Source organism: Eulemur rufifrons, chromosome 15, assembly GCF_041146395.1.
Source record: "Eulemur rufifrons isolate Redbay chromosome 15, OSU_ERuf_1, whole genome shotgun sequence".
In the NCBI taxonomy this organism is placed as follows: domain Eukaryota; kingdom Metazoa; phylum Chordata; class Mammalia; order Primates; family Lemuridae; genus Eulemur; species Eulemur rufifrons.
In genome coordinates, this window is record NC_090997.1 from 61,347,271 (window position 1) to 61,635,628 (window position 288,358).

Sequence of the window (288,358 nt, forward strand, 5' to 3'; positions counted from 1 at the left end):
ACAGAGAGGGCCAGAGAGGGGACGTGTGAGCGCAGAGGGAGCGAGAACCGCTCCGTGGAGGGCAGATGCGAGCTGGGAAGTCGTGGGGAGAAAGTGCAACGGGGCAGGGAGGGGAGGATCCCGCCCGGGCGTGGCGAGGGTGTCCGGGCTCCCGGAGAGCGGAACCCTACGCAGGACCTTGCGCTCCCAGCAGCACCCACTCAGCTCAACCTTTTGGGCTATACGCAGGACACCCGGATAAGGGTGCTTGAGGGGTCAGGGGTAAAGCTGTTACTTTGTAGCAGCACGTGTGTGTGTGTGTGTGTGTGTGAGAGAGAGAGAGAGAGAGAGAGGAAGAAGGAGGAGGAGAGAGGTGGGGAGAGAGAGAATACAAGAGGGAAAAGAAAGATCGGGGGCTGAAGGCCGAGATGTCCTACTTCTAAGTGGTTCTTTGAGAGGCAAAAGCTTTCTTGCAAGCGCAGTCTGAGGCCGCGCCACGTTGGGGAGGGGCTGGGCAGGGTGCGGGGACCTCTCCAAGGGGCCTCCAGCCTCTGTGCACTCTGCGGTGGCCCTCGGAGGGGGACACTCTATCCTGGCCGCTGGGGGAGGGGAGAGGACTCTGGTTTCCTTCCCCCGAGACCCCAGCACTGCAACCCAGAGGCGGCGAGCTCAGTCTGCCTTCCCCGGGGGAAGCGGCCCACGACCTCAGGTCCCCGCGCCCTCCCATCCCACAACCTCCTTCCTTCACCCCCATTCATTTTTCCTCAGCAGCTTCTAGGACGGGCTCAAAAACCAACTCCAACCCCCTCGCCGAGCCCACGTCACGGAACTAAGGATAAGGGCTGGGGTTGGAGCGGGCGCCAACGGCCGGGCGCTGTTGCTGAGAGGGGGCGGCCGCGGGGGGCGCCGCGTCCGGACCGTGCCCGCCGCGGATGAACAGGCGGCCGCGGGCAGCCCCCGGAGCCGCGCAGCATCCGCGTACACAGTGACGGTGGAAGCCACGCCCGCTCGGGAGCCGGGGGGCTGTCCTAGCCCCCCCACCTTTCCTCCTCCCGCCGGCCCCCTCCCTGCCCCAGCGCCCTCCTTCCCCCTCCTCCCCGCGCCGGCCCCCGGCCCGCCCCCGGCTCGGCTCGCGGGAGGCGCTGGGCGCCCGGGCTGGCGCGCTCTCCCGGGCTCACACACACATCCACGCACGCACGCCCCGAGCAGCTCTCTCCGCGCCCGGCCCTCGTCCCCCTCGCCCATGCAGACGGACAGAGCGACGGAAGATGGCTGACGACTCCGTGGGGCACCAAGGATGCAGCCTGGCGGCGGCGGCGGCGGGAGCGGCAGCGGCAGCGGCGGCGGCAGGGGCAGCGGCAGCAGCGGCGGCGTTGGCGGCGGCGGCGGCGGCAGCGGCAGCAGGAGCAGGAGCAGGAGCGGCGGCCGCGGCATCCCCGAGACTCCCCGAGCTCCCTTTCCCTCTGACAGCCACTGACGTCCTCCGCCGCTAGAAGAGACCCCGCTTCTCCGGCGCCTGCCTTCCCTCCCCCTCCCAGCCCCGGCCCCGCCAGCACCGCTACCTCCGCCAGCTTTGCCACCATCAGCACCACCGCCACCACCACCACCACCACCACCGCCGGCGGCGGCAGCAGCCATTTCATCTCCACAGAAACCAGACACAAAAACATGGCAGAAATGGAGAAAGAAGGGAGACCTCCGGAAAATAAAAGGAGCAGGAAACCGGCTCACCCTGTGAAAAGGGAGATCAATGAGGAAATGAAGGTATTTTTGGACCTCAGGGGCTGGGGAGACGGAGCTCTTTCTAACGCCCGCTCCCTTTGCGCCGTTGTGTGGATTCGGGGGGTACAGGGGCGCGCTTGTCAGTTTCTGTAGGATGCCCAGAACGTCTCAGCTGCTCCTCCAGGTGTAAGGCAGAGGCCAACTCGCGGTCTGCATCCCCGAAATTTGCCAACCTCAGATGTGATTGTGGGGGGAAGACCACATACTATTTAACCTTACAAACCCCAGGCTGGCACAGGCGCGTTTCAGGGGGAGGGCACCGGGGGCCAGGCGGCGGGTGGGCATGATGAAGAGGGTCTCCGCGCGGGCGGTGTAGTTTTTTTCCCCTTCTTTGGGAATCATCCTTCGGGTCCCTCCAAAGTTAGGAGCCACCCGGCCGAGGCACCCCGGGGAGAGCTCGATTCCACCCTCCTTCCCATTTCATCCCCCTGCTCCTGGATCCCGCTTCTTCCCAAGCGGTCAGCTGCGAAGGTGTAAAGAGGCTGTCAGTGCCCAGCGAGTTGCGGCCCGAGAGGCGCAGGTCTGGGTACCGTCCTGACCGCCCGCTCGCCTCGCCCGCCCCCTCCCGCTCCTCTCAATCGGTTGCCTCAGCCTCCCGCTCGCCTCTGCGTGCCTCACTTCCCAGTTGAGCAGACCCCAGCAAGCCCCGCTGAAAGAGAGCTGTCTGAGGGGCGGCCTTCGCGGGGCGCCTGCCCATTGTTCAGAAAGGCAAGCCCGGAGTCCTCCCGTCGAAGCCGGGCTCCCCGCCAGGCCAGCGGTGCTCCAGAGGTGGCGAGCGCAGCAGCCTTGCGCTCCAGCTGTTCGTGTTAGCGAGATTGCACAAGAACACCGCTCAGCTCCAGACCCCTTCGTCGCCCCCCACTCTCTTATTTTCCATGAAGTTGCGGCTTTTGCCTAGACAAGAGTTTTATTCTGTGTTGATTTCACGAGTCTCTCTTGATTTTTTGAAAAATTTATTTTATTTATCTAGTTTTCTTTTTCTGAGTTACGAAAAAGTAGCAGGTTTGCATTCTGCAGTCTTCTTGGTATTCCCCATCTTCTGCATAGAATCCTTAATACTGCCAGGTGACTTGATCAGTTTTGGTTAAGTTTGTATTTAAAAGACAACTTGGATGAAATGGTGTGCAACTAAGTCAAATTTATTGCACTTTGACGTTTTCTTCATTAGAACAAGCATATTCTATGAGAGTGCCTCGTACGAAGCCCAGGCTTAGAGGAGTACAGATCTGTGTGTATGTGTACCTAGGTGCATATGTTTAGCTTTGTCTTCCTCCTAGAAATGCCAGTGGCAATTTAAGTTTTGGAATTAGTGCTTTCATTTCTGGGTGAGGAACTTAGTGCTTGGAACCATGAGGTGCAGCATCAGAACAACAGAGAGTTAAGGAAATCAATGCCATTTCTGTGATGGAAACCACCACTGATTCCAATGATAGGTGTTTTTTGTTTTTTGTTTTTTAAGATGAGAAGAAGTTGTCTTTCGATGGGGGTGGAATTCAAACAGTCTACAATAACCATTATTCCTCACTTACCCTTCCCTCCCGTCCTGCACTTCCAGATTACTTTTCCATTTCATTTTAGATTGAGAGTGGGGGAAGGGGGAAGAGGTGAAGGCCACTAGGAAATCATAGCGTGCTCTGGCCCTTTAAAATGCTGCCTAATGTGATCTATATGGATGGCAGCTTTTAAGTTTCATAGGTTCTAGAATTACAAATTAGCTAATTTTAATCAAAACATGTGAAATGTTATCCCGGCTGGATATAAAGGCTGACTGTGCTCCATGCTTGGGGCTCGCGTTGTTGACTTTGGCTGCAGGCGCACTCCGTGGTTTGGGAGATAGTTGTCCTTCTACAGTATAACAGATGTTTGTCTGAACTGGTGAGGAAGAAACAAAAACAACATTGTGTGAAGGGGAAAAATTACACAATTTTAGCCGATGCTGCAGGCCTAAGTATGGAATTAACCTTGGTGCACAGAATTTCCTCTTTTGAAAATGTTATTTTTCTTCCAAATCACCACCTACAATTGGAATTTTTAATCCTCATCGTTTCAATATAGAGTAGCATTAAATAAGAAGTTTTACACAGCAGATCATTCAATTGCTTATAGGATTGGTATTTTCTCTCCAATTTGGAACAATGTAAAAGACCCCTGAACAAAATTTTCAGTCATGTTCACGCACACCATGCTAGTAGCCCTAGTGGAATTGTTTAGTAGGCATTCCTCTAATATAATAGCACCAAAAGCCCTCATTTAAAAGGTAGATTCTCAAAGTCAAAACATGGAAGGGTTATTTTTAACTCATTAATATTTTTCTGCTTTTAATATTAATAACCACATCAACAAGACCCCTCCCAAACCTCATGATATTATTACCCCTTCAGCTCCCTGAACCTGAAGTATAGAGTAACATAACAAGTTGGTTGCCCTGTATAAAAATGTGTGCAACAAAATGTCACCGAGAACACAATGTGGCCTTGTGCAGCTTCATATCGGTGCCGCTGGAGCTGCCTGGTTGTGTTTGCCTTCATCTGAACGGCTTTCATCTGGACCAGTGTAAACTAAGCCCTGGTAAGTAATCACTGCCCGGCAGAAAGAAAGGAATGTATACAGCTAGCGTGGCCTAAGCTGTAAAAACGGAAACCTGAGCCCCCACCTCGGATCACATATCAAGGCTTGAAGGTAGGGGAAATGAAAGGGGGAAAGAGGAGAGAGCAAATGGAAAAGTCAGTCTGGGAAGTGGAGGGTCAGGAGGAGGCCCCCCTTAGGGAGATTTGGCTCAGGGATTAGGGAATTTTATCGTGGTGTACAGTGACCTACTCAGGTTTCAACACTGGTTGGATTGAGTTGCTTCTCTGTGAGCTGAAAGAAAAAGGACTGGTGTGTATGTGATTTTTTTTCCCCTTCGGGTAATAGAAAGGACATTGGTACAAGTGTCTATTTTAAGTACAGCAAATGCAGGCCACTGAAAATGAGCAACAAAATTGCCTCATCACAGAGACTTCCTTCAAGATTTCCTAGCTGAGATAGTCACATTTTATTTAAAAATGGAGAAGACAAACTGGCTGAGGTTTAGCTGACACCAGTAATGGCTTTGGAGATTGTCTTCATGTGGCTGAGAGCTAATGTTGGTTGCTGTTTCAGTAGATCAGATATTGAGTTACATTTTCGTTATCACTGGTTTAATGTACATGGCAGTTGTAACAAATTTAAATTTGATACAATATAATTTTGTGTGTGAAAAGTACATGACTTGGCATAGCTTGCTTATAGTGTACTTCAGTGAAAATATCTTCAAGTAGAAATGTTTGACTCACTATGACCTTTACAATTTTTTTTAATCTTTCCTTTTCTTCTTCTTTTATTCTGTTTTTTTCCTGATAAAAAGACTGGTTATCTTACTGTACTTAGAATTACTATGCCATATTTAATTAGTGACTAATGAGATTTTAAAAAATCTGACGGTGGTACAATTTATATTTGGACTGTTTGGTTTCTAAAGTAAATATTGTGATTGCATCTAATGTAATATTTCTCTTATATACTGTTAGCTCACATATATCATAATAAATGAATGTCAAGAGGGAATTCTGACCTGTGGAAGGGTTAAGTAGCTTGAGTAGTTCATCCTGAACATGGTAGATACAATATAAAAACCAGTTTGTACTAGTAGATGTGTTAAGTGTAAATATTTGTGTAAGGGAAATATTGTTGCATTTGAGGATATATATTTTGTGCAGATAGATCTTTTGTGATCAGTAGCTAAAAACAATAATACAACTAAAAAAATCTAAACTATGAGTAGAGATAATGAATCAGATTTTTATCTTTTAAAACGCTTTGACAAAACCAATATGATTAGATCAAGAACTCCATCCTGGAAACTTTCCTAAACAAACCATAATTAATGCACTTACAATGTTTGACTTCTTTATCAATTGCTAAACTACGGGATAATCTGTATTAAATGTCATAGGGTCTCTCCTTTGCTGAAGAAGTTTTCTGTCCATAAATATTCTCAGTAAGTAATTTGTACCTAAAAATATGCTTCAGTCCTGATGCCTACAGTTTGAGTCAAGCACATCTGTTAGAGTTTAATAGGAAACATACCACAAGATTTTCTAGTTTGGTTTCTGATGATTTTGATTTGGTATTAAAAATGACCTGTGTCAATAGCATAGACAATAAAGCAAGTTGCGGAGCTGAGCTGGTGAGATAAATAGCTTGACATTAAAAAAAAAAAAAAAGGAGAGAGAGGAATCACAGTGTGGATTGGAAAAGTCAGCATGTTTAAGGCTGAAATCAGTTCATTACTAAAACAGATATATTTTAAGTTTTGCTGCTGAAACTCTATCCTGGTGTCAGAAGCAGTATATCTAAGGAACTTAGAAAGTGGGCTTGGGACCAGATCCTGCTGTGGCATTCGCAAATTATATCAGACCTCCTCTGCTGAGCAGTGGCCTCAGGTGTGCCACGTGGCAGGGCTGGGGCCTAATGTCAGTGGAGACATAGCCCTTGCCCTTTGGGAGCAGGTATAGGATGTTCCTGAGACCTCGGCTTTGCTCTCAGTTGTTCTCCTCAAGGCTCCAGGCTAAACCCATGGATCCTGAGAGGGCGTGCAGAGCTATGCATTATGCTTGTTCAAATGAGGAGGGTGAGGGAGGGTGTTTCTGGGAAGAGTCTCTTTCTCCATCTGTGAACTGGTATGATGTGTGGTAGGCATCGTTCTCTAAGCCTTATACAACTCACAGGTTCCAGGGACGAGGAAATGGAAAGGAACCACTCCACTTCCTCCCGAATCTGAAATAAACATTTGAACTAGAAGAAAATGAGTCTGACAGACTCATTCCCTTCTGCGTTTCCTGCCTCTGTGCTTGCCAAGCACTGCTCTGAGAAGCCAAGCCTTACTCTCCTTGTGTGAAAGATAGACTTATAGAAACCAAGAGGTAACAGAATTTTTAAAGCAAAGTCAAAAACAGGACCTCAGAAAAGGGCAACTATTAGTGAGCACAAGTGGCTATTTAAAAAGGAGATTTCCAGGAAAAGATAGTCTCTTGTTAGGGTGACTAGAGTTTTTATGTCTTTGTATCTTCTAAGGAAAGTTCCTTTTATTTACTGAGTTTTTACACTTAAAAAAAATTATTGGAAGTAGTAGAAGGTGAATCATAAAAATCCCTGAAGTCTAAAACTTCCTCTTGTGGAATGGGAAGTCAGCCACACTTGCAGTCTCAAGCTAATAAGATTATCGAATATTTTCCTAAAAGAGAGGAGATATTACAGAGTAGAAGAAGGAAAAAAAAAAAAAACTGAGAGTACTTTGTTTTTCATAGTGCCAATTGAAACATGTAAACAGACATGAAAGCATGTGGTAAGTGAGATTTGCTGAATGTATATTTTAGGATCTGTAGACTGATAGGTGTTAATATCTCTTATATAACCAAAGGCCTGTGGAACTCTGTATGCTTTAAGGCCAATGGCTTTGGCGCAGACAGGAAAACAATGTAACAAGTCTGGAGGATTTTTAAGGCAGTTCTGCAGCTGTGAAATGACACAGCTGCACACAGCTGTACACCTGCCATGCCTGCCACAATGTTAGCCTGAGGGCCAGTATTCACAATTCCACAGCATTTGTTTGACCCTTTTGGGACATTTGATGTCCTGGCAGCAGACACCAACGTGGGACATGATTGTCTGCTCTATGTCACAACAAGACAATAAAACACCATAGATTTTATATGCGGAGCCACACGATTTTGGTTTCATATGCCAATTATATAGCCATCCAATTTAGAATATATCAATAAGTTAACAAGACTTTTTTCTCCGGCCTGTTCTAAGCCAGAGTTATGTATTAATGTTAAGATGTGTACTTTGCATTAAAAATCATTGTGTTGTGGCTGAGAACAATGCTGCAAAATGAATCAAAATGGAGTACATAGACCATCTTCAAAGGATTTCAAGCTAGAAAGCTGTAGTTCAGATAAAAGCAGCAGGGCTCAATGTATAAACTCTGCACCAAGAATGGGAATCGGGCCACTTTTATTATTTCATGCATATTGATGACCCTCTAGTGGGTCATCCGTGGGGAGTGGTTCATCCTTACTACACCATCTGATCCAGTGGGAATGTGGAAGTACTTTGTAATCTGTAAAGGGCTCTTCAAATATTTCCTTTACGTTATTTGAATTTTACCTCATGACCTTTTGCTTGGCAAAACCATAAAATAAAACTGATCCGCTGGGTCTGTGTTAAGAGAGACAACGACTCAGCCCTGGGCCAGACCTGGGAATAGAGCTAGAAACTGACATCCAACCAAGTTCAATTCCTGGTTCACTCTCTGGAACTTGAACAAGGCTCTGCCTCTGTTTTGCAGATTCCCTTTCTTTATCTCTACCAGCAAGTTGAACGATGCTTAATAGAAGTCTACCGCAGGAGTCAGTCAGAACACATGGAGATGGAAAGGAAGATAAACTATTTTCCAAAAATAACCATCATTCTATTATTCATAACCTTAACCATCAGAGATACTAGCATTTTTTTTTTCCTGCATTATAAATTGGTCAGGATTGGGATTTTTCTTTTCCTTTGAAAGTATTTCTCATGTGCTCCACTATCTTGAATAATGTGTGTCAGAATGTTTTGAAATTAAGTAACGTAACTGACAGAACCTTTTTATTGTCATTAGCACTGTGAGTATACCTTACGTGTTGTCTGTGAGACTATGTTAATTAATTTCTAATTTAAAATAGTTTTATTTTTATAAAAATAATACATGGACATGCTAAAAATAGTAGAATAAGCAATAGAAATAAGCAAAAATAAAAACAAAGCCTATAATTTTCCCACCCAGACACACTGTCAATACTTTGATGTATGTTTTTTCATGCCCTTTTCTGTGTGTGATATATATGTTTTTATAAAAACAAAAATGATCTCATACTATACTAACCTTCCTTTTAAAACTTAATATACTGTTAATAGCTTTTCATGGCAATGAAAATTTATCTGTAGCATATATTTTAGTGACAAAATAGTATTCTATTATGTGACTAAACTATCATTTATTTAACCAAATTCCTATTTGGCATTTAGTTTATTTCTAAGAAAACAGCACTGTGATAAACTTTCCTGAACATGCGTATTTCTGTATCTATTTTCCTAGGACAGTTCCTATAATACCTAGAAATAAAATTGCTGAGTCTAAGGGTATATAAAAACTTTAAGGCTTTTAATGCATACAGTCAAATTACTCTTTCTAAAAGTTGTATCAATTTAAATTTCCACTAGTATGAGAGTGCTCACTAGCACTACATATTATATTTTTTAAACTTTTACATATTTATTTTTAGAATCAGGTTTTCCTGCATTTTGTTTGATCATTTCTCTGTATTTATGCATTTAGAAAAATATTTGTGAATGTATCCAAATGCATTAGTACATTTATTGAGCACATTCTAAGTGCCAGGTATTGTGCTAGGTGAGGCATAAAATGAAATAAAAGGTTTCTGCTCTCACATAACTTATAGTGTGTTTGGAATAGATGACGTATTTTACCAGAACTGGGTCTTGGAGTGAAAATGAGAATTATGTTTGTAGGGTTTGGGGAAGGCATGACTTTCCCCTCATTTGGGTGAATGGGAGTTTTTTTTTTTAATACTTCCTGCTCTCTTGGGTAGGATATAACTTTGAAAACACATTGACATCCAGTTATGCAAGGCCTCGTATGAAACAAATCAGTGGTGCCTACTTATGTCTTAAAATCTGTTTGGTGTTTTCAAAATAAATAAAATTATCTGTCCTTTTTAAAGATCTTGAAGTACTTGTGTTTCAGAGATACTTTAAGAATTTGTAATTGCTGCCATTTTCAAAGCCCCTTGAAGTCAACTTTTTTTTATTTAACTGGTAAAATGTTCAATTAAAAATCATTTAGATTGAACTTTGACATTTGTATAGTACTTCTAGTTGTATAGGGAGGGTATCAAATAACTGTCCTGGGAATTAAGCTCCAACAAAAATGATTTTGCTGGTATAGAAAAAACTCAGGAGTAGCAAGGAAATAGTAAAATTTCCTTTCTACCTATCTTTCTGTGATCTTATTTTTTTTAAATTTTAGGGAGAGATCATGCTTTCAGACTAAATATTGGGATTGTTTTTTTTTCCTTAGGAGCCCTGGAGGTGAGAGAGGGGAATTGGGGAGGGAAGGGAAGAAGCAGGAAAATTAAGTATTAGAAGTACAAAGCAATTAGAGTCAGATGTGATGTCAAAAAATTGTAAAATGAGAAGATTCAATTTTAATTGTGAATTTTGAGCACCACTGTTCCAACAATACAAGTAATTAAGGATAATAGAGGTCAATGATCAAATCTGAAAGTAAATAAAGTCTCAACATAGGTAGATATGCCCTGGTTAGAAACCTCATGATATTGACATCCCATGGTATGATTGCTTTGCAACTGTTTGATTGGTCCAGGGAGGTAGCTTCTTTGGAATTGCTGACACATTGGGCTATACAGAATTTATAAGAGAAAGAGACCTGGTATGAGAATCAGAAGATCTGTATTTTAGTTTTGCCTTTACTGGGTGACCTCTTATGCCTGTCTTTTACCTTCTTGATGCTCTGATTATCTGTTGTAAAATGGGGATGTTACATAGGTTCACCAAAAGTTTATTGTGGAAATCAAATACCTAAAACATAGGGTTATTGAAAGGAGCAAGAGAATTAAAGGATGTGGAAACACTGTAAAGTGCTGTGAGAGTGTTAGACATTATCATTGTAATTATAGTGACCTATTTTCCAAACCTAAGTTGGACTGCATGGTATGAGAGAGGATTTTTGTGGTACTTCCAAGGGCAAGAGGCAGTCTGCAAAATGTAGTTCAGATGCCAAAATATTGAAATTTCTGGCACATTTTGATGGTTTATGGGAGCAATGATAAAATATTTGAAATAGTGACTCAGTAAAATTCATGATGTGTGATCACTATAATTATGAAATATCTTTTCAAAAGGTGTTTTATTTCTCATACAAGTTCTTTGATTTCACAGAATCCTAAAACTGAGAGGGAGTTTTAACAGACTCAACTTCAGTTTCCTGTCCTAAGTCTCCAGGAGAAATGCTGGGTGAAGATTTTGGGGAAAACAAGTTTTATAACCTGTCTTGTTACAGTAGCTTGCTTTATTATTGAACATCCTTACCTAAAAATCTCTCTGCATTTTAAGTCTTATTACTTTTTTTCACCTTTTAAAACAATATATATATGTAACAAATAAGAAACTTACATACGAAAAGAATAACTCTTTTAATCGAAAATTCTTTTGTAAAGGATAATCATACAAAAAATGCTGAAACAATGACAGAATTTTCTATCAGTAAGACTTGACAACCCTTATAGGCCATAAACATTAAATTCATTTCTTTTAGAATATGTTATGTTTATTGAATGATAAATGCAAAAATCTATTTCATTTGCTTTGATTTACCGCCACAATGAAGGCACATGATATGTAGCATCAAACTTTACATGGGAATTTAAAAATTTAAGTTATTTGTTCCTTGAGGTTCTTTGGCTTAATACAGTAGTGTATACAATAGAGGTAATAGTCTATTTCTTGTAGCTATACTACAAAAACTTTGGTGTTTGTGTTCTCTCTTTCTTTCATCTTGCTCCTCCTTTCATGAAAGGTTTAAGATTTGTGGCTTGGGGCTTTATACACCTTTTGTTTTCTGCTTTTGCAGTCATATATCAAAACATTAAGGTGTTTATTTTTATTTTCCATGACAAGAAAGGGAATATTTTAGAGTTTATTTTCCCTGACATTTATAGTAACTCACAAATTATGGAATAGATCAAGTTCATATTGGTTGTTCCACGAAGCCTCTGAATTTTCAGCAGAAGCCATAAACTAAACTGATGCAGTTAAGATACTCAAATAGTATGAATTTGGTGTTAATAATCCAGTTGAGGTTTCAGTTTTTACCCAAATGTCTGAAACTTCTGGATCCCATCTCTGGGATTGGTTCTGAAAGGCTGAATGGATTTGCAGCTGGACTAAAACAAACAAATCTATATCCTTGGCTGGAGGTTGCTTCATGAATTATGCATCTGTAGCCTTTGTGTGACTTCAGAGGTTAACTTGGAGAAAGTGGCACCCAGGTATAAATGGTCTGTAATACTGGATGTGGTAGCCAGGAGTTACTACGCAAAAGATATTCTGTCTTGTTGGCACAGTTCCCTTAGAGATTGGGGCAAACAGCACACAAACCGATAGGATGGCTTGAAGTTGGCTGTTAATGCTGTTGGGAATTGGTTTTTTGATGCAAGGTGTAAGCCTCATCCTTGGAGATTTCTGCTGCCAGACCACTGACGTAGGACCTTGATTTGTGTGCCTAGGGACTGTCATTCTTGAGTCAGACACTAGGCTCAGTAAAAGAAATTAGGTGTTAGGGGAGACTGATGCCTCATTAAAGGGGTCTCTTTTGATTGAGTAGAGCAGCATTTAGCCCAGTCCTCCTCAGTGGTATTCCTGAAGTTGCCGAGCTTATTATTCATATCGATCATATCATCTTTGTGCATTCATGAAAAGAATGTCTATTTAATGTGGACATGACCAGCCATCAGAGAGAATAAGTGCCTCACTAAAGCTTAATATGGCTGACTGTTGGCCTTGTGGATGGTAACACTGAATCAATCTGGCTAGATTTTTTTTTCATTGCTGGTATACTATGCCATCACAGATTGACCCAGCTGGAGTTCAGAGCTTAAGTGGGTACTAAAGCAAAAAATCTAGCATCCTATGGGTAGTTTGAAATACCAGGTTTGCTTTTGCAGAGTCAGAAGTGTAACATCTTTTATTTTTTATGCAACTCCTGCTGAAATCTAAAGTCGTGAAATTCAAGAAAACATGGAACTCACACGTTGAGGCTGTGCACACTCTGGCTTAGCCTTGGTGCTTTGTTTCAAAAATATAAATTATACATCCCAGTGTAACTCAGAAATGACAGCTTCTAAGGAGAATAATAAAAGATTCTTTGAGCCACAAAGAAGGTTAGAATATATAGTTTTTCTAGCTCAGTCTAGGAGGCTCATGGTGCGCTGCCAGATAGAGATGTTTAAACCACACAGGACCATTAAGATAGCTAACACACATAGTCTCACATCTTATATTGAGATCTTGTAATTGATAAGTTAATAAAAAATAGTCACCTGATAGACGATATTAAATTTGTCCAATTATACTAATTATTTTCAAAGTTTGATATCCATAATAACAATGGTAATGCCTTATATCTATATATTGATTTATACTTCATAAAGTGGTTTCATACGTTTTCCAAAATCTGGGCTGACTATAACCTTAAAGTTATTTGGTACTTTTATGTTACTTGCCAGAAGATAATCATAGTGACCTTTGATTTCATGGAGAAAGAATCTGTCACTAATGAAATTTATAAAACATTATGCATTAATTTTTAAACATACTCTTACAAAAGGGAAAATTAAAAATGGGGACCCTTATAACCTATTCAGCTTTCTGTATGGTAGTGGTTGACAATTGAGAAATTATTTCTTTGTTGAGATTTTGCTTTATCTGAGATAAGAGTCGTGTTAAGAAATAACATCTGAATCAGAAAGCAATTCTAATTTAAATTAATCTGAACCACAAAAGGTTGATTGTTTTCATTTTCAAAATCTTTTCTTAGCTGTTTTTGTGATTTACCTTTCAATATTTTTGTGCTAGTGTGGGATATAGACCCTGCAGAAGAGTATGCTAAAATATGACTTCTTACTTCCTATTCATAAGCACAACTAACAAATATCTTTTTTCTTATTATCTTTAAATTACAAATGTCTGAAGGCCTGTCATAATTGGATGCGTCATCCTGAGATTTAAAAGCATTACAATTTTTGAACGTGATTTGAAAATGAACACTACTCTAGGGGAAGTGGAACAGTGCTGGCATAAATGGGGTGGGGCAAACAGAATTCAATTTATGCCTTCTTTTCTAATAGTTATTGATTGTAGAAATAAGTAGGAGCCTGTGCTTCTCTTTCAGAACTTTGCAGAAAACACCATGAATGAACTCCTTGGCTGGTATGGCTATGATAAGGTTGAATTAAAAGATGGTGAAGATATTGAATTCAGGAGCTACCCTACAGATGGGGAGAGCCGGCAGCACATTTCTGTTCTCAAAGGTAATGACATTTAATGTCCCTTTGTTCATGCAAAGAAGGATTAACTATCTCAACCTGCCAGAATTGAGTTGCTTTGGGACTCTTTGTTGATTATGCCAATGGTTGATTTAAACATACATCCCTGCAATGCTTTCCCATAAGCAGAATTCCACAGAATATAAGAGCACAATGTAAAAGAAAGACAAACACAACTTAATCTCCTTCCACCAATGGGAGAACTAGACAAGAGCTAGGGACCTTAAGTGCTGTGGTCCTGCCCACAAATTTATAGAAAGAGACAATGTTTGCTAACTTCTAGTTTCCTGATCCCTTTGATATATCATCATTTGTTGGGGACTGGGGCTTTCTGTTAAGTGAAATGTTAGATTTAGGTTTTTAGACTGTAAGAAAGATTCACTGCTAGTTTGGTAATCCCCTTCCTTTTTTTTTTTTTTTTAATAGGAATTTGAAATAGAAGCTCTATTTTTGTTTGTATTTAAAATTTTCACTCCCCTCCTGCCCCCACAGCCTTGAATAGGGTAAGAATTGGAGTAAGAGAGTAGTAGATGATTAGATCCTTATTATTCTATAGGAATTTTCATCAAAGCTCAGCTAAAGAGTGAAAATTGCAGAGGCTTGGCAGAGCTGAATTAATACTGATTCTACTAGTAGGTTGCAGTGCCAGATATCTCATGGGGGAAGCCTATATGAATACTGAATTTATGAACCTAAATTTGGAATGAGAGTTTGCTTATCAAAGAAAAGAGGAGGAGCATGTGAAGAAACCAATTTGGGGAACTTTAATAAAATGTGGGTAAAACAAATTGTGCATCATCACTGGCAATTTGATCAGTATTTGCATTGCATTCAAAATCTACTGGCATAAACTACCTGTTCAAACATTTTATTTCCAGTCTTTAAGATAGTGCTTTCCCTTCTTATATGCCAAGCAAGGAAATGTAAATGAGCTGTCCTGCAGGCATGTGGAATTGAATGTACATGACAAATTTTCTGTTAGGCTTGCTATGAAATTGTACACATCATGTTATGGAGATAGTATCATCAATTTCACTGTAAGTGAAAAATGGAAATCAGGAATTTATGTTCTATAAACTAATAGCTCATGTAATACTTAGCCTAGGTAATAATCTTTGCCTCTAGGGAATATGGAAAGAGAGAATGCCAGGATATGCTATAAGAGGAAAAAAGTTGTTTTCCATGGTTGAGGTTTTTTGTTTTGTTTTGTTTTTTAATGATTCATGTGCAAGGGTAAAATGTGCAAAGTTCATATCATTGTAATTTTTTTCATTTTGTTAATTTTTAATGGATATTATCAATACTTTGTGAAACATCAATTTACTTCCCAATGATCTGTTTTCTTCTCATTGGTGCATTTGATTATATTATGGTCCAAGTTTATAAGACAGTGAGACCTAGTTACAATGCTGGGTGGCACGTTTTAGGCTTTCCCCTGGTAGCCAGAGAGCGATGTTTGCTGTATATCACTTTGTAGATGGAAAAGGTTAATTGCCTCTCAATTTTCTATGGGATTTTACAGTGCTAAAATTCATCACCATGATTCAGCTGGGATATTAGCTATCATAGTGGAGCAAATTATAGAGGAGCCCATTGGAAATTTATGGTAACAAGACTAAAAAGGTCCAGGATGGACTGTGGATTTTCAGTAAATTGTTTAAAGATTTGCAAGGAAAAATTTGTTTTGTTACAGGCCATTTTTCTTGGAAAAAAAAAAAGGAAAATTTAAAGTCTATTGAATAAGTCCTTTTGTCATATTGAATATGATTTTTTTTTTTACAGAAAATTCTTTGCCAAAACCAAAATTACCTGAGGACAGTGTTATTTCACCATACAATATAAGCACAGGCTATTCAGGGCTTGCCACTGGAAATGGACTCAATGACTCACCTGCAGGGTCAAAGGACCATGGCAATGTGCCCATTATTGTACCTTTAATTCCACCTCCTTTCATAAAGCCACCAGCAGGTAAGTCATGACTGGAGTTTTCAATAAATTCAATGTTAATGATTCATGGAAAGTTGTTTTAACTGTCTTATGTATAATTATTAAAGCTCAAGTTAACTTTAGTAGAGACTGTTTTAGGAACTTTGTAGGTAAGAAATGTTAAAGCATACATTATTTAAAATGTTATTGCTGTATTAGGAAAATTCCCCTACCTGTTACTGCTTAGGCTGTCAACTTCCAACTGATAATAAACCTTTCCTACCACCAGCTACAAAAAAAAGGTATTTTCCTTCTCTGAAGTCACCTGTTTAAAATTTTGAAAAGGTTAAAAAATAATTTAAAAAAATAAGATATACACAATGACAGGTTAGTAAGATAAAAAAGTAATCATGGTTGAACTGGGTGATACATAAGGAAGGCCAGGTCTCCTCTGGGTTTACTTATAAAAGGGCATGGCAGGCTTGTTCCTCAACATGCCTTCCTCTAAATCCATTCAAGAAACAACCTAGGCCGGGCGCGGTGGCTCACGCCTGTAATCCTAGCACTCTGGGAGGCCGAGGTGGGCGGATCGTTTGAGCTCAGAAGTTCGAGACCAGCCTGAGCAAGAGCGAGACCCCATCTCTACTAAAAATAGAAAGAAATTATATGGACAGCTAAAAATATATATAGAAAAAAAATTAGCCGGGCATGGTGGTGCATGCCTGTAGTCCCAGCTACTCGGGAGGCTGAGACAGGAGGATCGCTTGAGCTCAGGAGTTTGAGGTTGCTGTGAGCTAGGCTAACGCCACGGCACTCACTCTAGCCTGGGCAACAGAGTGAGACTCTGTCTCAAAAAAAAAAAAAAAAGAAACAACCTAGATTACACATCTTCTCCATAGAGCTCTTCCTTATTCCTGGAAAGCTCTCTTTGAGAACTTTAAAAAGAAAAAATAATGGAGACCTGAATTTCACTTGTGCAAAAATGTAATCGGTTCTTTTATATTTCCAGAAAATTAGATGGCATAGTAGAGCTAGATGGCAAGCTAGGCTACAGATGCATTTCACACAGAGAAAGAAGTTAAATAATATTGTGTCTGGCTTGCTGTAAAATGTTGGAATCATGCTAGAATGCTTAATTGCAACACTGTTTATTTTTCTGTGTATCGAATTGAACAATGATAAATACTGAGTTTCACCAGCAGTACCCATGAGAGCTAATGCCTGTATTTTTATTAGGGAAAATAAGCATTTGGTTATGTTTCCATAAACAGCGAAGACATTTGTAGATATAAGTTCCTAGGCTTATGTTATAGATATATTTACACTGTATTCTAAGTGTTACTCACATTTTCCTTCATGGTTATGGCCATATTCTCTTGCTTGGCCTATTGCATTTTATCAGTAAGAGTGTCATTTCATACTGAGGTCCTTAGATATGTTATTAAAATCCATTTACCTGTCAAAATCACTTGTGATTGTGTTTATCTACTAATTACTAAAGTAATTGGTGTATCATGTAAAGTTTGCCGTATTAATGACCCTATTCTCCATTGGTTGATTGTTTTGTGATACAGAGGGGCCCAAATTTATCTCCCAAGGATCAAAGACATATTTTACAAAGTCCACCTGGGGAAAACGAGGGTGGGTAACTGATTTTGTAAATATAGAGTTCATGTTTGAATGTATGTCCAGTGGCTTAGGTAAGGGGAGATGATGATGAGTGTATCAATAAGGCAGTATGACTAAGTGACAAGTACATGGGGTTCAGACTCAGACAGATTGGGTTCAAATCTAGACTTTGGCACTTACCAGTTCTGTGAACATGGACGAGTACATAAGCTTTCTTCTCTTTAGTTTTCCCATCTGTAAAATGGGGATCTCAGTCCTGCCTCATGGGATTGTTGTAGAGATGAGATGAGAAAAATGTACGTAAAGCCCTTAGCATAGTGCCTGCCACACAAAGGTCATTTAGTAAACACCATACCTCTTTTTCTTTTTTTCCGGTCCTTATTCCGCCCTAGAGTTATCATGCACATAATTTGTGCATAAAAGGTGTGCATCCAAATGCAAATTCGTCTCTAAGATTTATTTGAGCAAAGCAAACAGCTTTAGAAATTAGCATAGCTGAGGCTAACATGAGTTTGGCATGCCAAAAAACCTGCCCTGGAGTTTCCTGCTGAGCCAGCCACGTGGAATTCAAGCACACATCTCCTATTTAACTCTAATTCCACATCAGATCAGGAAATAAATATGCAAAGGGATGGAGGCCAAAAATTGAGCCTTGAAAGTCTTAGATGTAGGAACTCTGAGGAATTAGAAGCCAGAGTAACTGAACACCAGTGGTTTTATTGGTTTTATACTGTCTTCCATGGAATTCCAAAGCGCTCATCTGTTGAAAATAAAAGGTAGTAAAGGACATGTTTAATTTTCTGTATCTGCTGTAAACCTTGACTCTGTCCTACTCCAGGGTTCTATGTGATGAGTCAGGGATACAGAAAGGTTTTCTGCTTTTAAGGAATTTACTCTATTAAGTCCCTAAGCAGAAACCTTCAGGAGAGATGAATTTTGATTTAATCATGCTGTCTAGGGCAGGGGTCAGCAAACCTTTTCTGTAAAAGGCCAGATAGTACTTTAGACTTTGCGGACCATACTGCCTCTATCACAACTACAGAACTCTGCAGTTGTAGCAGGAAGGCAGCCATAGATAATACATAAACAAATGGGTATGGCTATGTTCCAATAAAGCTTTATTTATAAAAAAAGGCAGTGGGCAGGGTTCGGCCCAGGGACCATAGTTTCCTGCTTGTGCTAGGGTAAGATTAGCCAAGGTCTCATGATAACAGGAAGGTGAATAGAGTTTCGAAAGGTCAGGCTGTGGACTTTGCCAGTGTGCTCTATGTAATATTATATGGAGGGGACACCAACAAAGGCAGGAAAATAGTGGGTTTTCAGGGTACGTGGTGAGCTCTGGCACACCAGTACTTGTTGAATGCATGAATGATGTTCAAATCTTACTGCACATATGTAAGACAAGTACAGGCTATTTTTGTTGTTCACTGAGAAAATGCTAGTATTTTGTCTGGATTAGTCCCAACCTGCCTGACCTTGACCACAGCTTCCTTGATAGTAAAGTGAGGATTTCATCACTCTTAATTATCCATGGATAAAGTCCACAAATTATCCAAAAGCTTCTCTATCTAGCTAATTGTTTCAACTCTTCCTTTGCTAAAACTTTTGCCAGAATTGTTACTCAAGGTACTCGAGTCGAGGTACGCTCACTGTCAATTTTTCTGTTTGTAGGTTAACATGGCATTCCTGAAGGGAACTAATAAAGGAGTACAATGGCTAGAAGGAAAATGCCTCTCAGTAATCAGCCCCTGAATAATTTAGAGTTGCCTGTATCACATAAATGTCCATCTCTCAAAATAGGGAAGCTGGGAATCATGTGTATGCTTTGTATTCCTATGTTAGTGTTCACATTCTTCCATTCTGCTGTAAACTGGCTATGTGAAAATGCTAATAATAATACCTTTTATTTATATTAAATCCTTTACATTACGAAATTCATTCACATTCATTATTTTATTTAATTTTGTCTTTACAATAACTCTGGGAAATAATGTGTTAGATATTAAATAAAGAACTGAAGCTCAAATAGGTTAAATGGCTTTCTCAGATCACATGGCTTCTAAGTACTTGAGCAAAGACTAGTACTAAGGTTTCTGTCTTCTAATCCAATATTATTTTTAATATAAAGTTACCTTTTCAGCATATTCTTACAAAACTTCCCTAGTTTACAATCAGAATAATAATGCTTATTAATATACTACTTCCAGATACCTCAGTGATAAGAAGTACAACTTCTTCCTGCTAAAGTTTGTTCTGTAAAGTCAACGTCTTTTGGGAGACTCGATACATTCTTCTCCAACCCTGAGAATCCGTGGTTCTATGAACCTGGATGGCCTGGTAGGGATAAAATCGTAGCTTGGTTTTGAAGTGCTTGCCATTATGAGACAAGTTGCTTCTCTTAGGGGCTACCAGAGGGCTCCATCTGGTCAGGCACTAGTTCCCGAGCATGTGTTTCATGTGCCTGGGTAAGTTCTCTACTGGATCCCATCCATGCCTGGGCAGCCAGTGGGCCCAATGGAATTCGTGATTGGGAACATGGTAATACCACTTTTGCTTGGATTTCCACTCTCTTTTTGCAGAGCTACATAAAGAAATGTGGGTTTAGCTAGCTTCTTGGCCTGGAGAACTCTTCTGGCCCTGCTCCCACTTTTCTCTGGAGAAGGGGAGCTCCTCGTGTTTTCGTGATTACCATAGCATTCACCCTGCTTTGGCCCCACATGTTTGCATCCATCTTCCAAGGCTAAGCTGCCCTTTCTCACTCCGGGATAGCCTGTGGCCCTTCGTGTACAGTTTGTGATATCACAGGTGTTACTATGGTAACAGACCTGTTATAAATGCAGGATAATACCCCTACTTTTGCTTTTTTCTTTTCCTTATGCAGTGAAGGGAATCACCATGATCCATAAATAATACAGACTTTTCTGTAGACTCTAGGAAATGAACAGAATAAGGCTTTGCCACACAGGGCAGCCATTTAAAAAACTGTTTTAAGAATATTAGAAAATAATAAAAAGTATTGACCAACTCTTTCTTTTTATGCAAACATACATGATTGTACTCTTTTCGTTTGAACAAATATGAAAACTTCCTTCTTTGCTAATTTTAAAAATCACATCATGAACATAGTATGAAATGGCAAAAAATGTATCAGCAGGAATTTTGAAAGATAACAGATTAATTATATTGTAACCTTGCTGTAATTCTTCTCATGTTAGAGATTTTACAATCGTTTGGGACTTCATTTAAAGAAGGTTGTGCTTGTAAAGGGCTTTTGACACAGATTGTAAGAACTGTGCTGTAGTGACTCACCATTAAAATACTTGTCCCTGTACTTGGTTCCATTAACTGGATGTCAGTCTTCCGCAGTGGTTGGGCAGGTATGGGTCTCCCCACCTTGTCAACTTCTGGTCAAAGTAACCAAAGTAGACTGTGGCCCAGTTGGAACCCAAACCAGGATTTTCTCCCTCCTAGTCTTAGGCTTGCTCCATGATAATATTTTGCTCCCAAGAATTAAAAAAAAAAAAAAATCAATCAATAAAACTATTAATGTAATTGTTTTGTTCACAAGGAAAGATGAAAGATGTTCACAAGCAACTTTTTCTAGAAAGCTTCTGTGCTGCAGAAAATACTGTATATCTAGGAAAACACATTTTAGATCTGGATCTTTTGACAGGTTTTCCTAGAGGCTTATAACATGCCTATTCCAGGTCCAGAATCTCTGTAAATCTCTGAATATGTTAAAGTGAAATGAAATGTGAAAAAAGGAGGGAATATACTTCTCTTGATGCACTTATGGGACAGTCTTGAATAAAACGTCTTTTACCTTAGATGATAAGGGCCCTTATTCTTATTCCTCACCATGGTCCCACGTGTGAGGTTAAAGAATGGGTCCATCCACACGGCATACATGAGGTTGTGTGGAATGAGATGAGCTCAATCTCCTAAGACCAGCTTGATTTCCTGTGTGCAGAAACATCTTGCCTTTCTTTGAAAACAATGACCATTTCCTGTCTTCCAGGATGGTTTGCTTTCAGTGAGCTTTCCAAATTCGAGTTCAGTTATAGTCATGGAAATATGATATATTTTTCCAGGCAAATCTTGAAATTCCTAAGGGGTTACAAGAACTGGGCTCTAAGGAACCATTAGTTTAACTGAGAATATGGAAACATTCACGTGATCTGCTAAGCTCTATGTATATAGCTGAGTAACCCACAGTTAATAAGCATGTTACTTTTTTGGCTCTTGCAATTCTTAACATGGAGTTGTGCTTGCAGGGAAGTGGGAATCAGAATGTGGTTTGCATTATGGTCATTATTTATTTTATCTGTTATTCAATATTCTTGGGGCTTGCATATGATGATGTATTCCAAATAGCCATTGAGAAAACAGGATTTAATCAAAATTGCTTTGGACTTTATTTATTTGTCCAACTTTTAAAATGTGATTATTAAATAAAATTACCTAGAGTTAATGGGATTTGGATGACTTTCTATTTATATACTAGATACATTTCTCAAAAAAAAAAAAAAAAAGAAAAAGAGGTTCATTGAACCCTCAGTTTTCCAAATCACTTAGGGCAAGGACAAGAGGAATTATGATGAGTAGCAGAAATAGGAGTAGTTAATAATGTAATGATATATTCTCATCATATCCAATATTTTTTGAGTGTGTATTATAGAACAGGCATTGTGCTAATAGATTTCATTTAATTTCCACAACAACTCTATATGGATGCGGTTATTAACCTTGTTTTACAGATGAGGAAACTGAGACCTAGAGAAGTTAAGCAACTTGCCTGAGGTTACACAGGTAATAAGTGGCAGAGCTGATATTTGAACCAGTGTATTATGTCTCCTTAACCCATATTCTTAACCACTGGATTATCCAAAACACCCTGTTAGTCACTCAGTCAATTAAGTACTTACTGAATGTTCCTTACATTGTACGACACAATACAATTATATGTCATCATACTTGACTACCAAGAATTTACAGTGTAGCCAGCATATAATCAAAACATCATTCTAGTGTGACTTTGGAATGTATGATATAATTTTAGCAGCATTTGGAGGGTGCATGGTGGGAATACAAGGATAGTTAAAGTGGAGTAGCAGAAAGATAATTAGGAATTGTTATATTTGTGCAGTTGAGGAGAAATGACACCTGAAACTTAATGTTGGCCAGAAGGTAGTCATTTGAAATTCAAAGTGATAAAAAAAGATCTGAAATGAAACCAAAAAATATTAGCTACTATGATATGGTCCTGTTTTATTGTTCTTTATATAAGTAAGGGTTCTTTAAAAAGTAAGAGGAAAATTTTGGTGCGTTCAATCGTTCTTAATGTCAGATGGAATGTATAATTTGAATGGTAGCATGATGTGGTGAAAAGACTGCCAGGGTGAGAACCAGGAGATCTTTGTCATTAATACCAGCTCTGCCATTTATTGGCTATGTAGTCTTGGATAAGTCAGCCTCTTTGAGCCTTAGTTTCCCTGTCTGCAAAATGATGTAGTTAGCTTGGGTGATTTGTAATTTCCCTAAATTTATAAAATCCTGATTTTGTGACTTCTGTGGTTAACTGCTCACCAAATTTTATGATTTGAAAGAGTATATTTTATTATACTTTAATATGTAATTGTTAATTGGTTGAGCAGACATAGAGCAAACTCACATATGTGTGTAGTTACAGCAGCCAAAAGCCTGATGGAAGATTTATGCTACTTGGGACAACTTGTAATGATTGTTAATTTTTACTTTGAACAAGTGATTGACTTGAAATAATAGATTTAACTTTTTTAAAGATAAAAAGTACTAGAAAAAATGAAATGTCAGTAAATAAAAGGACCGTATCACCTACATGTTATTAGAACTAATCATTTTTTGTCATTCAGTGTTCTATTTAACTCCATTATAAAAATCTCCCCTAAAATGTTTCTTAATCTAACTAGGAGTTTATTTCACATAACAAGTCCAGAAATGCTATCTATGGCAGCCATGGACACCCAAAAACATGCCACCGGGGAGCGAGAAATCTTGTATTTTGAGGGTTGTGTTATTGGGACCATCATTCCAATGATCTTCAAGTTGCTTAACCCCACCCAGGGCATTTCATCCGATTGCCAGAGAGCAAAAAGGAGACAGGACAACGGGAACTTGGTTAAGAGGAAAACAGCAACAATAACTCCCCCCTTTCCAAACAGATTTCCAGAAATCCGAATGAGTGAATTATGTACTCCTCATTGGCCAGGTCTATAAGCTCTGCCCACCATCAGTTATAAGGAAAAACTGGGAAATTTATTTAAAGACATTAAACAGTACTTAATATGGAAACATGAACATATCGAATCCATGTACCTTTGTAAAGAAATGAGAAGAATGGATATAGCAGGGAAATTGAAAGAATTAGGCACATTAGACTGAAATGAAAGTCATAACAAGTGCCTCAGATAAGTATCATAAAGACCACACACTCTGACCATAATGCAGTCAAATTGTGACCAATAAGAACAAACTGACAAAAATGGTATCATGGAGCATACCAATCCCAAGTGTAAATTAAAGCATCTCAAAGAGGACATCACATTGGAAATGAAACCAAATATACCTAAGTGAATTGCAACAAAGCTACGGCATATCCAAATTTAAGTGGCAGAGCTGAAAGGGTGCAAAGAGGGATATTCATCATCTTATAATATTTGTTCCAATTTAAGAACGAGACAACAATAACGGCAACAATCATTAATATTTTTGGTGTTTCAGTCCTACTATGTACTCAATTGTGCCCAGTAAGTGGAGAGCTGTAGCTGAAAGCTTTTTCATATCTATTCCAATCATAGTCTCTCTCCAGGGTGTGGTCTCATATGTAATATAAGGGATACATTTTTAAAGGGGTCTTTCCTACATTCCTTGCTCCCATGAGTCTCTGCAGTGTGAGTTCTTATATGGACTATGAGTTTGAGACAACATTGAAACCTTTTCCATATTCCTTAGATTCGTAGTTTCTCTCTAGTGTGAGGACAAACGTCTACTCAGAATGAATGAAGATGAAATGCCTTCCATAGACCTAACATTCAAAGGGTTTCTTTTCAGTGTAAATTCTCAGAACTAACAATTTTTATGTTACACATAAATAGTGATCACTGGAAGTAATTCCTAAAATTTCTACAAAATAGAAGTCACGGCCGGGCGCGGTGGCTCACGCCTGTAATCCTAGCACTCTGGGAGGCCGAAGCGGGTGGATCGCTCAAGGTCAGGAGTTCGAGACCAGCCTGAGCAAGAGTGAGACCCCATCTCTACTAAAAATAGAAAGAAATTATATGGACAACTAAAATATATATAGAAAAAATTAGCCGGGCATGGTGGCGCATGCCTGTAGTCCCAGCTACTCGGGAGGCTGAGGCAGTAGGATCGCTTAAGCCCAGGAGTTTGAGGTTGCTGTGAGCTAGGCTGACGCCACAGCACTCACTCTAGCCAGGGCAACAAAGTGACACTCTGTCTCAAAAAAAAATATATAAAAAAAAAAAAACAAAAAAAAACCAAAATAGAAGTCACATTACATTTAATGTAACTTACCAAAACAGGCACAAAAAGAAATAGAAAACCTGAGTAGTACTACACCTATTAAATAAATCAAATAATTAAATCCTTTCTACAAAGAATATTCTAGGCCTAGATGGCTTCAATGGTAAATTCTGTGAAACATTTAAGGAAAAAATAAAACCAAATTTGAAGAAAGTCTTCTAGAGAACAGAAAAAGAAGAAACACATTCACTCATTTTATACTGTCAGCATAACCTTGATCACATTACATGCCAAGGGCATTATAGGTAAGGAAAATGATAATTTAATATAACTGTGTTACATTAAAACTGAAAACTTCTTTTCATCGTGAACACTAGATATTAGCCCTTTATCAGATGTATAGTTTGCAAATATTTTCTCCCATTCTGTAGGTTGTTTATTTGCTCTGTTGATTATTTCCTTTGTTGTGCAGCTTTTTTTAATTTAATCAAGCCCCATTTATTTTTGTTTTTGTTGTATTTGCCTTTGAGGTCTTAGTCATAAATTCTTTGCCTAGGCTAATGTCTAGAAGAGTTTCTCCTTCATTTTCTTCTGGAATTTTTACAGTGTCGTGTCTTACATTTAAGTCTTTTAGCCATCTTGAATTAATTTTTGTATATGGTGAGAAATAGGGGTCTTGTTTCATTCTTCTGCATGTGGATATCCAGTTTTCCCATCACCATTTATTGAATAGGGCTTCCCTTCCCCAGCATATGTTGTTGTCTGATTTGTTGAAGATCAGTTGGTTGTAGGTAGATGATTTTATATCTGAGTTCTCTATTTTGTTCTATTGGTCTATGTCTCTACTTTTATACCAGTACCATGCTGTTTTGGTTACCATAGCCTTGTAGAATAATTTGAATCAGGTAATGTGATGCCTCCAGTTTTGTTCCTTTTACTTAAGATTGCTTTGGCTATTTGGGTTCTTTTTCGATTCCAAATGAAGTATAGAATTATTTTTTCTACATCATGAGCACTGATGCAAATATCCTGAACAAAATTATAGTAAACCAAAACCGATGATATATACAAAAGGATATACATCATGACTAATTTTGATGTTTTCTAAGAATATAAGGTTGGTTTAAATTTAAAAAATTAGTCAACATGATTAATCACATTAACAGAATAAAGTAAAACCTCATAAAATCTTCTTAATAGATGCAGGAAAACGTGATAAAATTTAACACAATAAATGATAAAAACTCTTGGCAAAGTAGGAACAGAATAGAACTTCTTTAATCTGATAAAAGATGTCCACAAAAATACTTACAGCAAGCATTATACTTAATGGTGAAATATTGAAAGTTTTCCTTTTGATATCAAGAATGAGATAAAGATGACCACTATCACCACTTCTATACAATTTTGTACTGGAATTCACAGATAATTTAATAAGGCAGTAAAAACAAATTAAAAGCTTAAAATTCAAAAGGTATAAATGCCATTTTGTATAGATTCTCCCCAACCTATCTACATGTAAACTATTATAATTAATGAGTCACTTTATCAAGGTATCTAAGCATAGTTAATATCTGAAAATCAATTCTATCTCTATATACCAGCCACAAAAAAATTGGGAAACAAATCTTTAAAATATTTAACATAGCATCAGACCCATAAAATAAACAGGAAAAAAAAAATCTAACAAAATATGTGTAAGATTGTTACACCGAGAACCATAAAGATTGCTGAGAGAAATTAAAGAAGGCCTAAATCAAGGGGGAGATGTATGATGTTTATGGATTGGAAACTAAATATCATAAAGAAGTTTTTCTAATTTGATCTACATATTTAATTTAATTCCAATTAAAATCCCAGGATAAATTTTGTGAAAATTAAAAAGCTGTTTTAAAAATTTTGTAGAGATGCAAAGGGGCAAGAATAGTCAAGACAGTCTTGATGAAAAAAATAAAATTGGAAGACTTATACTATCAGATCTCAAGATTTATTATAAGACTAGAACAATTAAAACAATAGATAATGGTGCAAGGGTATATGTATAAACAATTGCAATAGAATCCAGAAACAAATCTAAATAGATACTCAATTTATGACAAATGTATTACTCAGCTTGGGCTGACATAACAAAATACCATAGATTTAGTGGCTTAAGCAACCAAAATTTACTTTCTCACAGTTCTGGAGACTGGAAGTCCAAGATCAAGGTGTCAGCAGGGTCAGTGTCTGGTTAGGGCTCTGTCCTTGGATTGCAATTGGTTGCCTTTTCATTGTGTCCTCATGTGGCAAAGAGAGAGAGAGCAAGCTCTCTAGTGTCTCTTTTCATCAGGGCACTAATCCTATTGGACCATGGCCCCATCCTCATGATCTCATACAACCCTAATTATCTCCCAAAGACCGCATGTTCACATATAAGCACATTGTGAGTTAGGGCTTCAACATATGAATTTTGAGGGGACAAAAACATTCAGTTCATAACAACAGAGGTGACACTGTAGAGCAGAGGGGAAAAGATAGTCTTTTCAATAATAACATTTATGGAAACAATATATCTTGATTCTCTACTTCACACCATTCACAAGAAAGTCCAGATGCATTGAAATGTGACAGGTAAGACAATAGACCTTCTGGAAGAAAGTCTAGGAGAATATATTCATGTTCTTGGGTAGACTGATATTTCTTAAACTATGCACCAAAAGCAGTAACCATAAAGGAAAAGGTTAATTAAATAAACTGTATAAAAATTAAGAATGTTGATTAAAATAAATCTTTCAAAGAATGAAAAAGCAAATCACTGAGTAGGAAATGATGTTTGTAATGCATTTCCCAACAAAAGACTCATATTAACAATATATAAAGAACCCCTATAAATAAAAAAGAAAACAGCTCAATAGGGATATGGGCAAAAATTGTAAACAGGCACTTCGCCAAAGAAAACATCCAAGTTGCTAATATACATTAAAAGTTGTTCGATATCATTGCTCTTTAGGGACATAAAATTTAAAATCATGAGAGATCAGTACACACATATGAGAATGGTCAAAATGAAAAAGACTAACAATGCCAAGTTTGAGGAGGATGTGGAACAACTGGAACTCTCATGCATAGCTGGTGAAAGTGTCAATCAGAATAACCACACTTGAAAGCTGATTGGCAATATCTGTTAATGCTAAACATACACATATACTATTAGTCAATAATTTTATCTTATGTGTGTTTGTAGTCAACACAAATGTGTATATGTGAGTCAACAATACAGAATAATCTTCATAGTAGCATTTATTCATAATAGGTAAGAACTGGAAACAGCCCAAATGTTCAATAGTTGTTGACATAGACCCCTAGGGGTTCCTTGGATGGGCTTAGGGAGGTGAGTGTGGGCCTTGAAGTTGAATGTGAGATTGTGTGTATATCATATATGTATAATTTAGGAGAAGCTGGTCCTTTTTTGTCAAAAGATCCTTGCCTCAAAAAATGTTAAGAATTCCTGCTTATGAGACCAAGATTTTCACTGTTAAAATTTTTTTAACTCCTCCTAATTTAAACAACTAAGCCCTAGAATTTAATTTTTTTTAATCCTATATCCTATCTCTAGTCTGTTCATAGCTTTCTCAAATCAAGCAGAAGATTTAAAATCTCGCCATTCCTTATTAATAATGAATTATCATCTAGTGAAGTCCAAATGTATCATAGGGAAGCCAAAAAATTAAGTTAAAGGCATAAGGCATAAACATCCCCCACTGTGGTCTACTTGAGAGCTGCTTTTGATACGGTGTAAAGTGGAGAGAAATTACTGGACAAGTGACAAAATAGAATATACAATATTTCTACACCAATGGTTCTTATCAGGGGGTTACTTTACCCCCCAGAGGACATTTTTGGTTGTTATAACTGGAAGAAGGGGTGCTATTGGCATCTAAAGGGTAGAGGCCAGGGATGCTGCCTAATATCCTACAATGCACAGGACAGCCCAAGACAAATTGTCCAGCTGAGAATGTCAGTAGTGCCATGCTGAAACCAGGCTCTACAGCAATGACAGCTCTATGTATGGGACACTACTTGTGCACCATTCCAAGTCCTCTCTGCCCCACCTCTCACTCCCGTGATTGCTGTAAGGGTGTGTGTGCTGAAAGTGCCTTGGCTCACCTGTGGCATATGTCTCTAGCGTCCTGTTCTGGGGCTTCTCTGACACGGCAGTATGGGCATCCTGTGTGGATCCTTGTAGCACTCACGCATATGTGTGCAAACCAGAAGTGCAGGGCATTAATACACTAGATCAATGGGGGGATGAAAGTTGATGAATAAATTCTTCTGTGCCCTGGGTGGATAGTTATGAAATGTTTTCATAAACACCAAAGAATTACCTGTACGATTAAACACCAGTGTCCCTTAGCAGTGACCAAGTCAAGAACACATCCTTATATTGGCCCTTTCTTCTACCACAGTCATTCCCCTTGTCCCTGACTCCTGCTTCCTGGAATCACATGCCCAGTAAGCAGCCTGCATGCAAGTCTTGTCTTGGATTCTGTTTTGGGGAAACTCAGGATGAAATATTATGTATGTGGAAGTCCACAGTGGAAGACCAGAAGTTAATGGGAGAGAACTAAAAAGTTAGAATTTTGTGAACATTTATCTTTTCCCCTCTAAAGTCCAGCATGAATATATAACAAAAAAGTAAAGATGAGTAAAAAAAGAGTAAAAAGAGGGTAAAATATTTGGTGGTGCAAATATTGGAACACTCAGAAAAGGCCATTTCTAAAATTGTATGTCAGCCAAAGAATTTTCTGAGCCTCTTAGGATAAGGGTAAGGGACAACAGTGGTGGCTGTACAAAAGGAGAAAAATGAAAGAAATTAAGTCAGGGATCCAAGAAAAAGAGGAAAGGAAAAAATATATATATATCCTCTACCTGCACTCTTTTCAGCGGATCTTATTGTTAAAGACTTGGAATCCTAGAATGTTATTTAGAAGGGACCTAGGAGACCATCTAGTTAAATGCCCTCTTTACAGATGAAGAGATGACGTCTGGAGAGGCTAAATGAACTTTTCAATGCCACTCAGTTGCATTAATAGCAGAACCAGGACCAGAACTCACTTCTGAAATGGGGACACCATCTACTCATGGATTCTAAATTACACACCCTGTGATTTCTGAGGCAGCCTGGAACTTCTCTTGGCATTATTTAAACTCTTTTTGGGGTTATGACCTAACTAGGATAATACTTTCAGGATACCCTGCCCCAGGTCACCAAGCAGCTAAGGTGCTAACAGGAAATATGTGGAAATGTCAGCTGTGCCTTCCTTAGCTTGTTAGAGAGGGACTGTGTTTCTGGAATTTCTTGTTATTTTAGGGACATTCCCAATGCTGACTTCTCAAAGTTCCTATAAACTGAGAAGTCTTAGTCTGTGGATTTGGCCAAGGAGAGTGGAAATAATGATCCCCTTCTGTTCTGGGGCTTTTTACTGGTGTTTCCCTCTAAGGCAACTTTGTTCTGAGTGGTCACCAAAGATGGTGCCCTTGGCTTCCTCCCCCGTTCCCCTCGGGTATCCAACCAAGGTGTACCTAGTAAGGATTCTGCTTTTTCTCCTTCTTATGCTGAGACCTGAGGTAAGGCATTTCATACTAGTGAACAAGACAGACATGGCTCTTATCTTACCTGGCTCACAGTCTGCTGGAGAAGACAGACATTTAAAAAAAAAATCTCAATCGAGTCTGAGAATTGTTAAGTCCAGAGTGCTGTGAGATCTGACCAGGTTTGGGGTCAGGGAAGACCTCCCTAGGATGAAGTTTAAGATAAGATACAAAGGACTGAATTGGTCAGTAGGACCAAATTGGTCAAGGATTTGGGAGTTGTAAGGAAGCAGCACATGGAAAAAGCTCAGAGTGGAACAGGAGTCTTAAGGAAGTGAAAGAAGCCAGAACCCAGAAAGTAGGCAGACTGAGAGGCTGGCCTGTTCATGGGAGCTGTGGAGACTATTTCAAGAAGTTCCACCTTCTTCTTGAGGGCAGTGGGTGCCACTGAAGGGTTTTGAGCATGTGAGAGCAGTGATCAGATTTGTGTTTCGGAAGAATTCCCCAGATACAGAGTGGAGAGAATGAACTGGATGGGAGTGAGATAGGAGGCTGCTTGTAGTATGGGTAAGAGGTATTGGTGGCTTCACTGGAATGGAGAGCAATAAACTCCATGAGGACAGGGCACCTAGCAGAGTGTTTGGAACATAAGTAGACTTGATGAATATTTATTAAATGAATGAATGAATGAGTGCCTATACTATAAAAATATCTAGGAGAACCTAGTGATTAATCAGAATGTGAGAGGTGAGAGGGAGGGAGGAGGCAGGAAAGATGCCAGATTTCTGCCATCAGGTAACTAGGTGGATGCTAGGGCCAGGTACTGAGATGGGAAACACAGCGAAGGGGGCTGGTCATGGGAAGGGGCACGTATGCAGCTTTGGAAGTAGTAGGTCATGAGAAATAAGTCTATTGATTTGGGAATTATCATCTTATATATGGTAACTGGAGTAACAAGAATGCATAGATGGTATGGCTCAAGAGGCATGTGTAGAGGGAAGAGAAAACTCTGGAGGATTTCTGGTTGGTGTTCCCTCCACCTTTCCCATAGCTGGGCTATTTTGCATGTCATGTCTCATCACATTCCAGAGTAGGGATTGGCATGGGACCCCTTCAGAGAGTCCCTGAGCCATTCACTATTCTAGGAAATCTAAATAAATACTTTAAGGTGGGAAGGATGAAGAGGGAAGTAAATTATTTTGTTGACAGTGTTTTAGCAGGTTCCTATTGATTCTTTTAACAAATTTAGTTGAGTGAAATTCTTCATACCCTTCGATCTACAGAACTTGCCTTTCTGGATGTGACTGCAGTTCAGGGCTTTGAGGGAAGAAGTGGGGCTGAGGAGAGAAAAAGAAGTGCTTTCTGTGAATGCTCTGCCCCTCCCAGGTGTTCCTTTGACCCCAGTCTCTAGCCTGTCAATTTGTCTTCCCTAGGAGGTGGCCCCAGCCTGCCATGCTGCTTGGCAGGACTGTCTGGAATGCTAAGAGGTGGGGCTTTGCTTGCTGACCAGGCGTGATGAGGTTGCTTATGCTTATACCTTCTCTGTGGTCATTGAGACCGCCTGGCTCCTGTGACCCCCTGGTGGTGATGGAGCCCTGGGAGCAGGCCAGTCTTTTCCGCAGTCATTTGCTATTGCATATTAGCATCTTACACTGGGGGCAGCCACGGAAAGCTCCTTGAGAACTTGGATCATGTCTGTCTTGTCTGGCAATGTCTATCCAGCCCGTAGTACAGTGCCTGGCACAAATTTGAGTGAATCAGTGAATCCTTTGTCTACCTTTGGGGAGATTTATCAACCACTCTGGAGCCTATTAAGTATAATTAATGGGACAGCCAGATTTGAGAAGGGGAAATGAGCCCTTCAGGTAAAGAGCAGGCAATGGGAATGCTTTTCTTGCTCTGAGGTCCCATGTGAAGAAGCTTGACCCTTTAGTCCTCATAGGCTGCCACTTGTATTTCTTTGGAGATAGCACCCCTCTAGGCAGGGCAGGGGCTCAGAGTCGGTTTTCTAGCAGCGGTGGATTTTCTAGGAGCGCATTTTGTGACCCGACTCCCCTGTCCCTAATCACATTCATTTGTGAGCTAGATGCTGAGTGGACTTCAGCCATGTAGGAGAGAGAAGTCCAGACAGCAGCCCATGACTGCAGCATCATTGTTCCTGGGCATCTTAGATGGGTCAGTGGGTCACATCCAGGGCTCAGGGATGGGAGACAAGATTTTACTTAAGCTTCTTGTCTATGGCAGCCACCTAGTGAACATGAATTATTCAGTCTATATTATTCTCCCTTTGCCTTATTGAAGATTTTTGTCATTTTCTCTGTAGAACTTTATAGGAAAAGGGTTGTGTTCTCTGTATTTAATGCATGTAGCAGACACTATGGGACTTTGTGGACCATGGGTGTCTTTGGTCAGCCTGGCAGTGTTTATTGAGGACTAGTAGGTGTTGGTCAGCATGTCCAGCACTGGCTACATGGCTGCAGGCCTTGTCTTTCTGCCCAGTGCAGACAAAGGAAGCTTCTGACAACCAAGGATCTGGTTCTGGGCAAAAAAGGAGAAACCTTCCTGATAATTAATGACCCACATGGAAATGCTTATGCCTCAGTGCTAATATAGGGCAGTGGAGCAGCACGATCCAGGGAGACTTCCTCAGAAGTCTAGTCTTGGGAATTTTCTGTGAAAAGGCATGTCCACCGTCAAGCTTGTGAAATAAATTTGGCACATTCTATCTATCTCCTTCTTGAAGATCTTAATTATGCATTGGTGGAACCAAAATGTCTTGCAGTAAAAAGCCTGTTGTTTAACTTTGTTTTGTTTGGTGTTATCCACACGTATAACCATGGAAGTCTTTTTAAAGATAAAATCCATGCTCTTTTTAAAAATTGAGGCATGATGGCACATACCCGTAATCTCAGCTACTCGGGAGGCTGAGGTGGGAGGATTGCTTGAGCCCAGGAGTTTGAGACTAGCCTGGGCAACAAAGCAAGACCTTGTCTCAAACAACAACAACAAAAACAACAAAAACACCCCCAAACACCCATTTAAGTAGGATTAGTGTTCTTTGGGATGTGGTTTGGGACATGCTGCATACAGGACTCTAGGTTTTCTTAACTCTGAAGTTCTACCTTTTTCCTTTCCTCTTCCAGTTTCTTAGGGTGAGTACATAGGCAAGATAGACTCTCTACAGAGAATACTGAGAAACAGAGGCAAGGTTGTCAAAGAGACTTACAAGAAGCAGCCCCTTAACCAGCAAATCATTGAAATTATGGGGAGATACTCAAATTAATCTCAGGGAACCAGAGACACGTGCACTTAGTAGTGTCATGTTAGAGAATCCCAGTTCAGCATGGTATTCAAGAAATAATTACTATTTTGTGACTTCATGGGTCTCTCCTTTTATTTTCCTTCTTTGTTTGAGTGCTGGGAACATAAGTGAGGAAGGACACTGGATCTGGATGTCAAGCAACTTCATTTTGTTTGAATTTGACTCCAGAGTCAATTTCCACAATGATTGCTTTGGACTTTTCCCTGGTATGCTTTGACTAGAAACACAAGGAGATGAACTCTGAAATTTCAGTTATTTCCAGGTCAGCTGCATTTTGGTAATTGTTTTAATCTTTCTTAGGTCTGTCCTCCCCATTTCAACTGTTGCCCTGTAGGTTCAGGGCTTCCTCCCCTTACCTCTGCAATCACCCATTTGTCTGTGCATTTATCCCCTCATTCGCCCTGGTTTGGGCTCTGCTGTGTGCTAGGCACTGAACGTGCGGCGGTGACCGAGATGCGAACACTGCTCTAATGGTGCTTACTGAAGCTTCTCGATGTGGAACTGGATTCTAATCTTTCCAAATTCTGATCCATCCTGCTGGAGTCACGTTTCTCAGCACCGTCTGATCCTATCATGTCCTACTGAGGAACATTCAGGAGCTGCACCTGCCACCCCCGTAGCAAAATGACCTCCAAGAGACTCCTTGTTCAGGTCCCACTGGCCACAGTCTAAGCCACTTTTCCTTTCACACATCTTGGTCAACTGCATAACTGCAGAGTCCCTGCCTGCCACTCCCTGGCTCCTGCAGTGCCTCTGTCCTTCTTCTCCTTCTCCTGAACTCCCTCCCCCTCCAAATCCTTCCCAAAACAAATGCTGTGTTGGCTCTAACAGCTCTCAGAACCTCTCCTGCTGCATCTTGCCTGTCATATGGTGAACCACACACTTCTCTGTCCTTTCTCTCACCGGCAGGGGCATGCCCCATCCCACTCGGCATCCTTGACCAGTTACCCAGCACAGGGACCTGCATGTAAATGCTTAATTCTTTCTGGAATCACATTCTTTATGTCTATGTCTATCTATGTAATACATATATAAATAATTAAAGTTGGCTAGAAAAGTTCCATTAGGAAATAGAAAATTAATTTTAAAGTCTATCATTTTTCTATAATTTTGTGTAATATGTGCTCATTTCTTTTACTTATTGGAACCAAATTTTAGTTTATGTGTAGAGATTTAGATTTTATTTTGGAGTTAAGTACTACTCTATTTAGAGAAGTATGGACTATTTAAATTCTGGAAATTACTTCATATCTATTTTCAAAAGAAAATTAGGGATAATTTTAGATACTACAAAGACTTATATAGTTGGATGGGCCTCTATCATTTAATTGCATCTATCCTTTTAATGAGAACTCAGTGCAATATAATTTTATTATTTCTGACTCTACTATTTAGGAATTCTTGATAGTTCCAAAGTGGAGGATATTTTTAGTTGTTACTCTGATACTTTTTAAAAAAGCAAATTTTTCAGGCACTTAGGAAGATCTACCTACGTGTGCATAGTTAATATAATAATTACAAAGAATTCCCATCTATTAATTACAGAATATCTGGCAGTACAGTAATATATTTGGCAACATCTTTTCAACTACTAATTCGAGTTAAGTAATTTTTTAAAAGAATAACTGTAAGTGAGCCATTATTAATTCTAATGGCTGTACTCTTAAAGAATCTGAGTTAGTGAAATTTAACCAATTACTGGGTTGTTCTTTGAATTCAAGGATAGTGGTTCTACACGTGTCATCCATGGGAGAGATGTGATCGAAGAGACTGGTACCTGGTCACCTGGCCTCTTCAGATTGCACACAGCTGACACCTACCCTTTTCTTGTGGCTCTAATTGCCATTAATTCTAAGGAAGACTCATTTACATATGGAATGTGCATATTTTCTCTTATTTTCTCCTCACCACAGCTATGGTTAGGATGGGCATTACTGTCCCCTGAGTGACTTACTCATGTCATGTAACTAGAAGGGGCAGTATTAATACTTTCACCTGTGTCCTCTGTCTCCATCTCTCTGCATTCCACTACGCTATCTTTCAGATAGTAGTGACTCCGGTTTGCAAAGCAATGTACATCTATTACCTAATTTGTTTTAAAAAAGTCACCTTGTTGAGATTGTTATATAGTGGATCTGCCTATGGCTTTTCTTTTCTAGCAATCACCAGTTATATGCCATTCTTCCCCACCTCCTTCAACATCTATTGTGAAGGATATTTACACATAAAAGACACTCTGAAAATATTTGACATGAGACACAGTGTCATCAGACAGCATTTTTTTCTGTGCACTCTGCCTTCATTTGGCTGTCCTCAGGTTGCTCTAAGCTATATGCCCAAGGCCAGACATTAGCTAAGTAGTGTGTCCTACCTTTCCCATCTCTGCCCTGCACCTTTCTCATTGGAACCCTATCCTCAGTCCTTCTCATTTCCTATGCAAACTTATTCTTCAGAAAGAATCATTCATTCTAAAGCACAAATCATTATTTACAAATAGATATTGAGCCTACCTGCTTTCAGAGAATTTGTAATTTAATGAGATATAAGAAACATTTTGCCAAAGAAATGACCTTCTAATGGTAGAATTTAATCTTAGTGAGCAGCTGAAGGATAATTTTTTGAAACTAGGATATTCTTATTGGCTCCCTTGACATTATAGAAGTAGGTGGTTTCCCACTTCACTCACATGGGAAACCAGTCTTGTCCACGTCCTGCTTCGATCCCCCTCCTTAGAAAAGAGGAGGCTGGCAAGAGTGTTGCTTGCCAGTGGGTAGAATAACTGCTTCCTGAGATCCAAGTATTACTGGTTCTGTCTTACCATTTAATGTTCAAGTAGCACTTGCTGGTGTAGTTTAGACAGAACGTTTGCAGCAGATCCATGCCTCATAGTTATAAAGAAGTAAAGGCTTGCACTATGGGCCTTTAACTTGTTTTTTAAAAAAGCAATCAACAAATATTGATTAACACTTCAACTGTCTCCTCAAAGACATTTTGATCTTTTTGATTCCATTTTCTTTGTCTATTGGTTGTGTCACTGAGCAATGTGCTGTGTAAGTAGCAGAATCTGTGACAGCTCTTAGTTTCTTTTCTTTTCTTTTTTTTTTTTTTTTTTTGTGGAGAGAAGTCGGTGTGGATGGTGTATAATCTCACATGCTTAGAAAAGCCATGGTCTCCAAGGTGTAGTGGTGAAGAGCTTGGGCTCCGGAGTCAGATGGCCTGAGCTTCATTCAGGCTTTGGTGTGTACACAGTCTGTGATTTGGAGCAAATTACTTAACCCCTAAATTCACTTTCCTCATCTGTGCAACAGAGATAATGGTAGTACCTGCCTGGTTGTTAGTAGTTGTGAGTAAGATTAAATAATTTTGGAATGAACCATGCACTGTGCCTGGCACCTACTAAGTACTGAATGATGGCTAGCTATGATTCTTTTCCTTTTGGCTCAGTGGTCCAGGTTTTCTCTGGGTCTCCTTGTACATCCACTTCTAGAACACAGGGAGTTATACAGAAGCTTCCGTAGGACTCTGTAGGGACTTTAGCTTCTAGTGCCTTAAAGCCTTTGGAATTGAATTATTTCAGGAAGAATTTCTTTCTTTGCAGAAGGACTATGAAGAAAGTAAACTTTAACTCTAGATTCTTGCCTGCCTTCCAGGCCATGTCTTTATTCTGTTCTTAAATATAGCTGCGCCAACAAATAGATTGACACAGTACTGTCTGTGCCACACTTTTATTTCATGGCATGAGGAATACACAGGAGTCTCCTCAGACTGCCTTGCCACTTGTCTCAAATATAATTCAAGTCTTGAAATGATTAGGTGGATGTGTGAGTTCTAGGAACAGTTGGAGAAGATGTCACTAGCAAATGCTTTCAGAATTTTCCCTCAGTCCTGGACTTCTGTGAAAGTTACAAAGGGGCAGTAAATCTATCATTTAATTGTTTGGGGTCCATTAAGGCCCCCTGGATTTTCTTTGGGCTCTGGTCAGGTAAACTCGTATGCATATTTATAGGCCAATTCAAATGCCCCAAAAAGATCACTGACCAATGGCTATCCTTAGTTTTAAAAGTCACCAGATAAGGCAATTTCTCAAACAACTTCAGCAGGGCTTTCCAGAAATGCTTGATCTCATACTTCTCTGCCCTATAATAAATAAATAAATACAATTTTGATATCATTTTAGAGTAATTAATCTGAACTTCCCCTTTTGGGATGTAAAGTAGAAAAATGTTCTATACCTCTTTGAACATTAGATTCAGAAGAAAATGCCCTAAACATTCTGCTTAATTAAAGCCTAAAGAGGTGATACAAAGTTTTCATGATTAATTGAAACATGCATATTTTGACTGATACATATTTATATGATTTTATCATATGAAAATTTTATATGTTACACAAACTGCTTTGGGAATGTGATTTAATGCTGTAAACATTTTGCCTTTGTTGTTGCATTGTTCATCATGAAAAATACACAGGCTAATGGCTGTAAGATAATGTAATACAGAAATTTGTTATGTGAATCTTCTTTGAGATAATTTCAAGTCTCTAATGGCACAGATCTTTAGCCTAAATATAAGACAGGTAATCAGGTTTTCCCTAGTTTGAAAAATATATTTTAAAGCAGATCAAGTTAGAAAAGTTAAAATGCTGGAGCCTTCTATTTTGCCAGTGTAAAGCATGCACATCATTCTCGGGTTTCAGTTAAAAAAAAGATGTGGTTGTTGAAGTGAACCAATCTCCTTGGCTGTAAGCACCTAAGAAAAGTTCACTTTTCTTACTGTTTAGGATGGGGACACCATCTTTTGGTGATAGAATTTCGAGCTAAATTTTGACTGACAAAATTAAGTTAGATAATCACAGTTCTGTTTTAGTTTCTTAAGTATGATATTAATAAAAATGACTTTTGTAAGTCTAGAATACCTGGGATATCTGAAAGTGTTTTCTTGAACTTTTGGAATAACCCTCTTATCAGACTCATCTTTGGATCTTTAGCTATTGATAATGGTTTGATGACAGAAAAGCAGAAACCTGATGGAAGTTTTCCAAAGTGTTTGCCTTTATGAAACAGAATTTTATGAAAGATGGATGGGAATATTGATTTATTTAATAGAACAGACACTAACCACTATTCTAAGAGTTTTCCAACTGCCAGATATAGAACAATAATGCACAATTTCTTTGGTCTCACCTTCTCATATTGTTACTTTGTAGGAAGAATGATTTATAAAAATAATGTTTTAAAAATCTACTTTTTTGTTTACTTGTCAGGTCTATTATGAGCAAGTATCCTTACCTCCTTTTAAAAAATGACAAATGGGTCTATCTGGTGATGCTGGAGTGAAGCTTGAGAGAGACACGGGGCTGCCCTTTGGCCCCAAGCATCATTCCTCTGGGCCAGGCCCCAGCGGCACGCTAAGCCCCTGGCCTTGTGACAGTTTTATGCTATACCTTTTCTCATCTCATGTTGGTCCATTAGAGTTAAAGATCTAGGACTTAAAAAATCTTATGTTTTGTATCCCAAACCAAACTATTTAAAGGAAGAAACAACAAGGGGAACCCAGTGCATGTTCTCAAATGGCTTCTTGGGAAGTGGGATCTCCTCATTAAACTGTGAGGCCAAATGATTTCCCCCGTAAAATTTTTTTTCTTTACAGATTTCACCAGAGTCAAGCTTATTGTCAACGGATCATTTGTGAGAGTTCTGCTGTACCATCTTCTTTTTCAGGAATTTAAGATTTTAAAGCATCTTATTGATTGGGAAAAATACAAACTATTAGGGCTAGTTAGATTAGTAATGACAGCTGATTGTTTTAAAAACATGCTATTTCTAATCTAATTTAAGAAAACTCCTCCATACTCTAAGGTAAATTAGGAGCTTTGTTAATTCTTTGTACCATGTAAAATGTCTGTATGTAGACAGATGCCATATTAGAAATCATGTAAAATATAAATAAAAGTTTTCTTTGAATAGAACAAATTATTAAATACAGTTAAACATTTGAATTCATATTATGACTCCATTTCAAGAAAGCTTTGTTATCAAAAATGTTTGGCTAACATCAGAGTTCATTTTTTACAGTCTCATTTGACAATTAAAAATAGATAATAATGTATAATATGTGAAATAGAAAAAGTCATTAAAATGACAGTATTTATCCCATTAAGGTAAATAAAATGCTGAAAGTAGTTTTGAGTGATGATACTCGAGGAAAAGATCTGTCTCACTGAACTACAAATCAGTTTGCTTCTAATTTTGCAGGCTGATGACCACACTGCCTCAAACCAAATCTTTTCCCTGGAAATGGAGTGATTGCATGACAGACTCCATGAACCATGAATATGTCAACAGCTCATGGACCAGGCCTTGCTTAGCAATTAGTCTTTGGGGGATTTTATTTAGAAATCAGAGAAGACTATACTAGAGCTTGTTGGTGATTTTGTGATTACCATTCATGTCTGGAGCATGAGTATGGGTTAGTACAAAAAAAATTCCATAAAGGAAGCAGAGATGTGGCAGTCAGTCTTTCTCTCTCTCTCTCTCTCTGTCTCGCACACACGCACAGTCAATTGCGAGGACAGAGAAAACTTAAGGTATAGCAAAAGTCCCTAGGAGGCAGCAAGGAAACGTTTCTTAGACTTCTACTTCAAGTTTTCTTTTCTTTCCCAACCCCCACCCCAAGAGTTCACTGTTTCCTAAACTTCAGTTATTTGAATATCACCATCATAATTTTTATCACAACTTCTTACCACCTGCACTATGGTTTACTCAATATATTTTACTAAATGACACTTTAAAAGCCTATCTTTGTTTTAGGCAGTAGCATTTGTGGTATCACAGGCTCATTGTGCTAGTTAAATTTGTTTTCTTCTTATACAAAGGAGAAGAAACACAGCATTTTAAATAGTGGAAATATTTGCATACCACCTAAAACCATTCTGAGCATCCCCATGACATGAGTAATCGGTCTTCTAGGAGCTGATAGGACCACCAGGCTGGCTGAGAAATATCTGACGCCCCCATTACCATCCCTCCATCCAGGGCCCATGAACCATATCGCATGGAGAATTTAAATCAGGCCTGCGTTTCCCTGAGCACACCAGTTCTGGCACGCTGTGTTGTCAGAGGCTGCTAAGTGAGCCAGGCTTGTCCATTTCTATTGCCAGAACCTGACCACTCACATCTTTCCTTTTATGGCTAAACACCTTGCTTGGGAATCATTACATTGCAAGAGTAGACGACAGCCCATATCATTTAACAGTAATAAGGAACTTGTCATGATTGAGCCTGGCCCCTGACTGTCAAGGTTCGCATGAGGACATCACATTTGTTGCATTTGTAGGTTATCACCCTACAGATTGTCCCACCCAATGCAGATCTTGGAGGCTTTCAGCAGAACCTTTGAAGAAACGGGTCATTTTACAAGCTTCATTAGCACTGGGACAGGTTTTACTAGGCAGATTAAGCATTTTTACCAGGCTAAGAAGCCCTAGGAGCCCTGATGGCTCTGCAGTCATGCTCTGGTTTTTTTAAGTAAATGTCTTTTGGAAACATAGGAGCCACAAAAAAAAAGAAAGAAAGAAAGAAAGAAGGAAAGAAAGAAAGAAAGAAAAAGCAAAAAGCCTTCCCCTCCAAGAGCTGGCTGTCCTACTCAGTCAGAAAATGGTGAGGTCCAGAGACTAAAATCAGACCTCTGAATAGCTCTGTCAGGTTCAGGGTGTGTCTAAGTTTGAAGGGATGTTTGCTTCTGATATGAACATTTTTCTTATACTTTTGTTATAGAAGATGATGTGTCAAATGTACAAATAATGTGTGCCTGGTGCCAGAAAGTGGGAATCAAGCGCTATTCCCTGAGTATGGGAAGTGAGGTGAAAAGCTTCTGCAGCGAGAAGTGCTTTGCGGCCTGCCGACGAGCCTACTTCAAGAGAAACAAGGTAAGAGCACGGGAGAGAGAGGCGGCCCACGCAGGCCTCAGCAGCCCACACGCGCATGTGCCTCGTAGCTTCTAGCGGAAACACTGTGCACCTTTTTCTTTTATATTTTTATTCTTTCTGTTTTGTCCGTTCCCTTTCTCTGTCATGCTTAACCTTTTGGAATAAGGAATCCCCTTCTAATGTGTTTCTCTTGGCTTGGTGTTTGGATTCTGAGAGGCCGAATGAATCTGGTGAGGACACGGTGATCGCAGCTGGATTCTCATCCACAGTGTCTCTCCAGCAGTAGAGGACGCAGACTAGGCCGGGAAAGATGAGGGGTAGAGATTTCCTATGAAAGCCAAGAAACTAGCCACAGAAGCATGGCCAGAAAGCTTTAGTCCACTCAGTTTAATCCTTGTTCCCAGTGGAATATTGCTATTGCTCTTTCCAAAATCTGACCCACAAATTCTAGTCAAGAAAAATGTCAAGTCTCTCTTGACACTTTCTGTTAAAGTTGATTGATACTGAGAAAAAGTGAAATGACGAATACACGAACTAACACTGTTCGCACAGCCGAGCATTTGCGAGAAGCATGGTGGGTAAACACAGGAACAGCCATGGTTACGCTTTTTTTTTATTTTTTAAAAAGACATCCCAGGTCTGAAAATGTCCTGGGAGTTTTAGCCATCACCGATGGGAAATGGAATGCATGATGTTTTTACAATCACACACACACATACACACACAACTGCTTTCTTAAACCTCAAAGAACTGTTTATAGCCTTTTGCCACCAAGTACTGAGGTAAATTACTAGTCCTCGATTATTTTCCATTGATCTGTAAAGCTTCCTTAATTCATAAAATCATCCACATTTTGCTAAGCACTTCCATTTCTATAATACAAGATCAAAATCTGTTCGTTCTTGAAGCAAACAAGTATGATTTTTAAAAAGTTTGATATTTGCAATCCTGAAATGCTAATCATGGGCTCACTGCATTGCAGGAAGCACTGTTTGCAGCAAACTATCTCTTGCAAATTTGGGTCACATTCATTCTGCCAAAAAACATAATGCTGAAAGAATTAGGCTGCAGAATTCAGCAGGGTGGAATTTTAGTAGCAGTCTCTAAGAATTAGGCTCATAATCTTCATTGGAACAGAGAGGCAAGTAAGGAAATTGTTTGGAATTCTTTTGGGACGGTCAGCGGTGGAGTTCACTTTCCCTTGGGAGGGGCCAGTGAGGCTGGGGAGGAGGGTGGGAAGAACGACACATGGGAGACACGTTTTGCTTTAATATAGGGGGATTATAATGATCTCCAAGACCCTGGGGCTCCCGTTTTGAATGCTGAGCGCTGGGATAACAATCCCAGGAGTAGGCCCAGTGCTTTCTTCTTCAAAGCCCTACTTACCACAACAAAATACTTTGCATTCCATCCTGGAAGATGGCTATAGAACAGGGCTTTTTGTCTTTCTATAATTTGGAGGGGTTATAGGTGTGAATCTTGATGGGCTGCCTGTAGTGAATAAAATCAAGCAAGATGGATTTGTCACAATCATGACAGTACATGTTACACTTTGCAAGCCGATTTTACTTGATAGCAAGCCTTTGAAGAAAGGCACCTGATTCCCTTTGGAAAAACTATCTTTTACATCATTATAAAGTTTAAGGTCAAATTGATTTTAAACTTCCATAACATATATTTTTGAAAAACAGATAACTAGGAGCCAAAATAAGAAATAGTATTTGGAATATTTACAATAGGTAAAATCAGCAATAGGAGGAGGACCACGAGGAGTTATTGGGGTAGGTCTCTGAACATCTTGCAAAGCCTTGGAGTTGCAGTTGGTGGTGGTTAGCCAGTGACTGCTGGCTGATCTGAGTAGTCTATTAGTGTGCATACAATACCTGTCTTCTCTGCAGTCTTCACCCTTATTTATGTATCCTAAAGCTCTGCCATGCTATACCCTCTTGTTTTTTTTTTTTTTTGTTTTTTTTTTGAAATAGAAAAAATAAACTGGTCATATCACCTGCTGGATTCTTTTTTTTTTTTTTTTTTAAAGAGTGTTATCTCTGTAACAATATTGTATTACAATAAACATGTACTGCTGCTGCATTTCTGTTAACTGATAGGATTTTGTGGTCATTTCATTTAGGGCTTGGGTTTCCTAATGGATTGTATTAGATACCAGTCTCCATCCTGCCATTTCTAAGAACCGCTGTAATAAGCCCCTGGGTGTTTCCCACTGAAGACGATAGCAAATAGCTACTTCTCTTCTTGTATCATTTAACAAAGTCCTTAGTCCTCATTATTAAAACTGTGGACTTTCTTAATCTTAGAAAAAAGGGCAAAATTCTTCCCATTCCTATATAACAGATTTTTCTAGCTAAATTCTACACTTTTAAATATTGAGAAGTAGATGGAAAACAGTGAATAATGTGTGTGCAGAACAGAATTTTGCCTTAGGTATAGTGTAGATTTTAAAAAAAACATAAAATTAACTATGCTGTAAATTATCCTTTATAATGACAGCCCGCTTCTTGCTGGATGACATGCTGGGATCTAAAAATGGTCTCTGAGTTGAACTCAAATTGCATGCATAACTTTACAAAGAAAAATCCTAGTAGAAAAGGTAGCTAATTAGGAGCAGTATTCAGCTGACCTCTGTTTTGTGTCTGAGCAACACCTGCATTTGTGAATGTAAATTGGACAGCTGTGCCTCTGGTCCTCGTGCTTTTCCTCTTCACAAACGCTTGGGTATAGAGGCAGGAATTGATTTGCTGCTAAAAACAAGGACAAAAATAGCCCAACTCTCAAAATGACGGCCCACTGAAAATGGGCTCTTCAAATTTTGTTTGCTTCCCAAACCTTCATTTCTCTTTGGGTCTTTTAATGGGAAGGTGTGGGGTGGTGAAAATGTCACATACATCCAAACCCTGTCACTATGCAATAAGCGGGATGGACTGAAGCTAAGTTAACCCTTGATAGCATGTAGGTTATATTTTTTAACTGAATTTAAAATTTTATTTCAAGAGTTGTTTGGATTGCTACAGATATGCAAGCTTTCTTCAAAATGCTTCTATTAAACACTGCTAGGGGAGTGCCATGAACACAGCTATATTCACTTAAGGAATCTACTAGTTTACACATTTCAGGATGTTGGCTCTAAGAAGTTTATAGTGTTAGTTCATAATATATTTTGTAGAATTCTTATCCCAAAAGGCTCAATTGCAGGCTCAAAAGTGTTCGAAACAGTGGGTAAGAAAAATCCTTGTGTAGTCAGTGGGCATCAGATGAACAATGGGATGTTAATCTCATTGGTTGTTGCACTAGAGATTTTTCGGCCTACTAATAACTCATTCTTCTCTTTAGCCCCTTCTTGGACTTGAGAACATTTCTAGCCTAGTGATTCACCTAGGAGTAGGAAAGTTGCAGAGACTCCTTAGTGGTTTTGCACTCTTGTACATTTAGTCCAACTTGCCAATACCAGTTTTACTTTGCATAATAATGGACACTTAAAAATACTCTTTCCTAAGGGAGTATTGTAACCATTATCTCTCTAAAAAGGAGAGTAACAAACAAGACCACAAATAGGAGTCTTTTCCAAAATAGCCTGTGTTTGATCTTTTTCCTTTTGCATGGGAAATATCCTATTGTCTAAATTAATGTCCAAATATCGAGCAGGAAATAAAAATTAAAGACAAATGGCCAAGGCAGGCAATGTAAAGAGTGATTGTTAACTTTTCTTGTTTGGATCTCAAGTTTATAGTGTTCTTTATGGATTAGTAGCATTGATACTTTAGGAGTAAACACAAATTCCTAAGAGCTCCAAAGTTTTACTTCCTTGTTCTAGCTTTTCCATGATTTGAAGCAAGAACAGATAGAAATACTTATTTGATATCGTAATGTTGCTATTTCCCAGCAGACCGTAGTGGGAAGAAACCAATGTGGATCACTGATAAGGATGAGGATGCATTAAAAAGAAAAGATTATATAGATGGAAACCACATTTGCAAATGATGCCATTAAGATTTCCTAACAATCATTATAATAATAACAAAAATATTCAACAAGAGGAATATTGTATAGTAAGCATTTCTTTTACTTTCAAACTATATCCCTGGGTATGCAGCAATCTCTTCTTAGAAGAGATTTCTTTTGGAAGAACCCATCTCTAATTAGCATTTATCATCATTGTATTTGGAGTTATATTTTATTTAGATGTAGACTATTTGTCTTTTTATTAAACTTGAATATATCCTGGGAAAGATTTCTCAGTTTCAGACTTAATTATAGAACCTGATAGTGCAGAAGAAATGTGTAACAATTTCTTTGTTAATCTAGTGATTAACCTGTCTACTCTTTTTCCTTTAAACACCTGCAAGATTTAATTTGCAAAATGGCTATCATTCATGAAGGTTTGGAGAAGGACATTAAGAAATTACTTGCAATTACTGTCCCCTAACCACCTGAAGCTCAGGCCACAGACTTGCTCTTGCCATTTGCTTGCAAATATCCTTGGTCCACAAGTAAATGCACCGAGGAAGCCCCTGGATTTTTCTTGCGGCTTCCTCTTGTTTTCTTAGGCACCAGTGAGCCTGTTGGGTCTGTCTACTTGCACCCTGGCCTGCAGGACAATTGCTTTGGTTCTGCAGTGTCCCTTGGTACTATGCTGTAAGCCTGCCCACTGCCTTGCATGTAGAGTGGCCTCCTCCTCCCAGGGCTTTCGTCTGCAGGCCAGCAGCTGAGTTTCCTTTTGGTCACAGCAAACAGGGACGTCCTCAGGAAGCTCTGGGGAAAGAACAACAAACCCAACTGTTTTCTTGTTCTCTCGTATTTTGAAATATGGAATGGAATATTGATGAGCTGCTGCAAATGAGAGCCTGTGAGAAACAGTAGCAGAGAGCGGGGGAAAACGGCAGCCCTTGGAAACACATTTGGGGTGGGGCTAGAGCAGAACAGTCCTGCCTAGTAAAGTAAGGCATAGGTCAGTTTCAAGTGACACACAGATCCTTGAGGAAAGCCAGCAAGCATTCCAGGGCAGAGGTTCTGCAGGTGGCGTGGGACACAAGGCCCTAGAAAGCCATCAGAAGCTTGCAGGGGGGAGGCATGTGATCTTCATGTTTACCAAAACACTTGAAAACCACTTGAGAAACACTGGTCTAAGGAATATCTGGAACACACACAAGAATGGAGCAAGTGGCTTTGTATTGAAAGAGAGGAATAGCAAGCACTTCCAGTTTTTAATGGGCTACATTTCAGGAGATTGTGGAGGAAACAGAAAAATTCTAACCTGCTACCCAGAATGGACGTCGATTTCCGAATAGCATTAGATAGTTTAGATTAAATGTGAAAAGATGATCAAAACTCTAAATGGCTTCAAGCCCCTGTCTATGTTCAACATTTCTTTTCAGTGAGCAGAAGGAAGAGGGGGGATTTTTTATAAATCCGAATCCGGTCACCTAGGGATCAATACCCAGGGCTATTGGCACATGTTAATTTTCAGACACAGTAAATCTCTGGCCATCCTTCTGGTGATAGCTAATGCTATTCGCTTAAATCAAGTTTTTCTCATCTGAACTGCCGGTAATTATCCAATCCATCTAAAAGGCACGCTCCCTTTTAACATTAACCACAGTGTCAGATTGCATCAGCCACATTGTGTTCTGGCGACTGCTGCCGCCGAGTGATGAATGTGCGTGTTCGGAGTTCATAGTCCAACTGTCTGTTTGGGCAGTGGGCAGTCCAGCGAAACAAATGATCAGGAAGGGATCTATTCATTTGGAACGTACGTTCTCCTTATTGATCCAGTCACTTGCATTGCCAGGTTTCTCACCTTGCCACTAACAGTGTTCAGCTTTATCTGAAGAATGAGCATTTGAAGAATTATCTAATGGGTCATTTTGATGTGCTCGCCCATCGTAAGCTGCATTCAGCCCAGAGTCACTGTTTGTGCCGGACTTAAAAAGGAAGGTGTCATGAGACCTTATTAATAACAAGCAGGGGAGGGAGAAGGTTCTGACAGTACTCTGTGAACTGTCCAGAGAAACCAGGAGAGAATGATTATGCATTTTCCTGGGATAGTAGTTAATACTCTGTTAATTCAAATGCTTTGTTAAAAATGTTAAATATCTAAATAAGTGCATGCATAAGGGGACAGGTAGTTGCCTTGAGATATTTTAAGGTAGTAGATTGAATCCAGAATTTCTCTTATTCGTGTTTGCAGTATCTGGTCACAAAACCAAGTATACTCAAGAGAGCCATAAATGGGAGAGCCACACTATAGGCATTCCTGTGCTTATTCTTGTTTTCCTCCCTTTCAATACCTCTGGAGAGCGTTCGTGCACATAAGCAAAAGTGTGAACTGGGCAAGCCGCGTGTAACTCTTTGTTTCTTGGGCTCTTTCCTCTTTGTTCATATTATCACAGATTAGGATGGAATAAAGAAAATCTTGCTGCAGATGGCCACTTAATTTCTGCTCCAGCAGTTCAGACCGAGGACGGGAAATTCCCTGTGTTACAATCCACTCTTGGGGTGGCTATGCACACAGTGGAATCTAATGTCTACTGACAGACTGCCTTTGGAGGTTACAAACATCAGGCCGGTGCATTCTCTGTAAACACAGGCTGTGGGCCAGAGCTGGGCACTACTGCAAGCACTCGAAGGCAGATCAATGGTTTAATGAATCCATAAAGATGCTTGGACTCTGCTGCAATTTACTGAGCACTCTAGTTAAATGAAACTCCTGTAGTCTTTAACAAAGATAGAGATAATCAATGGCCGGGGTGGAAGGCAGCGTCCAGTAATCACGACCTCCCAGAATTTGTGTTGTCTCGTTGGTACCAGAGGGAAAGTCAGATTTAGACTCTGAGGCTCACTATATGTCTGTGTTGATATTTGCTCAATGTTGAGAGCTGAATTTGGCCCAGAGATAACATAATCTTAGTAGTGTTGCTTCTGTGAGGACTATTTTTAAGCTATGGAATATCATCTAAAATAACATTTCTTTACAGTGACAAGATGAAGCTCAAGAATTATATTTCCTTTTAACATGTAGTGTCTTTGTAAGTCATCCCCATGAAAAGTAAATAGGGGAATAAAATCCATTCATGATTAAGTCCTCAAAATGTCAAATTGCATAGTTTTGGAGAGCCCTGATTAATCCTTCCATGGTAAAATATTCCTCATTAGTTTGCTTTGGTTAAGGGTTAGCCACTCCTATTATAAATTCACACATTAATGTATTTTCTCCCTAATTCATCTTCAAATAGAGGAAAATATAGTTAGTAGATATGAATTTTTTACTTCCAAATGTGCTTGGAAACACTATCGTGATTTATGAGAGAGCTTTGGAGGCATGTAGGAGAATTCCTTCATGAATATGTTGAAATGTATTTAAAAGTATTTAACCACTTTTGATTGTGGAAAAACAATTGCCTTGACTTTGAAATGATTATTTTTCCACAGAAATAGTAGGACTTATGACATTTGTCACACAGACTAAAACTTTTTTAATGTTTAACTTTCTTGATTAGCAAATTAGCATTAGGAGCTAGATCCTACCCCAATAAATGTATTTTAGGGGTTCAATGGTTATAGGAATGTTGAGGTATTATGACTGCTAATCTTTTTCTCATAGGCCTTGTGCCAAATATTCCCTGATAAAGTGGGGATTTCTATATGGATCCAATAAATGATACGTTGTAATCTCTTTTGGTAGAAAGATTTCATATTATTTAAAAGCTGGTGAGCAGATCTGTGACTGCACATCTAACTCTTTGTTATAAGAAGAATCTTCGAAGGCCCTGACACTTTCTGTGCTCATTTGTAGGACTGTATATTTCATAAATTGGAGCAGTCTAAATTGTTGATATCAAAGAAAAAGGGAGATTTTCCCAATAGGAGAGAAATGCCTCCTTACATCTTTTTTGTTTTTAGCCAAGCTTTAAAAAAAAACCCCAAATCTTTGTTATTTATTCATCCATTCATTCTTTAAAAAATAAAATAAAAAACTATATTGAGCCCTATAATGTGCGAGGCATGTTTTAGATTTGGTGGATACACACTATTGAACAAGAGAAAAAGTCCCTGCCTTGAAAGACTTACATTCTAGCAGGGGAGATAGATACTATACAAGTTTTAAAACTATATATGGAATATAATTTCAGGTAGGGATAAGTGCTACAGAGAGAAAGCAGAGTGCAGGGATGGATAGTGAGAGGGTGCTGTTTTATATCTGGTAATCACAGAAGTTATTTTTGAGGAGGTGACGTGTGGGTAGAGACAGAAGGAAGTGACGGAGCTAGTTGTGTGAGGAGCTCATAGCAGAGGGTCCCAGAGAGGAGGGGGAGTAAGTGAGAAACAGAGGTCCCAAGGCAGGAATAGGCTTGGCATTTTGGAGGAGGAGCAAGAAGGACAGAGTGTCTGGAACTGAGGGATCCAGGTGTGAGGGCCACATCGCGAAGTTGGAGAGGCAGTAGTTTGGCTTTCACTCTGAGTGTGATGGCCGCTGTTAAGCAGGGTGGGTGATATGATCTGATATTCACTGTTGATTAGACCTCTGTCGAGGAAGTAATGCATTTAAGATCTTGTATGCAAAGGGGACCTGGAGAGTAAGAAAGGCAACAGCATTCCCATCAAAGTTGGGTGTGTCTGGCAATAGAAAACTTAAAATATCTTTGTCACTGAATTATTCATTAGTAGTTATGAAACATTTCCCAGTAGCAAAAGTGTGCTGAACCAAATTCATTTGTTTTTTATCTTGTGTGTGTGTGTGGTTTTTTTTTTTGGGGGGGGGGGAAGGTGTAGGAGGAAAGGAACCAAGGAGGGATAGTGTTGGTTCTGACACAGCGATTTTTGCTCTATAGGGCAGGTGGGGCTTATCCCAAACCCAGTGGGGAGGTTAGGGCCTCTGAAGGCAAGCTCCACACAGAACCTAGTTCTGGGGGCTGGGAGACCACAGGCCTTCTCAAGCTCTGCCCTTAGAGGTAGCATGATGATAAGGAGATGGTAACTTTGAAGGGACCATCTTTGGATAAAGGGATTATTTTGAAGTCTATTTTATTCTACGAGTAATCATAGTTTGGTGATTACTTATAGGGTATATCAGGATTTTTAATACAATTAATAGAAGATCCAACTCAGACTGGTGCAAACAATAAAAGGCATCTTTTATCTAACAAAGCTCTAAAGTTCTGCACTAGTGTGTACTTTGGGGTAGGCTGGTTCAGCAGCACAGTGGTCTTATCATGGTCACATTTCTTTCTACCTCTATATTCTTCTGTATAAAGTTTTGTCCCTATACCAAGGCAAGCTCCCCAGAGATCATGGGAAGGCTGCTAGCAGCAATCAGGGATACATGCTTCCTTGCTCACATCCACAGGAATGAGTGCTTCTGTCCTAGCATTCCAAAAAAGAGTCATGAAATTCATATTCATCTATGCTTATGCTACATGCTCACACCTGATGATGACCAGAGAGAACAATGGAATGCTCTGACTAGCTTGTGCCAATCAGGGCTTCCCTCTGATGCTGGAGTTGAGCTTGTTTTCCTCTAACACCCATGCGCACTGCACAAGGAAGGGTAGCTATCAGAATGAAAATCTGGGACTGTTAAAAGAGAGAGGGGATCGGAGTGGTGGCTGATGGTAGGTGCCAGCAAATGTCCCCTAGAGAGGAAGAGAGGTGATCTCATGAGCTTATTTCATGAGGTTGAATTCCTTACACAATGAGTGTGTCACGCCTATTTACTCTTGACATGTGGAAGAAGTATTCTGGAATCCAAGTGTGGATTGAAAGAGAAAAATGTGGTTAGCATTCATCATAGGGTCCTTAGATGAACTACCTCTTCTACTCAGGACCAGCTGTTTTGAGAAACCTGATTATTAAAGCATTGGCTTTCATACCAGGACAAATGTGCTCACTCTTTCTTTCCACTCTTTTTGAACTCTAGTACATGAGATTGCACAGAACTAAAACAAAGGGCTTGTGGTTAGCTGTTACATATCCCCATTTATGAAGAGGAACGATGGTGCAGTTAGAGCAGCAGATAGCCCCGTACAGAGCTTCACCAGTGTACATGGCCTGGGAGAGGTTGGCCAAGGACCATATTGGATGTGGGGAGGCAGATGTTTTGGACCGGATGTGGATGGGATGAGGCTGGTGTTATCTAGCAATAGTTAACCTGCGCACACGTTGAAGCTACTTTCTTTGTGGCTGGACTGTTGCTAAACAGAAAGGAAAGGGAAGTGTTCAAAAGAATTGTGATTTAGTCTAAGGCTGAATACATCAAGTGCAGTTGGCCAAAGGAGTAGAGGTCCTGAAGGCTGCAACTTTCACAGTTATTAAGTAATGTATTTTATTTGACAAATATTTGTTGAGCAGCTACTATATGCCAGGCACTGTGCTAGTCATTGGAGTTACAGTGGCCAAAAAAAACCTAGTCCCTGTCCTCAGGATGCTTACAGTCCAGTGGGGGGCAGATGTTTATTTATTTAAATAATAATGCAAATGTGAAATTGCCACTGTGACAAGTGTTATGATGGTGTGGACACAGTGCCGTGAGAGCCTCTAATGGCGGGGGGGGGGGGGATTTGAGTAGTCAGAAGATCTGGAAGTTTCCCTGAGTAAGTGGTGCCAGAACTGAATCTGAACGATGAAGAGGTGTTAAGTAGGGAAAGAGGGAAGAAAGAGCTTATTGGGCTGAAGACGCAGTGGTGTGATTTCTAATTCTAGCATTGATTTGCTCCTTCTTGGCTAAATTCAAGTTCTTTGTGAAGGAATGGAGCTTTACCCACAAACAAGAAAACAATTGAAAAAAACAAAATATTTCCTGGAACGATAACACCATTCATCCATTTGTTTGTAAATTCATTTATTCGTTCATTTATTCAACCAGCCCTTGGGGATTCATTGCTTGCCCGCTGGCCTCTGCCTGCCCTGACTTTTCGCTCAGAGTCATGGACCGTAGAGTTAGCACATTAATACTAAATCGTGTCAGGGAGTATATTGACAGCTTGCAACTCCTGAAGGTAGAAGTATTTTGTAAATACATAATAATACGGTAACAATAACAATGATAACTGTAAGAGCTTAAGTGTTTTCAGTTATCAAATATATTAGAAAAACTACAATGACAACAGATAAAAGATTGGGTGAAAATGTACTGATTTGACAGAGGAGAATAATGTAATTACTGTCTGATGAATGTGGTTGAAAATAAATGGGATAAGACTTTTTGATGCAAAGAGCCACAGAAAGGGCAGATGCTCACCCCCCGTCACCCCCACTAGGTATGGAGAAGAGATGGTTTTGTTATATGTAGAGAGAACTATATGGTTATATTAACATTAATGCAAAGGCAGACAGGAAGTTTGGGTAATGACAAATTCCAGAACAGAGGAATGCCTGTTGACACTCAGGTCCCCAGGCTAGACAACTGTGACAAAATGGAAACAGAACAGCATGTCTGCTGGCACGGTAACAGAGGGCGATTCTCGTGGCACAACGGTGTGGTAGGAAGGAAGGGATTCTCCTCCCTTTCTTTGTATTCTTTGTTTCAGCCTCTTATCTAATTTTAGTGTCTAGGATCATGATGACAACTCTCTAGAAACGTAGTGACAAACAAATAAGCAGGTAAGTAATTCAGATTTTATCTTCCTGGGTCTTAACTGGGTGATGTGGACATGGCTATTCTAAACGAGAGGTGTCTGCATCGCTCTTCAGGATGCCAAGTGGAGGAGATGGCCCTTAATGACACTAACCACACCTGTACCTGCCTCAGGTGACGGTGAACCAGGGCCGTCCAGTTCCGCTGGAGTCGGCAGCCCCCTCTCCAGTTCCAGTAGCTCCTGAAAACCACACATAATAACAGCCATTTCCAAAAGAGGCTGATTTTAAAACTGTGATGAAAATGGCTAACAGCAGGCTGAAGGTTAAAGTAAAAAACTTAAAAACCATAAAATCTGCCTGGAGGCTATTTAAGCAAACTGTTTTAGAGGCACAGATGGTTCATATACCTCTGAGCCAAAAACAAAAAGTAAAAAGGGGACAGTAAAGCTGGCGTGATTAAGCAGACAAGTATGAAAGTTTTATTAGTACTAAAAAGGCATCCTTTAGAAAAGTGAAAAATCTGTCTCAGGAAATTCGGAAGGCATGTTAAAGACCAATGGGAAATGGCGAGGGCAAACAGATGACATTTCAAAAAGCAACTAAAGACAGTGAAGACACGGTTATGTACTTACTGTCTGTTGGATATCGAAGCTGTGCTCTAAGGACACTAGAAAGCCATATAAGAGAAACATGCAGTATACAGAGAGGTGGGAGTGGCTTCCCTGTTGTGTATCAGGTTTTGATGTAGAGAAGTTTTTTTATATGGGGATTTGGTCCAATTTAATTGGTGATCTGAATCTCCAAGGAAAATCAGCTGAAGCAAATTTGAGAGGCTTAAGTGCCATAAATCAGAGGATCCAAAGCACGGGAAGGAAGTAAAGTGTGATGTTGTTGATGGTAATATTAAAAATAGTAAGCATACTTGAGAACCGGGAAATCAGTGGGGTCGAGTGCATCCAGCCTCTTTGGAGGGTACCCTTAGTGGCATAGGTGCAAATGTGTCCCCGTGTGCCTGAGATCAGTGAGCTTCAGTTAATTTTGAGAAAAGTCAGACTGTTAAGAGTAACAATAGAGAGTTTACAGGGTCGCCATTTGAGAAGCCGTCTCTGAGAAAAGAAAAAAGAAAAAAAAAAACCAAAACACCAGTACTTGTGTCTTGAGTTAGCATTCAATATAAACCTAAATAAAATTGACCAAATATAGCCTTGCAAAAAGTAAGGTAAGTTGTTTGGATTTTCAGAAATCCAAGTAATTCACTCAGAGTTTGGCTGACTCTCTGAAGGGACCCTTGGGGAAAATAAACAACGAAGACAAGGAATAAAGCCTTGCCTTGGATTAAGAACCTAGGTAAGAAGTGGATAATATTCCTCAGAGTACAGAAAAATTAATAGCATACCATCCCAGGGGTTTATGTTAGGAGTAATGTCGCTTAGGATACTGATGGCTTATTTGGATGTATATGACAGGAAGGAGGGGCATTTGCTACTTTCTCTAAGTTGCTTTCATTTTAAAAACCACAGAAAATTATCCCTCCCCCCAAACCCTTACAAATATATACATATAATTAGGTAATCTGCTTTACAAACATATAAATAAAAATGTAATGAGGTAACCTGGTATCAGATGCAATTGCGTACACTCAGCTGTCAGCCAGCACAGGGAACTAAATGTTTGAATCCTCATCCTCTCTGATATGGGCTGACTCTTGGCATCCCCAGAGCGGGGAACTTGGTCCAGTTTGTAGGGGGCTCATTGTGTTGCCTGCCTAGAGGGAAAAAATTAACTTTTAAATGCTTGACTACATTAAAGGCAATTTTTTAAACCAGACAAAGGTACGTCAAACAAGATGCTGATAATCAAGCTATGTCCCATCTTCACTGGAAACGTGCAGTCCATTCTTCTTTAACCTGATTTTTATAAAAGGCTAATGTTGAATTTTAAAAGAGTTGACATAGAAGATTAAGTATATTTTCATTATACTCCAGGCTATCCAAATATGGCATATAAAAACCTGGAAAGGTATGATGTTGAGGACAAAAGAACCAATAATAAAACTAAAAACTGGTAGAGATAAATGTACACAAAGTGTACCCTGCCTCTTAATGCTCAGGGGTAACCTTTGTAGTTGGCCACCACGGAGAAAGCCTGGGTCAGTCTCCATGGCAGGTGGTTTAATACATGGTGCGTATATTAATCCATGGAGGCAGCCCTGGAAAGGCAAGCAGGTTGTTAATGATCATGGATAGCACTTGCGAGCTGCTTCTGCTCTTGCAGTTAGGTATTCAGATGTCGTGCTTCGCGGTTCCAGTTGATGAGTTTCTGGGCTGGGAAAACATTTCCCCCTTTGTACTGCACTGCACAGATGATGAGGCATGCTCCAGGGAAGGGGTGATTTAGACTACTTCAGGTGAATGGAAGAGAGAGAAGGTAGACATACATCCCAGTTCCCCGGTGTAGTTTGATGACTTCTTACTTTTGGTTAAAGTGGTACCATTGAGAGTTCCTCGAGTATGGGGAGTTTGTGAATCAGATGTGAAGGCAGCAGACACCAATTGCTGTCAATTGAATAGAACTTCAAACCTGACATCAAATCAATACTGATTTAAAAAAAAACAGAATCCCCAATCTTATGGCCTGTTGGTACCAAAGAAAACCTTGTATGCATCATTTTCAACTTTCTTTATCCTGAATTATTTAATAAGTAGAAAAAAATATTGGCTTCACAAATTCTAATTCATTCAAACTTGACTTAAAGAATGAATTATTCTTGGCCAGGTGTGGTGGCTCGCACCTGTAATCCTAGCACTCTGAGAGGCCAAGGTGGGAGGATTGCTTGAGCTCAGGAGTTCAAGACCAGCTTGAGCAAGAATGAGACCCCCCCACTCTACTAAAAATAGAAAAAATTAGCTGGGCGTGGTGGCATGTGCCAATAGTCCCAGCTACTCAGGAGACTGAGGCAAGATGATTGCTTGAGTCCAGGAGTTTGAGGATGCAGTGAACTATGATGATACCACTGCACTCTAGCTGGGGTGACAGAGCAATACTCTGTCTCAAGGGGGAAAAAAAAAGAGTGAATTATTATGGCCAGGAGCAGTGTCTCATGTCTGTAATCCCAGCAACTCAGAAGGCTGAGGTAGGAGGATCACTTGAGGCTAGGAGTTTGAGAGCAGCCTAGGCAACATAGAAAGACTCCATCTCTACAAAGAATTAAAAAATTACCCAGGCATGGTGGCACTTGCCTGTAGTCCCAGCTACTCAGGTGGCTGAAGCAGGAGAATCACTTGAAACCAGCAGTTAGAGGCTGCAGTGAGCTATAATCATGTCACTGTACTCCAGCCTGGGCGACAAAGCAAGACCCTGTCTCTTAAAAACAAAAATAGTGATTCAAAATAGATAAAACCCAGAGAATGAATTATGAAGAAGCACACTCCCAACCCTATACAAGGGGTGGAGCTCAGAAAAGTCATTTGTATTATTGAAGCTTAAAAGTGAATTAAATAGAAATTCAGGAAGAATTGGGCAAACAGTTTAGATGCCTTATAGTGTTTCATTTAGAGCGTCGTTTCACATTAATCTGATGAGAGAAGAAAATTAAAGTGTACCAAAGTAAACAGAGGTGGAGCTTAAATTAACATTTCCATTCCCCCACGAGCACAACTCCCCTCTTCATTTAAGCCCTTTTGCTCACTTTCTTTACATTTCTATTGTAGCCATTTGGCACTTAGTAAGTGTCAGTTAAATTGAATTTTTTATGAGCATGTAATTCAGCTCTGGACAAGGAAATGTTTGACATGTCCAGGCCTAGATATTTGGCTAATCATTTGGTCAGGGGTTAGTAAAGGTGATGTAGACCTCAATTTCTTTCTCCCTATGTATGCAGGGAGATGGGTGGGGTATTGAATAAAACCTGTATCAGAGAGTGATTATTACAGTCAGCCCCTATCACTTGTACTCTCCGGGGACATCCAGGGGCCTGGCAGGTGGTAGCTGTGGTCATGTTGCTCTAAACCAGCTGTGCATGGGAGGAGATGTGGAGAGATGGGCCCCACTCACCCCTGAGCTGCCCATGTGGTCCCTCCTCTCCACACATGGAAGGCCAGTGGGGACAGGAAGGCAGTTGGTTGCCGCCATTTTGGTCTTGGGTCCTGAGGCTGGAATAATCCTTTCTATCCCTCAGCCCCATTCCAGGGGCCATTGCCAGCAGAGACGGGGATAGTTTGACTCACACTCTTGGCTTGGGCCAGGATAGGGGAAAAGTTTGGAGAGTGGAAGGCTAGAGAGAAGCACAAGAGTGCATATTTAGGTACAGATTGGTGTCTGTGCCACAAATGCATGAATCAGCAACTCTATGAGGTCTTCAGAGGTTGGGACGTGTCTCAGGGCTGGGTGCCGTGGAAATGGGAAATCTGAGACGTGGTTTCTGCTCAGAAGAATGTCCGTCTGAGTGTGTGAATTTTCCTGTGGTTGTGTGGAAGTTGACCTCATGCCTTGCATTTATTCATGTACTCATTTATGCAGCAGGCAATATTGAGCATCTGCAGCATCGCTGCCAGGCATTGTTCTGTGGCAGGGGATACAAAGATAAATAAGGAGAGGTCTTTGCCTCTAAGGCTTTCACAGTTGAATAGAGGAGACGGACAAGTAAACAAACGACACAGTGTGAGGCCTGCTGGAACAGATGTGGGTAAGACAAACTGGGGATGTAGGGTGACTTACCCAGGCCAGGGGCTGGGCTCTATGCATGAGTGAGCGCAGGCTAATATAGAGACCAAAACGTAAATTCAGTAAATGGGATGGAGAGAAAAAAGCTAAGGATGGTGAGGCTTAGAAAGGATGTGAGTCAGGAATGAGAGCGCCACATGTCACACATTAAAAGCAAATGTATAATCCTTATTGTAATTCCCACTCTGCATTTAAACATTACAAACTTTATCAGCATACATAAAACAATATTACATGACTTAAAAAATTGATTTTTGACATTATTTTGTCTTCGCATTGTTTTATGAAGAAGTCTTTTTCAGAAGGTACAGGAGGCAGAGAAGCGTGGAATATGACAGACAGGACCCGTGAGGACAGTAACGCAGAGACAGACAGACACGGGAAGAGTTTAATCCCATCTGCACACTTCCTGAATGGTCTAAACTTCCAGTGATATTAGAAAGCTTCCCCAGCATCCTCCCAGAGCATGAGAAAATGTGACAGTTAGTGGGGGGCAGATCCACAACAGGTACGTCACCCTGATAAGGTCTCTGAAGTCAGTGACAAGAGGAGAGTTGTAACTGTAGTTGCCTGAAGAGCAATAGAAGCTGGACTCCTTTTGATTAGAATATCAATATTTAGTAAATGTACACATAAACCTTATAAATTGGCTTAGTATGCTGTTTTTCAAACATTTATTTACCATAAACTGGTAGTTAAGGAATATATTTTGCTTTGTAATTTATTATACACACACAAACTCATATCCTGTTTCATAGAATCTAAGTCACTTTGGTGCTGGTGTTTTTTTTTTATTTTACCAGAAAGTGTCAACAGTAGATTTTCACACAATTATGTCACAGCTACAACCTGGCTAACAACAATTGTAAAATGCATCATGGTTTCAGAAGTGTTAAAATGTGAAAAATGTTTAGGTTTTAGACGACACAAAACAGGGCATATCTATTTAAAACGGAAAGAAATGTTTCATGAAACGATATAGTACGTATTTTTCTACATGACGCATTGTGAGATTTTCTGTTTTAGTCTTTTCTATTTCATTAAAAAAATTGCTGGTTGGGACTCACTAATGGGTTGAGAAGCCAGCTTGAAAACAGTAGCGAAATAGATATATTTGTATGAAACGTCAGTATTATGGTAGGTTAAGGGGCCTTCAAGTTCTCACCATCGGATTCCCCTTGACCTTAACTCTTCAATTTCACCAAGTTACACTGATTAGTTATTCTAAACTTTCATTGTGGGCTCTCTTAACAGAGTCATGTTTAACTCTTAAAGTAGCCAGTGGCTGCACCATTTAGAATTTAAGTATGCTTTACTTCAGTGCAGAACTGGAGGCCATGGGTGTATTGATCAGACAGTACAATGGAATGCCCCGATTTTAAAATGTGTTCAAGCTCTGGTATCAGGTGAAAATGAAGCAAAGGAAGGCAGAGGTGACTTGGTGGGGGAGGGGCATGGGTAGGACAGCCAGGGCAGTGGAGGGGACTAGACTGGGCGCAGGGGCAGCCTCCCAGGCGGTTTCCCACCGTGGCTCTGAGCCCAGGCAAAGGAGATGAGGCGTTCGAGGGATAGACTTTCGCCATGTGGGGTCTGGTCTCCTCAGATGAGATGAGGCCCAGGCCTGTCCCACAGAGCTGTGCTGCTAATATGGCACAAGGCTCATCTTTCACAAAGACTGGCCAATATCGGGGAGTTGTTTGGGAGGACAACTTGACCACCAAGGAGAAAGAGTGGCTGAATTTATTTTAAAGGAGGCTTATAAAGAAACGATAGCTAAGGCTTCCCCATTTAAATAGTTCGAAACTCAAGGCTAGATTAGAGGTGGGGTGGAGTGGGGAACAAACCGGCATAGAAAACTGTCTGAGGTGGGGGGTCTTAGCCTGGTATTTGAATCACGGCCTCCTTTGATCATCTGAAGAAAGCTTCAGCTTGGATTCTCTCTCCAGGGAATAGACATGCACACAGAATTCTATAGAAAATTTCATGGTGTTCATGGACTTTCTGAAATCCATTCGTGGGCCTCTTGAATCCAGGTTTAGAGTCCTAACTAAGGGTTACTGGATGCAGGAGAATTCAGCTCCTCTCTTTTCTACAAACCAGGTTTCTTCCCTTAAACCAGAGATAGAAGAGGAAAGGTTTTCAGACTTGTGCAGCCTGGAATGGAGGTTGGCACAGGTGGGGGTGAGCATGGGGACAGCGTGGCCAGACTGCAGGTCCACTGGTACCGCCTGGTGTCCCCAGGAAGATTTTTTGAGGAACCGTCCAATAATAAAATTTAGAGTGTTAGGGGAAGGGGCAGTTCAGCTTTAGAGAGAGAGAGAGAGAATGCTCCTTCTGGGGTGTAGGCCTTGAGAGTCAAATGACACAATTTTTCAGCAGTTTGTCTAATACTGAGAGTGGACACTTAGAACGTGGCTTTAAAGTTACAGGACTGGTGATGTTATGGAGAGATTCTTCCATTTGCATGACAGAGACTTAATGGATGTGGGGAAGCTCCCAGTCTTAGTAAGATGTTAGATTAAATAATGCCTGCTGCCTGGATGTCCTGTCAGACGCAGTGTAATACTTAACTTCTTGCCACCTCTGAAAGGAATTTAAACTGTCAGCCCATTAAATCTTCATCTCTAATGTGAAATTTTTAGATGAAGCCAATTTAGCTTTATTTACCAAGACATCTCTTCTTGTCTGAGAGGGCTGGTAGGGGGAAGGAGGACTGGAGTCCATTGGAGCTGCCTCTTTGCAGAAGCCTAGAACATACAGGACACAGAATGGCTTCTGTGGGTCACTGTGGCATTTGTCAAGGAAGAGCAACACCAGCCTCCAACTCACTCCCACTCCTATTCTGGGAAAAAAAGCATCATTCGTGCTGCCATTCCAACAGACGTGGGAATGATCTCAGGAAGCAATTTCTCTTGAGTTTTTGGAATGGTCCGAGCATTGACTGTTCTTTCTGCAGGGGGCCAGGATGGGGTGGGGAGAAACTATTATTTTGCAAGCCTGGCTGGGACTGCAGGTGGAAGGGCTTGTTCAAGTACGGCGGCATCTTTGTGCTGCAGTTAGTGGTTTTACATTTTTTAAAAATCCCCTTTTGAGGGAAATCTGTGATTACATTTTTTTCTCTGCACAGGTGCTAGAATGTATTGCGCAAATACAAACATATCCCACTTCATGAGAAAATTTGGAAGTCATTTTTCTTCCATCTGTCTGAAGTAGACTTGCTCTAAAACTGGCCATCCACCCACCCATTCTCCCACGCACCTTCTCGGTGACAAGGAGGAGATGGCATTGTAAGAGAATGAAAAAAAAAAAGATAAACCCCGCAAGGCATTTAAAAAGATGGCTTATTAGTATCATTTGGACAGCTATGAATAACACATGATAGCTTCTGGGGTGGCATATTATTCACAGAAGAGTAGCCTTAATGTTCCCTCTCTCCTCTTTCCCATTCCAGTGTCCCTTTATTATAGACACTCTTCTCCATCAAATTCCAAATCCTTGCCGAACCTGAGTGTTTTCTGATCACAGATCGTTTTCCTGTGTCCGCAGTGAGCTCTTGCCCACGCAGGTAGGTAGGCAGTGTTCCCGCAGCAAGGGAGGCAGTGCCTGCTTCCAGAGGACGGTGCAGCTGGGAGCGCTCTGCACTCGACAATCAGAGGCCCAGCAGGGCACCTTCCGAGCGCAGCTGCACCGCTCTCCAAGGCACTGCGCCCTCCGTGCAGATTCCAAGCTACATTTAACACAATTGCCCATCAGCACTTAGGAAGCAGTTACCACAGAAACCCAGCAGAGACCAATTAGTCACATGATTAAATTAATTAAAATAACCCAGGGCATCTGCCATCTTGCCTCTTTCTGCCACGGATAGTGCATGACCCAGACAGAACCGCAATTGGTTAGCAGTACTGTTGTGTGTCTTAATCCTGGGATTGTCTTCTTACCTCGAAAAGGGGTAAGATTTGCTTTTCTTTCCTTAAGAACTCTCTTGGGTTGTTTTGAAAGATATTCCTCCCCTATAAACCAGGCAGTATCAAATTTACAAAACATCGGATTTAATAAACAATGGGATTTATTATGTTGGGGGTAAGAGGATTTGGAAACATTTTCCAATTGCATAGTTGAAGACTTTCGGAGATTTTTTAATGAGGACTTTAACAATTCATGCCAGAGGGTGCTCTGTAATATGCATTTACACTTGACCTGAGAATTCTGTGGCAATTGCAGACACCAGACCACGGCTCTCCTTGTTAACGTGATGGGAATGTTATAACAAGGCACAGGCAGCCTGTGTTAGAAGATGGGCCTGACTCAAGGACGGTGTCTGATGATCCCACCTGGTGGCTCGTCATGTGTAAAAAGCAGAAATGCACACTCTGAAGCTAACCCACTAAATCAGTGCTTTGTGCTTGATATGCTGAATGACCTAATAATGGCCTCTCCAAAATCTCCATGTAGTCAAAGATTATCTATTATACCAGCACTGTACTTCTATGCACACACACAAATCAGCTTACCTGAAGTCTTATAAGGCTCACAGCAGCATGATTCCCATCACCTCAGACACTTTATGGAGACCTCTGATCCATCACACCTGAGAACAAATGATTGACTACAATTTGGAGGTATCAAACAAGGTAATGGTGTGGTTTTCCAATGCTCTTTCTTTGTGAATTGGCTTGACAAAATGGCATGAATTAATTATATAGTTCAACTGCATTAATTTGTGCCTAACAAAGCAAGTAGCACAACCTCATCTTGACTCTGAGACAGGAGAACCATGGTTATACATGAATAAGTGGTAGCATGTAAATAATCAGCTTGGGCAGGTCTTTAAGTAGCTGCAGGCATTGGGCTAGTTTGAACCCTACTTCTTCCTGGGTGAAACAGAGTCTAGTCAGACCTCAGAACAGATGTGTCCATCTGGCAATTCTGAACATCAGGTGACTGATAAAAGAGAGCCATTGGTAATTTAAAAAGCTGTGGCCTAACATATTACATAATGAATCTCAAAGGAAATTAATTGATAGCATGTCATCAATAGCAGTAGTAATAATAAGAAGATACATTTGTATCACATTTTATAATTTGTAAAGCATTCACATACATTCAGACTTCAACTTAATCTCTCCTGTCTGATCTTTACCAATTCTTATATTTAATGTACATGTATTTTGTGTGCACTGGGTGTACTCATTTTGCTGTTGGTGCAAGTGACTATTTTGTGAATAAAATAAACACAATCTGAATGCAAAACAGAACTAAAACTAAGGTAGAGAAAATATATTTCATATATTAGAGTTGTTTTCCTTTGAAATCAACAGAAAAATGAAAACATATAAAACTTTATTTGCATAAGTAGTTAATGAATGCCTCTGGGTAAAGATGATTTGAAAAGCAAAAGTATATTTTAAATATATACCTAAAGTCAAATATGAGTGCTTATAGCCTTGCTTTGTACAAGCAGGACTATAGCCTTGCTTTGTATGAGCAGAAATCTGTTTCTGCTATCTCTGTATCAAATTTTTCTCAACCTATTAAAAGTTATGGAAGATATACTGTTAACGGCTACTCTTGAGCATGGAAAAATGAATCACAAATCAAAGTGTATCTGATGTCCTTTAATTATGTATCAGACTTGGTCAAAATAAGTCAAGCCTTGGGAAAGTTAATATGGAGTGTTTCAATGGACGGACACTGAGTGTCAAGTAGTGGATTTGAAACAGAGATTTCACTTTATTAGGTCACATTTTGCATGGATGACACTTGATTATTCATGAATTGAATTCTCATACCAACACAAGGAGTTTCCTGTTACCATCATCATTCTATATTTTGGCTTTTGTGGGGCTGAGACTGGTTATGGAGGGGATTACTATTTGTGCATGTTCTATTGCAATTTTAAGGTTATCCTTTGTCTTGTATCATTCCAAGTTTTTTCATTCTACCAGGGAGGATCAGCAAAACATGACTCTGCATAATCTGTGAATAATTTCCCCCTTCTTTCTGCCTCTACCCTCTCATGTTATGTTGACACTTACTATAATATAGACAACAATGCAAAATTTAAACATTTTAGACTCAGGATGCTGATTCACAATATTAATCTTGACAGGCTTCTTAGACTGACACATTGTGAAAAAAATCACAAAGTTAAATTTCTACAAAATTTGTGATTATAAGATATAGTTGCTGGCTGTATTGATTTTTAGCCTTTTCATTTGATCTGCCTGGCAAATCTTGGTTCTGAGTACTTACTGACACACTTAAATTGTCAAAGAAATCAACTTGAGGTGAGAGAAAATAAAATACTTTGGAAATGAGTTTGTGTTTCCAATATATTCATAAAGACTGAGTTTTTTAATAGCAAAGAGGCAGGGCAATTTGTGCAATTGTATAGTAGCTACCATAAATCCTTTCTAGAACGAGGCAGGGTATAAGTAAATTAATAAATAAAATGTAATTAGTAAGTAAAACTGCAGAATACCATAGGTAGTATGTTAGTTCTAGCATGCCAATTCATAACATACTACGGAGATCAGAAAAAAATTTAAAAGTCACTCTAGTGATATTAAAAATTGAGCACTTCTTATTTTGTTCAACAAGTAGCTATTTAGATTAGCAGTCCCTATCTTCTTTAAATGCTTACAACTGCTTTTCTTTTTTCACAGCATATCATACTACTATATATCATATATTTTTTATAGACATGTATTTGTCTATTGTCTGTTTCTCATTATAATAAAAACCCCATGAAGACAGTGACTTTGTCTTGTTCACTGCCATATCCTGTGTTTCAAACTTTGTTTTATAAAAAGTTCTTGATCAATATATTCATTGAATGAATGAATAAACTAGGGCTGAACTAAATGACGAACTAAGTAAACTAGGCCTTGCTTTTTCAAATAAGGAGTATTGAAAGGAATGTTAATTTATTTACCAAAAAAGATTAATTAATTTTTTTTTAAAAGAACCCACTAGTTTCTAATCTGTACCCTCAAGTGCTGGGTGCATTTTTTGAACCTGGGAATCTGTACAGAGTATGTGGGGACTGCACAAGTAAAGGCTACACTAGCTGATCAGCATATTTTTTCTCTTTTCAACATACAAAGCCTTTAACACAAAGAATCTAAATGGATCAGAGATGAAAAAACTAAGATGAAATTTATTTTAACTAAGAAAACAATAGAAACAGGCATGAAATAAGAAAAAGAGGAAATACTGTGAAAAGACTGGGAAATACAATGTATGCATAATCCTGTCTGGGGGTAAATAGATATACAGTCAGAGGATCCTTAATCTCCTGGTCACCCATCCACATGGCTTTGTCACTGAATCACCGGGTTACATAAAACGTTTGCAGATTAACTAACAGGTTTTCCTAAATTTGTAGTACTGGAATAATTATCTTATTCTCAGCCATAGTGGTATCATATGAGACCTCTCATTTTGTATTGTGTGAGAGAATAAGGATTTGTGTGAAGTTTGGGTGACAGATAAGATATTGTCTTCCTTAATACATATGTAGTTTGTACCTTTCAGCAAACACAGATTCTTGTAATCTAAAGTAGAAATCTCAGTTATCAGTCGCTCAGTGGTTTGCAATATATATGCCAATTTCTTTCTCCTTGTAAAAGGAACTGTGTTCAATACATTGCATAGAACTAATTTATGACCTTATGGGGGAGCAATGGAGAAGGAGGTGGTCTGGTGTCCTGATGTACATCAGATGGAGCCCAGAAAAAGGTAGAAAATAATTCAAAATGACCTTTTCAACCGCTGAAATAATGCTGTGTGCCTTAGAAGAACCTTTCCTTTTTCTCCTCTAGTTTGGTGGTTTCTGCATTCTTAGCAGCTTCCTGCCTTCGTCTTACAGGAGCCTGGTCTAACCTTCCCCATCCCAAGTGAGGTTCAGGTATACTTCATGCTGCAGTCTCCTTGGTCTTCTGTGTAGATCCTCATGGTAAGGATAGGAGCAGCGCAGGAAGGATTTGAGACTTTTCCTAGGGATCTACCTACAGGACCGGGCAAAGCCAGGGTGAGAAGTCAGCCAAGAGCGACTCTGGAACTCCGCCTTCTTCCTTGCCAGGCTCTCACCTCTGCGCACCTCACAAGGGGTTCCTTCCTTTCCAGTTCTTCCCCTTTGAGTACTTGGACCTCCAGGCCCACCCTCCCTTCCCCCAACACCTGGCTCCAGAAGCCCTCATTAGCACCCTCTTCACACACCTGTGGATACAGCTCCTCCTGTTTTTAAAGTTCTTACTATATCAGACACTGGGCTAGGCATGCTATGTTGTTTAATCCTCACAAAACCCTGATGAAAAAGATGTTAGCGTCCCCATTTTACATGTAAGGCAACCAAGACTCAGAGAAGTCAAATAATGTACCCTAGTCAGATAGCCATGAGTGAACAGGCTGGGAAGGGACTGTCTCCTTCCCTACCAGACTCTGCATTTTTGACTATCCCTTTATCGGGCTGGAGGTGGTTACTCATGACCCTGTTCTGTTCTGCTCCTCCTCTTGTCTCCTATTAACACAACCTAAATCCCTGGAAAAGCCCAACCCTCTTTCTGGGCTTTTCTTCCTGGGAGACTTGGAAGTGTGTGCTTCCGTCTGGGAAGCAGCAGTGCGACCCCTGTCAGTAATACCCTTGCTTTCAGTTTCATAGACACTTCTGATGCCCTCTCTGCGGAAAGATCTGTCTCTAGGGTATTGGACCCACAGAGTGAGATGCGAATTAAATCCACGTGGAATCTAAGCATATCCAAGTCAGGATGCGCCAGACCCATCAGCGTAATGATTCCGGGCGTTGACGTTGACGTCTGTCTGAGGTGGTAGATGGAAGTTTAGGTGAATGCTTTCTTCCCATCTTGAAACATTTCAGCTAAATATGTGCTGGGAAGACATTATAGAAAGGGAAGCAAGGAGCATATGCTGCATGGGGTTTCTTTAAATTAAAAAAAAAAAAATCCAAACTAAATATTTCTTCCTTCTCCGGAGGGAAGTTAGACTTCAGAGAGGGGAGATTTCCAGCCAGATGTGTGGACGATTTCTCCAGCCGTAGCCCTTTAATGGGAATTATTTTCCATAGCTTTTCATTTTCTTGGATATTCTGTGCTTGCATAGATGGTTCCAAAAATCCCTGCCCTGACTGAGGAGGCTTTCTCCGAGAAGCTGAAGGACAAGTCATTCTGGGCCGGGCTGAGCTGAGCCTTTTCTCTGGGAGGAGGTGCTTTCCGTTTGCAGTTCTGCGCTGGTGCAGAGCTGCCTGGGGGGAGTTCTGAATATAATCATGGAGCTTGGCTGGTCGGATTCCCTGTCAGGTGAAGAAGCCCTTTGTTTCTGTTTAGTTTTCTGAAACAAGACAAATTATGATATTTTCTGTTAATTTCTTTCCTTAATGAGTTTCATTAAAATCAAAGCTTCCGGAAGACTGAGCCTTGACAGCTGTCTAAAGGCTGTTTCATTTACCGGGGGCTGCTTGGATGGAATAATTATTATAGCTTGATAGTTTAAAAGGAAGTAAGAACAACAGAGAAATAGATCCCTTGAATGGTGTGTCATATGTTTCTCTTTTTCCCGTGTCTGGGATTCTATGGTGTTCAAAAGAATCACTAAAATCATGTATTCTTTGAGCTGAAATATTACTAAATCATCACACGCTTGCTTCTTAGTGGCTCCCTGGTTCTTAAATACTGAATTTCACTTAATGATTGTATATTTTAAAAAAGTATAATAGAGATTTAAAAAAGAAATAAAAAAATATTGTCTATACACCTTGGCAAGTCATTTGGTACAGGATGCCATGAGGTCTTGGTGGGATTATGGGCAGCAGCCTATTTCATATTTCGTTGACCAAGTATTAAGTATAATTAGCACATTCACTTGTCTTCCCCAAGTAATTTTTATATGCCAACTTGGCATAATGAAAGAGACTTTAAATTCATGACCAGAATTCCATATTTAATGATAGAGACAGAAATGTTCCTGTCTGGGGCAAATCTTTCTTTCCTCCCTCATCTTCCACCAAGTAGAGGTGACAAAGTATGACTGTGACTTGTTCAGATGCTGAGATCCCTTGAAGAAGGAACTGAACATTTTGAGGTGGTTTATCTGAGGGCCAACCCTGGAAAAATCTCATAAAGGAAAATACAATAATATCAAAAGGACATAAAAACTGATAAAATGAAATGTATACTCTTATACACGAAATGGCATGATGACACAGAATTTTCAGCAAGGGAAAAGTGATAAGAAGGGATAGATGAAATAAGTAGGGTAAAAATTTTGATAATTGTTGAAGCTGAGTGATGAGTATTTGGTGATTCACTATTATTTCCATTTTTGCATATATTTTAAAAATTCATAGTAAGAGTTTTAAAAGCAATAAAATGGTAATAGAAACATGACATGCAAGAGATGATAGAAAAATAATAGAGTACGGGACTTTGATGATTCAAAATAATTTCACAAGAAAACCTTTATGTTATTTGGGAACAAAATTTATATCACTGGGAAATTTACATCATTTGATAAAAAACTTTTTATCACTAGGACATTTACATCCTTGAGAAAACATTAATGAAGTAAAATTCCGTAATCACTTTAAAGCATTCTTATTTTCTCAGCAGATAAATTTATCAATTTAGGAGAAAGTAAACTGGGAGAAAACTGGATTTTAGGGAAGGATTTCTAGGAGCAGATCTAAAATTTTACAAACGAGGCACCATTAGTAAAAATGAGTTTAGTGGCTCATGTGCAGGAAAGGAAAGTAAGATGTAAATAGTGAGGAACAAACCACAGAGAAGAATAAGCATTTTCATTTTTCTTATTTTATCCCTATCAAAAAAACCCACCTGTGATAGACAACAGGACATCGCTAAACGATTCGCCAGTATGTCCAGAAAAACAAAGGACACTTTGCGCAATGGTATTTGGTTTGCAGGGGATGGAGCCTCATAGCCACACTTCCCATAATGTGGGGGTCCAGGAAGGCACAGCAAGGACCCCACAACTTGAGGTGGAGAGTGGACTAGCACCAGCTGCTGGGAGGAATCAGTTGGCTCTGGTAGCCCTTGATAGCAGCCCACAGGGCTGTGAAGCCCCTCCGGAACATTTCCAAAGGCAGGTAACTAGTTTCCTGGGGTTTTCTTTTTGGTGGTTTGTTTTTTTTTTTTTTTTTTGCAAAGGTCTTTCTCTGCCCCCAGGGCTAGAGTGCAGTGGCATCATCATAGCTCAGTGCAACCTCAAACTTCTGGGCTCGAGCAATCCTCCTGCCTCAGCCTCCTGAATAGCTGGGACTACAGGTGCACGCTACCATGCCTGGCTAATTTTTTCTATTTTTAGTAGAGATGGGGTCTCGCTCTTGCTCAGGCTGGATAATTTTCATTTTTGTACAGTTTTACTTAGTGATGAAGTTGGATGGGTAGTTGGACCAGAGAGTCTCTAAGTTTCCTTCAAATTCTGAGATCCTATGATTATATAAGACAAAGAGAAATGGAAACATTTGGATGTAAAATAGGTATGTCTGTGTGAATGTGACTCTGCACACCCAAATGTGCGCACATTTCCCTATAAAGGAAGACGTATCCATATTGTGAGCTGTAGGCTGGCTGCCCACCAAGTAGCAGACTGAGTGTAATCTGGCCCTTCTACTTCTTAAAGCTTTTAATACTGAGGAGCCTGGTCTCTCTCAAGAACTCCTCATTAAAGTATAAAACACTCTCCTGTAGTTTCAACGCTAGGAAGGCGCTCTCCTTCCATAAAGTCTATCACTATCTTATGGAAATCTCTCCCCCAGGAGGTCACTGAGCCCAGAGCTGCAGCTGTGTTTTAATAAGGACTGGATAATTTTATGACCAATAACATTTGTCGTTACACATGCTACAAGAAGGTTAATCAAATCTCAGCCTTCAGGGCATAATCTGGGTTCCCACAGGAATTTTCCTCCAGAATTCTGTGTTTGGCGAGGGAGGCTTACTTCCCTCCTCGTACATTAGTTGTTGACCGTGGCTTCATGATTCTGGATTTGTGCGGCTACTATTTCCTTTACTGCCACCAGAATATTTCAATATTAAAACCGTATGTCAGGGCACAGACCTGAGTGGCATGGCTTCAGGTTCCGGCCTACAGAGATCTATGCTTTTAAGGCCAATGCTTTATTTTTCAGCTTGAAACTTTTGTGAGGCTGGAATAGTCAATCTATCTGTTTCATTTGCCTCAGGGAGCCAAAGTTTAAGGCAACTTGCAGACCTGAGATACCAAATATTTTTCCAGCATTTCTCTGTTGCTTAGGAAACCCATAAACTGGTTCAAACATCTCACTTGGGGAAATATTGAAGTGACATTTAACTCAGAAACAAACTGCCTTTGGTTTGCTAAAGAAAACAGCATCACTGCCTGAAAGGGCAGCAGATCAAAATAAAGAGGGCAAGAGGGAAAGAAGAGATGGTTATTGAAAGCTGAAGTTGGGATGACTGCCACACAAATTGTGAGAACGGTAGTGTTTTTGTTGTTGTTGTTGTTGTTGTTTTGGTTTGGATTATGCCCAGATCAATCTATGGTGTTTCAACTCCTGCAGTAATGAAGGAGTAAAGTCTCCTGGACATTTGAAGGTCAAGAGACCCCAAGAAATTGTCGTCTCAGGACTCAGTGTTATTTAACACTGAGCCACACTAGAAAAAAATTTTTTTTCCCTGGGGCCACAGTGTTTTATGAAAACAAAGTGATCATTTCTAATTTGTTATTTTTTGTTGTTTTCTATGCGTGAGTTATACGCAACGCAATCCATATTTTTAGAATTAAATTGTCAGTATTAGTTGTAACAATAAGAACATCAGCAAGTAAGAATTTTAGGAACCAACTGCAGGGTTTTGCTTTATGTGGCCCCAGGCTCAAAACTAGCCTGAGTTAAATACAACTCACATGGCAGTCAATGTGTTAATGAGGCAAAAGTGGTGACTTAGACAATCAGAAATAAGACCTCGTTATCTATGGGTTTCAGAGTGTCTGCTAGGTCCCACTGAAGTCCTCTCTGTCTCTATCTGCTGTGGAATCTGTGTGCACAAGGCTGCCCTTGCAGGTTCAGCCTGACTGAAGACAAGATAAATTGCCTCAGAGTCGCCTCCATGATGGGGAGTTCTGCATTTCCTCACCCCTTCTCATGCTGGGTTCTCTGAATCCAGTGCAAGGCAGGTACAAACGGTCTGAGCCAGAGTGGATGATTGGTGGAAGGAGTGAGTGAGTGTGTGTGTGTGTGTGTGTGAGAGAGAGAGAGAGAGAGAGAGAGATCTAAAACTGACCCACTTCCCGTATGGTCATTGGTTAGGAGCTACTTGGACCTACTCTAGGTTCCCAGGGCTCTTGGGCTAAGGCTGGAACCAGGTAGGTGTGGGACGTGTGGATGGAGTCCAAGGAGAGGAAGCAGAGTTCTAGGGAGTGACTCTCGACTCCTTAGCACTTTCTTGGACTTTGGCCATAACTGTGGTGGTATCCAGAGAAAAGCGGAATGAGTAAAAATTAACTAGAAAAAAAGACTCCCAAACCAAGATTCTATTAAACTGTAGAATATGCCCCTCATCCCTAGGCATTAGTGCAGAGCCAGAGAGACTGAAAAGTCAAAATGAACCTAAAAGTCATCTGAGTATTTAGACTAATTGGCCAGTCTCTGCACCTTCCAAATCTGTAAGCAGGAACATTATGGGAAATACAAAAGGCAAAGGAGGGCGAAGGCATCCTGGCTCGTGCCACACACCCCCACCCCTGCCCCTGTGCAGGGAAAGAGGTTGAAGCCATGTTCTCCAGTTGCTTCAAGCATAATGTTGTACTTTCCCCCAGCGGATTTCAGCTCAGTTTGTGTCAGCTTATGTGTACAAACAGATTTTAAAAATTTGTCCCTTGCTGAGGGAGCTGACATCTGCCACTCTCAGAAATTAGAAATGACAGACACCCCGAAGGGTGAAAGGCTGTGAACTAATCGGCTGATTTTCCATCAAAAATAGAATCCACTCAGACTCTACTCTTCACCGAACAGACAGCGTCGTCTAATCCACACATTTAGTGGAGGTTTCAGGCGGTGAAGGAAAACAGCCAACCTCGTTCTGCTTGTTAACACTGCATCTTCTCCTGCAAAACAAAACAAAAACCCTTCTCACCCATGAGATCCCACTTCTAACATCCAGGCCACCTGACTCAGCAGGTGATGGAGGTTTGCCATGAGATACTCGATGGTTTCAAAGTCCTCGTGTTTGTTCATCCTTTGAGGCTCCTTTCATCTACAGTAGCCCCTTCCCCTCTCCACCAGGGGGGAGAAAGAAAACAAGCATCAAGACTTTTGAAAGGGAAGAGAGTGGAGTTAAGTTGAAGACGGAAGATGTTTCTGTGTATTTTAGCCAGGCTCTTCAGGAAAGGGGGCTGGAATTGGAACCAGAAAGCAGTGAGAACTGAGGCAGCTTTGGGCTTGGCTTCTCTCCACCTCTTCCTCTCTCACGGTATCTCTGATTTTCTCTGGCTCTCTGCTCCATCTTTTTCTTGCCGTCGGCCAGACCAGCTTTCTTTGCTTCCCCGTAGCTCCTGGTCTGCATCACAGCAGTATATACAGATCAATCACGGCGTCTGCAGTGCCTCTCAACACTGCGACCTTTTGGTCCAGCTCCCATTGTTATCTGCCCCAGCCTCTTGATATTAATATATTCTAGTTCACATACCTGTGGGAGGAAATCTGATTGAATAAGTTCATCTTTTTGCAACAGGCCACATCAGGGGTTGCTGGGCACCTTATCTACTCATGTGCCCAACCTGGGACCTATTAGCTTAGACAGGGTCATGTAATACAAAACATGGCTACACATCCCTTAGAAGGGGGTGTGGCAGGCAGACACCTTGATTGGTATCTCAAGTCCACTATCCAACATTTATTGAGCACATGTATCAGCACTGTGCTAGACATCCAGGGTGATCAAAAGCTCTGAGTCTTTCATGTTTTAGAAGGACTCACTTTCTGATGCATTTTCTATTTCTATGGAAAAAAATGACCACAAAACTTGAAAGAAGGTAAGAAATGGCAGGGAACCCATTAGGAAGACTGTAAGAAGTTTAGGGCTTAATAAGCCATAACCAGATTTGTGGTTTTGATCAAAAATCCAGAACACATTTTCTTCCTTTTCAGTCTTGCTCCTTGAGTGTGAAATTGAAAGATGGACATATCCTTAAAAATGACTAAATATCCCATTGAAATCCTTCCCATGGGATTCAGCTAAAATCCCATCTCTCTCTGACCACTCTAGCCTAGAGGATAGCTCTTTCCCACTGCCTTGGCTAGTAGGGCACATATTTAAACAAGCATCTGCCACTTATTTATTTTATTTTCCTTTAATGTGTGTATATCTAATCTTGATCAGACAGAAAACTCCTTGAGAGAAGCAACCAGATCTTGTGTGTGTCTTTCCCATAATTCCCATCTTTGACATTCTGTGAGATAAAGTAAAATGAATTCAGAATCCTGGAAGAAGTTCCTCTGGGAAGAGCCTTGGTTAATGATTAAATATACTCTGTATTAAAATGCAATCCAATTCCAGAATTTGATTTGTAAAATATGCAGGAATTTTGATGATACAAAATAAAATAATAAATAAATGTAGTAAGTAAAACAATAGTACTCGAAATGCTCAAGACTTTGAGGGAGTCGTTTTTTGACTGAATAAGAAAGGACATGGTGTAGGAAGTGGCTGCTCATGTCAAGGTGAACCGTGACCCTGAAGGTGTGTGCGCCCTGGGAGGCCTGGCACGCAAGGGAGCTTCTAAAGGGAGAACCAGAAAAGGGACTCCGAAAGGAGCCAGAGAATCTCCCCCGGCTCCGCCTTTTCTGGCTCCAGAGTGGGTGTGTGGAAGGAGGGGCAGTATTTAAACTCAACTGGCTGGTTCCCTTGTGACCTTGTTAAAAGGTCCATTTGAAGAACCTGGGACTGTATCCAAGTATGTAATATTTCTCTCCCTCAGGTTTATATAGACTGCTTAGAAATCTCCTTTAAGAATTTCAGATGTACCAGTAATAATTATCACACTCCATTGTTAATAGAGTTAACAATGGAAAAGTCATTTCCAATTATTGACTTTATTATATTTTTGGCATACTTCAAACTCGTTTTTAGAAAACCAACCACAAAAGCAAAACAAAGAAAAATAAACCTGGACAATGCTAGTGCTCAACAGTGGGAAGTGTGGTAAAGTTGCCTGTGGAATCCTTATAAAACACAATCTTTTAAATATGTATTTTATTGTTTCTAGCAATGTGACAAACTAAAACCATATTGAAAATGAACAACTGACTCAAATGAGCCAAAGCATGCCTCAGGCAACTCTAAGCTTCCCACCAGTTTGGGGCTAACTCCCATCACTCCTAACATTTATGAGAGTATATGATTCTAAATAACATGGAAACTAAATCACGAATTCTACACATAGAATAAATTAGGTTAGATGCAATACACACTTCAGCATTATTAAGCCTACTGCTCCTTTACAACCTCTGATGCTGCTCCAGACAGAAGGGTTAGGAGGGGTGAGGTGGGTCCTTGAGTGAGAAGGAGCTGCCAGGAGGTAGTTGGGACACTAGTGGGCATTACTCTGGGTGCCCTCTGCCCCTTCCCTTTTGTACTCTAACCAATCTTTATCTTGTGAAGAATCCTATATTATTATTCTTACTCTGTGCCTGCAGTCGGATCACCTGGCTACATCTCAATTTCTTCATTTGTGAAACCCGGATACCTTACCGTTCTCAGCAGGCTGAAAAAGAGTGATGGAAAGCATGCATTGACTGTGATTAAAACTGTCTTCATTTATTAATGAAATTAAACTCCCACACTTTTTTCTAATGTATATAAGGCTGATAGAAAAGAAAGGAAGATCTGCAGTTTGAAGTCAGAAAGGATTTTTATGTCACTCTCCTTACCTAGGGAACAGTTGTTTTAAAAGAGTTATTTTAAAAATCATTATTTAGGGGTTAGGTAAAGGAAGAGTGGGAAAAGAAGAAAGGTCAGAGCAATCCACCACTTTGCCCCTTTTATATCCCAGATATACAGGGAGTTCTGAATCCTGAGCAGTATCAGATTTTGCTTTTAGAAACACTTAGGAAGTGCAAATGATGCTGGTGACTCTCTAAGGGCAGCGGCATCCCGTTGCAGATCAGTAGGCTGAAGACTTCAGGGTGAGAGGACAAAAATAACAATTTCGTCACTATCCTCTACCAAAGCAAATCTGAGAAATTTCGCTGAAGGTGTTTTTTCATATAAATTTCAAACATTCCAAAAAATAAAGCTGCAGTGGATACAGGCAGAGGTTCCCAGAGGGCACTGTGTGTGTGGAAGGGAAGCCCGTTCACTGGGCCTGAAACGGCAGGATGAAGGGGGTGAGATAAAGGCTGGCTCTGAGTCCCCACCTTCCAGAGCTGCCTTTGTTGCAGTGAGTATGAAGCACACGCCTTAACTTTTCGTTACTTTGGCTTTTTTTGGCTAGTGTGGCATCTTATAAGTCACAGTCTAGCTTCTCCTGTCCGTATTTTTACTGCACAGAAGGCTTCCCAATTTGCAAGCGTTTGCAGCACGGCTGGGCCCGGAGATAAAACAGAATGTGTATGTAGTACAGTATGCATTCAACTGATGCACAAGACTCTTTCCGCCATATGTGCAAAGTAGTGTGCTTTTCACTCGAGGTGCCACTGCCAAAATTTCCAGGAGCACATGAATAAGTGGAGGAGAGACACCCCATACGTAATGCAGCACCAAGCCCGGCCCCACCTTGGGAGGAGACCCTTGCATTCAGCAGCTGCCTGCATCCTCGTGCCCCCATTCAGCTGTCTCTCACACAGTTTCCCACTTACCTTTACACAGCCCGAACCTCATCCTTCTCCCTCAGCCTGGGCCCGTGGTGCCAGCCGTCATTAAGGCAAGTGTGGAGTCCCAATTGCCCTTCCAGTAGGAGAGAAGAGGGGGTAATTAGCACTTGCGCTAATGAGGATAACAAGACTGTGGTTAAAAGCCCATCAGTTACAGAGGAATGACACAAGGGGAGAACGAGTTGATGTTTTTTTCCTCCCCGTAAACATTTATTGTCCTTCATCTCCTGCAAAGTGTAGCTTACGAAGCATTTTTATAGGAGAGTAATATTGGTCTGGTCTTTGTAGGTAAATCTTCCAGTGGAACATCTTTTGTGATAAGAAAAAAAAGGGGGGGGATATAAAAGAATTGTACTTTCCACTCACCTCTTTGAATCTATCTTTAATCTTCTTGCATCCTTTAGCCTAAATAAGCCAATTTAAGCAATTTTTACTTTGATATTTGCTGTATAAAATTGAATGACCACCTCCCTTGGCTTAACTGAAAGCTTAATGTTTATTTGAAAACATACAGTATTTCTGGCCAAAAGATGTCAGTGGACACACAACTCTAAATCTTTTGTGGAGTTACGCTGTTGATGTTATGTGGTGGTTATAACCACTCTCTCCTTGAGCCAAGGTGGGTAACAAGTACTAGCCCCGCTTTACAGGTGGGAAACAAAACCACAGGGCAGCAACTTCCTTGCACTTGTCCTTTAGCTCTTTCAGCCACCAGTCTGGGAGGCAGGGCCCCTCCACCATGCGGCCTGCAACAGGGCATGTCTGACGGAGAGGACAGGTTGGTCCATATGTGATGAAGATCCACATTAAGTGTAATAACAGTGCTATGATAACCAATCCATTGTAAATAAGTCAATATCTCAACTTTCTTCCTTGACTTTACCTGAGTTACTTGCAGGCTTTCTCCCCCAACATAGTAACAAATAACCTTTGGGATAGAAAGTGGGATTTTTGTGCCTATGTTTTCCATGAATGCTAAGGGATTCGCTGCTTTTGACATATCACAACCTAGAACAACACATGGCTCCGTAGGCTACTTGCATGCCACCATACCATCCCTGACCAGTGGATCCGGGGAATTCCTTCCTGGTGAGGGTACACTTGGAATAGGGGGGTGCGTGGGCTTCAGCATTACCCTTTTCCACTGTGGGGTCTGGTGGAAGGTGATGTAGGCCACAGGTGAAAGATACAGGGGAAAGATGGCAGGCACTGCCCTGTCACGTGGAAATCTGGGTGGGCAGACACAGCTGTGCCAGGGGGTGCTCGATGGAGGTGAGGGTGATGTGTTCTGGAAAGGTCAAGGGCAGGAAATGGGAGAGGTGACGTTGAGTTGCCCAGGAAACCCGTCTAACCACTCATGGTGGCTCTGTTGAAATCTCCATTGCTGAAGGACAGGGGTAAAAGGAGAAATGTCCTGCCTCGAATTCATTGTAGAGCAGGAGAGGCTTCTTGCAACCTCGTAGAGCATCCTTGGCTGAGGAGAAGCCCAGTCAGAGCCTCCCCTTCAAGCCTGTGCTTTGGATGACACATCATCACTTTGCAATAGTAGAGCTCAATTCTCATTCATTTGGTAATTGGTTATTTCAACACAAACTGTGACTAAGGAACATGATTACACACCTGTCAGCCATATGACGGGAAAGAGAGCTGTCTGCGAGCAGAGGAACAGGCCTCGTTTCTAGCCGGGTCTCCGTGGAGTCTTCTCCATCAAATATGTCATTTTTCATTTTTACCTTGCAACAAGACAGACATTATAGCTACTGCCTTGTCTGTGTCATTTATAGGAATTGCTGCCACAGATGCTAATCTAAACTAATACAATTTCATTTTGATTATATCTTTGTAGGCATCAGATCCTAGAGCACAGGAAGGCAGGATGTAATATAAAGAAACAAAAGAGCATAACATTACATGGTACCTGTGGAGCAGCTTCCTGTGACAAGGGAAGGGGTGGGGAGAGATAGAAATTAAGATGTTTTGTACCAGAAGGACATTTTACTGTAAGATGAAATAAATCAGTAAAATAAAAGAAAGCTTTTTCAGGTTGCACAGCTGACTAAAGGAGGGGAGTTCTTACTTATGCAGAAGAAATTAGCAGGTGATGAAGAATCATGTCTAAGGATTATAAATAAGAGATGATGTGTCAGAAAGATAGGGATGAACACATTGAAAAAAACCAAACCTCAAAAACAGCAATTCTGAACTGAATTCTAAAATGAATAGGGACCTAGTAAATTCTACAGCATTTAGTTAAAAAGAAAAGCCCTAGCCTTTTGAATAAGAAAAGAATACCTGCCAATTTGCACACTTTCTTAAAATGGTGAGCCAAATAGCAGATTGATCTGAAATTCTCCCTCTCGTTTATTTTCTCCGTTCCTCTGTCTTTGGTGAGGATATTCAGCTTGGAAAGAGCGTGTGGATTACAATGTATGTGTGCCCAGGCTCTGCTGAGCGCTTTAATCAGCAAATGATGAAGGTGTCCTCTGTTACTGAGTTAGAAACAGAGTTTGCACAGGGCGAAGTTAGTAGCTAGAAAATAAGGAATAAAAAGTGTTAATGTGAATGGTAATCAAGGGGTGTAGCACTAAAATCTTGGTTGAGCTCTTTGGCAGAGGTGGGGTGAAGGCTGCGGAAGCCAACATAGAGCAGTGCCCATGTATCTTGGACTGGCACCTGGGAGCCGCTCAGCGAGTGTGGCATGTTTTGATGGAGATGCTGCTCAGGAAACATACAAGGAGTGGAAAGATGAAAAGGGAACAAATGCCTTAGTTGCAGGGAGCAAAGTGGGTAGTCAGATGGTAGAAGAGAGATAGAAGTGGGCATTAGGTATCACTGGTGTCCAGATCATGTATAGGGTTAGGATCCAGATTAGTGGGAGTGTTGATGCATTTTTACATTCCTCAAACCTTCACCAGTGTCTTCTGACTGGCATTTGCTTTTGACTGCGGAGCATATTCTCAGAGTTGCATGCAACTTAATTTTAATCGAGACTTTAATGATAAGAAAAGATAGTAAGTCCCTATTGCCTTCCTGCCAGCTGAGTTTTTGTCTCCAGAAAAGAGGCAGATTTCTGAAATTTAAATAACTGTCATATATTGAGTACTTATTCTGTGCCAGGCATTGTGTGGGGCACTGTGCCAGGCATTGTGTGACGGATTGTCTCATTTAATCCTTGCAACCAATTTCTGAACAGGATGTCCTGTCCCCCACTTTACTGATGTTTAGGTCCTCCCTCCCCTAGCAGTGATGGCATTAGGAATCAAACTCAGGTTGGGATGGCATCAAAGGGCCCTCTTCACCCCTGTCTGTACTAATGTCCTCAACTCAGTGGCACTTGGGGTGCTCAGCACTTAAGAATTTGCTCTCACTTTTTCTTGTATTTTACTTCTTTACAATTCTTGCCTGCTTACAAGAACACTTTCTACTTCTTGCCTTTTGTAGTTTACTTTTATTTGCCCTTAAAAGTTATAATTATTTAAAAATCTAAATTTTAAATAGGATATAAATATATATTTGACACTACAAATTGTGTATGGATAGACCTTGGCAAGGGGCCATTTGCTTTATTGTTATCATTGAACTTAAAAAATTAAAATGTGTTGCACATGTGGGCTGATTACAGTTCATTTTAGGTGCTTAGTTTACTACTGCTGGGTATGTAGTAGATGCTCAATAAATGATGAGCAAATGAATGAATGAATGAAGGAATGTAGACCTAAGAAAAATACTGTGTAAGTGCCCTCACTCCTGCTGTCTCCTTTCTATGGGGTCACAATGCCACAAATAGTGGTTCGGTATAAATATAGAGTAGTGCATCCTACAATTTATGGAATTGGGCAAGACATTTTTATAATTCAAAGGCAAAGGTCCATGGTCCCTTAAGGCAAAGAAATGAATGAAATTTATTTATTACACTGGAATATTTGACTGCATGTAAACACTGCCGTTTTTATTAAGAAGGGAAGGCTAATATTGTTAGTAATTTTATCAAATGATAATTATCCTTCCTCTTTTAGTATTTTCCACATCAAACCGTAGCAGTTTTCTGTTCTCTGATTAAGCAAGGACCACAGGAAGAGGTTAATGAATACAGAGTCCTGTGTCCTCAAAAGCATATTTTGTCTTGTCTTTTCTTTTCTTTTTCTTTCTTTTTCTTTTTTCTCTCTTTTCTTTTCGTTTCGTTTCTTTTCTTTTCTTTTCTTTTCTTTTTTGTTTTCTTTTCTATGTTTTGAGACAGGGTTTTGCTATATTGCCAGGCTGGTCTCAAACTCCTGGCCTCAAGCAATCCTCTTGTCTCGGCCTCCCAAAGTGCTGGCATTGCAGATGTCAGCCACCGTGTCCTTGCTGGAAACATGTCTTAATTTATCTAGGAACCCCAGAAAAGATTTGAGCTCTCTCACCTTGATTCACTAAAGATTCTATAATATTTACTTTGTGGAATATGCAAATGAAACTGAAATATAAGAGATTTCAAAATGAGTGGGCTTCCTAGGGAGAAGTCTGTCACCTTGAGGGATGTCTCTTTCCGTGTCCCTCTGCAGGGTTTCTCACGATGACTCTCCCAGCACGAGTTCCATTTCCATCGGTAGTCCCCATTCTCACCTCTGTCCCGTACCTCAAGTGCAGAACACTTGGAGAGGCCGTTCCCCTCCATGCTGGTGGGCTTAGGGTTCAGGCCTGCTCAGCCCTTGGTCCATGAGTTTGGCCCTCAGGCCCTTGAGGAGGGGCTGGCCCCCTTGACCACATTTCCACTTGAGCTGCATTGGGCATCAGTGCCTCACCACGAAAGGGAGAGACCAGAGGCCCCACAGGGACGTGCGCGTTTGTGCCGTGACCTCTCTGCCTTCTGCAACAGCTGCAGCTTCTGTTGCTCTTCGTGCCCAGCCCTTCTCTGCGGACTGCACTTGTGAGCAGCAGCCAGCGTGCTTCGGGGGTCCAGAGCCTGCGCCTGCTGTCTTGACAGCTGCATTCAGACCCCAGCTTTGCCTTTTCTCAGCTCTTTGGCCTTAGACAAGTAGCTTCACTTCTCCACATTTCAGTTTCCCCACTGGCAAAACGGAGGTTGCATAGTAATAGAGACTTCCCAAAGGTTTGGGAAACTTTAATGAGCTGAAGTCTGTAATGCTTAGCGCAGTGTCTGGCACAGAATCATCATTACATCTTACTGTTATTGTCACAGTGACTTCTATGTTGAGTTTTCTTCTTTTGTTCCTGGTGACAGCTCCGGGAAGCAGCCATCAAGTTGGAAGGTTCTGAAAGTGGTGATTCCCTCCCCAGTCTGGGGTCTGGGAGCCTCCTTTGGGTGGGGCTCCTGGTCGTCTCTGGGATGCCATCCACGGCAACGCTGGGCAGTTGAGATACCAGAGTCCAGAGGAACTGGTATAGTTTGGAAATTTGGTGAGGGAGGGAATGGAGCAGAGGGGCCAGGCTTCTCCCTGGGCAGGCAGGACCACATGTCAGTGTTCTCAGCTTATACCAGAAAGGGAGAGGACGTGCAAACCCAGGTCACTTTTAATCTTCCTTCACCTGGGCTTTGACCCCAAGATATACCTCCTGGAGATGTAATAATAATAGAGAGGGTGACAGAAGAGCAAGAATAACTAAAGTTGTCATCCAGAAATGGACTTTGACCTGATACTCAGCTGTTGGCCTCAACAGGCCTGTCCCTAAATCCCAGGCAAATCCTGCTTAAATGATCACCCCCTACTTCAATACAGCACAGAGCTACCCTTTGTCACCTGCACTCGTCATCTGCAGAATGGCTGGGATTTAAAGCTAAGACTCCAGAGAGTGTCGTTGGAGCAGAGGTTGTTGCATATGAAGCCCTTTTGCTGCCCTCTTTGCATTTGACTCCTCAAAGAGGTGGATTGGTCCTGGGTTTGGAAACAGGATAATTTAAACTTTTTTCCTTTTTAAGCCTGATGACACCTCTGCTAACATGTTAAGTGGCACATGGATCGTGATTGAAGCTGTCAGGAGGACCATCGAGTTCAGACTCACATTTGGACTTCACACTCTGAAAGACCCCGGGGGGCAGAGCCAAAGGATGCATCACCCCATTTCCTCCCCGGCCAACATCCACTGGCTTAAATCGCGGCATCACTACGTGTTGGTCAGGACATTTGTGTGGATAGTGCACAGTAAGAGTCAGGATTTTATCTCAGTCCTGGGATTTCTTCTTCATGTTCAGACTGATTTTAGATCTTTACAAACATTGCATAATACTCACATATATTTTTCCTAAAGAAATATTTAAGACAAATTGCATGTGGGGCACCATTACATGATGTTGACTATATAACTCCTGTGACTGTCCAGAGTGAGGACCAGAGTGAAAGGACTATGGCCATAGCCATGGGGGACAGCAAGCTCCAGCCAGGCCAAGTGCATAGATCAAAGGGCCCAAGGTAGGGCCAGAGTCAGGGTGAGGGTCGAGAGCTGGGAGTGGCGTGGAAGTGGGCTCAAACCAGAGTTGTGGGGAACCAGTGACAGAAGTGCAGAGTGATGGCTGGGGACAGCTTTGGAGCACGTGCAGGCCTGCTGTGCCGGTTGGTGGGCACCTAGGGGATGGGTGGACTGAGGCTTAGCATATGAACTGGCCAGAGAAGATGTAGGCAACCCTGTCATATCCAGACCCTGATTATGCCATTTCTGCATTTGCAGATAGGAGAAAGGAAAGTTAAGCTGGTCTGAGCTCTGAGCCCTTATTACAAATAACAACTGTGACATCATGTCTTTGACAAGTAGTGCTATTAGTTCAGAATTTATAGTACTTGACCTTAGATTTAGTAAATTGAAGGACACCATTTGTTTCAATTCACGACTCGTAGATATCCACGACCACCCTTATTTCTTCCAGAAACAGTGAGAGATGTGCACTGATTCATCCACATCCTTTCGCAGGTTTTCTGGTGTCCATCTCCCCTCTGCCAAGACCTGTACATGTTGTGATGCAGGGTGTGTTCTGTGACAGTGACACAGAGCAGGCTAACTCACCCAGGACTGTGCCCCGAGCGTCTGGCATCATGCTCCCACCAAGGGAGCTAATTGGCCATCAGCCTGCACAGGGCTGTATCATTGCATCTCTGTTTTAATCATTCCTAGGAGGCCTTTGGCACTCCCTCCGCCCTACCTTGAACAACTGCCACAGTGCAGGCAGGTTTCTCAGCAGGGCAGATCCAGGGACTCAGTTTCACCAGTTCATCCAAGGGTAGCCACTGCTTTGATGAACTGACTCATGTTAACCAAAGTCACAATCTGCATTTACGTAGTGAGGTGCCAGGAATAAAGGAGATGGCACAAATGCCCCTTGTAGTCTGAACAGCATCATCCACAGGACTAGTGAAACATAATATCATAACATTGATGATGCTGTTAGAAATTCACTAAGGAAATTGCTAAAGGATCTGAATAGTTGAGTGAGTTCAGTAGGATAGGTCTTTTCCAGAATCGAGGGGCCTAGGTGTCATAATCGATGATATGAAGTCTATTTAATAAGAATCAGGTTAAAGAAATTGGCTTAAGGATGAATTTTATAAATTTTGAAGAACCATCTCCCTCAGGCTCTGCCAGAGACCTGGCAGGTGCTGCTCCCACCTCTCTTTTCCTGGGCTCTTTGCAGACTTCCTCTCCCTACCCGCTCGCTTCTGTTATATTTGTCACTAAACACCCTTTTTCCTAATTTCCTTGATATAGTCAATCTTGGAATACTAAAACCAAAGAATTATGATTAATAATATATTTTTAAAATTTAATGACACCAGTATGTTCCAGTTATTGTGCACTGATCTACCTTTCCCCCTAGCACAGGGCTGTAATCCTCAGGTATAGAGTGGGGATTCTGGAGCCAGACTGCCTGGGTTTGAATTCTGATTCCACCACTTGTTAGCTGTGTGATTTTGTATAAACTACATAACCTCTCTGTGTCCAGTTTCCTCATATATAAAATGGAGATAATGGTAGTACCTACCTCATAAGTCATTTTTTGTTTGTTTTTGGTGTGTGTATGGATGTGTGGCACTAAATGCATCAATACATATAAAGCACTTAAAACCGCATCTGGTGCATACATAAGAGCTGTAGAAATGTTAGCTGCTGTTATTAATCCCTGATAATATTCAGAGCAGTATCCTAATCTAGTGAGGAGTGTTTCCTAATCCCATTTGAGGCCAGGTTATTTCTGGGGAGACGTCCTATAAATAGTGCATCTCCTCTATAACGTCTGGATCCTTTTCTAGCCTTAGAGACGAGGGCCTGGAATCTCCTTCCAGCCCTTGCTTCTTTCACATTTTCTTTGATTTCTCAGATCCATCATGAGGTCTGTATAAAATGATATGAACCTAGCCCCTTCTGCCTAGTGATTTCAGAGAACAGGAATTAAAGGACTATGTGAAATACCCAGATTAGACCAATTATTTTAGCATTTTATTAATAAGTGTGCCAGTCAGTAGCAAAGTGGAATCATTTGTGTTTCCCTGCCTTTTGTTTCCCCTTACAGGTCCCTGGGTAGTAGATGCAAATGAATAGGGAAAAAGCCAAAAGGCAGGCAGTGGGTGGAGGAGGGGAGTGGGGGATGGGGAGAGGACACAGTGGAGGAGCCTGGGTGATCCAGTGTGGATTAAGGGTCCCAGGATAATCAAAAGCTGCCTGGGGTGTGATGGGGGCATGGCCTCAGCAGAGAATAAAAAAGAGGGCTGTGTGCCCCTAGCCGCTGGCCCTTACCCTGTGGACATTTTGTAATAACAGTTGTTACCAAACAAAGACACTCAGGTGACCTGACCAGGAACGGTGCAATATAAATACAGAAGGGTGACCTGACCAGTAAAGGAAAAATAGATTTAAAAATAAAAAGTAAAAACAAGGATTTTCAGAACCACTTAGCAACCGCTCTGATTATTCCAGACACAGTCGTAATGTGCTGGGATGAGCATGATATATTTTAGTTCCTGTGGAAGCTGTATTTCAGGTTGATGTGGAATCTGTTGCCGTAACTGTCATGCAATCCATTAGGCGCCCCCCCCCAGTAGGAGCAGCCATTAATCAGGCACCAGATCAGCCCTGCAGCCTCACATGCGTGCGGCTCTGAGGGGCTCTGACCTGACATCATTTAAGGAGATGATCATGGAGGCCATAAACATGATTTGATTCCCATTATCTTCGTGTTGCATATTTGTTACCATTATTCTTTGAAGACTCCAAATTGGATATTAAAAATTTATGATATATATAAAGGTTTGCATGGAGTGAAAAAATAGCTGCAGCAAATAAGTCCATCTCATCCATCAGAGATGTGTGAGCTGTCGAAGGAGCCTGAAGAGGTATGGAGAAAGCCCTACTGCTTGCCAGTTAAGGAGGATGGAGAATTAGGAGGAACTTTGCTGGGTAAACAGCTTCTCCTTCAGCCTACATGCTAAATGGGAATTTAAATACATTTTGTTAAAAGAACAAAGTAAAACAGCACCACGGCAGGAATCCCCATGGACAGTCTTTGACAAGCAGATGAAAGGGAGGGCAAGGGATCCTGATGCAAAGATTAGTAGGAACGTGAATTTAGCAGATGCCTAGGTCCAGAGATTGATGTTTCTGGGTTCCTGGAGTGTCGCCAGAGGAAGGAGCCTTATGCCAGGTGGGAGTGCTCTGTCCAGAAGAGAGCTCTCTACCCAAGCTGCATGCACACATAATCCTGCCTGAGAGCCATGCAGCTCTCTGCAATCTGTTCAGTTGCTTGAATGTTTGCATAGAAACAACTCATATTTTAGGGGCATCCGTTTGTAGAGGTAGGCAGTTCAAGTAGAGAAAAACAGAACACTCTGGTCCTCGGCTAAAGGAAGAGAGAAGGATTAATGAATCCATTCAACATATATTAATATATACAGAGTGGTTTGTTGTACAAGGTACTCTGCTGAGCATCTTGGGGGCTTCATACATAATGCATGGTCTCTGCCCTCAAGGAGTGTCCAGTCTGGCAGATAAGACATGAATCGTAACCAACGTGAGTTACACGGAGGAGTCCCAGACTGACCTGGGACTCTAGGAAAAGGTGAGATATTACCAATAGGGAACAAGGTACCCAGTTGTTTAATTTAATCTAGGAATGGACTTTTAGGGATGAGAGTTTGTTAGACGAAGACCAGAAGATCAGTGTAGGGGGGAGGTGGAGGAGAGAAACATGTGGGGCAAAAAGGTTATTGGTCAAAGTCCAAACTGAGTATAAGATCTTCAGTGAGGCTAAGACTCTAGTGTCTAACCAAAAAGGAGGGACAGGTGTTGGGCAGAAGTGCATAGCATCGTCACTGAAGGTCTAGGTGTGAGGCAGATGTGATTAGACAGCTCCGGCAGAGCTCTGCTGAGACTCAGGTATGGAGAAAACTGAGGTTCAGAGGCAGAACGCTCAGCCACTGTGGACTGGAGTGCAAGACAAACTGTCCAGCACTGGGGTTAAAGGATAGGAACCCCCCCCCTTTTTTTTGAGACACAGTCTTGCTCTGTTGCCCAGGCAGTGCAGTGGCATCATCATAGCTCACTGCAACCTCAAACTCCTGGTCTCAGGTGATCCTCCTGCCTCAGCCTCTCGAGTAGCTGGGGCCACAGGTGCATGCCATGACGCCTGGCTAATTTTTCTATTTTTTGTAGAAATGGGGTTTCACTCTTGCTTAGGCAGAACCCATTCATTCATTCATTCATTCACTCTCTCACTTACGGAGCCCTTATAGTATGGGATCTGAACATTTGAAGCTGAACAGAACACAATTTCCACACTCAAGGACCTCACTGATTAGTGGAGGAGGCAAATGCACTGATGGTCATGATGCAATGCAGTAGAGAGATGGCATGGAAATATATACGGGAGCGGAGGGCACAGAGCTCAGGTTAGGACCAGGAGGGAGTTCACAGATGGCTTCCTAAAGGAGCTGCAGTCGCATGGAGGCATAAAGAATGCACATGCACAAGAATCTACCAGAAGAAGTGAGGAGGAGAGATAGAATCTAGTTTTATCCCAAGAAAATGGGGGTATAGGACAGGAAACCCAGTTGAAGGGAACTGGGATTCAGGCCAGAGGGGTTGGGCCACTGAAATGAGAACTGTACATAATTCCAGAGGAAGCAGGTAGCTACTGCAAAGACGTCCCTATGTTACTCCTAGCTGAACAGAGCTTCCAAGTGTCTGGTCATCGAAGGACAAAGAAGCAGGGCTGCTGACCTTTAGGTCAAGTTCACAAAGATGTGCACAGCACACTGAACAGCAGTGTGCAGGGGCTGCTGCTTTTTCCTCTCTGAGCTTCCTCAAGAGGATGTGTGTATGCATTTGAGAAAGGAAGGATAGGCCAGAAATGGATATCAGAAAATAAGATTCCAAGAGTTTTCAGAAGTAGTTCCTCATGCTTTTACCTTAAATTTTGAAAAGAAATTCTATTACTTCTGGTTGAAAAAATTAGTTATAAAATATAAAATTGATGTTCCCTTTTTTTTCTCTCTGACTCTTCATCTGTAAACTTAGTCCCACAACTTTGAGATGCACTATTTTTGATGTTCCCAAGTCTGGTGATGACACCACATGTGTGAGCTGACATGTGCTACATCTGCTGCAGCATCCGAAGGCTAAGTCTGGAAGCTGTGCAGCGCTCTCTCTACCTCTGATTCTGGGCAGAATCTTTTCTTGTTTTCAAAAGAAATCCTGAAATCACAATGACACAGAAGTGTAAACTCCCATTCATCACAGGGGAGGTATGAACTCTAAAGCCTAATTATCTTTCCACTTAAATGGCAACAATGTTTAACTTTTCATTGAGTCAGAAACATCACACTTCTCTGGAGTAGGCAAGAGGAGCTGTTTCTAGAACATTCCACCTTTCTAAAGGCATTCTCCCGAGAAGAAAGAACACTGATCATGCTCCAATGTGCATGTGGCACCAAGACTTTGGCCCAAAAGAAGAAGTGAATTATTTGAGGTTTGAGAACCAAGGTTTGAGGTATTGTAAGAATCAAAAGAAAAGAAGTGAATTAGTGATGATTCAGAGGGAAAGAGAGGTGAATACAAAACTTGTTCAAGCCAGAGGTTTTTGAAGTAGACAATTAGTCTAAATTTCTCACATAATATTTTTTTAAATGCTAGGCACAGCATGAAAATGGATACATGACTGTCAGCAAAACAGGGAAATCTAGCAGTTGAATTGAAGGATTTTTATTTTTGTTTCTGTTGTGGGAAAAAGTAAAGGTTTCTTAGAATAATAGGTCAAAAATGCACCTTTGGTCTCACAATCAATCACATTTGTAGTAAAATGCAAAAAATAGTCTCCCATTTGCTTTTCCCTGTAGTTGGCATAAATATCTGGCACATTAGTCAGAATAAAGCTGTTGAGAATAAGACACAAGGAGAGAGTTAGTCATGAAGTGTCTTGACGTTCCTTCTTCTGTCAGAACTTGTCACTTCAGAACAAAGTCAGACATAAATACAGTTCTTCTGGCCCTAGTGGATACCAAGAGCTGGCGGTGGGGTGGTCCACTCTGAGATAGGCAATTAGAAAATGCATTGTCTGTAGAGAATTTAAGAAAAATAAAACCAGCTAAAAGTCGGTCTGTCTTATGTTATTACCATGAGCTGGTAATTCTGAACAATATCTGTGTCACACATACTCCTCCCTATAGGGGTGGTCAGCTTTCCCTGTCCACCCACCTTGTTAAGCCGTTATCTGGGACCCCAAATGGGGCAGATGCAGAATATGGCACTGGCTTCAATATGCAAGAGTTATAAAACATTCTAAAATGATTCTCCATGTAGGATAAGGAAGCTCCTGTGGATTTTGTCTAACATTGCCACCAAGTTGCTGTGAATGATAAAGCTCATTCTTATAGAGCACTTACTGGGCACCAGGCAGTGGCTGGGGCTGAAGATACAATGGTGGGAAACTAGACACCATCCCTGCCCTTAGGAAGCTTGCAGCCTAGCGTGTGGGACATAAATCACACCAGTGATTGCAAGGTTGCAGCTGCATGAAGTCTAAGAGAGGACAGAGTGGAGATATTTGCCTTGGTTAGAGAAGTTCAGGAAGGCCTTTTTGGGGAAGTGGTGTAGTAGTTCTTCCAAGATTATTTGTCATACCAGAAACTAAAATACAAACAAACAAACAAATAATGAGAACTTTGCCCACAAGCAGCTATTTGTGTAATCTCTTAAATCTTTAGGATAAGACCCACCTCAAGGGCCACATCTTACAGGTTGAGTAGCCCTTATCCAAAATGCTTGGGACCAGAAGTGTTTTGGATTTTGGATTTTAGGATATTTGCATTATATATACTTACTAGTTGAGCATCCCAAATCTGAAAATTCAAAATCCAAAATGCTCCAATGAGCATTTCCTCCAATGAGCATTTCCTTTGAGCATTGTGTTAGTGCTCAAAAGATTTGTATTTTGGGGCATTTTGGATTTCAGATTTTTGGATTTGGAATACTCAACCTATATATCCTCCTAGCACTGCACAGTGGTTCATGCTAATGGGCCTGGGACCTGGTTAGACAACATTCTGTGGGCTGTGCCAAGGATCTCCTCTTAATACCTGTAGGTGCCCTCCTAAAATTAGAGAGGTTCTCAGCCTTGCCTGTACATTACAATCACCTGAGAGCTTTCTTAAAAAACACAAAACACCTCGCATGTCCAGGGCCCATCCTGGACCAATTAAATCAGAATCTTGGAAAGGTTGCAGGTTGAGCGGGGGGAATGGGGGAGACTAAGTCTGGCACCACCCCAGATGAATCTAATATGCAGCCAGGGTAGAGAATTACTGCCTTTGATGAATACATTTAATTCCACTTAGTCCTATAATAGTAATTTAAAATTACACATTACAAACTTCAGAATGCAAAGGGGTTGCTCTGGTGAGAGGTGTGTGTGAGTGCCTATGTGTGCACACACATCCATATGGGGGCGACGGTTTGGGGGCTCCTTGCTCTTTGTGTTCTTTCCGTTTCTGTGACGTGTGGTAGAAATGCAGCAAATGGCTGGAGGATGGAATTTCTTGGACTCTGGAGTCAGGTTGGGTGTCAGAGGGCAGGCCATTCCCAGGGCCAGGGGAGTTTAATGCGAGGTGACCGTAATGGTTTGATAAAGATGCACATAATGGTTTGATAAAAAAGCTTTCTCTCTCCACTTCATAATTTCCCTAATCCCCCTCTCCTTTCTCCTCCAATGCTGCTTTATTTAACCTCCTGAATTATGAGGTTTTATATGAAATCTATAGCTCTTTGGAGGAAACACATTCAAATCTTAGATAATGGGATTTTTTTGTCCTTTAAACACATAAAAAACATTGTGTGCACCTTACATGTAAGTGGAATGAATGTATTTTTGCTACTAATGTTGAAAATATCCCTAGGCATCTGGTGTGTATGAATGTGTATACATAGTACATGCATAATAAACATATTCCACCTTATGAATATTTATACACAAGATACATATATATTGAATATAGACATACATATGTAAATAGTAGCCCTTGCAAACTATATGCAAAGTGTGTTTCCAAGCATATGTATCATAGTGCATCAGGAATATAAGAAAACTATTACCAACTTTAGCATATTTTGAGGTGGCATTTTCTACAGAGCTGTTTATGGTAGGGTCTAGTTACTATCCGCGTATGGGTTTTTTCCATCACTTAAATGTTTGTTAAGTACCAACTAAAAGTAAGGCACTGGGCATGGCAGACTAAGAATGATGATAGTGACGTGGTCCCTGTCTTTAAGACACCTTTACCTTACAGAATGGCTTAAAAATTTTTTATGAAGAATCTAATATTGTCACTGCCCACTGGCACCTTACTGGTTTCTTATGACTGCCTTTTATTTATACTCTCCACTGCTACCATTACCAGTTGAGACTTAAAATGGGCCCATTTGAGCTATATTTGCCTAAACCCTGATGTAGCTGCAGAATAGTGCTGACGCAGGAAGAAGAAACAGCCCTGGTTCCAGTGATAGCCACTGGACGTGAGCAACACTTAACACTTTGTTCTCTGTCACATATAGCCAATCCTATAACTGCATCTCTATTTTACTCTGACTTAGTAGGGGGAAAAAGGTACAATAAAAGGGCACCAAACCCCAGAGATGTTCATAAATCTCAAAAATGAAACCCAAACAGAGCAGTCTCTTTTCCCCACAAACGTTTTATAATCCAAATATTATTGACCATGACATTCCACTTCCAAACTCCATCTACTTCTCTCTCTGGGATAAGTAGCAGAAGCCTTTATTAGAAACAAGCAATACATTCTAAAATGTGCAAAATATGGAACCCTTTCTAAAATGACAATATCCAGTATCGCCGGGGAGCTCTGAGTGACACTCATCAGGGCAGATTTCTCGCCATTAAAGGAGAAACAATACATGAGAGTTGTCATTGTGATGCCACAGAGTATGCTCATGGTTTTCTCCCCCTCAATCCATACATCACAACAGGTAGTTCTCAGCTGTTCCCTTGGTGCCAGACATACATTTTATCTAAAGAGACAGCAGACAGAACTACCTGCTGCTTCCTGTGCGGCTCTCCCTGTGTTTCTCTCCTTTTTCCTACTTCACTGGGGCTTTTTAAAATCAGCTGGCAGGGAGCCAGGAGCTCATCATTTTAATGCAGTGTAAAATGGAATATGCATAATTATATGCAAGCCATATGTGAGGGAGACAGCTCAGCTGTGAATTTCAGGAGGCCAGGAAAGAGAGAGCAGTTAGGGCTAAGATGAGATGAGAGCAGAGCGGAGTGCAAGTGTCACCCAAATGAATGGTTTAATGAGTGTGCTGCAGACACGCCCCCTTTCACCTACCTCTCCCTTCTCTCCAACTCCAAACCAGGAACTCATGGAGATTAGAAAGAGAAGACTGTATGCAAGCGGTATTGCTAATGGGTTCTGTTAATGTCTCCATTTAAACTTCAGCTTTCTTAATTAACAGTGTAGATCAAAATAACCAGTAAGTTTTAATGCAGCTTCTTAATTAAATCTATTTTTTTACTACATTTGATTGAAGAATCATTGTTCTTACTAGATCATCGCTCCTTTTAGATCTTTATTTAAAAATGGAGGGGGATCAGTTCATCTCTAATAGTATTACAATGCAAAATATAACTATGCAAATTGCTTTTCTTATGGCCTTGCTATTAGAATTTTTTTAAAGTGCATTATCTAGAGATTGCTTAAGCATGCCAAAAAGTTTAAACACGTATGTATGTCATATAATCCTAAATGTGCAATGAACACTGCACTGGAAGACGAAAGTGGTGATAATTTCCAGCAAAACTATTGGATTTTGATTTGCTTCGTATTGTTTTAAATATTACACCACAATGAATTTGCATGTTCAAACTAAACAATGTAAAGAAAAATAAATCCCAGATTTTGATATCTAAAAGGTGTACTGCGTATTTAAACAAACTTCTTAATAATGTTGTTATAACTGGATTCCCGTTTGTTTAATGATCTGAGCTGTTATGCTTTTAGCTTTTTTTTTTCTTCCATTATTTGTAAGTCCCTAAATAGGCCATTATATTTCCCTTCAGGCTAGAGATGAAGATGGACATGCTGAAAATTTTCCCCAGCAGCACTATGCTAAGGAAACTCCAAGGCTTGCCTTCAAGAATAACTGCGAACTACTTGTAAGAATAACATACTTACAACAAGTCTAGAATGTTACTTTAGCACAGTGAAAAGAGTTTTTGAAAGGGTTTGTTCATTATTACATAATTTATGAAATATTATAGTTTTTCTGTATAGAGTTCTAAATGCTAATTCTGATATCACTGAATATTCATTATAAGATCTCAAATTGTTTGCAAATCTTTTATATCTGATTATAGAGCTTGAATGGCCCTGTCTTTATTAGCTTGTTTTGTATGGTAGTTTATAAGCAGCCACTTGAAGAATGGCTAGTGATGTTAAAAATATAGAGAAAGACAGTTGATATATGTAGCTTGGAAAAAAACCAACCCCACCCTTACCCCTCCTCCTACGTCCTAATTGTACCGCTATTTTAGGAGACAACATTGTAATATTTTGTTCTGCTAGGAAAGATAGCAGAGTTGACACGCAGTACTCCCTTTAGAATTCAAGTATTCCTTCACTCTCTTGCCAAACTCAACCGTCTCTCCTATGTAGAAGGAGTCAAAGCAGTGACAGGGTGCGGGGATGTTTATAAGTCGTGAGAGAGAGGATATCAGCTGTGACAGAAACTCTGTTCCAATGCAGGGTTAATTTGCTGTTCATTTTAGCATTTACAGCGAGACAAGATGAAAAGCAAGCAGGAATGCCTATTATATTTCTATTAAATGAATCTGTTGGGACCTAATGTTCTTGATTAGCTTTTGAAAATGAGTGCTCTGCAATGCATTTTCTGTTTACCTAAAGTAAACAGAGAATGAATTGTCATTTATTTAGAGATTCAAACACTGCTTTTGAAAATGAAGCTTTATGAGGGATCTAGCTATGTTGTCCCTAAACGTTCTTTTCTTTTCAATTGCATTAAAGCAAAACATTTGCTCCAACTAAATGAAAACACTGAAAGAGAATGAGGTTGCTCAGTTGTTACATTTCGAGGTAGTCTAATTTCTGTTTAGTTTTTTTGGCCGAATACAGTACAGCTCTGCCAGGTCTCTGCATTAGGAAATCCCACATGTAACAGTCTTTGGATTTAGCTCTGATACCAACTGTTCATTAAAAACAGTGTCCAAAGAGCAGGAGAGGAGAAAAAAATACAGTTCTTACCCATTCGAGCTAGCTACATGTTGACAGCAAGAACCTCCTTTTCCCCGCCACACTCTGCACAGTTACAATAGCACTACTCATTGTGTGTGTGTAGTCCCTTGACCAACCAATCCACAGGCAAATATGCTGCTTATAAATGCAATTTTTTTTCCTGAAAATTTAACTTACCTTATATTTTATCTTTGACCTCTTAAACTTCCAGACCTGCTAGCATTACGTATTCTGGGGCAACTCTTTTTGTTCATTTCAGTTTAAATGTTTCTCTCTGTAGCTATGTTACCCAGCGGAAGACCACAGGGGCCATTTAGGCTATGTTTTGGTATCAAAATGCTTTTGGGAGTAACTTGTTTCTTTTCAGAGAAATTGTTAAAAGTAATGTGCCATGTTTAATATTTTTCTATTTATTGGAAAAATGAGTCCTGGTTGTGGTCAGTTTATACTGGAGGAAGTAAAACATGTATGTGAACATCTTTTACAGCTATCTTTAGAGAAAACAGATATTTCATCATTGATGTGCTTAAGCACAATATTGTGTTGGCAGTAGTCTTGAGAGATTTGGTACAATCTTTGTCCTTCTAGTCACTGTTAGAAATGCTTTATTTTGGTCAGCATACTTTCCTGTGATCAAAGAAATAGAATGAAGAGAAAACACGAGCTTATTTCTCCAAGGAGAAATTTTATTTTTTTCAGCTGTAAGAAAAGGGACATGTTTGGCTGGTTGTGAAGCCTTGAGAAGTTATGCTTCTATATGAAAAAGACTTTTTCATTCATAAGAGAGAAATAGGAAGTCCTTGGAGTTTTCTTAGTGCAGCTTAGAGCAGATTTTTAGAGAATCTGTCAGAGAAGATTGCAAGCTCCACTCCAAAGTGCTTTTTTAGCTTAAGGGTGGCTCTGCCATCTCCTTGCATGGTTTGCTGCAGCAAGAGCAGCAGCCAGTGTAGAAAGTATGGGAGCTCTGTCGGGGGGAAAACACTGAGGGCGCAGGTTACTTCTGGGCTGCCGCATGGGCAGGAGCACATGGCTGGAAGGCTAGTCCTCTGGGCCACAGGCACTGGAAGAAAGTGCCCTGGCCAGGTGGATGGGACATTGCCTTGACTTTATTACTGACTCTCTGATGTCTCTGCCTGCAGCCCCGTCTTCCTGCCCCACCCGCCTGTGCTTCTTGGAAGAGGGAGGAATATTAAGTAACCCAAACAAAAGCAAAGTAAAATCGATGCCTGGAATACACAAGTATGTGTAATCAGAAGGCACTGACAAAGAAAGCATTGGCTGATAGAAAAATCTGCTGTGCAACTGTAGATTTCCTGTAGGGTATTGATTTTTCCATTTAAATCCCAAACTGTGATATGTGCCTTCACACTTAATGTACAACACAGATGACTAGATATTTAGTTTGGTGGCCAAGATTTTTTAGTTGGTAGTAGTACAGCAGTTTCCTTATGCTTTTTATTAATTTTGAAAATGCAAGACTGTCAAGATGAGTGACATTAGATAAAATGAGTAGTATTTGATGTATCACAATTCAGTCTGGCCCTACCTACCCCTTTGTAGATAGGTGCATACACGCACAAACACTCACACCAGGGTATTTTGCTGGTATTTCTAAGCTTATGACCAAAGGAAACAACTTTGAATAAAACAAAATGTAGGAAATTTATATTATATTAACACTATAGCGACATGGTTTACAAGAGCCCAGCAAAGAGACTATTTAGAGCCAGCCATGGTTTTGACTAGCCTTTGCCCCAAATTTCAACTCCATTGCTGGTCCCTTTATCATTATTACCTTATTCTTTGGGGACTGGAAGGCTTCTCATTTCCTCTATTAAAATGCTCATGTCACTGGTGGAAGTTGGGTTAAAAGATAGAGTGAGGAGGACCTTAAACATGTTATGAGCTCGCACATTCTAATCAGACAGTACTTCCTCAGTTCTCGAAAGCCCACTGAGCAAAACCTTGTAGAAATATGGAATAAGCTCAGTCACGGGAGGGGAAGGACCTATGGCTAGAAGAAGAGGAATGTGGAGAGGGTTTTGAGAAGGAACTGAAGACTGCTGAGCCCACTCCCCAAGTTTTCTTAGGACCAGCTCAGAGAACATTGCTGTATTCAGAAGAAGGTCAAAATATAATCAAAGAATAGCAGCAACTGATGTAGTATTACTTGGCTGGAAAAAAAACAGGTTTGGGAAATCTGAAAAGGAAAATAAGAGAAAGGAAACTTGGGGTGGAGGGGGCAGTGGCGAAGCAGCCTGCCTTCCTCAGTTCCAGACTCCTGAGTCATCACCTAGACGAAGTCTGAATCCCTCCGGCGTTTCCTCAGGCTGTCAGGGGTGAGGGTTTTGCAGCGGGAGAGGAGGGAGCCCACAGCTGGGAGGCTGAATAAAAATAGCATCAAGGAAGAATTCTTTCTGGTCACTTACAATGCCAGGCTAGGGAGAAGATGAAAACTATTTTAGTTTTGTGGCCTTGTGAACAGAGATGATGGGAAGGAGAGATGCTTAGGCTATTCTGTGGGCTGGTTTTTCCGCCTCATTTCCTTGTGGAGGCAGACAGGTGGATTGTAAGAGTTGAAGATAGGCCTTCGGCAGTAGAAATGCCCCATGTTGAGGCAGTGTTCAAATAACAAGACATTATCGAGCATCTTCTATGTACAAGGCATCCTGCTCGACAATGCAGGTGGGGACAGAAAACAGAGTGCTTTCCCCGAAGGAGTTTGCAGTTCAGTAGGAGAAATGAGGCATGTACAGTATCATGGTCATCAAGAATGTGGGCTCTCAGGTCTTCCTGAAAGCAGAAGTTTGCCCCAGACAGACTCTAGTTTATACCATATCGCCCTGGTGGTATAGCTAAGGATCATTGGCACAAAGGCTAAAATTTATTGTGATATCTCTGACATCACATTACATCACACTGGGTCTCTGTTTCACCTCTGGAACCTACCTGAGCTTCAGATCTTCATCTGTAAAATGTGCTAACAAAAGGCAATAACCTCAGAGCATATTGCAAGGATCAAAAGTGATGACATATTTAGAGAGCCTGGTACATAGTAAGCATGCAGTACGTATTAGCTACTGTTATTATGATTATTCACATAATCATGATTGTTATTATTACACAGTGAGCTGTGCCCGAACAGAGTACTAGCAAAGTTCTGGAGTACAAAGGATGAAGAGATCGTTTCCATATGTGGTCATTAAAGACTTAACAAGGGAGCCTACCTTTGATCTAGGCCTTACGTGGGTTGGATTTGGACAGCTGCAGCTGGCATGTGAGGGTGTTCCCAGAGGAGGGAAAAGCAGGAGCAAAGGCATGGAGGCGAGAAGTACCGGCCAGGTGCCCCCTGCCCTGGTTAGTATCTAAGTTGACCAAGCGTAGAGTGCCCAGAGGCTAAGGGCTGAGCAGTCAGGCGGGCCCATTTGCAGGAGTCTCAATAACTGGCACCATCCTATCGAGTCTGGAAATTCCTAGTGCTTCTGTGGATTAAAAAATATGTATTATAGAAAATTTCTAACATGTACAAAATTAGACTAGTGAGAGCCACATAATGAACCCCATGTACCTTCTACCCAGCTTCAGCAATGATCGACTCAGGGTAGTCCTGCTTCATCCGTCCCCTTGCTCCCCGCCCCTTTTTTGCTATGAAGTATGTATGCTTTTGAGGTGGGCAGGTTGGGGTTTTTTGTTTTGTTTTGTTTTGTTTGGTAAGGATTGTAGCATCCCTCTTCCCTGGAGAGAAAGGATCCGTTGATAATGATTAAATCGGGGACTGGAGCTTTGGGACTATGCATGCAAAAAACAAGTGACTCTTGGTTGTGCACTGTGCTCTTCCCTCCCTCCTCAGCACAACCTTGTAAGGCTTGGGCACTCAGACTGAGTTTAAAAGGACACACCGCAGTACCAGTGATGATTTGGTTCTTCTGTACTCTCAGGCCTCTGGTTCTAAGTGTATTTATTTTAAAATAATGTCAGAACTCTTTGCAGCCCACCCCAGCTCACCAGTACATGATAGCCTCCTCACAGCAGGGAGGGGAAATTCGGGATTGCTACCATACATTAGCCACTGCTGGGTCTTTCTTGCTAGATCCTGGAGATACAAAGAGAACTCCCAAAAGGTTAAACTGCCACATTTCATTGAAACTTGATATGCTTTTCAAAATACATGTAATTGACCAAAGACCCTCCCCTCAATGCTGTTGGTCTAGAAAGCCAGATTTATGCCCCAGGTCAATATGAATTTACATACTGTTGCTTTGATTATTACAGCTGGGCAGCAGATGCACTGAAAATTAAAATCATGGTGACACATTTGAACTCACATCATATGAAATAAAACATCATGTGACATATGCATACATAGTATACTGTACACCAATTTCCTGAAATAGTAGTTGTAGTAGCCCCAAAGGAATAAAAATGACCCAGAAAACCCCAAGGACTGGTTGCTGTCCAGAGAGAGTTGGCCTGTGTCACCATTTTTTTCCCCACCTATCTTCTAGATCTCTTTAATTTGGGGCTATTCCTGTGATCCCATAGTTTTCTAAACTATCTTTTAGAAAAATAGAATTTTCTGGAAATAAAGGCAATAACCTTAGACTAAGCAAGAGTCAGTTTCAATAGAGGTGACACAATTATACTCTCTGGCAAGATCATCTAGACTTTGATACAAGCAACAGGGATGGATTCCACTTGAGTAGTATTTTACCTGCACATCCCTCTGCTCCCATCTGTGCTGTTGTTTAAACGTCTTCTCCAGCTGTGTCTGCTGCTTCTCTTCTCACTCTTTTCAGCCTCTTGGCTCCCATTACTGCCATGGCCTTATGGTTCAGATTCTTTCTCTTTTCCTGTACAAAGACCCTCTGGACTACAGTGGACCATTTCTCCTCCTCTCCCACCCATGCAAACCCTATTTTAACTCTCTTTGTAGTTTCTTTATCTGGGACAGAAGCCACCTGGGAGAGGGCTAGAGTTCCCTAGGTTCTGCTCTGATATAGGGGCTTTTGGAGGAGTAAAGGGTCTTGATTTGATCAGAGATCCTTGGTCCCCGGCAGGCTCCCTTTTCCAAGGCATGGGGCATCTTTGCCTTTCCAGTTTCAGGGCCATTGCACAAAAAGATCAGAGGCATAGTGGTTGGTTTTCATGTTGGCTTCTCACACAGTACATTGCAGTGGTCCTCGGGGCCAGAGAGAGCTATGGAAGACCATGTGTTCTCCAAGGGAGCCACTGTGGCCTGGTGGATAAGAGTGGGAGTTCCAATCCCTGCTCTGCAGACGTGCCAGCAGTGCAACCTGGGCAAGTTTCTTACCTTCCCAAACCTCAGTGTCTTTATCAATATAATGAGGATAAATACAGTACCTACCTGCCTTGTGGGGTTGTCCCGAGGAGTAAATGAGATCATGTATATGATGCACTTAGTATGCCTCGCACATAGTAAAAGTTCAACAACCAATCTTATTGCTAATAAAATGGAGCTATTGTAGAAAGATGTATTAGCTTAAACAACATCTTGCGGCAGATGCTGGGAGTACCTGTTTTTATTCTCTAACTTGAGTCTTTTCCCAGTTGGTTTGGATAAGAGTCCAAATGTAGCATTTTAATTTAGGTAAAAGAACTTCAGATAAATGCTTGAATATCCGTCCACTTGCTTTTTATGCCCAGGGAACTAGAGATGCCTGTTGGCTGCATAGCAAATGTTGCTGACTTATGCAATGTCTGAATACTTTTTTGAAGAAGAATCTAGAACTTCCAAAAAATAGTATGGCATTGTGGTGAAGAACATGGACTCTTGAGCCAGATTGTTTTGTTCAGATTCAGGAATCTTTTCCACTTCACCCACTGGCTGTGTAGCCTTGGGAAAATCACTGAATCTCTCTGTATATGTCCTTGTCTGTTAAATGAGGATAACAGTAACTATCCAGTAGGGTTGGCATGAGGTCTGAATGAACGAATACCCATAAGGTGCTTAGAATAGTATTTGGTAAACAATTGGCATTCAATCAGTGTTGTCGTGATTATGATTATGCTTATTTATTCCAAGGTCACTTGCTTTCAAGTATATCATGGATTAGCTCTTGACAAAATTTTCTAGCAATGGATTATGTGAAAGTTTTGCATATGTACATTTGTATGCAAAAGCCACAAAATTTCCTTGTGAACAATGAATGAGGGGGGCAGAGTACAACATATATTATGCAAATAATTCTTGGAGATAAGCTTTTTTTTTAAAAAAAAAAAAAAATGTGGCTCTCAAGGAATATTCTCTACATCTGCAGTCCCCAAGCCCTGAGCCATGGACCAGTACTGGTCTGTGGCTTGTTTGGAACGGGGCTGCATAGGAGGAGGTGAGCAGTGGGTGAGCAAGCGAAGCTTCATCTGTATTTACAGCTGCTCTGCATGGCTCACATCACTGAATAAGCTCTGCCTCCTGTCAGATAAGTGGCAGCATTAGATTCTCATAGGAGCATGAACCCCACTGTAAACTGTGCATGTGAGGGATCGAGGTTGCGGCTCCTTATGAGAATCTAATGCCTGATGATCTGAGGTGGAACTGAGGTGGTGATGCTAGCGCTGGAGAGCAGCTGCAAATACAGATTATCATTAGCAGAGAGGTTTGACTGCACAATAAATGTAATGTGCTTGAATCATCCTGAAACCAATCCTCACCCCTTGGCCATGAAAAAATTGTCTTCCACGAAACCAGTCCCTGGTGCCAAAAAGGTTGGGAACTGCTGCTCTACATGATCCAAGACCTCTTTATCCTGCCCAAGCGTTTAAAAGTAAAATTGTTACTCTTAGAAATATGCAACTAAGCAAATAAATGCAAAGCAAAGGAAAAAATGTAATTTACACAGGTCCTTATCTGTGGTAGCAAATGGATGTGCCACTGATTGTGTAAGGAAGGGAAGGAAACAAGAAACTCTCCTTTGTGGGGGTCTCCAATGAGCCAGTACCATGCTTGGTTTTTATAGATCCCTCTTTTAGACCCTGTATTCTCACCATAACTTTGCTAAGTAGATATTGTTATTTCCATTTTATAGGTGGGAAAATTAAAATGTAAAGATGTTACATTCCTTGCCCTGGGAGATTGGAGGGGGTCCAGTGAGCAGGTTCAGAGCTGGGGTTCGACCCACACCTCTCCTACCCAAGCCCAAACCAGTGCTCAGACCAACACATACTGCTGCAATCTCAGGGTAGGGGCCAGGTCTTATACATTTTTTTCATTCCAGAGCCAGAGAAGGAGGTCAGTTTATGGTTGTAGAATGAAGGAATTAAGAAATTAATTCAGAATCACTCTTTCTAGTTTCTTTATAGTAACAATTCTTTGGTAGAAATCTGAAGCCCAAAAGAACATCTGTGGGGAATGTTAGGAAGGGCAATTTATTTAGAAAGTCATGTCAATGTTTGAGGATTCCCAATGCATAATAAATTGTGGGGAACAGAGCCAAAATGTATAGTTTTTAATTTGGTAGACTTGGGGACATTTACAGAACAGCTGTAGACTATAGAAAATATATTTTTTCAGTGTGATATAAGCATTCGAGTGTCTTTTTAAAAAAATCTGACTGCTATAGATTATGTGTAAGTGCTAAGTGTTTGTTGGAAAATTTTGATATTTTTATGATCACTGAGGCCATTTTTAAAAGGCTGGAACTATTTTAATTTGGTAGCATTGCATTGCTCAGAGTGAACAAATCTGCTTCCCTTGAGACGTCCGGCTACAAGGCAGCATTCGGGAGTCAGGTGCCAGTCACGTTTTCCCTCATTGTTTTAATTGCTAGAGCTGAGCAATCACCTACAATACCAAAGAGAATTCACCTCCGATGGCTTCAAGGAATCTATAGGTCATATGTCAAGCAACCAGGAAATCAGATAGGATATCAATTATAAATATAAACGTGCAGAAGTAACCAGCCATAACTAATATTAATCATATTCAGTTGTGTGCTCAGTTGATGGTTAGAAGAACAAGCTAATGAAAATCTCTTGGGAGAAAAAGGGAAAGAGTATAAAAAATATTTGGAGTGGAGAATAATGACAAATGTGAGTAATAAGAGAGCCAAGAAATGGGAGATGGGGCTGTGGGGGTAGTGGAGGACTGGTGAGAGGGAACTTTGAAAGGGAAGAAGAAGATAGAAGCCCATGATTAAACTGTAAATGTTTTCCTTGCCCAGGAAAACAAGAGCCTTTAAAATAATGTGCTTCATTGCATTTTGGTTTGAAATATCTTTCCTAATTATGTTTTTTGGAGACTTCCTGCTCTTCTGCTCTGAGGCATCAGGCTTTCCTGGAGAGCTCCCTTTCCAGCCCCTCCTCCCTGCCGCATGGCTACACGCAACCAGGAATTGAGACCTTTGCCGGAGGACAGCACTCATTCTCCTTTAAGCCCAGACGAGTTCCCCTGGCTGACGGCTCTGTGAGAAAGGAGCCTTGTCTGTCTTGTGCATTGCTGGACCCTTGAGAACCATGCTTGGCCCACACCATTTTTCATGGATTCTAAGATGCACTTTTCCCCCTAACATTTTAACATCTCAGAAATGGGAGTCATCACATTGATGACCTGTCATTGTTTGATTGGCAGTGTTTTTCCCCTTGTAGTATTAAAATAATGGCATCTTAACAACCAATGGTGATATAGTAATAGATTCAATGAGCCAATGAGGTGGATGCTCAATAATTATTTGTCAAATGAACGTGTGCAATAACATCTCTCCCTGGCTCTAGTTCAGGTAAAAATGAAAGTTGGTACTGGACTGTGTGTCTGCCGCTGGCAAGGTGGAGTGGAGGGTGGCCTCTGGCTGTCTTGGATGAGTATTCTACCGCTGTGCACTTTCTCTGCAGTGGAGCTGATAGATGACGTGTTCATTCCTGCAAGTGAAATGTTGAACCAGTTAAGACATACCCCAGATAAGCAGGGCTTAAAAATAATAAATAGAACTTTTGCCTTAATTATCCAGAAAATTGCTTAATGTTCTACTTTGGGTTGCATATCCTTCAATATTTCTCTTAAAAATTCATAAAGATCCATTGGTTGAAGAGCGATGATCTCTTTGTCTTTCTCCATAGAACAAGCTGTAGATCTCATTAGGATAAAGTATGTTTTTATAAATTAGGATGCTCTTATCCATCATCATCATCATCACCACCACCACTATCATCTCTTAGAGAGGTTCCCAACCTACAGAAGGTGCAAAATATACCTAGGTATATTTCCTATACTTCAGAATTTTATAATGCACATTCAGGATATCAAATCATATAGGTAAACTTACACCTCAAACTTAACTCTGTGTAATACTTTGCTGTTTTTCTTGTTATGATCTCAATGTAGTTTGGTTTCCTTTGAGTGGAAAATTTGAATCTGATTCTGACATTGTAGCAGGATGTGCTATACACTCCTTTTTGTGAATAAGGAGGGGGAAAAAATCACACAAACATTTTTAAGTGGCAAAGTCTGAGAGATGGGAAGGGAGACAATGTTTAAATATTTAACGTGTGCTGGGATAAAGCCTTCACATGAGAAGTGTCCAGGTTAATTTAAGATATGTGAAATATTTCGGGGGCCTCCATCATATAGCCATTTCAGTTGGTGGTACTATTAATTTCTAAATTGTTGATAAATACATAAAGACACTTCCAGTGAACTAAACACCATTTTTGGCTTAGAGAAAAATTTGTGTATTTACCGGGTAGCTTGAATTTTGAAAATATGCAGCAACATTGCATATATACACATTTAAAATATATGAAGGCAAATTTATATATCCTATGTAGAATTGTGGGTATGCATATAAAGGAAAATGAAAATAAACTAAAGCATTATTAAAGTATTTATGAGTCTATGGCATTTAACTCATCTCAGACATTTATGTAGTATTTTTTATATACTAATTTGATGTTTACATATGAATACGTAAAAATAAATAACATGGAAAAATCAAGTTGTAATGAAATTTTTATTTTCATTTTTCCTTAGCCTTCATGCATTTTGATTTTTAAACAATGTTCTGACTGTCATCAAATCAGCCAAGTTGAAAATTGAACTGCATCAATGGAGACAGCCAGTCTTGATAATTCAAACCTAAAAGACCTTTTCTCAAGGGATATATTCTCCCTGGTTTATCTGGTCTGAATAGTTTCTTATATCTCTAATTTATTCTTTTGTATACACTGCACAAAGACAATCTCTATAAAGATTTTAAACCTTTAAAAAAATGTGGGTATTTAATGTTATAGACACATCTCACAAAGTGGAATTAACATGAGAGCAGGTAGTTATGGGGTGTGTGTGTGTGTGACCCAGATTTTGAAGACTTTTGTCTTACAATTGATATGCATTTATCGGGTACCTACTGTCTCTCCAGTGTTGTGCTTAAAAGTCATGTGTTAACAATGCAAACAAAGTATAAAATGTGGGTCCTTCTCATAAGAAATTTACAAACAAGCTATGCTTTTATGAACAATGTACCTCCAGTGTATAGTGAAGTGCCAGATGGGGTGGTATGGTGATTAGAGTATAGAAATATATATTAAAATATTCATGTGTGCAATAGGAAAGTGAAGGTCATTTAATGAGGAAGAAATGATGGCCTGGATAGGTCCTCAGAGGACATAAGGCTTGGGCTGGTCCTTGGAAGGTGGGTGGCCACAAAAGGGCATCCTAGAGAAAGAAGAGGCAGCGTGGAACCATCGCGAGGGAGGTGCACGTCATGTACGTGGGGGCCACATGAGAGACTGCCTGGGCTAGTATCACTTTGTGAGTGGTAACAGAATTAACTCAGCAGGTTGTGGTCAGATGATAAAAACAGTGAGAGCCAAGCAGCTGATTGCACATTTGGTGTTTTAGGCTATAGGGCTCTGTATTATGTACCTGAGCCAGGAAGGACCATTATGAAAGCAGTGCTGTCACAGGTTGGAGGAGGGGAGTGGGGAGACTTCTAGAAGGCTGTTAGAGCAGTCTAGGCACACTGTGATGGGTACAAAGACTTCTGACAGCTGGAAAGGCAAGAAAGAAACCCGGAAAATGACTGTCCAAAAGTATTAGTCATCAAGTTTTTATGACCATCTTAGTATAAATAACCGGCAAAGATTTCATCTCATGCCAATTTTCTTGTAAATTTAGCTTTTGGATAGCAGTCTTAATTAAGTTACTAGTTATATGCAGTAGGAAAAACAAGATCAACGTAAAAGCAAGACATTGAAGTTTAAAAATATTTGTGATCCAGAATGATTCAGGGATCAGTGTTATTTAAAGTATAAAAATATAAAGTAGGAATAAAAGGTTCTTAAATTTGGATTATTTAAAGATGGATAGAATCGCCATTTGTAGGAATGCAATGACCCCTTCCCTCTGAAAACAGCACAGAGGCCAGGTAGCCCTGGAATCACTTCCTGGCTATGTACTTTTCTGACTTTGTGGCCTTGGGAAGGTCAGTTTCCATACTTGTAAAACAGGAATAACTGTATATGTCATTTAGTGTTGCTATAAAAGCTAAATGAGATAATACATATAATGTGCTTGGCATATAATAGGTGTTCAATAAAAGGTAACTAATAAAGGGAAATAAATCCCTCTTTTGTACGCAACTTTTAAGAGAAAAAAGGAAATGCTAATAAGGAAAACTCAAATGAGTGGTCAGAATCCTTGTTTTTTAAAAATAAAGGGAGAATCTTATGATACACAGCTTTTGATCATACGGATTTAGCCTATTCTTTACACATGTACACAACTCTAGACAGAGAACTGGTGTTTATCCAATAAATATTACTAAAGATTTTCAAGATCTTCATCAAAGAAAAAACATTTTATTGAATTTACTGGGTTTACTAAGGTAGAACATTAGACTAACATAAAATGATTTTTGAGGAAAAAAAAATCTCACACAAAAAGAGTTTGCTAGTCAGTCCCCTAAATTAACTTTCTTATCATCCCACATTCCCTGATTATTCTAATAATGTGACCACTTAAAATTCCATTTTTCTTTTGGACGTGAACACAATCACCCACTTTTTTGGCCATCTTCTTTATTCATATGCTGGTAAGTTTCACCGTATATCAGTTAGGTACTTAATTATTGATTTGATAAATCAGTTTTTCTTTGGTCGGTTTAGCTGTCTGGAATGTATTTGGGACTTGTTACAGTTGTAAAAAACGAAAAAAAAAAAAAAAAAGAAAGAAACAAAAACCCAGAATCTCAGCAAAATGTCATTTAGTGGACTTGTTAAAACTCAAGAGCATCTCCCTTGATTAGAGCTCCTCTTTGAAATAGTTGGGCTGCCCATACACAGATTATCAAGGTCATATTCAAGATTAAAATGAGTTACGGGACAATAAGGTGCCTATTATGGCAGGAAAACATGCAAACAGAAACGAGACCTAATGTCTTTCCTCTGCCCTGGCTTTTTTCTTTCTGAGCTTAATATACCTATTTGGTCTAATTTAGTTTTAGCTTTAGTTATGCTTTCTAAAATTACAATGTGTGTGAGGATTGGATTTTTTTTTCTTCCAGTAGGAATTAGAGTATACATAAAATGCCTCTCTCTCCTCCTGCAGGAATGGTAAGAGCCACATAGCTCCCTATGTCTAGTCAGGGCTGTGGTGTGGAGCTTCTAACAGGGCCCACCAAGTGAATGGTGCCTCCTAGAAGCAGCGGCCCTGCAGCCGTGTGTCTGGTAGACTGGCCCTCACTTCATCTGTTAGCCCCAGCAAACAATGAAAATACAATGATTACTTTTCAGATTGTGAAAATAACCATGCAAAGTTATGTTTAGATTTGGAAGTATGAGTTTAAAAAAATATGTGGTTCAATCTACTGTTTAAAAAAAAACATGACCGAAGTCTGTTGGTTTACATTTTAAGTTTTCTATTGCAATAAAGAAATGACAGGACTATTAAGGATGCTGATGGTTGGGGTTGAAGCCTGGGGATGAGGGCTCTGGAATCAGTTCTCCATCACTGTCAGCTGCCATTATCACCATCTCTTTGGCTTATCCTGGCCAAAACATTTAACATTTCTTCTAATCTTCACTGTCTGCATAAATTAAATAGAGAACTTTATGCAAGTGCCACACACCATCACGCTTTCCTCAGAATTCACATCATCAATTCTATTATCTAGTTGGCAAGCTTTTATTGAGTGCCTACTATGTGTGGGGCACAAGATCATCTTGGATGGGTACAAAAGGGACCAGATTTTTTACAGAATTCCACCCCTAGTTTTTATAAGATCATTGTACATTTACTTTATATTATTAAACTGTGTATAGTTCTATTGTTAAACTAGGTATGTATGTAAATCATCTTAATAAAAGCTTTGAGTAAATACTCAAGAAACACTTACTATATGAATGAATGAACAGACCACACTGGTGTGGCTCTCCACTGGCAGTTTTCCACAATCAGCTCAGACTCCAAGGTCTCTCCTGTGTCTAGGGAGTTGTCAGGAATGTCTGGAATGTGGCAGCTTGGCTGAGTTGAGTTCCTCTCCGACACATTTCTGAGTTGTCCAATGTCTTGGGCAGGATGAATAGTGGCAGAAGCTGTGGGAGCCACCTATGGGCTCTGATAGGTCTCTGTGGACCCATCCCTAAACTACAGCACCCCTCATCCTCTCCCTCCACCCCAGTAGGTTTGTTTCCCAAATGAGAGTAGTAGGGCCTGGGATTTTCTCCAAATTGCACTCAAATTCCCATATTCATGTTTACGTTTCAATTTAGCTACTAGAGAAGGTATCAAATATTGTAGTCAAGGCATTAGATTTAAAAATAGGTATTGTTTTACTCTTTTTGATCTATTTAGATTAAGATTTTAAATGAAAGAATTACTTTGGAGACACTACTATATTCCTGGGCTTAAGTGACATGCTCCTTTGGTTGATCTCAGGTGGCAGGCAGTGCTTCCAGAAACTTCTCCCCTTCTATCTCTTTCTCTCTGGTGATTTCCACACAGAATGTCAGTGGATCCAAGAGGCAGTTTTCTCTGGAACCTTAATTCTGCTAAATTGGCCCCACAGAATAATCATACTTCTTTTTGAAATGGAACTATGCAAAGTCTTGAATTTTATTACAGAATTTAATACCAATAATTACTTAAAATTTAATGAATTTCACTACTGACTTAATTGCTTTTGAGTAGTTCCACTTAACTTATTAAAGAGAAGCAAGGACATATTCATTTAATGAGCAGTAGAAGTCTTGCCCTCACATCTGCCTACATTCTCTTTTCAATTAATCAATTATAGTCCGATGGTGTGTAATTACACATTAAGAAAGTTATTGGATATCTCAGCATGCCTGTCCCAGGGGGCTCATGAATACACTAATATAACACACCTGTAATGACCTGTGCTCAGCTCTGCAAATTATACTCATTTCTCTCTCTCTCTCTCTCTCTCTCTGCTAAATTAAGATGAGAGCAATTACCATTAACTTTTTGAGTCACATCTAGTCAATGTGATGTGGAGAGAGAAAGTGAAAAAGAAAGACTGAAAGAAAAGTAAAAATGGAAGAAAAAGACTTTATCTGCAGGTATAAGTAATCTGCTTTTTGAAATTAGCTTTCTGAGACTCAGTCCCTATTGGAGAGCTATTGCAGTGTTTTGGAGGAGCAGGGCTTGTCCATCTGAGCTGTGTCTACTGAATCATACCAAATACTTGAGAAAATCAGGGCAGCTTTATTTGAACTCAAATAGTGACTTTCTTCTCAGCTTCCTTCAATCTCCTGATGAGAGAAATAGGAAAACAGGAAAACCTTTTGAAATCACATTCAGGCAAATTTGCTTGGCTTGTTTCAAATCAAACCAAAGTCTGGAACTGATCCGCACACAGCAGCACTAAGCCTCTGCATAGCAACTAAGCTGCGTTAAAAAAAAAGGGTTGGGGGGCAGAAAGAAAGAAGGACCCACTAAAAATGCAATACAAACAAAGAGCAAATTTTGCTTCATTAATGGCCTAAAGGCTCTGGTTATGTGAAGGGGTCTATTCCAGTTATGTCCTGATTTATGCTAAACCGGTAAAACCCAACAAGAACCTCTTAATCCAAATTACATAGTCAGAGACATTCTAAATGCCTGAACCAACCAAGCGATTTTAAGCAAAATGCCCTGTTAAAATAAGCTTTGATGTCTGCACAACTCAAACTCAAGCAGCAATCTGTTGACATTTTCAGCAAATGCTAACTTAGTCTAAGACAGAGGCAGCAGTGGCTTCTTCACAGTGTTCTTCTGGGTAAAGTGTTTCTTCTCCCTTCCCTCCTTCCTCCCCTCCACCAAAAATACCCTGCTTCCTTTATCCATTTATTGAGGTACTGACAAGGTCAAATCTACTGTGATTAGTGGCTGTCCATCAGAATAGAGAGAAGGATACATTGATACTCAGCTAGCAGATGCTCATGAACATGCAAATGAATGTGGTAAGCCTTCTTGGTTGAGAAGGATTTGCTTTGTTGATGTTTTAAACTCTACAGCCAATTTTGGGCATTTTGTGTGCTGTTTTCCCTGCTTACGGCCACTGGCCATGCACATTCCACCGTCACTTGGGCAAAGCCTGCCGCCCAGTGTGCCTTCTGGAGATGCCCGAGACCCCGCTGGCGCTGAAAGGAGGATGGGTGGCAGTGGCAGAGGCACCCTGTGTACTTTCAGGGCGTGTCCCTTCCTGGCACTCCTGGCCTGTCGGGACAAATGTCTCTGCCCGAGGGGCTGTCTTCCTGTGTGGGCTACATTTGTGGCATCTCATGGGCCTCCATGGGGTTGAATTGTAAATAGTGGCTGCCACATAAAACATGCCATCTGTACCCCTGTGGGTAGTAGGATGGAACACAAAAAAGATTTATTCCAGGAATATGAACTGATGTTTACAGACATGCCAGGACTGGCTTTTAAAACACAGTGGAAAACTGTCTCAAAAGCAGTTTGAGTACCATGTAATAAAAGCCCCCAAAAAGTGCTAGAGAGGCATGAAGGAAGCCTCTATGCTCAGAGAGATGCACCAAGCTGGCATACCCACACCAGACCTCTTTGCCCAGAGATATGGGATACCGTGAGGTCTCGTCGCCAGAGGCAGAGGGTACCTGTGGCTCTTCCACTTTGGGGGTCTAGAGTTTCCCCACCCCCTGGAATAATTTTAAGAAAGTGAAAGGGAAGGAGATAAGTTTGCATTGAGCAAATTGGATCTCCAGGGAAAGTTTTCTTATTTTGCTGGGCTGGGACTCAGCACTGTGTTTGGGGAAGCCTTTGCTGAGGGCATTATACCCACAGGCAGGCACAGGCACCTTGGCTCTAGTGTAATGGCCACATGTCCCAAGATTTCCACAACCTTTTCTGTTTCACCTATTGTGTTATTTTGTCTGTTTTCATAAATCAGTGGTCTTCAGATGAGCTCAGATGGCCCAGCATTTGGAAGTGGTGTCACTCTTTTGGGAAAACCATGAATTATTGACATATTTAATTCTCAATTATGTGAACCAGTAGTAAATTTTGCCATCTGTAATACATATATGAAATATAAAGTCATAAAGAAGAGGCAACAGGTTACAAATGTATGATGAGCTGTGTAAGCAGGGTTGACAGATTAGTATTCCTTTGCCACTTGCTTGTTGGTTTTGTCATCTTCGAATGCTTGTTAGCAGACACAGCAGCCTCGGTCTGTGAGATAAGTCCTTTCCTACGGATTTGGGTAATTCTTGTTTATGCATGCTGTGGTTATTGTCTTGTGACGCAATTTAGTTTTCACTGCTCTTCCTGTTCTAGAGACCTGGCTGCTCCTTGTACGAAGTGAGTGGGTCTCACCTGAAGGAAGTGGTGCCTCCTATTTCTGCATCAACTTCATCCCCTGCTCCCAACCCTCAGCCTCCATCCCTCTACCCCATACCCCACCCCACCCCTGTGGAAATGAAGGTGAGGCCAGGGGAGACCCAGGCTCTTCTGGCCTTTACTGCAGCCTGCCTGTGACGGCGCCCCCTAGTGACGGATGGTATCATAGCACCCTCCAGGTTGGCCCTGAAGCCAGGTGAGGTGTGCCAGCACCAGGGAGCCTGTGAGCTGGGAGCCTCTGCACTCTAAGCCAGACAGTGGAGTGTGTGTGTCCTCATGTGTGTGTGCGTGTCCATGCAGAAACTTTCACTGAAGATTCAAGTTAGTGAAGGGCTTTTATGTCACAGCACTGTGAAAAACTTAAAATTAAATACGACATCCCCATTCATAAAAATTCTTTGGCCTCTTGGCCCCAGGAATTTCTCCTTGGCCACATTTCCCTGCAAGTCTCAGTCCCTGTCGTCTGCTCAGAGGCTCCTCCCCTCCTCTCTCTGCATGTCTGTCCCCCATGCTCAAATTTCCGTCGGGTCCTTATGCTGAACATATCAGCCATCAGCCAGACAGCCCGTGTGCCTCCTGTATTCTCTTTGTACACTTCCCTTTCGTTCTCACACATTATATACATACTACGATATCTCCTTTTCAAAGTCCCAGTGGGGATATGGCCAGTCAAAGGAGGGCTGACACCTGTGCCAAAGACCCATGTGGGGCCAGCAGGCTGAAGTGGGGGACCCAGAGGTGGTGGAGTTCAGGGGTCACTGTCTCATGCTCACGAGCTGCCCTTCTCTACCACGAGATTATCCTGCCACAGCTGCATTTTGAAGGCTTTTAATTAAAGGTGAGGAAAATATATAGGCAGAAAAACATAAATTTGCAAAATCAGTGCATTAGTATTTCTCCCCAGTGGTCTGAGAGAAAACAAAAGTGAACTGATTGCAGTAGCAGCTCCAGTTGATCCAGTTTACTGACAAGACAACAGCGTGTCCTCAGAAGCTGAGTTTGAGACCCGCTACTCCTAATCTCTGAGATCGTCCCCAGAAGCATGAAGCTTCGGCATCCTGGTGTGGCTCCTGGACTGCCTCTGGCTCCAGAAAGCAAACCCAAATCCTTCCTCAGAACATGTGCCCTGGGTCCAGATTCAGAAAATATAGTCCCCGAGGCCGTGGGCTGATCTTTCAATCCAAAGTTGTCTATAGCCCCTCACTACTTAAAATGTGGTCCTTTCGCTGGCAACGTGGATACCGCCCGGGCCCCTGCTAGGGATGTAGACTCTCAGGACCCACCCAGCCCTCCTGAATCAGAACAGCGTTTTAGCAAGATTCCTCTAACGTTTGTGAGCAAATTGAAGTTTGAGAAGCTCTGGGCTAGGGGATGATGATTGAGTTTTAGCCTATACATGTGGGATAGCTTCAGTGAGCTCCTTGTCATTATGAGACACACACCCACAACTCATTCACACATACCCCTATCTCCTTCACAACCATTGAGAAGCTCATTGTGTCTATCAGAGAGACTTCTCATCCACAGTGGAGAGAATATCTTCCTGCAGTCTCAAGAAGGAGCCCCTGCTTGGAAAAGTTGAAGCAGCCAATGGGAGACTAAATCCCAGACTGCCTGTGTGTGCTTGGAATTTGGGCTCCATTGTTTAATCCGTGGAAGGAAAAGAGAGGGTTCCCCCATGGCAGGGCTTGGTGGAGGGTGGGGGTGGCAGTGCCTGCACCAGGAACCCTTCTTCCCCCGCCATCTTGCTTTCTGACTGCAGGAGAGGAGAGGCTGGGCTTGGCAGGCCTTCCTCTGCCCAGTCAGATGAACGTGCCCTGCGGGAAGGGTAGCAATGTTGCCCCACCCCATGACTCCAGAGGAGCTGCCTGTAGGAATGCACAGCTGGGAGCTTATCACCCCCGCCATCCTCCCTCCCTCCCCTCTGTGCCCACAGACATTGAACAGGTGAGGGAGCTTCTCACCTGTTCCCTTGGCAGACTCTGGGGAGGGAGTCCTGTTGTCCACTCTGAGAAAGGGGCCTGGGGAGATGGTGTGTGGCAGGGCATTGGGGCTGGTGCACATTTGACCTTAAGCCCAGTCCCAGGGACGTGCTCTGGGTGATGTTATCGATACGGCTCCTGTACATTTTCCAGGACACTTGGTTTTAAATGTTCTGCCTGTTGTCACACTATAAATCATCGCGATGACTTGGGGCTCCAGCTACACTTTCCAGTTGGCCTTATGCATCCCACCCATGGCAGAACAAAAATTGGTCAGATAATGTGTCCTGATTCTTTTCAGGCAATTGGTGACAATTTGTTGCACAACAGGAAGTGGACAGTAACTTAAAGGATCATGTCTATGGCCACCTGGAATTTCTGGGACAGACCCAACATGAAATATTCTGGTCTGTTATCATTCAGCGCCCAAGGAACACTGGTGCGCCTCCAGCTGGCCCCTCGTGCTTTGCTGCTGATGTCAAATGCTGGCATTGTTGCTGAAAAAAATTAAGTTAATGAATATAATTTTTTTCCATTTCAGAGTTTCTCTCCTACTTTTTCTTACGCATTTGGCACCTGGTACATATTGTAGCAAGCATATGCTAGCACTTGTCAAACTGAATAAGCAATAGAAAAAAATGATTGCTGATGAACTCAGAAAGAGCTGATCCTGTGTCGTTCAGCAGTCTTTTGTGTGCATGTGAGCAGTATGTGGCTTGAGGTTGGGTTTTCTTCATTATGTACGTGAATATAATCTATATAATCATGTTTTGGGGGTATAACATTGTTTTTAGTTCAAATGATAGAATTAACCATAGCAGCCTTTCATGGGGTTCTGCTGAGAGCTTTGTTCCCGATCAGGTATGAGACACTCTGTGTCCCGCCAGGGTCCTGGTGGCTGCTGGAGCGATGGGCCTCTCTATGGGGCTGGCTGTAGAGAGAGAGGGATATTGGTTTGTAGCCATGAACGTGCTGAGACTTGAGGGGCTGCTCAGGTGGAAGGGACAGGCCACCCACTCACATGAAATTCCACTATTAGAGGTTACTTTCTTTGGGTTTTAAATGCTGTCTAAGGTAAAAACCTTATAAGCATTGACATTTTGGGTTTCATTTGCTTGGGACCAGGAGGGATGGGTGAGTAACTGCAGGAGAGACAGACTGACAGAGGAAAAGGCAGGACAGCCATCTCACATCTTACACGTCATGGTTGTGACTGGGCTCATCTCTTCCTTGACCACCCAGGGGCACAAAATGCTGGCCGTGATTTGGCTGGAATTTTCATGTTGTTGCTTCCCTTCACCTCAGAGGTTCCTAAATGGTGACTCACGGACCGGGGCATGTTGCATGACCGAGAAAAATGAAGATGCTATATATATACTTTATGTGAAGGCATAGGGTCCTGGCCCTTTCTTGGGAAGGATTGTCTTTTCTTTCTGAGATGGTGTCTTTCCTAGTTGTATGGTATTAAACTGCCCTTTTTCTTTTCCTTTTTTTAAAAAATGAAACAGTGATAATCTATAGTAATTTCTAAAACACCTTTAGGCAAAAATAATTTAGGAGACTGACATAGGAGGACAAGCTTCAAAGCTGTTTTTGAGCTTTTGCTCAGGATGGAATCTAAAGCCAGGTAAACGCCCAGTGACCTCGCCATAGAAATGGACATCTCTTTGAAAATGAAAGCTTTGATTATGTTTCCAATACCACATTCAAGGTCTTCAGGAGCCGAGTTAAGAGACAAATACTGCCCTCAAGGACAGATACGACAAGAAGTCAAGTGACATCAGAAATTACAGTGACCTGTGCTATGAGCGAGGGAAAAAGTGCCAAAGAAGGATCCCAGGGAGGGACAGATCACAACCTCCTGGGGAGAGGGAATCAGGTAGGTCTGTGAGCTTTGGCATCAGAAAGTTCCTTAGCCTGACACAGAAACAAGGGGCACCCGGCCCTTTTGATGTTCTTCAACACCCCCACTCCGCCCCCGAACACCACTACCATAGAAGAACCAGTGTGTATCTTCGAACATGTTCCTTCTTCCCCCAGCTATTCACACCCTAATCTGAGACTTTCAGTAAGTGAAAATGAGGCCAGACTGTGTCACTTAGACCTGTGATCTTGGCGGGTTTTTGATCACACACCCCACCACTAAAAAAAAAAAAAAAAAAAAAAGTTGAGCACACACTCATGCTATTTATTTATTTGTAAAGTGTATACATGTACTACTCTCCTAATATCTTTATGTACATTATAAATTCCCACACAAAGAGAAATGATTAACAATAACTATAAATAGACCTTCTCATATTTTCTTCCCTTACTTCAGTGGATGATCTTTGCACCCTCTGGGGTATCCCACCCTTCCTTGAAGACCACCACTCCAGAGAGGTACACGTAGGGTGTCGAAGGAGACTGAATTTTGTGATAATAGCTCTTATAGATAAGAAAAGCCCCAGGTTGTATACCGTCAGGCTACACACTTCCTACTCCTGAGCAAATCCCAAGAGAAAGTTGGTATCTACGGATGGTAGAGAGAAATTAGAGAACAACTACGGAGCATCATATAGAGATTCTATCTTAACTCGTAGTTCAGTAACGACTCATTGTGTGGAATTTGTATTTAACACGTTGGTAATTGATACGTTTCCCAGGACCTCCCCAATTGGATGTTGAGAAGTTTTCAGGCTGGGGTAGTAGGTGGTGTTCACAGCCCTGGTGAGTGGGTGGTCTTGCTGTCTAGCTCCATCAGGTACAAGGAGTCCCAGGAATCAGGAGGAGGACAGAGGTTCTGGGAAGGCCTGTTGGGGGACCCTGTACCCCCAGGTCATCGCTGGCCCTAGGGGAGGACTAAACTGGGAGGAAATGCTGAGTTGGGACTGGGCAGTGGGGACCCGACCTTAACGTGCTGCCCAAGCATTTCCAGCTCTCAGTCATCTGCTGCTCTTTTAACCCATTCCTGACCCAGAATTTCCAGTTCTATGAGGACCCCTTCTTCCTACCACACATACAAATCTCCGTTGCTATAAGCCAAATTGGGACCCACGTAGGGCTTACTTCATAAGAGCCCATTTACAGCCACCTCCTCTTAGTCATGTCTCCTTTCCCAACTGGAGGCCACTGGTACCACCATGTAGGCTGAGAACTCTGGGGAAACTGAGAAAACACTTAACACTTCAGCAAACCTCACTGAAGCACGTACCGGGTGCCAGGCACTTGGGAGGAGCTGGGAGCAGAGGGCAATGAGACGAATTCTTCCCTTCCCACAGTGTTATCTGGGGTGTCCCTGAGCAAGACAGCCTGTCCAGGGCGGCAGAGCTGGCTGTCCTCCTTCCCGGGCACCTCTCTGGACTGTCTCCATTAGCTCCTGAAGGGGAGGGTGCATCAGAGGGGACTGGCCCACAGAGGCAGCAGGGAGTTGGGGGGCAGTGGTCTGGGAGAGAAGGGACACAGTAGGTCTGAGCAGCCAAGAGAGCAACGTGCTGTGTGGCCTTTGCCAGGAGGCCCTGGCAGGTGCTACCTGGCTGCCACACAAGCCCCGGGGAAGCCCTGCCCACTGCAGAGGAGCTGAGTCAGAAGCCCCAAGAGCAGGGTCCTAAGAAAAGCTCATCAAGTGATTCTAATGTGTCATGAGGTGCTTGGAGCCTCTCAAAGTGCTCAGGTCTTATTCTAAACATGATCATCAGGGCTGGTTCTGAACACACCTGAAGCAATGTTACCATTTGGCCCAACCCCACGCCCATCCCTCCCCATCTCCCTGTCTCTCTCCACACACAGACACACACGCACCATGGGCAGGAGATAGAATTAATAAGAGTAATTGAATACTTGCCTTGAGAAGGGTTGAACATTTGTTCCACCGGTGATTTCTAAATAAATGTATCATTACTGTAGTTACGATTTGTAGAGTGTGAATTTAGTACCTGGAAAACAAAATGATGGCAGCGGGCTGGAGGGAGCAGGCTGTCTGCTGGGCCAGTGCTGCCTGGTGGGTCCCAAACGCAGAGCCCTTGCGTTCCAGTTGTGCCTGCCATGCTGCCCACCCTGCCCGTCCGCCTCCAGTCCTGTACTTCTGCAGGTCGGATGGTTCTGCCCCTTGTAGCTGCCCCAGTTCCCTCTTCACTAAAGACTTCAGAGGCAGAGGCCTGTGCTAAGAACTGAGAACTGATGTGAGGCCTTTGTGGGTCTGTCTGAGCCTGGGGTGTTTATTATCGTGCTGAATGGCGTTCTCCAGGGGAGGGAGAGAAGGAGGGGCCCCTGGCAGAGCCAAAGAATAGTAATCTTTGGGAAAGAAAGAAAAAGGCCAGCAACAGCAACAAAAACTTCCTGCAGATGTGGAATCTGAAGGAATCCAGAGAAAGCAGGCCTATTTTTAGCAGGAGTAAGAGTGCAAACCGTGATAGACACCACAGGCTGCTGTCACTAACATTTGGCTATAAGCAACATTTTCATATTTAAACATGACAGCCCTGAAAATTGTAAAGAACCAGCACTATCTGCTTGCTGAATAAAAGTTACCACTTGCCATCAGCCCATTGGGAGGACTGGCCCAGTGTGCTGTCCGGTCTGGCCGGCATTGGGTTCACTGGGGTTGCTGTATTTGTATATCAGCCACTGGCATCAGGCTACTCGATGGTGGTGACAGGGATGCTGTTCCTTCTGGGTGACAAAGCTGTGCAGTGTTACCTCTGTAGCAAAAACGTCCAGCACACTCTGCTCAATTAAGCATGCATGTGTAGGAATACAACACTCAAATGAGCAGGAATAAAAATATATTAAATTTGAAAAAGTTAAGTAATACCATTGGGAAAACTGGTGAACTTCAGGTGAACCCAAGAATATAAAGAAAGAGAATCCCAGAAACATGAGCTCTGGAGCAGTTGACAAGACCCCAAATGAGACATCTGCATTACATCCTCTATTCCCCTGCACGAGTATCTTGCCCAGATCAATATCAGGAGGCCTGGTACACAAGTTCTTTTGAAACTTTAAGCAGCATGCACTTTTCTAAGTCCTATTAGAAATAGTTTACAGTTGGCGTATTGAGTTTGGATTTTGGGGGGCGAGATTTCTGAGGACAGGCCTGGAGGATGACTTCACTCACCCACTGTCCATTCTGACTTGCACCTGTTCCTGCCCCGCTTGAGTGGGTGTTAATTATTGGCATTCTCACTGATCAACAGTGGCTCAAAGCTGAGTGAGAAGGCAAAGCAGAAGAAAACCAAAGGGCAGCACTGATAGCCTCAAGTTGGCCCGAATGCAGAAGGACAAACTCAGCTATATTCATTATTTCCAGCCTGCATTGACCTTGCTATATATACACAGAAGTTTGAGCTTTTCTAGACAATCAGCAAAGCAAAGCAAGATGAGAAGAGACTTTGAAGGATTTGTTTAGACTCCCTTTTGTAGACTTAGAGCAGTGGTTTCAAAATTCTGTGCCAACAGCATCAGCATACCTGGGAACTTGTTAGAAATGCAAATTCTTGGGCCTCACCCAGACCTACTGAATCAGAAACTCTGGGGGTGGGGCCAGGAATTTGTGGGTTAAACCATTTTGTTTTGTTTTTTTATATTATGGTAAAATACATGCGACATAACATTTGCTATTCTAAGTATACAGTTTAGTGGCATTCACAGTGTTGTGCAACTATCACCACAATCTTTTTCCCAAACTTTTTCATCATCCCAAATAGAACCTCTGTAATCATTAAGCAATAAGTCCTCATTCCCTCCTACCCCAAGCCCCTGATAACCTCTAATCTACTTTCTGTCCCTATGAATTTACCTATTCTAGATATTTCATACAAGTGGAACCATGTGGCTTTTGTGTCTGGCTGATTTCACTTAGTGTAATGTTTTTAAGGTTCATCCATGTTGTAGCATGCATCAATACTTCATTCTTTTTTATGGCTGAATAATATTCAATTGTATGGATATACCACAATTTGTTTATCCATCTATTTGTTGATGGACACTTGGGTTGTTTCCCCCCTTTGGCTATTGTGAATAATGTTGCAGTGAATATTAGTGTACAAATATCAGCAATCTGTTCTTTAACAAGCCCTCCAGATGACTCCAATGCACACTCAAGCTTGGGAAGCCCTGGCCCAGAGCCCTGGTGCTGTCTCCATGCAGGAACTCAGCACACAAGGTGGAGGCTGTGTGCTCCACTGTAGCTTCCTCCATCCCAGCCAGGGCTCAGTGCTTTGGCCACTTACATTTTATTTCTGCTGCTGAGATCAATATTTAGAGTTTCTTGAAGGTCTTTAGACTGGGCACAGGAGAAACATGCCTTTCTAGATTAGGGATTCTCTTTGATCTTGTTTCAAGGTGATGTCTCAAAATATTTCAAAGGGATGGCACAAAAACATTTATTAAAAACATAACCATTTAATTGTTGTTGACTGAACTTTTTGGACCCAAGTTCAAGTGTTTTATGTGACTCCATGACTATCTTGATAGAAGCTATAGCAATGACTCACTCTACTCGTGTATAGGAATCAGGTCTGTTTTCTGAGAATTGTAGAGGTAGTAAGTGAGAAGAAATGGAGAAAGAAAAATGGGTTTGTTGTAAGTTCACAGGTACTTGGCTAATGTTTGATGAATATTATCTTAATTTACAGGCCCAAATACCTCCTTCTTAACTAACGGATTCTTTTCATGTTCAGAGAGGTTAACTAACTTGCTTGTGGTTGTACAGCTAGGAAACACCAAAATCAGGATTAGAATCCAGGTCTAAGTCCAAAGTTGCCAAATAAATCACTTCATACTAGCTTCTGGAGGCTTAAAATAGTACCCCTTTCAGGGATATTTGGAGTTTTGACAGGGATATTGTCACATTTCAACGTAAAGAAGTAAATCTCTAAAGGCAGACTATCATACCTGAGGAATCGGAAAAGAAGACCTTTTGAGCAGTCACAAAATCACACCACATGATCTCCTGCAAGCTCAGCGCTAGCGATCCCTGAGATACAGGTTCAAAAGGGTGTTGTGTTTCATCTTGTGTCACATGCTGCGAATGAAATGGAGGTGTGAGACAGAGCAGCCAGGCCGTGATGGTCTGGATGTTACTGCCTGAAGGACGATAAGAGTGAATGAGAATGTTCCGCCTGTCACCAGGTATAGGAAGGGCAGTCGTGTGCAGGAGGATGCGGTCATGCTCTGAGCGTCTCTGAGAGAGCGGGCCAGGCTCGTGGATAGGGGTTGCAGGAAGGCAGTTCTCTTCTCAGTGTCATGAAGAGTTTGTACTAAGAGGAGGATGAGCACTTCTGTAAAGCAGTGAGTTTCTCATTGGCAGAAGCATCATGGTGGAGTCAGATGAGCAGCCAAGCCTATTGTGGCAGGCTCTCTGCACTGATTGGAAAGTGCGATGAAATGACCCCCTGGTGCCAGTTCAATTCCAAGGCGTTATGACTCTGAGCTTCCACAAATTGCTGAATTGTTATTTGCTGAATGCAAAACCAGTATCAAAAGGGAATTTGATGTGAATCTGTCACGTTAGCTGTTTCATGTGTGCCCCTCCTTTTTAAAAATCACTAAGCATCATTGATGGAAATTTCTGAAATATTTAGAGTTAATTACTGTTTGGGGATTTGTCTCCTTTTGGTTATAAATTCAGTGGGAGCATCAATTTGACTGTTTCCTGCTAACTGTGTACTACTCTGACCTAGTGGCATTTCCCTTTTTATGCTGATAATTAGAAAACTCTCCATGGGTTAGGGTCTTGGGCTCCAACTAAGCAGGAAGGACCCAGCTGGAGTCTGAGGCACACGTCAGGACTGTCTGTGTCATCGTTGTTTATATTTCATACAGCTCACATCAGTGAGGTCTGAGGGTTTGGGTGGTTGGCATGATCATGGTGTTCAGACATCTGAAGGATGTAAACACAGGAAGGAAGGAATTTATTTAGCTTGGAACAGGGGGTATCATTAGGTAGGAGTAATGGAATAAAATTAAGGAAAGAAAGATTTAGACTGAATATTAGTGGGATACCTCTAAACAATAGATTTATTAAGCCTTTATGTATTTTCTAGGAATTATTAGTCTATGCTTTCCAAGTCACTTGAAAATCAGAGGGACAAAGGCTGAGATAATCTCCTTGAGGAAACCACAGCCTTGGAGGATCAGGTGAAACAGAGAGTGCTTAGCTTTCTCTGCCTGCCTCTAGTCTGTCTCATAAATGTGAAAAGCTCAGTGGGCAATCCCTCCTGAATTACTTCTGTCCACCTATAGCATGTGCTGCTTTTTTCCAAACCAGGAATTATCCAAAGGATGATGTGCTCTCCAAGGGAAAAATGTGGATATGAGAATCAGGGGAGATTTCCCACTTTTCCCGCTGCCCTGGGGTGGGGCGAGCTGCCTTCTGCTTGTTAGTCCTGCCTCTGGAGGGCAGGAAGAGGAGGAGAAATAAATCAATTCCTGTCATTGATGGGAAAGGGTATTGAAACTCTGGGTCAGAAGAAGATGCCTGCTTATTGAGGAAGAGGGAGGCCTCAGCCATTGTGGAATCCCCGAAAAAGCCTGGAGCTTTGTTTGCCCTCTGGAGCCTTTCTGCTAAACTCCAGGAATCGATTTATCCTATCCAAAGTCTAGTACAGCCAGTTCTTCCACGGAGAAGGAGATACCCAACTTCCTGGGACCACCAGTCACAGCTGTAGGACTTGCAGCCTTCCTGGACCAGCCCTTATGGGCACCAGGCCTGGATGGTGCATGGGAACCCAGGCTTCCTTCTGAGACTAGTAACAGAGACGTTTGCATTGAGTTATTTTGCAAATGCCATTCCATAGCACAGAGAGGTACAACAATAGAAAGATACAGTGACATCCAGGGAAGACTTTTGTGTTGAAGCTCTTGGAAGTTTCGGTACATCTAGCTCCCTCTGTGGTCACAGCATGGGCAGCTGGGCAGACTCTTGTTCGATTACAGGGGTAGCTCCCATGTAATTTTCCACTTCGAATCCTACATCTTTTTGTATTAAGTAAAATGATGTTTTGCTCTTTAAAATAGCCTTGTACCATGTCTGGTCTGTGCCAATAGCTTTGTCTTAAAAGGGAATAAAATTCATAAATTGAAACCAAATTGGAGACTGTTCTGTGACGCTCTCTGCGAGGGGCCGAGTGCAGATGTGAGTCTGATGGTTACCTTGGCTGTGGAAACAGTGGGGGCCACGATCTTCCAAGCAGTGGACACCCTCAGTGGTGCTTCTCCCTGTCCTTTGATTTAGAACAGCCCGTGACTCTCCTGCCTGGCCCAGAAGCCCATATTCCACTGAAGTCTGGCCTCAGACTGTCTTCTTGGGGAGCGCTGTTTGCATCCAGGCACTGGGGCAGGCCTTGCCTCTGTCCTCGGGATGCTCTGTGTTTGAGGCAGAGCGGTTGACCGGGCGGCAGAAGCTCAAAGCAGTGGAGAGGGGCACCTGGGGAGTTGCCGGGCTGCTGCTGTGCGGGTGTGACGGGGATGATGAAAGGGGAGGAGGCAGAGACACACTTGCTTACGAGCAGCAGCGTTCACCCAGGAGGGAGTCGCTGCCAGCACCTGAGGAGAAGTCCCCACGGCGGCGTGAGGGCACTGTGTAAAGCAGGGTCAGCCCTTAATGAGGTTTGATGTGTGCTCTCAGTTTCTGAATTTTGTGCTGGAGTCTCGCCACAGTGTGGGGTAACACCCGCGGCTGCCCGCACATGCCTTCCACATCCATTTTCTAACCTGGTTCTGAAGAGGGCAGGGTGCCCTGTGATCTTAAGGGACATTATAAAACTCTCGAGGTAAGATTAATTTGGAGGCTTGCTAATTTAAAAAGGAAGGAGAGAATGTTGAAAAAAATGGAACAAGCCACCTTCTAAAAGCTGGGGTAATTATTGTACCGGTTGAACGGAGGGTGAGTGTCGCGTTTACTGTTAGTGGACATCAAAGGTGTCTTAAGCTAAGAACACAGTAGTCTGTCTCCGTGTGCCGCCCATTTACTGCGTGTCTAGCTGCAGGAAGTCCAGCTGATGTAAATAGATTAATATTTAAAAAGTAATACAGAAGAATGAGGTTCCAAACATGTAACGTTTAATTATTAAAAACCCATAATGGAATTCCAATCCAAAGTCATCTCTCACGTCTCACTGGTGCTCAGCAAAAAAGCCCAATTAGCTGGGACGCCCGCGCACTCCACAGCTCGTTCTGAGGGTCCCCAGGCCACGCCTGTGCTCTCTTACCGTGTCCAGCAACATAGATGTGGGCAGCTTAGGTAGTTTTATGCTTTCTCATTAGGTAATTGTTACAAACCCTTCGTAGTTTGTACCCATCAAATTGATGGGTAAATGACCACACAACGTTAACAGGACTTAGAAGAGAATTTGAGTTACTACCAACTGGTAGGACCTGGGAGAGTTAGGTCACCTTCTAGAAATCACAGTTTTAAGGGCATCCATTCCAACTTTGGGTTTATCAGGCCATAAAGTATGTGTTCCAGGATGCAGGAGTCCAATTAGAAGAGTTTACTTAGTTTGGGGTTGGTGAATCACCCCTCTTCCTCCTGAGATCATAGTTCTTCTGGCCCTTTAGGACATATGTGTCGCTCACTCTTGATAAGACTGAGTTTGCTCAAAGGCCTACAGCAGAGAATGACCAAAGCAAGAGATAAAATTATCCGTATGACTTGGAGTAGAATAAACCCTCATAGACCAATCGAATTTATTTCAAAATCAGTGCGTCAGCAGGGCTAATTAAAGTAGTATATCCTGATCTTATGTTTTTGTTTGGCATGACATCTAAGGATAGTTCTTTGTGTACAAATGTGAAAATACTGATATGCCGTTCGGCATCGTTGTTGTGCCTTAAGAGCACTTGAAGAGTCCACTCGGTTACGGTAGCTCATTGCCCATACAATGCTCATGAACTCATCTCTCATGCCGAAAATGCAGCGCTGTGACCTAAAATGCTCTCAGGTGGAGCCTCGGGGCTTGGAAGGTCACACCGTAGGTAACAGTGTTCATGACATCCGGTCAGGCTTGTGGGCTGTGTGGGGTAACTAGAGCTGAAAAGACAGAAAGTGGGTTTGTAGTGACTGCAGAAGCTGAAAGCACAGAGTGAAATGTAATAGGTTCCAGGCCTTGGTGAGCACAGGAAGCTGATCAGAGGTGAGGGGGAGCAGGGGACTGAGAAAAATGCCGCGTGGGGACGAGTAACCTTGATTCCTGGCAGGACAGAGCTTGCTGTTAGCAGAGAGGCCCAAGCGTGGGAATCACCTTCACCTTCTCCTGCAGTTCAGTTGCAACCAATGGTTGTGTCCTGGACCCTCCCCCTGTGCGGGATGGTGCTCTGGGGTGTAAAGGAGCTATGAGACCCAGGCCTGGTACCACGGAAGAAAGCTTTAATCAAAGGGAAAATGATCAGGCTTAGGTCTCCTGGCCCTGTCTTATATGCACCCAGATCATTAAGGCAGCATTTTTCAAAGTGTTTTCCTATAGGATCCTACTAATAAAAAAGTTCTATTTTTGAAAAGTTGGGGAAACTCTGGGTGAATGAAATTAAACATGCCCCTGTTCCGCAGTTCATCTCGGAGGCTTAAGTATAGCAGTGTGCACTGAGCATCCCCAAAGGGGAGCATAGGGTGTACGACATTCCCAAGCTTAGCTGACCATGGAATCCTTTTGGGGGACAGAACATTGGCAGATCTGGTGTTTCTCAGCATTCACCTTAGGCAGTAGAGAGTTGGGGTGTAGGTGGTCAATGAGGAGAGGTCGGTTGCAGTGGGTTTAGGAATGGGCAAGGACCCAAGGGACCATTCACATTTCCTTTCTGTGGAGCCCTCAGAAGTAGTAGTGCTGGTGTATGCAGGTGTCTATAAGAGGCAGGTCCTGGTGTCAGCTTTCAGCTTCTGAATCTTCAGAAGACATGACTTCCCAGCCCTTGGGTTTGAGTTGGCCTACTCCACCTCTGAGGCTGTCCTGGGTGCCCCACACCCGTAGCAGGGTACAGGGTAATTAACCACGGGGAGGAGAGATTGTGGGATCATGCAAGGACCTTGAAGTCACTGCCCCTTCCTAGATTTTCCTCAATTTTTTTTTAGCTAAGAGTAACACGTACAAAGGTTGTGTTAAGGCTTAAATCAGAGAAAGTATGTGGAGCTGGGTTGGACTCTTGGTCTTTGTAACATTGTGGAGCTTGCTATAAAGAAGCCCAAGGAAATCAGGAAGCTGGGAATAGCCACAGCTGCTCATGCCCATGGAACCTGGGCAATTGATCCCACAGTGAAGATGGTCCCACAGTGCTGTAATGGGCAAGGCAACTGTCGTATTGCCCCAAGGAGCAGGCATGCTTGCTTCCTGATTTAGCACAGCCAGTAAGGATTTGCAACTCCCTGCAGTTCGGCTTCCACCCCAGCCTCTTCCAGCTCCCTTCTCCCCACTCTCTAGCTCGTGACCCATGCTGCCCTGTGGTTTCTGCTTCCTGCCTTTCCTCCGTGCTCCTCTGGCTTTATTCCCGCCACCACTATCCGCACCACTACTTAGTCTCTTGGCGTTATCCTGATTCCAAACTTCCCAAAGAAGAAAATCTAATTGGTTCATTTAGTTACTCTGTCCCTCTCAGGCAGAGCCTGCAGTGACTTCCTGAGGTGACTGGGTCCCGTCAGCTACAGCCAGAGGGGCAGCGGGGCCACGGCTGTAGCAGGCACTCGGCATCTCATGGGCTCTGCTCTGATACAGAAGTAGGTAGCACGCGACTCTTTTCCTCCTCCTCTTTCTTCCCTTTCCTGTTCCTCCCCACTTTTGAACATGCCCATCCGCATCACAGGCACGCGTTGGCGTAGCAGAATAGACCCAGCAATGCCTTTCATTTCACTCTTAGACACTAAGCACTCAAAGAAGACCTGGCCTCAGATATTTACATTATCCCCCCAAATACTTCTTTTCTGTGTGTCTCGCCAGACCCCGGGCCCATTTTGCAGACTGTGTGGACCAGGCAGCTCTGTCACGCTCATTTCTCCTCCCAGGAGCAGAGTCCGGTTGTGCGCAGGGTTAGATGGCAGCGCGGTGTTCCTCTGCGCCTCATTTCCTCCTTCCGAGGAGGACAGAGAATGATGTCGTTAATCACCCAGGGGTTATGAGAGCAGGGGCTTGTACCCAAATACTGACAATTGATATATAATTGTGGCTAGTCTTAATTTACTGATCTCTAAGGTACGTTATCTGGCTGCCTGTCTCTTTACGGACTTCTGGTGAGTGGTATGTGATAGTGTCTATTGAGCCACTTGAATTTATTGGAAGAAAGGAGCTATGTAAATGACAGGTGTATTTCAATGTATACGAATACATATCTCTGTCCCAGGTTGTCTCGCTTCACACCATTCAGCCTGGATGAGGGGACTGGGTTGGGCTAACCCAAGATTTGCCTGTGAGGATGGAGTTGTAAGAACGGTGCTCAGTGGAGAATCTAGCGTTTGAGCAGTGCTGGTTTTTCAGCCAGGTAGTTAGCACAGCAGGATGGCTACATCCACAGAACAAAGATGGAAGAGAACTAGGCAAACCAGCAGTCCACAAACAGCCAAAAAGGTTTTCAGCGACAAAGGAACCAACATGTAGATCCAAAGCAGTCCGGCACATCCCTCCCACATATCTAAGAAATTGTTGTGAAGCAGGGACTCTCACATAGGTATTAATCAACTAAATAAAACAAGACAATAGACAACCCAAATTATTCCTTCTCCCCAAGTTTGTGAGCCCAGCACACTAGGCCTTTTGAATTTGTAGCATTGTGTACCAGATGCCATAAATGTCACATTGGTGTGTGACTGAGCATAAGGGATTCCAGTGGTGGCTCTGGCCCGGGTGACTGGTGCTGGCCTGAAGCTGAGCCTAGGGCTAAAACATCCTAGTGAGCTTAAGACCACAGCCTGGCCTGAAAACCTCCTCATTATTGCAATTATATTGCTGTCAAACACTCCACAAGCCATTGGAAACAGAGTGGAGAATTTGGGGGTCAAGTGTTTTGTTGATTTGGGTTTCTGGGTTTTATTAATATTTTTTGTGGTGTGACTTTTACTTCAAAGTACACATCACAGGAAAATTTGTAGTAGGAGATTTTCTCTTATTTAAATAACAGATTTAACAGTAGAATAATGGGCAAATAAGAGTATAGGTAAATCCATTGGCCCTGTTTTTTAAAAATATGAATATTATTACTGTGCATTTGCAATAATAAAAACATCTGTATTTATATGGCACTTTTTAAATTTTTAGAGTGCTTGCATTTGCACTATTTGTTTGGATCCTCACAGCAGACCTTGAAGGTAGGCAGGGGGGCAGAGGGCATGGGAGCAGGACCCAAAGTTGCAGGCAGGCAGCACGTGGGTCATTTGGTTCCTAGCCCATCGCGTTCCTCACCAAACCATGCTGCTTCCCAAGTCAGGAGTAAAAGCCTGGGGCGTTGATTGAAATTGGGAAGAATGTAAGTAGAGATTTCTCATCAAGAAAACTTTCTTCATTTCTCATCAAGAAAACTTTAAATTGTTAGGTAGGGAGGAGAGGAAAAACCATCCCAATAAATCTGTAAAACCGGGCATGATAAAGGCAGTGGGTCCGACACAGGAAGAGATGGCATAGTGGAGATGGGGCCAGATCTTCTCAAGGTAAACAAAGCCTCGAGAAGGAACAAAGGGCTTGCAAAGTCTCTCACCAGTACGGAGAGTGGGAAGGACCAAGTTACCCTGGATCGTGGGCACAAGATGAAAACAGTCTCAGCAATCCCACGGACACCTGGAGAGGTCTTATGCCTAGACTAGAGCTAAGATAGAGAACTAAAATATAAAATGACATACCCCACTAACATATCTCATAGGTTGGTAAAATTCAGGAAAATATGTCCTTGTATAGCAATCCACACACTTGAAAGGGAATGCAAGAAAGGAATTTTAGGAAAATAAAAGAAAGCATCAAAAGGATAATTTGGGGGTACTTCATACAAAATCTGGAACAGACATTAAAAATAGACTGATTATCAAAGAAGCAAAATGTGGCATAATTTACCTAGATATCTACTAAGAATATTATTCTGTTCAAAACAGAGCAGTTGATAATTCTTCCCATGCCTGTGACTAGTCCTGAAAAGGCAGAGAAGCAGTGGGGGGAATCCTCCTTTGACGGCCATCTGAGTGCTGTAGGGTAGAGCGGCTTGGTACTCGGCTGCAGAGGGGGAGTGACAACCCCCTTGGAGTGTGCAATGGCAGAGGGAGAGAATGCTGGAGATGATCAGCCACGTTCCCTAGAATTTAAAAAAGCAGATGTTTTCATATGCGAAGGAAAGGTGGATTTGGTCCCACGACCAGAGGCTCAGTGCAGTTAGGAGGTGTGTGTGGGAGAGCTTGAAAAGTTCTGAAGATGAATGTTATACAATGAAAGCTAGAGTGCAAAAGGGGCTGAACCTTTGGGGAAATGCCCAGCTTAGTAAAAGGAGCTAGTAAGGCTATGTTCGTGATAAGAAAAAGAAGTGGATAGATCAGTGTTTGGAGCAAATTGTGTAATAGTTAACAAAAGAGGGTGAGAAGGCAGGGTGGGTAACTTTCATTTGGTTTCTGTTGTCTCCATGAAGAGAAAGTTGCTATGCTGAGAAGGGCAGGATGGATACCATAAAGAAGGCTATGAACCCCAAGCAGGGGGAGAGAGATAGGCAGAGAACACTGCTAAACAAATTTAGATCCTCCATCTCCCATAAAGAAATTTGTAGATAATTTCATATCTACTTTTGGATAATCTTTGCTCTATCTGTCGAAAAGACAGAAATGGACAAATGCTGACCAAATTTTCAAAACTGGGAAAGAGTTTCTGATTTCTGAAACTCTAGACCAGTAGGTTTGATATCTTACCCTCAAAAGAACTTGAATATATCATTAAACAAATAGTCAATGAGCGATTAAGGAGGAAACGGTTTTAGTTGACCAGAAACTCAGAGTGAAGCAGGCAGCATAGTAGAGCAAAAAGAGGATGGATGGAAGTTCTGGATCTGAATCCTGGCTCCACTATTTGTAGGCTGTGAGAGCTTAGGGAAACCACATCATCTCTGAATCTTTGTTTTCTCACTTTCAAGTAAAATGGGGAAAAAATTAGCTCCTTTACAATTTTGTTGTCAGAATTAAGAGAGATAACAAGTGAAAGCTTCAAGCCTGGTATATAACAGATATTCAATAAATGTTTTTTAAAAACAAAGATGTAACAGCAGGATATGACTGCTAAAAAGCACATGCATTCTTGGGTAGTATTATCAGAGGTATAGTGTTCTATATGAAGGAGGGGAGAATTCCTCTGGACTCTGTGCTGCCCAGGCTACTGCATTCCATTCTGGGCTCCACTCTTTTAAGAGGAGCATTAACAAGGTGAAGTATACACCTGGATAAAAGGCAGCTGGTCTCACTGTCATGTCCATTGCAGGACAGACAGGACAGGAGGGCTCTGGGAACTTGTCTCCTGGGGACTGGGTGCAGGAGTTGGGGATGTTTAAAAATAACAATCTGGAAGAAATATGATGGCTCCTCTTAAGTACTTGAAAGGCTGAGATTGGGAGAGGAGTTGCTCTGTGCCAGGAGGCCCTGGAGAACAGAACTACCATCAGTGGGTGGAAGTGACAGGGAGATGGAGTGGTTAAACTTTCTAAAAATCAATGTTGCCCGCCAACAAAATAGGCTGCTTCAATTATATTGCACAGGGCTGTGCAATTATATCACAACCGTCTTTAGAAAGGCTACCATAAAAGTCAGTGCAAAGGAGAAAGATCACTGTGGTGTGACTCACTCTTTGGCTATGTAAATGGATACGGATGGATGTCCCTGTCACAGGAAGAATGGGTGCCACCTGGAAGACCACCTATGTGCAGAAGGAAACCTAAGCTTGCTGTGGGAGACAGGTTGGGCTTGACCCATGAAGTTCCTTAGAGTTCTAAACATGGGTGGTTCTGGAATTTCAAAACAGAAAGTTATTATCAAATATTAGTCAACCAGCTTAAGAAAATGCAAAAATCCCTTGAGATAATGGGGCAGCATGGGCTTTGAAGCCAGCCAGATCTAAGTTAGAATCTGGACCTGCCATCTATTATCTGCCTGGGCAATCTTGGGCAGGTTATTTAACCTATCTAAACCCCAGTTATCTATAAAAGTATCTGATAAAGTACTTGGTAGAGATTAAAGGAGGTAATTCATGTAACATGCTCAGCATGGTTACTAGTACTTAAATAATGCTAGCTAATGTTACTAGTATAATTTAGTATTACATCAAATTGGGGCTTGCAGTAGGCACTATAATAAAAGCCATGACTTTCGACGGAGTGTTCTAGAGAGACATAAGGGCTGAGCAGAGATGGACAGCAGAGGCTGAAGAGGGGCCACCTGGAGTGCCCACAGCAGGTTCAGTCTATAGCCTACGGTGCAGAGACATGTGAAAGAGACTGTCACAAGAAGACTGAAGGAGGCAATGCAAGTAAAGCCAGTAGCTAGGTGCCTGGCCTTCGAGAAGCAGCCAGAGTGTCATTGTCAGAGGGGCCATTAGCTCTGCCCAGCAGTGCGCTCGACCTGGACCACCTGCACACATGCAGCCTTGAGCCTGCGGGTTTCAGGGGCGTTGCTCATCGTTAGAGACAACATAGAACCTGGGTGGTGAGGATGCTGGGAGCCAGAGTCAAGTAAAGTCCCTAGGAAAAAAAAGATTGCTTCAAATATCACTGATAATAACAGCAATCTTTCCCAAAAGTCCTCTTACTGATGTCTGATTAGCTGTATTATAAAAATAAAATGACATATTTTGAAATAAGATTTCTGCCATTTTCTGAAAAAGTTTGCATGAAGGAAGAAATGAGGTGAATGGCCACAGGTAGAAGCCGGGCCACTAGCACACTTCACTTTTTAATGCATTAATTTGACGGGTCTCCCTTATGCACAAGCACAATCCAAAGTCCCTCTCTGCAACTTTTCTTACAACCCTTATAGTCACAAATAATGAAACTTCAAATATTCAAATATACATTTAGAAAACAGGGAGAGAAACAATAAAAAAGATCAAAGATACATTTGAAAAGAGATTGAAATATATATTAGGGAGAATTACAGTAAACAAGGTAAATATACATCTGTAAAAAGATTCTGACAGACATTTGAAAATAAGAGGAGTCCTCGGACTACGTTAGAAGAACAAAGGGAAGTTTGACATTGAGAGAGTAAAATATTAAGGATAAGTTTTAGTTAAAAACGGTTAGTTGCATTCTTACCTTTGGAACAAATGTATTGATGTCAGGGAGGGGGGTGGTTATTTGCTAATTTCCCCTCTGATTTTTAATCGACAGATTTTGAACTCGTTGAGGGCGGGTGCTAACTCTTCCCTGCACTGTTCCACAGCCCAGTGCCTTCTTGAGCACAGCTCAGGACTTATTTTTGAATAAATAAAAGCACTACAAATAGCAGCTCAGCGTTCTCGTAAGCTTCAGTTTGAGAAGCAAAAATGTCTGAATGAAAACAACAAAACCTTGCAGCCCCGTTGCCTGCAGTAGGCTCTACCCTGTCATGAGGGCAGCGGCTACATTTTACTCCACGTGTACCAGGCATCCCCCCAGCACGGGGCCTGGCACATGGTGGGTCCTCAATAAATGTTCACTTTTGAAAGGGTAAATTGGACTATGGGATGGCAAATTTTTCAGGGCAGCTGGCAGCAGCAATAATATCTGGCGTTGACACAACGGAGGAAATCGAGTCACTGGGCCTGGCAGCAACATGGCAGTGGGAGACAGGTTAGGACGCCACTGGCTGCTTGTACGTGGCCTGTTTTCCATGGCTTAGTCACTTGCCGGTTTCCTTTCTTCCTCACATGTTTCCTGGACAGGGCTGTCCCTGTCCACAGTCTCCTTTTAGAGCCGAGCACCTGAGGCTCAGAGTGATTAAATGCCTGGCCCCACCAGGAGCTGGAGGTGGGAGGACAGGATGAGATGATCGCTAAGGTTCCTTTCAAGGCTAAATTTCAGTGCTCTGAGATCTCTTAGGCGATTTCTGTGCCTTCCCAGGGCCAAGTAGCTGGAAAACAGAGAGGCAGACATTTGGCACCAGGTAGACTGGGTTTTCTGATGTTTGACTAAATTTTTCAGTTCCCATCTGGATGATTCGTGTTGTGGAGATGTACGTTGAATTTATCCAGCTTAAACGAAGCAGAGAGTTTTGTGATGATATGCTAATGCTCTTAGGCAACCTAAAACGCCAGGCCAAAGAGAAAAATCTTCTTCTTTTGAATCATGTATTTGGCTGTCAGGATGGACCCCTGATCACTGAACATAGGCCAGGATTCCGTCTCTTGCTTTGGCTGTAGAATCAGAGACTTGGGTCAGTAATGAGCCGTTTGTCAAAGCTCATTGAGATCCTGAAAACCTTGCCCATCTCTGCTCTGCCTTACAGAGCTCATGGCACATGAGAAAGAGAAGGATCTGCCCCGGAGACCTGGGTCAAGATTTCTGGAATCCAGCTTAAAACTTAAGATAAGTAGAACTTGAGTCATGGTATAAAGTTCCTACAGGGCAGTTTTCTAATGAGATTTTCAATTCTAACAAAGATGCTCTTTAGCCTCTCCTTGAGTTCCAAATCTTATTTAAGAGAGGAGAGAGAGCAAGAGAGTAAGAGAATAAGAGAGAAAGAGAATATGAGAATGAATAAAATACAAAGCAAAACAAAAAAACCAAAGACCCTTAAGTATGTAGCAAACATCATCATGTTGAAATCTAAACCTGCAAAAAGTTTTTTATTTTGAAAATGAGCTTCTTCATGAATTTGCTTTTTTGTACGAGAGCCCTTGCTATTTCTATCTAAATCTCTTTCCTGATTTTGTAAAGCTTTGCAGTTCTACAGCTAGGTCATCTTTTTCTTTCCCCCACTCCCAAATCCAACTTTGCAAGAAAGCTTGAAGTGGTGAGCTGGCCACCCACCCACCCTCTGGTTTTGGTGTGCCCCTCCCCCCTCCATGGGGGCTCTTCCCCCTGCAAAGACATTCTACCCATGGCGGAGTGGGGTCCTCCTGTCTTAAAGGCATCTGATACTGTGGCTTCTGGCTCTTCCTTTGGAAGACAGTTCTGCCATGTAATGAGTCGAGCAGATCGTCCATCAGCTCTGTTTTTTAATAAAACATGAATAGCACAGTTTATGGTTTCCACTATTCAAACAGCAGTTGAGCCTAAGAGGAATTATTCATCTTAATGGTTCTAACACTCATTTCCAAGCAGCCATGCTGCTTTATCAAGCTTTTGCCTGAATTAGAAAATGACTGGCCTTGGAAAAAGGGGCAGGCTCGGCAGGGGTTGAATAGGGGCTTCTCAGGATAGTGAGCAGCTGGGATGTGCATAGAATTGTGGGCTGGTTCCTGGTCCCTGCAGACAGCCCCTCTGTCACCCTTGGGATAGAGTCTCCTAGGACACAGGGTTGGGGGCTGGTGTCCATGAGGGACAGTGTGCATTTGCCCAAAGAGAAATGTACCCCATTTTATCTCAAAGACACACAGGCTCATAGGAAAGCCATGGGCCGAAATCTCCCTTTCTCTCTTCACACTGCTATAGAAGCATCCTTCCTACAAAATAAACTTAAAACATGGGACATCAGTGACCATGATGGGGGAGGGCTGGGGATTGAAAGGATATACTCTGTAACAAGCTGAAATGATAGGCCTGGCACACAATCGATAGTACTATTAGCTCCATTTTAGAGATAAAGAAACTGAGGCTGGGATTTTTTATAAGGTTGCACTGCTAGTAAGTAATGAAGCCCCACTCATGCCTACATCTTCTGATTCCAAGTCCCATGTGATATCCATAGCGTCCTTTGCCACCCAGGTACACTGAACTAGGGGCCTGCTGGAGGCAGTGTCTAGACCCAAAGGGACAGTTGATGCTGGGACCACGGCACTCCAAGGTAGGGCTCGGAGCAAGTGTTCACATGGGTTCAGTCTGACGCCCTCAACTCATGCTGTGAGCTGACTATTTACAAGTAGGACAGACCCCAAAGCCTTCAAAACACTGAGCACGCCTGCCCATGTCTCTCCATTCTCCTTTGGGTCACTAGAATGAGCCCGTGATTTTTTGAGCTGGCCTGGACTACAAGATCGATGCCACATTTAACATACCAAGGCCTGGAGAACCATCCTCTTACGACAAGCTAAACATTTTGTTTACAGAGCTGCAACTTCTCAGCTGTTCTCTGGGTGCTATATTAGTGGAAAGCCAGAAGCATGTGAAGATTCTTCGCTTTGTTTTTCAAATTGTTGATGGTGTTTAAGGAGATGTTAATATCTTTTTAGTGTTCCATTGCTACAAATGTCTTTGCCCAGATAAGAGTAATTTCAGCAAAAGGGTTTAATTAAATATTGCCTGATGCCAGATTACCACTCCGAGGCAGCGGTGGGTTACATTAAAGGATGAACTTTACTCCCACAGCTGACAGCTGATTAATGTGTTAATTAGGAACCCTGTCCCCCTCCCCCAGTGCTCTAGTCTTCTCTTAAGCCCAGCAGAATGTATATATTGTGCCCATGTGTGTAACCTCATGGCATACTTTAGCTTTGACTTTGGACCGTTTATATAAAAATAAAGGCTCAGTTGCCAACGTGAATAGCTTTCTTTCTTTCCAGGGGAAATACAAGATGGAAAGAGTTATAAGAACCAGAAGTCCTGCCTTTCGGTTTTCTTATATCAAGAGCAAGTGATATTTCTGCTGAGGCAGTGTCTTTGGATCATTTAGCGGTGTAGGTTGCCACACATTTATTTCACAGGAAAGGAGTGAATCCATCAGGCCACTGAGCTTATAAGTACTACCCTGGCAGTCAGCCACCAAAATATAAATACTCTAAATGGACTAAAGGAAATGTTCATTTTGTTGTTTAGAATTGGACACATCCCAGGAAGGTAAATTTAATCTTTTTTGAGGACTGCTGTTATAGGGTTGAATGGAATACACATTTGTTTATCCCCTCTGTGATCTTTTTGTCTTCCTGGTGATACATTATGTATTTGTGATAAGAAGCATTTCAGCTGTCTTGCTCAATGGCATTGCATTTGCTGATTGTTTGGTCCCCAGATTGGCATCGTTAAACAGCTTCAGCCTCTGTCCAATCTGGGACCTGTTAGGAAGAGAAGTAAAACTAAAGAGGACAGATTCCAACAGAAACAAAGCTGGGGTGAAATTAGGGGGAAATCCAGAACCCAGTGAGTTAAGCTCTACTCTTCTTAATCTTTATCATTTAAAATGTCTTAAGGAACTTTGGTACTTCTTGGCTTAATGAGGAAAAAATAATGCCTCAAAAAATAAAAATAAAATAAAATAAAATAAAATTTAAAGCTGTCGTTGGAAAAAGAAGGGAAGAATACCTCACAACACCACAATTCAGAAAACCACAGTTTATGAGTCATATGCTGTGTGTTTCATGGATATGCAAATGTTATTTTATTAGAGAGAGAGAGAGAGACAGTATATATTTTCACCTAACTACCACATCTTAAGTAATCAGCTCAGGCTCTTATGATGAAATATTTAATTACTAGAAGTATGTCATTAGTTAGATGTAGAATGAATGATGGTACTGTGTTTTATTGCCTCACATGATATAGCCATTTGTGCCATAAATTCATTGACCTCCTCTTAAAATGATGAGTCCTATAAGACAGATTTGATTCATTATTTCTTAAGTGACAATTTTTTCCTCTAATAATTTTTTGCTTCATCAGAAAGATTGCTTTTCTGTATTTTGAGATCAGCGTTCTGAATTGAAATGTATTAAGGCAAGGAGATGCACACACACACACACACACACACACGCATATACTCACACACTCACATTGCCCAAAACAAGATAGTCATGAACTGTCACACTACACACTACTACTTAAACACTTTGAAACGTTGCAGAAAATCAAGAAGCTGACATGAGGCCTTTGCTTTAATAGGAAAGTTTGATGAGCTAGGATTTTGCTTCTAACTTTGATGTCTGTAATTCTTTTTATGTGGACATAGATAAAATGTAGTAGAAAATTCTCATTTGATAATTGGGATCTATGAGCATCCCTTATTCATCAATGAATTATTGACAGTAAAGGAAATGAAGGAAGATAATTTAAATTTTATTTAGACTATTACTTTTTTTTTTTTTACTTCATTTGAAAATATTTATTTGGCTTGAGGAAACAGGAATCCTTTGGAGGCAAATAATTCAATCTGGCAATTTAAAAACCAATTAAGGATTTCAGAAAACTCTTCCCCCTTATAGTTAAAAAATAAGATCCAAAGGAAATATGCCAGAAAATTTGGTATATTATTTTATTAGTTTAATTCATTGATAATACTTTTTAGTCAATGATTAAAGCAGCTTTTTTTGATCCCTCACCTCAAGCTTATAAATTTACACTTTTGGCTTTCTATGGATGCCTCATATTAAAACAGAAACAGGTGGTTTTATTTCATAATGGAACTTAAATGCCACATGATTATATATTACCTTTATTAGAATGATCAAGTTTTTAAAATCATAACATGCCATATTTTCACTATTAGTTTACTTAACCTTTATCTGGATGAGAATTTTGAGGGCCTGATGGACCCTGTGGGTCTCTTCTCGAAAGAGGCAATTCCTCACTTATTTGTAAACTGGGTATCTTAATTATGATAAAAACTTCCCTTAATTCAGGAATAAAACAGGAATATATTAGCATTGAAAAAAATTTTTTTTTACCACTTTAACAACTGCAACAGTTTTGATAACTACTTTCAGAGAATGCCTCTCTAACCGTCAAAGGTCACTCAGCAGTGTTCTCACTCTCCTCAAATTTTTGCAAAAGTATTTTGGAAGGGCAATTTGGTGAGACCAAACAAAAATCTCATGTGCCAATAATTATATGTTATTCAGTCTCACACCAAGTTTATTACCTGGGAAAATATCAGTGAAAAAACCGTGAGAAGGAAAAGAGTGGATTTACACATACAGACCCACATCTGCCAGGCGCATGTTCCCCCGCAGTCGCATACTCGCGTGCCACCACTGTTTACAGTCAAGGAAAGCTGAGAGTTAAATGAGATGAGTAATCAAATGCCCAGCATATGTTGTTTTTGCATTGTTTATGTGACCAATCATTATTAAAATTTATCATCTTTTAATTATATCAGTTTACGATAGTTACAAAAAAAACCCCAACACACATCAACAACAGAACAACAGACACCCTCTTCGACAAAGCAGGGTTTCATTTAGAACAATATTGGAACCAGTGCTTTATTGGGGGAGAGGCTCAAAGAGACTCGAATTCAATAAACTCACCATTGCACTGTGTTTCACAATTCCTCTTCTGCTGCTTTATGGCTTGAGTGCTAAGAAAATGACCAAAAAGGGGGGGAAAAAAAAAGAATAAGAAAAAGAGAAACTACAAAAAAAAAAAAAAAATTGTGTGTGTAAAATTCTGTCAAAAAAAGTAAGGCACTGAAAGAACTATTGAAAATTTTGACATCTGTTTATCTGTTTATAGCTATGGCAAGATTACTCATATTAATTCTTGTTTAAAATGCCATATGAAGGAAAGACATTTGTGCAAACAAGAGTCATATTTGAATTGTAGATCATGTCTTCACCATCTGTGAGAGCTGATGGTGTTGCAAAATTAATGTGTTAATGAAATCACAATAATTTCTCCAAAGTAATGGGTTCTGAAGCTGAGAATGAGTATTTTTTGAACTTTGATGTCTAGTGACTTCCAATTGGGAAAAGCTCTCAGCCTTTAATTAGTTCTGCAGCCCAACTTTAAAATAAATTTGGTGATGTCTTTCTTTTGCCAGTAGTAGATCTGAAGGGGGGAAAAAGCCATAACAACTTTTGGAAAATGTTCTCTGGTGTTTGAAAAGTTGTTAAATAAGACTGCCTGCCAAGAAATGTCACCAAAAATTCTGACTACCGAGAGAGAGTGGGCAAACAGCTCAAAAAATAATTCTAGCTTGCTGCAACATCACAGGTTGGGAATAGCTAAACCTCACACAGACTTCATGATTAATTCCAAGTTTCTCCTTGGAAGCCAGACATAATGATGTTCAGTGCTTTGTGTTATTGGTTAACACAGCACACCCTTTCCAACTGCATTATCGAACACAGTCAATAGCATAAAGTGACTTTGCATGAGGAGAATTTTAAGGAGTTATGTTTCAAGCCCACTGGACTTCCTGGAGAATCCTTCCCTCCAAAACTATTTAGATTTGCATTTACAATGAACCTCTTTGACAAGTAAAAATGTGTGGGCAGGTATATTGGGCAGGTATTTGTATTTCTTTTTCTCAGAACCATCATTAAGTCCTGCTTAAGGACAACGCAACTTTAAAAAAAAAAAAGATAAGATGTTTTGATAATTGCTATTCTGAAGAGTTTATATTTATAAAGCAAACCCATCGTTTTACAAACATTTCGGAATTTTACCTTTTAGAAGGAAACACTTCAGCCTGTTTGAAAAATTGTGATAAAGTTTGAAAGAACCTTTATGTGAAACATGAAACACCATCTATCCAGGGAAATTGCTTATCTTACCTGTTGTGGTTTTTTATTACTGTGTTGTAGGTATGTGACTGGTGTAAGCACATAAGACACACAAAAGAATACCTGGATTTTGGGGACGGGGAAAGAAGGCTTCAGTTCTGCAGTGCAAAATGTCTCAATCAATACAAAATGGACATTTTCTACAAAGAGACACAGGCCAATCTTCCAGCTGGGCTGTGCAGCACATTACACCCTCCCATGGAAAATAAAGCAGAAGGCACCGGGGTGCAGCTGCTCACTCCAGACTCTTGGAATATCCCGCTAACAGATGCTCGGAGGAAGGCCCCCTCCCCGGTGGCTGCAGCTGGCCAAAGCCAGGGCCCTGGCCCGTCGGCGTCCACCACCGTCTCTCCATCTGACACTGCCAACTGCTCTGTCACTAAAATCCCCACGCCAGTGCCCAAGTCCATCTCCATCAGCGAGACTCCAAACATCCCTCCTGTCGCCGTCCAGCCACCTGCTAGCATCGGGCCTCCCCTTGGCGTCCCGCCTCGCAGCCCTCCCATGGTGATGACCAACCGCGGCCCGGTGCCGCTGCCCATCTTCATGGAGCAGCAGATCATGCAGCAGATCCGCCCGCCCTTCATCCGCGGGCCGCCGCACCACGCCTCCAACCCCAACAGCCCCCTGTCCAACCCCATGCTTCCCGGCATCGGGCCCCCGCCCGGCGGCCCCAGGAACCTGGGCCCCACTTCCAGCCCCATGCACCGGCCCATGCTTTCGCCCCACATCCACCCCCCGAGCACCCCCACCATGCCTGGGAACCCACCGGGCCTGCTGCCCCCGCCGCCCCCGGGTGCACCCCTGCCCAGCCTTCCCTTCCCGCCGGTGAGCATGATGCCAAACGGCCCGATGCCGGTGCCCCAGATGATGAATTTCGGGCTGCCGTCGCTCGCGCCGCTGGTGCCGCCCCCCACCCTGCTCGTGCCATACCCCGTGATTGTGCCCCTGCCCGTGCCGATCCCCATCCCTATTCCTATCCCTCACGTCAATGATTCCAAGCCCCCCAACGGGTTCTCCAGCAATGGGGAGAACTTCATTCCGAGCGCCCCTGGCGACTCCTCGGCGGCGGGAGGCAAGCCAGGCGGACACTCCCTGTCCCCCCGGGACTCCAAGCAGGGCTCGTCCAAGTCCGCGGACTCGCCGCCGGGCTGTTCCGGCCAGGCCCTTAGCCTGGCGCCCGCACCTGCGCCCGCGCCCGCGGAGCACGGCCGGAGCGAGGTGGTGGACCTGACGCGACGCGCCGGTAGCCCCCCGGGCGCGGGCGGCCAGCTCGGCTTCCCCGGCGTGCTGCAGGGTCCGCAGGACGGCGTCATCGACCTGACCGTGGGCCACCGGGCCCGGCTGCACAACGTGATCCACCGCGCGCTGCACTCGCACGTCAAGGCGGAGCGCGAGCCGGGCGCCGCGGAGCGCAGGACCTGCGGCGGCTGCAGGGACGGCCACTGCAGCCCGCCCGCCGCCGGCGACCCGGGCCCGGGCGCCCCAGCGGGCCCCGAGGCCGCCGCGGCCTGCAACGTCATCGTGAACGGCACGCGCGGCACCGCCGCCGAGGGCGCCAAGAGCGCGGAGCCGCCGCCAGAGCAGCAGCCGCCGCCGCCGCCGCCACCGGCGCCCCCGAAGAAGCTGCTGTCGCCCGAGGAGCCCGTGGTGAGCGAGCTGGAGTCGGTCAAGGAGAACAATTGTGCTTCCAACTGCCACCTGGACGGGGAGGCGGCCAAAAAGCTGATGGGTGAGGAGGCCCTGGTGGGGGGCGACAAGTCAGACCCGAACCTTAATAACCCCGCGGACGAGGACCATGCCTATGCTCTGCGGATGCTGCCCAAGACCGGCTGCGTGATCCAGCCTGTGCCAAAACCCGCGGAGAAGACTGCCATGGCGCCGTGCATCATCTCCTCGCCCATGCTGAGCGCCGGGCCCGAGGACCTGGAGCCGCCGCTCAAAAGGAGGTGCCTCCGAATTAGAAATCAGAATAAGTAAAAGGTTTGTATGTCCACGTGGGCGCTCCTCCACACCAGCCAGTGCACCTCTCCTTGCTTCTTACAAGGCAGAGGCGAGAGTTGTATGAGTAACCCTGATTTTACCTTACGTGTTTTACAGTACACCTTGTGTGGTCACATACTGTCAACATTTGGTCCAACAACTATAATACTGAGCAGTTGTTTAGTAGCATCATTCCCATTTTGCGGCTGAGGAAACCGGGCCACAGCGTGTAAGTGCCATGCCCCAGGTCACTTAAGGGTGTCAGCCTTGACCCTGCCGTGAAACACTATCTTCTTAATTATGCTTTTATTTTATTATTTTTATTTATTATTAGGCTCATCTCTGTAACTCACCCTTTCGGAGAAGGGAAGCATGTGGGGAGGAAGGAGAGATTACCCGGGACACCCAACTGTTCAATCATGAGGTTGCAGGGCAGTGGTGAAAGGCTCAGTGAACCTGGGACCTGGGCCACCTCCTGGAGCTGGTAGCCCGACTGGCAGAATGTCCCAACTCACCAAATTTTCTTGATAACCTTGGGATTCCATTTGTAAAATGAGAATAAAAATGAACCTTCTTCCATGCATATGCCTACTAAACCCAGCCACTAAGCCCCATTTGCCTGGCAAGCTCCTGTTCATGGTGTTTCCTCCTGCAGGTTAGCACCGACCAGCAATCCCCAGAGTAGGCCTCGAGCACCACTGGCCAGCTTTGCTTTCTCCCACTTTGGGGGCTCAGTGGCTCAGCTGGTGGGTTGCTCACCTCTGCAGACAGTGTGAGGCTTTAGTAGGGAAAAGGGCAGTGTTGCTAAAGTGGGTGACAGTGCGTATCTCAGACCTTAAAGGGAGGATCCTGCTTAATGCCAAGTGAGCCACTGGTAGTCAAAAACTTCAATGAAGGGAAGGGGAGCTAGTAGTATTTGTGCCCCTGTAGGCAGATGTGCCCTCATTTGCTCCTCCCGTCACTCCTGGTGGACTAGGCATTGTGCGCATCTTACAAGGAGGCAGGTGAGGCTTAGAGACCTTGCCCAAATCAGTGCTGGTAAGTTGGGGGAACCAGAATTCAGCGCAGGCCTGTGAGACCCAGAGCGTGTGCTCTCCCCCCATCCAAGTGCGCAGCAAACAGGCCAAAATTCAGTTCAGTTTATCAGCTGTTTATGGAGAGGAAGAGGAGATACGCACTTACTGCGCACCTGGCTTGTGCACTGCTCCTTTTGGGGGTTGAGGAGAGGCGCGGGTGAACATGATGCTGTGTCTCAAGGCACTTCCCGTCTGGTGGGGACACGAACTCTGGGGGCCAGGGGAGGAGGCCTGGGCTAGGAGAGGTGGACCCCATGGCATCAATAATTGCTCATATTTGTGTGTGCAGGCACTCTTCTAAGTGTTTTTCATTAGTATTTATTTGGATCTGGACCCATGAGACAGTTATTGTCTTCCTTTTTTACTGACGACGAAACCAAGACAGAAAAATTAAGTAATTTGCCCAAGTTTTAGTCAGCAGAGCTGAGATTCAAATCCAGGCTGTCTGACTCCCAGAGCTACATTTTCTTTAAACCAGTGTAGGAGAATAGGCTAATTAGTTTCTTTATTACCCTACTTCCTAAAATTCTTTTATCCACTTCAGTTGTCTTAGAGGAAAGTTCCTAAAAACAAAACAAAACCTCGTTTAAAAAAACTGAGCCTACCTACCAACTTCTCTAGGTCTTTAGACATTGTTTAATTCTTGTTTTTACAGTAAGAACAGTAAAACTATATTACCAACTCGTTATTCTACAGCGGGATATGTAAGCACGAAGTGCAACACTTGATGTGTGGTGTGTCCAGCCTTTTGATTCTAAGTTGGCCTGTTTACAGGGCCCCTAACTTATAGCCAGAGGCTTGCTCGGGAAGCACAGTACCAGAGCAGTACGCAGCACACAGCACAAGTACCAACCAGTACTTGCTGGATGGTGCAAGAAGGGTTTCTCAGCCACCGAAGTTTGAGGTTTCCTTTTCCCCTGATGACTTTGCCAGTAGGAGCAGAATACTAAAAATGAGTTCACCGTTCCTTACGGATTTTACATCTACAAGTTCTGCTGTTCTGAAGACAGATGGCCTCAGCCTTCTCACAGTCACCTCAATTGAAAATGCCCCTGATTTCTTCACGGGAGTAATTTAATCTGGTTGACAAAGCTGTGAGTAATGGGAAGGTGTGTGACAAAAAGTGGCGGCCTTCAGAAAGTCAGAAAGCATTGGGAATTGCCATTTTAAACACATTCTAATGTCACTGATTCAAATGACATTAAAGACAGGGTGAAAGATTTTATTCCTCTCACTGGAGTGAGAGAAGTGACCAGGTCAAGAATTGTGATGCTAGCCTATAAGTAGCATAGGACCAAAAGAACATAAAAACATAAAATATATGATGGCCATTTGGATGATATATGTTTCTGAATAAAGAATCAGGCTGGGGTCTTGTATGTGGACCAGAAACATTACTAAAAATATTAACCCGGCTTCAGCCAATTTCAGAAGATGCAGTGATGAAATTGCCCAATACTCTTGAGATTGGAGAGTTCATTTTCTGATGAGTCCCCCAAGAAATTACAGCTTTTCTGTAAAGTCAGAAATATTCAGGCTTTGTCAGCCACAGAGGGGTGACAAGGCAAGTGATTTAAGATGGGGGAAGAACCACCGCTCTGCCACTAAATCACATTTCCTCTTGCCCTCAGTCGCTCCATGTCCCCTCGCAGCACAGTCTCAACCTGCCATAATTTACTCACATCCTCTGGCCCTTCCTGATTTTCCCTGCACATGTGGTGCTGTTTTTCTTCTGTGCCTTCGGAAACACAGACCATTCATATGGTTGGGGAAATTGGAAATGCATCCATTAAATAAAGGACTACATGGCTTTTATGCCCTGACGGTGAGCACTGTTTGGTGATGAGTTAAAGCCAAAGTGGAAAGCATTAAAAACCGAAAGCAAAACTCAGGCTGAGACGTGGTGGGTGGGGTGCAGGTGAGTGATTTCTCCATGTGCTTCTTGGTGATTCATTATATTTTTTCTCAGAGGAGAGTCTGTCAGTAACTTCAGTCAGCATTCTTCATTCTTCCCACTGTCTGCCTTTCTCATACTGTATTACTATTTTAAAAAATCATTTAAAATAGATCCAAAGCAGACGAAAGTATCATAAAATCAGCAACCCAGGCAGCTACAATTATCTTCAAGGAAGTCATCATATTTGCTAGTTCTTTGCAAATTGTAGGGGTTTTTTTGTTGTTGTTGTTGTTCCATGTTGAAATTATTCTGTTCCTGGTTACCTGACTTTATGCATTCTTGTTTGTTGACATGATTTCAATGGGCAGATATTTTCCCCAGATGCAGAACTAATTGAGTTTAGCTGAAGATTTTAAAAGGTTGTAAACTCGTTTTAATCTTCAACTTTTAAGACTCCAAATACCAGTTCTGCAGCTTCTGTAAGCTAGAAAAAAAAAAAAAAAACTCCCCCAAATAATAAGGAAAACAATATATAAACATTTTCCAAACTATTCCATCCACAAAGAATTCCATTTATAAATGGAATACTCCCCTCTTTGTCTTTGCCTGGGAACTTGGGGGATAGCTGTTTGTATTTGTACATTTTCTGAGTTTCTACAGTTTATACTTGTTTATGGTACATTGGGGAGTTCAGAGTAACCATTTGCAAATGTTTGAAGATATTCAAAAGAAAATATTCCCCCTCCTCAATTTTCCAGGGAAATGATATATTCTCTTTAAGTAAAACAATCAATGGAAAAAATGTGTACTAGGAGTAACCCTTTTACCCTTACTTTTTCCATTCTCAAGGAGCAATAGGTCCATACAACATCCTACCTTTGTGACTCCCAAATTTCTTATATGTTTCTAAAACCAGAAAGAAAATATGAGACTCTTGCCTGGTCTCAATTCCATGATGCCACTCCAGGATCAGCAGGGGAGTTTGACTTTTTATTTTCTCAGGGAAAGCTGGAAGAGGTGTCTGTAGTTTTGGCTCCTTGGAATTTAATTATTAGTCTGGTCATGGAGCCACAGTCCCAAAAACAACTGTTTCAAGACAAGGGTTCACCTTACTGGGAAAGCCAAAAGGGTGGAGGTGACAAGTAACTTTTGCCAATTTAGTTTCTAAGACTGAGAAGTTCAAGAGAAGAGAGAGTTGGGGAGAAGGTTGGGAAGTAAGTCCATACATTCAAAACCATACTGTGGGTGCCTACTTTTAAAGCAAGGAAAAGAAGGAAAACTGAGAATGACAAGAAGAAATCAGTGTGAATGGGGTGTGCTCAGAGCCTATGCCAGACCTGAGCCATCTAATGGTCCAGTACTTGATTATTAGAAATGTTACTTGGTGACAATCCCTAAGTTAAAGGTTAGCCTGTCTATCAGGTTGCAGTTGGTTCGTATAGTTCTAGGTAGAGGTACTTCTAAGAGACAGCGAGAAGCCACCAGGTCTGTGTCATGCCCACATGTGAGTGGGTAGGACCTGGGAGAGTGCTTTCTGTGATTATTTCAGACTTGTAAAGTTTTCTGGAATGAATGGTGTCAAGATTGGCCTTAGACATGTCCCATTCAATGCTCCTGGATCCATGTTAACCCTTACGACTAGGGGTTTGAAGGGAGGATTTTAATGTGCAAACATCTGACTTTTAGATATTATGTCAATCAGATTCCGATGGAATATGAAATGACATATGTGACCGAGTATTTATTGCTTTCAGATGTACCCATAACCTTCCAACTTCAGCAGGGCTGGGACTAGGGTGAGGCCAGAGAGCTGCTTAGTGCCAGACTTTCAAGAGGGACTCACTTGGGGTTGTGCCGGTGCAGCACTGGCCCTGGTTCCGGTCTCCAGACCTTCTGATCCATGTGGCAGCTCCCTAAAGCTGGGCTCCTGGCCCCCTGGACTTTTCCATGGATGCCTTTCAGCAGCTCACCCTGAAATTTCCTGGGAAGTTTTATGTGCCTATGCACAAAGGCATTTTCATGGGAGGAGAGATCCATAGCTTTTGGCTTCAGAAAAAGTATGCCCTACATCTCTGAAGGATTATCTTATATTATTACCCTGAGTTGGAATTTTTCTTATTACTCTGAGGAAGCTGAATTAATTGTTAGTTTCCCTTAAAACTTAGAATTTATTGTTTGGCAATTTTTGCTGTGGACCCAATATTGCAGAATCACAGTTGCAGCTACGTGATGTAGCGCTTGCCTCAATAAGAGTGCCTCAGTGGTGCAGTGCAAAAGGTTGTAGACTTCTCTTCAAGCTGCCATATCCTGCATGTGCCCGTGGTGAAAGAAGAAAAGGGAAGCAAGAAAAGAAACTAGCTAGATACTTCCCCAGCACTTGGACTTACAAAATTTATACTGTAGGTAGACGCCGTCCTTCTGTGGGAAAACCTTCTACCCTGCCACTGAGGCCAAGAAAGCAGAGTGGCTGGAGTCAGAGAAGTGGACAGGTCAGTGAATACCAGGGCACTGAAGTGGTGGTGTTTGGGAGCACTACCCATCCTCTTAGCTCCCTGGTATGATTCTTCACCTGGAGAGAGTGTGCTTGGAAAGGGGGAAGCGTTAGACCTGCTAGTAACAAGCAAGCTCCCCGACTGGTTCTCAGTGAATCACTCCCTTGCCAGCCCGAGCGACTGCCTGTGCATCACGGTTCAATCATTTACACCTACCATCGTGCAGACAAGCACTGCGGACGGGTAGAGACGTCTGAGGACCAAAATACACTGCAGCGTGGAACACTTACCTCATGTCGTGGAACACTTACCTCCACCCGAACAACCTGCCTTTTCCAGACTTTCCTGTCTAAGAGACCGTGCCAAAGGGACAGGGGGTGGCCATTCTATTTTCTCCCACCATGTCCTGGACAGAATTATTTTATAGACATCAGTTGCCATTTTAAGTGCATAACACTTTCTACGTGGATGGATGTTAAGGCATATGTAAACTTTTTTCTTAATGCCTCAAAAGGCCTAAAAGGCGTTCACTTGGAGAAAGAAATAAATTAGCTTAAAAAAAATAAACAGTTTAGCACTGGCATCATTTAACGGGGTCCCATTCTGAAGGAAATGGAGTAAATGCCATCTCAGAAGCCAGCTCTGAAGACTAACAGTATAGTGCTCTTCTCCGAATTTGTGGATTTCCACAGCATTCTGCTTGAGAAGGAAGTAGGGCGGGTTCAGGACTGAGAACACGAGGCCATCGACGAGGAGGGGAAATACACACACTCACACGATTCGTTGCAGGGATCACTCAAAATATTATCATGAAAATGATTGGAGCAAAAGCAAATGACAATAACAACAAAAACTTGGAATTAGTCTCTAGTGCTTTAAAATAGTTCCTACATGTACTAAATATTCTTAAATTGGAAACCAGTCAAGCTGCCCCTGGGATCTCTTAACTCAGCCGCTCCTAGGACTGAATTATCGTCATAAGCAAAAACTGCTCATGCAATTTTACCATGTCATCCAAATGCACAACCCTGAGCAGGGAGCCAGGAGCCCAAGAGCAGAATTGCCTTTCCAGGGAGTGGTGGGGTCAGGACAGCCACGTCGAAGCTTCCCGTGCTCCCCGGCTCATTCCCATCCAGATATGTGGCTGCGGCAGCACTGGTTATCTCATCATGTCGCCTCCGAACCTCTGGGCTGTTGCCTTTCTTTGATATAGCAAGCTGTGGGCATTTTGGGGTAAAAAGGGAAGTAAGAATGTGACTGCTAGTATAAAGAACAACAGGGAGAAACATGCTTTATGGACTCATTTAATATGAAACATTGACCTAAAGTCCAACAAAACGTAATTAAAAAGTATATCTCTCTCTCATTTGCATGGCTTATTTCCCCAGACATGTTTTTGGTATTGAAAATGAATAGTATTCCCATACAACATGTGTCTCAATTTGTAATGATATCCTACTTGCAGCTGGCTTAGTTCTCCAAGTGTTTCTAAAACGTTACTGTCTTAAATTTGAGCCAACCTACAATAACAAATTATCTAGAAGCAAAGTGGCTAAACTGCATTTGGTGAGAGAAGGGGAAACCTTATATTTCATCCTTCTACTCTTGTTTTGGAAATTCAGACTGTAACATGATCTTTTTCTAAAGAAATCTACACACGCACACTTTAAAAATTGTGCAGATTGGGTGTTGTGGGAGCAAGAATGATCAGGTTTAAGTTTCTCTGCAAAGTTCTGCATCCCATCAACAAGCCCTTTTGATATTTTAAACCCATATTTAGAGTAATTTCAAGATATTTGGAGCACATGTGGTCAAATGTAAAACTTTGTCATGATTTGTTAGATGCTTATACTTTAAATATTTATAAGCCATTTTTAAGTACTTTATCCAAAAGCCTTCCCCCACTAGAATACTGTAATTGAGTGGTATCTGAGCATCATTATGAAAGATACAGAGTGAAGTCACTGCAGCGTGCATGCACGTTCTGCTTGCTTTTCTGGTTTTAATTCAAATGTCACTTTTAGTAAATTCAGCTTATTTTAAAAATATATTAAAAAGTCATAAACAGGGCTGGTGGTCTGTGATTTATAAAAAAATTCCCCAGTACTCAAAAGATAAAGTGTTCTAACTTAAACTGTGTTGAGTCCCACTTCTTTTTCTTATCCTAAAAGTAATTAATAAAACTTTCCATTAGAGTGTTGGATCTCAATCTGTGTTTACAGGAACTTAAAGTGTCATATTGTTCCTCTGAAATGTCTTAGGGACAACTTATTGGTGGTTAGATTGAATTCTTTCCTATTTTCCTTCAGCCATCTTGGAAGCTAAGACATAGGATGCTATCTTTATTGTAGGTAGCCTGTTTGTGCACTTAATATAAAAAGAGGAGGAGGGAAAACCTTTTCCAAACTCAGAATCCATTTAAGCTTTGGAGGTAATAAATTTCAAACTTATCACAGGCCCCTGGGGCTCACCTCTTTTATGGCTGGCAAAATACAACTTTCTGGTAAGAATGGGGGAAAAGAAGGGTTTAAAAGGCTCATAAACTTACTTGGACATCTAATAGCTCTTACCAAACAGCATTTTCATGAGTTAAGTGTAAATGAGTCAGAAACATATAGATTGAATTTCTTTTAAAATACACATGGGTTTAAAAATTAAGGCCAAAGTGCTTGGCAAAATAAGTTTTGGTTTTAGCCAAACCCCAAATGTTTGAAAAAAATAGTTCTAGGATTTGCCAAACCAAAAAAATACATCCAGGTCCCTCCATTCCTCCCATTTAATATGATGGCATCATAAACATGGGACTTAATGGCTATTTTCATGTCCCACAAGCTTTGAGCAACATGAATCTCAAATGCTAATTGTAAAAGTATGAAAAAATTTTGGTGGAAAATCATTAGGATCCTGCAAATGAAGATGAGGGTCACTGGTTCAGGGTTCAAGTCCTGATTTTGACAGCACTTCTCACTGTCTAATCAGCTGATCAACTTCTTCTCTGTCTCAGCTATGTGTGTGTGTGTGTGTGTGTGTGTGGCCTATGCACAGCAATAATAACTTTTTAAAAATCCGACCTTTGGATTTTATAAATCCTTAATTTACACTTAATTCATATATTACAATCTACAAAATTTAATAACTCCTAATCTTATCCAAACAGAGGGAGGCAGTTCTCTTTTGCTCATTCATTTGCTCATTGGTTCAGAGATGGTCCTCATTTATTTCCCTAGAGGATAATACATATCCCTTTTGTACTAACAATATCTAACACTGACTTTGCTCAGGTCACTGTATTATTAAGAGACAGAAAAAGAGAGAAACAAAAAGAGAAAAGATAGAGTGGGGGAGGGTGTGGCAGGAATCCTGGACTTGATTTGAACAGCTACAAACCCCTGAGAAAGACAAGAAATAGCCAAGGTCACTTTTACAGGCCACATGCAGACCCTGCAAACTGACGTGACACTGTGGACAGTAGGCTTCAGCAAGGGCAGGCACCGGATCCAGTTCCCTCACTGTTGTCACCAAGTGACAACACACAGGGGCTGGCAGAATGGGCACACACGTATTTGTCAAGCTAACCGATGAGACACACCTCCGTGGAGGAAGAGTTAAGGGACTGCCCTGCTAGGAGCCCCAGAGCAGATGAATTCAGAGTCGGGTCTGAACCTCTGGAGGGCGGGGCGCTGGCAGTCAGGAGCGGAGGCTGAGGGCTGAGTGGGATGGCAGAGGCAGAGGCACAGGCGCAGGGAAGAGCGAGCTGTGTTGGGACCACCTTCCCGTTCACGTGGCTCAAAGGTGAGGAGCGTGAGCCTGGAGGGGAGCGAGGAGTTTGTACTCCATACACTGGGCAGCATCACAGTGGCCCTGAGCCGGGGAATGACAGGGTGAAATCTGTGTTTGGGAAAAATTACTTGAGCGGCAACTTATAGACGGAAAGACTGGCATTGCTAAAGCTGACGGCTGTGATCTGATGACAGGCCACTTACCAGGGGTGGATTCTAGACATTGTGGAGTGTTACCGCTGGAGTGTGAGAGACATGGGCTGCCACGTCTATGTGTTAAGTGTGTAAAGCCATTGTCACAGTACAGTGAGAGGAAGAACTTCTTAGGCCACAGGGGGCCTAAGAAGACATCATAGTGCATAGCGGAAGGAAACCTCACGGCCAACGGACCATTCCAAAGTCCAGTGAAACAGGGTGCTGGCTGTCCCCGGTGACGACAGCAGCAGGGCCTGCCCTCTGCTGACCACCCAGCAGCTCCCAGCTTTAGGCCAGTGGGGGAGGGGGTGCGGGCCGCTGCCTTGTAGGCGCACAGAGGCAGGCAGGGCTTTCCGAGCCCCAGACTTCACCAGTGAGGCTGCACAGTGATGCGCAGGGACATCCAGATTCTCTGTGCTTGCACTGAAGGGCAACAGGAAGGCCTGGGTGGCTTGCTGTATGCTCCTCGGGCACCTACAGAGATTGGCTCAGAATCGGAATCAGAACCTCTAGGGCCTGCAGCCACTTTTAAGGGAGTTTGGCAGCCTTTTGGAGATGTCTTTTTATCCTTTTTGACTTCCCAGGCTGTAAACCTTCTGAAGCTTCCACATGTGGCAACAGTGGGCTCTCGGTAGTGAAGGAGGGTGGCAGTGTGCTTTAGTGGAAAAGAACACCCGCTTTGGAGGTGGGCTGGCCTGGGTCCATGTCCCCACCGAGCCACTTACCTGGTGAGGGAGGAGGGAACTTAATCTCTCTGAGTCTCTATGTCTGAGGACTGAGAAGATTGCTGTGGGAGACAGGTCAGGAAACCGCGCAAGTGTGGCTCATCTGGGTGCCTTAGGGACGGTACCTACTGTCCTGTTAGAGGCCGCATTGCCTGGGGCAAGAGCACAGGGCTGGAGTGAGACCTGGAGTTGAAAACTGGCTGTGTCGCTTCCCACTGTGAGGATTTGGACAAGTTTTATCACGTCTCTGCATTCTCTGCATTTTCTTGTTAAATAATTATAACAGCTAATATTTATTGAGCACTTTCTACATGTAGGCAGTGTTCCAAATGCTGCATACCAACAGTGCTATGGGACGGCATCATTAAGCCCATTTTACAGATGAAGAGACCGAGGCCCAGAAAGGTTGTGTATCCTACCCAGAGTCACGTGGCTGGGACATGGCAGTGTTGGGATTTGACTAACAGCCTGGCTCCACAGTTTCCATGCATGTCTTATATGCAAAAAATGAAGATAATACTCACTGCTTCATAGAGTTATTAGCTCCAATGTAAATAACTTAAGTTAAAATCCCCGGGAGCTACCTGGCTCGTAGTAGAAGCTTATTATAAGAACGGTCATGGTACCCCCTGCAGCCCAGAACTTCTTCCCTCAGATGTGTAATGGAAAATAATGAAACACTTCCACGTCGTCAACCTCAGAGGTTAGGAAAACCATTCCAGAAATTCTCATAAGATCTCTGGTTCCACTTTTACAAGGAGAGGCTGCAACGAAAAGAGCGAATGCCCAAGGTCACAGAGTGGCGCAGCCAGGATTAGAACCTGAGTCCTCATCTGCCTTTCCTCGCAGTGGGACACAGGATCCGACCGACGCTGCTTGAGTTACACGCCCTGTGCCAAGGAACGGAGTCATGTTTTTGCCACCCACTGCAGGGCTTCCTCACATTAGGCGGCTGATTTCAGACAGAAAATAGGTCATACCTGAACATCTGGAGTGGATGGGCTAAAGGGCTGCAGAAAAGCAATTATTAACCACATTCCTCATCTTCTTTGCTGTTCAGGGGAGAAACCAGTATTCTTGCTCTTACTTTTTACAATGGAGTTTCCACTAATAGGAAGCTTTCTCTCTCTCTCTCTCTCTCTCTCTCTCTCTCTGCTAATGGACTAGTGGCAAAGCATAAATAAAGTATGGGAAAGACTGCTTTTCCAGACCTCACCGAAAATCTTAAAGTCTGCTGTTGACCCCCAGGTCATAGCCACTTGTCACATGAAACTGCTTTTTTCTCTGTGTTCCTATAACATAGAGAAGTAACAAACTTGATCTTAATACAATAAACATCTGGTTTTCTGTCCAAGGCAGAATTTTTGGAAGGCGGCCGTCTCGAGAGACGGTGTGGTAGAAATCAGAAGAGGAATATGACCCTGGCCTTTTACTGACCCCGCAGACGAGTCACTTACTTCCTCTAGGACTTAGCATCTCCCACTCTACCAGGGACACAGTGACACCTGCTCCTGTAGTCACAAAGGGGGAGTGGGGCGTAGAGCTGCCGGGCAGGGGCCTGCTGAGTCACATGGACTGACATCAGTTTGTGTACAGGATGGGACTTGAATGAAAATGCATTTTCCTTATCAAATAACTTCTCAGAGTTCTTGTTTGCAAAGCAAGGGAGCTGGACTGTGTATGTCTCTGAGGCCCCTTACAGCTGTGACATTGTGACCCCCCACCCCTCCCCACTGTCAGGGTAAAAAGGGGATCAGCACTCCCTAGGTGGGCCTGGACTGTGGGGTCCTAGAACCTGGGCTTCCATCCAGCTTTGCCCCTTTCTAGCTGGTGACCTTGAGCAAAGAAGTTCCTTGACCTTCCTGGCAAAGTTCTTCATCTGTAAAATGGAGACGATAATAAATACTTCAGTAGCGTTATTGTTTCCATGAAATAAGTGTATAAGTGAAACAAGTATATAAAATGTATTCATTTTCAAGCAAAATAAGTATATAAAAATGCCTAGCACCATATTTGACTCCTTTCTTGGGAGACACAAACCACAAATTGCTTAGTCTTGAAAGCCAGGGACATACGGCTGGAAAAGTCTTCAAAATTTCCTGCAGAACATTAGCTATATCATGTAATTCTTTATTCTGTTTTTCCTTTTTGGGAATGGACAGGGCCACCTGCTTTAGTGCCTTTGTAAACAACAACAAAAAAAGTACATGAAATGCCATGAATCCCTTTCTGCTTTTAGAAGAGGGCCAGAGGCAGGGTCATTTGGTTTGCTTGAATTCCCAGGTTCCAGAAAGGGGCAAAGAAGACTAGTTGTTCAGGGTAAAGATAAGGACCCCATGAGTGCACAAGAGGGGGTTCTATGGTCCAGGGTTCTTTGTCCCTCAGAAACTTTTAGAGGTCAGCAAGAAATAGCAATAACCACTTGTGAAAACAAACAGAACCAGCTAAGCAGAGAAAAATGAAATTTTCGTTTGTAAAACAAAGAATTAAAGATGGAGTTTTTCCAGCAGGGGGTCTCGTATGGTTGTGATTTTGATTGATTAAAGAGTAAAATAAGAGAGAGAGCTAAAGGAGAAAATTATAAAAAATAAAAAACAAGGCCTTATAATTGGTTTAAAAATATTTTAGTATACATGAGCCTGAGCTTATCAGAGCCACAGGGTGAGTAGCATGGTGGTGGTAAAGTTGTGATTCAGACCAGAGCCTAACACTGAGCGAAGTGGAAACTCACCCTTGGCCCCCACACCCTTCTCTCTACCAGGGCTTATTTCCCACCACAATCACACTAGAAAGGAGAAGGGATGTTTTTCAGTTATAGGCATGTATAATTTTATTGTGCTTCACAAGTATTGCATTTTTACAAATTAAAGCTTTGTGGCAACCCTGAGTCAAACAAGTCTATCAATATCAGTTTTCCAACAGCATGTGCTCACTTCGTGTCTGTATGTCACATTTTGGGAATTCTTCCAACTTTTTCATTCTTATATCTGTTATAGCGGATCTGTGATCAGTGATCTTTGAGGTTACAGTTGTCATTGTTTTGGGGCACCATGAGCCAGGCCCAAATGAGACCGTGAACTTGACTGATACCTGTTGTCTGTGCTCTGACTGCTCTACTGATTGGCCGTTCCCACATCTCTCTCCTTCTCCTTGGGCCTCCCTATACCCTGACACACAACAATATTGAAATTAGGCCAATTAATAACCCTACAGTGACCTCTAAATGTTCAAGTGAAAGGAAGAGTCACACATCTCTCACTTTCAGTCAAAAGCTAGACGTGGTTACGCTTAGGGAGGAAGGCATGTCAAAAGCGGAGACAGGCTGAAAGTTAGGCGTCTTGAACCAAACAGCCAAGTTGTGAATGCAAAGGAAAAGTTTCTGAAGGAAATTAAAAGTGCTAATTTAGAGAACACACAAAAGTAAGACAGCAAAACAGCGTTATTACTGATAGAGAGGAAGTTTGAGTGGTCTGGATAGAAGATCAAACCAGCCATAACATTCCCTTAAGCCAAAACCTGATCCAGAGAAAGACCCTAACTCTACTCAGTTCTGTGAAGGTTGAGTGAGGTGAGGAAGCTACAGAAGAAAAGTTTGAAACTAGTGGAGGTTGCTTCATGAGGTTTAAGGAAAGAAGCCTTAAAAGTGCAAGGTGAAGCAGCAAGTGCTGACGGAAAAGCTGCAGCAAACTATTCGGAAGACCTAGCTGAGATAATTGATGAAGGTGGCTACACTAAACAATAGATTTTCAGTGTAAATGAAACAGCCTTATATTGGAAGAAGATGCCATTTAGGACTTTCATAGCTAGAGAGGAGAAGTCAATGCCTGGCTTCAAGCCAGTTGGACTCTCTTGTTAGGAGCTACTATTAGGAGATTAGGAGCTGATGACTTTAAGTTGAAGCCAATGCTCATTTACCATTTCAGAAATCCCAGGGCCTTTAAGAATTATGCTAAATCTACTTTGCCTGTGCTCTATAAATGGAATGACAAAGCCTGGATGACAGCACATCTATTTACAGCATAGTTTACTGAATATTTTAAGCCCATCATTGAAACATACTGCTCAGGAAAAAAAAAAAAAATTCCTTTTAAAAGATTATTGCTCATTGACGATGCACCTGGTGACTCAAGAGCTCTGACGGAGATGTAGAAGGAGACTAATGCTGTTTTCATGCCTGCTGAAACTTATTTTGCAGCCCATGGATCAAGGAGTAATTTCAACTATCAAGTCTTATTAAGAAATACATTTTGTAAGCCTGTTGCCACAGATAGTGATTTCTCTGATGGATCCGGGCAAAGTAAATTGAAAACTTTCTGGAAAGGACTCTTCTAGATGCTGTTAAGAACATTCATGATTCATGGGAGGGGATCAAAATATCTACATTAACAAGAGTTTGGAAGAAGTTGATTCCAACTCTCATGAATGACTGAGCGGTTCGGGACTTCCGTGGAGGAAGTAACTACAGATGCGGTGGGGACAGGAAAGGAAGTAGTAGAATCAGAAGTGGAGCCTGACAGTAGTATTGAACTGCTGCAATCTCATGATAAAACTTGAACAGATAAGGAGCTGCCTCTTACGCATGAGCAAATTCAGTGGTTTCTTGAGATAGAGTCTACTCCTGGGGAAGATGCTGGAAACATCGTTGAAAGGACAACAAAGGATTTAGAATATTATATAAACTTAGTTGATAAGACAGCAGCAGGGTTTGAGAGGATTGACTCCAATTATGAAAGAAGTTCTGCTGTGGGTCAAATGCTATCAAAGAGTATCATATGCTAGAGAGAAATGTTTTGTGAAAAAAAGAGTCAATCAATGCAGCAAACTTCCTTGTTGTTTTATTTTAAGAAATTGCCACAGCCACCCCATCCTTCAGCAACCACCACCCCGAGAAGTGAGTGGCCCTCAACATCCAGGCAAGACCCTCTACCCGCAAAAAGATTACAACTCACTGAAGGCTCAGATGATCATTAGCATTTTTAGCAATAAAGTACTTTTTAATTATGGTATGTACCTTGTTTGTTAGACATACTGCTGTGGCACACTTAATAGACTACTGTGTAGTATAAACATAACTTTTATAGGCACTGGGAAACCAGAAAATTTGTTTGACTCACTTCATTGCAATATTCACTTTTTTTTTTTTTGCTGTGGTCTCGAACCAAACCTGCAGTATCTCTGAGGTTATGCCTGTATTTTCGACAATTAGTGAGTTATAAGAAAAGAGATGCCATCCACTTCAAAAATGAAAACAGTTTCTAGCCTGGTAAAAGTCATTTCCAAACTCTTTATGAAGCAGTAGTTGACCGGGGAGGGAAGGAACCACTTTTTGGCAAAACTTCACCAAGCTGTAGCCCTTCCTGGGATGGGCTTGGTGTGGGGACCACTATCTGGCATCGCACTCGGGGTTTATCGGCTGGTGCAGGCGGCACTGTTCATTGACCACAGAGCTCTACCCTTGTGAGTGTCCCAGAATAGCTGCGGCTACCTGAGAGCAATCCAGTCCTCAGGGACTCGTTATTGTCCCAGATAAACAGCGTTGCCGCAGCCAGCACGTAATGGCTGTATTTAACTGTGATAAGTGATGGGCAGACGTGCCCGAGTGAGTGGATGGGCCTGGGTAATTGGACAAAGGCAAGCCGGCTGGCAGCAGGTATTTCTTGCACATCATAGAGCCGATGCCACTGGGTTTTAGACTCCTGGGAATCGATATGACAGACACGGGGAGTGTGCCTTCTAAACGAGTAAGACAGGACAGACCTACTGGATTTTGATTATGCTAATCACAAAGGTATTTGAGGAAGGAAATAATGAAGAAAAGTTTGGAAAATGGGTTAGATTAATACAAGCAGGCCTCCTGGTAGAGGTGGAATCTCACACCACAAAAGGGCTAGTTTGGAAATATTGGGGTGTGGACTAAGACAGACATTTTTCTCTGGACACGCATGTACTTCTGAGAGTGGGTGCCTGGACACCTTATGAAATGTGACCAGCGTAAGTCTTAGACTGTAAAGGTCAAAGAAGTAAAGGTGAGAATGGCCATATTTTGACAGTTTCAACATTGAAAGAATTTACTAGTATTCAGGCATATTTTTGTTCTCTGTAATTCTCTAGAAATTTTTGTGTGATGAATGAGGATGAGGAACTAAATCCCATTCTTAGCAAGGCTTCCCTGATGATATAGAAAGGGGACTCACCAGGTGGACAGAGATTCTCTCAGTGCATTTGGTGTGCAGCTCTGAGTCCACGAAGAGGAGTATTTCATTCCTCTGGTCAGAAGGGGCAGGCAGGCCTGGAATTCTGAAGATACCTGGTGTGCACATGCCTGATGGAGACCACACATTGTGGTGCTAGCCTTCATACATGGTACATACATGGTACATGTATGGTATAAGAGAAGGACTTATTTGCATGTGATTGTGTGAGTGTGATGCTCCATGTGACGGAGGTGAGTCCTGCCGTCAGACAAGCCCTCAATTCTGAGGAAAATCCAAGTGTCAGGCACAAGTATGGCCACTTCTGCAGAACCCCCTGCTTTCAGGGGTGCTCCAAAAATCTCTGACATAGATGTGTGTGTGTGATTAATAAAAAGAGACTCATTCAGAAATTTTAGACTTCAGAGTCCAGAAATTAGGAGGCTTCCTTATATACTGGTAACAGATTAACATCCAGCTGCTCAAGTTTATAATTCTGCATATTGTATACTGCAGTTTGTCCAAAGATCTCACAATCACAGCATGATAGAGACGGAAAATGTAATAGAAAATCTCACCCAGGCCCCCATTTCATAGAGGAAGAGTCAAGTGGGCCGGGGAGGGGGGATTAAGGAGCAGGGCCAAGGCCACACAGCTAGTGAGAAGCATGCTGGACTGCAACTCGGGTCTCTATCTCACTTAGTGTGGTAATTTTCCCTTTGCACAGATCAAAAAATTTAGACAGGACAGATCTTCCATAATCCCTCTGCTTGACAAGGGCAAAAAAAAAAGAACTAGCTGAAGGTTCTGGAACTTCCTGTCATGATCACTTACTAAAAATCCAAGCTCACTTCTTCTCCATTCTGTTGAGTTTCACACCTTGCCTACCAATAAATATCAGGAAAGTGAAGCCCAAGCTTGGTTCTTCATTTTCATTGATTCCAGAGTCTCTTGCTGTGTCTCCAACAAGGGGGCTGCCCTGAACCAGTTGGAGCCAGCAGAACAAATGAGGGTGACTTCAGTACCACCCCCTCCTCAAATGGTATCAGCAGACAGGGACTTGTACTGCCACCATCTGGCCTTTAGGGGTGTCCCAGACACGGCAAGTATGTGGTGAGAGGGACGGAAACAGCACAAATTGTCTAGTTTATCATTCTCTTAAAATAAGCTTCGTGTGAGCAGGCTTTCAGAGTAGCAGGAATGGGGCTGCGAAAAATAGAGCGTGGTGCAGCTGCACCCTTTAGAACTTTGGGGGAAAACACATATTATTTACCAGACAATAATAGATACCAGAGAATAATAATGATTATTATAGTGTTTGGGATGGCGAACGCTGTAGTTAAGGTTCCAGAATGGCTCTCATTATAATCTCGTTTTCCCCAGTCTCTCGTGAAAGCCTGGAAATTTCCTTCAAGTCGGCTGATGCTGTCCATGTTTGGTCTTTGTCCAAAGGTGATTTGAATATAAAGAAAAGTATTTGAGAAATAGTCCTCTCTTTTTTTTGGTAGTGATTACATTAAAGAGAAAAGCTACCTCCTTGGGAAAGCAGTTGCCGCATTCTTAAGCAAGCAACGCAAAATGGTGGTGTTTCCAAGTTGCTGGAAGGAAATGTTAAACGCTCTCCCTCCCTCCTTTTAAAGAAAGAATTCGGAGGTCCCCTCTGACTACACGATTCCGTCACTGTTGGTCCCAGGCCCAGAGGTGGGGATGGTTTCCCTTCCTGCACAGCAACTTCCAAGCTGTGCTCGATAAATGCGAGAGAATTGTCCCCAGAAGCTACCCTTGTGTCCTTGGATTCACTTGTCGTTTCTGCAGCTCCTTCCCAGCCCCACATTTGATGGTGGCTCTTGGTGCTGTTGTTTTTGTATCTCTTCTCTCCATTGTCTCTTATTCTCAAAAAAGAAAGGAAGGAAGAGAGAGAGAGAGGGAGAGAGAGAGAAATCAACTGTGAGCTCTTTATTCGGAGATAAATACCCACATTTCCAAATCTGACCATGCCAAATGAAAAGGTTTCCATGGCCTTGTAATTCCACCCCTATTGCATTTTTGTGGTGTTTTGCATTTTCACTTTGGTTATTTAATATACATATTAAGTACACACAGATCTGGTGATTTAATGTGATTTGGGGAACTCAGGCATTTCCTGTCGTGCACATTGAGATTTTCAAACCTTGTTTTTGGCTGATGATTATTATCGTTGCCATTAACACCAAGATTTGGATAGCAGCGTTAAAAGCACAAGCTTCTACTTAGTCCTCCCGATGGGCATTTTGACCTCATCATACTCTTGCTAAATTCATGTTGCAAACACTCTGAGCAAGTTTCCAGGTCCCTTTGCAGCCTCCATTTCTTCATGTATAAAAGGAGGAAATTGTACTGTATTATCTCTGGGGTCCCGTTCAAGTCCTAAATTCCGTCCCCTCTCTGAAATTATTTGTTCATTGTTCTAAGAATAATCTCAACAATTGTAAAGATGTTTACAAATCCTCTGTCAACACTTCACCTTAGCCTAATTTTACCCATTCACATTTCTGACATCGCCATTTGTTGGCAAGAAAAAAGGGTGCTGTCTGGGGACATGGCAGAAGGGAGCTGCTTGACTCTTACTTGACAGAAGTATTTTGAGCACCTACAGACTCTGACCTAGGGGTTGGGTGCAGAGACATGAGCAAAACAGACACAGCCCCAGCCCACAGGGGCTTTACAGTTTGGTTGGCAGATTTCTAAGTGGCCACTTCCCAGGAGTGACTGAGTGTCCTCAGGAGGCTGTATTTCAAACCAATGAACTGGTAACAAATGACATAAACCATCAGGGACAAAGAGGCAGAGCCTGATGTCTTGGCGAATGTGGGGATGGTTGTTCCCCAGAAACTGACTTTCCTGGTTCAATGTCCTGTTCAGACCCTCTGCCTTGGGACTGCAAGTTTGGTTTATTGTCCCCAGGCCCATGCTACTATTTGTTTTGGATGTGAAGAGATGTGAATGGTCCACTTTTGACAGGCAAGACCCACAAACAGAGAGGAGCAAGCATTTCTTCCAGCTTAATTGCCTCTGTAGGAGACTTCTGAAGAGAGGTATATGTGTCCATGGTAATGTTTCATTTGCTAAAGGGTGAATCTCTTCGCCCTCCTTGCAGCAAACACCGGGGCGTACAGGGGTGAGAAGTTACATGGAGTACAGGGCTGACGTCTGGAGCTTCAGGCTCCCTCTGTGACCTCACCTGGCTTTGGGATGACCTTGGGCGACTCAGAGACCTCCTGCTAGTTAAGCATGCAGTAACGTGGAGGGTGAAAGTTGCTGGGCTGCAAGGGATGCTGTGGTCTTTGGGCGAGGGCGTGGTGCACTGTGCTCATTATGGTATTCCAAAAAGCAACTCGAGTTTCATTTCCTCACACAAAGCTGGCAAGGTCGACCCTGAGCAGACCGTGAATGAAGCTCCTGTTGCCATCCCACTGTGCTGCCTCCGTCCTGGGGCTTGTCTGAGGTCTGCGCTGCGGCCGGCCGGGGAGTGTGCTGCTGCCTGACTCACGCCTGGGTTCTCCCCGGCAGGGCGGAGGGGGGGATTTGGTCCAGCAGATTCTGATGGCCCCTTCTCCTCTTTTTTCAGGAACGCTCACTCATGGAGAGAGGGCCCAGAGCAAACCATGTCACGCCATCCAATGACACCAGCTGGTCAGCTCACCACCCCCTCTGGCTAAAACTCAAGCAAATAAAGCCGCTTCCTGTCATTAAGCATCGCAGAGGAAGCAGCCCTCCCCTGGTGGCCTCCAGCCCAGAGAAGCCAGCGCGCCTTGGACCCACCCAGCGGGCCCGCCTTCCTGCTGCCACCGCCTCTGCTTCTCCCCAGAGGGACTTAGGGGTCTCACCCCCGGTTTTAAAAAAACAAAACACCAACAAGCCACAAGGACCAATGTAGGTATTCTCCCCGCTCCATCTTCAAGGCTCAGTGGCTGAGGCTGGAAGATGATACGGATTGGAAAACAAAAATCTTTTTTTAATCTTTTTAAAAACTGCTGTGGTTTTGCTGCTACACTAAGAATTGTGATTTGCATTGTACGGTTTTGGACCTATACTGTTCATGTTTTGACGGCGGAGAGGGATGGTGCTGGAGTCCCAGCACTTCAGGTTCGTCTCTGTCCTGCCCAGGATGCACTTTTAAATGAAGAGTTAGAATATTTTATTGGCTAATATACTTTTCTTGTTATTTTTACAAAGGCCACCTTTATCCTTTTTGATGCCATATTTTCAGTGTTACACTTTTATGGCTTTTAATTTTCGATTTGACAGATGTAAGAAGCAGCATGAATAGTTTATACTGTGGTTTTTCAGAGACTGAATGCCAAGAGAACTCGGTAAATGTTTATTCTTCTCAGCTTTCTCTTTAAATTCCCCTAAATAGCGCCCCATTTGGGAACAGAGCAAGAGTGTTGAACTGAAGACCAAAATGCCCTCAAGGTGTAAAATAATCCGAGGGGGAATATTTGCTGGGCGTCACGAAAGACTCAGATGAAATTTCAGCCCTGATGGTTTTTGGTGATCCAGGAAGTCAGTGAGACAATCTCTCTATACGCAGAGCCCTTTCATGATAATTAGAATAGTATGGACAAACCAATGAAAACAAGAGGGAAAGTGAGAAAGATCGCCCATGATTCTGTTTCACTGTTTGCTTTCTCCTGTCATGGTTAAGAGAAATGTGCAATTCGATCCTCAATCAGTGGGTGGAGGATAACAGGGTAGATTCACTTGTGTGCACTTGTACAGTTGTAGCTGCGAGTCCAGAAGTCCTCTAGAGCATGTGTACTGGCACTGAGTTGGTGAGACAGTTGTGGAGTATCCCATTCTGATGAGTACAGAAAAAAAAAAAAAGAGAGAGAGAAAAATTAAGAAAAAAATCAAAAAAAGAAGAAAACTAAAAAAAAAAAAAATCAAATCACCTTGTGATTCAGTGTATCTGTTTACTAACTCAAATAAAGCAATTGTTCCCTCTAGAGGGGTCCAAGTGCCCCTGTCCCAGGAGGCTGCATGGCCCCAGCAGGGGGGGTGGCGGGTCATGGGCGGCTGGGCCAGGTGGTGTCATGCGGCCTTGAAGCGCCACGGGGCCCGAGGATGCGGTGTACATACTGTATTTCTATATTCTCCTTTGTACAGAGTCACTTACCACGTCAAGCTACTGTTTTACAGGTGCTCCTTATTTATTAGAGCTGTGAGAGCTTAGGGGACACACCTGGCGAGCGAGCTCGCTTTTTAAAAATGAAATTTGGGGGCCGGGGACGGGAGGTGGGAGGGAGGGGAAGCTCGCAAGCCCGGGGAGAGATTTATAAAAGTAAACAAAAGAAACATTTCCAGCAACAAATTAAAAAAACAGATAAACCCCAGCACCAAACCCACCCACGCAGGAAGAAGCAGCCCCTCCTCTGGGTGCTCATTTTCCTGCTGGGCTCACAACATGCTCCTCTCTCCCTGACTGGTGTCAGATTCATCAAACAAAAATAAATCTCTAAGAAAAAAATGCACTTACATGTGCTTATTTGGCTTTTCTCATTATTATGGCTATTGTTGTTGTTATTTTCCTTGTTACAGAAAGTATTCATTTTTCTCCCCCTGGGAAACATTTTTTTACAAGGGAGCTAAAAAGTTTTCTTAAAAGATGGTGAGCTCTGGGGATGGCGCTGACCCTTCCTGAGCTGCAGCGACCTGCCCCTGTCTGCGGACGAGAGCCCACTCAGTCCGTTCCCAGCCACGCCCATCGTGGACAGCACACGGTGCTCGGGAAGTGAGTTTGGGGGCCTGTAGACCCAGGTGTGGTGTCCTTCCCAAGTGCTCTCCAAGTCCTGATCTCTTTTGGCTCCAAGGGTTCAGGTCTAAGGTTCAAGAAGCTCCAGTTAATAGATGCCAACATCGCCATGGGTTCCACTCACATCCATACACTATCTGGCCCCATTGACCAGGAGAGACTTTTGTTTTAGCTTCATGTGAACACGATGGGTCAGTTTGGCTCTTCTTTGGTACCTAAGTTAAACATCAGAAGGTTTCTAAGGTGGAAAGTACACTAATATCTAGTTCTAGTCAATGGAAAGCTAGCCCAATCCTATTGTTCTACACGAGGGAAAACTGAAGCCTAGAAAAGCGGATTGACTCGTCCAGGGTGCCACACTTACTTGATTTAGGTTATCAAAACACAAATGTTCATTAAAATCTTAGACACCCTGAGCAGCTCCCTCCAAGTGATCATCTTGTGGATTCTGGAGACTTGGTTTCCTTCTCTCAAGGAGCCAGAGAGAATCTCGGAGGCTTTCTGGTGTGGGGTTCCGTTTACGGGGGTGACTCCGTCTGAACCCTGCGAGGCAGGCCCAGCTGAGGACGTGCCAGGGGCCGGGGCAGCCGGCTGTGGGTGTCTGGTGCAAAGTCCCCGATAGCATTGTTCATCTCAACTTGGCCATAGAGGCAGTCATCCAGGATATTGATTTTACTTTTGTCTGTAGTCCCAGATTGTCGAGCAAATATTTTGACCTTTCTGGAAACAAAAGATACCTTTGTTCTAACATGAAAAGACTCCGTGGCATCTCCTCAGCCGTGAGTAGCCCTTTCCCTTCCTCTTCCTTCTCCTGATTTTGATGCCTTCTCTTAGTGCTGCTGGAGTGCACAGTTCTCTTGGGCTATCGAAACTGCACATAAAGAGAAACAGAAACCACAATGTAAGCAATAGCTAGTCTGCGTTGAGCATGTGTGCATTCGTCTCGTTTAATCCCCACAGTAGCCCTGTGAGGAAGGGCCTGTTATTTCCCCTTTAAATATGAAGAACCTGCAGCTCAGTGAATTTAGCAATCACGCAAGGTCACACAGCCGGTGAGTTGCAGAATGGGATTGAAACCCAGGAGGTTTGGCATCAGAGCCCAGGCCCCACAACCCATCTGGAGAAAAACTAATGACATCTTCATGAAGAGGCATGTTGACTTCCTGTAAATTTGTGGCAGTGATGCAGTTTTATTCTAATGTGGCCCTCACTGGAAACTAAGCCAGAGGGTTGCATGTTAATGGTTAGCGCCCGCTCCATCTTATTGGATGTGGGGAAACGTGGAGGACACTCCACTTTTTGAGAAATAAGCCAGGCAATGTTTTCCTTGGTAGTTGTCAAACCTCCACTGAACACAAGGCCCCATGCCTGATGCCAGCCAAGGGGAGACCAGAGAAGAAAGCTCACAGCCCCTGCTCCAGTGGGCTGTGGAAAGACGGACCACTTCTTGCAGTCTCACCAGCACTCTCTCAAGGTTTTCCAGGGTTTACATATTGCACATCTGGAACCTGGATTTACAACTTTGCAAAGATGTCCTTCCCTTGCAGGTGTCCCTTGATGCTGGATGGACAGCTTGAGCCGCAAGCAGGCCTGCAGGTGCCAGCTCATGCTGCCCACGTGGCATAGCCAAAGGCCAGGGCTGGGGCCCAGGTGCAAGACACTCAAGACTCCTGCTGACTCCCTCGGGCTCCTCCTCTACCCCAAGGAAGAGATGCTTAGCTTCCTTGACCGGTTTCAATAGGGACCCACCCTGAGACATTTCATACCTACTTGTAGCTCTTCATTGGTTCTCTGTGGCCTACAAAGTCAAAGCCAAGAGCAGAGTGTGGCATGCAAAGCCCCCCTAGCTCTGGCCCCTGATGCTTCTCCAGCCCTGTCCACTCCTGCTCCCGGCCCACCAGCCCCGCCGACAGGCCACGGCGTCCTGAATTAGGAACTGGTTCCTGATGCCCCTGCTCTCTCCCACTCCTGTGTCTCTGCACATGAGTGTCTTTCCTTCCTCCTCCCTGCACAATTTCTGTAGCCCAACTGCTGGGGTGAGGCTTGCCCCTGAACCTGTGGGGACCACCTCCTCCCCTCCTGGGGCGGGCACTCCGCCGTGCTGACCTCCGGCCAGGGGACAGCACACTCTGCTTATTCACCTGCCCGTGACCTTTACTAGTCTGCAGAGTCCTTAAGGACAGGGACTGTGTCTTATTTGCCTCTTATCTCCTGTGGCACATGCCCAGCACATGGAAAGACCTCATTACTATAATTATGACTTTAAAAATTTATAAGCCATCCCCTTCAAGGATCAGTTTACATGCCACCCCTCCAGGAGGCCAAGCTGGAATCCCTGAGGAGCAATTAACTGCTTCTCCCTTGGGCTCCCATGACCCTTGTTTAAATCGACCGGGACCAATTCTGGCGCGGTACTGAACGGTCTTCCACGGCATCGGGCTCCTTGGAGGTAGGCACTGTGGCCCTTTTCACTTTGCATCCTTGAAGAGCTCCCCACCACTCTTGGAACTGAACAGTTGGCTGGGTTGAAGTGCTTTTACCCTACTAGCTTGGCGATAGAAGAGGATAATGAAACCCTGAAAACCAGAGCATTTGTACAGCAAACACAGAAACTCTGACTCCAGAGTTTCATTTTGTGTTTCTGGTGCCCAAAGGAGGGAGGTGCCAGTGCTGCTGCAGGCAGCTGGTCAGCCGGCACATCTCTGGGCCTCTGCTAAATGCAAGGCCAGTGCTAAGTGCTGGGAGCGACACACGGGGCACATGGCGCAGTCACTGCTCTCGTGTTGCTGGGCTCAACACTGATTCCAGGTCACAGAACTGTTACTCATTTTACCCAGAAAAGTCTTAGATATGAGATCATTCTTTGACCCTTGGACACATTTAGAGATGGAAAGATAGTCTTTGATACCCAGAAAGTGCCTCTTATTCTATCTCTTGACTGTGGGTGGAATGAACAATTGCCACCTGGGTATGTCATTCTTCTAGTGAAGGAGGGGCCTTGGCTGAGAAATGGCTCCCATCCATTATGTGCTTCATGCTGCTCAGGCCCCTCACCTGGGAAGTGACAGAGCCAAGATTTGAACCCTCTGTCCCCAAGTACACTGCTCTTCTGATGGCTGCAGAAATACCAGCGTCAACTCAGCTCATAACTCAGTTTGACTCTGAACCAGCCGATGGCACACATGTCTGATGATGTCATTCCAGCTGCTTCCAGACCTGGGGCAGCGGGTGATGCTCTCTTCTCCCAGCTGTTCCTCACATGCAGGTTTGGGCCAAACCAGCAGACAATAACCCCCTCCCAGAAGGAATAGACACCACAGTTAATTTTAATGAACATTTGTCCAAAGTTTACTAAATGCCACTTAGGCACGTTATTTCCTGTATGCCTCACAATAACCCCGTGAAGTCAGTACTATTGTCCCCATTTTACAGATGAGGGAACTGAGTACACAGAGGCCAGGTAAGTGGCAGAGCCTGGAACTGAGTTCAGGTAGTGTGATCCCAGGGCCCACACTTCACCAGCACACTCATGTGTGGGCCCCCCTTGTATATGGGTAGGTGCCTGCATGCACGAATAACATGTGTGGCCAAATCGTACACCAGTCACTTTCACATGTCATCTCATCTTTGAGAGCATCAAGCTCAGAAGTGATGTAGAGGAGCATAAAAGTGGTTCCTATCTCTTGAGTTAGAGTAAAAGTCAATTGCCCATCTCTTCTTGACCTCACAAACTTCCAATAAAGTCCCATCCTGGCGAGAACTCTTCTTCGCAAACATTGCCAGCTTCATGATCTAGCATGGAATGCCCAAGGAGTCCCACCGCATAGCTCTTTGCTGTATGTATTCCCACTCTTCTGCTCTCCTCTGACCAGTCTGGGAGTCCCCTGAAGGCAGGGACATGGCTGGGTCATCTTTGCATCCCGGGTGGATGGACTGAGTTGTCTGGTGTATAGATAGATCCCTGGCTGCTCTCATCCACTGCCCGAGCAGTACTGGTTGAGTTACCCAAATCTCCTCCATGTCCTCTGTGTCCCTCAGAACCCCCTTTCCCTTTTCCTGCTCTGGGCTTCCCTCCAGATTTTCTGTGGCCGAGACTGTTGGGATGTCCTGGTACCCTGAGCAGCAGGTGAGAGGCCACCTCCCCAGCTGCGTGGACAAGGCCGGCTCACAGAAGGGCACAGCTGGAAGGCACCAGGTCTTGGGATAACAAGGAAAACCTCACGTTATTTCCCCTCTCCTACCTCTCATGCAAAACATATCACATTCCATTTTTACATGTCCCATGTAAAATAATTTTTGGTGTTGGAAATACTTGGAAAAAAAATATGTTTTTAGGAAAGGCTAGGTTGTGAGTGAGTGAGCTCTGGAGGGCATGCCCTTGACCTTGGTAAAGAAAGGGAAGGTGGAGGCTGAAGCATATTTAGCCAGAACCTTCAGACTATATGGTATTTTTTTTTCTTCTTTCTAGGTTTATTTAAACAAAAGGGAAGGTTCATTATAAAATAAAAACAATGAAAACAATTACAGGTAGGGAAAAGGAAGAGTTTTAGGAAACGGCGTGACCCTACTGGAGCCCTTGATTTCACACTCCCCAGTACCCCGGAACCCGCCTTCCGTCTCCACCGTGGGGTTCAGAGAATCTCCTTCACATGCAGTGGCTCACTGGGGCTCAGACTGGGGCCAGGAATGCAATAAGATTCTTTAATACTTATTGATCCTTTAGAAAAGAATGTGTTTTCATGAAACTTTAATTCACTCTTTTTCTTTTCTTTTTTTCTTTTTAGCTTTTTAGCTTAACTGCTACACATTTTATCCCTGTTCTTTGTGAAACGCTAATCCAATCCAGGGTTTTCGTTTTCCGGGTGTAACTTTTCAGAAATTGTATATCTGCATAGCAACCCCACAAGGGCTGCCTATGTCACGGTATCACATGTCAGAAAGATGAAAAGGCCTCCAAATCTAAGCTCTCCACCAACTTGGCCCTCCGATTCTGGGGCAGAGAGCTTCTTGGCCTTAATATAAATGGCAGGAGAGACATTTCAGGGCCAGAGAGGTGCAAACTTTTATCTTGTTGATGACAGAAAACGACACATGACCTCAGCTCAGCTCGGTGGGGACGATCAAACCAGAAACAAAGGCCGTATTTTTCTCTGCTCTTGTCCCTGCTGTCAGCTTCCAAGTGCAACCTGAGCCTGGATTCCGAACCCAGTGTCCAGATTAGAGATTGTTGACTCAGATTTAGTGGTGAAACGTGAGCCGGACTCTGTTGATGGCAAGCCTTGAAGGAGCAAGTTTACTTAAGCCAAGAGAGAGATTGTGTGTCGGGCGAGAGCCTGGCTTTTCTTTATCACAAACTTCCTGATCTGCCTCTGTTTTAATAGTTTCCACCACCACCACCAGCAAATGAGGGAGAGAGAGAGAGAGGGAGAGGGGAAGCACCCCTCTCTGTTCCATCTCCTCAGTGTCATAAATCAGGAAATTAACAAGTGTGTAACTGGCCTTTGCCACAGTCAAAGACAATGAGCCTTTTGTGTTTCTTACCAGGGGCCAGCACTTAACATAATCAATGAAGAGCTCCACTAAGAAAGAATGAAAAATGGGGGCTTGATCTAGCCATTTAAGGGATATTTCCCCATGCTCAGGCACATGACTTTTATGAGACACGGCTTAGAAACTCGCCTTTCGGTCTGAAGGCAGGTCATTAAGCAAAATCGTTACATCGCTTTCCTTTCTCTGTCTCTCTCTCTCCATTTTTCTTTGGCACCCTCCCGGCTTTTCCTTGGCTTCTGATTTCATCCCTCTTTTAGATTCTCTGTGCCTTCAGTAATTTATGTGCAAGATATTTTCCCAACCTCCAAATGTTTTTCCATTTGGCAAACCATGTCCCGAAGCCTCCACACGATGTAACCGTAGAGTTCATTTATGCTAGAAAACATAAGCTTGGTTAATGGAAGCGCCTAAGCGGCCGACGTCAGTGACCTGTGGGCCCGGGCCGGCGCAGACGGATCCTCCCGGCCACCCCTGGGGACGCGGCGGGCGTGGGTGTCGGGGAGGAGTGTCTTTTCCAGGTTGCCACAGATGCTTGGCTTCCACCCTCCTTGTCTCCAAAAAGGAAAGAATTCCTTCCAAGCCCCTTTCTCGTATAGTTTTTGGAAGCTACAGGGCACCATATGGAGAATCATTTCATGATTCTCCTGATGGCTTTTACGTGAGCAGCTATAAATTGGATGGTTTCCTTCAGGTCTGACGTCCCTACGGTACCTGCTGTGGATCGTGAGAGCGGTCACGGAGTATGTTGGTCCTGCGCTGTTGTGCGCAGGTCGGAAGATGCTGACCCTCCTGCAGGGGCCACTGGTACTCCGGGAAATGCAAGCTGGGGAAGAAGGATGGGCGGGCGGCGTCAGGAAAGCCTGTCCACGGGTCACTAGGGTGATATACCCCAGGCACTTTTCCATTCCCAAATCACGGATTTAGGGCCAAGGCAGAAGTTGAGGCTGGTGCTTCTTCCCAAATACCACGCTCATTGGCTTCTCCCCCACGGCTCTTCGTGAGCCTGGCTGGGCAAGGCCACCCAGAGATAGGTACGAGGTTAACAAGCTCAGTTTATGTCCCGTCACTCACAGGGCATAACTAGGCAGCAAGTGGCTTCGGAAGTATGAGCTCTATTCATTGAGTAACTGGCGTCTTTTCTTTCTAAACGGTTGCAATGATACAAACTCTTTACATTTTACTACTTCAAAAGGTCGCATGTGAAATGCTCTCCCAATTCTTGACTCAATAATCTGTTGACTTAATAAGCAAATCAAAGGTAAAGAATCATTCTAATAAGGATAAGCCTTAGATAAGTTTTTTGTAGGGGAGTCTATTTTGCTTGGATGGCATTACCTTAACTCACTGAAGTCCTTTGGTCTCATATGCAGGAGCCAGGAGGGCAGAGGTTGGTTAGTGTATTCTACTGGACCACCAATGAATGAGGAATCGAACCCTTAAACTGTTTCCCAAGCATCTCTGTAAAAAAAAAAAAAAAATCATAAAACTCAAAGTACTAAAGATTGACTGGCTCTGGGAACTCATTCACTCAGATGTATTTTTAGGCTTTTGTTTATCTTTGTTGATTGATAAAGTAATTATCAAAATGCGTTAGAAAATAATAGCCAACTGGTGAGAAAAGGAACAGTTGGAGGAAACACGCCATGGAGGAAAGGCACCCACAGATTCTACCTCCGGCTTTCCAACGAAACTCATGAAAATTCATCTTCCCTTTTCCTTTCCCTTCTTGGGGGGCTGATGAAGGCTCTGGCTTGATGAAGGCTCCCCGATCACACGGAGTCTCATTAACTCCCCCAGAAAGACTGTCTGATCCTCCTCCCCTCTGCTCACCTTTTCTCCAGCCCTCTCCGCTCCGAAGTCTGCCCCAGGCCAACCAGAACCCCAGCAGATGTTTGTGTTTTATCCACCAAATGGGAGCCTGAAGGATCAACCAAATACCAGCCCCAGCGAGAGGGGAACCAGGCCATCTGACGTTGGGAACACAGAATGGCGGCCAGTCCAGCACGGCTGGGGCTTCCAGGGAGCAGAAGGAGGGCCGGATAATGAGCTGGCACAGCCCCCGTGCTGGCCCCTTGCTCTGTCCTTCTGAAAAGCACACAGCGGCTTTTAATGGAGGCTCGGGGAGGTCGGTCGAGACCCCGCATGAGTCCACCTCCTTGGCTGGCAGTCCTGGCCCACGGTGGCCTCTGCGTGTGCCAGAGCACCATGTGGTGCCCTGACGGTGGCTCCTGGCACAGGAACGAGCAGGAGGTTGAGGACGGCAGCCGTAGAACCAGCTGGAAGTGCCATGCTGTCTCAGTAGATGTCCCTGCCTCCACACCACTGCAGGGCCAGGTCAGGAGGGTGGACGGAGTGTGGGTTGTGCAGATGGAAGAGCACAGTCTCCCTCTCAGTGTCGCCATTTACTGTCATGTGCTGTTGACTATGTTGGTTTTAATGTCTCCGAGGCGTGGTTTCTCCATCAGTGATATTATCTATTCTTGGGGCTACTTCCGAGACTAAATGACAGTAGGTATGCTGGCTCTGGGCCTGTTGGCTCTCGGATCCATCCCTCAACTCCCCCCACTCTGCTCTGTGCGCATGGCAGGGACCTCACCCTGGCTGAGTTCAGCCAACGGGAGACTGAGGGGAAGGGGTTTCTTTCCCTCTCTCTCTGCCGCGGCACCTTCTCCAACAGCACCTTCCACTCCTCTCCAGTCCCCTCTGGAAAGCCCTTAGGAACTGTGGCTCCCATAAAAGCCTCTTCCCTTTGTCCCTTCAGCCTTAGAGTCATCTCACTGTTCCCTGTCCAGCTTCTCAGCTCTCCGTCCCCCGTTGCATTCCCTTGGCTGTAAATGCCTGAGGTGAAAGAGTGTGTGAGCATGTAAATGTGTTGCACAGCTGGACGGAAACAGACCTCCTGCTGCCCCCATTCCACAGAGGGGAAGGGTCAGGGATGCTCACCTGGTTCTTCTTACCCTAAGCATCAGATCCCAGACTCTAACCATAAGGGCAGGATGTTCCCGGGCCAGTTGTCTACCTGAAACAATTTCCAGGGGAGTTCTTCAGCTTGAGATTTTATAAAGATAGAAAAAATGGGGTAACAACTATATATGTTTTTATCCCATGTGAGTTTAAGTGTATATACCATCATAGAAAATACCCATGGACGTCTGGTGTGCCTGCCTCTTCCTCTTTGCTAAGGCACCTGTGGGCCGTGTGGTCTGGTGTGTCTGGTTCTGGGTCCTGCAGACATTTCTCTGTGTCTCCTGCTAGTCCCATTTCACATCAGGTGGCGTTTTCTTGTTTCCCTGCCTTATCCTGTGTTTCAGTGGATGTGTATCGAGAGTTGTCCCATCCATGGACTACTAGGGAAGGTTGTCTCCATCAAGCTGCCGGTTCTGTCTGTTGCCTGAGTTTTGTGGACCATCGATGCTGCTTCTCTCTGTCTGTGTTCTGTCTTCTGGTTCCGCGCTCTGGGCGTGGGGACATTGTATTCCACTCCTTTTGGCAGGAAGAGTAACTTCCCTATTGAGGTCAGAATTGAAAATGAATTTCCCCATTGGGCAGAGAGATGGAGGCCTACACTTCCTGTTCGGTGTAATTAATCCCTGCCCCTCCCCTGCCTGCAGCGCCAGGCACAGGGCCCTCCCTGCTTAACCATTTCCTGTCCGACCCTGTGAAGGCTACAAAGGAAGTGTGCGAGCTTTAAAGTGCTTCCTACATGGTAGTTATGGTCTTGCGAAGGCCATCGCTCAGGTCATCGGGCTGCCTGTGCGTGCCCTGCTACTGCCTTGCGGGGAGAACTCGGTGCTCACGATGCTCCGGGGAGCAGCAAAGCCTGAGCCCAGAGGAAAAGGGCAGGGGCTGAGGAAGCTGGGACAGCAGGGCCCTCGCTTATGGCGCATAGTTAGTTCATTTTTCTCACTTGCTTCCCATCCCCACAGTCGTGTCATCTCAAACTGACTGGGCTTGGAAGACACTCTTCATGGGTAAGGCTTCTCTCCTTCCCTTTGGCTGCCTGATTTTCATGTCATTCCTATTGAAAGTGTAGTAAGCAAGCACCATGACCTCACAGATGACATTGTGCACTGACGTGTAGATTGGGAAACCCTTAGGGTGGTACATTTGCACTATCTTTGAATCCTCCTGGTTTGCATTCCTGCAACTTTGGAATCATCCCTTTCTCACATATGCATAAGTCATGGCACTGAGAGCTGAAAAGGACATGCTTGTTCGTGTTGTTCAATGCCCTCATTTTTGCACATGAGGGAACTGAGGAATAGAGAAAGGCTGAGTGACGTGTCCAGTGGCAGATAGCTCATGAGTGCAGGGTCAAGGTGGGGACCTGGGTCTTCAAGGACTCTCAATCTAGTGCTACTTTTAGCAGCCACCTTGGCAATTAAAACCAACGAAAGCTTTTGCTGCCTTGATGGGTGTGAATTCTCAGATGTAAATCTCAGAGATTACTGGTGTGCTGGTACATATTTAACTATGGGGTCTCCAGGGGAAAAAAAGTGTGATTATACATATATACATAAGTTTATTATAAACTTTGCTACTTTGAAGGATGTGTAGCACACAATTTACAAATAATAATAAAATATACAACATTCTTTGTTATAAATTCCATGGAACCAATTAATTTTCACAGAATGCTTTTGTTGATTTTTGCTGAATTCTTGTATCTGTACCTGGTTGCAACTGCTGAGTGAGTATAGTTCTGACATAAATGTTGAACGATATTTTCTTGTATGTTAATGTGTTAGACAAAAGTGAAACCGCAAAGACATAGGTTGCAACGTCACTCATTCATCAATGACACGAGCGACTTCTTCTCTAAATCAGATGATGATTTACAAATACTGAGAGCATGTTTCCTCAAATTTTTGCATTATTCACAAGGTAACAGCCACAGATATGACAAACATTTTAAGTTTAATCCTCATTATTAACATTTTCCATCACTTTCTGAAGTCTAAACAAGCAACAAAACGATAAATCAAGACCTGATTCCTAGCATTTGCCAGTTTACATCCGTGGTGTAAATATTCTCACCATGACAGATTTCAAGCCAACCCTCTGCTGTCACAGACCCAGAGCTACTGAGACCTGTGCGGCGGCACATCCTTGTGTGAGCTTCCTGCTGTTCGGATATAACAGGTGTAAATAGCCTCAGGAGCATAGGTAATAATATAATGTAGCAAAATAGTTGAAAAGGGGCATGTCTTTGGCATTTATTACCTTTGTTTTAATATAACTTATTTAATTTTTGGTGTGTATAATTTAATTTTTAATCATGTTTGTATTTAACAACTTCTCACAACATTCCTGAAAATTTAGAATCAGCTCTTGTGAGCTGATGGGAGCAGCCTCCAGCACATCACTAGCAGAAGATGGGTGGGGTGGTAGCTACCTTGCCTCCTCTCAGTGCACACCCAAGGCCATGGGCTAAGGAGACCAGGAAGACGGCTGTTGGGGTGAGAAGGCACGGGCCAGGCTCACGCTGAGGGGCGGAGGGTAAATGTAGGAACGAGGATGAGATCCCATGTAGCAGGTGACTAAAGGTGTTTTGGGGGTACATTTTCCAAATGCTACAGAAAATAAACAGTTTTAAATATTAGACAGTCAAGGAAATTAAAAGGAAAAGGGGAGAAGGAGAAAGAGAAATAAGAAGGAGAAGATTAACTATTAATTTTGAAATGTCCTTTATTAAGAAAGCGATTGCCGACACAAAGCTCTAGGCCTGCCCGTGTGGAAGCTCCCTGGCTCGTGGCTTCCACGCCCTCCCACGTGCACGCTGCGGTGGACACGGTGCAGGCGCCCCCTGGGCAGTCCCTGTTTGAGGACCTGACCTCTTACTTCTTTGGAAGGAGAGATGAGATTACCAGAGCTTTGGATCCATTTTTGGATCAAATGAAAGCCACAGGCTAATCCTTAACGTGTCCCTCTCCTCTTACAGATGCTGGCCTCGCTGCAGGGGTGAGGCTGCAGAGGTCCAGCAGGCCCAGCCCCAGGGCGGAAGGCAGAAAGTCACATGCTGCTCCCTGAGGTCTGCAGGGCCCCTCCCACCCATCTTCCCTCAGCAGCACTCTGTGCCCCTGGGGAACCCGTCTTTCCACGCTCAGCTCCAGCCTCACCTCCTCTGGGGAGCAGTCTTAGTCCCTGTCTGTTGCTATGACCAAATACCTGAGACTGGGTAATTTATAAAGAAAATAAATTTACTTCTTATAGTTCTGAAGACTGGAAAGTCCAAGATCTAGGGGCCACATCTGTTGAGGGTCTTCTTCTGGTGGGGACTCTCTGCAGAGTCCTGAGGTGGCACAAGGCATTACATGGCGAGGGGGCTCAGGAGAGAGCCAAGCTGGCTGTTACAGCAGGCCTACTCTCATGATAACTAACCCACTCCTGTGATAACCTATTAATCCATTAACCCATCGACCCATTGTGAGGGCAGGACCCTCAAGACCCAATCACATCTAAAGGCTCCACCTCCCAATACTGTTACACTGAGAAGTAAGTTTCAACATGAGTTTTGGAGGGGACAAACATTCAGACCACAGCAGATGGGATGATACCCCTGGTAAGAGTTAGCCACTCTCTTCTCCTTCCTCTTGCAGCATTTGTAGTAGTTTGCTATGGCTTTTTGTTCACTTTTCTATGTTCTCAACAGGACTGTGGGCTCTTCTAGGGAAAAGAGTGTCTCTTGTCAGTGCCTGGTGCGTAATAATAGGTCTCAGTAGATCATAGACCCTGAATCACTTTGTGTAGTGATTCTCAAACATGTGTGCATAAGAATTACTTGAAGAATGGGTTAAAATGCAAATTCCCCAGATCTTAGACTAGTGATCTTGTAACCACATCTTTGAATAAGAGCACGTGATGCTGATGCACTACGTTCACAACCCATACTTTAAGAAATACAGATTTGTTCAAACTTTTCATTTTATAGGTGGGGAAACAGAGGGCTAGAGATTAAGTGACCTGCTTCAGGACCTTGGGCTACTTAATTCAAGAGGAGTCATGGTGCTTTCAGACAGAACTATCTTAAACTTTTATTAAGCTAATTAAGCTAATCACAGACGCACTGATGATCACCATTGGGAATATTACAAATGCCTTGAACTGAAATCATTGAACATGACATTTTAAAATAGTAAGAAGACTCTCCACAGTTACAGCTTCTACTACAGGGGTGTGCATGCAAACATCGCACCCCCTTCTTATTCCTGCTACCAGTGTCTCCTCCTTAGAATTCAAGTGTTTTCTGACAACAGAGCAAGTCCCTGGTGGCTTCTGCCTCTAAAGTGTCATTTGGGCTAACAAACATATGAAAAAGTGTTCAACATCTCTAATCATCAGGGAAATGCAAATCAAAACCACAATGAGATATCACTTAACCCCAGTGAGAATGGCCTTTATCAAAAAAACCCAAAACAACACATGTTGGCGTGGGTGTGGAGAGACAGGAACACTAATACACTGCTGGTGGGACTGCAAACTAGTGCAACCTCTGTGGAAAGCATTATGGAGGTATCTTAAACAGATTCAAGTAGACCTGCCATTTGACCCAGCAATCCCATTACTGGGCATATACCCAAAGGAAAAAAGGTCATTCTGTAACAAAGGCACGTGTACCCAAATGTTTATAGCAGCACAATTCACAATAGCAAAGATGTGGAAACAACCCAAATGCCCATCAATACATGATTGGATTAGTAAACTGTGGTATATGTATACCATGGAATACTACTCAGCTATAAGGAATGATGAAGATACAACATCTCTATGGTTCTCCTGGAGAGAGTTGGAACCCATTATATTAAGTGAAGTATCCCAAGAATGGAAAAACAAGCATCACACGTACTCACCAGAAAATTGGTTTCCCTGATCATCACCTAAATACAAACCTGGGAACGACACCAATTGGACATCAGACTGAGGTGGGGGGTGGGGGAGGGGATGGGGGTATGCCTACACAATGAGTGCATTGCGCACCGTTTGGGGAGTGGTAACACTTGAAGGTGCTGACTCGGGAAAGGGGGGGTGGGGAAAAAAATATGAAACTATTGTTTTTAACTGGCACTGTTCACTTAATAATCTATCATGAATATTTCCCATATTATTTCATATCATTGTGCAAGAAATAATGTATACATTATGAGGACATACTGTATCTAACAAGATATACTGTTAGACTCTTTGATTCTGTAAAATAAAATAAAAAAAAAAAAAAAGAAAAGAAAAATGTAAAGGAAATTGCAAAAAAAAAAAAAAAAAAAAAAAAATAAAGTGTCATTTGCCTCAATGACTGTCTCAACAGGCTGTTTGCCACACGCTCTGTTTCCAGCAGGGTGTCCTCTGACCCCTTTCTGATGTTCACACTTCATGGTGGCCGGTATAGGGCCCCACGGTAGGCCCAGTGTTCGGGTGTCTGGCTCATGCCTATTTTTATGAGCAAATCCTGACTTCATCTGTCAGTTGTTTGGCGGGCACTGTGTGCTGGCTCCTGCCTCGGGCAGCAGGTGCCACCTAGCGGGCCCTGTGACTGCCACCCTGGAGTGGCAGGAGCTGGGCAGCCCCGGCCCTGAGGAAACTCAGCAGACATCCACTGAGGGTTACACCAGCCCCCAAGTAGCCCTGCAACGGGGGTTGAAAAGAGAGCTGATGAGGGGAGCTCGGGAAGGACAGAAGGAGGTCTGGCTGGGCCCTGGCGCTCTGCCACCGTGCTTGACGGAATTCTGACAGTAGTGGGCAGGCATTCTGCTTCTCGGCCACAAGGTGTCAGCAGTGGGCTGGCGAGGTGATGGCTCTGTGTGCTGGCCCTAGGAGGACTGCCCCAGCAGGCAGAGGTGTCGCTGGTTGCCCTTGAGATTCCTACTTTGGAGAGACTGCTTTTCTTATTAGTGGGGGCATGATGGTTAAGTTACCAAAAGGCTCTCCCTCGGCCTTGCCTGTGAACCAGCCACATGCCTCTCTGTGCCTTCAGGCGAGTGTAACTGCCGCTGCCAGGCATCTTGCCCACGCCTGAGCTGCAACTTGGAGAGGCTGATGCAGGTGGACATCTGGGGATAATGCCAATGGTGTGGGAGGTGTGAGAAGGCAGAATGGCTCAGGACACTAATTTTTAAAAAATCTGGATGAGTCCTGGCTCCTCTGCTTACTAGCTGTGAATCTGAAGTCTGGGTTTGTGTCCTCATCTGGAAAAGGATATTTTCCCCATTTTTTAAGTGGCACTAGTCACAGGGTTGTTATGTGGGTCAAAGGAGATCAAATGATTTGCAAACTGTGGGTCCTATGTACCCATGGGTGCAGTGGTCAGGGCTCATCTTCTGGCCTGAGCCGTGTCGCGGAGCTTCCTCCAGACCAGAGGGACAGACACTGCGGCAGGAACAAGTGGTTGACTCTTCTCCGAAGGGTCATGTGGAGTCTCCAGTGTGAGCTGCCAGCCATAAACTTCTGATCCAGCCTGATAGAGTCATCTTCCAACTAGATTCTTCCTGGATGCCTTTCCATGGCTCGTTTCCAAGCGGAAAGCTGGCAGTGGATGCGGGCTCTTCCTTCTCCACTGAGCCTGCTTTTCCATCCTGGAAGAAGATGAAACGCAAGTTGTAGAATGTAAGTTTTTCCTGCTGGACACTATCCCCAGTGGAGTGATGGAGAAAAATAGAGATGAAGTCAGGGGATAACTGATGAGTAACATACTGATTTATAAACATTTACGGAATCAAATGAAGGCTTTTTTTCCACTGGTGGGGTTATTTATTATGTCCTGGCTGGCCAGATCCCAGAGTAGAAGAGGTTTTGGTTCCTGAGCAAGAGAAATAGTAGGAACCAATTTTCTCCATTGCTCACCTAATGTTGAAATCCAGCCCAGTCGCCGGCCTGACTCAAGACTGGCCTGCTTGTCACCTTCGTGGTGAATGGGGACCGAGGCACAGGCCCTGTCGCACGGGTGTGATGGCAAAGAAGAGATGAGGCTGTCGCGACGGGTCCTTGCTCCGTGGAGCTTTTCCTGCGGCCTGTCCCCTGGTGGAAACTCCTCTGAAAATATCCTGTGAAAAACTCAGATGGGATTTTGATTGTAATTTTACTAAATTAGGTATTAATTTGTAGAAAAGTGAGATCTTATGATATAGAATGTTTCCATTTATGAATATATTGTATCTTTCTACTTGATTTCTTTTATATCTTTCAAAATAAATTTTAGGTTTCTGTATAAAGACCTGGGGTATCTTATGGTAGATGCATTCTTAGATAAATTATAGCTTTTTATTACTATCATAACAGAATCTTTAAGAATATCTACATTTTCTAATGGTTGGTATGTGGGCAAGTATTTGTGTATGTGTGTACTGAGAGAAATCAACTGAAGCCTTATTAGTTCTAATGGTTTGTCTGTTGTTTTGGATTTACTGTGTAAACAATGGTATTAAATAATGCCTGTTTTAGTTTTCCTTTTTAATCCTGTTACATTCTGTTTCTTTTTGTTTTCTTACAGTGCTGATTAACACCTTGAGGTCATCCTCCTTCTTGTCCTGATTTTAAGGGAAATTTTTTGCATACATGTTTTATTTTGAAATCATTTTAGATTTACAAAAAAGTTGCAAAGGTAGCACAGAGAGTTCCCAGATGCTCCTCACCCAGTTTCCCCCGTTGTTAACATCTTACATAACATGGTACCCGTGTCCAGATTAAGAAACAAATATTGGTACATCAATATTAACTAAACTCTAGGCTCTGTTCAGATTTTACTTGTTGTTCCACTAATGTCCTTTTTCTGTCCTGGCATCCCAACCAGGACATCACATTCTGTTTAATTGTCACGACTCCTTAATCTTCTCTAGTCTAAGGCAGTTTTTCATTCTTTCTTTGTTTTTCATGACCTTGACAGTTTTTGAGGAGTGCTGGTTGAGTATGTTGCAGAATGTTCCTCAATTTGGGGTTTGCCTGATGTGTTTCTCAGGAATAGAATGGGGTTATGGTTTGGGGGGAATAATATCAGAGAAGGACCCTTCTCATTGTGTCGTACCAGGGGGAACATACTGTCAACACGACTTATCACTGGTGAAGTTAAACTTGGTCACCTGACTAAGGCAACATTTGCCAGGATTTTCCACAGTAGGGTTTCCTCCCCCACACCCTCTCCACTCTCTACCCCAACCCACACTCAAGGGGTAGAGGGAAGGAACGGGAGGAGAACGATTAAGTCCCACCTCCTAGAGGATGGAATGTTGACATATACCGTATTATCTGGAATTCTGCTCCGTAAAGAAGACTTGTCTTTTCTATTTATTTATGTGTTTGTTTATTCAATCATTTATTTATATCAGCATGGGCTTTTTTATATACTTTGGGTTATATTACATTATTTATTTTGTTGGTCAAGTTGTTCCAGTTTGGCTGTTGCATCCAGATGCAAACTGAGAGCTCTTTCAGTTTGGCTCGTGCGTCCCTGTGACATGCCCCTATCCCTTTGCTTTTTGCCATTTTCTTACTTCCTGGTAATATGACACGCTCCAGGCCCATCTTATATTTTCCCTGCCCTAGTCCTAGAATCAGACATTGCTCTTAGGAATGCTGGTTCCTTTTATGAGAGAATGAAATCTGGAAACCAAGATCTGGGTGGGTGAGGTGTGTGCTCCTCACAACTGGGATGTCGCTGCTTCTAGTCCTCTCGGCAGATAGAGCTAAGAGTGTATGTGTATATACTAGCCCATGTATACACACATACCTATAATTACGTCTGAATCTATCCATTTGCATCTTTATTAAGCTCAACATGAGTTCACACTGATGTTTCTGATTGTAATCCAGCACGGCACGGTTCATTCTAGACTCTTCTGTTATCTGCAAACTTCCTCTCTAACAAGAAGAAAGCCAGCTTCCACACCACCATCCGTTTACTTATAAAGAGAGTCGTTTTAACATCCCTTCATTAAATTTGATGAAGTTTTTTCACAGCTATCCTTACCAGGTTAAGGATGTTTCCTTCCATTCTTAGTTTGTTAAAAGAAAATTAATCTTGAATTATTAAACAATATATTTTGAAGTCAATCATCTATTGAGATGATACTGTGAAATGTTAAAATGATAATATGAAATGTTAAACTCTTTGTATCTCTGGGTCAAACCCAACTCGGTCATAGAACTTTTTTTTTTTATTGGATTGAAGTGCATGAAATTGCTGTTATTTTGTAGGTCAAAATGGTTGACTATTGGCAACTTAATACGTTGCTGAGCTCTGTTTGCTAGTGATTTGTTTAGAATTTTTGTGTGTGTGAACATAAGAAAGATTAGCTCATAGTTTTCCTATCACTCACTGCTCTTCTGCCCCTGAAATCCAAGGGCTTGCTCTCAAGACCCAGGACATCTTTTAATGATTACTAGAGGTGGTTACAAGCATGAACGTTATTGCCTTTAGAAAGAAAGGAGATGGATAAAAGAATAGGGAAACAAGAGAAGGGAGAAGGAGGAAGAGGAGGAGGAGGAGGAGGAGGAGAAGGAGTTGTTCTGGCTAATTCTAGATGGACTCCCCAACCTACCATGCAGCTGCAATAACCTATGTCATTTTTCTACTGAGGCCCTCCACACACCTCATGTGCAATCACACACATGCTCAGAACACGGCAGGGAGCCGGACGAACTTCCCTGGAGGTGCCTCCCCACTGCTTGCTTAAGAGACTTGTGGGCAGAATAAGAGCTCCATATCCTATGGGCACTGGGTGGACATTTATTTTTGTTTGCCAAGCCTGCTTTCCTCCTGTCCTCAGATGACAGCATACTTTGTCCTTAGGGAACTGCTCCTCCCTGCCTATGTCATAGACTCTGGTGAGGCTCCATCCCTGTGCCCTGCTCCATTCCCCACTACGTAAATGGGCACAAGGCCCAGCTGGCCTAATGACTGGTCTGAATGGTGGACAGAAGACTCACGTTGGTCCAATGAGAGTTCTTCCAAGAGATTAAATGTGCTGATGGTGTTAGAGAATCTCGTTCTCTTTCCCTTAGATTCTGAGCTGGAAGAAGGCAAGTCTAGAACTGCCTACTACCCATTTTCCTTTGCTCTGTCCTACCCATTGGAGGGGGTGGTTTGAAGAAAGATGGAATGAGGTCAACACAAAGAGAGAAGCTGAGATGCAAACTGAGAGGCGGTCCTGAGGATAGCCACTGAGACCTTGGATCCACCCTGTTCAATCCAATCGGATAAGCTATAAATAACACCCCTGTTTTGCTTAAGCTGCTTTGAGTTGGGTCTTCTGACAGATTTTGTGGTGAAATCAACTGAATGAGTTCAAGGCTGAGAACATTTGTGCTGCTTCTGTGTTCTCAGCTTACAAATATCTCCTACAGGGTGGCACCGCTGTGACAGATGGTTATGATGATTCAAACAAGCTGTCCTCATTCACTGGTGGGCAGGAAGTGGATGGGGCCCCTTGATAGAGACCTTAGCTCCGTTAGTATTAATATAAAGAAATTCCAAAGTCCTGAGCCACGACAGCGATGAATGCACCAGTTGATGGAAAGAGGAACTGTAAAATCAGCACATGGGTGAAGAGGTGTTTACAGTTCAGTGTCCCTTTATTCCTTGCCTGGTGCACTTAGAAAAGGATGGTATCTTACAGGGGTTCTCCCTCAAAATAGACCATTGTAGCTGACAGTTATTTAACAAAGGACTAGGATGGGGATTCCACTTTTCAATGAGGGAGAGCCTTGTCTGCTATAATGTCCCTGTCTCTCTACCCACCATAAGTGCAGCTGGCTTTAATGTCCAGTTGTACGTGCTATGTGCAGAAGAATAATGTGAGATAACAAAGGCCAAGGCAGATGTTCAACAAACAATATGGTAATTTCAATTTATATTTTCTTATGATGCAGGATGTGGCTTTAAAGACTGCACAAAATTATCAGAAAAGTTGAGTGATTTATCTAAGGCCAAAGAACAAACTTTTAAAGAAATATCTTATTTTTTTCTGATAATAAAAAAGTACAAGCAATTCTTTTAAAAATGCAATAAAATTAAGAAAACAAAGGCCACCTAAAATCTCATCACCCAGAGATAAGCACCATTTACATTTTGATGTTTATCTCCCAGACTTATTTCTATCAAAGAGCAAGCTTAGAAGCTGAATCCAGACCAGAATTGAGATCTTTTGTTGCCTCTTAAGAATATTTATTTTCATTTATTATATCATTTCAAATATATGGTAATTATAGAAAATAATGTGATAAAAATCCATGGACCCAAGGCCCACATATAATAAAAGTTAGCATTTTCCATATTTACTTCAGATACCTTTTTTGCCTTTTGTTTCAATAAATATGCAGTATTTCAGATTGTTTGGCACACACCCCCTGCCCATACTCTTCCCTGATCCCTTTTTCTTTTCCTGGAGATAACCACTATCCTGAAGTTGGGAGTATCTTTCTGTATATGATTCTCTAGTGAAACAGAACCAATAGGTTCCCCCCCCACACACACACACACATATGTGCATGAGTGGGGCAGAAAAAAAGGGGGAAATAATTCCTCCTTCTTCCCCTTTTTGTTCTATTCAGGGCCTCAATGGATCAGACTTCACCCACCCATGTTGGAGAGGGCCGTCTGCTTTACTGAGTCCACCAATTCAAATGCTAATCTCATCTGGAAACACTGGGGCACAGACACACGCAGAAATGTTTAATCTGGGCACCTCATGGCCCAGTCAAGCTGACATATAAAATTACCATTACACTTTTCCACACGTGTTTTTATATTTTTCCATGCATGTTTACATACTTAAACAACATAAGGTATCATTTTTCTGCTTTTTAAAGATTTAAACAACTTAATATGTGTTTCCTAAAACTTTCTTTTTGGTACTCACCATTATATTTCTGAATTTATTCATGTTGATACATCTATATCATTGGTTGCTGTATAATACTCCATTGAATGAATATATCAGAGTTCATTTATCCTGTTGATAGACTTTTAGGTTGTTCTAATGTTTTGCTATTTCAAACAATGTTACCATGAACATATTTGTCCTCACCTGTGAACATCTCTGGGAATTTCTGAAGGTAGAATTTTGAGGTAGAAGTATAAGCAAATTTTCAACTTTATTAGATATTAATTACTACATTGTGTTCTTAAATAGATGTACACTCTGCAGTGAATTCAGGTTATGGCCACCAAGATCCACACATTCTTGGTTTTTGGCTGGAGCACCTCTAACCACCACTTGTGCTGTTCCTGCTGTTTTGGAGTCTGGTGGCACCTGCTGCCTCCATTGTTGCTATGGACCAGGGGCCTGCTTGCAGGCATAAAGTGACAATGCTTATGGTAGATTGTTTATAAAGGCAGCTGCAATAATCCCTTCCATTGCTGTGTGTATGCCGCATTACAGCATGCCTGTCCTATTCTTCCTATCAAGCAGTCTGTTTCCCCTCTCCTTGAATCTGGGCTAGGCTTGTGACTTCTTTGACCAATAAAATGTGTAGAAATGACCTTGTGTGACTTCTGAGCCTCAACCTCAAGACATCTTGCAGCCTTTTGATTCCCTGTCTTAGAATGCAATGCTACTGTGTCAAGAAGCCTCCACAAGGGTGAATAACTATGTGAAGATCGATGACCATGAAGGACGACCACAGGATGAGATGGTGCCATCAACAAGCACCAACTGCCCAACATATGACTGTGGCCATCTTGGACCATTCACCCCCAAGTAAGCCCCTAGATGACTGCAGCCATATGAGTAACCCTGGAAAGAGCAACAGAAGAACCACATGGCAGAGCCCAGCCCCAATTGCTTATCTTTAGTATTGTGAGCAAATAAAATGATTTACTCACAGGGTCTGGGGAGTGATTTGTTCCATAGCAACAGGCAACTGATGCAATGTTTCTCCTTCCTTACTGTGCCACAGATCTCTTGCCTCTCATCTTCTGCCATGGGCTTTCCTTTCACTATTGAGATGCAAAGTGCTATGGGACCCACTTGGTACCACACACACAATCCGGGAATGGCAACTGGCAAACTACGACCATTGGAGATGGCAGTTAGAAGATAAATCTTTCTCCCTTCTTCCCATGGGAGGTACTATTGGAGGGTTGGTAGTGTCATATGTTCTCTCTGAAGATATCCTGCAAAACTGAATCAATTTATCATGAAGGTATGGCCAGCTTGGTAATACACTTCTTTATATTTGCTCTCTCTCTTTTTCTAACTCTTTATCTCTTTTCTTCACTCTTACTTCCCTGGAATTTCATTTTCCAAAGAAGTCCTAGCATGTATGATTTGCTCAGCCTCTGTTTTCTAGGGAATCTGAGAAGAGATAGTTCCAAGAGTGGTCTTAGAAAGCAAATCTTCTGGATGGGGTTTGGAGTTGAATCATCCACTAGTCTGAAGGCACAGGGCCCCCATTAAAGGGCCCCCATTGCTGGTGGTAAAAGGACTGGTAAACCCTGATGTGCAGTGGCCTCACCAAGGCTTCCATCTGTGATGAGGTACAGGTAGAGGTGAGGCATTAGGATATTCCAGTAGTTTCTGAACTGCTGTACATTAAAATCATGGGGAGTGATGAGCTTTAAAAAATCTCCATGCCTAGGTCTTACCCCATACCAATTAAATCAAAATGTCTATGGCTGAAAGCCAGGTGATATTATATTTTTAAAAATCCCCAGGTGATTCTTATATGCAGCAAGATTTGGGAACCACTGAGATATGCATTGAACGTAGCTCTTGATTGGTAGAATGTGATAATCATAACTATAAGGACTGCGGTGGGTACTGGATGCTTTTGATAGCATTGGAACTCTTGATTAAAAAAAAATTCATGACAGTTTACTGCCAACTTAGGGCATGCTGGGAAAGCCAGAGATCCTCTATGGTAGCCCTTAACTCTTACCTCCTGCATCCACAGGGCAAACTATGCTGAAAATCAGGCCCAGCATCTGGTAATAATAGTATAATATCAGAGCTGCAAAGGATACTGAATGTGCAGCCTTAGGTCTCTCATGTAAAATTTGCAGCCCTAAAAGTGAAAGACTGGGACCCTGAGACTGAGGATAGGAACATTAGGTTGGAAGAGCTTAAGAATCTTTAGCCGCCCATTCTCCATAATTCTCCAGGTCAGCAGAAACAGGACTCTCTTGTTCAACACAGGAAAACAGCTTCCCTTTGCTTGGAGACAATGTAATGACTTCCTCTGAAGCCTCCTAAGATGGTGTGTGTGCTGTTCAAGATCTTCCTCCCCCTTCTCCCAATCCCTTGCTGCCTCCAGGCCCTTCAGGAGGGAAGCACTGCATGCCAAGGCATTGCAGGACCTAGCTAATCTGCTGGCAAAAACAACAGAAGCACATATGAAAGTGGATTTTGAAAGGGTGGACTGAGGAAGGTGGACCATGAGGCTGGACATGGAAGACTTCATTGACATGAGTCCCTCACCTGCGCCTCAGAATTCCATGTTCTGACAAGGATGTTGATCATAATAGTTTGCTTGAAGGTTACAATGATACAATGATAGTCTATAGTAAAGGATTGGGCAAGTAGCTGCTACCGCACACAGTGTGTTTGGGTATATCTGCCTGCTGAGAAGGTGTTTTATCCACAGCCTTCTTCAGGTGGGCCAGATGACCAAAATAAAATCCCTGCCCATTTTTGTGCCTGCAGGTCTCAGGAGCTTTTTGGAGGCTTATATCCTGAGTCGCTCAAAGAAGTAAAAGGGGTCACCTAGACTGAGGAATGGGCCTGTCAGAGTCAGTTTTTGTCTAGAACAGGGGCCTGATCATATTTTTGGCATCCAAATGGGTTTTCTGCAAATCCAAGGCATGCGAACATGCTGGAGGCCTTTTGGGAACCCAGCATTGGCATCATATTGGAGAAAGGATGACGAAGGGACTTCTGATCATCTGACTGTCATTGGGATCCATGTAACTCCCTATGCTTGACAGACCCCCGTCTGTGATCACCAGTTGCAGAGCTGACCACTCCTCTGGTCATCAATGAAGCCAATGGTCACTGATTCAGGAGGTGGCTTTCTCATTTAAATCATATGGTCTCCAGATTTCTCCTTTGTCCTCCTGCCTCCTGCCGTTTAGATGGCTCCACGGTCAGGAGCTCCTCTGCCAGAAGGTGAGTGAGAATTTCCAGTAGAGACGAGGCTCAAAGCAGGTGGCCACCTGCTCTGTAGGGCTGGTCAGGCAAAAAGTGGAGGGATTGGAGAAGATAGAGGATATATCCTTTGCTTAACTTTTAGCTTCTTCCTCTGATGTTTAGGTTTGCCTGTGCATTTATTATAATTTACCCCACCGTCCATGCCCATTCCTGCAGATAATAGCCATGAGAGCACTATTATTGGCCAAAACTTATTGTTTGCAGTAGCAGAGATGGCTAGATGCTCACCAATCCCATTTTTTCTGCCTGCATACCCAGAAGACAATTACATTTTCCAGATTCCCTTGCTATTAGATTGGGTTCAGGTCAATGAAGTGAGTGATATATGCAGCCTCCAGGCCTGGCCCAATCCCCTCAAGCAATCTTTCTTGCTTCTCTTTTCTTTCTATGGCAACTTCAGAGGACACATATTGAGAATAGTGACATTATAAGATGGAAAGAGACTGGATCCCTTGGTCTCTTCTTCAAGGAGAACCCTCTGACTGCAATGGGCTGTGATATATATAAGACAGAAGTCTACGTTAAACCGCTGATATTTGGGGCTGTTTGTTACAGTAACTTGCTTTACTTATCCTGACTAACACAGGTACTTACTCTATGACAGGCATTAGACATGCATGACCTCATTAAATGCCTAGAGAAATCCAATGAGACAGGTCTACCACTAGAGCCCCCATTTTACAGATGAGGATGTAAAGATGTGGAATGACTTGTCCCCAAACTCATAGCTGGGAAATGACAGGGTCAGGAAACAGATTCTCTTAATCTGGCTCCCAAATCCCTATTGGGAACTGATTACTGCAGGATCCTGGGAATGAGGTAGAATACAGCAAGTGGATTATAAAAGAAAAGTTATATGAGTCACTAAAATATCATCTTTGTCATAGTGACTCCAATTTCTTAGGGCTGGGCTCAAATCTAAGCTGTGCATCCCACATACCTAACTGCAGGAGTAGGACAGTCTCATGGAAAGACTTTTGCCTTCCTTTTCTCTCTTTGTCCTATCTAGCCACACACACAGTAGGCTGGAGGGAGCCCTGGCCTCCTCTGCTTCCTCTCAGGTGGGTGAATCTGGGCAGGAGAGTAACTGGGTGACTAAGGGAGGAACAATTCGGAAGGGGAAACTGGCCTGAATCTCAATGCAGACAGGGAAGCCCTGCCTAGCCCTTTCCTGGCGACTTCTTCCATCCTTCCTAGGAACTTCTCTAGTCTCTAATCACGGGGTAGAAACAGTTCTGCTAGTCCCACTGGCCCAGTGCCCTGGAACTGGTGAGCGCTCTGTGACACTGGGAGATGGGGAGAAGAGGAAATAGTCAGGGGTTCATGACTACTATTAATATCTTCTTTCATTTTCACTATAAAAGCCACTACTGGTTATCGGGTTCATATTTCAGGTAAACAAGATGAGGTTTAGAGAGGTTGTCACCTGCTCAAAGTCCTGGGGCTTGGAAGACTGGAGGGTAGAGTATGAACACTGGTCTCCCTGGCTGCAAGGTTCCTTCTTTCAGGATTCTCTTAGTAGGACCCATTTTCTGCCAGACTTTTAGGGACAATTTGGAACCTCCTCACTCTTACAGATATATTTAACTTTCTGGAACACTAATATTATCATTCACTATTATTTTTTTCTACATTGGCTGCCCTTCATACTTATTGATTATTCAGAGACAAGTCACTTCTTTGTGGATCTGAGTGTTGCCCTGCAAAGCTACTTTACCTCCCATGGATAACAGTGAAAAGCAAACTTTGCCAAGTGTGGGCTACTGACACAGAGCCCACCCACCTCAGGGTGTCTTAGGACTTTTGTAGAGGTGATTAATAAGAAACATCTCTTTGGGCTCTGCACAAAGGGTTTTCATGGAACTTGGGTCTGCTTGAAGGTCCTTTCTGTTGCTGGGGGTTGCAGAGGGAATGAGAGTATATTCATCCTGTGGCCCCTTCCCTGCCAGCTCCAAGCAAGGGCAGGAGGTTCTGGATAATTCTACACTCACTTTGCCTGAGCTCTCTGGATCATAATACAAATTTAGTCAGTGATGGTGATGATGATGATGAAGATGATGAATAGTCTCCCAGTCTTTTGGGTGCAATTCTTGAAGGAAATCAGGCCAGGTGTGCTTTCCGTCCCAGTGGCTCTCTGCTGTGATGCAGTGGAAGCATCTGTGGGCATCTGGCCCGGCTTGCAGCTGCAGCAGGACTGTCACACAGTAGGGCTGGGGCTGGCCTTCCCATCATTGTCATCAGGACCACACGGAGGGGAATCAGGTCCTCTTAAGACCAGGCCGCCCGGCCTTCTGTCCTCATGGAGGCACAGAAGGCCTTGTAGACAGGGGCTCCTGCCAGCCCCTCGGGTGGCCCCCGCTTGCCCAGCAACATGCCTCACCTTCCCCTTCAGGTACCCACAGAGCCGGGACCGGACATTGCGCCTGTCCCGTGCCTAGCCTGTCTCCAAGAGGGAACAAGGCTTCAGTGCCTCCTTCTCTCCTGCTTTCAGCCAGAGTTAGACAACCGCTTTCCCAGGCCCTGAGTTTCCTAAGGCCCTGCCTGTGATTTTCCTCCTAGTTCGGATTGCACTCTGCTGGTCCAGTTACCTCCCCCTGCAGGGAGCTGGCTCGTGTCTAAAGCTGCCTTTCAGAGAGGACACCACCCAGCTGCATAATCAAACATTAGAAGCCCAAATGAGAAATCACAGCTTGGAATTACATCCAGAGCGCTGACCAGCTTCTCAAGTCATAAATCATATTCCTTCTCCAAGAACGGCGGGTCAGGAGGACCTCCAGGCACCTCAACACGCGCTGCGTCAGCGGCAGTCACAGCGCGAACGGGTAGAAAGTGAGTCCACAGCCCACTGGGCTCAAACCCCCCTGCCCCGGGGAGGCATTCTGTGTCACAAAGAGTGGGGACTAGAACCCCAGAGTCCTTTGTCCTCCCTCCTAGCGTCCTCACCAGCTCTGGCCTCCCTCCTAGCGTCCTCACCAGCACGAAGCAAAGGCTCATTGGGGATTTTCAGAGCTTTCACTGGATGCCTCTTTAAAGTGTCTAATTTTAATGAAGAAATCTTTCATCCACCATCCTGTTTCCAGGAGACACGTTTGGAAGGAATTTTCACAAGTCACTAAGGCCCTTGGAAATGTGTTTTCTGGTGGAAAATGTAAGGCTGTAAGACATACACAGAGATGTTCTCACTGGGGGTGGGAGTGGAGGAGGCAAGAGGAGGAAATAAAACACCAGGGAAAAAGCGCTTCCCGAGCCAAGTGGAGGAAGGATGCCGCGGTGACCAAAGGGGCGCAGCGTTGGACTGGGAGTGCGTAGAGAACAGTGCAGCCAGAAGACACGGAGTCCCTCCTGGGGGAGATCACACGCAGTTCCAAGAAATGCTAGGGACTGGAACATGCATGGGGGGGCGGGGAGAAAGGGCAGGAGGGAGAATGTCATCAACAACGCGGATGAGGTGGAGCCCCAGTACACACATACAGAAAGCAGTCCAGGAAAAAAAAAGTAACTTAAGTTCATCCCCTCCTGAGCTTTCAGAGCCAAAAAGAAAAATAAAACCAACAACAACTGCTGAACTGGAAGATTATGGAGATGGAACAGCAGGTCTGCTGGGTCACACGTGGTGAGTGCAGGGGCATGGGATGTGCTCAGACGTGGCCCAGCCCCTCTGGAGGCGATGCCGGGGTAGAAGGTCTCCACTGCATCTGCTCCTGCTTCCCGGATGCCTTTCTCCCAAGCACCTCTTGTCCTTGCCCCCGTCTCCAAGGAGCTCCCATAGCGCTTCCTGTCAGCTGCATGACACACCCTCTGTCACACTACATGGGACATTGATGCCATCTTGGTAGGAGGTCGAGGCTGACGCCAATGAGTTCAGCACCACTTGGTCGTTCTCTGGGGTTCCTGGGCCCCATGGGGCAAGGGATGGGTGAACATGCATAAACTCATGCAGTGGAAGCTTGGCAGAGGAGGCTGTGGAATTTAAACACCAGCATGAGCCAAGGGGTGGGGTGGGGAGAGGTTAGAGGGCAGGGAGGCATAATTCATAGGCCACTCTGTGATGAAATGGCAAGTGAGAGTGACAGGGGTTAATGGAGGTAGTTTTATTGAAAGAGTGGCCCTCCTGGATCACTAAATCACCGGTCAGAGCCGATGAGCAGAGCGACCTGGGGCCGGTGGTGACTTGAGTTAGGCTTTTGCGAGCCTATGGATTTGCTCTCAGTGGACACTGCAGGGCGTCTCCTGCAGCTGGTGGTGATGAAAGGTACATTTTCCTACCCCTTTATGCCACACAGTCCAAACCAGCACCAAACTACAGAGCAGAAGAGGGGCAAGCTAACATGACTCAAAGTTTTGGATAAAAACATCTGCCTGAATTGCACATGAAAGGCATTTTCAGTGTGCTCTTGTTTACCCAGTTTCTGCTAAGGAGATACTACTTATAGACGGAAAATGTTAAGGATGTTGCCTTCAGCCTAGAGAGAAAGTGTAATTTGCAGCTTTTGCTAAAGGTGATAACCTTATTAAGTAATGGGATTCGCTGATTAACTGCTGCTAACAAAACATTGTTGCCAAACCTGTTAGTCTGAAACCAGTGACAGAGCTACTGTCAGATTCACTTCTCCATCCCTCTAATCCCGGCGGATTTTACAGAACTATTTCTCATTTAAATAGCCTTCATCTTCCAACATTTTTTATGGCTTCCACTAATAGGTGAACAATAAGTCAGCAGCCACTCCTAGATGGATATCGGACCAACCTTGGTGAGGAGTTCAAGGAGAAAAGCAATTCTAACTTAAAAAATCAGTTTTTTATGAAAGAGGTAATGGAAAAATGTGCAAGTTCATTGAGCACTAAAATGAATGGAAGTTCTTGGTCAGAGATCAGAAGGTAGGATCCCTCCATGCTCAATGTGTGTGATGGCACTTTAGCTTCCTAGAATGGAACAATGGCTCTTTCACAGGGATTCACACAGTGTGCGGGAAATTCTCTCTTCTGGTAACTCGCCTAAGAAAAGCGACTCCATCCTGGTCTGGGCTGACCCTGTCTCCAGCGATGTCTAACCATTCACACTACACAATGCTGCCTGGGGCGCTCTCACCTGGATGTGCTCTGCACAAGACAGCAGCCTCTGGGCAGGAAATTGGCAGATTAGGGTTAGGCTAGATCAAAAGCCAGAAACAATCATAACCCCCAAACTGGAGTCACAGCCACGCAGCCTCAGGAGTAGACCACCAGGAATGGGGTTCCGGATCCCACAGACACTGTGTGAGCGGCTTTGACAGGCACTGGAATTCATTTTAATCCTCTTGACTACTGCGGGAGGGAGGCCCTCTCGTCCCTGATGACTGACCAGGAAGGAGACCCTAGAGGAGAGACTGGCCCAAGATGACCCTGAGTGGACACTTCCCAGGGGGCTCTGATCAAATCTCACGTTCCTTCCCTGCGCCAGGCTGCCGCTTCGTGGTCACAGGCTGGAATAGGAAGGGCAGGGAGACAGGACAGGGAACCCAGGGCTCCTGTAATGAGTAGGCCACTCCTGAGCCAGCGTGGTGGCTGGGCTGGCTGTGCCGAGGTGCCGCGTGCAGCCAGGTGACAGGGATCCCTGGCAGCAGTGGGTCAGCCTGTGCAGCCTCGGCTGTCCGAGGACCACCTTGGAAAGGCTTTTCCTAGCTCTCTACCTACGGGAGCTAGTCCTGATTAAATAGTAATGAGCATAGAAGTTGATGATACACAAGTTCATGTAAATTCCATTCTTTATTAAAAATAATACGGAAATACTTTTCACAGCATGAACAGAGCATATTACATTGTCTTGAATTCTTAAGATTTGGAAATCTTATTGAATCTCACCCAGGCCCACAATACACTGTACTAAAAGCAAATACTTCATCAAAAATGAAAAAGAAAAAAAAAAAAAAAGCCAAAACAAAAATACCCCCAAGCTATTAAAACCATAAGGCCAGCCGTGGTTATTTAATTAAATATCTGACTGTAGTGTACCTACTTGTCACTGTTTAAGAGAATACATTAAAAACAGAAAAACAGACCTCAAAATAATGAACAAATTGCCCAAAGGAAAGTTACAAACAATACCAGCTAGGCTTTGAAAAATTAAAAGCATATTTTGATATGGTGTCTTATATATAATGGTCTATTTATTAAAACACTATGTGTTATAAAAATGAGTACATCCAACTCACTTCTAAAAAACATGCTACACTTGGAGCCTGCTTATTACAAATGAGAGATTTGTAAATACATGCAGAAGAATGCATGTGTATTCACACAGAGATAATGTATCTGTCTGAACAGTATGTGATGAAATTAAACTAGAGGATAAATAACTTTAATAAACTCTACATTTTGAGGCACCTGAGGAATAAAATTCATGTTGTTTCTAAATTATGGACACAGCATCTTTTTCCCTCCCGTCTTCTGTACCTTAGTGTAATGCCTATTTGCATTTAACCTAGTTATCTTATGTTTGCATGCTTTGCAAACTGAATTACAGAACCAAATTGCCTATTACGATTTCCCATTATATAACACAATTACATAGGAACACTTTGAGGTGAGAGGATTGTCCCGATATTAGGCAACACTGATTGCATCATGCTTGCAAAGAGCAAAAATTAAGGAAAGGCTCTTTCCCCAGGTGACAGGGCTTACTGCTCTTTTTCTCCAATGTAAATGCTGCTCACCATTACAATGAGCTCTATTCACTGACTTCTAGTTTGCAAAATTAGATCGATTGGTATTTTTTTAAAAATAATAAAGCCAGGACCTTAAACTACACCATTTCCTAAGCTAAAAGCTTCGCTCCTCGGAGTACTAAATAAAACATAGAATTGAAGTAGTGTTCCAGGATTCTATTCTGTCTGTAAAAAGTGAAAGCACAATGAGTTTTCAAGTAATTAGAATATCTGTAGACTATACAACAGGTCCTTCTTGCACACATGCGTTGGCACAGGCAAATGCTGCTCAAACTTTCAGTGGGTAAACTTGCTCTCAAATTCCCAAGCCCAATCATAAAAACACACATGAACACACACACGCACACTCTCTTTAAAAATCTTTAATTAGGAGGGAAGAAAGGCCGTCTTGGTAGAGAAAAGGAAATGTAGTCAACCCTGTTTTTATCTTGCCAGGATAAGGAAATGACCTATTTGCACCCTTGGTGTCTGGCTGTTGCATGCAGTGCATGAGTAAAGACGCTTTACCCGGGAGAGAAGGTGCAGCTGTCACTGTCCCAGATGGGGTGAGATCAGGAAGCCTCCTGAGCGGGCATATGGGGTAGAGAAGTAGCATAAAGAGGTGGAAACATGAGATCAACTAAGGCTGAGTTGAAAGAAAGAATCTGAAAATAAACTCTGTCAACTTACAAAACAAAAGGCACAACATTTCAATCACCATCATTCCACCCCGCAAGCAGAAAACGAGGATTTCCGCTTCCTCAGGTGCCTTCGTGGTTTAGCAGGAGCCTTGTTGGCTAACGACAGCCTGGCATGGCTGTAAAACACACCTTTTGGCCTCGTGAAGCTTTGCGATGTTACAATAGCACTTAATTAACAAAAAGTTTTCACTGTTAGCGAAAAGAAAAAAATAGCAGCAGAAGCCAGTTGTGATGAAATGATTGTTTTCAATCCATTTATTTAGTTTTCTTGTATGTGAATAGAATAAAAAGCCAATTTATCCACAAATGTATTGAAAGTATAAAATCTTTATGTTAATGAAATTACTTCTAGGTATATACAGAAGAGAAACAACCCATAAACAATGTGTATAAAAAGGAAATTTTGCTACATAAAGTAACTGATATATCAAGTTTTCTTGAGGATAAAATGAGAGGAACTCTTTTTTTTTTTAATCCTTCAGTGATCAAAGGTATAGTTGGAAGACAATAGCAAATTAAATACTGTGGCTTAGAACACAATGGATAATAAAAGAAATCAAAGTCCCCCCAACCCTCTCCTACTTTGGCAGAATCACTTTCAGTTCCTGAGGGGGAAATAAGTTTGACTTCTTGACAGACCTTGAGGGTGCGTGATTGTGTTGGATGAAGGCCAGGAACAGAGCATGTCTTTTCCAGAGTTGAGTTGCCTTTCTCTCGCCTCTGAACCACATTTTCTTTTGGGAAATAATCATCATGTCCCCCTACTCAGACACAAGCCACTTAATATTGCACACATCTTGGTAGACTTGTAAATGTCTAAAAGCAAAACCTCACTCCAGAGACACTTCTGCTGCAGGTCACTGTCCCATCTCTGATGCTGGCTGGGCCGTCCTCACCTCAACACGAGGCTGTGGCCTGGCTTTCACCACGCGGTGGTGTGGTCAGTGCTGAGTGGGCCTGGGCAATGCTCTGTGTTCTCTAAAGAACTGTGACATTGTTGGAATTACTAGTGGACGCCAGAGTGACTCCATGCAGATTGCAGGAGGCAGTGTGGCGGGAGAAGCAGCACATCGTGCTTCTCAAGAGGTACATGGAATTGGCTCCGGGTCCCTTGACCTTCAGGGCTGAAGGAGGAGGACGGGCATTGTGCTTGATTCAGGTTCGAGAGGCCCATCGGTGGGACATCAGGGTGACTCACAGAATGGAACACTCCAAAGGGAGAGTACTCTTGTTCCCAATCCCAAGCACAGGGCTGAGAGGGCTGGACCTTGAGAAGCAGAAAGAGCAAGTGGAGATAGGGCAGGAAGCGTGACAGAGTCATAGGATGCTGTGGGCGGTGACAGCTGGACCGTGGAAGCCAGGCAGAGGTCAGAGCTGCTGGGCCAGGGGCCACAGAAGCCGCTTGTCAATTCTTTTTTTCTTTCTCCATCTCCTCACCTTCCCAAAAGGCACGTGAGCTAGTGGAATGAAGAGTAGAAGAGCAGAAACAAAGAAACACGGAGGCAGAGAGAGAACAAAACGGGAAGTATAAGATAACGGGCAAAGAGGGCAAAGTGGTGCTCACGTGGCTTTGAGGAGGGGCTATGGGCCCACGCGAGAGGGGGATTAGAAAACACCTGGGTGAGTCAGAAATGAGGAGAAGCAGAAGCTGGAAGCCATCAGGCAGAAGGGGAAGAACCAGTAGCCCGTAACTGCTATGGCAGCAGGGCCCGCTGGCCTTTGCCGAAGGGACTGGGCTGTAAATGCTTTTAAAGGTCATCTGGCTGATCTGTCCTCTTCCAGATAAGGAGGTGGGGGTGTGGGGGGGTAACTCGGAGAGCTTGTTTCTTTTGCACTGCACCCTGCTCTGCCTCCCACAGGGTGATGTGGAACCCACAGGGGACGGGATGGAGAAGGTTCTACACTGGAGGTGAGCTGTGCAGGCGTCCCCCGTGGCTTATTCCTCCCAACTCTAGGATTCCAGGGGTCTGGGTGTGAGGGAGTCTCTGTGTATTTGCGACATTTGCAAAATCTCACAGTATCCTCAGCTTTCCATGCCTAAAGATGCAGCAACAAGATTACCTCAAAATGAACAGGTTGAATGTTATACATCCAAATGATGCTGCCCTCCAAGGTAGTCTATACATTGCAGCTCCTTATACTGATGCCTGCCGAATATATAATGTTTCCATCACCATCATTCCACCTCCCAAGCTTAGAGAACAAGTTAACAAATGAATCACGGCTGTTATTGCTTGAACTATTTGAACCGAGTAGGGAAGCACACAAGAAAAAGACGAGCTAATGAGCATGGAGATATGTCATTTTCAATCTCAAATTGACTACCCACATTACTCCCTGAACATGACCCCAGTGGCTTTGGCTTTCTCCAAAAAGAAAAAAAAAAAAAAAAAATTCACCTCCAAGGGATGATGATGGGCTTCCAATAAGACTTTGAAAAAAATGTATCCTAGCTTTTAAAGATAACCCCAAAAGAGACGTGCTAAAAATATTCTGAGCAATGACCTCATCCTTGGGACGTGTGTCCAGGCTTTTGAGGTGATTTCTTCGAAGGTGAAACACTCTTAAGTTTTTCTGGAAAAAAAATTAGTCACATTATTCTATTCTCAAGCCTCGTGTGTAACCATTTGGGGGGAAAAAGAGAAGCCCCTGATGTTTCCAAATCTGCTGTCAAGGGAGGAGACGGGTGAAACTGGGAAGGGACAGGGAAGGTTCTCTTCGCTCCACCGCCGCGGGCTGCGCGGTCTCCATCCCCACGCGCGTGAGAGGCGGGTGCTGTGCGGGGTGGGTGTAGGGGGTGCCAGCTGCGCGACCCGCCCTCTCCAGGGAGAGCAAGGTCTCGGGAGGGCAGAGTTCAGGGCCCCTCGCGGAGAGTAGCTTGCCCTCCTGGCCCAGTTAACCAGCCACTGGAAACCCTGGTCTTATTTCCGAGAGGCGTCATGGATTGAGAAGGAAGAGGAAAAGATGGTTTAAAAGCGAAGCTGTAAATAATCAGTTCTTACTCCCCAGCGCTGGCGGTAGAGCACAAGGCCAGGCAAGACAGAAATGCAGGCCAGCGACTGAGGCGCTGACCTACTTGTCGGAGCGTTTGGGGAGCCGGGCGGGGGGGGGGGGGGGGGGGGGGCGGGGGGGGGAGCGGAGGGCCTCACGCTCTTCTGCGCCTTTGGCAATTCTCCTTGCAGTAAAGACAAAACCGGGGCGTTAAACAGGAAACTGGCGGCTTTGGGGGGAAAATATAAGGACGGGTCAAGCACTCCTTCATTCATTCAGCCACATAACGAGCATTAATGAGGTGCCGTATACATGGCAGGTGCTGTGCGGGCGCTGGGTAGTATCGCGATTTAAGTATTTTCATAGAGAATCTGTTCCATAATCCAAGATTCTATCCAAGCAAGCTATGTAAACTACATGTTACGTGTACTTTTGGGTCTGATTTCTAAGTCACTGCTGGATAGTTCTTCTGAATGACAGAGGACACTCCAGAAAGCAAAATCTGCCTTTACAATCCTTTCTCAACCTCCCCCAATCTCCGCTTTTTGTTGCATTAACTCACAAACTCACAAAGACATGCTCACTCATGCATATGTGCACACAAACAGGAGAGCTAACTTGGGCTTGGGTTCATAAACTGCATAACTCTTTCATAAATTCACAACAGATTGTGTTTACTTTTCTATCATCAATCATAAATTGTTTTTGTCTAAACTAAAGCTTCCTTAGTTCATTATATCACAGATGAGTACAATTAAGATATAGGCCTCAACATCTCAGAGTGTCTTTTTCACAGTTGTTAACGAGGCGTGAGACCTTATAGATTTATTCATGCCAGTTTATATAACTCATATGCTTATGTGACCACAGCCAGATTTATAACTACACTGAAAATCATCCCAGGCCACTCCAATTATTTTGTGTGTGTGTGTGTGTGTGTGTGTGTGTAACCACAAAAATTTCACTAGTTTTTCAGGACAGGGCTGATGGATTTGATGGCCATGACCTGCCTGAGTTCCACTTTTATATAAAGTGTCCACCCTGCTATCATAACACAGCAGAACCTATTGCTGGGATCTACTCACCAATGTCAATTTGTATTATAGGTGTGGTTCCTACACAGACAAGCTCTGTCAAAAAGAGAAAGATTTCAGAGTTGGCTTCATCTCAAACGTCTGTGTCTGATTCACAGACATCTGTGTCTCCCTGAGAAATAGCTTTTTTACAACCAGAGCTGTCCAATGGAGAAATAAGCCACTTCCTAAGGAGGTAAAGTCCCCATAACGGGAAGTGGTCAGGCACTGCGGGGAAGTGTTCCAGCCCTGGGTGGGGAGTAGGGTCTTCCTGAGATTTGAGGATGCTACATTTATGATGGAGGTAGCCTTCAGTCACACAGGATTATTGTAAAATGACACCTAGTGAGGGTCTGTTATTTCATAGTGAGGTGTTTGGAAAAGCAAGGCTTTGGGTGCATGCCAAAGTTGGATCCAATGGAAGATGTTTATGTTGGCCTGTGCAACAAGCATCTAGTGCATGGAACCAACTCTAAGTCTCAGGCCGTGCGGAGCTCCAGGGTGGAGCACAGTGGGAGCAAGTCTGAACGGTATATGTAGACCCTTTGAACAAAAAGATCCTGCTGTCCCCACACTGGCTGGCATCATTATTTAATCTCCTGCTGAGCCAGCTCTCTGGCTCTTGGCTGTGTCTCTACTCTGCTAGTCCTCCTGTCCTCTCAACATCAAGTCGTGGTGCAACACCCTGGACCGGCCTGGGGGAGGGTCATGCTGAAGCTCTCCCTGCCGTCTTTTCCTGGCGCGGAAATCACACCCAGTGCTGAGCCTGCCGAGAACCTCCACACTCTCTATGTGGGATTTTAAGAGCACAGCTCTGGGGCCCAGCTTGGGAAAGCAAAGTGAAGAAAAGCAAATCCTCCTCTAAAAATGTGCTTTCGCCCAGAACTGCTTCTGAGTGAAGGGAATTTCTTGCAACCTGGGAGAGTGGCAGTGAGCGTCCTTCTGGAGCACAGGGACTTGGTGAGGGCTGTGTGCGATATTGCAACCACAAAGGAATTTACCACAGGAAGCGTCCCAGATGTTGCTTGTTAGCATTAGAACAAATTACACAAAGTAAATTGTTAGCAGACATGTTTTCCTAATAGTTAACTGGCAGTAATAAATAAGAGCGATTCTCTTTCAAGTAAATGCTGGATGTCCAAAAACCCAGCTTCCAATCGTCCGTGAGGGGATCAGCTTGGATGAGGATAACCAATGGAGGGAAGGCCACTCTTCTTGCAGGGCCAGGGTTGGGAGCACAGGTGCCACGTGGGGGTGGGCGGGGGCATTGCTGCCAGGCCGGACATCACACAATGGAAACGGCCGTGTTTGTACCTCTGGCTGTGGGACCGTGTGCTGGACTCACCTCTGGGGTTCTCAGTGTGGTCCTCTCATGCCACAGGGGTACGGGCACATGGCAAGGCAACAGGAGAGCCAGGCAGGTACTCAGTTCTTGGAGGGTTTATGATAAAACAAAACAAAACAAAACAAAGACCCAAATCGGACCCATGGACAGATTTGCATCACTTTCCTTAACAAAATATTTCAGTTTTTAAAAAAATCATCTACTTCACAATCCCATGTCTTGTTATGTTAAATTAAAAAAAAAAAGAGTCAAACTGCTTCCCCCTGTAGCCCTCTTGGGGAAGAGTGGCAAAGGTGCCCTGCCCAGCAAGGATCAGACGGTGAGGCCTCCTGCCGCTTGTGCGCATGGAAACCTGGTTGTTGCTTTAGAAAGAGCAGAATATTTCCATTTCTCAAGACCTTCTACAGTGACTAAATCTGAGTCCCTGGTCACCTCTGGGCATTTCCAATTATCTCCAGAGATTTGACAAAATTTTCCTAACACCACCTCAAAAATAATTTTAAAAATAGTTTTAATTTTAAAAAATTAGAAATATTCCATACAGCACATAAATACAAAAATAGGTTATTGCAGCATACAGGGCTGCTAGGGTAGCTGCTCTTTCATTGCTCCCCTAAGAAATGTGTGGCTTCGGCCTCCCTCACTGGTTTCCTTCGCAGGCAAACTGGTCTTAGCACAGAATTCCTTCCCAGCAGGTTTAATACAGTTGGTTCTCCTGAGTTGTCACTCCTTTTTCCTGCTGAGAAGGGGGAAAAAAAAAATTGGCAGCCCTGCTGAAGAGAAACGAAGTGAACTCTCTGGTAGGCGCTACACGAGGCCCCCAGGACAGCTGTTCCCACTGTCACCCGCAGCTGCAGGCCTGGCACGTCCAGTCGACACCAAAGCGGGGGCAGGCCCCGGAGCCCAGGGTAGTCCTGGTCACCCAGCTGCCTCCAGGGCACACCCTGCTGGCACAAGAGGGGACACCTAGTACTAACAGCCAGTAGGAAGATGAGAGCAGGTTCTGCCGCCCTGTCACAAAGCTGGTAGACATTTTATACCAAGAAACAACAGCTGATACACTCCCAGCCGCTTCCTAAGGCTCTTCCAACACAGTGTCAGGAAACACACACACATGCGCGCACACACACACACACACACACACAGACAAAACCCACATCTTTTACCTAAAGTCTTTGTGAAGGGAATAATGTGCTTCATAAAATAAAATATTTGAAATGCCTTAGGCAATAGAATTCTCTCTTGATTTTTTTTTAAAGTGTTTAACAGACAAGTGTAATTGGAAATGTTTGGAACATGAACACACGCACTAATCTGGAATTATGCAAAACTATATTATTATTCACTACAACCTGAAGCAAACCTACCGCAATGGAATAACAAGTACCCTCTCTGTACCAGTGTGAGGCCCCCACGCAGGCTCTCGTTTGGACGAGAGTGACCCACAGGGCCTGACGCTTTAAGGTCCGTTTAAAGGAAATGGCCTAGTGTGTTTTACATTTGTGAAGCTATTTAGCCTTCTGGTTTGACAAGATTTTTGAGAGGGGTGAAAATTAATTATAATTGCAGTAATGCTACGATAATTTGGTCGGCTAATTGCATTTCGGTGCAAAAACAGGCAAGGAAGAATTTCCTTCCCGGGTTATTCTCTGATATGGCACCATTTATTTTAAGAGTAATGAGATTTTTAAAAAGTCAAACCTTAAATATCATGGCTTCGGCAATCTGTCCTGCTTAAAGTTTCATGCAAAATTAGATGGCACCTCTGCGAGAGCAGTTCCACGTGAGCACGGATCCAGCTTTCTCCTATCCTTGAAATGGGAGCATGTCTCTCCCCTGAGTACTACTCGAGGTATCTCTTTGACACTGTTTGGGGCTGATTTTAATTTGGGGGAGGCACCAACGTTCATGACTTTTCAGTGAGGGAGGCACCGGCGAGGGTGGGTAGGAAGCTTTGACACCTAGCACTGGAAGTCACTAACCAAAGTATCTGTGGATGGAACAGGCGCCACGAGCACAGGAGGACGGAGCAAGCACCACCTGGGCTGTTGTGCAATTGTCTCATTGTTTTCACACTGGCAGTTCCAAATACACAACCTGGCCGTAGCTTTTTGAGGGAAATTATCTTAACTCTAGATCAGCAGAGAGCACTTAGGATTAACAAACTTTGGAGGGACAATATCTATTGCTTTAAAATCTTGAAGACTCTGTCCCAAGGCCTGATTCAAGATAATCTTGCGTGCTGAAACCAACAGACCTTCTGCAATCTGACAACTCCAGCTCAATTCAGTGGGCAGGTTTAGGACGTTCTCCTCCTGCCCTTTTTGGTCAGGCTATCAGTCTAGCCACCCTTTCTGTGTCTGAGAAGGATTTTGCTATGATGTGCTTTCTCAAAGACTGTGCATCGGCCGGGCGCGGTGGCTCACGCCTGTAATCCTAGCACTCTGGGAGGCCAAGGCGGGTGGATCGCTCGAGGTCAGGAGTTGGAGACCAGCCTGAGCAAGAGTGAGACCCCGTCTCTACTAAAAATAGAAAGAAATTATATGGACAACTAAAATATATAAATACAAACAGTTAGCCGGGCATGGTGGCGCATGCCTGTAGTCCCAGCTACTCGGGAGGCTGAGGCAGTAGGATTGCTTAAGCCCAGGAGTTTGAGGTTGCTGTGAGCTAGACTGACGCCACGGCACTCACTCTAGCCCGGGCAACAGAGTGAGACTCTGTCTCAAAAAAAAAAAAAAAAAAAGACTGTGCATCAAAGTGGGCCTAAGAGCACGGTGTGGAGTATTTCTTATAGTCTTCATCTACACTCTAACTGATTGATAGGCAATCGTTTTGCAGATCTACCAGGGCTGCCCGCAAGGTTGCACAGGTCATGTTCTGAACGAGAGCGATTGGTCGAGGGGTTGAGATCCCAGCCTGCTCCACTTGCCAGCTGAGACCCCTGCTCCGGCTGCAGCCTGGAGGAGGCTCTGCCGTTCCTGATTCACACGTGGGCCAAGGGAGGCCCAAGTCAGCCTCAATCCTCACCCTCCTGGGGATCACAAAGTCTAACATTCACCAGCTCATTGCCAACACTGTAGGTGTTCTTTTAAGGATGAGGTTATGCCCGTGGCAAAAGTGAATTCATTTTGAAGATATGTTTCCTGTTCGGTGAGAAAGAGGAGGAAAAGAGAGAGAAGGAAAGAGAGAAAGGAGAAGGATAAAAAGAACGGCGGAGAAGAGGTTTCCCTTCTGCCTAGTAAATTGTGGATTCATTGTCCGTCTCTGGACACAGCTGCAAAGGGGCAGAAAATCAATTTTTTCTATTACTCCACGGTGAGGAAGGAAAACCTATTTGTAAATCGAATTAAACCCAGTAATAGCATGTCTGTGTATTTGTTGAGGACTAGAAGAATTAGCCACAGATACAACCTCATAATCCAGTAGTGTAACTAGAAATCAGCACTCTCCCATTTCAAAGCTTAGTTGAGACTTTTTTTCTTTTTCTTTTTAAAAGAAACACCCATGGCTAAATGTCAGTAAGATTCTTCGGCATGCCAACACATCAACCCCTCAATAAGGACTCTGGAAGGGGAGGGACTCCAAAGCCCCGTCTGGGCAGAGCGTGTTTCCAAATTCTTGACTCTGCTGCTTGCGTATCAGTCAGTCAATAATAACTGGATGTGAACTAGAACCCTCTAGATGATGGTTTCTTCCCAGGTTGTGATCTGTGGTGCTGACTGGGGAATAAATTCCCGGTTTCTGTGCAGGCTAGATCTCGCTCACAGAAACCCTAACCCATCCACCGAGCACCATGTAATCACTGCAGCCAGCGAGGGTCCTGAAGTTTCATTAGCAGTCTGCCCTCTAGTGGGGAAACGCGGAACTTCAGATAACTAGGAATAGAAAAGACCTTTTTTTTTTTTTTTTCATTCTCTTTCAGAGAGCAAAAGAATTCAAGTTTTCCAGATAGTGCGAGGTGAGGCAGTCATCCCCAGAGACAGCTTCCAGAGCCGAGTCAAGCAAGGCTCACACTGGTAGGTACCCAGATCAAAGTTAGAGGCAGGTGGGGCTGCAGTGTGTGTCCCTGCAGAGCCCGCAGGGACAAAGTCCTTCTTACATCCCTGGAGCCCTCCCAGGCTCTCCTTGGCATTGGCGTTCAGTTCCCCATTCTCTCGTTATGCAAATAGGACCCACTCTAAGAGCAACCAACATATCAGGGATGTTATAAATAATAGGCTTTTCATAATGTTTTTGGCAAATCATTAACATAGATGAGTCTTTCGAAAAGGGCCATGTTGGATTTTTAAAAAGGCAAAGATGCACAAGTTTTATAAAAAGACCAAGTCTTTGTAGCTGTTAGTTTTAGGAGGAGAGTCTATTTTGTGATGTTGGCTGGCTGTTGGTAAGGCAGAAGATAATCTTGATATCTGTTGTTTTAGATTTTGCTTCTATCTTTTGAAAAACTTCAGAACTTGCCTTGCTTCAGTTTGTCAATGTGGTAGCAGAGTTTCAGTGCGGGTCCCAGCTTCAGGCCCAGGTACTTCATGATCATGTCACTCTTCAGCAACAAGAGCGCGTAGCCATCAATCTCCTGGTGGAACAGGATCAGAAAAAAGAAAGCCCAGAAGACGGTCAGAGTCATCAAGCGGTGGCCAAGGTTATACTGTGCTCAGGGGATGTGGCAAGGGCATATGGATTTATTTAGATAGCATATTCTCTCTCTTTTAAAATATTAAAGCAAACAAATACTATGTGCTCCTCTTTCTACCGTCTCCCTGGAGTCTTTCCATACACTGGATCTTTCATATTCCTGCCCTCCCCTGATTGAAGGAATCAAACATAACCCCACCTATGTTCCCAATAGCCCACATATGAGGTTTATCTCCTCATCCAATCTCAACTAAAGAAGTGTCATCCCTTAGACCCTGAAACTAGAGGTTACCTTTCCATTCCAGACTTTCATCCATCACCCTCATTTCTTATTTCTTTTCTTAGTGAGCCCTCCTACCTTTAGCTGATTCCAAAACTGCCCATTACACTCCATGAGGGATTTCAGGTATGTGTTAGCCCTGTCAATAACACCAGGTGGAATACACTGAATAGTGCACCTGCTTCATCTCAGGGGTTAGCACAAAGAACTGCTAATGGAAAGAGCTGATCCTCTCAGGTCCTGTTACTGCTCCTACTTGTCTCTGAAAGCGGGAGCCCTCCAGCACGTGTGCTGAATTCACAGTCCTCGCAAGGCAGGGTTTCCTGGCCAACCTATAGTGCTACCTTCAGGTCACTGGAGGCGAAGGGTAGAGATTTGGGGTGCTCAGGTGGGGAGAAGAGACACAGTTACAGGACTCGGGTAACTGTGCAAGGGTCACCAGCCCCTCTCATTCACCTATCCAGCCAGCCAGCATGGACAGGGCACCCACTCTGCACCACTCACTCTCCACGTCCTTGGCAAAATGGCAGAGTGGGCAAAGCTCATCTGTGGGCCCCTCCTAGGAGCCCCATTTCCTACTGTTCTAGACTCCCACCGTGTCCTACCACCCTGGAAGAGAGCGAGGCTCCCCCTGCCCAAATCTGTCTAAACATAACCCTCTCTGTGGTCCTTGGTCTCAAGACCCCATTGTTAGGAAAGGTCAAATATGTGCCTGATTAAATGTGAGTGTTGAGTGAGATGAGGATCCTCCCCAGGTCTGAGAGTATGATCTCCATGACAGAATCACCTAGTAAAATGGGAAAAAAATAATGCTAACTGGTAGGCAGAATAATGCTCCTTCCACTCCCCCCAGGATGTCTATAGCTGAATCCTGAGAATCTGTGAATATGTTAGGTTATATGGCAGAGGGGAATGAGGCCATTATCAACTGACTTTAAAGTAGAGAGATTAGCTCGGATTATGAGGGCGGGGGACAAGGTAAACACGAGGGTCCGTAAAAGTGGAAAGGGAAATCAGCAGAGAGAACCAAGGGGGTGGCAGCTGGAGAAGGACTCAGCTTGACGTAACTGGCTTTAAGGATGAGGGTGGGGGAGGGGAGCAGAGGCGTGACCGTGGACCTAGCAGCTGGAAGAGGAGGGCAAACAGGCTCCCTAGAAGTCCATGAAGGAATGTGGCCCTGCCGACACACCAGCGCTCCATGCCAGTGACAGCACTTACCCTGACCTCCCCCACTAGCCTGTAAACTTAGCCCAGTGAGGCCCGTGGCAGACTCCTGACCTACAGAGCTGTAAGGTAAAAAATTTGTATTGCATTAAGCCACTACGTTTGTGGTGATTTGTGATAGCAGCGATACAAAGCTAATATTATAAGCTTGTCAGGTAAAGTATTAATTCTTACCTTTAAAAAAAATTTGCCATCTTTATATATTTCAGAGTCTCCTAAATAATTAGAATAATATCTGCTAACTGAAGGCTATCTACGAGCCGGGCACCATGCTGAACACTTTATGTGCATTTTCTCATTTCATCCTCAAAGCGGTTTAGGAACAGGCACTATTATTACAGTTTGCCTGGAATGTTGTAAGTGCGCTATAAATGTTTGTTGAATGCACAGACAGACGGATGGATAGGCAGGAGAACAGGCACTCCTGACGAAGGCCAAAATGAGAGAACAGATGAGACAAATATCTCTTAAAAATAAAACTAAGTGGTCGTTCCGCTCTGAGAAGCCTGTGTTGCATCTGGCCCTCTCATCTCTGGCTCCCTTGTGTGTGGGGTTGCCCCTAGGGCTTGGTTCAGGTCCCCCAGAATGCCGCAGCCCCCCAACCTCACCTCTGCCACGCCTGTCCCCCCAGCCCCTCCCGGCCAGGCCCCCACTTGCATACGTGCTTCCTGAAGAGCTCCACGTGGGGCCCCAGAGCCTGCGGGTCGGCGTCTTTCACGAACCACACCACGTCCTCCACGGTCCAGTTGTAGGGGTTCCTGCTCCGTGGCCGCCTGGCGTCTTGCCCGTCCAGAGAAGGATTTGAGGCTGGATGGAGCACAGAGAGGGAGCCGTGAGTAGGGGGACAGGCCCCCACACCTCCCCGCTGCTGCCTGCCCCACCTGGCCTGGGCAGGGTTCCTCAGTGCCCTCCATCCAAGGAGGTGGCCCGAGTGACCCCCTGTGGCCAGGAAAGGCTGCTCTGCCAGCAGCCCGGAGCATGGAAAGCCACTCCTGGAGGCAGTGCCCAGCCGCCCATGCAGAAGCTCTCTGCTCTCCCAGGGAATGAAGCACTAGAAGGTGGAGTTCCTTCAACAAGCTGAAACTCTGATCTCAGTTAGAATTTTCAAGACCTCTCCTGCTCAGTTGTCCCTCAGTGAGCCCAGGGTCTCCTGTGACTGGGTACTTGGTGACCAGGGCAAGTGTGCTAAGTGAGTGTCCAAGTGGGCCTCGTGGTGCTGGGAGGCCGATGACTTTGGGCCCTTTCTGCATCACTGGCTTCACAGTGAGATGGTAGAGACATGGCAGAATTGAGGTGCATTTTGGCCCTCGTTCTTGGTCTCTGAGGAGTGCAAATCTGCTATGTCATCCTCGGCACCATCGCTTGTCTACACGTGCACCCACTCACTGCCCCAGGTACACACCGAGCACTCCACAGCCGCCTGGGTGTGTGAGAGCACGTACGCTGACCTCCCCCTCTGCACTGTGAACTCCTCGACCAAAGGGCCTGACCCTGTGCCTGGTCCACAGCTGGTTGCATAAGCGCCATTTCCCAGGCGGCCGATGAAAAGGCTCGGGGCAGGTGAAGGAGGAAGACAGTAATGAGTTCTATGCCTGGCAATATTTAGGAACTGATTTTTGTGTGTGTATGACCCAAACTAACTCACCTTCTTTCCCTAGAGCCAGCTTCTCCTCCTATCTACCTCCTCCTGCTCCTTTGCTCCCCACATTTAATGATTCTGAAGCTCTTGGAAGGAGCCTGTCATGTTGGTCTTCCACCCTTGCTGCCCCAACCCCACAGCCTCTCACCCAGCCCCCCGCAGGGGTTTCCCAATGGGTCTTTTTGCACCATGTTCTTTTCTTTCTAGCACGTACAGCTGCCGCTGCCTTGTGCTCTTCCAGAGACTCAGATCTGTCTGTGCCCATCTCCCGCTCACACTCCCCACGATCCCCCTTGCCGATGCACTGCGTCCACACTCTACCTCAAGGTCAAGGGCTCTCTTTGGTCTCAAGGTCTCTTTCCTTCCTAGATGGAGGAGGAGGAGAGCTCTGGTGCCAGAGAGATCCAGGACAGATCCTGGAGCTGCCTTTCCATGTGGTTTGACCAGCACCATCTCATCAAGTGTGAAGGGCTGAGCAGCCGTGAGGACTGAGCTGTCAGGGGTGCCCTCCTGCAGCCCCGCTCTCCTGTGCATCCCCTGTCTGGGCACACTGGTTACAGCGGCATGTCTCCTTAGCTTCCCTTCTCCACCTTCAGCTGGTGCTTTGGGCTCTCTCTAGAAGGCGTTTACCCTCCTCCTTCCCTCAAAGCCCAGGTAACACCCGACGCCTTCATGAGCAACTTTGCTGTCCCTGCAACCTGGATGTCACCTTCCTCCCCCTTTAACCTCAAATCTTTGTTCTTAAAGTGCTTCCTGCTTGTAGTACAATTTTTTGTGTCCTCCTCTGAGTTAGGTTCTAATTTCCTGAGTATTCCTCCCCATTCACTCCACAAACGTTTACTGAGCACCTCCTCTGTACCGGGTCCTGGTGAAGTGTTTGGTGAAAAATGCAAATGTGATCCTCTCATTACAGGGGTTATAACCATCAAGTCCTCCATGGTTCTGGGTAAACACACTGTCACACGCCACATGATGACTCTTTGATCACTGACAGACCCCATATATGACCATGGTCCCATAAGATTATTATGGAGCTGAAAATTCCTATCGCCTCGTGCTTTGTACTACAGTTGCCTGCATATCCGGTACAGTAACATGCTGTACAGGTTTGTAGCCCAGGAGCAATAGGCTAGCCCGTTTGGCCTGGGTGCATAGTAGGTTATACCATCTAGGTTTGTGTAAGTGCACTCTATCTGTTCACACAACAGAATGCCCAACGACACGTTTTTCAGAACATATTGCACCCATTGAGTGAAGCATGACTATATTTGTAAATATGAGTTCAATAAATGTGATATTAATCAATATACTTTGCAGAAACAGTCTAGGTAACGTTCACAAAAGCCTTGTGTGGGTAATCCTTAATCCTATTTTAAGGCTAGAAAAACGTGGAGGCTCTGAACAATGAAGCAGCCCTGCAGAATAATTCTAAGAAGGTGAGGTCTTCACGTTTGTTTGCCTTCTTTAATCGCAGGGTGTAGTGGCTTTCTGGTCTCTTTTCCCTCCTGCTTTTAACGTGCTTGAGAAGTACATGGCACTCCATTAGCGCTGAGAGAAATACAGCATCACATTTCTGAGTCCGTCCTAAATACATAATGGTTCGGTTGAGAATTGGATTTACTTTGAGATTTTTCCCGGCCTTTTCCCTGTCGGACCTGGAGGGGTCCTGTAAGGTGGTTTGGCACGGGCCGTCTTGCTGGGAAACTGTTAATGCACCCTGGAGCCCTCTGAATGCTGATGCATGCTTATTAAGGATGATTTCACTCCATTTAAAGACATCTGCACTCAACATGGGGACGAGGAATCACGGAAATCGCATTTGCCTTTGGATCCCGCCCCATCAGACCGTCGGCGTTAATCAGAGTGATAATAGATGCTCTGATTACAAAGGCTGGAAGTCTCTAGTGCCAAGAATAATTTTAGAGTGATCGGAGCAGAGGTCAAATCTAATTTCCTGCATTTGACAGGAAGGGGGAAAAAACCCAGACCGATTAACAGCATCAGCCAAGGGAGCCGAAGGTCCTCGGAGCAAGGCCCGGGAGCACTCTCCCCTCGGCCACAGCTGCGGGCTGAGCACAAGGCCTGGCGTGTCTTTTAGGAGCAGGATCTCAGGTGACCTCTGCGGAGGGGAAGAGGCAACTGCGTTGGCAGAGTGGGCTCCGTCCCTGGTACCTGGCCCTTGCTGTGGGCACTTTCTGCTTTTCCAGGACGAAGCGGCCGCAGCCAGGGCCTGGCTCGGGAGTGTTTCTGGGGGGTCTTTTAGTCACACAAGACGGAGAGCAGCAGGAAGCCTAAGTCACATCTTGGGAGATGCTCCTGAGCCAAAGCACATAAACTCACTCTAGAAGGAAGAAAAATAGGACTTTCCAGCGGCAGGTTTGCAAAGCCTTTGCAGTGGTCTGTGCTCACAGAGATAATAAACACACCGGCCACTCCCCCTCCAGCTGCAGCGGAGGTGTCGCGAAGACAGATGGGCCCGGCCTGATGCCGCCGGGGCAGGCGGATGTGACAGGTCAACGGCAAGACGTGATGGATGGACGAAGTCTTGCTCCTGGGCAAAGCGAGCTTGCTAAGCACTGGCCAGACACGTGTAAGAGAAGGCGGCATTCTCCATCCAGCAAGGAGAACTTTGTGCTTGGTCTTGTCATGCCCTGGGGGCTGCCGGGGACATGTGAAAAATGAAGCCCGGTTATGAATGGATGGATAATTACATGTTGCTGTTGTTTCTAAAGCTGAGCTCACATTTTCCGGAAACAGGATAACTATGAGTCGGAGTTTAAAAGCAGTCCTGGATGTTTTCACAGGACGGTTACTTGTATCACTGTCTGTGAATCTCTCCCTTATATACATCTACAAGTTCATACATACATACATAATTTGCTTTTGCTCTTTCATAAACCAGGAGAAACTTTCTTGCTACCGTGGAGTCAGGTGGAGGGCTGGAATGAGCAAGAGCTGGGAGTCAGAGATCCCTCCCACCCACCAGCCGCGGGACCACCCACCAGCCGCGGGACCTCTCTGCGCCCTGCACTCCTCCATGTAAATAAGGGCGTTCGCATGATCTCTCAGGCCCCTTCCTCCTACGATGCTGTATAACCGCTTTACCCCGAGGGCTGTTACACTGAGGGAGTTGCCTCGTCAGTGTGTCCACGTGTGACCACACCTGATGAGGAGCCATGGCCGAGCCAGGCTTCTAGTCCCTTCCTGGCTCTGCTCATTCTCCACGGGCCTTGTTTTCTTCATCTATAAATTGTGAATGTCATTTGTTGTTTCTTAAGAGTATTTTAAGCATGAAGTGACTGTGTGGCTCAGAGCTGGGGCCCCACAAGAAGTGTCTTGAAGGGAAGGCTGTCATTTTCAGTGGGGACCCCTGTGTCCTCGGGCTGCCTGTGAGCTCCTGAGGTCTCTCAGTCTCTCTGGCAGCTGGTGGTTTGGGAGAGGACGGGGGAGGGGACAGGAAGGGGAGGGGGATGTCTTCTCAGCATCTCCAAGTGACCTGGTCCTCCTAGAATTCATCCTTGCTAGAAACAAGGCCACATAGCATGTGTGAGGGGCCCAGGCTGGCCCGTGATCTGGGCAAAATCAGGTGGTGTAAAACAGTGTTGCTTTTCATTATTTCTATGCTAGAGTTTTCAAGACACCATGAGGTGAGAGAGACAACAGAGAAAAGAGTGTGGCCAATCCTTAGATTTCAATCAGGTTTTCCTTCAAATTCTTCTGGACCAGCTGGCCCGCCTGTGTGAGAAGAGAGGGTGCCTCTGGCGACAGGGACAGACCCTGGGCTGGGAGTCAGGCTGAGCTGAGCAGGATTCCTCCTTGGCCACCAGCAGACACTGTGACATCCTGGCACACCATGTGCCCTCTGCCGGGAAGCGTCCGGCCACCCCCCTCCCGTGGCCCCTCCCTGGCCATCTCCTGCCAGGGGTTCTAGGCATCTGCACGGCCACTTCTCTGGGAAGCCTGTACTGTCCCTTGAGAGCAGGCTCAGCAACCCCCTGCACCCTGACTCCATCACAGCACCCACACTTTTCCTTTGCAGCAATAACTGTAATTAAACGTGTGCAATCATTTGTTAACGTTTGTCTCTCTGGAACTGCGCTCGCTCCGAGAACAGGGCCCAGGCCTGCCTTGTCTGAAGCTCCATCCTCAGACCTGAGAGGCGCCCCTGGCACATTCTGCTCGCGTTTGCTGCCTCCCGACTGACCAAAGCATCTCTCAGTCGCCTCGCCTCTAAAACCCATGCCTTGTCGGACGGTAGCAGGGATTAAATGGCATAATGTAGTAAAGCATTAAATTAAATGATCAGAATTAATCATGAGGCAGTTGCTATTCTTCTAATTAGTATTATTATGCCATTCCATAAATGGCCAGGAGATCCATCATCCTAAATCCTACGGCCATCGCCTCACTCCCCTGTTCAGAAATGTCTGGTTTACGATTGCTACGGAGTGAAGCCCAGTCTGCTTGGTTGGATCCCACACCTTCCAGCGTACTTGTCCTCGGTGTCCCTGCACAAACTCTTTTCTCTCCCCGGAATGAATCAGCTCCTGCCACACCCTTGCCCATGGCACCTCCTCCCCAACAGCGTGGTCCTCATTCTTCTTTCTCTGGCTGACCTGTCTCCGCCCCTCACCCGATGCCATGCCCTGTCATGCCCGATGGAAGCAAAATCCAACCCACGGGAAGCATTTGGCTTGTGATAACAATGTCAGTTTTACTTTGTTTCTTGATTCTGAACCTTGGACCTCGTAGTGGTTGGGAATTCTACAGCATGTCCTGCTAATGCAAAAGTCAGGAAGGTGCTGCCATCCAAAACCTCTTTCTATAATAGCTCTTGGTGATTATATCTTGGATGAGAGACAGGGAAGAGCTCTCACGTTTTCACCAGAGCATCGGCAAACACTGGGGAAGTCTGCCCTGTGAACACCTCCCTTCAGAGGTCACTGGCAGCGGAGAGGCACAATAAATCAAGACTGCAGGAGCCGAAGGTAAGTATCACCTGGGAGAGAAGGATGAGAAGTTTGTCGTGTCATCAACACTTACCCCCCTGCCTGCAGCCTTGTGCAGCTTTCTGCCTTCTGTGGTTTTAAACTATTTTCATTAGCACCGTGGGGGGGAAATCCATTTCCAGGTCTTTCCCAGGGTTTATGACTTGAGTCGAACCCTCTTAAAGAGGTATGGTCTCTTGATGACAACTGCTTTTACGTGGGGTGCAATTTCAGAGCAATATTGAGCAGTCCTTTGGGCAGGGGTGGGGTGGGGTAGGGGGACGTAGCCTTCTAGAGGGCCCACAGCAGGCACCAGGCTGACAGCCAGGTGAGAAATGGGTGAGTGGTTTTCTTTCCTGCTTTATTATACTGCCACTCAATTTGCCATGGTTAATCTCCATGGTTTCTAAACATTTTAAGCTGTGCCAATTTTGTTCAAGCAAAGCACACATAGAACCTCGCTCTGCAAATGTGACAAGGCCCTGGTTAAAGACAGGCAGGGGACCTGGAGTCCTGCATCTCTCGTCCCTTCTTCCCCATCCCCCAGAACCTCAAAGGAACCCCTCGAAATCCATCAAGTGTGGTTGGAAGATCCCTGGTATGGTTTTGAAAGACACAGGCTTGGGAATCAGTCAAAGTCAAATCCTGGCACCTCATTGACTGTTTCTTGATCCTTACTTTCTTCATCTTTAAATTAAATAGGCCGGGCGTGGTGGCTCATGCCTGTAATCCTAGCACTCTGGGAGGCCGAAGCGGGAGGATCACTCGAGGTCAGGAGTTCGAGACCAGCCTAAGCAAGAGTGAGACTAAAAATAGAAAGAAATGATCTGGATGGCTAAAATTATATATATATATAAAAAATTAGCCAGGCATGGTGGAGCATGCCTGTAGTCCCAGGTACTTGGGAGGCTGAGGCAGAAGGATTGCTTGAGCCCAGGAGTTTGAGGTTGCTGTGAGCTAGGCTGGCGCCACAGCACTCTAGCCCAGGCGACAAAGCGAGACTCTGTCTCAATAAATAAATAAATAAATAAAATACAATAATAACTTCTTCTTATAAATAGTAAATTAGAAATGTAACAAATAATAAATAATGTGTGGAAAGTATCTGTCCCCATAGTAGGTGCTCAGTGAATGACAGTATAATACAGGCCTCAAACAAGCCCCCTTTGTTGGGGCTATGGGGTCTCAAATGTGAATGACAGACCTCACGAAGCTGAGAGTCTGGTCCCTCCTGTAGGATGGGACACAGCAAGTCCTAGAGACGAGGAAACAAAGTGCCATGGGAGGGAAAGAGGAGAGAGTGAACGTTTCCAATCAGGAGGTGTGGCTGGGCCTTCCGGTTGCCTACCCAAATTTTTCCCACTTCCTCCTTTGTAATAGAATCCCCGGTATCTACCTGGAATCACGGTTGCCTGGAATTGAAAGCACATTTCTCAGCTTCCCTTGCAGCGAGTGGCCAATGAGACGGGAGCAGAGATGCTGGTGCTACTCTCCGTCCCCGTCTCCCCACTTCCTTCGTCCTGCTGCTGAGAACTTGCGTGGCTAACTGGCTGTCTGGTGCCGTGGTTTCATTTAGCACTGGTTAAAAGGAAACTTTGCAGCATTAAAGAGTTAATGCACCTACAAAGGGTGCGTAATTCCATTTTTCTTCAGGCCACCACAGAGGCTCAACCATGGTCATGTTAGCAGCTTTCCTCCAAGGAGGCTGGGTGGCTTTGTGATTTTTAAACATCCCACAGCCCCGTGAAGTCCTGCTGATTACGAACAACTCTGATTTTCAGGGTCTCAGGCAAGGTTCTCTCTAATAGTTCTTATTGATGAGCTCAAAGTGGAGGGGGCAGCAGGCCCCTATGGGCTCTCTTTTCTGATCTCACCAAGATCCTGAGAGGCAGAAGGCCTGAGCTAGGGGGGCTTCGTGGGATGCCACCAGCCGACAGAGAGAGCTTCCTCACAGCCAGTGCCTGAGGCAGGGTGAGGGAGTAATTCCAGGAGAATGAACTGGGCTGTGGGTAAGAGTGAAGGGCAGGAGGACACCCCAGGGCTCAGCTGGCAGGAGGCAGTGAGGGCCCAGGGGCCCAGGAGCTACGCTGAGACTCTCTGAAGGCGACCCTACCCCAGGGTCACCAGATGGACCGAGGGAGGGAGACAATTCTTGAGTGAGTGATAGACGTTCTTGCCAACCAAATCGTGCCTCCCTCTCACTGCTTGCAATCCTGCACTTAAGACATACGGATTTCACTGATGTGAGTGGGAGAGAGCAAATAGCTCCTTTTCAAAAAGGGGCATCACCCTCAGGATTATAAGTCAACTCAGTCAGCATGGTGTCCTGTGATCACCACCCCGAGAACATGGGGATGGGTGGAGAAGAGGGTGGGAGAAAGAGACAATTAAAGGGCAGCGGGACACCAGGATGAGGGTTTTGACAAGCAGGGGGCACCAGGAGGTACAGCCACGATGAACATTTTTTGTACACCTAGCACATGCCAGATACTGCACGGACTCTGGGGACAAACCTATGAAATAAATCCTGCCCTTCATTTACTTTAAGACATTGGTTTGTGCCAGGGCTTGTCCCTTTCTCTTGTTCTTAGCAATCAGATGGAACAATGTCTCTCTCCTCTGGGAAATGGTGCTCTGTCCACTGATGTCTTCTACCTGGCTGATGGCCCCGTATGGCAACATCCAGGACTGGTCCACAGGGCGCCTCTTCTCTTGGCAGTGCTCGGCCGCGGAGCTGCTGGGCGGTGGTCTGCTGAGGACGTGTTAAAGTGGTCTGCTCTGTGACTGCTAACGTTTATCGAGCTCTTCCCACGTCCTAGACCTTGTGCTAAATTCACATATGAACTTATTTAACCCTCCTACCAATCCGATGAGGCAGGTGCTGCTATTATTATTATCCCAGTTTAACAAGTGAGGACACTGAGGTACAGAGAAGTTCAGCCTTGCAAAAGAGCACACGGTCAGTTATCCACTAGGCTCTATGGCCTCTATTCATTAATAAAATACTGAAAATGATTTTTTAAAACATCAATCAGAATGGCCTCCAAGCTATTCCTATAATCCTATATCCCTCTAAGCGCATTCTGGACTGCATTCCAACAAGCTTTCTTCAGCGGTGAGACCGCAGTGTGCTATAGCCAGCACTGTGGGACTGTCGCTGCACTCTGCTTGTGCCCGTGTTATCTGTACCCTGCAAGTGTCACCCATCATGCAAGAGACAGTTCTTTACCAGAGTCAGGTGCTTCTTTTTCCTGAGCACAGAGCTGGCCTCCCAGACCCCCTTACAGTTCAGTGTGGCAAAACAACCAGCTGTTGCCGATGGGCAGTGAGTGGAAGTGATATGTGTCACTCCAGGGCAGCCTGTGTGCCGTCTCCAGTCGCCCCGCCGTCTCCACTCCCTCTCCCCCTTTCTATTCACTGCATGGGGCATGAGGCTGCAGGGCATGGCAGAGCCACAAAATGCACAGAGCCTGGGTCCCTAAATTGAGATGCATCCACCAACTAGGAGCATCTACCTTGGACACTTCAACAAAACTTTCTCTGGCGTTTGAGCCCATGTACATTTTGGAGTCTACTTATTCCTACAGCCTAGCCTAGCCTAATACACCATTTTCTTTGCTTATGGTCAAAGGTTGAGACTGGCTGTTTTTGAGAACAACAAAAATTCATGAAGGGGCTTGTGGAAACTTCTGACTTCCCGGTGGTCCCATGTTAAACAGCCACACTCCCCTCCCCGACATGCCGTGTTCCCAGGGCAAGAGCAGAGCAAGTGGAGTCAAGGGAAGCTGGTGCATGCATTACATTACCGCATTTGTTTCCTTCCAGAGTGGTCCCGTTTCTCTTGGGGCTGGAGGCTGGGGGCCTCAGCCCCGGTGCTGGGGGGCCTCCAGAGGACATGGGGTTGATGCGGGGACCACCAGCAGTGGTAGCAGGGCTTCCCCCAAGGTGACCGTCTCCAGAGTTCTGCCTCTTGCAGTACAGCGAGGAGGAGGGGGGCAAGGAGCCCCTGTGGTTAAAGGCGGAGGCAGAGGGGTCCACGCCGTAGCGGTTCATGCCCACAGGGTCCACCAGGCACTCTTCGGTGGTGACGGTCTTGGCTAAGCAAGAAGGCAGTGCAGAGAAGCAGAGATCAGAGAGCAGTTCAGGAAGCTTCTTGACCCTCCGTCTGGGCAAACCCTGCCCTGGCAGCACAGTCACCACTATCTGTGAGGATGGGAGGTGAGGAGAAATGATCCCCATAGCATAATTGCAAATAGCACACCTGTCAGCAGATTGAACACATTCTAGTAGGATTTGGGAGATGTGCCCCTCATGTTTAGAGGAAAAATGGATGATTTGGGCTACAGATGACTTGAAATTAAAACTAAAACCCAGCTCTTTCTCCCTCAGTGGCTTGCCCTCCTGGCAGCCTGTGCCAGCTTGTTAGAGTCTCTCTGCTCTCCTCTCTTGCCCCCCACTGCCTCCCTCACCTGGCCCAGGGCTCCCCGGGGGGGATCAAGCAGGAGTCACAATGCCCCAGAGTTAACAGAAACAACTTTGGCTCCGGTGGTGACACAGGTGCCATGGTGCTTTCTCCCCATACTTTTAGTACCAATACACATGAGGGAAGCCACCCTCTGCCACAGATAACAACCAGGGATGCAAGTGCTGATCTGGACAGCCCCATGGCCCTCCCGCGACCCTTCACATGAGAGCCAAAGAGCTCATTTAAAGTGCAGGGGGAGCAGAGGCCCTCAAGACTCTGCCAACCTCATCATCAGCTCCCCCCAAGTCCCAAGTAAATTTAAAATCTACAGTTTTAAAGCTCAACCTTACAGCCTGTTGAACTCTGTGAGCTATAGCTGTGGCCAAATACTGTTTTTTGTTTGTTCTGGTTTTTGTTTTTATGGGTTTTTTTTTTTTTTTACAAAGTCCAGAAGAATTAAGGGGATCAAAAGAAAAAGGAAACTAATCTAGTCCCTTCTACCTCAGACAAGTTCATGCCTACTTAGCCCCATCAATAATTATCTGTATGTTAGACACTATCAAAATAGATCTTGATATTCCCAAACAAAATGCAATCAGCCACACACACACACACAAAAAAAAAAAAAAAAAAAAATCAGTGGATCCTCCAAGATTGATCAGCAAGGCGAAATACATTTGAGGCCACTAGATCCAGATGTTTTCTCCATGTGTGGATTCTTTCCATAATGTAAATATTGAAAGTTAGGACTTGATTTTATTAGGGGAGATAGCAGATCTTCTCACAGTTGGGGACAGACATGAAACTTGCCTGGAAATAAAAGCCATTGCAGCTGGGCTACAGCTAAAGCAGTGCCTAGGGGTAAATTTATAGCTATAAGTACTTATATTAAAAAGGAAGAAAGATCTCAAATTAAAAGCCTAATCTTCCATCTTAAGATACTGAAAAAAGAGCAAACTAAAGCATGCAGAAGGAAGAAAATAATAAAGAATTTAGCAAAAAATAATTTAATGGAAAATAGAGAATGGAGAAAAATCAATAAAACCAAAAGCTGATTATTTGAAAAGACCAACAAAATTGACAAGACTTTAGCTAGATTGTTCCCACTCCCCACAAAAAAAGAAGGGAGAGAAAGAGAGAGAAAGGGAGAGAACTCAAATTATTAGAATCAGAAATGAAAGAGGGGACATTACTACCAATCTTACCAAAATAAAAAAAAAAGATTATTAAGGAATACAGATGCTCTTTAAGTTACAATGGGGTTATGACTGAATAAATCCATCATAAGTTGAAAACATCTGTCAAAAATACATTTAATACACCCAACCTACCAAACATCATAACCTAGCCTACCTCAAACATGCTCAAACATTTACATTAGCCTTCAGTTGGGCAAAATTATCTAACACAAAGCTTATTTTATAATGAAGTGTTAAATATCTCATGTAATTTATTGAATACTATACCAAAATTGAAAAACAGGATTGTTGTATGGGTTCTTGAAGTATGGTTTTTACGGAATGTCTATTGCTTTCACACCATCATAAAGTCAAAAAATCATAAGGCTAACCGTCTAAAGTCAGAAACTGTACTATAAACAACTGTATGCCAGTAAATTAGATAAGCTTAGATAAAATGGACAAACTACTAAAACTGACTCAAGAATAAATAGACAATCTGAGTAAACCTGTAACAAGTGAATAGATTAAATTAGTAATCAGAAAAGTACCCACAAAGAAAGCTCAAACCCATTTGACTTCTCAGGTAAATTCTATCAACATTTAAAGAAAAAGTAATACTAATTATTCACAAATTCTCCCAAAAAATAGAAGAGGAAGGAATACTTTCCAACTCATTCTATGATGCTAGTATTACCCTGATACCAAAACCAGACAGACACATCACAAGAAAACTATAGATCACTTTCTCTTATTTATATGGATGCATAAATCCTCAACAAAATACAAGCAAAACTGAATCCAACAACATGTAAAAAAGATGTATACACCATGAACAAGTAGGATTTGTTCCAAGAATGCAAGATTGGTTTGACATTTGAAAATCAGTTAATATAATATACCATATTAATAGAATTTAAGAAAACAAAGATCACATCATCATCTCAATAGATGCAGAAAAACGTTTGACAAAATCCAACACGCTTCATGATAAAAATCACTCAACACACCAGGAATAGTAGGGAATTTCCTCATCCTGACAAATGGTATCTGCAAACAAGCCACAGCTAACATCATAGTTAATGGTGAAAGACTAGATACTGTCCCCCTAAGATCAGGAACAAGATAAGATGTTGTCTACTTATATTATCTCTAGCTACTTATATTAATATTGTACTGGAGGTTCCAGCCAGGGCAATTGGGTAAAAAAAAAAAAAAAAGAACAGTCATCTATATCGGGAAGGAGGAAGTAAAATTATGTCTTATATGTACAAAATCCTAAGGAATCTACTGTAAAAACTATTGGAACTAATAAATAGTTTTGCAAGGTTGCAGGATACAAGATCAATATACAAAAATCAATTGTATTTCTATACACTTACAATGCATAATTAAATAAAATTAAGAGAACAATTCTATTTACAATGGCATTAAAAAGAAAATATTAATAATTAGGAATCAATTTAACAAAAGAAGCTCAAACTTATACTCTGAAAATTATAAAACATTGTTGAAAGAAAATATAAATAAATAGACAAAAATCCCATGTTCATGGATCAGAAGACTTATTAAAGTGACAATACTGCTCAAATTGATCTATAGATTCAGCACAATCCCTGTCAGATTCTTGACCAATTTCTTTGTAAAAATTAACAAGCTGATTCTAAAACTTGCATGGAATTGCAAGGGACACAGAATAGCCAAAACAATCATGAAAAAGAAGAACAAAATAGAGGACTTATTCTTCCTGACTTCAACTTTTACTACAAGGCAATGGTAATCAAGACAGTGTGGGAGTTAACTGTGTTAACCGAAATGAAATAAGCCAAGCACAGAAAGACAAATACCACCTGTTCTCACTCACATATGGGAGCTAAAAAAGTGGCTCTCGTGAAGATAGATTGGCGGTTACCAGAGGCCGGGAAGGGGATGAAGAGAAATTGATTAATGGGTACAAATACATGGTTTGATAGAAGAAATAAAACCTAGCATTCATAAGATCATTAAGGTAACTATAGTTTACAATAATCTATTGTACATTTCAAAATAGCTAGAAGAGAATAATTTGAATGTTTTGAGCACAAAGAAAAGATAAATATTTAAGGTGATGGATATCCCCAACTACATGGATTTGATCCTTACAAATTATATGAATGTATTAAATTATCACATGTGCCCCAAACCATGTACATTTATTATGCATCAATTTAAAAGTTTTTTGAATAAACAAAGCCAATGTTGCTGATAGAAGAAAAATGACGGTGTGGTGCTGGCATATGGTAGACATACAGATCAGTAGAATAGAATTCATAGTCCAGAAATAAAACTGTGTAAGGGTGCCAAGATCATTCAATGGGGAAAAGATAGCCTTTTCAACAAATGGTACTGAGACAACTGGATATCCACATGCAGAAGAATGAAGCACATACAAAAATTAAATTGAATCGAAATCCCAAATGTAAAAGCAGAAACTGTAAAACTCTTAGAATGAAACACAGGGGGTCAATTTTCACGACCTTGGATTTGACAAAGAATACTCAGATTTGATACCAGAAGCACAAGCAACAAAAGACAAAATAGGTAAATTGGACCTCATCAAAATTAAAAACTTTTGTGTTTCAAAGGACACCACCAAGAAAGCACAAAGACAACTCACAAATTGGAGAAAAATATCTGCAAATCATATACCTGATAAGAGATTTGTGTCTAGACTATGTTAAGAAGTACTACAACTCAATACTAAAAAGACAACCTAATTTTAAAAATGGGCAAAGGACTTGAATAGATATTTCTCCAAAAAGACATAGAAATGGCCAATAAGCCCACGAAAGATGTTCCACGTCATTAATCAAATCAAATCAAGACCACAGTGAATCCCCACTTCATACCCACTAGGATAGTTATAATCAAAGGGTGGGAGAATAACAAGTATTGGTGGTGCTGTGGAGAAACTGGAACTCCCACACACTGCTGGTGGGAATATAAAATGGTGCAGCTGCTTTGGAAAACAGCCTGGAACTTCCTCAAATGCTTAAAGTAGAATTACCATATGACCCAGCAATTACACTCCTGTGTATATACCCCCAAAAAAGGAAATCATATGTCTACATAAAAACTTGCACACAAATGTTTACAGTAGCACTATTCATAATAGCCAAAATGTGGAAACAACACAAATGGCTCTCAACTGAATGAAAAAAAAAAAAGATATGGTATATGCACGTAATGGAATATTATTTGAGCATTATAAGGAATGAAATACTGATACATGTCACTATGTGAATGAGCCTTAGAACAGTATACAAAGTAATAGAAGCCAGCCACAAAAAACCACATACTAAATGATTCCATTTATATGAAATGTCCAGGATAGGCAAATCTATAGAGCCAGAAAGTAGATTAGTATTTGCTTAGGGGCTGGGGGTATACGAGGTGATAGCTAAAGGGTATGTGGGGTATTTTTTGAGGTGATGAAAATATTCTACAATTGGCTGTAGTGATGCTTGCATATGTCCATGAATATACTATAAGCCATTGAACTGTACCCCTAAATGGGTGAATTGTATGATATATGAATTATATTGCAATAAAGCTGTTTAAAAAAAAAAGTTGTTTGCAGAAGCCCAGCATTTTTCAGACTGGAGGCCATGAACACATTCTCAAAGAGTTTTGTGCAGCTAAATTCCGACACACACTGCTTGGCCAGTGGGACACAAGGAAGTCGAGCAGCAAGCTCTGTGCCCAAGGCTGCCTGGCTGATGAAGTGCTGCTGCAAGGGGACTTTGGGAAGCTGGGACTCTGCACCTTTGCCCCGATGGCCTCTACTGCACCTCTTCCCTCTGGGTCAGAAGCCGTCAGCAGGAAGATTCCAAAAAGGACCTGGCTGTGGAGCTATCTATTAGTCCGCATCCTGAATAGAGAAAGGGAATGGAAAACTAATATTTATTGAGCATCTACCAGAGGCCAGCCTCACTCCAAAGCCAGTAAGCAGTAAGGCTGTCATTACGTTCCCTTTATTGGAAAGTTCTCACAGTCTGGGACACTGATCCTTTTTGTGTCCCACATGGCAGTTGCTCTGGTCTATATGAGGAAGCTACACACAGTATCTGGTGGTGCTTGGAACAGAGGAGGCGCTCGATAAATATTTATTGAGTAAACATTTGGGCCATTGTTAGCAGTAAGGCTGCCATTACACAGAAGATGCATTAAAATTCATAACATAAAAGGCATACCTATAAATTCTTTATGTAGATTTGTGACAAACAATGAAAATAAGACTTAAATGAAAACATTTATTCTGTTTATTAAATATTTTAAATCTAAATTAAATATGCCTACATAAGTCTGCTAGTGGAAGGTAGAGGATGCAGATAATCTGCATTCCGCACTACAGTTGGGAAATACAGATGCAGATGGAAGATCATTTCCCTATGAAGAAGAGTGGGAATGGGGAACAAGGGAACTCACATTTTATTGGTTTGATAACTGCTGACTAAGACCACGGGTGAGATCAAAGGTGATAAGAGCCAGCCGCTAGGCTATGATGCAAATGAATTAATCAGAAGGGAAAACCAACTTCAGAGAAAACCAACTTCACCTATCAGGCAATAGCCCCCTGCCCAGCAAAGGATGCGCCAGTGATTCCAAAGTCTGCCCAGGTGGGCAGCAGTGACACAGACCACCAAGCCCCCAGACAACAGCTCTGCAGAGTGGCTCCTGGGGAGACCATGCGTGAGCGGCACGTTCAGATGCACACACCACGGTGGCTTTCAGATTGATGAAACCGATCAGTTCAAACCTGACTATAACAGAATTTTCCTCACTTTTATAATAGGGGTGCTGACACGTTGTATCTGAGTATAAAAATGACTGATGTGATGATGGCCATCGTCATTCAACTAGAGGAAGTAGAAGGACCTTCACAGGGCATCCAGCCCAGCATTTCCCCAGGCCCTAAATGTGTCCCTCTGGTGGGACGGGGACGACCCTAGGTGGAACATGAGTGTGTTCATTTCCTACAGCTGCAGAAATTACCACAAACTGGGTGGCTTAGAACAACAGAAAGTCACTCCCTCAGTTCTGGAGGCTACAAGGAATGAAATCAAGGCACGGACAGGGCCACGATCCCTCTCAGGGCTCTAGGCAAGGATCCTTCCTGGCCTCTCTTTAGCTCCTGGTGGTGGCCGACAGTCCTCGGAGTTCCTAGGCTGTAGACACATCACTCCAATCTCTGCCTCCCTCATGACGTTCTCCCTGGGTGTCGGTGTCTGTGTCCAAATTTCCGTCTTCTTCTAAGGACACCAGTCGTGGGTAGGGCCCACCTTAATTCAGTATGACCTCATCTTAACCTGACTATATCTGCAAAGACCCTATTTCCAAATAAGTTCCCGCTCACAGGTACCAGGGATTAGGATTTGAACTTACTATCTTTTTGGAGGATACAGTTCAACCTACAACAGGCAAATGGTTTTTTATAGTCATATATTTTGACATACATCAACAAAATACAATTAGCACATCAAACAATGATTTCACTGATACAATATCATTGCTCCAGCTGACTAAAGGCTACAGTTGAAAGAAATGAATCAGCTTAAAGGAATACCTCTAGCAAACAGTTCTACAGGTGTTACTCATACATAGTAAAAATTGTGAAGGTGGTAGAGCGAATATTTGGAAGGCAGTGAGCTAACTCCAACCCCTCTCTTCAGGCAATCTGGTGTCTAGAGAGGGGAAATTAAGGTAGAGAATCAAGTCTCTTATTTAAAAGCTTCACAAAAGAGATTTTACAATCTCCCTCACAGGTAGGCCATTGTATGACAAATCTCATTGCCTGAAAGTTCTTCCTACATCTAACCCTAGTCCCTCATGCTTCATTAAAAAAAAATGACTGCTGGATACATATCCTTCATACTACTCAAAATCATTAAATCACCCAACATACACGTAGATGAATTATAGGTATGTAGAACTTATGGTATTTTAAGAATTTAATTGAATTATGACATATATTTGTTACTTACATCCACTATTTAAAAAAAGAAAAGTAAAAAAGAAAGGACCAAATTTGTGTTGAGAGAGAACCACACTTTTCAAGCGGTTTTGTGGCTTCACTGGTGAGCGAACAGCAGATGGGGCCAGCAGACCTCTCGGAGGATCTAACTCCCACACACAGACTCCTGGCAAACCGCAGGGCTGACAGGTAAAGACGTTCATGGTCATTTCCTCCTGGCCCCTTGCAAAATCCTTCCTTATCTGAAATAAGCTGTCTTGTTACCCTGGCACCTCCCATAAACAAGGAGATCCAACCCAGGCTCTATTTAAGGCCATTCAATTGCTGCACAGAACGCCAGCTAAACAAAGCAGGGTAAATGACAGGCTTTTCAAGCACTTCTATAACTCTCTGTGTCCGTCCAAGAGACTAATGTTGCCACTTGTAAATCATTAAATCTTTCCTCCAGGAAAAAAAAAAAAAAAAGAATAATCTGTTTTTTGTACAATCATAACAGCATGCTTAAATAGAAAGGCAAATGCACAAATGGCCCATTCAAAGAAATCTGTTGCATTTTTAGGGTTTAGTGTCGGGAACTTTTGGGAGAGCCTGATTTCTTTTTTCACCATTGCTAATCTGTTTGTGGACTGTGGTTCCCTCCAGCCACTGTGTATAAAGCCTGCCTATTAGAGAGGCCAAAGACCACTCTAGAAGAGTTCTAGCCCACTCAAGCCTCAAGGGATGCCCGTTGCATGGGAATCTGAACCTCGTCTCAGCCTCCTGATTTGGGGAACAAAACTTCAGGGTTCTGAGTCCAGAGTGTGTGGACTCCTCCCACCCTCCGTCACCCCTGCCGAGACCTGGGGCAGAAGGTGAGGTTAGAGGATGCCCCTGTACCCTTGGCTTCCAGTACACCCACTGGTGCAGCCCATTCCTGCGGCAGTCCTGGAGGGTCCGTTGTGAACCTCCAAAGAGAGAAGCAGAGAGAGGAAGAGGTGCAGGAAGAAGAAAGCCAAGCGCCAGAGAGAGAAAGAGAAAGTCCCAAAGCACAGAGAGCAGCAAGAAAGGGAAAAGGGGCTGTGTGTATTAAACTATAAACACTCGACAAAGTTTTAGTTCTCTTCTGATTTAGGATGCAAGATTTAACTGCTCACAGTTAAGTGAGCTTGGACTATTGATTGTATTTTGAAAATTAAACTGGCATTTTACTTAGATTCTCTAACCAAATGGAGCCTTGAAAAGCAACACTACCACCATCTGCAATTATTCTCATATACTACGTATTTGGGCGATAAGAACTAAAAAATTCCAGAGTCTTAGATACTATTCTTTCTCGTCTCTGAACAGTTCTCTCTGTCTGTCTCCTCTGTCTCTGTCTGTCTGTCTCTCTGTCTCTCTCTCTCTCACACACACACACACACACACACACACACCTGCTCTGCTCCCCAGCTCATTTCCCAGCACCAGTCCTAACTTCTCAGTCGAGGGAGCAGCTGCACAGAGTGAACTCTTTCCGCAGTCAGCACTGCCACCTTCCCCTAGGCCCTGCCCTTCTCGGAGTTCGCCAGGCCCTTAGCAGGACCGCCCAGCCCAGCCGGCCATGTGGCTCTGCCCAGGCTGTGGCCAGCATGCAGAGGGCTCCACGTGTGCACAGCTCAGCTCGCTGCTGAAGAAGGTGGCAGCACCACAGATCCCAGCCCTGACACCCGGATTAGAAAAGCCAGCGATGCCGTGGGGTAGCCACCATCCGGGGCTTAGCCAGGTGCCCGCTGAGAGAGCCCAGCCAGCGAGCTCTGGGCCGCAGAGCAGCAGACCTGCGGGAGGAGGCAGAGCTGCAGGGGAGGAGAGAGGGCCCAGGAGGCACCAGCGCTGCCCGGGCGCGCTGCACCTGTTTCACTCAGAGCCCGGTGCCTACCTTGGAGGTCTTGTCTCTGCCACCTGGCAGCCTCTCCCACTCTCCTCTGGAGGACCGCCGGCTCCCAGCACGTGCTGGTGCTGTGGGACGCAGAGGGGACTTCTGCTGCGGACCTCTAAGGGACTTGGTGGTGGCAGAAACCAGAAGATTTCCTCCCTCCCTGAGTGCAGCCTTTCTTGAGGCTGCCGTGGAGGTTTGCAGGTTTTCTTTTCTCAGGCTCGGTCCCGCCCCTTGTTCTTGCAGATAAGCTCATTTTCCCTTAGGGCCCTCTGTGGCCTCTTGGCTCAGCCTTTCTGGTTCAAAGGGCACCAGGCCACACCACCTATGAGGCCGAGCATTTCATTCGCTTCAATTAAATTTTCCATTAACTTGGTCTCTGGCCAGTATAGATTTTCTCTTTAAGGTTGTCTCTGATGTTCAGATCACTCAGCCCTTAGGGTCCCTTACGACTCCCCTCTGGTCCATTTAAGCACATTTATATTTTTTCTCCTCTAATGAGATGCACAGAAACCAGCCATAATTTTAATGCCTGACACCTGAACGTCTTTAATCCTCTTGGATGTTTCTGGTTTGCCTGAGACTTTGTTCTGAGCCTGGGGGTTGATTTCTTCCTTTGGAAATTTTGGCCAAAGGCTGTTTTGACCAAAGTCAGCTGTTTGGAATAGTTAAGTGCCCTGTCCGTCTCAAGAGGAGGGCAGGTTCCAGAACCAGCTGCAATATGATCTTGCAGCTTTGCCAAGGCTGATGAGGATTTCCAAGAGGTAGGGGAAGGAGAGGGGAACATTCGGCAGTCACGGCTGTTTCCTCAACAGCCCCCACATTTTTTGGTCTTTCATAGAACTTCAGGGAAATTAAAAGCGGTCCTTAATTGGGAAAATGTTGAAGTCCCTGGAAGAGAGGACACCATGCAAGTTTCAGTTCTAAAGGGACGTGTCAACGTTGAGGAAGGCTCACAGCCCTTCAGTCCTGCTCCCTCCGGTGCAGCAGGCTGCCGTGCCCGGAGATGCTTGGTGGACAGGCCCACCTGGCAAGGAACCAACAGCTCGCGGGAAACTGGATCCAGCCAACCACCACGTGAATGAGCTGGGAAAGTGGGTCCTTCCCTGGCTGAACTTCGAGATGCTTGTAGCCTTGTGGGAGACCCAGGGCAAGAGGCCCTGGTGAGCTGCACCTGGACGCCTGACCCACAGAAACAGTGATGTAATAAATGTTATTTTAAGCCACTAAGTTTTGGGGTGTAATTTGTTACACAGCAAAAGCTAATTAATGTAAGCAGGAAAAGGAATTTGTTTCATTCCTCTTGGTTCTGCATGTCCAGATTGGAAGTTGTCATTGTTAATTCAGTAGTAGCTAGGATGTATCTGCTATAGAATATATGCCCAATTCTCCGCAAGGAAGTATGTATATTTTTTCAGCAAAGAATTTATTGCTTATGAATGAGACCCAGAAAGCATACACTAATAGGGGTTTAGGAGGTTAATCTTAGAGGCCTACTGGGTTTCCTAAGCTATTTCAGTTCTTCCCGTCATGGTTTGCCGTTTTATCCCTAGTTCTGGTGCACAGCCAGCACATAGGGGTGTGGATAACCTGCGGATATGGCCTCAGGGCTCCCAACGGGGGCCAGATATGTTCCAGGGAGATAACCCAAAGGGGTGGCTGGAGTCTCCAGTACAGCCACTGTGGGCCCTGGAGGTTTACAACGGCTACACCTCACATTCTTGGTCCCTCTGTTTCCACCATCCTTGTGCATTCTGTGTTCGGAAGTATAAATCAGAGAACGTGGCTTCTATCCCCTTGGATAGTCTCAGATGCCTGGACCATGGATCTACTCTTCCATCAGAGGCCAGAGCCCAGCAGAGACACAGAAGACCTTGTGCAGTGGACTCGGACACAGCTGCCTGGCAGAGAGGACAGGAGCCCCAGCTTCGTCTGGCCAGCTCCAGTGGCTGGTGGGGAGTTGAGGAGTGGGGGTGTCACCTGGAGGACGGTTAGCCTCATGGAACAAAGGAGATTTCCAGTAGATCTTGTTATTTGAGGAGAAGGCATGGGGTAGAAGGAAGGGTGTCTTTCAGAGAAGTCCTGAGGTCAGCCTTGTAGGAAGAAAGACTCCATTGGGCCTCTTTTTTTTTTTTTTTTTTTTACAGGCTCTTCTCCTCCTGATTCCCATAGCTTCTCTGAGCTCTCCCCAAGAGTGGAAGCCCACTGGGAATTTACCACATCACCACTCTGCTCCTCACGTCTTGGGTGCTGACATCTTTAATCCACAAAATGGTTTTACTTGTGATCTTGGACAAGAACAGTGGTCTCTTAATTTCTTTTTGTTTGATTTGAATATAGATACTTTCTATTAAAATAGTATCAAAGTGGTCAACAGGATTCAATATTATACTATTTATCCCATACCTTGAGCAATGAAAACATCTCAGCTGGAACACGCATTCATTCATTCATTCATTGGCTAATCGTCATTGAGTAAATAACGTCCTCAATATCCACAGGACGTGAAGGAGAACCCGAGCCTCACGGTGCAAAGGGATCTGATCAGTTACTGGACAGAGTAAAAACCTATTTCAAATTCTACAAATTTTCTCAGAGGCCCTTTTTTTAAAAACAGATTATACTTTTCTCTTTTAGCTCAATATTTAAAAATATGTATTGATATCATAATTTAATGAAAGAAATCATTGAAAATACAATGAATAGTTTTTCTTAAGTGAACCGACTTTGGTACACAGGGAGAACTAGGGTTGGAAATCCTACTTTGGAGAACAGCCCTGTTCTGTGCTCTGAGGGCTCTGGTGGCTTCTACTGGCCATGTCAGAAAACATCTGAAGGCTTTTGTATTCCCTACAGAACCTGTGGGCACTCTACTTTAACCTCTCCATCAAAGCCTGCTGCAAGGCTTCTTATGATCTGAGTTTGCTGCTGATAGTTTATTCTCCTTCCAAATGACCCCCTTTCCAACGCCCAGCTTGAGAACCAGACAGCTCATTTGTCCCCGTGGCCCTCGGCTGTGACAGAAGGAACAGAGCCCCCCGCACTCGGTCACGGGGCCTGCACTGGGAGCCAGGCAGCTGCGAGGGATCTGGAGCAACACTTCTTCCTTCCTTTCTTTCCTCTATTTTTCGGGGGCGGGGGGAGTGGTTCTAGTTGCTTTTATTTTCTCCAATTTTTTTATTGTGGTGAAATACACATGATATAAAACTGACCGTCTTAACCATTTGAAGTGCACAGTTCAGTGGTATGAAATACAATCACAATGTTGTGCAACCGTCTCCACCACCCAGCTCCATAACTCTCCTCATCATGTAAAACTGAAACCCTATACCCATTAATCAATAACTCCCCCTTCATTCCTTTCCCCCCCTCTCCATCATTTCATATATTAATTAAGAGACAAGGTCAAACTATGCCTGATGTCTCATGGGATAGCTGTTTCGTGTGTGCTTTGTAGATATGTGAATGTTCTCCTGGTGGCTGGAATGATGGGCACTGCCTGCCCTGAGGCCATCACCCAGTGCTGATGTCACCAGAGTACAAGGACAGGGATAAAACACCCTTTGTGGCAAAGGCAGGAAGCCCAGGAGGAGAAAAAAAACTTAATCTGTTTGGAGTGCAGTTTCCTCCTTGATTTTGCTGAATGGGAGCTGGGATTTGTTCTGTTCTTTTACCTCTTTGCTGGAAGTAACACACGGGAAGCCACTCATAAACACGCATTTTGTGCAGGTGGCCCTCTGAGCTGGGAAACAGGAATGCACACCCCACCCAGCCAGTGCTGGGACCTTACAGACAGCAGAAAGTGCCGGGGATGAGAAGACCTGTGCTCCGTTTCCTCCCCACTGCGACCTTGCTGTGTGGCTCCGAACAAGTGGCCTGGTCTCTGCACACCTTACTCCATTACAAACAGGAGGAGCTCAATAGATGTCTGCCAACTCACTAAACGGATGGGTTCATGGAATGGAACTCATGCCACTTTATAGGCCCTATTCCCTTTTAGAATTAAATGATCTGTTGCAAAGGTAGATATTCTCCATACAGTTATTCTGTAATGCCATTATAGTAGATAAGTTTGTCATTGAACAAAAAAGCAGATTTGATTTCTAAATGCTGAATGTGTAGGTTCAACCATAATGGATGGAACACATTGTGAGTGACTGTTACTCAGATAGTTTCTGGTGCCTGGCTCAAAGACCACCAGCCAAGGAAGAAAACAGCAAGCCTCAAGAATAAATGTCCCTCTTTATCTCCCACCCCCTACCATCTGTGTATCAAAGAAGCTACTCAACAAAAAGTAAACAATTTGTTCCCATTATGCTAAACCTTCAAAAGGCAGGAAACCAGCTACTAAATTAGATCATGCAGAAGAGTTCAGCTATCACATTTGTGGTTTCCAAAGAAGATCTCCTACTCTTGGTGAGCAGACAATTTGTTCTGTTGTGTTGCATAGAATTAAAGTCACAATAACATAACTGCATACTTGTTATGATTCAGGCTCTGCTGGGGACAGCATGGCCCTGTCCCCTGGCCTGTCTAGCAGAGGAGATGAGGTGTGGACCCAGAGTCCTACAACGTAAGGCACAATCAAATGCCATTGTGGATGCAGTAACAAGGCTCTGGGGAGAACAGATGGCATCTTCCCAGGATTGGGGAAGGTTTCAAGGGCACCAGAGACCCTGCTGTGGGTGGCTACCAGGCCACGCTGTCTTGGTGTCCTCACTCCTTTCTCTCTTTCAGCCTCCCCACACCCTCCTCCTCTTTCTCACCTGGGTTTATGCAACCACTCTGCCCCTCATGCCCCTTCTTTTCCAGCCCATGGGACCCCTCCACTGCACACCAGATCATCTCCAGTGGCCACACTTGTATACAAGGGAAGAACCACCTTAGTCGAGATAGGTTTATTTTGCTGAAAACCTGAAATAAATTTCCCTGTGTGAGCAGGGCTCTGCCAGCCCACACTTTATCACCCAGTGCCGTCCCCGCCTGGCCAGCAGCACTGACATCGCCGAGGTGCCTGTTGGAAATGCAGACTCTCAGGCCCCACCCCAGCTCTGCTAAACTGGAGTCTGTGTTTTAGCAAGATGCCCGGTGGTTTTTACACATTCAAGTGTGAGAAGCACTGACTAAAGCATATATATACTTGAGACATTTTAACACACAAAGGTAAGATAACATTTTCCCCACCGTGATCTCATGACTTCTGACAGAACCACCAATGTTATCAAATCCATCTTTCTGTCTCCATTCTCCCAAGAGCTGCTCTACCACGTACACGAAAAGCTTTGCGTTTTAGGAAGTAGACCTGAAGGTTGGTTGTCCCTAAACACAGGAAAAGAAGATCATCTGGAAAGAGAGCCTATGTTTCAAGAGTGTAAGGAAGAGATTTGGAAGGAGCCCTCCCTCTGCTCCATGGGAAGAAGTCTTGCTTCTAATAGAGCCTCTTTGTCTTGGTGTCTTTACTGTCACCTCTGGGAGGCCCTTCAGAGCTTTTGGGGCATCTGCCCAGGGTTGTCCTCTGCCACCTCCAGCCCGTAATTCTCAGCCTGGGAGGGACCATGGAGGACACCTTGCTCCTACTCCTCTGGTTTGCCAAAGTTCCTGCTAACGGCCCTAGCAAGTGGACACATATTCGTCAGCAACAACAGGGAGATCACGACCACCTCCCTCTCCAGCAGCCCTTCTACTTCCCAGTGACTTTGACTTTTCAAAGCTCTTTATAATGTCAATTCCACGTGACTCCTGAGGGAACTATACTCTGAGAGTTTCACCTGGTTCACTGCCAAGTTCCCTGTCTGAGACAGTGTTCCTTAAATCTGCGCTTCTCAAACTTTAATGTGTCTTCAAAACATCTGGGGGTCTGTTGCTAGGAAGTGTAGGAGGGCCGCCGAGCCTCTGCCTTTCTCAGGTGATGGCGATGTCCCTCAGCACAGTTTGAGTGGCAAGACCTCAGACTTAATTAAATCTACCTTCTCGTTACTTAGTCTCAGTTCTACTCTTCAGGGCCACAGAGAACAAATCCACATGACCGGCTGTCAAACACTGGAACAGAAAATTGTGTCTTCCCCCAATCTTCCTTTTTTTCCTTCCACAAACATTCCACTTCCTTCCACAGTTCTTTAGTTGTCATGGCTTTGCATTTTCTTATTGTCTTACTCCATTTTTGTGTAGCTATAAAGGAATACCTGAGGCTGGGTAATTTATAAAGAAAAGAGGTTTTTTCGGCTCACAGTTCTGCAGGCTACACAAGAAGCATGGTGCCAGCATCTGCTTCTGGTGAGGACCTCAGGAAGCCTCCACTCATGGCAGAAGGAGAAGGGAGCTTGTGTGTGCAGAGATTGCATGGCAAGAGAGGAGGCAACAGAGAGCAGAAGATGCCAGGCTTTTTATAACAACCATCTCTCATGGAACTAATAGTGGGAACCAATGCACGAACTCACTCCCAGAGAGCCTTAATCCATTCATGAGGGATACGCCCCGTGACCTAAACACCTCCCACTAGGCCCCACCTCCAACACTGGGAATCAAATTTCAACATGAGGTTTGGGAGGACAAATATCCAAACGATAGCACTATCACCTGTTTATCTTCTGAAAATGTTCCAGTGAGTGTTAACAAACCCTCTGAAGTGTGTGGCATCAAGTCCAAAACACCCCAGCTTGGACTAAAGAACCTAGGAGCAGAACAGAGCCAGGCATTGTCCTAGTTCAAGGGAGCTCAAGACCTTACAACCTTGTCTGGGAATGTTGTGTCCCATGGATGAGTATGGAGCCCCAAATCAAAAAGACCTTCACCCCTTCCCTCGTATAAATGCATGTGCTTTTCTTGTCACAATGGTGAGAAAGTGGATGATAAACGAATTCATCCTCTAACAGAATAATAACTTGATGTGTTACCCTTAAAGGAACTTTGACAAGGCAATCCTACAGAGGCGATGTCTTACTCTAAAGGCAAACTCCCTAATGGTGTCATTTAGGACTCATGGCAGACTGGTGGGAAAGCCTTGGGGGGCGAGGGACAACTCAGGCGAAGCTGTTTGTCCATGTCAAGGAAAGTGCAAGTGAGAGATGGTAGGGTCCCCAAGAAACACACATAAGAGCCCACAGGATGAAGAATCAGCTTTAAACACCTGCCAGAAGCAGAGATCACGATGCCAACTCACAGCAGGATTCATCGAGTAAAAACTCCCCTGCCGCTTGCCTCTCCTCCTTCCTCCATCCACCATGAAGGGTCTGGCTTCGAGATTAGCCAGCTATGGGAGGGGACGGTGACACAAGGGCGGGGGCTGGAGGAGAAGCCAACTATGGCCTGCTTTACTATGACAGGCAACTGTCCTGAACCGAGCCTGAGCTGCAGATGGGCGGTAGTTATATCTCTGAGTGAAATTTAAAGTTCAGAGGCAGAGTTCCAATTCCAAGACGGCAAGTATAGACGCAAGCTGGCTTCGCTCCCTCCCCCACCCACACACACAGAAAACCAAAAACAAATATCCAGCCCTGAGATTATCACCAGAAATATCCCGGTACTCAAATAGGAAGATGAGACAATTCCCAGGGCCACAGAGAAGTGACAAACCTTGAACAGGTGGGAAGAGAATCAGACCTCTGCATCCGCGGTGGCTCCCCGAGTCTGTCGGGCACCGAGCGTGGCCTACCTGATTCCATCCTCCCCTCCTCTTTCTCAGAGGCGCTGGGGCCCCTGGGGAAGGGCTGGTGGCTGAAGAGGTCGTCACACAGCAGGCTTCGGCACAGCTTGGCGAGGAAGTGGAGGACGTAGCCGACGCTGTTCACCACGGGCAGACTCCGCAGGTGCTGTTTGCCATCAAAGGAAGCCGAGACTGGAAAACCACAGAGACAGCAACTCAGACCTGGGCACTGGAGAAACCGCCAGTCAGACAGCCCCGGGGAAGAGCTTTTTGTGTTCATTTGTGTTTTGTTGTTAAGTAGGCTTCATATTCAAGTGCCAGAAACCAAAGAGCTGCTGAAAAGGGGGTGGGCATTTCACAGGGACATAGGGACCAAGCTGAAAGAGCTCCCAAAGGTGAAAGCTGGGACAGTTTGAGCAACAAAATAAACATGAAATGTTAGATAACCAAGGTACAAAATAAATACATTGAATATGCCCCAATTCATCTGGCATTTTCCCCGCTCCAGCCCTAGAGACAGCCACTTAGCCAAGAGTCCTGCTTCCTTTGATTAAAGAGAGATATTTAGAAACCAAGATCAGGGACTGGATGTGCTCATTGCTACTGGGGTGTCAGTGGCTCTGGGCCTCCTGGTGGACAGAGCTAAGACATGTGTCTATGCATACTGTCCCTTTAGAACTATTTCTCTCTCTGCGTGTATTTATAGACAGATAGAACTATCTATATCTATGTCTAGAGAGAGAGACAGATACAGATATGTGGATACATTCAAATAAACCTGAGTGCACACGGATGTCTCCCACTCTAACGCAGCACCACAGAGTTCAGGGCGTGCTGTTAGGGAAGCCGTCAGGGGAAGAATCTCTGTAAAAGGGAATAACCTCTCTGCAGTGATGCTAGATTAGAGAACTGAGAAGCAACACCAGTTTCTTCCAGCCCAGGCCATGTCCCCTCCTGCATTTTCCTCACAGCCCTCTCTCACCCTAGGACGTGCACTTGAACTGCACCGGAGGGGCGCACAAGGAGACCCCAGACAGGACATCCCGCTCCCACTGCAGCCTCCACCACTCAGCAGCTGCACCTAGAAGGCAGCCTTCGTTTTCACAGTACATCTCCCGAGGCCTGGCAGACAGCAGGGGCAACCGTAGGTAGTTTTGCTTTCAGAGCTCAAAAGAAAACACCCATCTTAATTAGAAGTCAAAAGAATCCATTTCTTGTATGTAGCTCTTTCTAGTTGGACAAAAGCTTTTGTATTCATCACCTCACCAGGCCTCCTGACAGTCCTACGAGGACCGTGGGCCGAAAGTTGTTACCCCATGTCACAGATGGGGAAACTGAGGAGAGGGCCTGGCATGGTTTCCCCAGCTCATGTGGCCTATATGTGGCACTTGCCTGTCATTTTAACACTCCAGGTGACTCTGATTGGAAGAACCAGCCAAAGAGCTGCTGAGTTGCTCATTAACGGGTCGTCCAGCCACTCTGGAAATTCCCTCTTAGTATGGCCAAAGCCGCTCACTCGCTCACTCGCTCACTCGGTGCTTCAAAGGCTGGGGGATGTAGAGACTGCACCTCCGGCAGGGGCACCTCAGGGCCTTAGGCCTGTCCCGCAGGTCAATGTGCGAACATTCCTGATGTGCCTGAGTGATCACATAAGTGGGGAAATTCCACCTCTTGGAGGATTCGTGAGATCATAAAATCTACCCCTCCGGGAGGGTGGCTACGGCAGAGCACCCCAACAGCTGTGCTGGGAGTGGCTTGTGGGGCTCTGCGGTACTGTTCCCCTCAACCCTGGGGGTGGCTCCTCCGGCCACAGGCAGTTTGCTTCCTTTACCCACATGCCAGCACCCCTGCTGCCATGTTCTATGTGTTTGGAAGGCAGTGCCCTAAGGACCAGGAACCTGACTATTTCTCCTTGAGTCCCCTCCCGCCCTACACCGCCTTGGTGCTTCATGTCACCTTGCTGAGCCTCCATATCACCTTCTGTAACATGAGAAACCACCTCACCATTAGCGACCCCAAGGCACCCATGTGAGGGGCAGCCCAGTGCTCCCACATTCTCCAGGACGCTGAGCTTCCCCGCCACCCTGCTTGGTGGTAGGTGCTGGGACAAAGGAATGAAGCAGAGTAAGGAAGGATAAAGAGTGACAAGGGCTGATCTCTTAGACAGGGGTCAGGAAAGAACTCTTTGATGAGGTGGCATTTGAGTAGAAACCTAAAGGACATCCAGGATCAAGTCACAGGAGCATTCCAGAAAGAGAGAACAGCAGGTGGAAAGAGCCTGAAGCAAGAGTACGGTTAGGGATACAGGAGACCAGCAGGGAAGCCACCATGGCTGGAGCAGAGTGGGGTATAAGAGAGTGAGCAAGAGATTGAAGAGGTAGCCAGGGCCGGGTTGCATAGGACCTGTGGGCCCTTGTAATGACTTGGCTTTTACTCTGAGTGACATGGGAGCCATTGGAGGGCTTAGGGCAGAGGAAGGCATGATCTGACTTAGATTCTTAGAGAAGCAGCATGGTTGCTGTGGGTAGCGAAGGCCGCTGGATCCTGGGTATGTGCTGAAGGTACAGCAGTAGCATTTACTGATGGGTTGGAAGGCAGGGTGGGAGAAAGAGAAGATTCAAGGATGAGGATTCAGACACCTAGTCTTCCTGTCCAGGACTGAAAGCATCTTCTCCTCCAGCCCTGAGAGAGGCCTTCAGCTCACAGGCTCCTAAAGGCCCCGGGAGCCCAGTAGGTGGAGGCCAAACCCTGGCCACACCCACCGTCCCCAAGCCTGAGTGCTGACGCCTTCCTCTCCAGGGAGCCACCTACTGCCCTCTTCATGCAACCTGCCCCAGGGCCTTACCTGACACCACCTCGCCCCCGTAGCCCTGCTTGACCAGGGAGAACACCAGCTTCTGCTGGTGGGCACAGTCGATGCACGCTTGGACGGCCTGCTGCAGCACCGCCGACGGCCTCTCGGGCCCGAAGTGCTCCGGGAGCTGCTGCACCTTCCTCCTCTCCAGGAACGGCCCCGCGTTGGCCTGCTTGTTGATGTAGAGGCAGACTGCGGAAACAGAGGCCAGAGCCCTGAGCATCGGACGCACACCTGGCCAGCAGGCTGCTGCTGTGTGCCCCCTGGGCCCTGGCCTTGGAAAGCTGGAGAGGGCAAAGGGGGGACAGATTCTTCCCAACTTAAGAAGTAAAAGAGGCAAAAGAGCCAAATGCCCCAACTGCCAGGGCCTGCTCTTGGCGGCCTCCTGCTGGGGAACAGAGGGAGCTGGGCCCACTCTGGATACTTAACTCCGAATTAAAGACAATACTGGCGGCCCACGTGGACTGTGCATAAATGTATTTCCACGCTGGGAAGTACACATACAACACCTCCCCTGCTCCTCCAATGAGCCGTCAGGCTCCATATGAGGTTTGCCATTTCTTTGGTAACCTTCTATGAATAAAAAACCCAGATGATGCTGATCACTCCAGAGACTCTGTATTCAGTGGAGTTCTAAAGACAGTGCTAGTTACAGCCTCAGGGAAAACAAATGCTCAACAACCCATTTAGGTGAGACCAGTCAGTGGTGCCCACACTGTTAAAGGTAATATACCCCATCAATAAAAAATTGTTTAGCATATGACCCAAACTGTGTTTATTTATTTACAGGTTATATGCATTCTTAACTCTATTAATGCATTGTGTACATTTTTTACAGGAAAATGTCACATTTATATAATGTAAATCTTTAGAAAAGTTAAAATATCTACAAAACTGGTTTTCATATACGATAGATTTCAGTAAATCACAATGGAATCTTTATGAATTTTGCAATTAAAAAGAAATATAAATCCTTTTTAGGATTTAAAGCTTTAGGGTTTAAAACTTTTGTACAGAGCAGATCACCCTATGAGTTAATTATCATCAGTATAATTAGCTTGGTCATTTGGGTGAGGGGGTTCAGACCTAGTTTATATTATAAGTTCAACTTAACTAAGTACCCCACCTATAATTCAGCAATAGCTGTCTACCTGGTCAGCCTGCCTTCAGACTATTTGTTTTAGGATTCCTATTGTCCTACTGATATCAAGCCAAGCTCCTTAACAAGTGAAAGAGTGCCCTAGCCTACCTCTTAAGAAAAACTACCCAAACTTGGAAATAAGATAGAAAAGCTATTTCCTTCCCTTTCCGTGACCTAGGAAAGCATTGTGTAATAAGTATTGTAGGCATTTCAAACATATCCAAGAAATAGAAATTTGTAAAGGATGAGATAAAAATGAATACTAATAGCAGGTATTATATTGCTTCCACACATGTATGATGGCTCGGATGTGTCTGCCCCCCGCCCCCACCTCTTCCCAGCCCCAGGCCATGAGCATCTTACCTTAGAGGCCGCTGGTGCAAGGGAATGTTGAAGAGGGACTTTTAGAGGAGACCAATAGCATTTTGGAAAGGTTACAGATGAAGAAAGAGTTTTGGCTGAGCACCTACTATACTCTCAAGACAAGCCCACTTAATGCTAATGAAGAAACCGAGGCTGAAAGCAGTGAGATGGCTGCTCCCAGTCTGCAGTCCTAGCGGCACAGCAGGGACGTGGACTAAAGGTCTTCTGATGACAAATGCTCTTGTCACTCCACCAGGCTGCCTGCTCGGCCTTTCACGCCAGGCGATAAGGAAAACCCAATGAACAAGAGACCTTCGTGCCAGGCACTACGCCACCCCTACAGGGAAAGAGTGAACAAAATGAAGCAGCTGCTGCCCGCACAGAGCTTATGGCCGGGTGGGGAAGGCAGATCTGTTCAGATGACCCCACGAGCTGCTGTGAGAGATGTGGGGGATGGCAGGAGAGCCCATCCTGGGGGCCCTGGCGGGAAAGTCGGGGAGACCTTCTGGAGGGAGGGTGCCTGAGCTGAGACATACGGGAGGAACAGGGGACCAGGAGGGAAGATCAGTCCAGAAGGAGGGAGAGAATAGGCTAAGACCCCATGGCCGTCCTAGGGGCTGAGAGAGGAGCAGTGCGCTGGAGCCTGCAGGGCCCTTTCGGCCATGTTAGCAAGTTTGGTCTTTACCTAAGAGCAGTGGTGGGGACTGAGGCAGTGGGTTGCGATGGGGGGACTTTGTGTGCACGTGTGTGCACGAACATGTGTGTGGCACTGTCAGGTTGTTGTTACTGTTATGTTGAAACTGTGGGTTGGTGGGTGCCCCATGAGAAAGACACTGGGATGCACGCCACCCTGGCTGGACTGGAGGGTTTTGGGTGGGACCAAGGGAGGTGAGGATCCTTAGGAGATCCAGGAAATGGAACGAGAACACTGTTCAAGGCAAGCAGGCTTATGTTGGTGCAAAGGGAATCTGCTCTGAAAAGAAACATATCTGGCCACTCTTGTCCACACCTCCCCCTGCCACCCAAAGTAACCCTGAAACCCAAGATGCATTGAAAACCAAGTTTCAAATAATCCAAGCTGCGAGGCACATAAATTCATGTTTTCAGAGATCTGGTCGTCCTGTCTGCTGTCTGGCTAACACACTAAATCCTTCATTAGAGCCACTCATCGGCAACTCTTTAGCTCACAAAGCAACTGTTAGGCTGCAGCCGCCCGGTTCTTTGCAGGCCTTCTTTGCAGCCTCGGAGCTCATCCTGCGGACCTACCTGTGACAGCCTGTGGGGCCACCATGCTGGGGACGGTGGCTGCGTCCTGAGGAATGGAGCTGAGGTCGGGCTCCGGGGTACTCCGCAGAGGTGAGAGGGATAACGGAGTCGTGAGAACCCCAGGCTGGAGCTGCAAGACAGAGTCCATTTGGTCAGTGAGAATCTAGGAATGCTCCCTACGCCTTGCCAGAACCTTTCCTGGTTGGCAGTTAACTGTCACCACTCTACCATGCTTCCACGCCTTTCTATGGTGTAGCTTTAGGGCCTGAACTTCAGTTTCAAGTTCATGGTCAGGATTCATATTTGGGGTCACATTCAGAGGTCAGACTGTACCCAATCCTTACAGTGGAGCCACCCAGGAAATGAACTATCATTCAGTGGCAGTTGGTATGGAAGCGCACAGAGATGTGAACAGCTGAAACCACGAGCTCTTTGAGTGCAGGATGCAGGATGGGAGAGACAGGTTCCAGCCTGCACTCCCCCTCCCACCCCCCGCCATGCTCCCTAAAATCCTATGGACAGGGCTTTCCCTACACCCACCTCGAGACTGACCTTGAATCTTTCCTCCCTCTCTGACAAGCTGTCTGCTCACAAAGATCACTGGGCCCTGCTGAGAAAGAGAGCAGAGCCACTCCTGCAAGAGCTGACACGCTGCTCAGTGTCCCTTTCCTGCAGCAGACTGCCAGCACCAGCCTGGATGTGGACCCATGTGCATTTTCTGACAGTGAGCGGCAGCCACCCTGAAAGTCTCACTTGAAACCACAAAAGAAGAGCTGAAATGTGCTCTTCTGGAATAAGGGGGAGAAGGCTACTTGATGATCCCCACATCAACAAGTCACTCTTTGTACCAAGCTTGGTACAGAGACAAGCTTTTGATCTTAGTTCTCCACCCCAAAACAATGACTAAGTCAGGAGCTTCCCCTCTTCACCACTGAAATACATCTAGACCCCACTCCAGTCAGTCAGTCTCCGGGAGTGGGACCCAGGCAGCAGGAGTTTTAACAGTTACTCGGATTCTACACAATTAAAGTTGAGGACCATTGCTCAACACCAGAGCTTTTTAACTTTTGCAATCAACCTCCTGGGGGTTTCATTAAAATGCAGGGTCTGATTCAGGAGGTCTAGGGTGGGGCCTGAGCTTCTGTATTACTCATGAGCTCCCAAGTGGTACTGATGCTGCTGGTCCGTGGACCCACCACACTTTGAGTAGCAAGGTTGTACATTCTGTTAACATGTGTGCAGTCCCCATCCATATCCTAACTTTCTTCCTGGATTTTTAGGATAGGATAACAATAATAGTCATAAAGAAATAGTATTCCAACTGCTAGTCACCCAATCATTCTGTATTCATTCATTTATTTAACAAATATGTATTGAGAGCCTATTTCATACCAGATAGTCTTCTAGCTTCTAGGAATACAACAGGGAACAAAGTGGATAAAAATCTTTACCTTCATGGAACTGATATTCTGTTGAAGGGAGACAGACAATAAATAGAATAAACAGGTAAATGATACAGTATGTTAGAAGGTGATGAGAGCTGATGGTGGAAATGAAGAGGGAAGGGCCACGGGAAGTGCAATTGAGCAGTTTGTACTTTGGGTTGGAATTTTAAAGCAGAGTGGTTAAGGCACTGCTTGGGTGACATTGCACAAAGATTTGAAGGAGGTGAGGAAACAAGCCATATAGATGTCTAGGGGAAGAATATTCCAGGCAACAAGACTATCGAGTGCAAATGTCCTGAGGCAGGAGTATGGGAGGGTTTGTGGAACCGTAGGGAGACCAGAGTGAGACTGGGGAGGTACTGAAGCTAGATCTGGCAGGGCTTTGTAAGGCCTTTAGCTATTGCTGTGAGCTCTTTTGAGCAGGGAAACAATAGGATCTAAACTAACATTTTAATAATACTTTTGTTGTGTTGAAAAGGAACTGAAAAGGGCAAAAGTGAGGACCACTAGTCTAGAGCAGATGAGAGATAACAGAATGTTGGATCAGGGTGATAGCAGTGGAGGGATGAGAAGTGGATGGATTCTGAATACGTTTCGAAGGTGGAACAAACAGGATTTACCAACACACTAGTTGTGGTATGTGAGAAAAGAAAGAAATCAAAGATGACTCCAAGGGTTTGGGCCTGAAAGGCTGTAGGTAAAGTAAGGTTTTTTTGGAAGGGAAGGAGGGGAGAGCAGAGGGGGCTAGAGAAGATCAGGGGTTAGTTTTGGACACGTCAAGTTTAAGATGCCTACTAGATACCCAAGTCGATGGCAAGCAGGCAGTTGCATATAGGTTGGAGGTCTGGGGGAAAGTCTAAATGGAAATATAAATTTGGGATTCACTAACACAAAGTTGATATGTAAGGTCATGATAATGGATGAGCTCATCAGAGAAGTGAGTGTAGTTGGAGAAGGATCCAAACATCGAGCCTTGCAAGACTCCAACACAAAGAGGTTGGAGAAATGAGGAAGAAACAGCAACAGAAACTAGGAAAGAGCCTCCAGTGCAATAGAAAGAAAACTAGGAGAGGGTGGTGTCCAGGGAGCCAATTGGAGAAAAGCATTTCAAGGAGGAGAGAGTGATTAACCATGTCAAATCTCTGGGCAGACAAGACTAGGAATGGCTATTAGATTTAGAAACTTATCAATAAGAAAGGTTATGGTACAGTGGGTTGGACTGGAATCAGACTACATCTTTGCCCTCCTGGAACTGACATTGTAATGGAGGCAGACAGAAAACAAACAGAATAAATAAGAAATGATATAGTACATTAGAAGATGATAAGAGCTGATGGTGGAAATAAAGAGGGAAGGGGCATGGGAAATGCAATTGCGGAGTTGTACTTTGGGTTGAAATTTTAAAATAGGGTAATTCCTGATTGGAATAAACTTAGGAAATGATGGGAAGAGAGGCATTGGGACTGGGACATAAAGTCAACTCATTCAAGGAATTTTGCCATAAAGGGAGCAGAGAACTAGCCCCAGCAAGAGAGAAAAACAGGATAAAAAGATTGTTTGCCCCACAGTGAGATACCACCTCACCCCACTGGGATAGCTACTATCAAAAAACCCCCCAGAAAATAGCCAATATTGGTGAGGATATGGAGAATCTGGAACCCTTGTGCACTGTTCGGGGAAATATACTACTGTGGAAAAAACAGTATGGCAGCTGCTCAGAAAATTAAAAATAGAATTGCCGTATGACTCAGCAATTCCATTTCTCAGTATAAACCCCAAAGAATTGAAAGGAGGGTTTCAAGGAGATATTTTACACCCATGTTCATAGCAACAATATTTACAATAGCCAAAAGTCACATTCATAGAGACAGAAAGAACAATGGTGGTTGCAGGGGCTGGGGGAAAGTGGATGGGGAGTTAGTGTTTAACGAGGACAGAGTTTCAGTTTTGCAAGACAAACATTCTGGAAATTGGTTACACAAAAATGTGACTGAAAAGTATACTTAGAAATGGCTGCAATGGTAAATGTTGTGTTATGCTATTTTAGCAAAATTAAAATTTTTTAATTTTAAAGATTTTTTTTGTTTTGAGATGGGAGAAATAACAGTGTTTTAGTACTGGTGGAAGTAATCCAGTAGAGAGAGAAAAGTTGATGCTACATGACAGTGTGTGGAGAACTGCTGGCACCCGAGCTTTGAGTAGGCCAGAGGGATGGAGATTTAGCACATGGGGAGGCGGCCGCCAAAGAGGATGTGTATACCCTTCACCTCGTGCAACAGGATGGGAGGCAGAACACGAAGGTTTGGATGCTGCGGAGGGGAGTGGATGTGGAGGAGGAGCTTGCAGGTCTCTTCTGAGGGTTTCCAGTTTCCTCCTGATACAGGAAGCTGAGCAGGAGCTGGAGGAGGTGAGCATGTTGATGAGCTGGGAGGGTAGGAGGCCTGGGGAAGGCAGCATGGCTGCTAGGAGCACTGAGGGGACACTAGCATATGTGGAAATGAGTTTGAAATGAGCTCCGTCAGCAGTGAGCACGTTGGCTGCACAGTGCTGTATGGGTGCTGAAGTTGGGGCTCTTGAGAGAGCCCCTATATTAATCAGAAACTCCAATTAACATAGAGATTTCATCTCATTCTCAGTGTAGCATTTGAAAAATGAAAGGGCCCATCATGTAGAAATACACTGCTAAATATTACAAAAACAATTTAAAAGAAACCTCAGTGGTGGGAATGAGTGACCAGAAACCTTCTGTGACTCAGTCACCATGACTTTGGTGTGGCTTCCTCCACTGTCAAGTGTGACAAGGGCAGCAGCTGCCTTACTGTTCTTGGAGATCATGTACCAACAGTCCCATGACTGCCTTTCTAGGCGTGATTTCCTGCCTTGCATGGCTTGTCATGGAGAGGCTGAATGTGACAGAGTCCCCAAGGACTTCAGGCAGCAGACTCTGGGAGAACCTTGGCGAACGAAATCCTCCTTCACAAGCCTAAAGCCCTCTAACCCCCAACACAGAGATAATGATGCTCCTGGGGGGTGGGGGGTGGGAAATGGAATTGGCAAATTGTCATTTTTCCCTTGTGGTCTTTAAGTAAATCACAGAAAGATCCTTGTGATCCTTCCTTAGAAAGATGATGATGATGATGGCTAAAACATAAATATCCAGACACTGTTTACTATTCATCGAAACATCATAACTATCCTAATGTCTAAAGCTTGCCACTATTTTAATATCTATTAGAGAGGAACGTGTTCTTTGAACCCACCTCAAATGAAGTAATAGAATTACAATTGGCTGTCACTTCTGCCCATTTCTGCCCAAGTGAAGCAATTACAGGGGTTTGACTAAGTTGGGGGTTGCAAGGAAAACCTTCTGTATACATCCAACCTCTAAAACAACTGCTAGGACTCTTGAATTTCATTCAACTATGGGTAGTACATGGATTTTTAAAAACATCCTTTTTGCAAGAGAAAAAAATCATCAGCAGAAATACCCTTTTGACTTGACATTCAGAAATTTCTATCTGGGTGCTTAACATAAAGAGTCAGAAATAGCTTAGCATAGAAAAAAGAGCCACCCATGATTTTAGAAAGCTCCTGAAATCGAGGCGCACAGATATGAGCCCGCTGGCTGGAAGCATTCCTCTGCTGTGACGTGGGGCCCAGTGTGTCACCACAAGCCTCTCCCACATGTGGAATGGGGAGCTCCCCCTCTGCTCCCAACCTATCCAAGCTGTTCTCTGGCAGGGCATTTGTCTTTGTCATTGTTGCCTTGGCTTTTTAAAAAAATTTGCTTGTTTGTTTTATTTTGTTTTTTAAATAGAGAAAATAAAACATAATGCTGATATATTGGCTTCTAATACCATTCTTCAATAAAAGTAACCAGGACTCCTTACAGAAATGGCTGCTTCTAGGACCAGGTTAGGGAATACACATGATGAGCCTAGAGCATCTGCTAGTGCCAGAAAGTAAGAAACTACTAAAGAAAAAAAGACCACACACAACAATGGGGGTTGGTTACAGGGACACAGGTGCCAATGGAAAAAGCTTACTATGGCCAAATCTAGACCCATATAAGCAACAGATAAATAATATAGTAATGGATAACTCAAAGTATAAAATAAATATCCATGAATCTATACTGATATAAATGGCTAAGTAAATAAATGGGGGAGAACAGATGAATCTCCAGTGCATAAAAATCCCAAATGACTTATGTCACTATTTCACCCTCAAGTAGGTGAAGCATAACTCCCCACTCAAGTGTGGGCTGTGCATAGTAACTTTCTTCCAAAGAGTATAGTAAGGACATGGGAGGAAACATACCTTTACAGTGGGAAACCTGACAAATACCACTTCAACCATAGGATCAAGGTCAACATCAACGGTGATGTGTCATGTTAATAGTATGTGCTCTTATTATGATACAACGAAAACCACACTTTACCTCTGGATCTTCTTCCCCAAAACGCATGGCCCCCATCTAATCAAGAGAAAAACATTAGGAAAACCCAAATTGCAGAACATTCTACAAAATATCTGACCAGTACTCCTCAAAACTACCGAGGTCATCAAAAACAAGGAAAGTCTGAGCAACTTTCACAGCCCAGAGGAGCTTAAGGAAACATGACAACTAAATGTAATGCAGGATCCTGGGACAGAACAGGGAAAAGCTAATGAAATTGAAATAAAATATTGATGTTATTTAATAATAATATATTCTTATTGGTTTCCTGGTTGTGGCAAACATACCATAGTAATGTAAGATGTTAACAATAGGGGAAACCAGGCTTGGAGCACATGAGAATTCTCTGTTCTATCTTTGCAGCACTTCTATAAGTCTAAAACTATTCTAAGATAGAGTTTGTTTCAAAAATACTAAAAATGGAATCTGGCAGAATGAACTGGGTAAATGAAGAGGAGGAGAGAAGAGAGTCCTCTCCTCAACACATAAAACCGGAAGACTTGCAGCCCAGGATGCCTTGCTTTGACATACAGGAGCTAATTCTTGGCCTTTGAAGCCAATAACCCTGTACAGATGCTAGTACAGTCGGCACTTTTACCTGAAATTCAAAACTTCAGTCCAACAGGTAGGCGACTCCTCACCCAGGGCCAGGCTGCCCGTGCCTGCTGCAGGGACTGTTGGCCTTGATAGAGTATCAGGGCAGGGTGAAGCGAAGGGGTGGAGTGTCAGTCCCTGCCAGCTGCAGTCTCCACCAAAGGGGCTGGGAACCTGGGACCAGCTCATCTTTCTTTTGCATTTATAGATCCAAATGATGGGCCTGGAGAACTTGCCCCAGCTGTCTTTTGGGGGTGACCTTCTCTAAGACATTTGCTGGAGATTCACTGGAAAGAATTGAGAGGGGGTTTGTTTGCAGACTGAGAGTGACCAGGAGAACATTCAAGGGGACAATGCCAGTTGATGTAAGATTCGAGTATTTTTCTAGAAATATATGAGTTTGACAGTAACAGAAATACTTAAAAAAGTGTCTGGAAGACTGGCAGCAAGAGGTTGGTAACCTGAGGATGGAGAATGTGGATGGGCAAGTATGAAGATGGAGAGAGCTGCCTGCACACCAGCAGAGGACAACCCAACAAAGCAAAATTTAAAAATGAGTTTGGGGCAGCCACGGGCACATACGACAGAGCATGCGGTTTTGGGCCTGGGTTCAAAGTCCAGCTCAGCTACTCACTAACTCTGTTCTGAGGCTCGTTACTTAGGCTCTCAGAGCCTGCCTTTCCTCTCCTGTAAAGTGAAAATAATAATACCTCTTCACAGCCATGTGGTGAGGATTAAATGCAAACGGTTAGCGTCATGCAAAGTGAGAACTCAATAAATGTTCATTTTTGCCATTAGTATTATTGTTACTACTATCAGAAATTCCAAAAAGTCAAATAAGCCCTAAGTTTCTTGCTCATGCAGCCATGGGGAAATTGCCCATCTTTCCTGAGACTCATCTACATTTCTTCACTTGTCACTTGAGATCAGATCTTCACAAATCCTTGCAAACCCACCCTCCTGCCTCACACCTCACAGATGATCCCCTCGGAGAAACATGCTCCTGACACATCTTGAAATGGTTCCTAAGTATTGCTTATGCAGGAGCTATCCTTTCCAAGTGGCATCATTTTTAAGCTACGTCTAAAAAGGAAAAAAAAAAAAAATCGCTTTTTCAGTCAGGCAGTCCTTTGTTCAACAAATACTTCTTAAGCACCTAGTATGTGCCAGGAACTCTTCCAGGTGCTGAAGCTTCAGCTGCACATGGGGAAGATAAAGTCCTTGAGAACAGGTGACCAGGGCAGGCCTACAAAGATCCGAATGACAAGAGGTCACCTATCAATCGTGACTAGGGAAAGAGCTTTCCAGGCAGACGGAATAGCTCGTGAAGCCAGAGTAGCTGGAACTGTGGGCAGGAGGCAGGATGGTGCCAGATGAGGCCAGCTAGCTGGTGAGGATCAGATAACAAGGGCTTTCTAAGTCAGTACCAGGAGTTGAGTGGCGTCCCCATAAAAAGACATATGCTCAAGTCTTAATCCACCCCCCGCCCCGTACCCATGAATATTGACTTTAATTGGAAATAGGGTCTTTGCAGATGCAATCAAGTTAAAATGAGTACATGCTGGATTAGAGTGGGCCCTAACCCCATGACTAGTGTCCTTATAAGAAGAGGGAAATTTGATATAGAGTTAGACACCTGGAGAGAATGCCATGTGACAACAGAGGCAGAGATCAAAGTGATGTGTCAACAGCCAAGAAACACCAGGATTGTCGGCAACCACCAGAAGCCAGGAAGGGGCAAGGAAGGCTGCTTCCCTGGAGCCTTTGTAGAGAGCGTGGCCCTGCTGAGACCTTGAGCTTGGACTTCTGGCCTCCAGAAATGTCGTTTTTAAGCCATCCAGTTTGTAGTACTTTGTTACAGCAGCCCTGGGAAACAAATATGGTCAGGATAAGGAGTTTGGATTTCATTCTAAGAGTTATGGAAGTAGTTAGAAGATTTTAAGCTGGGACCCACACACTCAGTTTTTGTTTTAGGAAGATAAGTACGGCTGCTGTTAGAGAGAATGGATGGGAGGTGGAGACAGAGTGGAGAAGAGAATACTAGTTAAGGGAGGTATCACATGGCCCAGCTGAGAGACACTGGTGGCTGAACTAGGGTGGAAGTGAGGAGGTAGAAATAATTGGTTGGATTCAGGGTGCACTTTAGAGATGGAATTGAGGTGGCAGGTGAGAGAAAGCACAGAATCTAGGATAACGTCTACATCTATTCACAAAACCTTGCCTTTGATAGTATATTTTTGTCACATCAGTTTTAAAACATTACCATTTGTTTACTTATTGCTGATTTAGCTAAATTATTAACTACACTTTTTATTGGGGGAGCAATAACACTGGCTTTGTCTCTAAGTTTCAAAACATTCCTTCTCTAATACTCAAGTAGTAAACCCTCAGAATGGAACGGGAAAAGGTCTGTGCAGAACGTTGGGAGAGGACACAAAGAGAAGGGGAGAATCCATATTTCCTCACTGCGGAAATGGACACTGAGAACTGGCCTGGATCCTGTCCTCAGCTACACGTTGCCCGCCGCTCTGCAGGGCAGTGGCAGGAACACAGGACTCGGAGATAGTGACTGGCCGTCCAACCCCGGTTCTGCCGCTGACTCACATGGGACTCTGAGCAACTCACTCAGTGCCTCTGAGCTTCATCTTCTAAAGCCATTCAGTGGGTTACAGTTGTTGGTTTCTAAGCTCTCCCCAACTCATGATGTTGCGCGTGTAACTTTCATTAGACTACTTTGGAAAACGTTAAGGAATTTGAGACAAAACCAGGGTCAGTCCCAAAGTTTGAATGTTGATTAGAAGAAATATAACATCCTAATTTTCTTTGAAATTCTGTTTCTGATAATATAGAAAATTCAGTTATTAGGATCAACTAAAAACAAGAAATAATAGAAAAATGCAAAAAAGAATAAAAGTATGGAGGTGCTGACAATACATAAAGAATAATCAGGCCAAAATACAAGTGAAATTTGGACCCTGGGAATTGCTATGGAGCCCTGGGCTTACCCAAAGGGCTACAACCTTAAGTAAGGGTGAGCCAGTTGTAAACTTGTCCCACCTGTCCCCTACTCCTACCTGGCTATAAGGAAAGTTGACACTGGGGGAAGGGGTGTGCAGAATCTCTGAGAAGATATTACCACAAGCCAGATGTCACACAGATTTGCAGCCCAAATTTACAGAACTTGAGTAATCAAGAAAACTTTAGGCTGCGAATTTACTTCAAAAATTACCCAATCTGGCAGTATGCCAGGTACCAGAAAAAGCAAAAGCAAACATAAATCATCTCTGGAGAAAGGCCTCAAAGAAGTCCCAAAAAATAATTTTTCAAAGTCAACGAAGAACAGTCCAAAATCCCCAAGCACATAAGGAAACAAGGAACCAAAGAATGAATCCACAATAAAAACACACAGCAATAAAACTTCACAAATACTTAAGATATTTCAATTATCAGACAGATTCTAAGAACAACTATGATATTATGTGTAAAGATATAAAGGATAAACTTGAAAACATCTCTAGGGAACAAAAAAACTATTTAAAATAACATTGCAAATTTGAAAAAGAACCAAATTTAACTTTTATAGATAAAAAAATACAACTAAAATTACAAAGTAAATGGATAGATTTAACAACATAGTAAACCTAGCTAAAGAGAGAATTAATGAGCTGGAAGATATGTCAGAAGAAATTATCCAAAAAGCACCACAGAGACAAATAAATGAAAACTATGGAAGAGAGGTTAAAAGGCATGGAGAATATGAGAAGTTTTAACAAAAGAGTTTCAGAAGTAAAAGATGTAGAGAATGAAAAAGAGACCATATCTGAAGAGACAATGGCTGACAATTTTCCAGAGCTGATGAAAGATTCCAATTCACAGATTTGGGAAGTCCAACAAATCCTAATTAGGATGAATAAAAAAGAAATCCAGATGTAGACACAACAGAGTGAAATTGTAGAACACCAAAGAAATGAAGAGAAAAATCTTAAAATTAGCTTACAAATACAAATTATCTTCCAAGGAACACTCAAATAATTTAGAAGGAGAGCTGAGTTCTCTACAACAATGAGCCCCAGAATATAAATGGAATAATCTTCAATGTGCTTCAAGAAAATACTTAACAACCTAGAATTCTACACCCAGCAAAAATATTTTTTTTTTTCAAAAATTAAGGTAACATAAAGACTTCCAGACAACAAAAACTAAGGGAGTTCATCATTAGAGGACCTATATTAAAGAGACCTGTAAAAGATGTACATCAGGCAAAAGGAAACGGACCCCAGATGGAAGATCTGATATGCAAAAAATAAATGAAGAATTTTTAGGCTGGGCGAGTTGGCTCACACTGTAATCCCAGCACTTTGGGAGGCCCAGGAGGGAGGATCGCTTGAGCCCAGGAGTTCACAACCAACCTGGGCAACATAGTGAGACCATCTCTACAAGAAACAAAAAAATTAACCAGGCACGGTGACACGGACCTGTAGTCTCAGATACTTGGGAGGCTGAGGCAGGAGGATAGCTTGAGCTCAAGAGTTCAAGGTTGCAGTGAGCTATGATTGCACCACTGCACTCCAGCAGCCTGGGCGATAGAGCAAGACTCTTTCTCTAAAGAAAAAATAAACTTCAAAAGAAGGCAGAAAAGATACATAAAAGAACATATTAATAGAATGGTGGGACAAATAGAAAACAAAAACTAAGATATAGATTTAAATTCAAATTCATTGATAACTTCTTTAAACAAACACCAAAACTGTGAGACAATAAATTTCTGTTGTTTAAGTCACCTAGTGTGTTGTATTTGTTATAGCACCCCTAGGAAGCTATTACTAGTACACTAGAGTTTTTAAAAATTGCACTCTCCCTCCTTTCCTTCCCCTCTTTTATGGACTGTGTCTACCCCACCCCAAACGACCATCTGCAAAGATCCTATTTTCCAATAAGGTCATAGTCACTGGGTACTAGGAGTTAGGACTTCAACATCTTTTTGAGGGACACATGTTGAAGCTCTAACTCCCGATGTGAAGGTATTTGGAGCTGGGGGTTTGGGAGGTGATTAGATTTAGACAAGGTCACGAGGGCGGGGCCTCCGTAATGGGATTAGTGTTCTTTAAAGAAGAGGAAGAGAGACCAGAGCTCACTCTCTCTCTGCCATGTGAGGGCACAACGAGAAGGTGTGCATTGCCAAGAGAGCCCTGACCAAATCCTGCTGGACCTTGATCTTGGGCTTTCCAGCCTCCAGACCTGTGAGAAAATAAATTCCTGTGTGTAAACCACTCGGTCTATGGTATTTTGTCACCGCAGCCCGAGCTGACTAATACACCTCCCCATTCCTACTTAAGGAAGGCTAGCCTTGTCCGTGTCCCTGCCTGTAGCTTTCCCTGGGGACACATTTCTCCATTTCTCACTCACACTCTTTCGTCATTCAAGGCTCCCTCAGGGTTCTGAGGGGAGCAGCCCTAGGGGAAATTAAGTAACTCACTATGTTTAATCTCAGACTTTAGTCTAAACACTTGCCTGTTGAAAATAAAAATTGGTTCCAATAACAAGAAGTTTGTGGCCAATGACCTAATTTCATTCCTGGGAGTCAGCCCATGACTGGGTCCATTCATACTGTTTTCCCTCTGCACTTGGGGAATAGATGGAGGGACCCACGTCCTTTGGCCTTGAGGCCGGCTGTGGTCAAATCTGGGTTTCTATTAAATCATCTTTGCAATAAGACTTCCCTAAGAAAATAAAACTGCCCAAATAAAATATAGCTCCTGCATCACAATGACGGCAGAAGGGCAGGAACGAGGTGGGAGGGGGACGGTCCAGCTTTCCTGTGCCTTTCAGAGCTGCAAACGAGATGAGGGTAGGAAGAGAACGCTGCCGCTTTCTCCCACCAACGCCTTGTTGAGTTCACATTCTCCTCTGGGTCCAGAGATGGGCTGAAACTGGTGGGGAAGTAGGGAGCGCTGCTGCTGTACCTGGGGTGGGGAGGAGCGGTCTCATCACCTCCTGACAAAGGAGACAATGAAGCCGGTACCCCACGGGTACCAGGAAGGAAAAAGAAAACAAAAAATGCCATCCCTGGATAAAGCAGAGTTCTGAAAAACAGATCTATGCACGAGAATTATTTAAGGGAATGTTCACTATGCCCTCTGACCCAACAATCTTTAGTAGAAACCACGTTTCAAGGACTGCTTGGTACAATTGGGTTTCTTACAGAAACTGGTGAGGGGGCTAAGTTCCGTGCACCACGGATTGCAAACAGCCAGCCACGCTGATGAGAGCACAGGCAGTGGACTTGGGGCCCAGGCATTCCGTGCTCAGCAGGACTCAGAGCAGTGGGCTGCTGGAGTCGGTTTAGATGAGTCCATAGGAGAGCACTGTTAAATTTTCAGGAATATTGCAAGTTGATTGTTAAACATAGCCATTATTAAAAATTAAAGTATATACATTTACAAATTAAAGTTCATTAAAAACAAAAGTAATAGATACTCAAAACTCATCATTTTCTCATTATTTTACTGAGGCATCTGTACTTCTAAGGATGTGCTATTTGCTGCACATCTTTTCCCAACTCCACGTTCAGGGACGTCACATGGGTGGCTCAAAAATTGGCCATGTTGGAATATTTGCACCTTGGAATTTGGCAAATGCTGGAAATTAGGGCTGGATTTATTATTTTGTTGATTTATAAGAAATCAACTTAAGAAAATCCATCACTTAAGAAAATGACAGAGAACGTGTTTAAAAGGCAGATTAATCTTGAAAGTGTGTTATGTCTGTAGTTGTTACATTGTGAATAACACGAAAAACTGAAATTCTTTTTTGTTTTCAAAAACTATTATCCAAGCTGGGGGCAGTGACATGCTCCTATAGTCCCAGCTACTCAAGAGACTGAGGCAGGAGGATTGCTTGTGCCCAGGAGTTCAGGGCTGTAGTGAGCTGTGACTGTGCCTGTGAATGGCCACTGCACTCCAGCCTGGCCAACATAGCGAGACCCCATTTAAAAAAAAAAAACAAAAACTATTATCCAATTCAGCAGTCATTCACTCTCTTAACAAACAAGGGAAGCTCCGACATACCCCTTCATTGTTTATTAATACATGCATTTTACTCCTTAACATCAATGAAAATATCAACTAACATTCATGTCAGGAAAGCTACACTCAGAGTGCTGGCTGTAAACCATCCACCCGTATAGCAGAGCTCCTGCTGAGCCCCGCTCCTGACCCCTGCTCCAGTGGGGTAACAGGGGGCAACAGAAGACACAGCAGAGAGAGTCCCTATCCCACATGCCACACAATGTTCAACCCAAGAGAATGGCCGCTGCCTGGTGACAGTGTCATCATTTACCCCACGGCCACAGGTGGCATCCCACATCTGCCATCAGCAAGAGAAGGACCTTGAAAATGAGCACAGGAAGAGTTGCTAGGTAACCACTCTTGCCATCCATACTATTTAGCTACTCGTGGTGTTCATAAATACGGCTCCAAGGCAATACAAGATCTGGACCACCACAGAAACAGTGATGCCAATTCAATGGTTCTAATGAAAACACACGTTTTAGAAAGAAGCTTTAAATAAATGTTAAGACAAACAAACACCCTTTCTACTTAAGTTTGAACATTCTCTTACTTGAGATTTTTGTGAACTTGACTTCCTTGTTACACAGGGCCAAGAACACCTACTTTTGGGGCAAAAAAAAAAGGACGAAAATGAGAAAGAGAGAACAAAACAATTCAAAGTACTGAAAGATTACAAAATACTGTATCTATCCATATTAATTAGAAAATTACTTTATCAAGTGAAGTTTCCAGTTAACAGAAGACTTACATTTTAACCATTTTGTTTTTAATACTTCAAAAGTGATGTCCTTTCTAGAACATGCTGTACTTTTCTTAACTCATTAAGCAGAGCAGACAGGACATCATTTATTCTTTTTTGAATGTGGAAGCATAATTGCTGCTCTGAACAGTGACACCAAGAGATTGCTGAGGTGTACAGGGCTTGGTTCCTTCCTGCCTAAGTCCTGCAGTTTTTCTGACTCTCACCTCACTATCAAACTACCAAGGATCAAATAAGAAAATACATATCCAGTGCTTTCACCCAGAGCCTCAAACATAAAGGTGCTCAATAAAGGTTCTGTATGACTATTATTGTTATTAGTATTATTATTACCACATGCTGGGGACATACGGCTATTTTTAAAAGCCAGCACTTTTTTCTTCCTGCTTAAATCAGAATCCCAGCCATAAAGACACAGAAGATGGAAATCCCACTATTTGGAGACATTATCATCAGCTGCATCCACGGAACAGAAGCTAGGATCTGTCTTTGGTGCAGACCCTCCCTGTCTCTTTAAAAAGACCTCAGTGTCACGACATGTAAGGAAAATCTACCTGTTGATATTCGGGATTTTCTGAACTAAGGACCTAAACCAACATCAGATGATGCAAACTGAGAGGTCAAGGTTCTGTTTGATAACGAAGAAGCCTCCTTTCAGGGCAGTCAGAGTATAGCTCTTCATAGAACACAGGATGTTAAGAAGTTTTGCTTTCTTTGCCTGGCGTCAGAGGGGGCAGTAAGGCCATTAGATATGCTGCTGTCCCTGCCTGGGTGTGCCGCAGCAATGCGGTTGCAGGCCTGGCACCCAGCGGAGATGGCCAGATAGGTCCTGGGAAGGGCCTGACCTATGAACTCTAGAGCACTGACGTCTGACCGCCAGCTCACCCTTCCTTTTCTGCCTGTAATTCACTCGTGCTATCCTCAAGACTCGGAGAAATGTGACTTAAATGTCACAGCCTGTGTTAACTCTTCTTGGGTCTTGAAGGGAGGTCTCGGACCAGAGGGAGTTCCCACATGTGCACAGTGGTGACTGGCGGAGCAGCTGTGCAGCACCAGGCGAGAAGTGGCAAACGTCAAGCAGCAGAGCTCTGTGATGCAGAGAGCATAATGAGGTAGCCCCAGAATCCCCTGGAGAGGAACCTGCCAAAGGCTCAAAACTGCACTATTTTACTATGATAATATTACCAATATCAATGTATCATCATAATAGTGTTATTGCTATAAAAAATTATGCTATTATTTATTATCTTATAATATTGATAATGTTATTGTTGTATTCTTTGATTGTTCTTTCTTGTTAATATAGTATTATCATATAATTACAACAATAATTATCATTAGTCTTGCAGTATTTAGCTCTGTGTGCAGCCTTCCCTGCCAAAATACCTTCCTCTTCAAATCTAAAGCTACTAAAAAATTAATACCTTTTGCAACAAACTGGATGGAACTGGAGACCATCCTCCTAAGTGAAGTATCACAAGAATGGAAAAACAAACACCACATGTGCTCACTATTAAATTGGAACTAACCGATCAGCACTTCCGTGCACAGATGGAAGTAAAACTCAGCGGAAATCAAGCAGGTGGGAGGGGGTGGAGGGGATGGGTGAAATCACACCGAACAGGTACAATGTATATTATATGAGAGATGGGCACACTTGTAACTGACTCACGCAGTACAAAAGCAATCCATGTAACCAAAACATTTGTATCCCTGTAATATTCTGAAATTAAAATTAATTAATTAATTTTAAAAATCAAATCTAAAGCTACTCCTTGGCTGTGGTAACTGAGCTTGTAAGAAACATGCTTACAGTAAAGGTAAACAGACTCTGGTGGACAGCTTGGAAACATTTTCTTGGTAATAGAATACAAGATCTTTAAGATTAGACCAAGCCATATCTTATTTCACTTGGTCAGGATTTTTTTTTTTTTTAACAACTTCTGGCTCCCTAACTGTGTCCCAGATAGTTAAAATTGCCAAATTAGTTGTCATTTGGTAAATGCAGTGAAACTGTAGAGTTTCCTTGCTGGCTTCTTAATAAAGTCCTTTAATTAATGATAGAATGAGATATCAGGGTCTAGGAAATTGTCCAAATAAAAGTGAGGAGACAACAGATTACCCACTTTATTTTGCCAATTAAGAATAGTTTTTAAATTACCAAATCCTATTAGCATACAACATGTAATAAAACAAAGAAACGTTTTACCACCAAAATAGTAGGAAACAGATATTTCAGAATAAAGGGCAGTCTTTTAAGCGGAATCATTTTAACTTTACAGAGACTTTCAGAGCGTTCTTATTTTTCTCATATCATCATGGATGGGTAGGAACTTCATGCAGATCCGTAGCTGGTTTGGAACGCTTTTAGAACACTAAGCCCATGGCTTGGAAAGCTGTCTGGGAGCGGTTGGCCTAAAATAATTTCCATACATTTTTCTAAATACGTGGGAAGTGGATTCACGGAAGAGCTGAGGCCTGTTGACCCCAGAAGAGAAGCTGTGTGAGGCAGTGGCAACAGACCTGCCTGCTGTGTGCACGGCCTGTGCTGTCAGCCAACCAACCCAAATGCTTTCTTCCTGCCCTGAGGTGTCTCTGGGTGTTAGGAGCACTGAAAACTGCCCTCGTTAGGAGACAGGAAAATTGCAAAATCAAGTTCATTCCATGGAGTGAATTTCCATTCTTCCTGGCCCCAGAAATGCTGTGTCTGTTGGTAATTTTCATTCTTGGGTCACAGCCCCCAGGAGAGTAGGAGACAGGCCAAATAGGAGAGAGAAGTTTTCAGTGTGTTTCCTCAGACCCTGGATTTGCTCCCTGGATCTATAAGTGGAAAGGCTGCCCTCCTCCAGCCCTCCGGATGCGATTCCCGGGCTCTAGCAACAGCACAGGTAGCTGAGTTGAGTGGGTAAGACCTGCCCTAGGCCAGCTTCAGAGATAACGATTCTAAAGCTGGCATAAACATGAGAAAAAGGAGGATGTTTTTGTTAGAAAAATAACCAGTGACAGAAGATTTCGCCTTAGGAGATGGCTGAGTAAAAACTCCTTTTACTAAAACCGGTGACCCCAAAGTAACTTGGACTAACCTTCCCCCACCTACTGTTTTTATTTGCCAGCACGTGGAAGAACTGCGGAGAACCAAAAGGGTAAAGGTCGAGTTCATTACCAACTCTTCCAGAAACTCTGTCTTTCTGATGACCTGAAATCATTTCCATACATTTTCCTAAATATGTGGGAGTTAACTGCCAATTTGCACGTGGGTTTCGGTATTCGGGTCTCAAGATGGAAGCATAAGCCTTTATTTCAGGAAAAATAAACAAGGGAAAACTTCTGAAGCTCATTTTCAATGCCCGAAAGGCTTGTGAAGAACAAGCTTCATCGTTTTTCTTCCAGTAGCCTCTTCAGAAACATCCTAGAGAAGACACTGTCCCTTGGGTTGGAGCTGGTTCGTGGTTGTGGTTACATCAGAGGATTTATCCTCCCCTCCAACCGCTCCAAATCATTTTTAATTCTTAAAAGGGTCACAAGATTTTAATTTTGCCTTATATGCCTCCTTGCAGCCAAACTTGACGTCAGTGCCTTTTATAAACGGGAAACTGTGAATTAACACCCTGAATTTTCCTTACGGCCCCCTGTGTTGAGGCTCTGTTGGGAAGGCTCATCTGTCCTTTGCTGCTGGCCTGCCAGCCTTGTCCATTTAAATGTCTCAGGAACATCATCCGCTGCTACTAACATAAATGACGAATGAGTTCTGCAAAGTGGCTTTGAGAGCCGCCCTGGTAGGAACAATTGGGGGAAAAGCTCAGTGTCTGAAATGCTAATTTAGACGCGAGGTTTAATAATGTGTGTTTAGCTATGACCTTAAAATCTGCTCGCCTTACAACTTTCCCCATCTGGTGTAATTTGCTTTTTCCACTTGTAAAAATGCACACGACAGCATGCTTTATGTGCCACGTTGTCACAATGAGGCCTCGCCTGTCACATGCTTCATCGAGACACACTCCTTCTGGTCCTGTCTCTCCCAAGCTCCCAACCTGCCCACGCGCCCGTTCCCCAGCCCGACCGCTGTGGAGGAGATGACGGAGCCGTACCTTGTGCCCGGGTTTCCGCCCTCTTTTCTTTGGCATCTTCACTGCTGGTAGAGAACCACCTGAAGCAGAATAAAGGTGATGAACTGCCATCTTCATAGGTGTGGAGTGAAGTGGGGGTCGGCCTCGCTTTCTCCCCGGGATCCTCTGAGACTGCATCTCTGCTGGTGCCAGTCTTACGGAATGAGGTGACAAATTGCTCACAGGCAGAGGAGGTGCTAAGATTAGTCCAGACACAAAGCAAAACAAAAACAGAAGTGTTTGTTGGGCTTGCAAGGCAAACATGGATCCTGTCTGGTGATTTGGGCGATGGATACCTACCACCTACTGGAGGGGAAGACCGAGTGTGAGGGAGCCAGGCACCACCAGGAGCACTGCAGTGCTCGGGGGTCCTGGGGGAGTTTACTGGTCCCCAGTAGAATTTCAGGGCTGGTGAATGTCCATGGTGCTGCAGTGAAGTGGGGAACATACCGGCTGGGTGGAGAAAACAATAGATTCCCTGCCCCAAACACAACTGATAATGTCACCAGCGACAAGATAACTTCGTGTCTCAGTTTCCTCAGTGAGTTAAACTTTGAACTGATATAATAATAGTATTAAATAAAAACAAAGCCACTCTCTCAAATTATTCCTATCTCTTTGGTAGGGTTATGAATTGTCATTACCACTTTTTCCCTTGAAATAAATTCAACAGTACAAATCAATTGTACTAAAGTTGATGATGTCTCTCTGTCAAAATGTGGAGCAAGATTTACATACACAGATGTTCATTTTAACATTATTTAGAATTGCAAAAATAAAATGGATACAACCAATAACAAGCAATGGGAGAATAGTTCATATATCTACAGAAGAAAACAATCAAATAGTTAAAAGCCTGTAACAACACCCTGAATAACATGATATTGGGTGAAAAAAGCATCACACATAAAAATGACCCCAACTGTGCAGAAATGTATATGGTCAAGAAGTGGAGGCCCAGCGCAAGGCTCACACCTGTAATCCCAACACTTTTTGAGGCCGAGGCAGCAGGATTGCTCAAACCCAGAAGGTCGAGGTTATAGTGAGCTATGATTGGGCCACTGCACTCCAGTCTGGGCGACAGTGAGACCCTGTCTCTCAAAAATAAAAAAGTGGAAGGAGACATGCTAAAATGCCACCAAGGCAAAGATGGTAGAACCATGGGTAATTGCTCACCAGGTACAATCCTTGGTATAGTTACTCCACATGCTATAATGATCTTAGCACAGCATACGAGTAATAAGAATTGCCTAAATCTTGAAGCAAGAGGTAGTTGATCAACTTGGACCCAGAGAACATAGCAGTATCATGAGCTCAGGTGTCAGATTTCTGAAATGTTCAGGAATTTGACAACTGCGGCAGAACTTTAGACTTTCAGTCAGGGGTGATGTTAGGTGATATAATTCATTTCTAAGGATTAGTGGTAACTTCCCGTGGAAATGAAAGACTTTTGCTCAAAGGGCTGCAGACGGAGTTGGAAAAGGCAAAGAGGGCTGTTCATACACCCTGGCCTAGGCCGTACCACAGGGACTAGATTGCTTTGCTTAGAAAAGAAAATATAAGATAGTGGAAATGCTTTAAAACATGATAGGGGAAATTTGGGGCGTCCTTTACAGATTTAAGGTCACTTTGTTAACTCTGAATATTAACAGTATTCTATCAATAACCTTGATTGTTCTTGGAAAATCATTGTAATAAACAGAATTGTGAAGTATAAAGTTATTTATTGAATGCACTGTTAATAGTTCAGACAAATGAACAAGATGATTTGGATGTCAATTTTTCCAATTCTTGTGAGTTTAAGAAAAATATCCTAGCTCACTGACTCTAAGATGCATGCTTTTTCACACTTTTAACATCTCTGAAATCAGAGTGTACCATACAGCACTTTAAGCATGTCAGAATTCCATGGGGAGCATGTTTTTTTCTTTCTTAGTAGTACATAAAAGGATGATGTGATATAATTAACAGTATCTTAGAATCAATGAATTCTGATCAGGGAACGTAAAACTCATTAACACATAAACAAAAAAATCATTCTATTTCTAGACTTAGTGTCTGTACTCCACAGGGTCAACAAATACCCAAAATATTCATTTTCATAAAAGGGGCTACAAAATACATTAAAGAATTACCAAAATTTATTTAATAAGATTTTTACTATGTGAAAGTTGGTCCGAGTCCCATTTTGAAATACAGTATTATTATCAAGTTTCTGCTTCTTCATTAGAAGTTTATCTATATAGACTTTACTCTCAGGAACTTTTTCTAGTTTAAGACAAGTCTCTCTACCTTTCTACTCTGAAAGTGAGGAGGTCAGGAATGTATCCACTAACATCAAGGTCAAAAGAGAACAAGAGAAAACCCACGATCAGAGAAGGCATTGAATCTCTTTCCTTTTGTGAAAATGGGAGTCCCCTTGAAGGGGAAATTGGCTGCATTTCTTCCCTGGTGAGTAGTGATGCTCTGTTGAGATACTTCCTCACAAACTCTTCTTATTAGTAGGTTTTTGTTTTTGTTTTTTTAGAGACAGGGTCTCACTCTGTCACTTGTCTGAGTGCAGTGGTGCAATCCTAGCTCACTGTAACCTCGAACTCCTGGGCTCAAGTGATCCTCGTGCCTCAGCCTCCCACATAGCTGGGACCACAGGAGCACACCACCACATCCAGCTAATTTTTTTCTTCCTTTTTGTAGAGAGTGGATCTGGTTATGTTGTACCAGGCTCATCTGGAACTCCTGGCCTCAAGCAATCATCCTGCTTCAACCTCCCAAAGTGCTGGGATTACACACATGAGCCACCACACCAGCCATTAATAGGTTTTTAAGAGTAAAGGAAGATAACAAATTAACTGGTACATTAGCCTAAGAATTTTTTTCTTTTCTTTTTTTCCCCTTAAGTATTTAAGATTCTTCAGGCTGATATCCTAAGACTTTTTATAATTCAGAATTGAACTTGACTTTCCAAAAATTCCTCAATATGTCAAAAAAGTTTCCTAGGAAAAAAAAATCATCTTTTAAACTGGGCTTCCTGTTGTTTCACTTCCCTCTCTCTGTTGTGAGGAAAAGCTAGGACTTGTGCTACTCTTTGCTTCTTGTCTTCCACAGAAGCACATTCATCTTAGAGAGTGTGAAGGGCCTTTCCAGGCAACTACATCTGATAAATGAATTTCATGCTAATGGAGCAACAACGAACTGTTCTTGGTGGAATCCTAGGTGCCACAGTTATTGGGGAAATATTTGGAGATAGGAAGTCTTCCCACAGTTTTCTCAACTCCCCACACCTGGATGATTGCATATTTTACCATTCATCCTCAATTGCTCATCACAAATAAACGCAATTATAAGGATAGGAGAAAAGACTATTAAAAATTGAAGAGGTCATTTTAACCATAGAAATTCTCTAAATGTCTCATTGGAATAATTTTAAAGAGTTGGGCGAAAGCATTTATATAAAGTAGTTTTTAAATAACAGACCCAGACATTTTGGAAAAGATGGTGGCAGAAGTGCAGATACCCCAAAATCTCCCTTTCCAAAATTAAGACATGAACAAAAAAGTAAAAATAATAAATATCAATAATAAAGGAACAGTCCCGATCTTGGAATGCAATGGAAACAAAACAAATGGGCTTTTTTGGTCTTGTTTTGTTTTTAGGGTGAAAATAACTATGGAAGATAAACAATGGAAAAGTATCATGTGTTTAAAGAAAAGCTCAAAGCTAATAAAAAAGGGAAATACTCAAAGATATATTAAGAGGCTATCTTCCAAAACGAAGAGCTCCTCCATGTCTTAAAAAATTTTCTTTAAGAATGAGCAACAAATCCTAATGAAAATAATACATTCAATGGAAAAATTAAAAAAAAAAATACAAGCATTTAGGCAGAACAAACAAGTCATTACAGCGGGAAGAATGAACAGGCTAGTTCTCTTCAGCACCAGTAGCCAGAAGATAAGGGCATCATGATGGTGGCCTTTTTTACAGTTTCTTATAGTTGTTGCCACACTTCTACCCACTACAGGCCTTTACAAAGGTAGTTCCTTTTGCCTGGAATGCTCTTTCTCCCCTCTCTGGTTTACTCCTTTCCTCTTCATCAGTTAGCTCAAGGAAGCTTGCCCTGACCTCATTAGGATTTCCAAAGCTTAGAGTTCCTCAGCTGAGACACAAACGCACTGCCTGTGCAGAACCCACCATGGAACATGGACAAGGGAGCCCAGAGGAACATAAAGCTGATACGACCTGCTGTGCCTCTAACTTCGGAGTTACCTGACTTCTGCCAGCATCCATGACACTGGGGCAGGCTAATGTGTTTGCGTTTGGAAAGGGTAAAATCTCGGTCCCTTCACATCCTTTATATAGATTTAATAAGAAGTAGAAGGACTCAAATGAAGAAAATAATATTTTTAGAAGTTCTACTTATGCCCTTAAATAAGACTTGAATAAGTAAAAAGATTATTCTATTATTGGACAGATGGATATTTTAAAAATATAATTTTCACCTAAACTAGTCTATAAGTTAAATGGCAATCATATTAAAAATCTAAAGTGACTTTAGGAAAAGAAGGGCCAAAGGCCAGCGAGGGAGATTTGCCGTCCTGGTTATTAAAAAGTATTATAAAACTCCAACAATGGCAGCAGTATTGTACAGGAGTAGCAATCAGATCAATGGAAAAGTTAGTCAAGAAATTAAATACATATTAAATTTCTACTTTTTATAAAATTTAGGAGCATTTAATACCAATGCAAGTAAATGATTTGTAGACAATTGGCATTTAGAAATAAATAAAAGTGTAGCTATATTTCAGCAAAAACATCTAGAAATAGCCAAGACTTACATATATATCTAAAAAAAGAAACATTAAAAAGTACTGAAGACACCAGCCTGAGCAAGAGCGAGACCCCCTCTCTACTAAAAATAGAAAGAAATTATATGGACAGCTAAAAAAATATATATATAGAAAAAATTAGCCGGGCATGGTGGCGCATGCCTGTAGTCCCAGCTACTCGGGAGGCTGAGACAGGAGGATCGCTTGAGCCCAGGAGTTTGAGGTTGCTGTGAACTAGGCTGACGCCACGGCACTCACTCTAGCCTGGGCAACAGAGAGAGACTCTGTCTCAAAAAAAAAAAAAAAAAGTACTGAAGACAATATAAGTCAACATTTTTATATTCTTGGTATGTGGATGGGCTTTCTAAGTAATGTGTGTTAGAAAACTCAGGAAGCAGATCTAGAAAGATGGGTAAACATGATTGCATAAAACTCAAACGCTTTCATAAAACAAAAGTAAAATCATTAAAAAAAGATTGAAAACAACATAAGGAAACTGTTTGCTATATATGGGACCAAAAAAGGTTAATACAAAGAACTTCCTCAAATTATTAAAATAAAAGCGACCCCCACACACACACAACAGAAAAATAAACAAAGGACACAGAAACACAATTCATCAAGAAAGAGGGAAGGAAGGAAAAATGGTCAATTATCACAAGAGAAGATTCTACATTGAGGTATCATCTGTCAATTATCAGATTGATAAATGTGAAAAGCCTTGGCCATACTCTGTGTTGGCAAGGAGGTGACGGAATGAGCAGTCCCACTTATTGTTGGCAGGGGTACAAATTGGCTAAACTTTCTGGAGTACAATTTGAAAACCACTTAAAAATTTACACATGCACACTTTCTAATTCAGCTATATCACTCCTAAGGATTTATCCCCCCAAAAATCTAAGAACACAAAGACATACAGCCAAGGATATTCTTTGCAGCATTATTTACAATAGCAAAGTACTGAAAGCAATCAAAATGTCCCTCAAAACAGCCTAGTTTAATATATTATTTCACATTCATAAAATGAAATATTTGGTAACTTTGAGAACATGTGTGTGTACATACATATGTATATACTTGCATACATGAAGATTGCAAGCTAACATATAGTATGACTCTGTACATGTAGTTTTTGCATATGTAAAGGTAAATCTGCACGTGTTTAGGCCTAGAAAGAAGGCTGGGAAAGGCCACCATCAAAAAGCTGGTGGTGGCTGTATCTGGGCAGCAGGACACTGAAAGATGCTTTTTCTTTCTTCTTTGTACCATTTTGCATTGTTTGAATTTTTAAAGTCAGAGGTAGAAAAATAATATAAAGAGAAAAAGAAACAATGAATGAAATGATACCTATTCTCTGAAGTTTCTAGTGGAAATTTTTGCTTCTTTAAACAGCCTTTGGTTTTCTCGTTTTTTATGGTTCTGATTCCTGAGCCACAGAACTTCACTGGCCACTGCGTTAACATCACAAACAGAAGTAACAAAAAGGACAAAAGGTCTTTATTGACAAAAATATCAGAAAAGGTTGTTTCAGGGTAAGAAGAACGTGCATAAACAGATGGGGGACAGGGGTGCTTCTCTGGACTCCTGAAAGAACCAGCTGCCTCCATCACCCGCCTTGACGTCACCTCCCTCTGGGTGGCTGCTGAGTTGCCATCCTTTTCCCAAAGATTTCCCACATCTCCAAAGACCTTCAAAGACCTGGAATGCTGCCCAAAGACATCCTATCCATAGATCACATAATTTAATACAACCACATTTATAAATCACTCAAGAACTCCCAAAATCCTGGAGGCGTATAAGATACCTCTGAATTTCTCTGCTTTCAATTGCAAACTTCAGCAAATACAGACTTTCTCAGTTCCGTCAGATTTGGAAGCCATGTTGGAGCAAAGGTCTTTCAGTAAACATTAAAAGATTCTGTCCCAAGAACAGCCTAATCATCAAGCCTCTAAATCTCCAAGTGATAGCCTTTAAGCGGTTGTCAAATCCTAGCTTGGCATAGTAAATCAAGTGATTTGCTGCAGGCTTCCTGTGTCTCTCCTTATCAAAACAAGGCTTAGCTAGAAATACTACAACTGAGGGCAAGAGAAACTAAGGTGTATTCTGTGAATGCGAGACTGACATTTTACCTGTCAGCCTTGTGGATCTGACACATATAAACCAAGGTCCTGGCTAATGGTGCTTCATCAAGATAAAGATGAAGAAATGACCAAATCTGAAGCATACTTTAACCCGTGGGGCCATTGAGTCATCCAGGAGCTATCCTGAGACATTTATTCATGTATTCACTCATTCATTTACTAATTCATCCTACAAATTTCTGTTGCATATGCAGTGAGGGTCAAACACTATGCTTGGGCACTTGGGTGACAGCTGAGAGTAAATAAGACATATCTCCTGAGATAGTCACCGTCTATGGAGAAGCAAACAAGTAGAGAGGCAATAATAACATGCAAAATAGATGGCCTAACAGAAGTTTTGTATGAAATGCTATCAGAACACCAAGGAGGAAAGAAATCAGTTCTTTTAGTAAAGTTGGGAGGGGTGAGGCAGGAAAAGCATAAGATGATATCAGCGCTAGGATTTTCCCCAGGCAGAGCAGAGCAAGCTAACAGCACAGAGCTGCTGACAGAGCAGATATGTACAGGGATGTTTGGTGGTGCACGGGGAAGAGGTGGGCCAACCAGACCAGAAGCAGGATCAATGGCTTCTGTTGTTTCTAAAAGACTTGAGAGGAGGTAGTTGTTACAAGCAAGTCTAGCTTCCACTGGACTCTAAGTTACTTCCTTCTATTAAGTGCATGGAATGGGTCCTGACGTTGGTACTATGTTCTTTCTCACTGTCATTTCAAAAACACAACTGGAATCCTATCTTCTCTTGTGCTGGGGCACCATGTCGACCTCACTGTGAGCCTATGTCTCTAGTGTTATTCTTCTGCCAGCAGTATTGTATGTACCCGAATACCACACCTCTGCGGGCTGCTTAGGGCAGTGTGTGAGCTGGTTTCCCAGAAAAAAGAAGCACATGGGCATCTGCCTATGATTCCACCATTCTCCAAGGTGGCCCAAGCCCTCCTGCTTCGAAGACCTTTCCACCTCCACACTGATCTCTCAACCCTTTGCCACCTATTGCCAGAACTACCAATTTCATCAAGCGCTGATTAAATGAGGGTTTATATACAGTAGTTTTCTCATTGTTTTGTGCACATACACAATATCTGCACATTCCTGGAGGCCAGGGGCCATTCTCCACAGCACCTGGTACAGTGCTGCACCCACAGAGAGTGCACCTGTCCCCTGTGCCAGGACAACCTGTCCACCATGAGGTCCAGCCCTCCTGCTAACAACCCACCGCTGGAGGCAGAGGTGCCTTCATATTTTAAACTTTTGGATAGAAATATATCAATATAATAGAATGCTTTGATGGTCAATGAAACTTTCCTACCGTAAGAAGAATAGGGCCACCAATATAACCTATTAAATTTAGAAAATAAATCCCTTCATACACATTTTTTCCCAATTCTGACACTAAAATTTGGCCAACAGAAGTCAAAGCCAACGCTCATTGTGTACTCATTCCTAGCACTCAAGTGTTGGTCTCTGATACTATTCTCCACCATAAATAAAACCAGGACCTCTTTGAGATAACTGGTTCCATATCTTGAGGACAGAGAAGGGTCAGGATTAGCTTGGAACATCTTATTATTACCAGAACAAGGAAAATTTTAAGAATATCAGGGGGTGCTGCTAAGAGGACAAAGGAGCAAGTTGTAACAATTAATGAATCAATAATAATACGAATAGTAATGCAGTGAATTGAAATAAATTGTGAAAGGCAACGAGTTCTTTTTGATATTCAGAAGACTTAGATAAGGTGCACCCAACTGTTTTAATATAACAGAAGAGTGAATAGAATAAAATTTAATTTAGTTTAGTTGCTTTTTTCCCCCACTGTAATACATTTTCTTGTTTTATTATTTGTATAATTGTATAGGGTACAAGTGTAAGTTTGTTACATGGATATATTGCGTAGTGGTGAAGTCAGGGCTTTCAGTGTACCCAGCAGCTGAGGAACATACATTGTACCCATTAAGTAACCTCTCTTCACCCACACCCTTCCTGCCCTCCACTTCAGTTGGTTTTAATAAGTATGGGAGAGCGTATGTATAAGTATTTTGTTCTATTAAGTTCTGGTGTGCACTTGTCTCTACCTGTCTAAAAGAAGGATAAATACAGAGAATTGAAAATAAGCCAACTTGTCCTGAAAAAATAGAAATTGACCCAGGAACAAAAAGGACTGGTTAGCCCCAGTTGTCCCACATAATAACCAGGTAGAAAGAGGATTCAACAGAATGTTCAAAGGTGATGAAGCCACCAAATGTCTCTAGAGGATTTGCAGTGTGCAGACTTCTTCCTCCAACCTGCAGGAGATGAAGCTTCTAGATGTGCCCAGTAAGTATATGGAGACTCACAGACGCAAGCACCTCGTTTCCAGAGGGAGAACTCTCAACGCTATTGTTGGGTGGGCTACAAGGAGCTCCCCACGTCCTTGTAATGGGCCCTGTGTGATGAGGGAAGACTCTGAAAGCCTGTCAAGTCCATTCCACCTTGGCTGAACCTACACAAGCTACCACCACTCCCAAATGCTGGAACCTTCCCTGACCCCTGTAGAGGTACAGCAGCCGGGGTGATAGAAAGCCCAGACTCATATATTTAAGGGGAAAGAGGAAGATATGTAAAGCAAGACCAGAGAATATGCACACTGAAGTAGGAAAAGAACCCGTTCCAACTTGCAGGGTTTGGGAAAACTTTGTAACATTTGAAAGCATGAGAGACAGGAATGCCACAGAGATAGGAATGATTTACTGGCTGGGCAGCTACTCAGCTGTACCTAAATCTACCTATTTTCTGGGACCCACCAGTCCCCTCAGCCAGCATGGGAAGAGGAGGGAAGGCTGCTTCCAACTCTAGCACTCTGACCAGACACACTGGCCTGGACGCTCCCCCTGTGCTACTGACCCTGGAGGACACCCAAGCTGAAGTCTCCCCTATACGCAGCCCTGGATTCACATTCCCCTACCCTAGCTCATTCCAGAAGGTTTTCATGGGCTTGGACACAATAATGAAATGAACCTGCTTCTACTCTGAAGACCCATCAGTGGGCAGAAGTCAGATTCCAGCCCCAGGCTCTTTGCACAAATCCCTACCGCTGTCTCCCTGAGTCAGCCTTGGATAGAATCCCAGGAGCTGGCAATGGAGCTGGCTAGGGGGACAAGAGGGAAACCCGACCCTTCAAGCCACATCTTCACGCCTCTATGGGCTAGGAAGAGACAGCACTTATGCTAAGTGAACGCTTAGATGATACAAGGTAAAGCAGTCAACTCACTGAGCACGAGATGACTGAATGGATAGAACAACACAGTTATTTAGTCAATGCCTGTGACATACAGAGTTGTTCCACATACTTTGTGAAGATTGCTAAAGAGTGATTGCGGACAGTAGTAAGACAGCGCTTGCTGGAAGACACCTGTCTCTGCTAAGGAGGCCGTGGCTGTGACTCTCCGTCATTCAGCCTCAGAAATCACTTTCTACAGTATAAAGAAAGGCACTTTAGAGAGCAGCTACAAGTATTTCTTTCTTTTTCTTTTTTTTTTTTTTTTTGCAAACCACTATTTCCTGTTTTGTTCTCTATTTATACTTTATATTTAGTTTTGAGAAAGCACTCGCTGGTGGTTTGGTGTTTGGGTTGTTTCTAGCTCAGTCTTTATCTACAAAGCAAACTCCCCTTTCAAGGTGATTTTTTGTAACATAAACAAACTGTAGACCTAATTCCTTTCAGACACTTGGCTAATAAAAATCCTTAAAACTTCAACAACAGCGCAACAAGATTCAAATAACACAAATCACAACCCTGCGAGCCAGCCTCTCACTGGGTGGGAATCCAATCCCACTCTTCAGGGCAGGGCTTCTTTAGACAACAACCTTTCCAACACAAACACTGTTACACACATTTCGGGCACATAGTTGTTCATCCTGAAGTACAGAAATACGTAACTGTATCTTCATTAGGATACTTTTTGAAAAACATTGACGTATCTAAGGCACTTTGTCTGTTGCCCCCAAAGACAATACACAACATCATTTATTTTTATTTGCTAAGCGAAAGAAATATACCCAGATGCATCCAGACAACACCACATCCCTCATCTTTTCCTGCAGAGCATTGCATTACTCCCGTCTTCCCCCTGGACGATACCTCCAGGGAGTGAAGCTGCTATGACACCCTGGCACCAGCAGGGGTTCTAGAGCTCTCTAGAAAGCTGTGAGGCTGGGAGGAGAGGCAGGGTGCTGGGTGCCCACACTCATAATCACTGTCTGTACCTGCAGTCGCTGTACACTGGTCCCCTCTCGCCTCTTATTTCACAAAGAAAAGTCCCAGGGTCTTCCGATATTAGGGACATAAATTGTCTCTGGGCCTGAGAATAGAATGGGTGAAGGGGCGAGAGCCCAGAGCAAAGAGGTTGGAAAACTGTCTCCCAGTGTTCGTTTCTCTAACTCACAGGAACAAAAACAAAATGCAGCCTAATTTGCTTCTGATCACCAAGGACCACAAAGGTCTCAGGGGTCCTGGCAAGTGCAGTTGCAGCATCATTCTGCCAGGGACATGGTGGACGGGTCACTACTTCTCTGGCTGGTGTCCCCCAGTGGCCACCCTTGCATAGCCTGTTGGTCCCACGGGCTTCATGAGTACCTTAAGACCAGGGTCAAAAAGTTATTAACCCTCAAAAGGAAGCACGGGCTAGGACACAGCAGTCGGTGCTATGTCCTTACTCATCTCTTCAATCATTTGACAATATTTTCCGGGGACTTACTATGGTCAGACACTGCGCAGAGCACTGGGGACATGAAGATGAGCCCGCAATGATCCCTTCCCAGACACTCACAGGAGGAGGGAGTAGTCCGTGCGTCTCCTTGAGTCCCAGACCCTCCCCCCTCCTCCTTACCCCCATAGATACAAGTCACCTTCCAGGTGGGTCCTACTGGCGGGGTGCAGACAGAGCACAGCTGAGTTCTCCATGTCCCGCGTCATTGACCCATAGCTTCTCGATCTCAGTCTCCCAGAGTTGCTCTGAGCCTGGTGTACATTGGCAGGTCACCCAAGAAGAAGCACCCACTGCACACACTTAACCCAGACAAGGATGGTGGCCGATAACTACAAAGACAGAACCTGGGTAGGCTGCGCCTGCCAGCCCACAGCAAAACTGCCAGGTCACTCTTCCCTGACCAGCCCCTTCTTCCCTCGGAGCACCCCGCCCTTGGAAGGAAGCCCTTGTTGTCTACTTCCCTCACACTGTGTCCCCCGTGATGTGGGCACTGTCCCTGGTACACACAGCTACACACAGGGCCCAGCTCGGAGGACCAACAAGGCAGCAAAGAGTGGATGCATAAATAAATGAAGAAAACATATATACATGCATACATTATTTTGTTGAAGTCTCACTGCAGGCCTTTAAGGCATTATACAGATTATACAGATTGTACGGATGAAGAATGTCAAATCTACAGAGATGGCAGCTTGGAAAGCATCCGAGTCTTGCCAGAGGTCGGACAGCTAATGCCTAGCCCAGCCTCTCTCCATCAGCACCTGGTTAACAAGAGGTTAGCTGCTGAGATCCAAGGAGTGTCATCTCCCAGGGCTTTTGTTTCTGGCTGGCGGTGGGGTGGGAGATGTTGCATTTTAAAAGCTGACTCCTCAAGACCAAAAAGTCAAGAAGCCTTGCAGTCACCCTGAGACAAGTCAACAATATTATTACCACGCCATCCGGCCTGGCTAAAAGCTCTGTGACCTCTCCGGGCATACCGTGATTCCCCAGCCAGTATGATTTGATTGACTCAAAACGAAAGGAGGGAGAGAGCATACAACAGTACAATTGTGGACTTTTACTTCTTTGTTGCTAAAGGAAAGGTCAAAAAAGGAAAAAATAATGACCCTTTTGTCCTGCTCCCTCTCCAGTGGGTTAGCAGTCAGCAAACAGGGGCTTACTGGATTATTTTCTACATCTTCTCCCCTTCCCAAAGGTCTCCTGAGGCCATGCAACAGCAGTTAAATCAATTCTTAATTAGCTTTCAAAGTTTACCTTTTGAAAATCCATATCTATATGAATATTTATTGGGCACTTGCTAAGCGCAAGGCATTAGTGCCAGGCCCTGAAGATGCGAAGGGACGTCAGGACAAGCATGCAAACAGAAAGGCACGCGCGACTGTCAGGAATGTCAGTCTAGGACAAACTGCCCATACTTAATGCAGGAACCAGGAAGGAAAGGCTCACAGAGGTCAAAGCACGGAACCAGCCGAGAGAGTCACAAAGAGCAAATAAAACAGGGATGTGTCATTGGGTTAATTTTTAATTTTCACAGCAGAAAGAACAAGGATGGAATTGCCTAGTGCTTAGAGTATACCGGGGAGTTAGCAAGTGACAGGGAGACACCAGGACTGCTCAGGGACTATTTATATTTGGGTTTAGTTCAGAAAAGGGAAGGAGGTCAAACCGCAGGCAGCAGCCAGGCGATGAGAGACGGGGGTGGGGGGCGGCTGGAGGAGGGGCACAGACGGTGACAGGAGTGCCTCACTAATGAGCGAGACCCCTCTGAGCTCAGACACAGCGTGCCCTCGAGCACCGCAGGAGTTTGCAGATATGGTCTCAGAGCTGCCTTTGGAAATTTTTTGAGAAATCAAGGAAAGAAGAGCAGTACTAGAAGAGCAGGGAGGGCAATATTTTTCATTATTATTATTATTATTTTAGAGACAGGAGCTCTCACCCTGTCTCCCAGGATGGGAGTGAAACGGTGCAATCATAGCTGACTGTAACCTCAAACTCCTGAGCTCAAGCCATCCTCCTGCTTCGGCCTCCTGAGTAGCTGGGACTACAGGCACACATGTCCAGCTAGTTTTAAAAATGTTTTGTAAAGAAGAGGTCTTGCTGTCTTGCCTAGGCTGAGTCTTGAACTCCTGAGCTCAAGCGACCCTCCCACCTTGGCCTCCCAAAGTCCTGGGATTACAGGTGTGAGCCACGGCACCTAACCCAGACAGGGGCATATTTTATCCCAATTTTCAAAACAGGGTGGATTCTGGGTGTGAATAATTAGTTACCCGACTGATTATTAAACAAGCTAGTAAGCACTTATTGAAGAATGTGGTTATCACTAATATTGGGATATTGACTCCCTAAAAGCTAATTATAGTACTTTATTTATTTATTTATTTGTTTATTGAGACAGAGTCTTGCTCTGTTGCCCGGGCTAGAGTGCCGTGGCGTCAGCCTAGCTCACAGCAACCTCAAACTCCTGGGCTTAAGCAATCCTCCTGCCTCAGCCTCCCAAGTAGCTAGGACTACAGGCATGCGCCACCATGTGCAGCTAATTTTTTCCTATATATATTTTTATTTGTCCAGCTAATTTCTTTCTATTTTTAGTAAAGATGGGGTCTTGCTCTTGCTCAGGCTGGTCTCAAACTCCTGAGTTCAAGGGATCCTCCTGCCTCTGCCTCCCAGAGTGCTAGGATTACAGGTGTGAGCCACTGCACCCGGCCTATAGTACTTTAAAGTTTAAGGAAGGCTTAACCTAACTAGATTTACTTTGGGGACAGAGGAGCAGGGACACATAGGTTGGAGATGAGAGGAATGCTATAACCATGGGCCATCTTGAATACTGCAAATTATTTGCCCAAAATTTCTCGAGATTATTTCATGGTGACATTAAAGTAGTAACATGTTAGCAGAAGGACAATACTGTTGGATAGAGTCATAACTGATGAGACTCGACCACACAAGCTGCAGGAGTAATGACAGCGCCAATCTGCAGATTGTCTCTAGTGGCATGCCACAGTCTCTAGTTTTGGTTATATTCTCTCCATGACATGGGTGAAGATTTGGAAGGCAGGTCAGGCCTATCAAATAAGCAGATGACATAAATCTTCGAGGGACAGCTAATGCTATGGACTATAGAACTGCAATTCAAAAAAATGTAATTGGGTAGACCCAATCAATCAGATAAAATTTTTAAAAGATAAAATAGATAAAACATGATTCACAAATGTACAGGAGAGACTTGACAAGAAAGTCGTCCTGTGTGAAAAAGATTTAGGAATTTTTGTTAATGACAAGCCTTATTTAGATTATGGTGTGGGCCATTTTATCAAAAAGCTCATGAGAATACAGAGTGTATGGTGCCTGCATCAAGGGAAACAATCACTCCGTTGTCCACAGGACATCTGGAGTTCTCCAGTCCTTTGGGGGGCAAGAATTAAAATAAACAGTGAATCCAAAAGGAGGCAAGAGAAAGGCATATGGAACGTTCTTTATGCAACAGTCAAAATAACTGAGGGCATTTAGCCTGGAAAGAGGTTATTCCATGTGGCACCACAAGGCAGAAACATGATATGACAGGCAGCCTCCAGAATGGCCCGAAACGATCCATCTCCTGTGTAGCCTACTCTCATGCTGCAACAAGAATTTGAATTCTTAGGCTGAGCGTGGTGGCTCACACCTATAATCCTAGCACTCTGGGAGGCCAAGGCGGGAGGATTGCTTGAGGTCAGGAGTTCCAGACCAGCCTCAGCAAGAGTGAGACCCCGTCCCTACTGAAAAAAAAAAAGAAAAAGAAAAAAGAATTCAAATTAAATTGTTAATTAAAAGGATGATTACTCAGAATTCTCAGTGTCTAAGACCCAGTCTAACTCAAAAGTGGGAAGGAAGTAGTTAATGTTCTTTCTTAGTGCAACAAGAGCTAAATGAGATCCCATGTATTAGAGCCGCGGGTATTTATTCTACAGGACAGAAGCGCCTGAATGCACATGGAACGCAGAACTGATCGCCGGGAAATGCACAGAAGAAACAAATACTGCAAGCCGAGCAACCGCAGGACCAGACACGCAGTTCATGCTTACCGTTCTAGGAGTGTGTGTGTGTGTGTGGATATGAATCAGATAGAATCCTAGTCCTTCTGCTTTCATTCTTTCTGTCACTTCTTTATGGGATGAGAGTTGCACCTTTCTATCTGGGGGCAAAATCCCAAACTCTTAAGAAGCCCAATTTAGTAAGAACATTAGAGCCTAATGAAATAAAAAGAAAAATATTTTCTCCATAGCAGCCATCAATCTCTTTTATTACAGTCTTGTCATCAGTCTCTTGTGATATTTCATAACACGTTTTCAAAGAGTATCTTTGCTATGAGACCCAAGCAGCAGAGATAGTCAATTAAGATAAAATCAAAAGGTGTGATCTCAGCAGAGTGACTGTTACGAAGAAGGTGCTCAATAGACACTTATTGAATTGGTTTGCACCAGATTGCATTGAATTGAACAGAAACGCTCAGGATGAGGCATTTAATAAACTTTCATCTAATTGACCTGGATTGGCAAAATGAATCGTGGTAAATTTGTATCCTGGAACACGGTGCCTCTTTTAGAAACAATCATTCCCTGGTCCCAAAGCAGGCAAGAGAGCATATCCAGGTTTCTCTGGGAAATGGCTAACAGGGAAATGGCTCCACAATTTATTATTCTGACAGAAAACCACAATAAGAAGTAGACAACGAATATGTACAGTTATTTCATTTATATGTTATCCAGATTGCATACTAGAAAGCATATATTTACATATATATATTTTTAGAGCACATTTTGTTTTAGTTTATTGATTCAAATCTACCCGCAGGCACCAGGCAGATGGTTGAATACTTAAACTTTATTCTTTAATAACCTAGTTAAGTCGTATATGTATTAGTTTCCTAGCACTGTCATAATTACCACAAACTTAGTGGCTTGGAACAACAGAAATTATCCTCTCAAAGGAGTCCAGAAGTCTGAAATCAAGATGCCAGCAGGGTTGGTTCTGTCTTGAGACCCTGAGGGGTGATCTGAGAATCTGTCCCATTCCCCTTTCCTAGTCTGGGTGGTTGCCAGCAATTGTGGGCATTATTCGGACAGCAGCTATAGACGTCACTCCAGTGCCACATGGCCTAATTCTCTCTCGGTGTGTCTCTGTACTTCCTCATGGCCTTCTTATACTGACACTAGTCATTGGATTTATGGTCCACCCCAATTTATGACATCATCTCAACCAATTAAATCTGCAAAGATTCCCTTTCCAAATAAGTTCACATCCTGAGGTTCTAGGTGGACATGAATTTGGGGGAGGACACTATGCAACCCAGTGCAAATAGTATGCATCGGCCTTTCAGCTGAGGAAAATAGTGTCTTTTATCTTATTAGTATGATAGTGTGTTAATTAACTCATGTAAATTTCTATGAAAGTCTTTTGCTATCATTTAAAGGCATCTTTCTTGCTACATCCTCTTTGGGAGATAAATAAAATCTGATAGCCATTCTTGCAATATTGCAATTATCTTTTTATGTTCCTGCTAGTTTGTGCAACTAAAGTTTTCCCTTTAAATTTAGATTTCCCAATTAAAAATATTTGGGCTGGGCGCAGTGGCTCATGCCTATAATCCTAGCACTCTGGGAGACCAAGGTGGGAGGATCACTTGAGCTCAGGAGTTTGAGACCAGCCTGAGCAAGAGCAAGACCCCATTTTTACAAAAAAATAGAAAACTTAGCCAACCATGGTGGTACACAAGTGTAGTCCCAGCTACCAGGAGGCTGAGGCAGGAGGATTGCTTGAGCTCAGGAGTTTGAGGTTGCAGTGAGCTATCATGATGCCACTAAACTCTAGCCAGGGCCACAGAATGAGACTCTGTATAAAAAAAAATTGTCTTAATTGAGGTATAATTTCCATACAGTGAGATTCACAGGTCTTGGAAGTGTAGCTTGAGTTTTAACAAATGTATACACCATGTAACTCATACCCCAATCAAAATACAGAACATCTCCATCACTTTAGAAAGTTCTTTTATGCTTCTTTCCAGTCAACCTCCTCCAAAGGCAACCACTGATTCAATTTCTATCTTCACAGATTAGTTTTGTCTGCTCTTGAGCTTCATATAAATGGCATCATATGACATATACTATTTTGCATCTGGTTTTGTTAGCTCATAAGCATATTTTTTAGTATATCAGTAGCTCATTTATTCTTATTGCTGAGTAGTATAGCCTATTGCATGTGAATATCCCACAATCTGTCAATCCATTCACCTGCTGAAGGACATTTGGATCATGTTCAGTTTTAAGCTATTTTGAAAAAATCTGCTAGAAACACTTCTGTACAAGTCTTTTATGGACATATGTTTTTATTTTCTCAGGTAAATACCTGGGAGTGGAATTGTTGGTTCACAGGGTAGGTTTATGTTTAACTTTATAAGGCACTGCCAAACAATTTTCCAGTGGTAGTACCGTCTTTACTCCCATCAGTAAGGTAACAGACGGCAGTTGCTCCATATATCCACCAGTATTTGTGTGGTAAGTGTTTCATTATAGTCATTCTAGTGGGTAGAATCTAATTTGCATTTGTTTGAGGAGTGGAGATGCTGAACACCTTTTTATATGTCTATTGGCCACTCACATATCTTCTGTTTAAATGCCTGTTCAAGTCAAATTTTAATTGATTCTTTGCCTTTTGTATTATTGAGCCGTAAGAGTTCTTTACATATTCTGCAGACAAGTCCATTGTTAAATATGTATACTGCAAAATTTCTTTCCCAGTACTTGGTTTGTGTATGTGCTCTCTAAATATGGACTTTTAGTGAGCAGAAGTTTTAAATTTTTGATGAAGATCAATATAGCAACTTTTGTATTATGATTAGTGATTTTTGTGCCCTAAGAAGTGTTTCCCACCCCAAGATCATGAAGATTTTCTCTTATGTTTTCTTTTAGTTTAGCAGCTTTGTGGTTTTACCTATTACAGTTTAAGGTCTATGATTCATCTTATTATCATGTATGATGTAAGATAATGTTCAGGGTTCATTTTTCCCCCATACAAATACACAGTCATTCCAACACAATTTGTTGAAAAGATTTTTCTCTCTCCATTGAATTGCTTTGGCGCCTTTGTCAAAATCAATTAACCACATGAATTTGAATCTATTTCTGGACTCTTGATTCTGTTTTATTGATATGTTTATTCTTATGCCAATACCAAACTCTCTTGGTTACTATAACTTTATAGTAAGTCTTTGTGATGAGGCACAGTAATCAGTATAGCTCTGTGAGCCACAGTGAGGCCATCTTGTATGCAGGCTAGTGCAGCCATCTTGTGTACGGACTCACTGTTGTGTAAAGTTAAAAAAAATTTATACAGTGATTAATTTGTAAGTGATTGTTTAAAATCATTAGGTGTATAGTTACATTGTACTACACTTGGCAGTTCCTTGGGAACATGTTCCTTGGATGTTCCACAAGGAAATGTTCCTTGATTTGATGGATGCTCTTTGCTTCTGTAAGTCTGCTTGCTTATGAATTATTGTAATCAACATGTTTTTTTAGCCATATGTGTATTGTTAGTGTTGTTAATGGTGAAGGTATATAACCCCTGCTCACTTTAAGCTCGGGGCCATTCTCTGTCTCTGGACTTTCCCAGAACAGGGGGTGGTCGCTGGCCAGCTAATAAAGACTCCTAATTTGGCTCAATTTGGTCTTTAGGTGGTCATTTCTCGCATCTTAGGCTATAACAGTCTTGAAATCAAGTAGTATAAATTCTCCAACTCTTATTTTTTTCTTTTGCAAGATTATCTTATAATTTGCATTTGAATTTCCACAGAAGTACAAAAAATCTGCTGGAATTTTGATTGGAAATGCATTGAATCTATAAATCAATTTGGGGAGAATTGAAATTTTACCAATATTGAGTCTTACAATCCATGGTATATCTCTCCATTTACTTAGGACTTCTTTAGTTTGCTTCAGAAATATTTTCGTAGTTTTCGGTGTAAATGTCTTACACGTATTTTGTTAAATGTATCACTAAGTATATTTCATTTTTTGATGCCATGGTGAATGGTACTGTTACTTCATTTTCCAATTAATTGTTGCTTTTATATAGAAATACAACTGAATTTTGTACATTGACTTTGTATCCTACTAGTAAACTACTTCTAAATGACCAGATCTAGAAAGGTTTTTTTATACCTTCCTTTAGATTTTCCATACACACAATCATACCATCTGTGAGTTAAAAATTGTATTTAATTCTTCCCAACCTTTTTGCCTTTTAATTTTTTTCAAAAATTTTTTTTCTTGCCTTGTTACAGTGTCTGGAAACTCCAGGATAATATTAAATATAAGTGGTGAGAGAGGACATTCTTGCTTGTTCCTGATTTTAGGGGAAAATTTTTCTATATTTTAAGTATGATGTTATCTTTAGGTATCCATTTTATCAGATTGAAAAAGTTTCTTCTATTCCTAGTATCCTAAGAGTTTTTTTTTTTAATTATGAGTGGACTTTGAATTTTGTAAATGCTTTGTCTACATCTACTGAGATGATCATGTCATTTCTACCATTGTTTAAGTTGTTCATTTAAAAATATGGAATACTTCATGAACTTGGCATGTTTTCCTTGTACAGGAGTCATGCTAATCTTCTCTGTATCATTCCAATTTTAGTATATGTGCTGCCGAAGCAAGCATGATAATTTCTACCTTTTATTCTATTATTGTGGAGAATTACATTAATGGCTTTAAAATGTTAAATAAACTTGCATTCCCAAAATAAACTCTACTTGGTCATGATCTACTATCCATTTTATGAACTGATGAATTTTATTTGCTAATAATTTTTTAAGGATTTTTGCATCTATGTTTATGAGGAATATTGGCTTATAATTTTCTTTTCTTATAATATCCTTGTCCAGTTTGCTGATAGGATTATGGTGTCCTCTAAAAAAGGGGGCAGGGAATGTGTGTCCTTCTCCTCTATTTTCTCGAAGAGCTTATATAAGACATATTATTTCTCACTCAAATATTTAATAGAATGCACCTCTGAAGTCATCTGAGTCTGAAGGTGGGAAGGTTTTTAATTTGTGGGAAGTCATTTGTGGGAAGGCTTTTAATCACAGATTTAATTTATTTAAAACGTAGAAGACTATTCTGGTTTTCTATTTCATTTTATGTCAGATTGGGGTAGTTGTGTTTTTCAAGAAGTTGTTTGTTGAGTTTATTGACATCAACAGCCATAATTATTATCCTTCCTTATTATCATGTTAATACTTGTTGTATTTTTCAGTTCTAGAATTTTAATTGATACTTCTTTTTATTTTTAGAGTTTCTGTTTCTCTTCTGGAATAGCCATCTCTTTTCCTTAAGCTATTTAACATATTTTAAATGGTTGTTTCCTTCCCACGGCCCTCCGCAGGTGTTCCTTAGTTTAAGGGACTCGTGTGTGACCTGCCCAGCTCCCTTTTCTGCACCCCAAACCAGAACGAGAGCTTCTCTCAGGAAGGACCTTGTCTTCTCCACCTTTGTACCCCAGGCCTTTCACAGGGATGAACACGTGGCTGGCGCTGAATAAATATGTGCTGACTTGATGAATAAATGAAATCAACCTGGGCTCCTAACCATTTTTACATGACTCGAACCCCATATTGCTTTTTCCAAGTCTTAGCAAAAAGGAAAAAAGAAAAAGAAAAGAAAATGTCTGGGCTTATTTTCCAACTCAGAGTACTGTATTAGGTACTTTTTAGAAGAATAAACCTATTTATTGTTCTCTGTCCACCCCCCAATCCATATATCCACCCTATCCATACATCCACCACTCCTCCCCAGGGAAGGAGGCCCCTGAGCTTTCAGCTTTTGATGACCACTCCTTGAATTCTCCTAACTCCCTCTGAAGGGATGCCTCATTGTTCCCATTGAAAGGTGAGGACCTTGGCACTATGTCAGTTGCCCAGGGTCTGTGCCACTGCCAATGGTAACGTGGACCTGTGTGCTTGTCCTGAATGCCCCTCTTTTCCACACCATAGCCTGTCTCCAAAAGGAAAAGCACAAGGAAGAAACAGAAATTAATAGAGGTAATGGTGGGGGGGGGGTGTTGTAAGGCAGCTGGAGACCATTTGGATAAAAGAGAGAAAGAATAATAGCTAGAGGAAGATGTCAGGTCAAATAGGAGTTTGTTTTTTCCATCCTCTTCTTCTTTTCATCCCTCTTTTAAATAGAGGAAACCTAAGTGTGTTCATGGGCAAAGTGTAACAAAGCAGCAGGGAAAGATTGAAAGTTCAAGAGAAAGAGCTAAGTGGATAAAAGTCTTGGGGCAAACGTTCAAGTAGGAGTTGGGCACAGGCTAACTTGGAAAGGGGGGAGGAAAGGAGGGTGCAGACTAACATTTCTAACGTGGCAGCAGGAGCCAGAGCTATTCCTCGCACTCAGCCTGTCCTGTAGGCATTGCTACCTGTTTTCCAGGTGAGGAGCTGATGCGCACAGGGAGAGAAGAGGGTTCAGTGGGCTTGAGGGAGGTGGAAGGGCTGGATAGTGAGGGGTGAGGAGGGGCGTGGTGTTGCTGTGGAGGGTGATGTCAGCGAAACCACATGGCCCCCCAAGTAGGAAAGGTTTGCCAACTGACCCTTTACAGAAAATGTGTGTCAACACTCTACTATACCATCAGGTACCACCATGAAGGCTAGGACCACATCCTACTTATCTTTCATTCCAGGACAGTGCCTAAATACAGGGATGTCAACAGACACTAAGAAAATATGAATGTATGAGTAAGAAATCATCAGATACCATCTTTTTTGGCATCACGCTTATTCTCACTAATTGTGAAGAGGAGGGAGATTGTGGCCTTTTTAAAGCATCACGTGCTGCCATTTTAATAGCCCCGTTTAAATACAAGTGAAGAATGGCAGCCACTGTGAGAATTCTTAATGCAACACCTTGAATTTCTGACACTGGCCTGGTTTTATGGGCCCTGGTGTTTCTGTTAGATGAAAGTTGTCAAACTACACCTGAAACCCCAATTATGCCCAGACTCAGCCAAAGCCATATTTTCAACTTGACTCTGTGTTCTTATAAACTGTAAATTTTCCAACTTAGCTCAGCGAAGAGTGACGTAAAGTTTTACATATGTGTGAGCTATTTTATAGGTGCTCAGATCTAAGAGCTCATAGCGGCTACGATATTGGCAACGAGACCCGCTGAGAAACCAGCTGGTTCTGAAATATAATAGTTCTAATTATAATAAGAACAATAGTATTAAAATCTGACAGATATTCTCTCCATGGAGAACCAGGACTGGCTGGGCGTCAGAGAGCAGGAGAGCTGAGGGGTTCACACAGAGAGGGCCACGGTTGTGAGTTTCATCTCTACACTCCCTCCAGCCTCAGAGCGTGGATGAAGTGAGACCTATCCCCTGGCCAGGGGTGCCACAGCGGGGCCTATGCCTACTGCCTCCTCCACTTTTCCCACACAATGAGGGGCCAGGCAGTTTCCAGCTTCAAGGGCCCCTTCTCAACTTAAGAAGGACAGACAGTCAGAACAGAAATTTTTTTTCCTGATAAGCAATGAGCAAGAGCTCAGCCTGATGATCCATACCCCATTCAGAGCATTCAACCCGTGCCCCTCTGCTCCTCACAGCAACCTGTGATACAGGCACCCCCATCTTCTCCCCAACGGCCAGAAGTCTGAGGCTTGGAGAGAAGAAACAGGAGATTCCCCCACCGTCTCAGGCAGGGTAGGGCTGCAATTCAAACCCCAGCCCACCGGAACACAGTGCTGCACCACAGAGCGTTGTGTGTGCTAGGAGAGGAGGCAGAAGCTGCCCTTGAAGTGGGGACAACACACACACACATACACACACACACACACACACACACACACACGATAGCTAAGCTCCAACCTGAGAGAGCAGGGGATTGGGGTGCAGAGTAAGCACGTGGGCTAGAGGAGGGAAGGGAGGCTTCCTGGAGGAGGTGATCCTTGGAGAGCAGGAGACCCAGCTCTGGTCCTTGTGGACACTCGCCTGACTTTGTCTCCCTGCATGTCAGCGGAAGTTACTCCATGTGCCTTGCCCATCATCAGTGCTTAGTAATTTGCCAAGTTCACAAATTGACTAACAAATATAAGTAACGCCACCAACTGGTTTCTACTCCACTGATGTAGTGAGTTCTGTTGACCACTACCCTGAACATAATGGTGGTTCTGCTCCTTAATGCTTCTCTGGTGGGCCCACTACTCTTCCCTGGTCCTCGCAGGACTTAGCATAGGGCCTCCAAAGCCGGCACTGAGCCGTCACAGAAGTGGCTGGTTTTGAGTACTGAGTTCCCATCCTGGCCTGGCGGTGAGCCCCTTACCTTCAGATAATCCCACCACCAGCCTCCCAGCCCCAGAACTAAAGGGGAAAGAAAGAGACAGGGTCAGAGGCCCAGGGCTGATGGACCCAGACACTTCCAGGGCTGCACAACTGACCCGAGGGCAGCTGCCATCTCTTTCTCTGGGTTCTTGGCTCTTTGCCCACATGGTGCCTGTAGCTAGGCAGTGTCAGGCCCACCCCCTGAGACAGAGGTGGCTCCCGCACCCTGGCTCAGGTGCTCCTGCGCCAAAGAGCTGGCAGCCAGAGAAATGCATCAGCACCAGGGGAGGGAGAGGAGGGAAATTTAAATGAGTCTTCGGGGACTGGAAAATTATTTGTTGAAATGTTCCTAAGCTTTTTTTGCTGAATACCCATAAATTTCAGGGGCCGGTGTGCTAACAGCTTTTGATTTATGATGTCTTTATTCTTGCATTGTATTTAAGCCAAATTATGAAAAGGTAGCAGAGGAAAAAAGAGCCTTTTTAAAAATGCTTTGGGATCCATCATGGGGTCGAGCCATTTCTGTCAATCTTCGCTGCCACTTTGTTAAAACGAGGGTTCTGGGTGCTGACAGCTGAGTAGCTAATTGCTGTTGGATGCCAGCCCTCCTCCTCCTCCTCCTCCTCCTCCCCCTCCTCCCCCTCTTCCTAGAAACTTTGCGTCCCCTCCCCCAGACCCCTGCCTCTGGCAAGACCTTTTAATGGCCACTGAGGGCTGGAGGAAAGCTCGCCCTGGGTAAACTTTGTGGGGCCGGGTCTCACTCAGCTGCCACAACACACAAATTCCCAGGACCTCTAATTAAAATGCCTACAGTCGAACCAATATGTTTCATTGCTCAGGGGTTACAAAGCTCCCGACTAATACGGAGCACAAATTAACAAAACGCTGTGTCAGCCTTTCTTGTCCCATTATAACATTATTGTCATATTTATTAGCACAATTTCCTATAGGACACTGGTGGGAATATCTAAAAAGTGAGTTAAGCACTCTCCCGGCTACATGGGGAGAGTGTTTTGCCATTTCCCCGTGGCACACATAAACTTCTGCACAATTTGTGCTCACAGCAACTCCCCGCCAAGACAATGAAGACAATCGGATGGTGTTCTTGCGCTGGAAGGGGCTATGTTGTCTCCAGCTGTAATTATCTTCCATTCACGCTACTGTAAAATGACTAGGTTGTTGTCACTGCTTTTATTTCAAAGAACAGTTCTATTATCCGTTTACTAAAATTGAACAACCTACAACACTTCCACGAGTTAATTACAGTCTGAGGGGAACATAAACACAAACTTCACTGATCATGCTGTTCTAAATCACATTAGCCTAATTGCTTGATATTCGGAATTAAGTTTACTTTTGTGCATCTTGCCCCACCCTTTGTGTCTGTCTGGCTGCTGGCTTCCACCTCCTCTGCAGGAGACACACTTTTCCTGGAGTCAGCGGAGAGCTCAAGGGGGAAAAAACCTCTCTGGAACGTTTGACAAGGAAGGGAAGATACATTACTGTCACAATGTACAATGTTCTTGGCAGCAACAGGGACATACAGCCCAATACCTTCCTTCTTCCTCCTTGCCCACCAGAAAGATGCTCTCAAATTACGCAGCAAGAGAGGGTTAAGGATCTAAACACTATATATAAAGGTGGCACCAAGGAAGTCTGTGTGGAGAATCAGGGTCTGAGGAGAGAAGTGTGGTGTGGCGTCTTGACAAACACAATTTCATCACATGGAGAAATCAGAGAAGAGAATTCCAGGACAGGAGAAGAGAAAGTGAAAAAAATACAGAGGCCTTGAGAATGTATGAGGAAAGGCAAAAGGCTCGTGTAGTCTTTCTCATTTCTAGTTTTGCATATTTTTTTAAATTTAATTTTTATTTATTTTTTTGGCCAACTGACACCTTGATTTCAAATTTTTGCATATGTTTTGTAATATGCATAGTGTGTCAATATAGTGGTATGTACATAATCTATGAATATACATATGTTGGGGATATAAACTCAAGAATTATTTACAATTAATTAATTATAAATAACATATATATATAGGGATGATATAAAGGAGAACACAAGCAAGACACTTGGCAACCATTAATGTAAACAGTGGAACCTATCTGAGACTTTTAAGAACCTGAGTGACTAGATCAGTGCTATGGTTTGGATGTTTTTGTCCCCTCCAAAATCCATGTTCAATCTTATCCCCAGTGCAACAATATTAAGAGGTGTGGCCTTTGGTAGGTGATTAAGACACGTGGGCTCTGCCCTCGTGAATATGATTGGCACTCTTAGGAGGGTAGAAAGGAGTGCTCCCTTGCCCTTCCGTCCCTTCCCCAGGTGAGGAGTCAGCGTTTCTCCCCTCTGGAGGACACAGCAACAAGCGTCATCTTGAAAGCAGAGAGCAGCCCTCACCAGACACCAGTCCTGCTGGTGCTTTGATCTTGAACTCCCCAGCCTCCAGAAGCATGAAAAATCAATTTCTATTGTTTATACATTACCCAATCTAAGGTAATTTGTTATAGCAGCAGAAATGGACTAAGACAATCAGATCTGTGTCTTAAAAAGATAACCTTGGTGCACGCACACATACAACACACACACACACACACACACATTCTATTTGTTCTGTTTCTCTGGAGAACCCTAACATACCTCCTGTATTTTTAATATTTAACTGAATCTTTAAATGATCTATTTATATAAGTACATTTTTAAATGAAGCTTTGTCATTCATAAATTCAAATCACATATTTATTGTCAAAAATGTAGCTATATAAAGTAACTGTAAAATTAAACACATACTTATTAAAATAGCACTCACCCTGAAAACACACACTTCTTCTTCTTCTTTTTTTTTTTTAGAGTCAGGGTCTTACTCTGTCACCCAGGCTAGAGTGCAGTGGCACAATCACAGCTCACTGCAGCCTCAAACTCTCAGCCTCAAGCAATCCTCCTGCCTCAGCCTCCCAAGTTGCTGGGACTACAGGTGCATGCCACCATGCCCAGCCAGATCCTTCTTAATTTTGCATCAAATATAATACACAATACGACAGGAAGAATGACATTACTATGTGTTGTGATTATCGGGTGCTGCATTAAAAGCTACTTCAAACTTTGTGGCATGTTATATCTCGCCATTTTGTGGGTCAGGAATTCAGGAAAGGCTCGCCTGGGCAGTTTGTGGTCTGTGTGGCATCAGCTGGAGTGGCTGGGACTGCAGTGTGGTCCACTTCCAAGATGGGTTCTTCCCCATCCATCTGGTGCCTCCGTGTTGCCTGCCTCTTTCTCTCTGCCCTGGTGTCCCACCCTCCAGAGCCCCTCTGCATGTCCGTGACTTCTCACAGCATGGCAGCCTCGGGGTGGTGGAGCCCAAGGCAGCCATGTGGTGGCTCTGGGCTCCAAGAGCAGGAATTCCAAGGACTCAGGTAGAGCTGCAAGGCTCCACATGTCAGTCCTGGAATGTCACTTCTGCCAATCCTCTGAGCCAAACAAGTCACTTAGGACAGTCCAGAGTCAAGGAGAAGGGAATTAGACCCCACATGTCCGTGGAAGGAACGTAAAAGAATTTGTGGCCATCTTTATTCCTCTACGGCATTCTTATGTACTGAACAAGGAGAAAGTCCTCAGACATGGGATTTCTACATCATGGACAAAAGTACACCATGTGTCTGCAACTAGTGCAGGAAGCAGGTCACACTGGAACACAAGCACGGTTTGGGAGTCAGACACTCCTGTCTTTGAGACTCACTTGTACCACTTACGGGGTGACCTTGAGCCAGTTGTTTAAACTTACTAAATCTCTGTTTTTTTGTCTGTGGCGTGGAACAATGACAATCTTGTAGGGCTACTGTGTGGACACCTACAGTGCCTGACACATTCCTGTTTCTCAGTAAGTGTTAATACTTTCAAGCCGACTCATAGAATAGTAAAGGTTTTACAAAGGTATTTTAATACTATATTTGTATCGAAACCTACACATAATCTGAAGGATTATAATAGAAATGGTCTTCTCATTTAGCTTAAAGCTGCAATTTTTAGAGGAAATTCATTAGCAAGCATCTTCCTAAAGGGCATCCCAGAATTCCTGCCCTAATCTTTGAGAGGGCGCTGCATAATGATCATCTAAGGGAACTGGCAAAACAGAACCATCTTTTTCCTAAGCCGTAACTAACCGGAGTGTTCGGGAGTTCGGGGAGAGCAGAATGAGTGGCCACTCTGTTCCACAGGTGCTCAGCAGGGGTGGGAACATCCCCTGTAGAGGGGCATTTTGGAATGTGTTGGCGTTCTATCTGGTACGATGTCGAGGGCAGAGTGGGCATTACTGGCACTTAGAAGGCAGAGACCGGGGGTGCTGGGTGTCCCGCAGTGGATGGAGCAGCCCCAGGCCAGGAAAGCATTGTCTCACCGTACAAAAACACCCGCTTTTCTGAACCTAGGACTCACTTCCGTTTACATATAAACACCATGTATTTCTACTCAGCTGTAACAGACCCTTTACTTTCCAGGAATACAGTTAGTGCATAATTCAAGGGAAGATTGTTCTCTATTTTGCTCAGAATTCCAAGAGTTGTTTACCATTTTGGAAAATCATGTCGTCAACAGCAGCCGCAGCTGGTGTTATCTGAGCCACCAGCTCCCGTGGTCAGTTTTAGGCTATGTTGATGGGGTGGCCCACACTGAGCTTTTGGGGCAGGTGTCAGCACCTGGCCCCCTCACTGTTGTCCTGCACCGGAAGCAACAATGAATTACTTTGCCTTCAATCCTCTTTATATTTTGGTTATGACATTATATTCCATTTTCTTAAAATATGGGTGCGGGTGGGGTACATTATTTGGGCATTTCACTCAGGATTGTAAACAGGGTGTTAAAAAAAATATGTAATAAAAACAGGGGTTGAGTCTGACAGGACTGAGAGCCCACTGCTTTAAAAGAAGTTTACTGTGGATCAAAATGCCTTTCCGAGTGGAAACACCAGGGAATCATTTCCTTTCTGGAACCTGCCAGACATGGAACAGCCCAGCCGGTCCAAGGGGAGCAGCTGGCTGTGGAGCATGAAAGGGCTCTTTCTCCTCAGCCCTCGCAGATGAAAGGACAGGGCGCTCCCATCCACACCTCAAATTGGAGAAGGAAAGATGTGGCGGACATCACGTGGCCACGTGGCCCTCAACATGATATTTAACATAAGCCTCAGTTTCTCCATCTGTGTGCTGGAGATAAAAAGACCTTTCCTGTGTTGACTTCCTGTGTGGATTAAACAAGATAAACAAGATGAAGCATGTTTAAGCATCCCTCGGCATCCCCAAGCATATAATAATGCTCAGTGAATGCAAACGTGTATTTATTACCATCCTACAGCACTTAGGGTTTACAACGCCCTTTTCCAAATACTGTTTCCTTTGCACCGCTCAGCAGTGGGAACTGACAAGGAATAGCATCCCCAGGTTGGAGGGGAGGTTCAGGGAGGCTCAGGGACGTCAGCATACCTGCCCTGGGTCATGCTGGGCGCCATTAAACTGGCTTTTCCTAGTTGGAATCCAGGTGGCTCCATTTAGATTTATTCTGTGCAGCTCTGGGGACAAAAGTAGGCCCTCAGAGGAGGAAGAAGTTACTGGAGAAGAAAGTTAGAAGTTCTGGTGGGGAAAGATACCTTTGCTAACAACTGGAGCTTCCTGACAAAGGAAGGATATAGCGTCTGTGTGCTTCAGAGACACCAGGGAAGAGACTTGCCCTGGGAGGGAGGCCTTCAAACCCCATCCGGTCTAAGCATCTGACGTTCACTTAGAGACCACTTCTCACAGTACAGGTTTTTGCTTTTAACTCTTTCTTTGAATGTTAGGTGTTTTTCCCTCAAGCTCATTATTTTGGTTATTATTTTAATTTTCCAGCTTCCCAGAGGAGTGAGCTGCCTAGAAAAATGGTCCAGGACTTCAGTGGATCCACAGTTCCAGTAGGAATTCTCCTTACTCCATCCCAAATCTGTATTCTCAGGGATGAGAAAGAAACCCCCTGGAGACTGGTAGTCGATCCACAAAGCACACAGCAGAATGCAGGAAATCTCTGCCAAGGGGTGGCTTGGGTTTGTGTAACGTTGTCCAGGAAGCTCTGTAACCTACACTACCTGCTGTTAGAAATCTACAAGGACCAGCTGGGTCTTTGGTCCTACAGAAATTTTTTTTTCTTCAGGCATGAAAATGTCAAATAGAGTCATAAAAACAATGACATAACCCATACCCAGAAATATATATTTCTAAATGATTATACTTCCAGTTTATTCCACACTACCCTGGTCTCAAGCCAATTAATAAGAACACAGTTTCTCAGCATTTGACCTGAGCAGAGATGAGGGCTGCTTCCAGGAAAATGTGTATTAGACAAACCTCTCTGAATGGAATTTCTTCTTGCTCTGTTATCAGAGCACTTTTAGTGGCTTTATTCTTGACTGGGTTCATGCCAAATGATTTCTAACTAAAAGGGAAGGTACTAGAAAGAAAGAACCAGTCCTCTACCCTATCGCATATCCTCAGCCCCCACACATTCTCACGCACATCATCCCCCAAATGGAGTTGCTAACTTCACATCCCTGGAGAGAGTTTATACTCACCTGGTCTCATTAAAGCAACACACAGTTGTACAGCTTCTCACTGTGGGACCAATTAGCCATGTCCACATCAGGCACCAACATAACCCCACCATGCCATTTGTGCTCTTTATTTATGTTAAGTCTTTACTATTAATTATGTTATAAACACTCAAAACAAGAGCTGTATTTTCACACTGTTGGTGGTGATTTCAAGCATTGGAACCAGGTTTTTTTTTTTTTTCACTGTTTCTATGCTTTGATTGTAATTTGCACACCCAAATTGTAAGCTATTTACAGCTTTCTACTTGAAGCTTTTTTACAAATGAGGTCTTGAAAGTGACATCATCAAATATGCTTGAACATCTTTTTGGCATCCGAAAGGGAGAACTCCGATACAAAGGGCAATGCGCAGATGGCCATGGGTTTGACCCTAAATCTCAAGGCAGACTCCCCCGGCACAGGCCACAGTGGCAACAGCATGAACCAAACCTCATTCAAATCTAACAGGTTTCTCACGACTGAAAAACGATAGAAATCTGTTCCCACAGTGGAGTTCTTTACTGATCAGTAAACTCAATGCCTCATGCAATGTTTTTGAGTTATTCTCTTGATGGAATAGACAGCAGGTTTTAATAGCTAATTGTCTGATAAAGCCTTGGCATCACCCTGACTTCCCAACAACGAGAGCAATGCATCCTAAAGGACTGTGAAGGAAAGAGGTCAGCCTCTTCTTTGGAAGGCCACAAAGAATAAGCATGATTCTTATAGTCCTGTAAGATCTCAGAAATGGTTAGGCCCAAAGGGATTGTTTAAGTTATGTGACCTCCAAATCCTGTCTCCAAAACCCAAAGCATGAATCCCCTGCGTTGGCTTTAGCCTTGTGTTTTTCTCTTCAGTTCTTCCTTTCCTCATTCACCAAGGCAAAAGCTGCCTGTGAAAACAGGATTAAAATCCTGAGGCCAGCCCCTGGCCGACTCGAAGGC

The 288,358-nt window shown here is 43.4% G+C and overlaps 2 protein-coding genes and 1 non-coding gene across 3 annotated transcripts; 1 reads left to right on the forward strand and 2 right to left on the reverse strand.

Annotated features, from left to right (window-relative positions):
- The first annotated feature begins 1,141 nt into the window (after positions 1–1,141).
- On the forward strand, positions 1,142–163,158 carry SOBP (sine oculis binding protein homolog). The gene is made up of 7 exons (XM_069488470.1): positions 1,142–1,743; positions 13,814–13,952; positions 15,750–15,935; positions 41,711–41,862; positions 92,604–92,699; positions 138,153–140,114; positions 160,077–163,158. Exons 1-6 carry the CDS (start codon positions 1,648–1,650, stop codon positions 140,109–140,111), a joined length of 2,628 nt encoding a protein of 875 aa, XP_069344571.1. The 5' UTR covers positions 1,142–1,647; the 3' UTR covers positions 140,112–140,114; positions 160,077–163,158.
- A 39,798-nt stretch (positions 163,159–202,956) lies between these two features.
- Positions 202,957–256,888, reverse strand: SCML4 (Scm polycomb group protein like 4). The gene is made up of 7 exons (XM_069488516.1): positions 256,733–256,888; positions 238,317–238,446; positions 235,538–235,738; positions 232,702–232,884; positions 215,310–215,600; positions 205,538–205,683; positions 202,957–203,313 (listed from the first exon to the last, which is right to left on the reverse strand). The coding sequence occupies exons 1-7, from the start codon at positions 256,886–256,888 to the stop codon at positions 203,188–203,190; spliced, it is 1,233 nt and encodes a 410-aa protein (XP_069344617.1). The 3' UTR covers positions 202,957–203,187.
- Positions 256,889–277,041: 20,153 nt separating this feature from the next.
- Positions 277,042–277,149, reverse strand: LOC138396117 (U6 spliceosomal RNA). Its single transcript, XR_011235597.1, has one exon. It is a non-coding gene; the product is annotated as a U6 spliceosomal RNA (small nuclear RNA).
- Between the last annotated feature and the right edge of the window lie 11,209 nt (positions 277,150–288,358).

Excerpts from the sequence above, each read along its gene's own strand:
- SCML4 (XM_069488516.1), bottom strand. The coding sequence starts at position 256,888 with ATGCAGTCTCAGAGGATCCCGGGGAGAAAGCGAGGCCGACCCCCACTT. Across the intron at positions 235,739-238,316 it reads GGCCCCACAGGCTGTCACAG|TCTGCCTCTACATCAACAAG; the intron begins GTAGGTCCGCAG and ends CTGTTTCCGCAG. Across the intron at positions 215,601-232,701 it reads GGAGGGGAGGATGGAATCAG|CCAAGACCGTCACCACCGAA; the intron begins GTAGGCCACGCT and ends CTTCTTGCTTAG.
- SOBP (XM_069488470.1), top strand. The coding sequence starts at position 1,648 with ATGGCAGAAATGGAGAAAGAAGGGAGACCTCCGGAAAATAAAAGGAGC. Across the intron at positions 15,936-41,710 it reads TTTCATAAAGCCACCAGCAG|AAGATGATGTGTCAAATGTA; the intron begins GTAAGTCATGAC and ends CTTTTGTTATAG. Across the intron at positions 41,863-92,603 it reads CCTACTTCAAGAGAAACAAG|GCTAGAGATGAAGATGGACA; the intron begins GTAAGAGCACGG and ends ATTTCCCTTCAG.